Below are 288,358 nucleotides of genomic sequence, written 5' to 3' on the forward strand. Positions count from 1 at the left end.
CGAGCATATGTCTAAGTCAACGAGTGCATGCTTTTTTGTACGTACACGACGACGGACCATTATTTATCATCGTGCGGAAAACGAAATCACACATGCCAAAATTAGTGTTCCAATTAGGAGTACGTAGAAATTATAGTTGTCATTACATATGTCAGTTTCAGGGCTTCATGTTTTCATGGAGAATTTTCATTTCATATGAGATATTTCGCTTATAATCTCAAGACCTATCCAACAAATTTCTGCAACATTGATCTTGATGGTAGATTGAGCAGTTTCCGCCTCCGTGTCATTTATGAAGCGCTAGAGGTCAAACTTCGTTTGTGACGCCTCGTCTATATTACGAGACACAAAGGTCGGCCTCGGCACCATGTTCGGCACTCAGTGTCGGTCGCACGTCGGATGCTTCTTCATGCGACTACGCGCACAAGTTTGACTGGTTCCGCAGTCTGTTTATGGGAAGGGTAGGCAGGAAAAACCGATGGGACCGCTGCTGACAGAAGAGTTCTTTTTCCTCCTGGCCTGAAGTCGTCTTCTTTGAAGTGCTGGGAACAAACGACCGTGTGTAGGGCTGGTACCCAGAGCGTTCCCTTTCGCTCACCTTCAGGCGATGCTGCGTGGAGACATGCATCATGAACTGTCTGGATTTACGGTATTTCGTGGTACGATAAGCCTGAACCTGTCCTCTCTGTTGACACACACAGCGGCACCGAACACTTTCTTGGCATATTCTACGTCATCCTCTACGAGAGTCACTGCTGCCACACTTCAGTTCATCCGCACATGACTTAAGTAACCGTCAGGCACGAGCAGACTGTCCGAATCTCAAAACAAAGTACGGAATACGGGCAGCACATATCAGTATCCTCAACATGTTCCGGAGTTCCCTTCAATCTATCGTCCGTTTTATTTAATCAAAGAAAATGACCCTGGCTCTGTTGAACAGTCGGAGCAGACGCAAGTGACTGTGGGATTGGCAAACGTTGATTCAGGTCAGTGTTTCTATACTCTGCAGTATCAGAACAGCCGCAAAAGATAAGTTTTAATTATTAGAATTGCATCTCTACCTCACAAAAGTACCATGTTAGTGGACATGATTAAGAAAGCGGAGGGACAAGGACGGCACACACACGGAGGCGTTCAACTAGCAGCTGATTTTATTTGGACACACAACACTAGTCAGGAAAGCGTCCAAGCTTTGGACACTAGATTGCAGAAGCGAAATTCATACATCTGTCGGCCAACAACGTGAGTCAGAGGTCAGTCAACCTGTCACCGCTAGAGGTCGCCCTTTTTGCCCAGGACTTTCCTGACTAGTGTTGTGCGTCCAAATAAAATCAGTTGCTTAGTTGAACGCCTCCGTGTGTGTGTCGTCCTTGCCAGCACCGTTGAAGAGGTACATGAACTACCGTGTGCAGTGAGCACCCGTAAGTATGCATAGTCATTTATGTGTTACAGTAGAGACATGTAAACAGGCTCATAATAATGATTTTTCTTCAGGTGCCATCCCACACTATGCACACGAACGGGCTGCACCATCGCCACACTCAGACTTACCCCAAGAAGACCTCTTTCTGAAGGTTGCACAACTGCAGCAGCAAGTAATAGCTCTCATGTTCCAAGCTTCGTATCTCCAATCAGAACTCCGTGATGCAAGGTACTGTCTTTTGAGCCTGTCACTTATTCGGGACAATGTTGAGTGTCAGCACTATTCAGGACTACCAGACTTCAGAGTTTTTGAAACACTCTATGACTGGCTGTCGCCGAAGGCCTCAACGATTACATACTGGGGCAGCTCAGAGAGAAAGCCACATGAAAGGCGGGGAAAAATCAGGGAACGAGAGCTCATGGAAGAGTTTTTCATGGGGCTAGTGATGTTAGGAAATGGAATGCCTGGAAAGGAGATTACACTAACCTTGCAATATCCGAGGGAATGTTCACCAGAATATTCTTTACATGGATAAATTTTCTTAATGTTGAATTGCGAGACATGACGGCACTTCAAACTGTCCAGGAAACGCAAACGAATTTGCCCAGAGCTTTTTGCAGGTTTCCCAACACGAGATTAGTACTCGACGCGACTGAAGTCAGAATCGAAAGGCCATCCTCACTAAATGCACAGAGGCAGACATTTTCGCATTATAAACATTACAACACATATAAAGCAGTTGCTGGCTGCACCCCAGACAGTTACATCAGCTTTGTTTCCCGGCTTTTGGGTGGGTCCGTATCTGATGTGGACGCAGTGCAGAGTAGTGGATTGTTGGATCGCCTCGAAGCAGGTGATGCCATAATGGTAGATAAGGACTTCAATTTTCCGTGCCTCCCCCGAGGAATTGAAGTGTATAATCCACCATTCAAGGTGACAGGAGAAGCCCAAATGTCCAAGAGCAGTGCCCAAAGAACAAGAGAAATTGCAAGTGCAAGAGTGCATGTTGAACGTGTGATACGACGTGTGAAAGAATTTTGCATTCTCGATCGGGCCTTTCCCATCAGCATGGTAGACATTGCTGATCAGGTATTGCGTGTATTCTGCTACCTTAGTAATTTCCAACTGCCCTTAATAAATGAAGCCTAACACGACACACACAGGGAAGGTATTAAAAAATTCTGCATGTTTCATCATAATGTAATCTGTGAAGTTACTGTATGATGAACAAAGTAATAAAAATGACTCAGTTATGAGAATGGCATCTGGGAAAATGTTTGTTGCGCTATACGCATTTACTACATTCATTATAAGCACTGACTATACCATTCTGTACATACATTACATTGACATGTTATACATTACATTACTATACATTGGGACAATATACATTCACTACAAGTTACAATATATACATTCACTGTGCACTTCACGACTGGAGCCTCCTTAGACGGATCTTCAGCTCCCCGATTCTGTCTATGACATAGTACCCATTTATACACTTTTTGTATGGGATATACTTCCCCAAGGTCCCCAGGCGACGGATGCGTTTAGCGAGAACTTCTTGGATGAGAGCATACTCAAAAATACAAAAATGCTGGCAAACACTTGACATTCCAAAATTTCTGGTCAAAATTATTATTTCCACACTGATCGACCTTGCCAGTTCTGCATTGTTCGTCCAATTCGCAAAGTCATACCACCGATGCCCTGTCAGTGCCATCTGCCCCTATCACTCTTAAATTCTTAACACCCTTTAGGGTGTAATCACACGATACCATAACGAACACCCTTTAGGGTGTAAATGAACACCCACAAGAAGAAAATACACCCTTCAGAAAGAGTGTTTTTAGTCCAGTGTATTACACCCTTTTGGGTGTTCGATAACTAACACCCTTTTAGGTGTAAATGTACACCCCTAGGAGACATTAATAAAAGGGTGTATTGTCTCGAGTGTCACCCTGCAAAGACACGAAAATGTAAAAATTACAGCTTTACTCAAGTGAACATATTTAGATACACTGACTAGAAATGTTGCAAGTGAAGAAGGACACAAAACGATGTTACAGACCAACAATCGATCATGTTCCCTGACACATAACATTTGAGTTTTTCTCGGTGGCAGTTGGCACAACAATGTTCCGCTTCTTTATACAGTCGATCCCCGTTTATCCGGACTTCAGCTTCCGGACTCGGACAAGAATTCCAGGGAACGAAAGTCGAAAATTCTTGTAATCCAGCTTCAGTTATCCGGACTACCGTGAGTAAGAGGAGACGCTGACCCCGCTTCGTCACCCTTTTCGCTGTGTTGGGGTTATTCCCGTCACACGTCAGGGACCTACCTTTCTCCATAGGGGAGACAACCGTGCACGATGACTCCCTTTTCTATTTGTGTGCGTTTGGTCACGTTGACCAGTCGAGTCATTTGGAAATATCTCGAGCAACTGTCCGGTTCTAGAGGGGAAAACTCCAACCCGAGGGCCTGCTGCTTACGGCCCGTTGACCGATGAAGACATTCCCCTAGCTGAACTGCGATTCCTGATGCAGAGGCTCACTGCGACTGCCGTAGATGATGCTGTGGTTTCTGACTACGTTGACGTTGATAAGGATGGTGACGCGTGTGCAGCTATGACTGATGACGGTGTGATTGCTGCTCTTGCCTCCGATGATGTGCAGCAAGACGTTGCCGATGACGCCAGTGAGAAACAAGGCTCCGACATTGACACTTTGCGTCCGCACTGACATTCTTCGAGCAGCCCAACAGCGTGGCTCAACTCTATGCAATTAGCAATAGTTTGCAGGAATCGAGTGCCTACACTACTATGTAACAGCTGACATTGACGAGATTTCTGTGTTTTAATTAAACCTTGCTCTGTCGGACGTTTCTATTCGGTCGTTTCATTTATCCGGATGCCCCGGTATCCGGACGATTTCGCCGGGAACGGCACCGTCCGGATAAACGGGTGTCGACTGTAGTATGTACCAGTATAGTTAGTTCGTATTGTTCGCTAGCAGTATTGTTGGTTAGTACAGTTTCTAGCGAATGATGCAAGCATGCATACCCTGTTGCCCAGAAGTCAGTCCCTGTCTGTTCCTATTCTCCTGCTCAGTATGCTCACAGCACTGTTAGCTTTGTCACTTAGAATTTCTATTTAACTGGTCACCATCTGGCAAAAGACATACTCGTTACTTAAAGGTCAGCTACGCCGATTTCCCGATGTGTTAAAACGGTTGTGATATTCAGAACGAACACATCCAAGTGCCCCCGAAACGCACCTTCTTTTCTCAATTTTGCCTGGAGTAAGAACATAAACACCTCGTGCATGGTTGCTCTAAGCTAGCGAGCAACAGCAATGGTATACGAACACAAGAAGTCGAGCACAAGTGATGCGATGCAGTTGATTCATCAGAAAATGAAATGTCTGAGTACCAGATGTCACTGTTCCGTCAACAAAAACAGATGAACTTTGAAGGGGTGTCTGGTTGGCACCGGTGACAGCCTTCAGCTTGAAACCCAGACGGTGATAGTTGAGACGTGGAGTGCAAGATTTTCGGTGGTGCCAGAATGCCTGCGAAATCATTTAACAAATAGGCAATTCCAAATCTGTACTGAGAATACACTCGCTGGGGCCTAATCTCTAAAGGATGACGCAGTAACTGACACATTGCGTATTTTTCTTTTCTATGTGATGGCCTTCGCACCGCATGACTGACTTGTGTAACATTACGCGTCTTACCTTTATCTGATGCGTAGTCCTGCCCCTATGATGAGCTAGACGCCATACTGCCCCTGCAATCTCCTGCTGCAGATAAGGTTAGCACAGCATCCCGGACGAGACATCATCGGCTTCGTGTGAAACAAGTTTCGCATTGCTTCCGTAACATTCGTCTGAGCGAAATGAACAGATCAAATCGCTGCTTTCGAAGGTGACACCCAGTCAGAGTTGTAACCGATTGTTGCAGTCAATAGCTTTTTCTTTCGCCTTTCGGAAAGTTGTGGTTTGAAACATTGGAACTGCATGCTGAAGTGTTCTTGCAGACGGGAGCAAAACGCTCACGCATTGGCACGCAGCACAGAACACGAAACACACCAGGAAGTCTGTACTGGCCCAGCAAATGCTTTGTAGTCAAAGGAAGCAAAACACACGTTCCTCGTGGGTTCAGTGAAGTCCAGAAATATACTGGCTCCCTAAAAGCGAACTGTTTATCACTTCCCCAATGTCAATCTGCGCAGCAGACGGCTCGGCAGGAGAAACCAAGCCAAATGTCATACCGGAGCACGGCAGACCACAAATCAGGTCGTCATTTGCAGGGTTGGCGGGCCACAAGACGGAATGTGAGTGAAACTAAAAATTCACTTTTTCGAAAAACCGCGAGGAGTTTGGGATAACTATTTTGCACACATAATCAGTGTTCCATTGAGTACCATTCCATCCTGTAACACTCGAAAATCGGCGTAGTTGAGCTTTAAGCTCTGGCCGTGAGCACAGAGGCGCATCTGTACATTCTTTGAACACAAGACATCCTGCATGATATGCTTGCAGAGCTGACCACGTTTGGCTTGTTTACACCCTTTTCACACCCATGACTGCAAAAGTGCTACCGAAAATATCACCGATAGCTATTACACCCATCTCACACGCTCCAGACACAGCAGTTCTTCCAGTGAGGGTGTAAAAAGGGAGTAAGGGTAGAGCTACACCCTAATTACTCCCCTATCACACCTAAAAGGGTGTTTTGAATTTATAGGAGCATGGAAATGATCGGAATAACAACAACAACTACTTTATTTTTTACCTTGGACAGTGGGAGTGATCGGAATAAAATATGACGGGAGAAGTAGAAATTACGATGCTGAGCCCTGTGACACATATTCGCACAAAAAGTTTGAGCGTAGCGCGCACTCCTGGAGCGCGATGGAACTTTGAATCTCGCCCCCCCCCCCCCCGTTAGCGAAGCGGTTATGCGCCCAACCCTTTCCTTGTGGCACCTTCTGTTTTCTGCCAGCCCTTTTGTCCCCCCCCCCACCTCCGTCAGCATCTCCCTTTCTTCATCTGACGTTGGGAATAGACAGTTCATAAAACATCGAACTTCACTGAGAGCCCATGATAGGCAAGCCTGAGCGATGGGCAAGAACACGTAAACAAACACAAACACGAAGGCTCAAAACCAGCAAGACGTTTAATTGGTAACAACGAACTTCATGAACATGTAGACGGTGCGAGGGAAGACAGAGAGAGGGGTGTGGAAGAAAGAGGAGGAGGAGAGGGCTCTTAGGCTCAGCGGTGGACGAAGACGAGGAGCGCGAGAGAGGAGAATAAAGGTTCAGTCTGTAGAAGGCATCAGAACTGTGGGTCACGAATTCTTGGGTCCGATTCGAAACATTGTGGTGCCGAAACGCGCATCCCGGGTTTCCCGGGCCATCCCGCAAACGCTGCTAAATCTGCGGCGGCCCTCCTGGTGCTGGGGGTCACTGTGCGTTAAAATGTGAGGTGCCCTTTTATGGTCCCTTATGGTCCCTTATGGGCCCTTTTATAAAGTTTCAGTTTGTAGAAGGCATCAGAACTGTCGGTCACGAATTCTTGGGTCCGATTCGAAACAAGGGGAATAGGGAATTGAGGACAAAATGAGTTGAAGGAGGTCAAAGGAGATAGAATTGCCCACATTGCTAATAGAATTGCCCACACTCTGTATAGCCAAGGCTTCTCTCAAAAGACGTTTTCGCCTGTCTGGTATCCACCCGGCCTTCAAGCGCCTCCTTTGACCTCCTTCAACTCATTTTGTCCACAATTCCCTATTGCCCTCTCTCTGTCTTCCCCCGCACCGTCTACATGTTCATGAAGTCCGTTGTTATCAATTAAACGTCTTGCTGGTATTGAGCCTTCGTGTTTGTATTTGTTTACGTGTTCTTGCCCATCGCTCAGGCTTGCCTATCATGGAATTTATCCACCAGCTAGCTCGCATTTACGCCATTCTGTTCACTGAGAGCCTTCTTCTTCTTCGTCTTTCTCCGCAGTGGCGCATAGCACGGGGCCTTTGCACTCCAAATATCTTCGTCGTCTTCGATGGGGATGGGGGCCACGGTGTTGGCTGTGGGCACAGAAGAATTAGCAGTGTACCGAAGCCACAGGAGAGATGAGCAGCATCCTGACAATTCGACAAAAGCGTCGTAATCTGAGGGACAGCTTTCACCTCCCTTGTATGGATGGCACTTCTTCTTCACGGGCGGAGCTGGTTTATTCACCACATTCTGAATGTGACGTCACTCAATGGGAGTGAAAGGCAGTGTTTTTTTGCTGTAATAGCAAGAGAAGCAAAATGAACAAGTGGCCCTCTGTAAATTCATGTAGCAACAAAATCTTTGTGCACGCTAGCTTCTAAAGAGACCGACTGATGCCTCCTCCACATGAACACAATGCACATTTACGCATTACAGTGATTAATTCACCCCACCCCTCACTCCACCCCCCAAGAAAAAAAAGAACCCCCTTGTGGAGCCCCCCCCCCCCCAAGGACGATATTCTGGGTAAACCAATGATTGCAAAGCAAGGCATCTCTAATACGAACAGCATAATGGGAAACTTACCTTGTTTGGGAACAATCCATTGGCATGGCAAGCCTGTAGATGATGGCCGTTTTGACCTAAGCCACGGCTTCCCTTTGTGGACAGGTGGAAGAGGAGAGCTGCAATGTGGTCCTGGGAAACAGTGCTCCGTTGAATAACCACCACATGAAGTTAATAAACGATTCCAAAACTATGCGTTCACTGTTTTAGGGGAAATCTACTCCTGTTGCGAAAATGTACTCACCCTATTGCGCATTTGCAGTGGTCACCAGGGACGCGCCCATCGTCGCGATGGAGCCACACAGTCACGACCATGGAGGAAGGAAACACAGGAGCGGCCCCTCCAACTTTTTGCCATTCGGACGGGCGTGCCAGCTTCGCACTCCATTCCGGGATGCTCCTGTCTACCATATGACTGCTCACGTGACCCCAAGAGGATGCGCAGGCCAGCTGTCACGGCAGACGACGGGAGCCGTGATTGCCTTGCGTTGACATACCTGCATTGTGATGAACGCCGCACGTCCAGCTTTATTTGTGTGTGTTCGGAGGTTTACTCTTGGTTGACCCTTCTACTACAAGACCGGTCACGGTCTGCAGGACAACCACGCAGGACTAGAAACATGATTCGTGGCAGCGATGTTTGTGTGGCGACGTGGCCGCGTTTTGTGAGTTTGTTTCTGAAGTGGTAAAGCATGCCAGTAATCAAATTTGTACAACGATGGAGGAAATCAATTGAATCTGCAGCTGTATAGCACAGCGGCAGCTTGCAAAGGAACGATTCAAGATGACTCTCTCACAGACAGGGGTACGAAACAACCGGTCAAGTACGTGCTTACGAATGAAACGTTATTCCCGTGGCAGAGCTGCTTTCTGTTGAATGACAGCCGCAACCGTGGTAAGAACACGTTAACAAAACGTTGTTTTCGCAGTGGTCTTCACATTTTAAGAGTAAATGACTTTGGAAAAGCATAAAAGCACGAACAGCAGCGCGAGCAACAAAGCGTTGCCAAACCGAAACTTTAGAGAGCATCACGTGGTGGACAGGAAGTAATGGCGGTTTTGACAGGAGCGACCGCCAGAGGGGACGGAAATCTGCTCGAAACCCAGCCACTCCTGTGTTTTCCTCCTCCATGATCACGACATAGTTTCCGCTTTTCATCGACGGGAGGCACGGGCCTCTTACGAGAACGAGATCGGGATTAACGCACGTAGCATTCAGCATAACGTCGCTTAAAGGACAACGGAATCGAAATTTGTCAATTGTAAAAAAGGGTTCGAACAAGGTGTAAATCTTACGTACGATTATGGTGCCACTAGTATTTTGCGAGTACGCTGTACGAATGGGCATATTTTTGACGATTACGAGCACGCTGGGCCGCAACCCGAGACGATCGCCCATGGAGCGCGCCCGCTGCCGCAAAGCATTGCGGGAAAATCTGTGGAGCGCGTGACGTCAAATATCTCTCGAGCTCCATGTGCGGCAGCCAGGTGAATGGGATAAACACGGCGAATTTCGAACAACGCCACAAGATGTTCGATTCGGAGATCTCGTGGAAGACTGAAGGTGATATATCCGATGAGAGATGGGTTCGTACCAATGCTTCTTCGTCTCCGTATTTTCTCCATAGCGGGAATCAGACGTACACCGAAACGCCAAGTGGAGGTAAAGATTTGTGCCTTCCGTTTTCGTGAAAATAAAGAAGGGGCCACTCAACCTGATGTACTTCGTTGACAAGCCAAGGCTAATGAGCTCCTCTGGATTTGTTTTGAACCATTCGTCAACAATATGACTGCGCACTACTTGTGTTGTTTCACCTGTCTGAGGCAAGACGGATTCGCAGAGAGAATAAGTTTTCTGCCTTTCGGAAACAATTGAAATATGACAGTCGTCAAAAAAAGTCAGACATCGGCGGAATTTTAACTACGCACCTCTCGATTGCCAGTCGAGCGCCAATGGCCAATACGGCCACGAAAACAACCACAGACTGGTAGAGCGTGTTTGTTCTGAAACATATCCTGGCCGAACGCAAGGTAAGACATCCAGCAATGTTAGCAACAAGACTCTCAACTCTAGAGAGAATGAGGTCACCTTCCTTCATGGATTCTCACTCTTCTCGATCACACCGACAAACACCCAAAGAAACAGTCACACCGACGACAAAACAACACTGACGAAACAAACAAAACCACTGCCATAATTCAGGAGCGTTCTAACCGAACGCTCTCGAACGAAGAGTGCCTTATAGTTCCTTCCGCATCCAACAGGCGGCGCCAGTTTCTCCGCAAGTGGTGAATTTCGCTGAAGCGCGTGACTGCCGTTGCATTGCGGTTCGTTGCTTCCACGGAGGAGAAGTAAAGAGTCCGAACTCTGCCGCGCCGCCGTTGAGAAAGTGTGGTCCCTATTCCTCGAGTCTAATTCTGGCCGCGGCGCTCCCGCTCCGTCAGGTACTTGCTCCTCTGAAATCACGTTCCCGTTATGCGCTGTTTGATGCGTACTTGTGCGTCCAGTGCAAGCAGGAAAAAATATTTTGATAAAGAAACACGATTGTCGTGTATCAAAGAACGATCTCTGTTTGCATTTTTCGGTTGCAGTTTTTGTTGGTGCAAAGCGGGAGGCTTTCATTTTACAATGTGGGGAAGCCGCCGTCAAGGGGGTTCCACCTTGGCTTGAAGGCTTGAATATCTAGATAAGCGTAGTGCTCTCGCAGCTAAGAAGCTTTTAAAAATCGCGGATGTAATTTTTGTGTTATTTGAGACACCCGAAGTAGAACAAAGGTTGCTGTTTGACATCGTGCACGATGGTACGGGAATAAGTTCCATTACAGGGAAATGCGCGACTGCGAGATCGACCCAGACAACCATGAATCTTCAGAGGATATCCAGAAATGGTCCGAATGTCTAATGTCCTTTGAGCATGTCCACAAGATATCCGCAGGATAATCCTTTCGAAAACGTCATATTTCGGAGATCCACAGGATTAATTTCTGAACAGCATCGCATGCCGATATCCATAGGAGCTACTTTTTGATATTTTATATTGAATAACTGGAATACATTTGTCATTAACATGACGATTATTATGAATGATGGTGACAAGGGTTTGTTGGCGCACACATCCCAGGCGAAAATCTGTACTGCTTCCATTTGGATGTTTGTTCGTCACAGAATGGTATGTCCCAGCTGGATTTCCAAGTGGGGTGGCTGGTTACACTTTGGTGACATCAGTGATACCACTCTGGTCTCAGATGGTTCTACGTAGAAGGGCCAGCTGGAACCTCACAGGTACCATTTTGTTCCCAGAATGGTAAATTAACCGACTTGAGATTCGAAGTTGGTCGGCTTCCTGGCTTCCCCCTTTGAGATTTCATCGTGTCCACACTTGCCGTGTATCCTTCTGGTTTTGTTTGATCTATTACTCTTATCTATTTTAGAACGTGTATGATCTCTTTTTATTGCTTTTTACCCAGATGCAGACTTGTGCGATAAAATACGTGCTTTAACTTCAATTCGTGCACATATTCTCACCTAAAGGTGAATATCATCACAAGATATTAAGCACCAGTGAAATGTTAAAGAATATATCTCAACAGCGAAAAAAACTAAGTTCAATAATTAGTTAGTTAGAATAATTCGTTCAATCAATAACAAATTCAAACGGCAAGACGTGAGAGCCGAGAGAGGGAAAGGGTGAGAGGCGAGAGGAGTGACAGACTGACAGTTGGGAATTGGACGCGTTGCAGCACGTTGGTCTTATCTTCGGTTGCTGAGTAAGATTGTGTATATTCTGTGCAGTGTGTGTGTTTTCGTGCGCTTTCTAAGACAGTGCGATGCAACACATTGTCGGAAGAAACGGACGGTGAAACGCCAGCCGGACTGCACGTATAGTGCTTCTGATGTTCGCAGGTATGAGTGATGACGGTGATGTTTTGATTACTATTAATTAGATGTTTCATTTTAGAAACTTAGGAGGAACTTGAAGAGAAACAAGATAAGAAGATTCCGAACATATGGTGAAGGGGAACGGGCATATGTCGCGACCTGCATGGAAAACAGGAGTGTCATCTTCTCTGAGAAAATACAAGATGCGAGGTGGTCAACAGAACGTAAAGCTCCCTGTGGTCCGTGAGTACATCGCACAGTCAGCCAATGCCTTGTCTAGACATAGTGAGTGACCAGACTTATACTACGTAGTACGTACATATAGAGACGTATTGAATATTTCTTTCTGCTCAGTGTATTCTTTTAACAGAGTAAACAGTATTTAGTGGAGCTATATGTGCATTTCTACGCATTATTTTCGGTCAGGCATTCAGTGGCCATCTCAGACTTACGGCTTAAACATCCTTTCTTCCCTGTGAAGGCGCAACTCATCAAATTTTGCTTCGAGATCGACGTGACGATGGAACCAATTATGCGGGTCAACTCTGACGCGCTCTTATGGTAAAGGGAATTAAGTTGAACGAATTACCACGCGTGTTTCTTCTAGTGTCGATACGTGTAAATCATTTACCATAAATTTCGGACCTGTGGCATAAACGTGCTTTGTTCCCTGTCAAGGCGAATCTAATCAAATTTTCATTGCTCCAGATCTATGTGACACGGAATCGTCTTGGGGGCCAACTTTAACGCGCTCTAATTAAGATGCACAAACTGCCGTGCGTTCTTGTTGTAATGTAGATGATTGTCAATCATTTAACATGAATCTCAGACTTAACGGCTTAAACGTCCTTTCTTCCCTGTGAAAACGCAACCTTGGAAACGAACCTTGGAAAACGCAACCTTTCCTTGGAGATCGACGTGACCTTGCAGCCAATTATGCGGGTCAACTCTGACGCGCACTGATGGTAAAGGGAATTAAGATGAACGAATTACCACGCGTGTTTCTTCTAGTGTAAATACATGACTACTATAAGGGTTCGCCGAGTGCAACCAAGGGCGAGTACGTTCTATGGACCTCTGGGCCCTGCCCTTAGCCCTGTGCGTATTTTTTCCTGCGCGGCGCGTGTGCGGAGGGTTGTCCGCCCGCTTATCGGCGGAGGGAGGGCTGCGTGCATGCTTACCCTCTCACATTTTTCAGCCTGGGCCGACTTTTTTCGCGTATTTTCTCCCGTGACCGGGCGTTCGGGTGGAGACTCTTACCGGTGGGCAGAACGTGGCCGGAGGGCTGCGTGCGCGTTTACCCGTTCACACTGTTCAGCCTGGGCCGACTTCTTTCGTCATTTTTCAATCTGTGTCGACTTCACTCGCAAATTTTTCCAGCTACAACAGGTCAGCAGTAGGCGGTTTACATGCAAAGAATAGCCATACACAAAAGTACAAGTGAAAATATATTTATTAAAGTCATTAGTGTCAGGAATTACGTTATGACTCCGTGTGAAGGAGAAAAACTTAGCCAAAAATCTGATGCAATAGCATTGAAGGGGTATCACAATTTTTTATTAGTGATAATCACGCAAGTTTTCAATTAAGCAGAAGGAGTAGCACATTTTAATCAAAGAATATATTTTTAATCAATACGAATACAATCAAAATTAAAAGTTTTATTATAAAAAGTCTAACATTATTATACGTGAGCAACATATAGTGGAGTTTTAATTACAAAGTTCTAATAGATGTATGTAACTTCAAGAACAATAGCTGGGCCGACTTCTCTAGCAGTTTTTTATTATATTTTCCAGCGCGCGGTAGTTGGCGCGCATGTGAGGGTCTATCCGTGTGCTTACCAGCGGGCCGAAGAGCTGAGCGTACACTTATGGTTGTGCAACCTGGGCCGACTTCGCTCGCAATTTTGTCATTCGGCCCGTGAGCACTTTACATGCAAGTAGGGGCATGCACCGTGACAACACCGGGCCGACTTCTTTGGCGATTTTTCACACTGGGCCGACTTTGTGCGCAATTTTTTTCAGGCGATGCGTGAGTGGTTTACATGCAAGTAGGTGGGTGAGGGGGTGTCCGAGTGCCTACCAGCGAACCGGAGAGCAGCGCGCGCCCTTATCGTTCTGTATTTTTCCACCTGGGCCAACTTCTTTGGCGATTTTTCACCCGGGCCGACTTCGTTCGCATTTTTTTTCAGGCGACGCGTGAGTGGTTTACATGTAAGTAGGGACATCCACACTCTCATCCCATCCAGGTGACGATACCGTCACACCTGGGCCGACTTCCACCGCCATTTTTCAATATAGGCCGACTCGAATCGCTAATTTTTGCCCGCTACAACAAGTGTGCAGTAGGCGGTTTACATGCAAAGGATAGTAAAGCCAAATAGTGACAGGAATTATGTTGTAACTCTGCGTGAAGGTGAAAAACCCAGCCAAAAAGCAATAGGAATGCAATACACATAATAAAAAATATGGGAGCTAAGTTGAATATTCCAACACGACACAATCAATTTCTTATGATGTGAATAGCACACACGCAAGGAAATAACAAGAAATACGATCAACAGCTAATAGAGAACCAAAACCCATCACGTAAACAAGAGGCACACAAAGGATAAATAATTGAAAAAGAATTTATCAAAACGAGAAACATAAGGAATTTAATACAGCACAGAGCTAACGCTGAATGGCAGACAAACAGTTTTCACGGTGCATCATCCATACGTAAACAATAGACAGGAAAATGATATTGAAATAAGATCAACAGCTAACAGAGAGCCAAAACAATGCACAATCCAACACGTAAACAAGAGGTACACAAAGGATAAATAGTTGAAGAAGAATCTATCAAAACGAGAAACATGCACGCACTTAACACCGAATAGCAGAGAAACACTCTAAACGGCACACCATCCACACGTAAACAATAGGTACATGCAATGAAATAATGAGAAATACAATCAACAGCTAATAGAGAACCAAACAAATGCACCAAAGCAAACAAGAGGTACACAAAAGAAAATAATTGAAAAAGAATCTATCAAAACGATAAACATGCACAGATGAATAGCAGAGAAATGCTTTGAACGATGCATCTGCCAACATGTAAACAACACACAGGAAAATAATAGCGAAACAAACTATCAAACATTACTAACTTAATAAATTGAAATAGAAATATTTGATCTTTTGAACTATCATAAAATCATCCTTGCGACCTAACAATATACAATTTTCGTCCTACTCAGGCACTATAAACATTACCTTGACGGAGATATCCAACACACGCAGTACAGACAAGCTCTACACAGTACAAGCAGTCTCGAGCCCGGCGGGGCCACTCTCTCCCTCTATACAGCCCAAAGCCAAGAATCCGCACGTCTGTTGTCAATCTACGGGGTGGGGAAACCCTCTCTCTTTTTCACATTCTTTCCCCCAGAAAGAAATATTCTTAGGACCGGTGTACAGAGGCGAATTTTTTATTGATTGCAAATAGACATTGGAATTATTCGATTCTCAAGAACACAATAAGAATTCTATCAACAAACAATAGCACGCAAAAAGAAAAAAATCCAAGAATAGCCTTTTATGTCAGTCAGAGAAATATTATCGGCGCAAACAATACTCAACCAAAACGAGAGACGATGCATTTTAATGTATTTCAGATCTGACACAACTATTATGTATACATTACTCTCAACTCACAAAATATCAATCGAGTGAATACCTGAAACAAAAATAGAAAGTCAAATTTATTCTAGAAACAATACTCATTCGAAAACGAGAATCAAATTTAATTACATCGTTTTATGATAACTTTGCAATAGTAATTTCTATACGCAGAAGCCGCAAACAAACAACTCATCTGAAATGCAAATTAATGTAAAAGTTTGCAACAGTGAAAATCAACGCTCAGAACTTAAAAATACTTTCCCAACTAGTAGAATTTTTTTATTAATATCAATCGAGCGATCATGTGAAGCAAACTAAAACCAGTAACTAATTTAGGGAAACACTTTCTGACCCAGCTGCGCGATACATCACAGGAACACAAATTTTTCATTCAGAGCCCACTAACAAAAAAAAAAAAACAGAACGAGTGAGAGAGTGAAGCTGAGCTGCCATGCACTTTCGCAAAGGTTACGCCCCGCAGGTAGAAGGGAGATCCCACAATGGTCGTCCTCAAAGTCATAAACTAACTCCAACTCAAGCCGGGAATTGAGGGTTGTAGCGCGTTTTGCGCGGGTTGTAGCGCTTGTGTTGTTTCACCGGCAAGACGGATTCGCAGAGAGAATATGTTTTCTGCCTTTCGGAAACAATTGAAATATGACAGTCGTCAAAAAAAGTCAGACATCGGCGGAATTTTAACTACGCACCTCTCGATTGCCAGTCGAGCGCCAATGGCCAATACGGCCACGAAAACAACCACAGACTGGTAGAGCGTGTTTGTTCTGAAACATATCCTGGCCGAACGCAAGGTAAGACATTCAGCAATGTTAGCAACAAGACTCTCAACTCTACAGAGAATGAGGTCACCTTCCTTCATGGATTCTCACTCTTCTCGATCACATCGACAAACACCCAAAGAAACAGTCACACCGACGACAAAACAACACTGACGAAACAAACAAAACCACTGCCATAATTCAGTAGCGTTCTAACCGAACGCTCTCGAACGAAGAGTGCCTTATAGTTCCTTCCGCACCCAACAGGCGGCGCCAGTTTCTCCGCAAGTGGTGAATTTCGCTGAAGCGCGTGACTGCCGTTGCATTGCGGTTCCTTGCTTCCACGGAGGAGAAGTAAAGAGTCCGAACTCTGCCGCGCCGCCGTTGAGAAAGTGTGGTCCCGATTCCTCGAGTCTAATTCTGGCCGCGGCGCTCGCGCTCCGTCAGGTGCTTGCTCCTCTGAAATCACGTTCCCGTTATGCGCTGTTCGAGGCGTACTTGTGTGTCCAGTGCAAGCAGGAAAAAATATTTTGATAAAGAAACACGATTGTCGTGTATCAAAGAACGATCTCCGTTTGCATTTTTCGGTTGCAGTTTTTGTTGGTGCAAAGCGGGAGGCTTTCATTTTACAATGTGGGGAAGCCGCCGTCAAGGGGGTTCCACCTTGGCTTGAAGGCTTGAATATCTAGATAAGCGTAGTGCTCTCGCAGCTAAAAGGCTTTTAAAAATCGCGGATGTAATTTTTGTGTTATTTGAGACACCCGAAGTAGAACAAAGGTTGCTGTTTGACATCGTGCACGATGGTACGGGAATAAGTTCCATCACAGGGCAATGCGAGACTGCGAGATCGACCCAGACAACCATGAATCTTGAGAGGATATCCAGAAATGGTCCGAATGTCTAATGTCCTTTGAGCATGTCCACAAGATATCCGCAGGATAATCCTTTCGAAAACGTCATATTTCGGAGATCCGCAGGATTAATTTCTGAACAGCATCGCACGCCGATATCCATAGGAGCTACTTTTTGATATTTAATATTGAATAACTGGAATACATTTGTCATTAACATGACGATTATTACGAATGATGATGACAAGAGTTTGTTGGCGCACACATCCCAGGCGAAAATCTGTACTGCTTCCATTTGGATGTTTGTTCGTCACAGAATGGTATGTCCCAGCTGGATTTCCAAGTGGGGTGGCTGGTTACACTTTGGTGACATCAGTGATACCACTCTGGTCTCAGATGGTTCTACGTAGAAGGGCCAGCTGGAACATCACAGGTACCATTTTGTTCCCAGAATGGTAAATTAACCGACTTGAGATTCCAAGTTGGTCGGCTTCCTGGCTTCCCCCTTTGAGATTTCACCGTGTCCACACTTGCCGTATATCCTTCTGATTTTGTTTGATCTATTACTCTTATCTATTTTAGAGCGTGTATGATCTCTTTTTATTGCTTTTTACCCAGATGCAGACTTGTGCGATAAAATACGTGCTTTAACTTCAATTCGTGCACATATTCTCATCTAAAGGTGAATATCATCACAAGATATTAAGCACCAGTGAAATGCCAAAGAATATATCTCAACAGCGAAAAAAACTAAGTTCAATAATTAGTTAGTTAGAATAATTCGTTCACTCAATAACAAATTCAAACGGCAAGACGTGAGAGCCGAGAGAGGGAAAGGGTGAGAGGCGAGAGGGAGTGACAGACTGACAGTTGGGAATTGGACGCGTTGCAGCACGTTGGTCTTATCTTCGGTTGCTGAGTAAGATTGTGTATATTCTGTGCAGTGTGTGTGTTTCCGTGCGCTTTCTAAGACAGTGCGATGCAACACATTGTCGGAAGAAACGGACGGTGAAACGCCAGCCGGAACTGCACGTATAGTGCTTCTGATGTTCGCAGGTATGAGTGATGACGGTGATGTTTTGATTACTATTAATTAGATGTTTCATTTTAGAAACTTAGGAGGAACTTGAAGAGAAACAAGATAAGAAGATTCCGAACGTATGGTGAAGGGGGGGAACGGGCATATGTCGCGACCTGCATGGAAAACAGGAGTGTCATCTTCTCTGAGAAAATACAAGATGGGAGGTGGTCAACAGAACGTAAAGCTCCCTGTGGTCCGTGAGTACATCGCACAGTCAGCCAATGCCTTGTCTAGACATAGTGAGTGACCAGACTTATACTACGTAGTACGTACATATAGAGATGTATTGAATATTTCTTTCTGCTCAGTGTATTCTTTTAACAGAGTGAACAGTATTTAGTGGAGCTATATGTGCATTTCTACGCATTATTTTCGGTCAGGCATTCAGTGGCCATCTCAGACTTACGGCTTAAACATCCTTTCTTCCCTGTGAAGGCGCAACTCATAAAATTTTGCTTCGAGATCGACGTGACGATGGAACCAATTATGCGGGTCAACTCTGACGCGCTCTAATGGTAAAGGGAATTAAGATGAACGAATTACCACGCGTGTTTCTTCTAGCGTAGATACGTGTAAATCATTTACCATAAATTTCGGACCTGTGGCTTAAACGTGCTTTGTTCCCTGCCAAGGCGAATCTAATTAAATTTTCATTGATTGAGATCTATGCGACACGGAATCGTCTTGCGGGCCAACTTTAACGCGCTCTGATTAAGATGCACAAAGTGCCGTGCGTTCTTGTTGTAATGTAGATGATTGTCAATCATTTAACATGAATCTCAGACTTACGGCTTAAACGTCCTTTCTTCCCTGTGAAAACGCAACTCATCAAATTTTCCTTGGAGATCGACGTGACCTTGCAGCCAATTATGCGGGTCAACTCTGACGCGCACTAATGGTAAAGGGAATTAAGATGAACGAATTACCACGCGTGTTTCTTCTAGTGTAAATACATGACTACTATAAGGGTTCGCCGAGTGAAACCATGGGCGAGTACGTTCTATGGACCTCTGGGCCCTGCCCTTAGCCCTGTGCGTATTTTTTCCTGCGCGGCGCGTGTGCGGAGGGTTGTCCGCGCGCTTATCGGCGGAGGGAGGGCTGCGTGCGCGCTTACCGTCTCACATTTTTCAGCCTGGGCCGGCTTTTTTCGCGTATTTTCTCCCGTGACCGGCGGGCGGCGTTTGGGTGGAGACTCTTACCGGTGAGCAGAGCGTGGCCGGAGGGCTGCGTGCGCGTTTAACCGCTCACACTGTTCAGCCTGGGCCGACTTCTTTCGTCATTTTTCAATCTGTGTCGACTTCACTCGCAAATTTTTCCAGCTACAACAGGTCAGCAGTAGGCGGTTTACATGCAAAGAATAGCCATACACAAAAGTACAAGTGAAAATATATTTATTCAAGTCATTAGTGTCAGGAATTACGTTATGACTCTGTGTGAAGGAGAAAAACTTAGCCAAAAATCTGATGCAATAGCATTGAAGGGGTATCACAATTTTTTATTAGTGATAATCACGCAAGTTTACAATTAAGCAGAAGGAGTAGCACATTTTAATCAAAGAAGATATTTTTAATCAATACAAATACAATCAAAATTAAAAGTTTTATTATAAAAAGTCTAACATTATTATACGTGAGCAAGATATAGTGGAGTTTTAATTACAAAGTTCTAATAGGATGTATGTAACTTCAAGAACAATAGCTGGGCCGACTTCTCTAGCAGTTTTTTATTATATTTTCAAGCGGGCGGTAGTTGGCGCGCATGTGAGGGTCTATCCGTGTGCTTACCAGCGGGCCGAAGAGCTGAGCGTACACTTATGGTTGTGCACCCTGGGCCGACTTCGCTCGCAATTTTGTCATTCGGCGCGTGGGCACTTTACATGCAAGTAGGGGCATGCACCCTGACAACACCGGGCCGACTTCTTTGGCGATTTTTCACACTGGGCCGACTTTGTGCGCAATTTTTTTCAGGCGATGCGTGAGTGGTTTACATGCAAGTAGGTGGGTGAGGGGGTGTCCGAGTGCAAACCAGCGAACCGGAGAGCAGCGCGCTCCCTTATCGTTCTGTATTTTTCCACCTGGGCCAACTTCTTTGGCGGTTTTTCACCCGGGCCGACTCCGTTCGCATTTTTTTTTCAGGCGACGCGTGAGTGGTTTACATGTAAGCAGGGACATCCACACTCTCATCCCATCCAGGTGACGATACCGTCACACCTGGGCCGACTTCCACCGCCATTTTTCAATATAGGCCGACTCGAATCGCTAATTTTTGCCCGCTACAACAAGTGTGCAGTAGGCGGTTTACATGCAAAGGATAGCAAAGCCAAATAGTGGCAGGAATTATGTTGTAACTCTGCGTGAAGGTGAAAAACCCAGCCAAAAAAAAAGCAATATGAATGCAATACACATAATAAAAAATATGGGAGCTAAGTTGAATATTCCAACACGACACAATCAATTTCTTATGATGTGAATAGCACACACGCAAGGAAATAACAAGAAATACGATCAACAGCTAATAGAGAGCCAAAACAATGCACAATCCAACACGTAAACAAGAGGTACACAAAGGATAAACAGCTGAAGAAGAATCTATCAAAACAAGAAACATGCACGCACTTAACACCGAATAGCAGAGAAACACTCTAAACGGCACACCATCCACACGTAAACAATAGGTACGTGCAATGAAATAATGAGAAATACAATCAACAGCTAATAGAGAACCAAACAAATGCACCAAAGCAAACAAGAGGTACACAAAAGAAAATAGCCCGGCGGGGTCACAATAGAGAAGCCCGGCGGGGTCACTCTCTCCCTCTATACAGCCCAAAGCCAAGAATCCGCACGTCTGTTGTCAATCTACGAGGTGGGGAAACCCTCTCTCTTTTTCACATTCTTTCCCCCAGAAAGAAATATTCTTAGGACCGGTGTACAGAGACGAATTTTTTATTGATTGCAAATAGACATTGGAATTATTCGATTCTCAAGAACACAATAAGAATTCTATCAACAAACAATAGCACGCAAAAAGAAAAAAAATCCAAGAATAGACTTTTATGTCAGTCAGAGAAATATTATCGGCGCAAACAATACTCAACCAAAACGAGAGACGATGCATTTTAATGTATTTCAGATCTGACACAACTATTATGTATATATTACTCTCAACTCACAAAATATCAATCGAGTGAATACCTGAAACAAAAATAGAAAGTCAAATTTATTCTAGAAACAATACTCATTCGAAAACGAGAATCAAATTTAATTACATCGTTTTATGATAACTTTGCAATAGTAATTTCTACACGCAGAAGCCGCAAACAAACAACTCATCTGAAATGCAAATTAATGTAAAAGTTTGCAACAGTGAAAATCAACGCTCAGAACTTAAAAATACTTTCCCAACTAGTAGAATTTTTTTATTAATATCAATCGAGCGATCATGTGAAGCAAACTAAAACCAGTAACTAATTTAGGGAAACACTTTCTGACCCAGCTGCGCGATACATCACAGGAACACAAATTTTTCATTCAGAGCCCACTAACAAAAAAAAAAAAAAAAACAGAACGAGTGAGAGAGTGAAGCTGAGCTGCCATGCACTTTCGCAAAGGTTACGCCCCGCAGGTAGAAGGGAGATCCCACAATGGTCGTCCTCAAAGTCATAAACTAACTCCAACTCAAGCCGGGAATTGAGGGTTGTAGCGCGTTTTGCGCGGGTTGTAGCGCTTGTGTTGTTTCACCGGCAAGACGGATTCGCAGAGAGAATATGTTTTCTGCCTTTCGGAAACAATTGAAATATGACAGTCGTCAAAAAAAGTCAGACATCGGCGGAATTTTAACTACGCACCTCTCGATTGCCAGTCGAGCGCCAATGGCCAATACGGCCACGAAAACAACCACAGACTGGTAGAGCGTGTTTGTTCTGAAACATATCCTGGCCGAACGCAAGGTAAGACATTCAGCAATGTTAGCAACAAGACTCTCAACTCTACAGAGAATGAGGTCACCTTCCTTCATGGATTCTCACTCTTCTCGATCACACCGACAAACACCCAAAGAAACAGTCACACCGACGACAAAACAACACTGACGAAACAAACAAAACCACTGCCATAATTCAGTAGCGTTCTAACCGAACGCTCTCGAACGAAGAGTGCCTTATAGTTCCTTCCGCACCCAACAGGCGGCGCCAGTTTCTCCGCAAGTGGTGAATTTCGCTGAAGCGCGTGACTGCCGTTGCATTGCGGTTCCTTGCTTCCACGGAGGAGAAGTAAAGAGTCCGAACTCTGCCGCGCCGCCGTTGAGAAAGTGTGGTCCCGATTCCTCGAGTCTAATTCTGGCCGCGGCGCTCGCGCTCCGTCAGGTGCTTGCTCCTCTGAAATCACGTTCCCGTTATGCGCTGTTCGAGGCGTACTTGTGTGTCCAGTGCAAGCAGGAAAAAATATTTTGATAAAGAAACACGATTGTCGTGTATCAAAGAACGATCTCCGTTTGCATTTTTCGGTTGCAGTTTTTGTTGGTGCAAAGCGGGAGGCTTTCATTTTACAATGTGGGGAAGCCGCCGTCAAGGGGGTTCCACCTTGGCGAAGGTTTCAATATCTAGATAAGCGTAGTGCTCTCGCAGCTAAGAAGCTTTTAAAAATCGCGGATGTAATTTTTGTGTTATTTGAGACACCCGAAGTAGAACAAAGGTTGCCGTTTGACATCGTGCACGATGGTACGGGAATAAGTTCCATCACAGGGCAATGCGCGACTGCGAGATCGACCCAGACAACCATGAATCTTCAGAGGATATCCAGAAATGGTCCGAATGTCTAATGTCCTTTGAGCATGTCCACAAGATATCCGCAGGATAATCCTTTCGAAAACGTCATATTTCGGAGATCCACAGGATTAATTTCTGAACAGCATCGCACGCCGATATCCATAGGAGCTACTTTTTGATATTTAATATTGAATAACTGGAATACATTTGTCATTAACATGACGATTATTACGAATGATGATGACAAGAGTTTGTTGGCGCACACATCCCAGGCGAAAATCTGTACTGCTTCCATTTGGATGTTTGTTCGTCACAGAATGGTATGTCCCAGCTGGATTTCCAAGTGGGGTGGCTGGTTACACTTTGGTGACATCAGTGATACCACTCTGGTCTCAGATGGTTCTACGTAGAAGGGCCAGCTGGAACCTCACAGGTACCATTTTGTTCCCAGAATGGTAAATTAACCGACTTGAGATTCCAAGTTGGTCGGCTTCCTGGCTTCCCCCTTTGAGATTTCACCGTGTCCACACTTGCCGTATATCCTTCTGATTTTGTTTGATCTATTACTCTTATCTATTTTAGAGCGTGTATGATCTCTTTTTATTGCTTTTTACCCAGATGCAGACTTGTGCGATAAAATACGTGCTTTAACTTCAATTCGTGCACATATTCTCATCTAAAGGTGAATATCATCACAAGATATTAAGCACCAGTGAAATGCCAAAGAATATATCTCAACAGCGAAAAAAACTAAGTTCAATAATTAGTTAGTTAGAATAATTCGTTCACTCAATAACAAATTCAAACGGCAAGACGTAAGAGCCGAGAGAGGGAAAGGGTGAGAGGCGAGAGGTGTGACAGACTGACAGTTGGGAATTGGACGCGTTGCAGCACGTTGGTCTTATCTTCGGTTGCTGAGTAAGATTGTGTATATTCTGTGCAGTGTGTGTGTTTCCGTGCGCTTTCTAAGACAGTGCGATGCAACACATTGTCGGAAGAAACGGACGGTGAAACGCCAGCCGGAACTGCACGTATAGTGCTTCTGATGTTCGCAGGTATGAGTGATGACGGTGATGTTTTGATTACTATTAATTAGATGTTTCATTTTAGAAACTTAGGAGGAACTTGAAGAGAAACAAGATAAGAAGATTCCGAACGTATGGTGAAGGGGGGGAACGGGCATATGTCGCGACCTGCATGGAAAACAGGAGTGTCATCTTCTCTGAGAAAATACAAGATGGGAGGTGGTCAACAGAACGTAAAGCTCCCTGTGGTCCGTGAGTACATCGCACAGTCAGCCAATGCCTTGTCTAGACATAGTGAGTGACCAGACTTATACTACGTAGTACGTACATATAGAGATGTATTGAATATTTCTTTCTGCTCAGTGTATTCTTTTAACAGAGTGAACAGTATTTAGTGGAGCTATATGTGCATTTCTACGCATTATTTTCGGTCAGGCATTCAGTGGCCATCTCAGACTTACGGCTTAAACATCCTTTCTTCCCTGTGAAGGCGCAACTCATAAAATTTTGCTTCGAGATCGACGTGACGATGGAACCAATTATGCGGGTCAACTCTGACGCGCTCTAATGGTAAAGGGAATTAAGATGAACGAATTACCACGCGTGTTTCTTCTAGCGTAGATACGTGTAAATCATTTACCATAAATTTCGGACCTGTGGCTTAAACGTGCTTTGTTCCCTGTCAAGGCGAATCTAATTAAATTTTCATTGATTGAGATCTATGCGACACGGAATCGTCTTGCGGGCCAACTTTAACGCGCTCTGATTAAGATGCACAAAGTGCCGTGCGTTCTTGTTGTAATGTAGATGATTGTCAATCATTTAACATGAATCTCAGACTTACGGCTTAAACGTCCTTTCTTCCCTGTGAAAACGCAACTCATCAAATTTTCCTTGGAGATCGACGTGACCTTGCAGCCAATTATGCGGGTCAACTCTGACGCGCACTAATGGTAAAGGGAATTAAGATGAACGAATTACCACGCGTGTTTCTTCTAGTGTAAATACATGACTACTATAAGGGTTCGCCGAGTGAAACCATGGGCGAGTACGTTCTATGGACCTCTGGGCCCTGCCCTTAGCCCTGTGCGTATTTTTTCCTGCGCGGCGCGTGTGCGGAGGGTTGTCCGCGCGCTTATCGGCGGAGGGAGGGCTGCGTGCGCGCTTACCGTCTCACATTTTTCAGCCTGGGCCGGCTTTTTTCGCGTATTTTCTCCCGTGACCGGCGGGCGGCGTTTGGGTGGAGACTCTTACCGGTGAGCAGAGCGTGGCCGGAGGGCTGCGTGCGCGTTTAACCGCTCACACTGTTCAGCCTGGGCCGACTTCTTTCGTCATTTTTCAATCTGTGTCGACTTCACTCGCAAATTTTTCCAGCTACAACAGGTCAGCAGTAGGCGGTTTACATGCAAAGAATAGCCATACACAAAAGTACAAGTGAAAATATATTTATTCAAGTCATTAGTGTCAGGAATTACGTTATGACTCTGTGTGAAGGAGAAAAACTTAGCCAAAAATCTGATGCAATAGCATTGAAGGGGTATCACAATTTTTTATTAGTGATAATCACGCAAGTTTACAATTAAGCAGAAGGAGTAGCACATTTTAATCAAAGAAGATATTTTTAATCAATACAAATACAATCAAAATTAAAAGTTTTATTATAAAAAGTCTAACATTATTATACGTGAGCAAGATATAGTGGAGTTTTAATTACAAAGTTCTAATAGGATGTATGTAACTTCAAGAACAATAGCTGGGCCGACTTCTCTAGCAGTTTTTTATTATATTTTCAAGCGGGCGGTAGTTGGCGCGCATGTGAGGGTCTATCCGTGTGCTTACCAGCGGGCCGAAGAGCTGAGCGTACACTTATGGTTGTGCACCTGGGCCGACTTCGCTCGCAATTTTGTCATTCGGCGCGTGGGCACTTTACATGCAAGTAGGGGCATGCACCCTGACAACACCGGGCCGACTTCTTTGGCGATTTTTCACACTGGGCCGACTTTGTGCGCAATTTTTTTCAGGCGATGCGTGAGTGGTTTACATGCAAGTAGGTGGGTGAGGGGGTGTCCGAGTGCAAACCAGCGAACCGGAGAGCAGCGCGCTCCCTTATCGTTCTGTATTTTTCCACCTGGGCCAACTTCTTTGGCGGTTTTTCACCCGGGCCGACTCCGTTCGCATTTTTTTTTCAGGCGACGCGTGAGTGGTTTACATGTAAGCAGGGACATCCACACTCTCATCCCATCCAGGTGACGATACCGTCACACCTGGGCCGACTTCCACCGCCATTTTTCAATATAGGCCGACTCGAATCGCTAATTTTTGCCCGCTACAACAAGTGTGCAGTAGGCGGTTTACATGCAAAGGATAGCAAAGCCAAATAGTGGCAGGAATTATGTTGTAACTCTGCGTGAAGGTGAAAAACCCAGCCAAAAAAAAAGCAATATGAATGCAATACACATAATAAAAAATATGGGAGCTAAGTTGAATATTCCAACACGACACAATCAATTTCTTATGATGTGAATAGCACACACGCAAGGAAATAACAAGAAATACGATCAACAGCTAATAGAGAGCCAAAACAATGCACAATCCAACACGTAAACAAGAGGTACACAAAGGATAAACAGCTGAAGAAGAATCTATCAAAACAAGAAACATGCACGCACTTAACACCGAATAGCAGAGAAACACTCTAAACGGCACACCATCCACACGTAAACAATAGGTACATGCAATGAAATAATGAGAAATACAATCAACAGCTAATAGAGAACCAAACAAATGCACCAAAGCAAACAAGAGGTACACAAAAGAAAATAGCCCGGCGGGGTCACAATAGAGAAGCCCGGCGGGGTCACTCTCTCCCTCTATACAGCCCAAAGCCAAGAATCCGCACGTCTGTTGTCAATCTACGAGGTGGGGAAACCCTCTCTCTTTTTCACATTCTTTCCCCCAGAAAGAAATATTCTTAGGACCGGTGTACAGAGACGAATTTTTTATTGATTGCAAATAGACATTGGAATTATTCGATTCTCAAGAACACAATAAGAATTCTATCAACAAACAATAGCACGCAAAAAGAAAAAAAATCCAAGAATAGACTTTTATGTCAGTCAGAGAAATATTATCGGCGCAAACAATACTCAACCAAAACGAGAGACGATGCATTTTAATGTATTTCAGATCTGACACAACTATTATGTATATATTACTCTCAACTCACAAAATATCAATCGAGTGAATACCTGAAACAAAAATAGAAAGTCAAATTTATTCTAGAAACAATACTCATTCGAAAACGAGAATCAAATTTAATTACATCGTTTTATGATAACTTTGCAATAGTAATTTCTACACGCAGAAGCCGCAAACAAACAACTCATCTGAAATGCAAATTAATGTAAAAGTTTGCAACAGTGAAAATCAACGCTCAGAACTTAAAAATACTTTCCCAACTAGTAGAATTTTTTTATTAATATCAATCGAGCGATCATGTGAAGCAAACTAAAACCAGTAACTAATTTAGGGAAACACTTTCTGACCCAGCTGCGCGATACATCACAGGAACACAAATTTTTCATTCAGAGCCCACTAACAAAAAAAAAAAAAAAAACAGAACGAGTGAGAGAGTGAAGCTGAGCTGCCATGCACTTTCGCAAAGGTTACGCCCCGCAGGTAGAAGGGAGATCCCACAATGGTCGTCCTCAAAGTCATAAACTAACTCCAACTCAAGCCGGGAATTGAGGGTTGTAGCGCGTTTTGCGCGGGTTGTAGCGCTTGTGTTGTTTCACCGGCAAGACGGATTCGCAGAGAGAATATGTTTTCTGCCTTTCGGAAACAATTGAAATATGACAGTCGTCAAAAAAAGTCAGACATCGGCGGAATTTTAACTACGCACCTCTCGATTGCCAGTCGAGCGCCAATGGCCAATACGGCCACGAAAACAACCACAGACTGGTAGAGCGTGTTTGTTCTGAAACATATCCTGGCCGAACGCAAGGTAAGACATTCAGCAATGTTAGCAACAAGACTCTCAACTCTACAGAGAATGAGGTCACCTTCCTTCATGGATTCTCACTCTTCTCGATCACACCGACAAACACCCAAAGAAACAGTCACACCGACGACAAAACAACACTGACGAAACAAACAAAACCACTGCCATAATTCAGGAGCGTTCTAACCGAACGCTCTCGAACGAAGAGTGCCTTATAGTTCCTTCCGCATCCAACAGGCGGCGCCAGTTTCTCCGCAAGTGGTGAATTTCGCTCAAGCGCGTGACTGCCGTTGCATTGCGGTTCGTTGCTTCCACGGAGGAGAAGTAAAGAGTCCGAACTCTGCCAGGCCGCCGTTGAGAAAGTGTGGTCCCGATTCCTCGAGTCTAATTCTGGCCGCGGCGCTCGCGCTCCGTCAGGTACTTGCTCCTCTGAAATCACATTCCCGTTATGCGCTGTTTGAGGCGTACTTGTGCGTCCAGTGCAAGCAGGAAAAAAATATTTTGATAAAGAAACACGATTGTCGTGTATCAAAGAACGATCTCCGTTTGCATTTTTCGGTTGCAGTTTTTGTTGGTGCAAAGCGGGAGGCTTTCATTTTACAATGTGGGGAAGCCGCCGTCAAGGGGGTTCCACCTTGGCGAAGGTTTCAATATCTAGATAAGCGTAGTGCTCTCGCAGCTAAGAAGCTTTTAAAAAATCGCGGATGTAATTTTTGTGTTATTTGAGACACCCGAAGTAGAACAAAGGTTGCCGTTTGACATCGTGCACGATGGTACGGGAATAAGTTCCATCACAGGGCAATGCGCGACTGCGAGATCGACCCAGACAACCATGAATCTTCAGAGGATATCCAGAAATGGTCCGAATGTCTAATGTCCTTTGAGCATGTCCACAAGATATCCGCAGGATAATCCTTTCGAAAACGTCATATTTCGGAGATCCACAGGATTAATTTCTGAACAGCATCGCATGCCGATATCCATAGGAGCTACTTTTTGATATTTTATATTGAATAACTGGAATACATTTGTCATTAACATGACGATTATTATGAATGATGATGACAAGAGTTTGTTGGCGCACACATCCCAGGCGAAAATCTGTACTGCTTCCATTTGGATGTTTGTTCGTCACAGAATGGTATGTCCCAGCTGGATTTCCAAGTGGGGTGGCTGGTTACACTTTGGAGACATCAGTGGTACCACTCTGGTCTCAGATGGTTCTACGTTGAAGGGCCAGCTGGAACCTCACAGGTACCATTTTGTTCCCAGAATGGTAAATTAACCGACTTGAGATTCCAAGTTGGTCGGCTTCCTGGCTTCCCCCTTTGAGATTTCATCGTGTCCACACTTGCCGTATATCCTTCTGGTTTTGTTTGATCTATTACTCTTATCTATTTTAGAACGTGTATGATCTCTTTTTATTGCTTTTTACCCAGATGCAGACTTGTGCGATAAAATACGTGCTTTAACTTCAATTCGTGCACATATTCTCATCTAAAGGTGAATATCATCACAAGATATTAAGCACCAGTGAAATGTCAAAGAATATATCTCAACAGCGAAAAAACCTAAGTTCAATAATTAGTTAGTTAGAATAATTCGTTCAATCAATAACAAATTCAAACGGCAAGACGTGAGAGCCGAGAGAGGGAAAGGGTGAGAGGCGAGAGGAGTGACAGACTGACAGTTGGGAATTGGACGCGTTGCAGCACGTTGGTCTTATCTTCGGTTGCTGAGTAAGATTGTGTATATTCTGTGCAGTGTGTGTGTTTTCGTGCGCTTCTAAGACAGTGCGATGCAACACATTGTCGGAAGAAACGGACGGTGAAACGCCAGCCGGACTGCACGTATAGTGCTTCTGATGTTCGCAGGTATGAGTGATGACGGTGATGTTTTGATTACTATTAATTAGATGTTTTATTTTAGAAACTTAGGAGGAACTTGAAGAGAAACAAGATAAGAAGATTCCGAACGTATGGTGAAGGGGGGGAACGGGCATATGTCGCGACCTGCATGGAAAACAGGAGTGTCATCTTCTCTGAGAAAATACAAGATGCGAGGTGGTCAACAGAACGTAAAGCTCCCTGTGGTCCGTGAGTACATCGCACAGTTAGCCAATGCCTTGTCTAGACATAGTGAGTGACCAGACTTATACTACGTATTACGTACATATAGAGATGTATTGAATATTTCTTTCTGCTCAGTGTGTTCTTTTAACAGAGTAAACAGTATTTAGTGGAACTATATGTGCATTTCTACGCATTATTTTCGGTCAGGCATTCAGTGGCCATCTCAGACTTACGGCTTAAACATCCTTTCTTCCCTGTGAAGGCGCAACTCATCAAATTTTGCTTCGAGATCGACGTGACGATGGAACCAATTATGCGGGTCAACTCTGACGCGCTCTAATGGTAAAGGGAATTAAGATGAACGAATTACCACGCGTGTTTCTTCTAGCGTAGATACGTGTAAATCATTTACCATAAATTTCGGACCTGTGGCTTAAACGTGCTTTGTTCCCTGCCAAGGCGAATCTAATTAAATTTTTATTGATTGAGATCTATGCGACACGGAATCGTCTTGCGGGCCAACTTTAACGCGCTCTGATTAAGATGAACAAAGTGCCGTGCGTTTTTGTTGTAATGTAGATGATTGTCAATCATTTAACATGAATCTCAGACTTACGGCTTAAACGTCCTTTCTTCCCTGTGAAGGCCCAACTCATCAAATTTTCCTTCGAGATCGACGTGACAATGGAACCAATTATGCGGGTCAACTCTGACGCGCTCTAATGGTAAAGGGAATTAAGATGAACGAATTACCACGCGTGTTTCTTCTAGCGTAGATACGTGTAAATCATTTCCCATAATTTTCGGACCTGTGGCTTAAACGTGCTTTGTTCCCTGCCAAGGCGAATCTAATTAAATTTTTATTGATTGAGATCTATGCGACACGGAATCGTCTTGCGGGCCAACTTTAACGCGCTCTGATTAAGATGAACAAAGTGCCGTGCGTTTTTGTTGTAATGTAGATGATTGTCAATCATTTAACATGAATCTCAGACTTACGGCTTAAACATCCTTTCTTCCCTGTGAAGGCCCAACTCATCAAATTTTCCTTCGAGATCGACGTGACAATGGAACCAATTATGCGGGTCAACTCTGACGCGCTCTAATGGTAAAGGGAATTAAGATGAACGAATTACCACGCGTGTTTCTTCTAGCGTAGATACGTGTAAATCATTTCCCATAATTTTCGGACCTGTGGCTTAAACGTGCTTTGTTCCCTGCCAAGGCGAATCTAATTAAATTTTTATTGATTGAGATCTATGCGACACGGAATCGTCTTGCGGGCCAACTTTAACGCGCTCTGATTAAGATGAACAAAGTGCCGTGCGTTTTTGTTGTAATGTAGATGATTGTCAATCATTTAACATGAATCTCAGACTTACGGCTTAAACATCCTTTCTTCCCTGTGAAGGCCCAACTCATCAAATTTTCCTTCGAGATCGACGTGACAATGGAACCAATTATGCGGGTCAACTCTGACGCGCTCTAATGGTAAAGGGAATTAAGATGAACGAATTACCACGCGTGTTTCTTCTAGCGTAGATACGTGTAAATCATTTACCATAATTTTCGGACCTGTGGCTTAAACGTGCTTTGTTCCCTGCCAAGGCGAATCTAATTAAATTTTTATTGATTGAGATCTATGCGACACGGAATCGTCTTGCGGGCCAACTTTAACGCGCTCTGATTAAGATGAACAAAGTGCCGTGCGTTTTTGTTGTAATGTAGATGATTGTCAATCATTTAACATGAATCTCAGACTTACGGCTTAAACATCCTTTCTTCCCTGTGAAGGCCCAACTCATCAAATTTTCCTTCGAGATCGACGTGACAATGGAACCAATTATGCGGGTCAACTCTGACGCGCTCTAATGGTAAAGGGAATTAAGATGAACGAATTACCACGCGTGTTTCTTCTAGCGTAGATACGTGTAAATCATTTCCCATAATTTTCGGACCTGTGGCTTAAACGTGCTTTGTTCCCTGCCAAGGCGAATCTAATTAAATTTTTATTGATTGAGATCTATGCGACACGGAATCGTCTTGCGGGCCAACTTTAACGCGCTCTGATTAAGATGAACAAAGTGCCGTGCGTTTTTGTTGTAATGTAGATGATTGTCAATCATTTAACATGAATCTCAGACTTACGGCTTAAACGTCCTTTCTTCCCTGTGAAGGCCCAACTCATCAAATTTTCCTTCGAGATCGACGTGACAATGGAACCAATTATGCGGGTCAACTCTGACGCGCTCTAATGGTAAAGGGAATTAAGATGAACGAATTACCACGCGTGTTTCTTCTAGCGTAGATACGTGTAAATCATTTACCATAAATTTCGGACCTGTGGCTTAAACGTGCTTTGTTCCCTGCCAAGGTGAATCTAATTAAATTTTTATTGATTGAGATCTATGCGACACGGAATCGTCTTGCGGGCCAACTTTAACGCGCTCTGATTAAGATGAACAAAGTGCCGTGCGTTTTTGTTGTAATGTAGATGATTGTCAATCATTTAACATGAATCTCAGACTTACGGCTTAAACGTCCTTTCTTCCCTGTGAAGGCCCAACTCATCAAATTTTCCTTCGAGATCGACGTGACAATGGATCAATTATGCGGGTCAACTCTGACGCGCTCTAATGGTAAAGGGAATTAAGATGAACGAATTACCACGCGTGTTTCTTCTAGCGTAGATACGTGTAAATCATTTACCATAAATTTCGGACCTGTGGCTTAAACGTGCTTTGTTCCCTGCCAAGGCGAATCTAATTAAATTTTTATTGATTGAGATCTATGCGACACGGAATCGTCTTGCGGGCCAACTTTAACGCGCTCTGATTAAGATGAACAAAGTGCCGTGCGTTTTTGTTGTAATGTAGATGATTGTCAATCATTTAACATGAATCTCAGACTTACGGCTTAAACGTCCTTTCTTCCCTGTGAAGGCCCAACTCATCGAATTTTCCTTCGAGATCGACGTGACAATGGAACCAATTATGCGGGTCAACTCTGACGCGCTCTAATGGTAAAGGGAATTAAGATGAACGAATTACCACGCGTGTTTCTTCTAGCGTAGATACGTTAAATTATTTACCATAAATTTCGGACCTGTGGCTTAAACGTGCTTTGTTCCCTGCCAAGGCGAATCTAATTAAATTTTTATTGATTGAGATGTATGCGACACGGAATCGTCTTGCGGGCCAACTTTAACGCGCTCTGATTAAGATGAACAAAGTGCCGTGCGTTTTTGTTGTAATGTAGATGATTGTCAATCATTTAACATGAATCTCAGACTTACGGCTTAAACGTCCTTTCTTCCCTGTGAAGGCCCAACTCATCAAATTTTCCTTCGAGATCGACGTGACAATGGAACCAATTATGCGGGTCAACTCTGACGCGCTCTAATGGTAAAGGGAATTAAGATGAACGAATTACCACGCGTGTTTCTTCTAGCGTAGATACGTGTAAATCATTTACCATAAATTTCGGACCTGTGGCTTAAACGTGCTTTGTTCCCTGCCAAGGCGAATCTAATTAAATTTTCATTGATTGAGATCTATGCGACACGGAATCGTCTTGCGGGCCAACTTTAACGCGCTCTGATTAAGATGAACAAAGTGCCGTGCGTTTTTGTTGTAATGTAGATGATTGTCAATCATTTAACATGAATCTCAGACTTACGGCTTAAACGTCCTTTCTTCCCTGTGAAGGCCCAACTCATCAAATTTTCCTTCGAGATCGACGTGACAATGGAACCAATTATGCGGGTCAACTCTGACGCGCACTAATGGTAAAGGGAATTAAGATGAACGAATTACCACGCGTGTTTCTTCTAGTGTAAATACGTGACTACTATAAGGGTTCGCCGAGTGAAACCGAGGGCGAGTACGTTCTATGGACCTCTGGGCCCTGCCCTTAGCCCTGTGCGTATTTTTTCCTGCGCGGCGCGTGTGCGGAGGGTTGTCCGCGCGCTTATCGGCGGAGGGAGGGCTGCGTGCGCGCTTACCCTCTCACATTTTCAGCCTGGGCCGACTTTTTTCGCGTATTTTCTCCCGTGACCGGCGGGCGGCGTTCGGGTGGAGACTCTTACCGGTGGGCAGAGCGTGGCCGGAGGGCTGCGTGCGCGTTTACCCGTTCACACTGTTCAGCCTGGGCCGACTTCTTTCGTCATTTTTCAATCTGTGTCGACTTCACTCGCAAATTTTTCCAGCTACAACAGGTCAGCAGTAGGCGGTTTACATGCAAAGAATAGCCATACACAAAAGTACAAGTGAAAATATATTTATTAAAGTCATTAGTGTCAGGAATTACGTTATGACTCCGAGTGAAGGAGAAAAACTTAGCCAAAAATCTGATGCAATAGCATTGAAGGGGTATCACAATTTTTTATTAGTGATAATCACGCAAGTTTACAATTAAGCAGAAGGAGTAGCACATTTTAATCAAAGAAGATATTTTTAATCAATACGAATACAATCAAAATTAAAAGTTTTATTATAAAAAGTCTAACATTATTATACGTGAGCAGCATATAGTGGAGTTTTAATTACAAAGTTCTAATAGATGTATGTAACTTCAAGAACAATAGCTGGGCCGACTTCTCTAGCAGTTTTTTTTATTATATTTTCCAGCGCGCGGTAGTTGGCGCGCATGTGAGGGTCTATCCGTGTGCTTACCAGCGGGCCGAAGAGCTGAGCGTACACTTATGGTTGTGCACCCTGGGCCGACTTCGCTCGCAATTTTGTCATTCGGCGCTTGGGCACTTTACATGCAAGTAGGGGCATGCACCCTGACAACACCGGGCCGACTTCTTTGGCGATTTTTCACACTGGGCCGACTTTGTGCGCAATTTTTTTCAGGCGATGCGTGAGTGGTTTACATGCAAGTAGGTGGGTGAGGGGGTGTCCGAGTGCTTACCAGCGACCCGGAGAGCAGCGCGCGCCCTTATCGTTCTGTATTTTTCCACCTGGGCCAACTTCTTTGGCGATTTTTCACCCGGGCCGACTTCGTTCGCATTTTTTTTTTCAGGCGACGCGTGAGTGCTTTACATGTAAGTAGGGACGTCCACACTCTCATCCCATCCAGGTGACGATACCGTCACACCTGGGCCGACTTCCACCGCCATTTTTCAATATAGGCCGACTCGAATCGCTAATTTTTGCCCGCTACAACAAGTGTGCAGTAGGCGGTTTACAGGCAAAGGATAGTAAAGCCAAATAGTGGCAGGAATTATGTTGTAATTCTGCGTGAAGGTGAAAAACCCAGCCAAAAAAAAGCAATAGGAATGCAATACACATAATAAAAAATGTGGGAGCTAAGTTGAATATTCCAACACGACACAATCAATTTCTTATGATGTGAATAGCACACACGCAAGGAAATAACAAGAAATACGATCAACAGCTAATAGAGAACCAAAACCCATCACGTAAACAAGAGGCACACAAAGGATAAATAATTGAAAAAGAATTTATCAAAACGAGAAACATGAGGAATTTAATACAGCACAGAGCTAACGCTGAATGGCAGACAAACAGTTTTCACGGTGCATCATCCATACGTAAACAATAGACAGGAAAATGATATTGAAATAAGATCAACAGCTAACAGAGAGCCAAAACAATGCACAATCCAACACGTAAACAAGAAGTACACAAAGGATAAATAGTTGAAGAAGAATCTATCAAAACGAGAAACATGCACGCACTTAACACCGAATAGCAGAGAAACACTCTAAACGGCACACGATCCACACGTAAACAATAGGTACATGTAATGAAATAATGAGAAATACAATCAACAGCTAATAGAGAACCAAACAAATGCACCAATGCAAACAAGAGGTACACAAAAGAAAATAATTGAAAAACAATCTATTAAAACGATAAACATGCAGAGATGAATAGCAGAGAAATGCTTTGAACGATGCATCTGCCAACATGTAAACAACACACAGGAAAATAATAGCGAAACAAACTATAAAAATATTACTAACTTAATAAATTGAAATAGAAATATTTGATCTTTTGAACTATCATAAAATCATCCTTGCGACCTAACAATATACAATTTTCATCCTACTCGGGCACTATAAACATTACCTTGACGGAGATATCCAACACACGCAGTACAGACAAGCTTTACACAGTACAACCAGTCTCGAGCCCGGCGGGGTCACTCTCTTCTTCTATACAGCCCAAAGCCAAGAATCCGCACGTCTGTTGTCAATCTAGGGGGTGGGGAAACCCTCCCTCTTTTTCACATTCTTTCCCCCAGAAAGAAATATTCTTAGGACCGGTGTACAGAGACGAATTTTTTATTGATTGCAAATAGACATTGGAATTATTCGATTCTCAAGAACACAATAAGAATTCTATCAACAAACAATAGCACGCAAAAAGAAAAAAAAATCCAAGAATAGATTTTTATGGCAGTCAGAGAAATATTATCGGCGCAAACAATACTCAACCAAAACGAGAGACGATGCATTTTAATGTATTTCAGATCTGACACAACTATTATGTATACATTACTCTCAACTCACAAAATATCAATCGAGTGAATACCTGAAACAAAAATAGAAAGTCAAATTTATTCTAGAAACAATACTCATTCGAAAACGAGAATCAAATTTAATTACATCGTTTTATGATAACTTTGCAATAGTAATTTCTACACGCAGAAGCCGCAAACAAACAACTCATCTGAAATGCAAATTAATGTAAAAGTTTGCAACAGTGAAAATCAACGCTCAGAACTTAAAAATGCTTTCACAACTAGTAGAATTTTTTTATTAATATCAATCGAGCGATCATGTGAAGCAAACTAAAACCAGTAACTAATTTAGGGAAACACTTTCTGACCCAGCTGCGCGATACATCACAGGAACACAAATTTTTCATTCAGAGCCCACTAACAAAAAAAAAAAAACAGAACGAGTGAGAGAGTGAAGCTGAGCTCCCATGCACTTTCGCCAAGGTTACGCCCCGCAGGGAGAAGGGGGATCCCACAATGGTCGTGGTCAAAGTCATAAACTAACTCCAACTCAAGCCGGGAATTGAGGGTTGTAGCGCGTTTAAAGCTCGCGTTTTTCTCTCTCATCACATCTTTTCATAAATTGACTTTCATAATTCTCACGACAGGTGGATATTAATACCATTCCAAACTCGATAACATAATAAATTTTTAATAAATAAAATTAGCACTGATATGATTTAATTGAGTGTCGAGGCACACTACAAAACAGAACAGACAATTGCTATACATTGAAGAGATGGACGGATTTTGTACTCGTTACCATAGGTCATGTGAGGACCTGATAAAAAGCTGCTTCGAAAAGGAGAAGCCTCGAAACGATTCAATTATCGCTGCATTTCAATACGTCCTAGAAATGGTCGTATTTGGAGATATGGTGCAAAAATGGAATTCAAGATGCGAGAACTTGTATGCCGAATCTACAATAGTTATAAAAATATTTGCACGTCAACATCGGAAGGACCTCTGGGATTGATGGTGAAGTTTTTGAGGTTTGCTAACGAACAATTGAAATACACTAGACCAAACGTAATTGTAATCATTGCAATGGGCATTTCATTATTCAAGAAAGCAGTCATATCAAATTATCATATATACCAGCAGTCAATATCGCACGATTCATTACGGATTTGTTGAAATTACACCTAATGGTTGAAATAGGAAGTACATAAAAAATCTTATCACGTGATATATTCCACCCTAGAGCATCTACACATTTATTTTATTCTACCAGTCAATGATGTCGAATGAACAGAAGTTCAATATTGTCGTGCAAGGTCTGATGTATCATCACTTAGTGAAACTCGACAAACATATCAATTGCGGTGGACCACCGGACGATTTTCATCTAATACTCTCTTGTACACCATTCAAGAATCTTCGTACAAAGAAAGGAAACATCAATAAGAGACTGTGCAAGTTGATCGCAACAAAGTGCAAGTTGTTGAAGCAATACAAACACGGCGACAACATATCACCTGCGTTAATCAACGCTGGATTCATGCGCCCAATAATCAGAATAAACTACTTGATGTCTTCGGAATTCATCAATCAAGACAACAAATGGAAACTTCAGAGTTTGGAATAGAACTGTAATTTATCGAAATAAACAAGTGTATAACTGAAATAATAAATGTATTCTTTGTCATCATTGTAATGTATTCTACACATCGCAACGAAAACAGCTTATGATTAGATTGAAGATTGCTAAGGAGACGTTTATTCCACACTATGTGCAAGGATCTTCGCATAGAATCAGCACTGGCGATCAAAGAGATTTTACACGACCACACTGTATACAACACCGACACCCGAAGGAAAGAATTGTAGAAGAATCGCTAATTGAAATTTAGAGGTATGTTACATCAATCTTTGTTTACAAAGAGCATCACTAATATTTTGCGAAAGCTTATTTTATCAATTAAATTGCACAGTGTATATATTTTCTCACACGATTCGACAGTTGACCACACTATATTGAAAGGAATCTTTTATCAAATGACGCGCAGGCGGAGTCTACAATTCTAATCATCATAACATGCGGCACACAGTTCCAATAAGATTTGGGAGAATCGAATCACACAACTGTCATCAGAAATGTTTAACCACTCTACAATGAAGATGAGCACTATGCATAACATATGTAATTATAATAAGGAAATATTCCTTTTGCAAACTTAACCAAAGCTGCACACATAAACGTAGCTCCAATTTACAGAATGTACCCGAGGTTTTTCATTAGCCATACTGGAAAAACTATGAGTCTATTCATTATAACACGGTATATGAGGCACTACAAATGGGAAGGGGGGGGAGAGAGATTATGGATTTAACGGCACAAAAGCAGCAAAGGCCATTGAGCGCCGAAACTATGGTGAGTGTGTGGTGGTGTGTGATGATTATGGGAGAGATGATGTGAGAGAGAGTGTGTGTGGTAGTTAAAAGCCATCTACAGGTATGAGTGACGAGATGGACCAGGATAGGAGAGAGAGGAGAATGCCGATAACAAGTGAGTATGGCAGTTAAAAGCTACCTAAAAGTGTGAGCGAAGAGGTGATCCAGGATGAGATATTTACATGAGGAGTTCGGTTATATTGGATAAAAGCGGAGCAATGCTTCACATCTACATCTGACTTAGTAGCCCAAAAATTGAATGACATTATCAAACGGCACAAGAGGAGTGTCACCCAGTACACTCTAAACCGTTTTACACCTTAAAGGGTGTAAATCAAAATGTTCATGGCGCACACCTTTTTAGGTGTATTCCAACACCCTCATGGCAACTGGGGTGTAAAGGGAGTTATCATATCTGATGATTGTATCTCGGGTTGCTACCTGCTCATATCTTGTTTGGGCGCGCATGTTGTTCCTGAAAATAATTGTCAAAGGCGCTGTTGCGTCATGTGCAGTGCTTCCCCTCAGAGTCAATAAAAGAAGGCCCCGACCGGAAGACATTTTTTTCAGGTTCTCGGCGCTACCAGTTCAGGTTGCACTACTTGTCATATCTTGTTCTTAATGCACAAACGACTATGACAGGTGTAACGCCGAATAAAACTGCTGGGCTCATGGCAATATGCGGGTTACTGTGTATTCACAATTACCAGCACATTGCATATAATCACATTGAGGTCCAAATATATATGTACATCAAGGTGATTTAATATGTGTGTGAACATGCACAGCCGACATACAGAAAATCATGTATGACGTGTAGCTGTAAATAGCTTTTCGTGAAATTGTAGACCTCAGCAGGTAGCTCCCCGATATGCATGTTCATGACTTAGAACGTTGCATTTATTCGTTTCTTCAAGGCTTTGCAGTGTTGTACCCACAAATATCTAACCCCTGTAAAATGCATTACATTGTTCATTATCCGCGACTCATCAGGATGTTTGGTCCAATCCTAGCTGTATGGTGTATGCGTTTCGAAGGGAAGATGTTGCTAGAAAAACTCTACATTTTAAGAACATAACCCTTTCATTAGCAAGAACACATCAATTTTATCAAATGTACGTGTGGTCGCAGTCCTTCATCAGAAATGCCACATCTACTCATGGTTCCAAGGAGATACTACTTCAACATGCCCCAGAAGCAATTCAGTGTTGCACTCATGACCATGATATTCACGCAGAATCAATGTTGCAGTTGACAATGATAACACTCTTGATTATTAACTCTGACACAATTTCTCTCATACAAACATTAACTACAGTTGAGTATGATGAGCACTATCATGTATTTGTTTTGTCTTGCAATGAGGAGCAACGTGTTTTAAGAAATGTAGGCACTATATCAATAGATCCTCCAAATCTGCATACATTACTAGATGCTAGACGTGTTGTAAATCCACGTCATGCACTTTTGTAATGTAACTTCCCGTACCTTGTTGTTGTATACGTTTACTTTTGTTCACGTGAACGAAAATAAACACACTCCCTTCCTACACCCAGGCGATACACTGATCACCATATTTCACCTCAGGGGGTATTACACCATCGTTACACCCTCAGGAACTTCCAAAACAAAGTTGTAGGGCGTGAAAGGGGTGTGATCTTTGTTAATACACCTATTTTACACCTTTAAAGGTGTGAAACGATTTAGAGTGTAGAAGGGCTGGGTGGAGTGGGACATGGTATCTGTAGAATGCGGTGAAATACTGTTGGCGTTGGTGTTCGAAGTGAGGTCAGGATGCCAGTACGTGCGAGACAGTCAAACTGTCACCGCAGTGCGCGCAAGCTGGCGGATCCTGACCTCTGAGTAGGTGGTGATGCGTGAGCCATGTGTGCCCAATCCTCAATCTCGCATAAAGAACTTCGGAGGATCTGTTGATGTGTTCAGTCCATTGCGGGGGGAAAACGCGTGGCTGTGTGACGTGTAGCTTGTTATTTTCTTCCATGTCCCACTCCTGCTGCCACTGTGTGTAAACAACTCTCTTTAACACTGGCGGGATGTCTTGGTAGGGTAGTCCTAGATCCGTCTCCTCTTGTGCCAACGCTCGCCGAGCCTCACGGTCGGCTCGTTCATTCCCCGGGATCCCAGTGTGGCTCGGGATCCAGCAGAGACAAATTGAAAACCCTCGGGAACAAAGTTGAGTCGCAAGCGCTCGTATCCTCTTGACCAGGTGATTCTTGCTGTCATAGCATGAAAGCAGCGCACGCACAGAGCTTAGCGAATCGGAGTAAATAACTGAATTTTGAAGGTCGTTTTGTTGAATGTGCCGCAGAGCCAGGAGAATCGCGTAAAGCTCCGCGGTGAAAACTGTGGCGTTCGTGTTCAGGCGTGCAGTCATAATAGAATTACCTTCGAGGGCAACGGCCGCCAAACCATTGCTTACTTTGGTCCCATCAGTGTAGATTGCATGGTGGTTCCCGAAGTTATGGTGAATCTCAAGAAATTCCTGGAGAATAACATTGTGTGCAGTGGATTGTTTGTCAAAGTGTGTCGTTTTTAAATTGGATTGTATTAGGTGTCTCTGCCAAGGGGCAGCATCAAGGACTGCCTGCTGCAGGGGAACGCAAAAGGGACTGAATCCCAGACGGGAACTCGCCGCCTGCACGCGAAGCGGAAACGAGGGTACAACAGAGGGCTTTGCAAGGAAGAGTCGCTCCAGAGCGGGGTTCACACTACAGTGTACAGCTGGGTCATCGCCCTGGCACCTGTACTTTAGCGCAGCCTTCACATGTTCAAATTGTCTCCGTCTCTCGAGCGACCATTCATTGCCCTCAACATACAAACTCATCACAGGGGACGACCGGAAGGCACCGGTGGCGAGTAGATGCCTTCGTGGTTGATGGGGTCCAACAACTCCAATGCTGAAGGCCGCGCCGAGCCATACACAACACTCCCTACTCAATTACCGATCGCACAACCGAGTCGTAGAGCCTCAACAGTGTGATTTTGTCGGCTCCCCACGATCGATGTGATAAAACTTTGAGTATGTTGGAGGATTTCAGGCACTTCTGTTTTATATAGTTTATGTGTGGCACAAAAGACAGCTTCTTGTCAAACACCACCCCCAGAAATTTTTGCTCATCACAAACTGGTAGTGTGTTGCCACCGTGGAACAGCGAGGGCTCAGCAAATGCGCTTCGCCTCCTCGTAAAAACAACGCACGCTGTCTTTTTGCGCGGAAAACCTGAAGCCGTTTTCGTCAGCCCACTTAGACAGACGGTTGATCGTGAGCTGCACCTGTCTCTCAGCTGTCGAAAGACCTGATGCTGTGTAGGAAACCTGGACATCGTCTACGTAAAGGGAGTAATAGACGCCAAGTGGGATGGCTCTCGCTATCACGTTCATTTTCACAACGAATAGCGTAACGTGAAGCGCGTAGCGTAAATGGGAAGGGCATACTTTAATTTTAGAAGATTTTAGCTCATAATGAAACAAAGCACAAACTCCAACACCAAAGGTTCTTGTTTAAATTTTCAAAGTCAAAACCGTACACTCTTTCTTACAATTTTTTAATATAGAGATTAAAAAGCTGTCTATATAGTCACATATTGTATGCAAGATATTTGTTTGTACATTAATTGCTAAAATTTATCAGATCATATTCCGGAGCTGTGGTGACTATCACACATCAGTAAGTGCTTAATTAAAATTTGAACTGCTGCCACAACTTACGAACTGAGTTGTAGAAAGTGCAATTTCACAGCTTTAGCTTGCTCACTTTGATACGTGAAGGTTTTAAGAACTCTTTCACGATGACAAAGAATTTAATCGTATGTATTGATATTTTCTATATACTCTATAACGTAATGTGAATTCTCCATGACGTAGATAGTAAAAGTTACGAATATTTTTCGAGCAAAGTTTACTTAAAACTCGAAGAAATGATCATCCGCGTCGTCGAACCCGTTTCCGGAAGAAAGCAACACGCTCGCGTGGGGTGCCGCGCTAACGCGTCGGGCGTCGAATCGCGTTTGGTTTCGGAAGGGTGTCCAAGAAACGCTGCCCGGCGTGTTGCCGAAACGCATTCGACGACGCTGGTGACAATTTCTTCGAGTTTTAAGTAAAGTTCGTTCGAAAATATTCGTAACTTGTACTACCCACGTCATGGAGAATTCACATTACGTTATACAGTATATAGAAAATATCAATACATACGATTAAATGCCTTGTCATCGTGAAACAGTTCTTAAAACCTTCGCGTATCAAAGTGAGCCAGCTAAAGCTGTGAAATTACACTTTCTACAACTCAGTTCGTAAATTGCGGCAGCAGTTCAAATTTTAATTAAACACTTACTGATGTGTGATAGTCACCACTGCTCCGGAATGTGATGTGATAAATTTTAGTACTAGACCTCTACCTGTTTGTAAACAAATGACGTCATAATGTTCCACAGCGCCACGAGTTTGGTAGAGTTGAACTACGTTCAATGCTAGTGGCGAACAAGGTCGCGCCCGAAAGCCACGGTCTTGAGGGGATTACGATGGCAGCGAACAATTGACCATTCGTGAAACCCAGTTCTCCCCTTCCGATCTGTTTTGGTTTCGGTGTGTCTACCAACGTCATGGTGACGTTTCTCCAGTACAGTTTATTAATGTACAAACAGATATCTTGTATACAATATGTGACTATATAGATAGCTTTTTAATCTATATATTAAACAATTGTAAGAAAGAGTGTACAGTTTTGACTTTGAAAATTTAAACAAGAACCTTTGGTGTTGGAGTTTGCGTTTTCTTTCATTATGAGCTAAAATCTTCTAGAATTAAAGTATGCCCTTCCCATTTGTAGTGCCTGATATGCCGTGACATAATGAATAGACTCATAGTTTTTTTTCAGTATGGCTAACGAAAAACCTCGGGTACATTCTGTGAATTGGAGCTACGTTTATGTGTGCTGCTTTGATTAAGTTTGCAAAAGGAATATTTCCTTATTATAATTACATATCTTATGCATAGTGCTCATCTTCATTGTATAGTGGTTAAACATTTCTTAGAGTTGTGTGATCCGATTCTCCCAAAATCTTATTGGAACTGTGTGCCGCATGCATGTTATGATGATTAGAATTGTAGACTCCGCCTGCGCGTCATTTGATAAAAGATTCATTTCAATATAGTATGGTCAACTGTCGAATCATCTGAGAAAATGTATACACTGTGCAATTTAATTGATAAAATAAGCTTTCTATTGCTCTTTATATATATATAAAATATGCTCTTTGTAAACGAAGATTGATGTAATGAAGATTGATACCTCTAAATTTCAATTAGCGATTCTTCTACAATTCTTTCCTTCGGGTTTCGGTGTTGTATACAGTGTGGTCGTGTAAAATCTCTTTGATTGCCAGTGCTGATTCTATGCGAAGATCCTTGTACATAGTATGGAATAAACGTCTCCTTAGCAATCTTCAATCTAATCATAAGCTGTTTTCGTTGTGATGTGTAGAATACATTACAATGATGACAAAGAATACATTTATTATTTCAGTTATACACTTGTTTATTTCGATAAATTACACTTCTATTCCAAACTCTGAAGTTGCCGTTTGTTGTCTTGATTGATCAATTCCGAAGACATCAAGCAGTTTATTTTGGTTATTGGGCGCTTGAATCCAGCGTTGATTAACGCAGGTGATATGTTGTCGCCGTGTTTCTATTGCTTCAACAACTTGCACTTTGTTGCGATCAACTTGCACAGTCTCTTACTGATGTTTCCTTTCTTTGTACCAAGATTCTTGAATGGTGTACAAGAGAGTATTAGATGAAAATCGTCCGGTGGTCCACCGCAATTGATATGTTTGTCGAGTTTCAATAAGTGATGATACATCAGACCTTGCACGACAATATTGAACTTCTGTTCATTTGACATCATTGACTGGTAGAATAAAATAAATGTGTAGATGCTCTAGGGTGGAATATATCACGTGATAAGATTTTTTATGTACTTCCTATTTCAACCATTAGGTGTAATTTCAACAAATCCGTAATGAATCGTGCGATATTGACTGCTGGTATATATGATAATTTGATATGATTGCTTTCTTGAATAATGAAATGCCCATTGCAATGATTACAATTACGTTTGGTCTAGTGTATTTCAATTGTTCGTTAGCAAACCTCAAAAACTTCACCATCAATCCCAGAGGTCCTTCCGATGTTGACGTGCAAATATTTTTATAACTATTGTAGATTCGGCATACAAGTTCTCGCATCTTGAATTCCATATTTTGCACCATATCTCCAAATACGACCATTTCTAGGACGTATTGAAATGCAGCGATAATTGAATCGTTTCGAGGCTCCTCCTTTTCGAAGCAGCTTTTTATCAGGTCCTCCCATGACCTATGGTAACGAGTACAAAATCCGTCCATCTCTTCAATGTATAGCAATTGTCTGTTCTGTTTTGTAGTGTGCCTGGACACTTAATTAAATCATATCGGTGCTAATTTTATTTATTAAAAATGTATTATGTTATCGTGTTTAGAATGTTATTATATCCACCTGTCGTGAGAATTATGAAAGTCAATTTACAAAAAAGTTGTGATGAGGGAGAAAAACCCGTGCTTTAAACGCGGTAGAACCCTCAATTCCCAGCTTGAGTTGTTGGAGTTAGTTTATGACTTTGACCACGACCATTGTGGGATCCCCCTTCTCCCTGCGGGGCGTAACCTTGGCGAAAGTGCATGGGAGCTCAGCTTCCTTCCCTCACTCGTTCTTTTTTCTTTCTTTTAATGTTAGTGGGCTCTGAATGAAAAATATGTCTTCCTGTGATGTATCGCCCTGCTTGGTAGGAAAGTGTTTCCCTAAATTAATTACTGCTTTGAGTTTGCTTCACATGATCGCTCGATTGATATTAATAAAAATATTCTACTAGTTGGGAAAGTATTTTGAAGTTGGGTGCATTGATTTTCACTGTAGCAAACTTTTACATTAATTTGCATTTCAGATGAGTTGTTTGTTTGCGGCTTCTGCGTGTAGAAATTACTATTGCAAAGTTATCAAAAAACGATGTAATTAAATTTGATTCTCGTTTTCGAATGAGTATTGTTTCTATCAATGAATAAATTTGACTTTCTCTTGTTGTTTCAGATATTCACTCGATTGATATTTTGTGAGTTGGGTATAATGTATACATAATAGTTGTGTCAGATCTGAAATACATTTAAATGCATCTTTCTCGTTTTGGTTGAGTATTGTTTGCGCCGATAATATTTCTCATTTGCTTAGATAATGTTTCTCTAAAACCAGTTGCACTGACATAAAAGTCTATTAGATTTTTTCTTTTTGTGTGCTATTGTTTGTTGATAGAATTCTTGTTGTGTTCTTGAGAATCGAATAATTCCAATTTCTATTTGCGATCAATAAAAAATTTCGTCTCTGTACACCGGTCCTTAGAATATTCCCTTTTGGAGGAAAGAATGTGAAAAAGAGAGAGGGTTTCCTCACCCCAGAGAGAGAGAGAGAAATACATGATGACGATGAGAGAGAGATGAGATTCACAACAGATGTGCGGATTTTTCGCTTTGGGCTGTATAGAGGGAGCGAGTGACCCCGCCGGGCTCGAGACTGCTTGTACTGTGTAGAGCTTGTCTGTACTGCGTGTGTTGGATATCTCCGTCAAGGTAATGTTTATAGTGCCTGAGTTGGACGAAAATTGTATATTGTTAGGTCGCAAGGATGATTTTATGATAGTTCAAAAGATCAATTATTTCTATTTCAATTTATTAAATTAGTAATGTTTGATAGTTTGTTTCACTATTATTTTCCTGTGTGTTGTTTACATATTGGCAGATGCATCGTTCAAAGCGTTTCCCTGCTATTCATCCGTGCATGTTTATCGTTTTGATAGATTGTTTTTCAATTATTTTCTTTTGTGTACCTCTTGTTTGCTTTGGTGCATTTGTTTGGTTCTGTATTAGCTGTTGATTGTATTTCTCATTATTTCATTGCATGTACCTATTGTTTACGAGTGGATGGTTTGCCGTTTAGAGTGTTTCTCTGCTATTCGGTGTTAAGTGCGTGCATATTTCAGTAGTAATGTAACAACCCAAGATTTACACAGAAAATCCACGGCAAGTATTGCACTTTTTACTTTAAATTATTTTAAAGTTACTTTAAAATTTTTAACTTGTGCAAAACCTGACGCAGTGCAATACTTGTCGTGGATTTTCAATGTAAAACTCGGGTTGTAGAAAATAAAAAACTAGATAGAAAGGAAGCAGACAGTGGGAAATAATTTATTTGAAAATCAATGACGCCATCTTGAAGAAATTACGCCGGTGTGGGCGACTGGAGCACGACGGTTGCAGAGGCAGGTGGCACGCTAGTTCCAAGGCATCACACCAGATGGCGCCAGAATCGTAGCTCTATACGAGAAAGACAGAGAACAAGAAAGTACTAGCGACACGTAAAAATGGCAACACTGCTCGACAAGTCTAACCACGCCAGAGCGCGGGGAAAAGGCCTAACCGCTACTGCTAAACAGCACGGAGAAAACACTACACATCGGTGGAAAAGGCTTAAGGCAATCGACAAGGCCTAACCACAGCGTTACAACACTACGCGGCTAACACAAGGCGGGAACTACTAGCCACACGATGGTAAACGTGCGTCAACAGGTTTGGACACCGCTAAACAAGTCTAAACATTCGCGTACAGCGAGAAAAGGCTTAACACGAGCACGGTAAAACAACGCGCAAACATCGGTAAATCACTCACCTTTTTCCCCGCTGCGACGGAGCGTCCGCTCTCGTCGACAGCCAGGGATCAAGTGACGACGGAGCGAACGACCGCACGTCTTCTCCCAACGAGAGCCAGAGCTGGACTGACGTAAGCGCCACTCTACGGGTGCTACGCATGCGCGCGCTCCTAGCGCCCTCTGCGCGCTCCTACCGCCACCTGCGAGAGGCTAAGAGAGAAGAGCATTCCTGCGCCCTCTTCTCTCGTTGCTCATTGGTTGTGAGGCTAAGTGAGAAGAGCATTCCTGCGCCCCCTGCTGGCCGTTCTCACTGGTCCAGACATCATCCTATTGTCTCAGGGCTACACTGTTTTTTTCCACTAATGCTCCTCTAGACAAGGTCAATCTGCAGTGAAGCCACGGTATGACGTCATCATGCACCTGCGTGGCTCAAGGACGCGTGCGCTCTAGACAGGGGACCTATTATTTATTGAATCACTATCCCAAGATTATTTCCTTTATTCTTCTATAACGATTGCATAGGAAACTATTGCAGAAGAGCACCATGCATGAAAGCTGATCGTAGGAATTCCAAAGTCTTACTAAATGAGACTTGCAAAAGAACAAAATATCCTAACATGTAACTCCATCAACGGCTAATAAGAGGACTAGGCACTCAACAAATCAACGCGCGCAGAACTCAGGGCAGCACTATCGTCAAGACGACAATGTTCCTTGTCAAAAAAGACAAAATACAAAGCGTTAACAAAGGAAAGCATGCATATCGGGGCATGTCAGGACACGTCAGGATAAATTCGCACGACTGTTGGGCAACAGAGGAAAACGAACACTTCAACAGAGTGAAAAGACACTCACTATCATCGGACACGTACACTACATTCCCTCATTGTAAATCCGCTCGTCACAAAATCCACCTGCATCGTCGAACACCATTCACCAGTGACGAACCACACATCCGCACCCCATCAGAGGCAGACCGAACCCCACCTAAGCTACGCTCTTCTACTGACGATCAACGCAATTGCCAGGATCATAATTACCGTGTCTACACCCGCCAGTGTCCAAGAGAGAAGTGAATCCTTGCGCCCCCTGCAGGCCAGTCTCATTGGTCGTGACGGCATCCTATTGTCTCAGGGCTACCCTGTTTTTTTCCACTAATGCTCCTCTAGACAAGGTCAACCTGCAGTGAAGCCACGGTATGACGTCATCATGCAGGTGCGTGGCTCAAGGACGCTTACGCTCTAGATAGGGGACCTGTTATTTATTGAATCACTACCCTATTGAAAAATACTTCAGACAATCTTACAAAAGAAATCTCTCAGACTGCTGAAGGAATTTCTATGAGGTTATGAGACTAAATCTTACAAAATTTCTCTCAGAGTTTCTTACAGGGATCCTGTAGGATAAAAAGCGATCCTGTAGGATTCCAGGGAAGATTTCTTACAGGCAGAGGCAATGCAGCTTTCTTACAGGGCTTCTTACAGGGTGGCCAGGTAGATAATTGAATAATGATGCTTTGTTCCTCCTGAATAAAGTCACACACCTGTCCCCCTCGCGGTTACTCTCTGAACTAAATGAATCGCAAAAGTATTAAGAATAGCACTATTCCCATTCAAGGCAGCACTATCGTCAAGAATGTTTCTCTTCAAAAAGGAAAAATCTACATGTAGAAGGAAAGCATGTCAGAACAAGCCCAGGCATGTCAGCGCATGTTTGTCAGACAACAAGGGGGAAAAAGCGAAAAGAAACAAAGAAGGAAACCAGCATCAAACTATTTCTAAGCATATCGCTATGGACATATCGCGACGTGCTGCAGCAACAGACAACTTTGCGCCAATTGCGGCACCAACCACGGAGATGAGGAATGTAGGACTAAGGAACCCATTTGTGTAAACTGCGGAGGAAGCCACCCTGCTACTGCGAAAGAATGTCCTAAGCTCAGGATTCAGCGGCGCATCGCAAGGGAGAGGTCCCGCTCAAATAGCTCATACAGGCAGGCGAAGCAAACAGTGAACGGAAAACATAAGGATAAAAATAGGTCAGAGAACGCAACGCACCAGCGGACCCACATGTCGCACAAGACACACAGACAGCTCACACAACCAGTAGCACTGCCAGCAATGGCGGTAGCAAATGAACAGCGGGATGTAATATCAGATTTCCCTTGCTTGTCTGAAACTACAGAGAGATCAAGACATAACGATGCACGCAATCATGCTCCCCTCCAGCAAATACAATATCAGACATCTACTGAACGAGAGCACGAGACTAAGCCATATTCACAGGCAGTATGGGAACAGGTGGAAGATTCACCCAGCGCACTCGTAGCACCCGTCCCGCACTCAGCAAGAAGTGAGTGCATGCCACACAATAAGTTGGCTCATCCTGGTGATAACCAACAGTATCGTTCATCGACCAATGCAATGCCATCGACCAATGCCACCGAAGCCATGCCAACGTACACTAGCTTCGCAGCAACTATTGCAACAATGTTATTTGCGGCTTTACGCCAGTTATGCGCATTGGACGCGCTTCCCGGGAATGCACGACGTATCATACAGCTCATCTTGCCATTCGAATCGGCAGTCCTGAGCCTACTCTAAAGGTCCCGTTCGTACATTTGGCGCGACACCTTCTCACAAAGTCCAACGAACCCATATAATGGCTAAAGTGAATAAGTCTGCCACTATATTCCAATGGAACTGTAATAGTCTACAGCAGAAAATGGGCGACTTCCGCAATTTTGTTCATCGTAATCGTTTTCCAGTACTGGCCCTAAGTGAACCTAGGGTAAACGACAGGTTCAGGCTGTCAGGCTATGAGACATACCACTCTCACTCGATGAATCACCCCAGCAGAGCCATGTTATGTGTGAGAAAGGACATACCATGTGCTCTCCTACGTGCGTCCACCGACGAAGACTTCGAATACGTGACGTGCCGCATCAGACTGAACAACGTCTTCGTTACAGTGACTAGTGCATATATAGTGTCCAACGCAAAAGTCACAGTGGAACAGGTAAGAGACTTGCTGAGTGGTGTTCCTCCTGTCATCGTGTGTGGCGATATGAACGCCCATAGTGTATTGTGGGGAAGCAGGCACACTGACGCTCGTGGCAAAATTTTTGAAACACTATTAGAAGAATTACACCTCACCTCCGTCAACGATGGGTCGCCCACTTTCTTCCGCGGACCGCGTTGTCACAGCTCAATAGATGTTACGATCTGCTCCACGGACATTGCACGCCACATCGAATGGTCTACGCACGTTGACTCCTTGGGGAGCGACCATATGCCCATTCTCGTTAGACATCGTATGCTCGGCTCTGAGAAACGACATCACCGCGTCCGTGTAGTGGACTGGAGGCTGTATAAAACCGAATCAGCTATAGATGTCGCAGATGCAACTACAGAGGAAGAGTTTGTCGCTGTTGTGAAGAAAACAGCAGACGGAGCCTCGAAGGTCGTCATAGCTCCTAACACGCACACGCGCGTAGACGCAGAGTATGAGAGGCTACGAGCGATTCGACGCAGAGCAGAGAGGAGGTTTCGCCGAACAGGAAATCAAGTCGATTATAGGGAAGCATGTCGGCTGCAGCGTGTAATACGGCGGCACTTACAACGATTGTCTCAACTACAGTGGAGATCGTTCTGTTCATCACTATCACCGTTCACACCTACGACACGCCTATGGCAGGTAATGCAGACACTCGGAACAGTAAACACTACGCAATCGTACCCTTTCAGGGCGCTGTCTGTTCACCTCAATACCGACGAGAGGTCTATTGCAAATGAGTTTTGTAGCCTACTGACGAAGCCATCTACCTCCTCTCTGACGCGTGCATACAAGGCATCTGTGGAAAATGCTACAAGGAGCACTGTGCTAACCGATAGCGCCCCGTGTACGTCCCTCGACAATGATTTCAGTCTAACAGAGCTGGAGGCAGCTATAGGATCAAGGCGAAGCAAATCTTCCCCAGGTCCGGACGGTATTACATACAAACACATCGCTGGCTTAGGACCCTCCGCTCTGAAGGCATTGTTAGGTATCATTAATAAGAGTTGGAACGATGGCAAGCTCCCAATTGGCTGGAAAATCTCTAAAGTGGTACCTTTGTTGAAACCAGGAAAATCTCCCAGGAATATAGCATCTTTCAGACCAATTAGCTTATCAAGCTGCCTGTGCAAGGTCATGGAAAAAATGATCCTTGGTCGAATAGAGTGGGTCCTAGAAAGCCAGAAGATGCTTCCGGAATGTATGTCTGGTTTCCGACAGGGCAGGGCTACTATGGATGGTGTTTTGGACCTCGTCACTTTTGTTGAACACGAACGCACCCAAAACCGAACTACTCTGGCAGCTTTCCTTGACATTAAACACGCATATGATACGGTGAGCTACGGCCACGTGCTACATGGTCTGTACATTCGGGAGATAAGGGGTCGGGCTCTGCGGTGGATTGCTGACTATCTTCAAGGAAGGTCTGTGTACATACAGACCGAGGACGGGAACAGTGATTATCACGACCTCGGTAGCGGAGTGCCGCAGGGTGGGGTCCTGAGCCCTCTGCTGTTTAATGTAATCATGGCAGATTTACCGCACCGTTTACCCAAGAACGTCTACATCAGCATTTACGCTGACGATATATGTATATGGACGTCTGGGGCGCAATTGCCTGCTTTGCAACAGCGACTCCAGAATGCGTTAGATTGCACGGTATGCTTCCTCTCGGACAGAGGCATGGACGTATCTGTCGAGAAGACTGTATTTATCCCGTTTACTCGGAAAAGAATGAAGAGTCTTCAACTGACTCTCAATGGTCTATCAATTCAGAGGGTGTCTCATCACCGCTTCTTGGGAGTCGTTATTGACGCTCGACTATCATGGTCTGCTCACATAAAACATCTTCAGGAGCGGTCTGAGGCACGGGTCAACGTGCTTCGTCGTCTCTCCGGCCCCCGTTGGGGAATGTCAACGAAGTCCCTACTTACGGTACATCGGGCGCTTATTCGGCAAATGGTGGCTTACCATCTACCTATACTATATGGGATAAGCAACACAGCAGAGAGGACACTACAAAGAGTTTTAACAAGAGGTCTGAAAATCTGCCTCGGGGTACCTCGAGCCACCTCCAATGTTTTGGCAATAGCAGAAGCTAGAGAACTGCCTGTAGAGGTGCTGAGAACGCAAGAAATAATGCGCCACTATCTGCGCCTGAATCTGCGCCATGACAAACACCCCCTGGCACGGAAATTGAGATGCCGAAATTCTGACTTCTACAAAGTCATTGCTCCTTACCAGCGCAACTTGCCAAAAACACAGCCTCCAAGAGCGACTCAGCACCCCCCTTGGACTCTAGAGCTACCCCGGATTTGCATCTCCGTGCCTGGAGTACACCACCCCAAGTCCACTTTGCCCACGACAGTGCTGAGACAGCATTGTCTATCTATGATGGAGCGTCACTGTAGCAGCATTGCTATTTTCACTGACGGATCGACGACGGCATCACGCTCAGCATCTGCTTTTGTGGTTCCACTGCACAGGAAAGAGGGAATGGCACGACTGTCGCACAAAACAACTTCAACAACAGCAGAATTGGTGGCCATCCAGCTGGCAATGCAGTACGTAGTAGCACAACAGACACCTGCCGAGTGGGTGGTATACAGCGATTCAAAAGCCGGACTCCAAGCCATGCTTTCATTCTTGGGAAATGGCTGTATGACACCAACAGTTCACCAAATACTCCATGAATACAACAAATGTAGAGTCGCCGGCCACAAAGTAACTCTGCAGTGGATTCCTGGACATGTGGGTATAGGAGGGAATCAAGCAGCAGACGAACTAGCGGACATAGCACACCTATCTTCAACACTACATCCGGTGACATACTCAAAGTCAGATGTTACATCTTCATTAAGGTCATTGTCGCAGGAAATGTGCAGACAGAGATGGGTGCAATTGCAGAGCGATTCGTCGCTGCTACATCGCATAGATCCGGAGCTGAAGTTCTGTGTTCCGTCTACGTTACCGCGCTCTGTTCAGACGTTCTTACACCGGTGTCGCTTGAATGTGCCTTATGGCCGTCATTTTCTTCATAAAGTTGGAAGAGCCGACTCATCGAATTGTTCAGTTTGTGCAACAGTGGAGGATAGTGAGCATATTATAATGCACTGCACTAGGTATGCATCTCAAAGAGCTACACTGAAAGCTACACTTGATCGGCTAGACAGCAGGGTCTTCGATATAGTGAAGGTGTTGGGACTTTGGGCACCGAACACGAGGGATGCTGCCTTGGCGGCACTTGTGAAATTTGTCCAGAGCTGTGGGATGGATAAAACCCTCTAGCATCCTGTGTGCATGATATTGGGATAATTGTGAATAGTGTTTAATTGTGGACTTCTAGTGAACATGTGGATAGTGGACTTCTGAACAGTGAATAGCGAACTTGAGAGTAGAGGACTTGGAAAGTAGTTTTGGGGGGTGGGGTGGGGTGATAATTTTTGTTAGGAGTAGCAGAACAAGTCGGGAGACGAGTTCAATTTCTCCTTGTTTTTTTTCTTACAAACAACAACAAAATATTTCTAAGCACACGCACTCCTCTTGTTCAAAAACAGTGCTCATCATAAATCTGTCCAGGGGAATACACACCATTTTGCTACACTTTTTTCAGTAACAGTCAACGCATTGCTACAGACTGCGTGACGTCATCACATCCGGTCTGAAGAAGAAGAAGACAGCGGCAAAGACTCGTATTAAATATTGAATCGCAAGAGTATTTCCTTTGTCCTACTCTTAATGACATTCATTCTCTCATTAAAATTCAACAAAAAAGCACCCTGCATATTAACGATTTTTACCCCAAAGGCTCATCATGGTCATTAGAATTACAGTAAACTACCACTGCTCTTTAAAATGATAAGTGAGTCCACTTCACATCACCTCCAGGCTTATGTAATACATGACCCTTTCTATGCTCATACATTCGTTGTCTGAGGCTACACCTGCGAGCAAAAAGGCGCGGAAGCCGGGGGGCAAAGTTCCATTCGCGCATTGCGAGCAAAAAGGCGGGAAAGCCTGGGAGCAAAGTTCTATTCGCGCACTCCAAAGCACACGACAGTGCGCCCGAACCGCGCCCCACGCGAGCCGCGCGCGGACCCGTTCTCGCGACGCGACGCGCGCAATTCCCCGCGCGAGCGCAACGCGGGCCCGTTCTCGCGGTTTGGACGCGCGCGATCCGTTACTCCGAGTGAGCGCACTGTTTTATCACTTAAACAGCAACAGAGCTGACATTGTAGTACCGTCGCGATAAATCTTTTATTCCGGTGACAGCAGAATGTATTCAGAGGAGGCTTTGGGTGTGTAAAGTCAGCCCAAGGCGTGTTGATGGAAGCGCGCTGCTCTGTTGGGTACGCAATCTTGCAGACAGTGATGCTGGAATGATTATTTTATTTGTTTTTATTTGGAGTCATTATCGGCTCACCTATTTAGTGAAGACCTATGAACACAAGTTAAGTGGTTTGGTTTAAAAATGATGAGAGCTATAGTGTGTAGCGAATGATGTTCACATTTACGCGTCTGTATAATGATCGCTGCGTAGAAGCACGGCACCGTTTTCTTCGTAGCGCACATGCATTCCTTTCTTTCTTTATTGGTTCGCGCTGGCCGAGTGGCGATATCCTATTACATCGGGAACGAGGACCGATTGTCTTGCGTAAGCATACATGTCTGTGCCGTCTTTTGGCGATGGTAGGATGATTATTGACCTGAGGAATAATATGGATTTATGTGGTTGTGAAAATAGACTTTGTGTTTGTGTGTGTGTGTGTGAAAATGTGAGTGTGTGTGCCTGTGTGTGTGCGCGCGCACGCGCTGGGACCCCACTTGACAAGTAAGTGTTTGCCTTTTCGTGTGACACGAGTGACACATTTATGTACTATTGCGTGAAACAGTGGTTTTAAAAATAAGGCCAGTCGCGTTTGCATTGCTATCTGTAGTATAGGACGAGCGTTTTTAATGGAATTGCCTAGCGAACCTGGTGAAGTCTTTGTTTTCATAGTGAGCAGTGAGATGGTATCTGTATTTTAGGACCGCATTCTAGGCATGTGTCGTCGAGTTCCCCGTTCCTGTTAGTTTCTTAGCTCACTTCAGCTCACATCTAGGGGATGTAGCTACGCATATGCACGTACAGTTCGGTGACTGGGAGGGGTGATGTCTTTCTATTTTCATCTTTGCAGTTTTCTTTCTCCTTTCATTCATTTCATTTCCTTTGAGGGAGTAGCAGAATTCGTCTGTGACGAATTCAAAATCTTCCGGTTTTTTTTTTCTATAATCAAACTCAATCAATCAGTCTTTGTTTTGGGCAGGGTATTTTATGAGTGCCCGACGCCGGTCCTGCTGTTGTTTGTTTGTTTGTTAGTATGTATCTGTCACGTTCGTAGCGCTGTTCAAGCTTTGTTTTCTTTGCACAAATTCTGACTTACGGTATTAAGCTGTCCGAGTAGAATTGACTTTTCCTGGTCGCTTAAGATAAATTGAGTGTCCTTTTTCTGTGCTTTCTTCACGCAGGAACAATGCAATTGGGTATTTAGCATTATGCAATAGTTATCTGATAGCAGAAATTTGTGTCTTTGTCACAGTTTATTAGCGTGTGCCTCGTTATTTTATTTTTTTTTTTCTCTTATTGCTATGCGAGCAAAAGTGCGTGTAATTTTTCGCTGCTCTTTTCTTATTTTCTCTACTTTTACGCAGAAGAAAGCCCCCTGGTAAAAGCTGAATAGTGTTCTATCAGTGGAAGTGGAGTTGTTTGTTTGATTTTGTTGGGTGTTCGATATCTTGATGAAGTAAGCAGTGCTTAATTTTGCAGGTTTTCGAGCAGAAATGCTGGTATCTGAGCACGGAGTAGAAGTTGCTATATTTCTCTGCTCCCTAAGAAACTTTGTACGTCGTTTTCCAAGCAGACCGCGTTTAGTTTACGCGAAATGAACTTATGTATGCTCTCTGATGATCCGCCGCAGGCTTAGCCCCTTTTGCCCGATCACCAGTGTTTTCGCATTCGATGTCGCATGTCTAGACTTGTTCAGTAGTGTCTTTCTTGCTGCAATTTTTACCCTTCGCTGATATCTTGTTGCTGTCATGTTGTGCTAGCCGCGTAGCGATAAGCGGTGATTCTCCGATTGTTCCTAGGCAGTACGGCTTAAGCCTTTTCCCTGCACATTTAAGGAAATTTGTGTATCCCTGTCCTGTGCTTTCTTTACGCAAGGGTAATGCGTCTGTGTATGTGGCACTATCAGATACCAGGCATGAGTGTCTTTTTCTTGGTTTATTATGCTTCAGGTTTTTTAAGTCAAGCAAAAGTGCGTGTAATATTTCGCTGCTCTTTTTCTTATTTTCTCTACTTTTATGTAGAAGAAAGCCTCCTGCGTAAAAGCTGAATAGTGTTTTACCAGTGGAAGTGGGGTTGTTTGTTTGATTTTGTTGGGTGTTCGATATCTTGACGAAGTAAGCAGTGCTTAATTTTGCAGGTTTTTCAGCAGAAATGCTGGTATCTGAGCACGGAGTAGAAATTTCTATATTTCTCTGCTCCTTAAGAAAATTTGTACGTCGTTTTCCAAGCAGACCGCGTTTAGTTTACGCGAAGTAGAAAAATGAAGTTGTGTATGCTCTATGATGATCCGCCGCGGGCTTAGGCCTTTTCCCCGATGAGCAGTGTTTTGTATGCGATGTCGCATGTCTGGACTTGTTCAGTGTTGCAATTTTTACCCTTCGCTAATATCTTGTTGTTGTTGTCGTCTTGTGTTAGACGTTGAGCTTCGTAGCGATGTGCGGTAACGCTACGATTATTCCTGAGCGCTCCGTGTGTTTAATGCGTTGTCTTCTGTGCGTGCATGCGTGTGCTTTTTTTTTCCTGATTTGTGACGTCATCGTGGCATGTCTGGACTTGTTTAGCAGTGTTGCAGTTCTTCCCGCTGCTAATATCTTGTTGGTGTCATGTTGTGCTAGCCGCGTGGCGATGTGTGGTGACCTGAGGTCTTAAGCCTTTTCCCTGCTCACCTAAGGAAATTTGTGTCTCCCTGTCCTGTGCTTTCTTTACGCAAGGGCAATGCGTCTGCGTATGTGGCACTATCACATACCAGAGATGAGTGTCTTTTTCTTAGTTTATTAGCATATGCGTCAGGTTTTTTAAGTCAAGCACAAGTGCGCGCAATTTTTCGCTGCTCCGATAGAGTCACCCGATACATTTGTTTTTGTTTTGTTTACGCAAGTTAAAGCTCATCTTCGACGCATGAGGCGGCACTGTGCTCCTTCCCCCTCTCACGTTGGGGATGAAGGAAATACGCGTCTTCTAAGAAGCGCAATGAACAAAATAAAGAAAAAAAAAGGCTTTCCTTCACGAATTTTTCACGGGCGATCTATCGAACGGATTTTTGTTCTGCAAACGGCTACGATATCAGGTAACCAAAAGGAACAGATGTTCTAATTGGGACAACTTTGTAGCTTTTATAATTAAAAAAGTTAATTAATGAAAGTTATTAAGACATTGCCTTTGGACTTTGCTAATGACCTGCTAGGGAGTGCCCTTTTGCATATGCTATATTGCAAGTAATTTAACCTTGGAAAAAGTGATTGATATATTTTTAAAAAAATATGTATACACTTAGCTGGGACACCCTGTATATAGTTTAATGTTGTCAAAATTGTGACCAGGAATGTTAAAGTGTTCGGCGACTACTTTGGGAAGTTTGTTGGACGTGTCGGACGTGGTGTTGGACGTGTCGACTCTCCGCAACATCGCTGAGTCACCCCGAGAAAACGCCGACGCAAGCACCGTAATAGATATATCACGCTCACTAATCAGCGACGAACTACAAGTCCTCTCTAGGGGGTTAACATTCTGCCCTATACCCAATTCTGTTAACGAATACGAAATCCACAAAGACAAATTCAGACTTTGCGAGACGGCTACGCCTTAGAGAATTCTTCGCTCATACAACACAAGAAAACAACAACGACCTCCGACTACCATCAACCTGGACACCAAATCACGGCCGAGAACCCGCATTAGACCTGTACATTAAACAAGTAAGCAACGACATCCTTCGCGGTATTTCCCAAGGCTCGCGTGATCACAACCTCACTAAAACACAGCGTGACATCATCAAAGCGCTAGCTGACAGAGATGATATCATTATCAAGCCCGCAGATAAGGGTGGGAGTATCGTCATCTGGCCCACAGATAAATATATTTCTGAAGCTCATAGGCAACCCAACAATACGCAACACTACCTCAAACTGGACCATGACCCAACAAAGGAGTACATGGCGCTAATAACCCATACCATACAGGACCTTTACGAACGAAAGCTCATCACACGTGATGACCTCAGATATCTCACCCCATCAAACACAGGCACAGGTCGTTTCTATTTACTGCCCAAAATCCACAAGGTACACGCCAACGAGCTCTATACGGCTGACATCCCCGGCAGGCCAATTGTATCTAATAACAACACACCAACAGAAAGACTCTCGAAATTCCTGGACCACTATTTAAACCATATTCCGACAACACTGCCATAGCATGTACAAGACAAACCCCACCTCCTCAGAATAATAGGAGATATAAACAACACTCGTACATTTGGTAGGGACACAATACTAGCCACGCTGGATGTCACATCACTGTATACTAACATCCCACACAACGACGGAATCACAGCCCTCTGCAATACCCTTTCTACAACAAACACCAGAAAGGACACGGAAACCATACTGGCTCTAATGGACTTGGTCCTTAAACTGAACTACTTCGAGTTCAATGGCGAATACTACCTACAAGTACACGGTACAAGTATGGGCACACCTGTTGCACCCACATACGCAAATATCTTCATGGGGTTCTTAGAAAACAAAGTTCTCAGCGCCCTCTCATTAAAACCCACGGTGTACCTTCGATACATCGATGATATACTGATAATATGGGAACACGGGGAACATGAATATCAAAAGTTCGTAGATCTACTGAACACCGCGCATAGCAACATAAAGTTCACATCACAACAGTCAACTCACTTAATTAACTTCCTCGACACCACGATATCACTAGACAACGGCAACCTCATCACAACCCCGTACAAAAAGCCAACTGACAAACAACAATACCTTCACTTCAAGAGTCACCACCCGCGTCACTGTAAGGTTGGAATTCCTAATGGGCAGAGTGTAAGACAACGCAGAATTTGTTCAAACGACACAGATTACGCTGAGAAGCTTGACGAACTCTGCAGTACACTTGCCCAAAGGGACTATCCAGACTCCCTCCTAACCGAATTCCGTCGCAAGGCACTCACACTCGATCGAAACGAGGTTCTGGATAACCGAAAAAATCCCGATGCGTGCCAAATAAGCTTCATCACAAGATATTCCAACGCACTTCCAAACATCAAAGCCATTCTACGGAAGCACGATCCCCTCCTCCAAAGCAGTGACCGACTTAGCAACATATTCACAAATCTCATACAGGTGACATACCGACGCGCAAGAAACCTGGCAGACTCCTTGGGCAATGCCAAAATGAGCAAAACGAGCACCCCGTACACGGGAACACGACTTTGCAACCTCCCGCGCTGCAAAACATGCAAGCACGTTCAACACGCTAACTCCATCAAAAGCACTGCGAGCAATTACACCACCCCGTTAACCACGCATTCACATGCACAAGCTCCAATGCCATATACTGCATTGAATGCGGCGACTGCTCTATGCAATACATTGGTGAAACCGGCCAACAAATGAACAACCGCCTTACCGGACACAGAACCGACACGCCAACAAACTCCCCAAAGCAGTCGCCGAACGCTTTAACGTTCCTGGTCACAATTTTGACAACATTAAACTATATATTCTAGAAACTGGGTTTAGATCCACACGTGACAGACGTGATATTGATTCTTATCTCATATACAAGTTTAACGCTCTTCACCCGTCCGGTATCAACAAATCACAAGGCACCCTAGAAACACTTCACAAATAAAATATGCTTTTCCCTTCTACCTCCATTATCATCTGTTATGTTCTGCATGGCCACTGCTTTCTGCTCTCTTTATTGCATGCCACAACTTTGTATTACAAATATATATATATATATATATATATATATATAAAAGAAAAACTTTGCTCGTTCTGGAATTTTTCCCCACGTAACCACTAACCTCCTTGTCTTTCGCTATGCTTGCCAATTCTTGCCTGTTGTCCCGTTTTGTCCACGTGTTCGTGAACCTTCCATTTTTCTGTAACCGGTCTGTAGGCTAGATCACTACGTTCACATAATCCCCTTCGCACTCTAACAAAGCAGCCATTCACTCCGGCCGTAGAAGCCCGTACGGAACCTTTCTTCCCTCCGGGCTGTTGACCCACAATTCGCATGAATTTTAAACACGCCACACCTAACCCTTTAAATACCATGCCAATGATGAGGACGGTTCCCAGAAGAAGAACAGTTTCTGTTCGAAATATCGGCGGCTTCTGTCCTGAGGCAACTCCCTTCCTACATCTCTATCGGTTCGCTGGATTTCTACCCATCTAGATACCGTCCTGAGTGCTGCTGGAATACTGCAGCAATGCGTAGGTCTCACGGGAGTTACTGTTGTTGTCTAGTCCTTGCTTCCATTCGCTCAGCTACCCGACGGCTTCTCTTACAAAAATAACAACTTCACTTGAACGATGGTAAGTAGGAAGTTTTCATCGCCATCGATTCTTCTACAAAGCGTTTGAAAACCGTACTGTACTTTTCCTGACCATGAGTTCCTCAGGAAGAGTCTATACCATTGTCAAATTACCTCCGTCATGAATAATTCACAAAACAACGATCATTCACAAAATAATAACCAGTCCCTAAACATGTGAAACGCTGTAAACAAACAATTGCTTTAACGTCAATCGCCCGTGTACCGCCACCAAGCAAAAGTTATCGTCGGCATCAATATCATACAGGAACGAGACACAAAAATGTATACAGACACAAACAATATCTTACAGGAGGGGAAAGTCACGAAAGAACAAGTAGACCCTGTTGCCGTGCTGAAGGCGTCACTGTACTGGGTCATCAGGTCTACAATGCACAGGCGAGCGATGCAGCTTGACACAGCTTTCTTGTCGGGAGGTCCGAGGACCACAGCGCTGACCTGTGCGCTGGGATATGATTATTATATGGCATTACTGCGTTATGAACGGAGGTTACGAGGTTGCTTGTGTTTCACACAGTGAGCTAAAAAGTTGCAAGTTGCTCAGAATAAGACAAATTACATTCCCAATAAATCGGTTAAGCTTAGCTTCTGAGAGGTATTAAGACTGAGGAACATCGTCACATCAAAGTGCCTGATTAACGAACAAAAAATAATAATAAGGAAAGTCCTGCTTCAGCGCCATCTCGCGTTTCCCCTCTCTCTGTGTGTGTGTGTTTGTGTTCCACGTCCTCCATATTATAAAAAAGTGGTGGTAGCGGTAGCGTACAGAGAGTCCATATTTGTAGCGGAAATACTTGTCCCGTTACCCAGAATTTAGGGACACCTCTTCTGATGCAGGTTCTGCCTGGTAGCAGGAGAACACTTGACAAAGCCAACTTCAATGAAAAGTATGATATGAGGAGGGAGGAAGATGGAAAGAGGTGTAGGCAGACGAGAAAGGGAATTGTACATCAGATATCGCAGCGGAGCCCGCCTATCAGCAGCAGTTGTCCAACGCAGAATGAAAATGTGATGGGTCAGCTCTGATAACGCTCTGATTTTCTTTGGTGTACACCGGCTAAGAATTGTGGGCTGGTACTCGTAGCGTGTGGAACAGGGTGATTGGCACTCGTAAGGCTGGTCCTAATCCAGTTTTTGTTTTCTCAGTGGGGAATGGGGATGCCGTCCACGATCAGAAATGTGGGGCGACCTCTAAGGGAACTGTGCCAGCGTCTGAGGAAAAGCCCAGAAATTTCCCAACAATATGATGAAAAGAAAGTATGCTCTATAAGCTACGAAATGAAATTCAGTAACTGCACTTGCACCCAGTGATTTCCCCAGAAATTCACTGCTGCGGGGGGGGGGGGGGGGGAGGGTGCCGACCTTTCAAGGGGGGGGGGTATGCTTGGTGAAGATTCCACTTACGGATGTTTTCTTAGACACGGAAGGAATTGTGGCGCAATGGTGACATCTGCACAACTTTCCCGTTTTATTTGTACATGTTATTACGTTAGAACACAGTACATTAGAATACAGATTCATTATGAAGGGCATTTTAACATAATGCATAACCGCATGACCGACAAAGGAAAAGGACTAGCACCCTGTCTGACGAAGCTCAATGAGTACCTAGCAACCAACGGTGGAAACCTTAGACGAAACAAGCAGAACAGCCCGCTTGACTGAGTTGGGCGCAAATGGTTCTTGATGATCCACATTGAGTGTGCGTGCCCGCACGCATTTTTGCTCGTATATGCGCGCAATATATATGCATTGAACGGTTACTTTCAAACGATTTTGGACAAATGCATGGTACGATCGTCTGCATGACTGTGGTCATACAGCCCAAGCTTGACAGTACAGGATGTAATTCGCTGCGCCGGACTCAATACATGGTCGAGCTGGGTGGGGTCACCTGAGCAATTTCAGGGGGGGAGGGGGGCTTGCAAAAATCCAGGGAGGGTGTACACCCCCCTGGGTGTAGGGAAATCGCTGCTTGCACCTTGTTGCGCCGTTATCACTGTACCACTTGAGTTCGTTCTCGGCCTAACGATTAGGACATCCCAAATTTTGCGTGTTACATTCTCTTCCCGCCACCATCGAGAAGGTTTGTCGGTTACCAACAACATCTCCTAAAAAAAAAAAACGAACAAGCAGAAAGCGGAACTTTGAGGTGGCAGCAGACCTTCGACACAGACAGTGATTGGTAAACCATCACCTCCTAGATATATCGTCATGCCTGCGCGCTTACGCCGCCTATGGAGGCCTGTCTGGCTTTGCGATCTGCTTCGAGCTTTCTTCTCGTTCGCTCTTTCATTTACTTCATAATAGCATCCACAATTGTAACAGCAGACCTTCCTGTGTGACGCAGGGGCGCAGGCTTTCTCATTATCTTGGAGATATTCGATAAACTCTACTCAAATAAGCCCGAGAAACTGAGAAAAAGGAAGAACGGTGTAATCGCAAATTGTGGTGATAAGATGGTAGGGACCAACGGACGTCATATCAAAGTTTCCTTCTATCGCACCAAGGGTATAGAGTCGCCGCAAACGTCCGTGATGTTTCTCGCAGATAATCGCCATTCGTCTGAATTTTTTGCGGACGTTTGATTCGCTTTATTGTGAAATGGAGGTAGGATGATGAACGCAACCGCTTTGGAAGGCGCACTGAGCAGACGTTACTTCTTTCGTCGTGAAAAAAAAACTATATGTATATAGAAATAAATAAAACTGGGGCATAGTACACTTGAACACAGAGAACCGTAGAAGACAGGATCGGGGGAGGGGGGGGGGGGGGCTTTCATGCCTGATATGAACACTTTCGAAGAGGACGACACTTTCTGTGGAACACATTGCTTTCTCGAAATACAAGCACAAAGGCACGCCAATGCAATTGAAATGGCGAAAATAAGTTCCACAGGAAAAAAAAAAAAGAACTGACGCACTTGCGCTTCCATTCCAATTATACATCGTGGGACCTCCCACAGAAGTACCTAAGTTTGGAGACGTCTTTCTAAAGCTCAGGGCAAACGAATGGAGATGGAGTTGGAATAAAAAGAAAAACGTAGAAATTCCAGGTGAAATGCTTAGCTTCAATGAAGGGCAGAGTGTGCGCCGGTCAAGTCAACTTAAGGAGGGTGTGTCGTGCAATTCTAGGAATGACTGAAATATGTGAATCACAATTAAAATTACACCACGTAAAAATCTGCTAATATGACTAGTGTGATCCGCAGCGCTTCCAATGGAAAAGGACAACCCGTATCGCAATTATGCCCTTGCGCGACGCTTCAAAACGGACAGTTTGATGAGTTCCGCATCCGCAGGGAACAAAGGATGTTCAAGCCCTAGGTCCGAGACCACAGTGGGTGACATACCAGCATATATATATGCAGGGTGCTTCACGTCAGACTGACCAGTATTTTATTAAATTCGCGGTTTGTGTTTCTTTCCGAATGAAGTCGTTGAGTATATCTATTCCCGACGGGGCCTACTCAAAGGCGTTCGTGTATCACTAATTAGTGCAGCCGTTGATTACTTTTATAATAAATCGTCATAATTCGTGAAAACAGGTTGACGGCGCAATCCCAAATTTGTTGAACACAGCCCTGAGACGTCTAGTCAGCAAGAATCAAAACAGCAGCACTTTTCTGTGCCCTTAAAAACTGTGCGAAAATGCTTTATCTTCGAGCCTGGCGAGAGTTCTGCGACCACTCTTTCCTATCGATCACTCCCTGTCACCCTTTCGCAACACAGACATCACGCTGTTCCTCAAGCATGGGGCAACCCTGCTCCCTAGCGTCCAGGTCGATATCGTTATTTTTTTTAATATCTTGTAGAACGTACACACTTGTCGAGCAGCAGAACCGGTGTTAATATTTTTGTTATCTGCGAGGTTTTTACAGTAATGCATCGGTAGTTTCATTGCGTGACATTTATGAGATCAAATCGCCAACTGTCTTGGGAGGTGTTGAGCAGATCAAACGAGATAATGAGGGAAAGAAAATAAAAGACTGCGTGTTTTATGATAACATAGACTGAGAAAAGGCATCACTATTTCCCCCCACACTCATTTGTCGGGACAAAGTCGGCTGTTCAAAAAGAAAAAAAAAGATAAGTCAATTGCTGATTTCATAAACTTTAGTCAGTCCTACGTCACGTACCCTATATATGTGACAATAAGCACGCACGGTATTTTTAACACATTCATTGTTTTGGTAACTAGGACCCATAACCTGCACGGCGATTAAGGCCTTGCACAATGCTGAGAACGGAAAATTTGACGAGTTAGGGAACAAAGGAAGTTTAAGCAACTTATGGTAAATGATTGACATGTAAGTAGTATAAGGGCTGGCCGAGTGAGACCGGGGTTGAGTATGTTCTATGGACCTCTGGGCCCTGCCCTGAGCCGTGTGCGTATTTTTCCCCGCGCGGCGCGTGTGCGCAGGGTTCTCCGCGCTCTTATCGGCGGGGGAGGGTTGAGTGCGCGCTTACCCTCTCACATTTTTCAGCGTGGGCCGACTTCTTTCGACATTTTTTAGCCTTGGCCAACTTTTTTCGCGTATTTTTTACCGCGACCGGCGGGTGGGGCTCAGGTGGAGGCTCTTACCGGTGGGCGGAGCGTAGCCGGAGGGCTGCGTGCGCGTTTACCCGCTCACATTTTTCAGCCTGGACCGACTCTTTCATCATTTTTTAATCTGTGTCCACTTCACTCGTAAATTTTTCCAGCTACAATAGGTATGCAGTAGGCGGTTTACATGCAAAGTGAAAATATATTTATTAAAGTCATTAGTGTCACGAATTATGTTATGACTCTGTGTGAAGGAGAAAAACTTAGCCGAAAATCTGATGCAATAGCATTGAAGGGGTATCACAATTTTTTGTTAATGATAATCACACAAGTTTTCAATTAAGCAGAAAGAGTAGCACATTTTAATCAAAGAAGATATTTTTAATGAATACGATTGCAATCAAATTAAAAGTTTTATTATACAAAGTCTAACATTATTATACGAGAGCACCCTAGCGGAGTCTTAATTACAAAGTTGTAATAGATGTATGTAACTTCAAGAACAATAGCTGGAACGACTTCTCAAGCGGTTTTTTATTAGTTTTTCCAGCGCGGTGGCTGGCGCGCAGGTGAGGGGCTATCCGTGTGCTTACCAGCGGGCCGAAGAGCTGAGCGTACACTTATGGTTGTGCACCCCGGGCCGACTTCGCTCGCATTTTTTTTCATGCGGCGCGTGGGCACTTTACATGCAAGTAGGGGCATGCACATTGACAACACCGGGCCGACTTCTTTGGCGATTTTTCACACTGGGCCGACTTCGTGCGCAGTTCTTTTCAGGTGATGCGTGAGTGGTTTACATGCAAGTAGGTGGGTGAGGGGGTGTCCAAGTGCCTACCAGCGAGCCGGAGAGCAGTGCGCACTCTTATCGTTCTGTATTTTTCCACCTGGGCAGACTGCTTGAGATTTTTCACCCGGGCCGACTTCGTTCGCATTTTTTTTTCAGGCGGCGCGTGAGTGGTTTACATGTAAGTAGGGACATGCACACTCTCATCCCATCCAGGTGACGACACCGTCACACCTGCGCCGACATCCATCGTCATTTTTCAATTTGGGCAGACTCAAATCGGTAATTTTTGCCCGCTGCAACAGGTGTGCAGTAGGCGGTTTACATGCAAAGGACAGTAAAGCCAAATAGTGGTAGGAATTATGTTGTAACTCTCCCAACGAGAGCCAGATCTGAACTGACGTAAGCGCCACTCTATGGGTGCTACGCATGCGCGTGCTCGTAGCGCCCTCTGCGCGCTCCTACCGCCACCTGCGAGAGGCTAAGAGAGAAGAGCATTCCTGCGCCCTCTTCTCTCGTTGCTCATTGGTCGTGAGGCTAAGTGAGAAGAGCATTCCTGCGCCCCCTGCTGGCCGTTCTCACTGGTCCAGACATCATCCTATTGTCTCAGGGCGACACTGTTTTTTCCCACTAATGCTCCTCTAGACAAGGTCAATCTGCAGTGAAGCCACGGTATGACGTCATCATGCACCTGCGTGGTTCAAGGACGCGTGCGCTCGAGACAGGGGACCTATTATTTATTGAATCACTATCCCAAGATTATTTCCTTTATTCTTCTATAACGATTGCATAGGAAACTATTGCAGAAGAGCACTATGCATGAAAGCTGATCGTAGGAATTCCAAAGTCTTACTAAATGAGACTTGCAAAAGAACAAAATATCCTAACATGTAACTCCATCAACGGCTAATAAGAGGACTAGGCACTCAACAAATCAACGCGCGCAGAACTCAGGGCAGCACTATCGTCAAGACGACAATGTTCCTTGCCAAGAAAGACAAAATACAAAGCGTTAACAAAGGAAAGCATGCATATCGGGGCATGTCAGGACACGTCAGGATAAATTCGCACGACTGTTGGGCAACAGAGGAAAACGAACACTTGAACAGAGTGAAAAGACACTCACTATCATCGGACACGTACACTACACTCCCTCATTGTAAATCCGCTCGTCACAAAATCCACCTGCATCGTCGAACACCATTCACCAGTGACGAACCACACATCCGCACCCCATCAGAGGCAGACAGAACCCCACCTAAGCTACGCTCTTCTACTGACGATCAACGCAATTGCCAGGATCATAATTACCGTGTCTACACCCGCCAGTGTCCAAGAGAGAAGTGAATCCTTGCACCCCCTGCAGGCCAGTCTCATTGGTCGTGACGGCATCCTATTGTCTCAGGGCTACCCTGTTTTTTTCCACTAATGCTCCTCTAGACAAGGTCAACCTGCAGTGAAGCCACGGTATGACGTCATCATGCAGGTGCGTGGCTCAAGGACGCTTACGCTCTAGATAGGGGACCTGTTATTTATTGAATCACTACCCTATTGAAAAATACTTCAGACAATCTTACAAAAGAAATCTCTCAGACTGCTGAAGGAATTTCTATGAGGTTATGAGACTAAATCTTACAAAATTTCTCCCAGAGTTTCTTACAGGGATCCTGTAGGATTCCAGGGAAGATTTCTTACAGGCAGAGGCAATGCAGCTTTCTTACAGGGCTTCTTACAGGGTGGCCTGTGAGGCTTTCTCACAGGATTTCTTACAGGCCTCGAGACCCGCAAGAAAGCCTGTGATAAAGTGTAATGGGCCACCCTGCAAGAAACATCCTAAGAAAGCTGCACTGCCACGTATGATAATTGAAGGATCTCATACTTACTTGCTGAGAAGTATTGAGAGGAAGTCGCATGCCGTCACTGTAAGGAATGTTGCAGAACAATTGTGGCCCAGCCAATAAGTTCAGAAAGGCATGACCCAACGCATTGTACACGTACTTGAAATGTCGAATGCGACGACCAAGAAATTTCTTCATGTGATTATGACAACTTTTTGTTTCGCACATTGGGAACGCGTAGGCTTTCTTTCGTAAAAGCACCATCCAACTTTCTCGAGAAGAGAATGGGTTACGACCACGAACTCGGATCCAACGCGTTAATTCCCGCTGCCTGCCGTTTCTTCCGAGTTTAACCTAGAAGAAACAGCATTTTAAAAAGCACGGTTAAAACAACATGTGTGTGCGTGAGAGATAGGCATAGAAATATGTAACATACCGTTTGCCCAAAGCACAGTTGCTGTAACCATCTCACTGCATTGTACCTTCCGATCCACGAAATACGTGCGAACAGGGGTAAAGACGCATAAAGAATGAGAATGCGTAGTACGGACGATTATATACCACACACACACGTGCTATATACCTCAAAAGCGACGAAAATCCTGAATTCCTGGCGATATTTGCATGAGATGCGTAGCTGGGTCCATGCGCTTCATCGTTTCAAAGCAGACTAACGAACTTGCTGGCAGTTGGAATAAACGCTGTTTCTGAATCACGCTGTTTTCTCATAGAAATCACAAGGCCAGACCCTGAATTATCCCACAGGATATTTTCACATTGGTGTGCCTGTGATGCTATGTATTCGAATCTGCATCCTTTGTGGGAAATTCTGAGAGACGAAGACGCTTCTGTAAGAAATTCTGAAGGAATGCTATGTTTCTATGAGATTTTCTGAAGTATTTTTCAATAGGGCATCCCAAGATTATTTCATTTATTCTTCTATAACGATTGCATAGGGAACTATTGCAGAAGAGCACCATATATGAGAGGAGATTATAGCATTTCATTCCCAAAGTTTTACTGTACAGGGAAAAAAATGATTCAGCAAGACATGTTCATCCCACCCGAGAGCCAGGTAGATAATTGAATAATGATGCTTTGTTCCTCCTGAATAAAGTCACACACCTGCCCCCCTCGCGGTTACTCTCTGAACTAAATGAATCGCAAAAGTATTAAGAATAGCACTATTCCCATTCAAGGCAGCACTATCGTCAAGAATGTTTCTCTTCAAAAAGGAAAAATCTACATGTAGAAGGAAAGCATGTCAGAACAGGCCCAGGCATGTCAGCGCATGTTTGTCAGACAACAAGGGGGAAAAAAGCGAAAAGAAACAAAGAAGAAAACCAGTATCAAATTATTTCTAAGCACACGCACTCCTCTTGTTCAAAAACAGTGCTCATCATAAATCTGTCCAGGGGAATACACACCATTTTGCTACACTTTTTTCAGTAACAGTCAACGCATTGCTACAGACTGCGTGACGTCATCACATCCTGTCCGAAGAAGAAGACAGCGGCAAAGACTACTATTAATTATTGAATCGCAAGAGTATTTCCTCTGTCCTACTCTTAGTGACATTCATTCTCTCATTAAAATTCAACAAAAAGCACCCTGCATATTAACAATTTTCACCCCAAAGGCTCATCCTGGTCATTAGAATTACAGTAAACTACCACTGCTCTTTAAAATAATAAGTGAGTCCACTCCACATCACCTCCATGCCCACCCGAGAGCCATGCAGATAATTGAATAATGATGCTTTGTTCCTCCTGAATAAAGTCACACACCTGCCCCCGTCGCGGTTACTCTCTGAACTAAATGAATCGCAAAAGTATTAAGAATAGCACTATTCCCATTCAAGGCAGCACTATCGTCAAGAATGTTTCTCTTCAAAAAGGAAAAATCTACATGTAGAAGGAAAGCATGTCAGAACAAGCCCAGGCATGTCAGCGCATGTTTGTCAGACAACAAGGGGGAAAAAGCGAAAAGAAACAAAGAAGGAAACCAGCATCAAACTATTTCTAAGCACACGCACTCCTCTTGTTCAAAAACAGTGCTCATCATAAATCTGCCCAGGAGAATGCACACTATTTTTCTATTGCCACACTTTTTTCCAGTAACGGTCAATGCATTGCTACAGACTGTGTGACGTCATCACATCCTGTCTGAAGAAGAAGAAGACACCGGGAAAGACTCCTATTATTTATTGAATCGCAAGATTATTTCCTTTGTCCTACTCTTAATGACATTCATTCTCTCATTAAAATTCAACAAAAAAGCACCCTACATATTAACGATTTTCACCCCAAAGGCTCATCATGGTCATTAGAATTACAGTAAACTACCACTGCTCTTTTAAAATAATAATAAGTGAAACCACTCAACATCACCTCCAGGCTTATGTAATACATGACCCTTTCTATGCTCACACATTCGTTGTCTGAGGCTACACCTGCGAGCAAAAAAGGCGCGGAAGCCCGGTGGGCAAAGTTCTATTCGCGCATTGCGAGCATAAAGGCGGGAAAAGCCTGGGAGCAAAGTTCTATTCGCGCATTCCAAAGCACAAGACAGAACGCCTTTACGGGAACACGATAGCATTCCTATACTATATTAATGATTATTGCATTGCAGTTTAGAAAAACTACAACTAAACTATAATTTTAGGAGCCCATTAAAATTCTACTTTCTATGGAAACTATAATTGCCCTATTACTTGGATCGCTACTAATGAAGCGCTCCAATTTTTTCTCTCTTCCCATTTCAGCCTTGTCATGCAGGGAAGCAGACTCATATCCAAAATAATTAATTTACACTGAGGGTGCCGTGCTTCAGGAATTCCTATCCTGCGCTCAGATGCAAGCATTTCTTCACGGATACCTTTAACAGCTGACTTCCTCAACATATCGAACACCCAACAAAATCAAACAAACAACCCCACTTCCACTGGTAGAACACTATTTAGCTTTTACGCAGGAGGCTTTCTTCTACATAAAAAGTAGAGAAAATAAGAAAAGAGCAGCAAAAAATTGCGTGCACTTTTGCTTGACTTAAAAAACCTGAAGCATATGCCAATAAACCAAGAAAAAGACACTCATGTCTGGTATCTGATAGTGCCACATACACAGACGCATTGCCCTTGCGTAAAGAAAGCACAGGACAGGGATACACAAATATCCTTAGGTGAGCAGGGAAAAGGCTTAAGACCTCAGGTCACCACACATCGCCACGCGGCTAACACAACATGACACCAACAACATACTAGCGGCGGGAAGAACTGCAACACTGCTAAACAAGTCCAGCCATGCCACGATGACGTCACAAATCAGGGGGAAAAAAAAGCACACGCATGCACGCACAGAGGACAACGCATTAAACACACGGAGCGCTCAGGAATAATCGTAGCGTTACCGCACATTGCTACGAAGCTCAACGTCTAACACAAGACGGCAGCAACAAGATATTAAAGGATAAAAATTGCAACACTACTGAACAAGTCCAGACATGCGACATCGCATACAAAACACTGCTCATCGGGGAAAAGGCCTAAGCCCGCGGCGGATCATCATAGAGCATACACAACTTCATTTTTCTATTTCGCGTAAACTAAACGCGGTCTGCTTGGAAAACGACGTACAAATTTTCTTAAGGAGCAGAGAAATATATCTACTCCGTGCTCAGATACCAGCATTTCTGCTCAAAAATCTGCAAAATTAAGCACTGCTTACTTCGTCAAGATATCGAACAAAATCAAACAAACAACCCCACTTCCACTGGTACAACACTATTCAGCTTTTACGCAGGAGGCTTTGTTCTACATAAAAAGTAGAGAAAATAAGAAAAGAGCAGCGAAAAATTACACGCATTTGCGCTCCAATAGCTGTAACTGCAAGAAACCGTAGCGTACGCCAATAAACTGAGAAAAAGGCACTCATGTCTGGTATCTGATAGTGCCACATACACAGCCGCATTACCCTTGCGTAAAGAAAGCACAGGACAGGGATACACAAATTTCCTTTGGTGAGCAGGGAAAAGGCTTAAGACCTCAGGTCACCTCACATCGCCACGCGGCTAGCACAACATGACACCAGCAACATACTAGCGGCGGGAAGAACTGCAACACTGCTAAACAAGTCCAGACATGCCACGATGACGTCACAAATCAGGGGAAAAAAAGCACACGCACGCACGCGCAGAGTACAACGCATTAAACACACGGTGCGCTCAGGAATAATCGTAGCGTTACCGCACGTCGCTACGAAGCTCAACGTCTAACACAAGACGACACCAACAAGATATTAAAGGGTAAAAATTGCAACACTACTGAACAAGTCCAGACATGCGACATCGCATACAAAACACTGCTCATCGGGGAAAAGGGCTAAGCCTGCGGCGGATCATCATAGAGCATACACAACTTCATTTTTCTATTTCGCGTAAACTAAACGCGGTCTGCTTGGAAAACGACGTACAAATTTTCTTAAGGAGCAGAGAAATATATCTACTCCGTGCTCAGATACCAGCATTTCTGCTCAAAAACCTGCAAAATTAAGCACTGCTTACTTCGTCAAGATATCGAACACCCAACAAAATCAAACAAACAACCCCACTTCCACTGATAGAACACTATTCAGCTTTTACGCAGGAGGCTTTCTTCTACATAAAAGTAGAGAAAATAAGAAAAGAGCAGCGAACAATTACACGCACTTTTGCTCGCATAGCTATAAGAGAGAAAAATAAAATAAAATATCGACACACACGCTAATAAACTGTGACAAAGACACCCATTTCTGCTATCAGATAATTATTGCATAATGCTAAATACTCATTTGCATTGTCCCTTCGTGAAGAAAGCACAGGACAGGGATACACAATTTATCTTAAGCGAGCAGGGAAAGTCACTTCTACTCGAACAGCTTAATACCATAAAGTCTGAATTTTTGCAAAGCAAATAAAGCTTGAACAGCGCTACGAACGTGACAGGCACATACTAACAAACAAACAAACACTTCTTCGAGTCTGTATTATCTTTAAAAAATAACGAAAGCACACAAAAAAAATCAAATCGGCTAGGTAGCCTACCAGACGTTGTGCCTTAAAGTTGGCTGCATGCAATGCGCGGAAGCATGCTGTGAAGCCAACTTGCGGTTTTGCTGGATGCACATGAAGTCAGATTCCAATTGGAAATCGCGCTAAGGACGTGCCAAACGTGGAATTTTCGCAAAATTAATCACAATACCTGGAATTCTGTTCATTTTAGCGGGAATGCTGGCGCTTGTGCTCTATTATTCGAAATTTTCGAATATTCGAATTTCTCGATTATCAAATTTTCGAATACGAATAGGGTTCGAATATCAACAATATTCCAACGATATCCGAAATTTCGAATATTCGTACACCTCTAGTGAATACTGACACTCATCAACATATAACAAAAAACAAACAAACAAATCCCATTCTGGTGAACTGCCGAGCGGCTTTCTCCTGCTCTACCTGGATGCTGACTTTTCCCCCCTCACCAACATTCTGAGTAAAAGCAGTGAAAGAAGAAAAGAACCGCGAAAAATTACACGCATTTGTGTCACAGGACAGGGATACACAAATTTCCTTAAGTGAGCAGGGAAAAGGCTTAAGTCGTACCGCTCAGGAATAATCGGAGAATCGCCGCTTATCGCTAGGCGGATAGCGCTTGAACAGCGCTACGAACGTGACAGATACTAACAAACAAACAAACAAACAAACAACAGCAGGACCGGCGTCGGGCACTCATAAAATACCCTGCCCAAAACAAAGACTTCACCAGGTTCGCGAGGCAATTCCATTAAAAACGCTCGTCCTATCCTACAGATAGCAATGCAAACGCGACTGCCCTTATTTTTTAAAACCACTATTTCACGCAATAGTACATAAATGTATCACTCGTGTCACACGAAAAGGCAAACACTTACCTGTCAAGTGGGGTCCCAGCGCGTGCGCGCGCGGACACACACACAGGCACACACATACACTAACATTTTCACACTCACAAACACAAAGTCTATTTTCACAACCACATAAATCCATATTATTCCTCAGGTCAATAATTATCCTGCCATCGCCAAAAGACGGCACAGACATGTATGCTTACGCAAGACAATCGGTCCTCGTTCCGGATGTAATAGGATATCGCCACTCGGCCGGCGCGAACCAATAAAGAAAGAAAGGAATGCATGTTCGCTACGAAGAAAACGGTGCCGTGCTTCTACGCAGCGATCATTATACAGACGCGTAAATGTGAACATCATTCGCTACACACTGTGGCTCTAATCATTTTTAAACCAAACCAAACCGTGTTCATAGGTCTTCACTAAATAGGTGAGCCGATAATGACTCAAAATAAAATAAAATAAAATAATCATTCCATCATCGCTGGCTGCAAGCTTGGGTACCCAACAGAGCAGCGCGCTCCTATCAACACGCCTTGGGCTGACCTTACACACCCGAAGCCTTTTCTGAATACATTCTGCCGGCGCTGGAATAAAAGATTTATCGCGAGGGTACTACATGTCAGCTCTGTTGCTGTTTAAGTGATAAAACAGTGCGCCCGAACCGCGAAGCGCACGCGCGGGCGCGGTCTCGCGGTTTGGACTCGCGACGCGCGCGATTCCCCGCGGCGCGAGCGCAACGCGGACCCGTTCTCGCGGTTTAGACGCGCGCGATTCCCCGAGTGAGCGAACTGTTTTATCACTTAAACAGCAACAGAGCTGACATCGTAGTACCCTCGCGATAAATCTTTTATTCCAGCGCCGGCAGAATGTATTCAGAAAAGGCTTCGGGTGTGTAAGGTCAGCCCAAGGCGTGTTGATAGGAGCGCGCTGCTCTGTTGGGTACCCAAGCTTGCAGCCAGCGATGATGGAATGATTATTTTATTTTATTTTATTTTGAGTCATTATCGGCTCACCTATTTAGTGAAGACCTATGAACACGGTTTGGTTTGGTTTAAAAATGATTAGAGCTACAGTGTGTAGCGAATGATGTTCACATTTACGCGTCTGTATAATGATCGCTGCGTAGAAGCACGGCACCGTTTTCTTCGTAGCGAACATGCATTCCTTTCTTTCTTTATTGGTTCGCGCCGGCCGAGTGGCGATATCCTATTACATCCGGAACGAGGACCGATTGTCTTTCGTAAGCATACATGTCTGTGCCGTCTTTTGGCGATGGCAGGATAATTATTGACCTGAGGAATAATATGGATTTATGTGGTTGTGAAAATAGACTTTGTGTTTGTGAGTGTGAAAATGTTAGTGTATGTGTGTGCCTGTGTGTGTGTCCGCGCGCGCACGCGCTGGGACCCCACTTGACAGGTAAGTGTTTGCCTTTTCGTGTGACACGAGTGATACATTTATGTACTATTGCGTGAAATAGTGGTTTTAAAAAATAAGGGCAGTCGCGTTTGCATTGCTATCTGTAGGATAGGACGAGCGTTTTTAATGGAATTGCCTCGCGAACCTGGTGAAGTCTTTGTTTTGGGCAGGGTATTTTATGAGTGCCCGACGCCGGTCCTGCTGTTGTTTGTTTGTTTGTTTGTTTGTTAGTATCTGTCACGTTCGTAGCGCTGTTCAAGCGCTATCCGCCTAGCGATAAGCGGCGATTCTCCGATTATTCCTGAGCGGTACGACTTAAGCCTTTTCCCTGCTCACTTAAGGAAATTTGTGTATCCCTGTCCTGTGACACAAATGCGTGTAATTTTTCGCGGTTCTTTTCTTCTTTCACTGCTTTTACTCAGAATGTTGGTGAGGGGGGAAAAGTCAGCATCCAGGTAGAGCAGGAGAAAGCCGCTCGGCAGTTCATCAGAATGGGATTTGTTTGTTTGTTTTTTGTTATATGTTGATGAGTGTCAGTATTCACTAGAGGTGTACGAATATTCGAAATTTCGGATATCGTTGGAATATTGTTGATATTCGAACCCTATTCGTATTCGAAAATTTGATAATCGAGAAATTCGAATATTCGAAAATTTCGAATAATAGAGCACAAGCGCCAGCATTCCCGCTAAAATGAACAGAATTCCAGGTATTGTGATTAATTTTGCGAAAATTCCACGTTTGGCACGTCCTTAGCGCGATTTCCAATTGGAATCTGACTTCATGTGCATCCAGCAAAACCGCAAGTTGGCTTCACAGCATGCTTCCGCGCATTGCATGCAACCAACTTTAAGGCACAACGTCTGGTAGGCTACCTAGCCGATTTGATTTTTTTTGCGTGCTTTCGTTATTTTTTAAAGATAATACAGACTCGAAGAAGTGTTTGTTTGTTTGTTAGTATGTGCCTGTCACGTTCGTAGCGCTGTTCAAGCTTTATTTGCTTTGCAAAAATTCAGACTTTATGGTATTAAGCTGTTCGAGTAGAAGTGACTTTCCCTGCTCGCTTAAGATAAATTGTGTATCCCTGTCCTGTGCTTTCTTCACGAAGGGACAATGCAAATGAGTATTTAGCATTATGCAATAATTATCTGATAGCAGAAATGGGTGTCTTTGTCACAGTTTATTAGCGTGTGTGTCGATATTTTATTTTATTTTTCTCTCTTATAGCTATGCGAGCAAAAGTGCGTGTAATTGTTCGCTGCTCTTTTCTTATTTTCTCTACTTTTATGTAGAAGAAAGCCTCCTGCGTAAAAGCTGAATAGTGTTCTATCAGTGGAAGTGGGGTTGTTTGTTTGATTTTGTTGGGTGTTCGATATCTTGACGAAGTAAGCAGTGCTTAATTTTGCAGGTTTTTGAGCAGAAATGCTGGTATCTGAGCACGGAGTAGATATATTTCTCTGCTCCTTAAGAAAATTTGTACGTCGTTTTCCAAGCAGACCGCGTTTAGTTTACGCGAAATAGAAAAATGAAGTTGTGTATGCTCTATGATGATCCGCCGCAGGCTTAGCCCTTTTCCCCGATGAGCAGTGTTTTGTATGCGATGTCGCATGTCTGGACTTGTTCAGTAGTGTTGCAATTTTTACCCTTTAATATCTTGTTGGTGTCGTCTTGTGTTAGACGTTGAGCTTCGTAGCGACGTGCGGTAACGCTACGATTATTCCTGAGCGCACCGTGTGTTTAATGCGTTGTACACTGCGCGTGCGTGCGTGTGCTTTTTTTCCCCTGATTTGTGACGTCATCGTGGCATGTCTGGACTTGTTTAGCAGTGTTGCAGTTCTTCCCGCCGCTAGTATGTTGCTGGTGTCATGTTGTGCTAGCCGCGTGGCGATGTGAGGTGACCTGAGGTCTTAAGCCTTTTCCCTGCTCACCTAAGGAAATTTGTGTATCCCTGTCCTGTGCTTTCTTTACGCAAGGGTAATGCGGCTGTGTATGTGGCACTATCAGATACCAGACATGAGTGCCTTTTTCTCAGTTTATTGGCGTGCGCTACGGTTTCTTGCAGTTACAGCTATTGGAGCGCAAATGCGTGTAATTTTTCGCTGCTCTTTTCTTATTTTCTCTACTTTTTATGTAGAACAAAGCCTCCTGCGTAAAAGCTGAATAGTGTTGTACCAGTGGAAGTGGGGTTGTTTGTTTGATTTTGTTCGATATCTTGACGAAGTAAGCAGTGCTTAATTTTGCAGATTTTTGAGCAGAAATGCTGGTATCTGAGCACGGAGTAGATATATTTCTCTGCTCCTTAAGAAAATTTGTACGTCGTTTTCCAACAGACCGCGTTTAGTTTACGCGAAATAGAAAAATGAAGTTGTGTATGCTCTATGATGATCCGCCGCGGGCTTAGGCCTTTTCCCCGATGAGCAGTGTTTTGTATGCGATGTCGCATGTCTGGACTTGTTCAGTAGTGTTGCAATTTTTATCCTTTAATATCTTGTTGCTGCCGTCTTGTGTTAGACGTTGAGCTTCGTAGCAATGTGCGGTAACGCTACGATTATTCCTGAGCGCTCCGTGTGTTTAATGCGTTGTCCTCTGTGCGTGCATGCGTGTGCTTTTTTTTCCCCCTGATTTGTGACGTCATCGTGGCATGGCTGGACTTGTTTAGCAGTGTTGCAGTTCTTCCCGCCGCTAGTATGTTGTTGGTGTCATGTTGTGTTAGCCGCGTGGCGATGTGTGGTGACCTGAGGTCTTAAGCCTTTTCCCTGCTCACCTAAGAATATTTGTGTATCCCTGTCCTGTGCTTTCTTTACGCAAGGGCAATGCGTCTGTGTATGTGGCACTATCAGATACCAGACATAAGTGTCTTTTTCTTGGTTTATTGGCATATGCTTCAGGTTTTTTAAGTCAAGCAAAAGTGCACGCAATTTTTTGCTGCTCTTTTCTTATTTTCTCTACTTTTTATGTAGAAGAAAGCCTCCTGCGTAAAAGCTAAATAGTGTTCTACCAGTGGAAGTGGGGTTGTTTGTTTGATTTTGTTGGGTGTTCGATATGTTGAGGAAGTCAGCTGTTAAAGGTATCCGTGAAGAAATGCTTGCATCTGAGCGCAGGATAGGAATTCCTGAAGCACGCCACCCTCAGTGTAAATTAATTATTTTGGATATGAGTCTGCTTCCCTGCATGACAAGGCTGAAATGGGAAGAGAGAAAAAATTGGAGCGCTTCATTAGTAGCGATCCAAGTAATAGGGCAATTATAGTTTCCATAGAAAGTAGAATTTTAATGGGCTCCTAAAATTATAGTTTAGTTGTAGTTTTTCTAAACTGCAATGCAATAATCATTAATATAGTATAGGAATGCTATCGTGTTCCCGTAAAGGCGTTCTGTCTTGTGCTTTGGAATGCGCGAATAGAACTTTGCTCCCAGGCTTTTCCCGCCTTTATGCTCGCAATGCGCGAATGGAACTTTGCCCACCCGGCTTCCGCGCCTTTTTTGCTCGCAGGTGTAGCCTCAGACAACGAATGTGTGAGCATAGAAAGGGTCATGTATTACATAAGCCTGGAGGTGATGTTGAGTGGTTTCACTTATTATTATTTTAAAAGAGCAGTGGTAGTTTACTGTAATTCTAATGACCATGATGAGCCTTTGGGGTGAAAATCGTTAATATGTAGGGTGCTTTTTTGTTGAATTTTAATGAGAGAATGAATGTCATTAAGAGTAGGACAAAGGAAATAATCTTGCGATTCAATAAATAATAGGAGTCTTTGCCGGTGTCTTCTTCTTCTTCAGACAGGATGTGATGACGTCACACAGTCTGTAGCAATGCATTGACCGTTACTGGAAAAAAGTGTGGCAATAGAAAAATAGTGTGTATTGTCCTGGGCAGATTTATGATGAGCACTGTTTTTGAATAAGAGGAGTGCGTGTGCTTAGAAATAGTTTGATGCTGGTTTCCTTCTTTGTTTCTTTTCGCTTTTTCCCCCCTTGTCTGACACACATGTGCTGACATGCCTGGGCTTGTTCTGACATGCTTTCCTTCTACATGTAGTTTTTTTCTTTTTGTACAAGGCATATTCTTGACGATAGTGCTACCTTGAATGGGAGTAGAGCTATTCTTAATAATTTTGCGATTCATTTAGTTCAGAGAGTAACCGCGAGGGGGACAGGTGTGTGACTTTATGTCTTGCTGAACCATTTTTTTTTTTTCCTGTACTGTAAGACTTTGGGAATGAAATGCTACAATCTCCTCTTGTCTATGGTGTTTTTCTGCAATAGTTCCCTACGCAATCATTATAGTAGAATAAAGGAAATAATCTAGGGATAGTGATTCAATAAATAACAGGTGCCCTGTCTAGAGCGTACGCGTCCTTGAGCCACGCAGGTGCATGATGACGTCATACTGTGGCTTCATTGTAGATTGACCAAAGGAGCATTAGTGGAAAAAAACAGGGTAGCCCTGAGACAATAGGATGACGTCACGACCAATGAGAACGGCCTGCAGGGGGCGCAAGGATTCACTTCTCTCTTGGACACTGACGGGTCTCGACACGCAAATTCTGCTCCTGGCGTTGGCCGTCAGTGGAAGAGCGTAGCTTGGGTGGGGTTCTGTCTGCCTCTGATGGGGTGCGGATGTGTGGTTCGTCACTGGTGAATGGTGTTCGACGATGCAGGTGGATTTTGTGACGCGCGTATGCGTAGCGGCCGCGTAGCGGCGCCCCAGTCAGTTTCTCTTCGGCTGTCGCAGAAAGCAGACGTGCGCTTCCCGCGCTCGCTCAGTTTCTGGCTGGTTGTCACGAAGAGCAGTCGCATCGGTCTGCGCTCCTACTGTGGTGAGGTGATTTGTTGTGTAACTAATGCTTTCGCCAACTTTGTTCCCGCTTTGTTTGCGATTTTCGTGCCAGTGCTGGTTGCTGTTGTCCGGGCATTCCCGCCATTTTCTATCATCTTCTGCCTTGGGACCGGGAGTAGCGCTGGCGTGATTCTTAATAATTTTGTTGTGAGGTTAGTTGAGAAAGTAACCGCTAGGGGGTGCAGCTGTGGGGCTTTATACAGGAGAAAAAAACCATTACGAGTCAGTTCTCTGCCTGCCTCTCGGATGGAGCAGTCGCATGGTTCTGCGCTCCTGTTCTGGTGGGCTCATTTGTTGTGTAACTAATTGTTTTTTCTTGTTAGCTATTGATGGTTTGCATACTCTTGCTTTCCCAGCCTCTGTATTACAAGTGTTTTTCTCCTTGCATGCCCAGAGCTGTCCTAACTTGCCCAGACATGCCGTGATGACGTCACAGCTGACGTCACAGGATGTCCGGAACTGGTGGTCATAGCTGCAATGCTTTGCAACCTGCCTCTGTGCTCCGTCGCCCAGCGACGGTCAGCGGCCTTTCCGGACCGCTTTCTTCAAGATAGCGTCGTTGATCTTCAACTAAACTTCTTCTCTCCACTCTCTCTCTATCTATTTTTTTATTTTTTATGACCACGTTTATCCGGAAACGCACAGGGTGGTCTGGACACTAGTTAGACGCTCCCCAATTAGTGTAATGACTCACTGGATGATGCTGATTAATGTGGGGGGTCCCAATTAGCTCTAATTGCTAATTAATGGCGTCCAGAAGCCTTGTAGCGTTTCCGGATAAGCGTGGTCAGTACTTACTACTAGGGATATGGGGTGCTCCGTGAAAATACAATAGAAAATACTCCGCTGGATCTCGATCTGCGTCATGCATGCTATTAGGGATGCTTTCCCATCAGTGCGCTGACCTGTAGAAATGTTGTCAGCACATTTGCATTTCTTGTTTGCTGCAAGTTTTTCTCATTGCTTATATTATAATTACTAGTTTGTACCTGAAGGGTTAAGTAACCTGTGGGCATAGATGTATTTGTAGGTTATACTCATGTCTCACTTGTATATGTGAGGAGTAAGTAAGACAATTTTCATCAGTGTCATTCAGCTGAATTGTGTTCATAACCTTTTAGTATACTTCTTAGTGACCACGTTTCCAAATGTCAACTACTAATTGAACCAAGATTGGGATTTAACACTTAATTAACTCTGTTTTGCTAAACGGAGTACTTGTAACTGATTCATTATCACGCCGCCAACTAACATTTGTAAAGAAGGACTTGAGGGCTGACTTCAACTATTATTAACCCTTGATCTGGGTTCAAAGTTAACAATGCACCATTGGTGTGCATAGTACTCCAAAATGGCTAAATAATTTATTGCATAAGTTCTCTGTTACTGTAATTGATAAGTACTTTTGTAAAGTACTTTTGACAGCCCTGCAAATTGAAACTGGCTTCAGTGTACACTACAAATGCATCGTAACATTTAATTGAAATATAATATAAGAGGAGAAGCAACGTTTTGTCCCAATTCAAACTGTATCTTTCTTTTTTGTTGTCCAGGGATTTAGGAAATAGAGTAGGACTTCCTGCCCTCTGATGTTTTGACTTACTTGAACTTACAGTTGTAAAACCTACAACAAAATAAACAAGAGAAGTATAAACAGTTTCGTCTTTCCCTTTTGAATTTAACAAGCTAGTTATATTTTACCATTTGTTCACTTTTGTATTCTCTGTTGGTGAAAAGATTACAGGAAAAATGATGCTGCAGATCAAACAATGACCTGTCATCTTGATGAAGATCAGAACATTTCTTCAGGCATGCTAAGTGAGACAAAAGAAATGTACAATGAAGGTTGTACAAAAACAGCAAATCTCCGTCGACTAAAACTTTATATATGTGGATGTTACCACATCGTGTAGTTTCCACCCAAAAGTAGGACTAGGCAAGGTTGTTTGGAAGGTTGTTGGGATGTTGATGTGCTATACCGTTAGAGCACATCAATATAGATGAGGGGCAAACACAGTAGACAACGTAATGGCTGCAAACTCAAGTGAAGATTTATTCAACAGAACAAGAAACCGAAAGCATGAGCAGAGAAAGGCAGTGTCCATGCAGTGTATGGTGAACCATACTCATTTCTGAGAAGGTAGGATCGGAAGAGCAATAAAGAGAAATGACAGTTGCGTCCGAGATAGGGGGACTCTGCAAATTTTGGGACCAATATGATGTGGTAACCTTGCATGGCTCACTGCAGCTCTGACACACATTGAACAATTCCAGTAGTTGCGGCTTCAAAGACAATGAACGTTTGCTGTTGCACTGGGTATTCAAGTGTAGAGGATGCATCTCTAGAAAATTAATTAGCGTTCCTTGGTCATAAAGTCATAACTCCATCTCAACAGTAACTATTCTCGTACCCTTCAAACAAGCTAGTAGTTCTCATCGGTTTCTTCTCCTCTTGTTGACGTCATACTAATGTTCTGCACCTGTCCAAAGACTAAAAAAATTGTCACAAAGTCTGCAACACGTAAAAAATCTAGTGCTTCCATCTGTGGACTTTGCATACCTGCTTTCAGTTATTTCTGTCATGCCAACTTGAGTGCCTGGATCACACATACGAAGCAGTCTTGCGCCACTTCAACACTGGAAGGCCCCTAAAATTAAATTTGTTGATGTTGACAAAGTTGAGTACGGGACAAGTAGGATAACATAAGTTAAATGGAATACGTCGACGCTATATTATAACTTATACGTGTGTGACGCCTGTACATACCTAAGACGACGTGTTGAACTCGTCACCTCGGTGAAGCAAAATCACTGGGTACTGAGCATCAGTGTGCTTCGGACGTCTTCGCAATTCACCTTCTACGGCATCTTCGTAGTCATCGGCAGCAAAATGAGCTCAGCACATACCACACGACTGCTACATCTAATAAACGAGTGCTTTGAACCACATTCGTTTTCGCGCACTCTCCTGTTGAATCTTGTGGTAGAAACGCCTGCCGCCGATGGTGAACGAACATGATTTTTGCATCCCCGAACACCAAAACCACCTTGGTGGCAGGGTACAAGTTGCTTAGACACGCCGTCTTCCGCGAGGGACGTTAAATACGGGGTGCCGTGTGATGAGCTTTCATCGCACGTTAAAGAACCCTCAGGTGGGCAAAAGCAATCCACAGACCGACCGCTGCGGCGTCGCTCATGATCTCAGTTGTCTCGCGACGTAAACACCCAATTATTATTAAAAAACCAAAACCACACCAGGCATATCTAGGTCTCTCGAATAATTGACACAACAACCACGAACATGTCATTCACTTCTCTTCGCGCGACCAACACGACCGCCCACGACGTAAACAATAAACGCGATAACACAGACGGCCTTGCAGATGGCGCGGCGGATCGTAGCTCGTAGCGGCGAAGTAGCTGAATGCTTTATTAACGTAAAAGCTATGAAAGTGAGCGTCATTTTTAAAATAGTGTTTAGCTGTAAGATAATGTGCGCCAGCTTCGTCCTCTACAAAATTAGCTCTCACGTGGTAAGGGTTGACCAATCCCTGGGAGCCCTGGACCTGAAACCCAAGTTGCTCTTTTTCGCCGTTCGCTGGCAGCACCGTCCATGTTCCGGCAATCTTCAAAATACGTATACGTAAAAAATATGCCGAATTGAGAAGTAACGCTTTCTGTGTCTTATCAAACAACGATGTTGTGCACGACAGTGGGCAAAAATATGGGGGTTATTTTTCACTTTTCGGTCCCTTTAAGGATCTTTACTACTCCCTAGATGAAGGCATTCTGTTGTCTAGAGTAAGAGATCTTGAATCCAAGTTGGTCCGTTTCCAGTCAAAAGCAGGCATTGCTGTGTCAGATTTCTTACGTGTTTTAGAACTTTATCTGAGATCGACTGCTGTTCGCATTGATAAGGGTCTGTTCATTCAAAAAACGGGGGTTTGCATTGGTTCGGCCATCGCACCTGTGTTATCAGAGATTTACTTGTCTACTGTTGATAATGCTGTTACATCATATCTGGCGACAGTTCCCCGTGCTCAACTGCTTGTTAAGCGCTTTGTAGACGATTTGCTGCTGCTCTCTACTTTTAAAGATGATATTTTCGCCTGTGAGCGTTTGATAAGAGCGACATCCCCTGAGTTGTCTTTCACTGTTGAACACCCGGCCAATGCTGTGCTACAGTTCCTTGATGTGAGGCCTTTGGTAACACCTTCTTTGTGTTGGTCGTATGGAAAATTGGCTCCTAAGCCACTTTTACCCGCTAGCAGTTGTCATTCAAAGAATGTAAAACGTGGTGTTGTCACGGGCCTCCTATCTAGCACTTTGAGGAAGTCATGTGTACATCAGTTGTGTATTTCTTTAAACTTTCAGTGTGATCGTCTGCAGCTCGCAGGCTATTCTAATGCAACGCTTTTTAGCGCTCTTGAGTCTGTTTTTAGTAGATTAATTTCCCCCTGTGCCCCACTTGTCACTGATAATGAGATTCGTGTTGCGATCCCATATTTTCACAATGTCTCACATAACATCCTTGCTGTAGCAAAAAAGTTTGGTGTCCGGGTTGTATTTAAAAACTGCTTTAGACTTGATGCTCTCTGTCCTTTCCAGAAGCGTGACAAAGTTTGTAAATCGCATAAAAATAGCTATGTGCAATGCCAGTCAAATGTGGTGTATCAGATACCTCTTGCTTGCGGTTTTTGCTATATCGGCCAAACGAAACGTTGCTTGGATGACAGGCTCCGGGAGAACGCTTCGAAGGTGAAAAATGAGGACCAGTCGTCGGAATTGGCAAAGCATCTCAAAGTTTGCTTTAATTGTTCTCCCATATGGGAAGAGACCTTTGTCAAGGCCAGGGAGACCGACCTCGGTCGGAGGCTTTTGAGAGAGACGTTGTCAATTTTGGGGGCTGGGAACATAATCCCCTCCACACTCTAACAAAGCAGCCATTCACTTCGGCCGTAAAAGCCCGTACGGAACCTTTCTTGCCTCCCGGCTGTTGACCCACAATTCGCATGAACCTTTAAACACATCACACCTAACCCTTTAATTACCATGCCAATGATGAGGACGCTGCCCAGAAGAAGAACAGTCTCTGTTCGAAATATCGGCGGCTTCTGTCCTGAGGCAACTCCCTTCCTTCAGGACGGTATCTGTTCTTCTTGTGGGCGTTGGCCTGGTGAAAGCATGGACAAAGAGTAACCCTTGCAATGTACACTGAACTCAACCTTCAATGTGCAATAAAAAGTGCACGAATGGCAACGATGCTTGTTAGTGAAGTTTATTGCAATTATTCTTGCATAAATAATCCTTTATATAACGTGCATTGCACGATTTCCTGTCTCGTCGTAATGTAAACAAAAAACAAAAACACTCCTCGCTGCAATTTTTTTGCGAACCGAGCACAAATCACATATTTGCGTCCACCAAATTTCGCGAATACTGAATGTTGATTTGGAGCTACATTAGCAGAAACTGTGATAAGCCGAGCATTTGTACTTGCAGCATATAATAAAAATATCACTGGGGTATAATCGGCGCTTTTATGCTTTTTCTTAATACAATAGCTGTTACTTCCTGCAGCAGTTACGAATCAGCCCCATCACTCGACCTTTTCAGCTGGATTGTTTGTTTGCGAGGAAAAAACAGAAGAGGTGCAATTGAACTCTTCTCATGTTCTGCTAGTCCTAACAAATTCTCACCCACCCATCCCCAAAACTTTTCATGTGCTCTATGCGCTAGTTCGCTATTCACTATTCACACGTTCGCTATTCACAACTCCACTATTCACACGTTCACTAGAAGGTGGATTGCCTGTCGTTCTTTCCGCGCTCCTAAAGTGCATAGTTCTTGTTTCAGCTCAGTAGCATAGCTAAATTCGGCGCTGAATATTACGACACACGTGCATGTTTAAGTTTTTTTTTTTTTTTCCATGGAATGGTTTTAAACAAGGAATATCTTCCGTTCTGCTGTATTGATTTTGCGCGATATCCCCCTAATTAAGAGTTAATTAATGACTTTTAGGAAATTTCTGATCTTGCGTTACACAATTCCTTCTAGGCAATGTTCCCCTTCAAAAACGGCATCTATTTTCCTGCGGTGACTTTTTTAAATAAAACATTCTGTAACAAATAAAAAATAGCCTGTATAGTCAGGTCTTGCGACAGTCGTGACCTTGTCCGCGAAGCGTGGCCGATAACGGCAAGCCGTTCCATGCCTTCTTTCTTGAATATATTATGCGGTTACATGATTTCCAACAGTAACACATCATCAAGAAGTTATCCTTGCAGATGATTTAAGCCTGCTGAACATAAATTAGGGAACTTTAACTGGATTTGGGGACATCAAGAATGGAAATGTTCTAGTGGATACTGCCTTTGGCCTTCAACAACAAGGCTCTTGCGGTCGTTCTTGGGCGCGATAAACAAATTCGTTCGTTCGTTCATTCATCCATTCATTGATTCATAAGTATTGAAGTGTATTCCGTCTATCAGTGCCCCAGAACAAGTCTGCGTATGCATGTGAAAATAAAAGGCAAAATGAAGTCTTTACGAGCTCCAAGACCGTTCTCACAGAGAGAGCCTGATTTTCCACTGCGTAAGCGATACAAATGAGGGGTAGCAAGCAACGGAACAAAACATACTAGACATAATGTCGCCAGATGCTGCCCCAGAACTTAGTTCTTTGGATCTTGAGAGAGCACAGCGCTTGGGTGGTCCGTTTAATGCGAACAAATGCAGTCCAATAATTGTTAAATTCTCAAGTTTCAAAGCAAAAAATCGTGTCATTTCTTATCGAGCGCAGCCGAAGGGATGCAGCGTGCCTCTCTGTGGAGATTTCTCTACACTCTAAACCTGGTACCTTCTAGTAAAGGGTAAAAATTTCCAAATTTTTACCCTCTATTTCAGATGTTACCTTGTAACCTATGGGCAATACCCTCTATAAACGTTAGACAGATCACCTATAAATAGAGGTTACTGCCTCCTAACCGCCACACCGACGTAAAAGTTACAGTTTCGCCAGGCATGGCTGTTTCTAAGACGCTCTCCTCTTCACAGACGCTACAGAACAAATGGTGCTCAAAATGAGCTCTCATCAGTGCAGAACGCATACTGTCATTCGGGACATATAGCTATATTTTACGTAATTCATCTAAGGGCTTCCAGTGACGAAAAGTGAGTGATCGCTACATGTACAGATTCACATGCACAACAAATGAAAGAAAGAAATAATTGCAACTGGAGCATATGTATTATTTAATTGGCAAACCTGGAACTACAGCTGAGGCAGGAGCACAAGTACTTCACGGTACCAACACTTCAGCTGTGGTGAACGACATTCAGTTACAAGGAAGTATACTCTCTGCAGTCCTCACGTTGTTGCAACTTCCTCCCCAGTACGCCGGAAACATTTCTGTTCCTTTGTCATATGTCAGAATGACACATCAGCGACGCGGCTATGGTTTATCAGAAGCACACGAAGAAGTAAAACACAAGGATGACAAAGGACTAAGCAAATAACGGATGTAAGACACACACGTACACACTGTGTTGAACCGTTGAACCGTGTTAGAGACAGACTGTGTTGTGATTAGTGTTCCTAGATTGTACAGCAAAAACGTAACCACGTAAACTCTGTAGTGAACATACCGTAGAATACCGTACAAATACCCTGATAAAGTTCCGTCACTTGACCCTTTTGCATTCTTCACAATTCTGAACACGATCCGCAATACGCGCAGACGCAGAGACACAATAACGTAACGCACACTGATCCGATCGGACACTCTCGTACTGAATGATTGAATGTGCGGCTTGAACGAGAGCACAGTGACTTCTGAGCAGTACCTTTCATATACGTTACCTGGCAAAGAAACAAGAAAAACAAACGAAGGAAAGTCAAAGGCGGAATTCGTTTAGAAGTTACAACGTTCCTAAAGGGCACATTTATAAGTTACGACGATTGGATTTCCGTTGAAGACTGAAGTAACCTCTATTGCTCCTCCAGTGTCACGTTACAAGTCGTGTTTAACCTCTAAATGGAGGTACCGAACGTGTAACCTTTACGATATTTGGAAATCTACGTCTATAAAAAGGTTACACATTGCTAAAATTTACAATAAAGAGTACCGATTAAGGGTGTAGGAACAACAACAACCACATAGATGAATGGATGATGATGATGATGATGTGGGATGTTTCTCTACGTTGAGCGCAGGACTCTACCCCATTCCAAAAAGGTTCACATTTCTCTAAAGCAACGCGCTCAGTCCGGAAAAAGCTAATTGACTTTGACAAAGCGCCTCCTCAGCCGCCAGCCTTTCGGTTGCGCTACAAGAAGCTTTTTTGTGCACGGAAAATGTTTCGTGTATAATAGTGACACTTTCACCGTGTATGAGACGCCTTCTCAACCAGGTGGCACAGCTGACAATGCTATTGATTTTGCCAGTAGCTCAAGTAAACGCGGATGTGCTACAGTGCAAATTCATCTTTCTGTTGATAGAGCCGGAGCCCCCATAAACTCTCCGCCATGTTCACTTTTAGTAGGGAACCTCGGAGTCAGTTTTCCGTGGCACTCTATATGAGGGGAGGCGTTAGAAACTGCGCACCTAAACCTGTTTCTGTACTCTTTACAAAGGTTCGGAGCTCAATTCAATTCAATTCAATTCATCTTTATTGCCATGCAAGTCAGAGTTACATAGGGGTGGCCAAAAAACAGCATCATGCTGTTTGACGAGGGCGCATCCCCCTGATTTGGTGCAGCAACAGCAAGCGGAATATACTAATTGTGAACAACAATCTCAATCGTGAAAAATACTACAGTGAACCAAGGAAACGGAAGAAATATACATATATACATCTAGAAAATTAGACATCATCATAGAAAAAATAAATAAATAAGATAATAAGAAATAATATAATTTTAATCGACCTTACAATTTCAATGCACTGGTTACCTAACATAATGTTAAAGGGAATGGATACAAGTTTATTACGTGTCCTATATAGCACTGCCTTAGTTTTGTTTATGTTAATAGATATTCTGTTATGCTCTGACCATGTCCCGATCGCAGAAACAGCATTGGTTGCAGAACCATAGGCCAACTTTGACTCATTTAAATTAGTGATCACCTGGTCAAGTAAAGAACCCTTACTGTCATCAGAACAATGAAAGCGGGTTACAGTTGAAATTAATTGATTGAAACCACACGAACTAAGTACTTCAACATAAGAGGTAGACACATAATCTTCCTTCAGCAAGTCAATATTGAAATCACCAACGATTACGCAATTGAACTTAGAAAATGACAACATATGCAACAACTCTTCAAATGCACAATGAAACAAATTGAAACCACTTCTTGTTGACATATAAGCGACGCCGAAATCAGTGGGCGGTGGGGGTGACAGCAAAGAACGGAAAAGACATCCGAAAAGTTTATGTACAGAAATCATATGATCAAAAACTAATCCTAAAAGCTACTTCAGAAAGCTAAAGACAGGAAGTCGTTTAGTTCCCTTGAATGCGAGGCAGCAAGAAGGAAAGAAGGAACTCCGGAAATATCAAAATGTTGAAGAATCTAACGCGGTCTATACAATGAAGCGCAACGCCGGAACGCCCTAACGCTATCAGCTCTCACCGTCATCAACGCTCACACACCCTGTCAACGTTCCTGAACATTGTGTGCTATTAGCGACGTCATCAATCTTCCCTGCCATGGTGCAATACGCAGTGACTATATCCTCCTATTTGCTTGCGTCGTTCCACACTCAAGTTAAATAAGCGGACCGAAAGGGAGCATCTCGGCACATCTGTAGCTTGATATTCGTCGAAATGAAGCTCACCTTCGTTGCTTTCGTGTCATGCCTTTTGTTAGGTAAGTCGAATGGAACACTTTTAAGAGACACAATACATCGTTTTTCTGTGCCTGTATGTTTTCGGTAGTCATGTCGTGTGAACGTTGGACACTGGGAACTATGTGTACGAACCTCCGGCTCAGTCATTTTTTAGCGGTTTTGAAGTACGCCGCCCTCTGCCCCGATGTTCCTTTGTTGCGGTTATCAATTAGAACTATACCGTTTCTATGGAACAAACGCTAAGGAACCCTGAGGAATTTTTGCATCGGCACCCGCTTAGTTTTTGTTTTGAGGTGTGCAGGCCCACAATAATTCTAAAATCTTCCAGAGACATACGTGATTTTTGGCCCTTCCGCCCGATCGCTTCTCGGAGTAATCTCGGAAGGACGCTAAAACTTTACACCAACTTGAAGTGTATGGCGCCTCGGGACATTTGTCTGCGAGTATGCAAATGCAGGGCGACGCACAGAAAGCAAGAGCTCACCAGCCCTTCTGCAAGGACTGTTTTTGGCTTTCTGTATGAGCACTTGAAACGCCGCTAGGCTGTGGTAAGCTTAAAAAGGGACTGTTGTAGTCCACGCCGCGTCAGTCACTCGTCCTTTAATTACAATAGTAAAATATCTCTCTCATATAGGGAGTCATAAACTGGCCTCGCAGCAGGGCCGGTGAGCTCTTGTTTTCTTCTTCTTCAGCGCTTCCCAAACCTGTTGTAGACCACGTTTGAGAAGGGCCATTACGCCTTCCTCGCTGGTATCTGGCGCTAAGCGCGTTACGAATAAGGCACGCATGCTTGCACGTATCCCAGCAAACGACATATTGCAATTATTTCATGTACCAGTTTGTTGACCAAACTGGGGGTTGCAACCCACAGGGGAGTCGATCCAGGGGGTGGTCGCGAAACGTCTCGGGAACTCGGAGCAGTGATGGGGAAAGCACGTCTTAGTACAAATTGGCAATATTATAGCGCTTCAGGTACCGTACCGAGGGAAGAGCCGGCCGAACCGAAGCATTTGACGCCATCTTGGAGCTGAACGGGAATTGAACAGTTAAAAAATACCGATAACCGCTTCAAATAACGGTTTATAGTTCGTACGGAAACAAGGACGGAAACAAGAAAACAACGAGAATTGTCCGAGGCAGGCCACAATTAGGAACGACACAGACAAGTAAGCCTCAAACACCCGCAAATATTTGAAATCATGTATATTCTGCATGAACGTAAAAACACCTTTTCTTCTTTTATTAGCTTCGTAGCATTTGAAATTTAAGAGGTGAAAACATATATATATATATATACATATAGATAGATACTCATGTGACAGCACCAGAGGACACGTGTTTCGCCGTGTTTGTGGTCGTCAGCTCTGGGTAGCTGCACATCGTTCGGAATTGGCAAACCAGGGGTCACTCAGCGAGCAATATACACCTGGGAGGGTGACTGAGCACTCCTCAATGCCACAGTTAACGGGCCTTTTGCATAAAGACCTCGGGCTCAGAATCGCATCGTTCCAGTCCGACTTAATCAAAAAACGTCAATCCCATGCCGGGGAGCTAAAATGAGCCAATCCAACTAGCATGAAACGTCGAAAGAATGAAACGTCGTGTCACTCGTGTAGTTGTACTGTGTAGGTATGAGGCAATCAGTTGATGCGGAAGCCCACGGACTCCATAGTGTTTTATCTTTGATAGCAGTATTTCGTGCTGTATGAGGTCGAATGCTTTCGACTAATCAAGGAATACGGCCACTGTAAGTAATTTTGTGTTCTTTGGCATACAGGAGTGCGATTTCTGTTGATCGACCTGTCCTAAAATCAAACTGCTGATCTACAATACATTTGTGTTTCGCAAGAATTGATGGTAGCACCATGTACAGAGGCAATGAGTCAGCTATGCTGTGAAGTAACGTAATCCATGCGACCAATTAAAGAAACGTAAAATGTAAAAGTAAAAAGAAAGCAATGTGTATCTATCAGACTGTTACTTTCTTCGCCATGTGACCCGATCACACATTGTGATATAGAATGATTATGAATTACCAATGACAGAACAAATATAAAAAATGTAAGCACTAGAACCATGCATTAGAAGATCTGAAATGCCATATAACCAAGTAATAGTACCATCTCAGTACTTGGGTACTTCAAGTACTTCCCATCACTGTCTCGGAGAAACTCCTCTCGCACGTTCGATCTTGAACTGTTCCACTTTAGGCACCAGGGTCTTCCTTCCTGGAGTATAAAAGGGCCATCGCCACAGAGCAGTCATGCGGACCGTTTACCGTTGTGCGTTGGGAAACGTTGCTTACACTTGTCTCGAAAACTTCGCTAAAGTCTATTTCCGTGGTACCGGATCTTTCAATGAAAGGTTACTTACCTCTCCCTGCCCGCAACGGTGGGAGCACTGGTTATGACGAGTAACCGCCCCGTTCATCACATGGCCAAGGAGCAAGATCGCTCGAATTAAAATAGAGCATTCGCATCGTGTATACAGCAACTACTACGCGGCTGTTCATCACAACTTACCTCACATAGTGCCCGCGGTGGTACAAAGTTATCGCGCGTCCTCCGTGCAACAAAATCGAGGCGTCGTCGAACTGTGCACCTGTTGCGCACCATAATACACCGTGCATGGCTAAACACACGATCAAATACTGCCAGTCATCTTCACAAAAAACGAGCGCGCCAAAGTCAACACTGCCGCTGAAAGCCACCGCGCGGCACGGCGCGCCCTGAGTAGTTTTGCGCCGGAGTTTCCTGACAAAAGAGAGTATTGAGAGAGACTATGGTAAAACATATCCCGATTTCAACTCTTTTTTACTTTTCAGGCTTCCTTGCGGGCTCGATTGCACTACAATGTGACCAGACGGCATTCGACAATGCCGTAGACACCTGCAGGCCCACATCTACACCAGCTACTCCACTTGAGACAGCAAACGAGTGGACCGATGCACAACGGGAAGAACTCTGCAGGTGGGATCCCGTTTGCTTGCAAAGGGGCGTTCTTCCGATGCGTCGTGAATAGAATGTGAATCAAGCGGGAGGACCCCGATATTCCCGGCTGCGAAATGGCCGATCTTGAAATTCAAGTTCTCGAAACCGGCATAGTAACTTATTCACTAGCCCCAACGAACGAACGTGTAGAAAAGGTGTCGCTCTTGAGCATGAGGGTACAACGACACCGTATTTATTCTTTTAGACTGACCAACATCCGAAATTTTGTCGACTGCTGACTAATCCGAGGACTGTGTAAATACTGATTTGTTGGACTTTGCCGTATGCGCTTTTCGTATATTTTAGAGAGTAAATGTACCGTACAATAGAGTTAAGGATAGTTGAAATGGCGAATTGTGCGCTGGGAAGTACTGTGATAAAAGAGCGTGTACCCATGTTACCTGTGAATAACGGCGAACATGTTTGCAGCCAGCGCATGTTGCGTGCGGACGTACTCGTTCGATACAGCATTCTAAGATTGATGCTACTGGTGCCCTATTCGGAGCCGCTGTCGATAGAGTAGTATAGGTAGAAGGCAATTACGAGCACCGGGAGCGACACCTTCCAGATTTGGTATTCTCGTGTCGCCTTTACGGATAATGTGTGCTTGGTTTGTTGCCAGTCGTTAGAAGTTAAGACGTCCGGGAACGAGACACCGTACTCTCAGCCAATCGCGCAGCCGGCGCAGCAGCAGGAGAACCATGTGGAACGCCTTGTTTGGGAAGCAGACGACGACAACTACGACGCGTTGACCATGAAGAAGAAGCCTCGCTCAAATCACGAATAATATGAAATTGTGTTCCAGTTCTGATCGAGTACCGCAATTTATTCACGCGCATTTTGCTCGCGGCCTACACACAGTTAGACCGGCAAATTGAGCGGGTCAGAATTAGTCGTTCCTGGCAAAGGGGTTGCAAGGGCAGTCGACAAGTGGAAAAATGTAACCTTTAGGCAGGCCTTCGTGTACTGTGCTGATAATCCAGACATGTATGATAGCGAGGTATAGCATCCACGGCGATGGAGTTTCACGAAAGGCATCTCATTTGATACAAACGCGTTGTCCTCCAATCTAGACACCAGCGCCGACCATGGCGGTGTTGATATAGGAGCTACGTGAAGTAACTTGCCGTCATCTTGACAGCTCCGCTCGACTGAACGACAGCATGACTTACCATGACGACAGGGTGGAGGTTGTCGTTCCCGTGGGTCGTTTACGGGCGACGCGTTTGGAGCACAGGGAATACCAAATTCTCATCGCTAGCGTTACGTTGCGTCACCCGTAGCGCTACGACACGTTCGCGCTAGCAACATAGCTCATAAGGGGGCCACTTGTTTCGGGTGGATGAACAATGACCGCAGGGGATCTACGATTTTCCCGAGAGTGGTCCGCTGTGGACAATTGCTACATTCATGCTGGGATTGAACCATTGAACCTTATATTGAAGTCTGGAATTGAGGGGGTCCGCCCCCCCCCCCCCCCTGGATGACTGCGACGAAGCGCGTCCGCCCTCCGCAGCAAATCGTCTGCGGCGCACGCATTCCTCAGTCGGGTGCGGGGTCGAGGGAAAGGTCACACGTAGACCGAGAATCTCGCTCAAGTGCGTTGCTTTTATAACAACGCGAAATCATTTTTGAGCAGCTAGATAGTTGGCTCGTTCATAGCCTATTAATGCGATAGCATTCTTGAGTTGCTCGTTCGGAAATTCCTATGGTATGCGCCGAAAATTCAGCTTGGACGATACGTAGCGCCGCGTGAACCGTGGGCGCAGAAGCGTTGATGACAGGGTATTCAACGTGGCTCCTCCCCTTCTCAATGGATCACGAGGCAGCTACGAGCATTGGAATACTAGAAATGAGGCGACCTAAACATAAAATTTCTTTCGCAGAATTCTCTAAGCGTTCCCAATTTTTATGAATCTTTTGGTCACACAAATTTGATTAATATTCCAACAAGACCACAATCAAATACATTACTCGATCCTTGCATTACTAATAGTAAACGTGCACTATATTCTGGAGTGTTCTCAACATTGATCAGGGATCATCTACCTGTCTTCTGCGTTTTATCGCTAACAACAACAAACACTAGCCCACGTAACCAGCTCCAGCCCCAGAGGTCAGGATTATAAATGAAGAATCACTAGACAAATTTTATAGCAACGTTGCAAATCTCGAATGGGATAACTTTTACGCCGTAAGGGACCCCACTGTCCTGTACCAGAAATTCCAAACCAACATATCTGGCTGCTATAAGAAATCTTTTCCAAAAGTAGCGATGCACCCTCGATGCAAAAAAAAGAGCGCAAACCTTGAGTGACCCACTCACACTTAGAGGAAATCAAAAAGAAAAATAAACTTTTCCACAAGTTTCTAAAAACGCGCGATCCAGAGCACTTCTAGGAATTCAAGCGCTTCCGTAACAAAGTCACAAAAAGAACCGAGAAAGCAAAACTAGGATACTATACGAACTTATTCAAGCAGAACCACAACTTCGCCCAAAAGACATGGCGCACACTGAAGGAAATAGCTTTTGGATGTGCACACTCTGAAGTACCGAAGATTACTTTAGACGGTAGCAAGTACACGGGTCCCTCTCTAGCAGAGATCATCAATAATCACTTAATCAACGTCGGCGCTCGGCGCGATGGATGTGCCAAATAGCCAGCAATCAGAGAAATCATTCCATCGATACCTCAACCAATCACAACTTGACTCACTTTATTTGTACGCTGCGACCCCGGTCGAAGTTGAACAGGTAATCTTATCGTTAAAAGTGTTCAATTCGGTGGGCGTGGACGATCTTGAAGTTATTCTTATCAAACATGCTGCCACCGTACTATCCCAAGCGGCAAAATGTACTGAAAGTCGGGTGCTATAGGGGTGGACGGGTAGGTGGAAGGCCTTGAACAGACTCGTGAAACTAAGGAACATCGATAAGACACATACCGTCCACCCCTATTGCACTCGACTTTCAGTACATTGAGCTGCTTGGGATGCTACCCGCTGTGTCACATGACAAATTGCATGTTCTTATCAGGGGTGTTTCCTGGCACTTTAAAGATTGCAGAAGTGATAATATTACGTAAGGGTGGATATAAAAACGACTTGAACAATTATAGACCAATCTCAATCCTCCCTCTATTCGCCAAAGTACTAGAAATGTTAATAAACAAATGTTTGCTGTCCTTCTTACAAAAACACCGCATAATTTCAGAATCCCACTTTGGCTTCCAAAAGGGCAAATCAACGGAAACTGCATCACTCGGAGTAAAGGATAATATTGAGAATCGGCGGTACACTATCGGTCTCTTTTTGGACTTGAGGAAAGTATTTGACAGCATCCAGCACGACATACAAATACAGGGTGTGTGCAGAAAAACATGACCCGCATTTTTACATGTAACTCGTTGTCTACTTAGCCGAGGAACTTCCGGTGGCGCACGACGGCGGATTTATGCGTGCGAAAGCTACAAAAAAATCCTGGAAGCCATAGTCAGTGTAAAAAAATAAACAGAGCGCGAAAACATGGGCTTCCATGCATTAGAATAGGGTTGTCATGACAGGGCATGGTAGTGCATTTCGGTCTCAGGAGAGTTATGTGCAGGCTCCGCTAGGGGTCCTGCCGATGAGCATCCATGTGGGACATCGTTTCGATTTATGCACCGATAGCTCCCCTAGCGGCACTTGAACACAACTCTCTTACGTCGACCATGTTGCCCTTTCAAATACACCCTGTTGTCCACCATGTTGCCCTACTCTGATGCACGGAAGCCGACGTTTTCGTTGTTCCGTTTATTTTTTAAGCTGAGTATGGCTTCCACAATTTTTCTGCAGATTTTGCACGCATAAATGCACCATCGTGCGCCACCGGAAGTTCGTTAGTTATGTAGGCAACAAGCTATGTGCCTAAATGCGGGTCACGTTTTTCTGCACACACCCTGTAGATTAAAACTTAACGTAAACAAAACGAAGTACCTGATATTTCGACCTAAGAATAAGCCTCTAACACCTGGCGAAGTAGAACTACGCATTGGTAGGGATACCGTCGAGTAAACCTGAGAAATAAAATTTCTTGGAGTGTGGTTCCAAGATAACCTATCGTGGAACACGCATATCGCTAAAGTGTCATGCGACATTGCACGAAAAATCGGTGTCCTAAGAAGAATCAGGCACGTCCTGCCTAACTGGCTTAGGCACACACTCTATTATGCCTCAATCTACCCTACACTTCAGTATTGTTTATTAGTGTGGGGATGCACACCCAATACAAATTACGCGAAAATTTTTACGCTGCAAAAGCGAGCATTGCGTTTCACAGTGAATTCCCCATCAGTGTCGCAATATCATTTCAAGGAACTCAAAATTCTGCCCATTGAAGAACTTTACTCACTGCGACTGGGCATATTCGCATATAACACTTTTCACTCAGGCACTATGTCGTTGACATTCCCGAATACTGAGTATAATCTTCGTAATCCAAATGTCGTAGTTCCTCCGCTTAGTCGTACCAGCTACGGAATGCAATCCACCGAGCACTTAATACCACATTTCCTCAACATATGGAGCTACTTGTTGCATGCTTGCCCAACACTGCCTAGGTTTAAGCAAACATTAACAGAACTATTATTACATAACCTTGCATACTAAAGTGACGCCTTGTAAATGATCCGTACAAATAGTTTCCTTTTCGGTCCTGTTCGGATATTTGTGACAATTATGTAATCAAGTGCACTGCCACCATGCCGCCTTGTAGGCCCAGCCGCCTAGTCAGGGACCTTTCCCTTTTGTGACTGGTCCACATTTCTACTCGAGATGGAAATAAAAATGAAATGAAAAATGATGTAAATATGCCGTAAATGTTACGTTGTTGGAAATGTTATTGGGATGCTATAAAAATAGCGGTCGCTCTGCTTATGCAACGAGGAATAATGCGATGGCTATCGTTTAACTTTTAAGGAAATGCGGATTTAATTTTAAATTTCGAGTAATGGTTCGCAGGTATGGGTTAAGTGCAGCAGCACAACTGCAATGAGCTGTGATGTAATGTTGTAGGAGAGGATAGCACGCTGTAAGGTTTGGTGTGAAGAAAACTTTTTCGACTGCACCACGAGTAGTACTTTAAAGGGGCTGCGATACGATCTTTTCCTGTTCCATTTGAAAGAAAATATTTCTGAGCCCATAGCCGAAACTTGGCCTTCGGCGTGCAAGCGGTTTTCCTGGAGGAGCACGAACCACACAGAACTCGACGTGCGATGCCTAGACACGAGACACGGCATTCGAGGCGTGTCAGCCATGGGTAGCTGAAATCTCAATGAGCCAGCTTACGTTCCAGGTCGCGTCGTCTGGTTGGAGCAAACTCTCCAAATGCGTTTCACTGTTGCGACTGATACTTCGGTTCTGCGTCGTCTTTTTATAGCAGTATGGGTCAAAGTATTATTTCTCCATGTCTCGCCAGAATGACCTGGATTATAACATCGGCTGCCGCTCGTTGGCGCGCGACTGTTTCTCCGAACATGACCCTACCTGTTGTCCGCTAGGTGCTGTCGGCCACTAACACAGATCATCAAGAAGCTTCCTGAACAGCTGCGTTTTTTTCTTCGCGACCCTTCGTCAGGCCGCTTAGTAAATTGTTTGTTTGGTGCAGCGGTTCTTTGGATTGTATAGCGTCCTACCGTACCCGTGGTTGAGTGCCTTTCGCCGATATGCCGAGGCGATGTTTGGTGGTTCGTTGCCCCAGTTCATCGGAATATTCACGGGACATTCGAAATGATGTGCTTCCGAGGGTGTTCCGTGGTACGAAGGAATCGGAAGGCCGAAACAGAAAGGCGGTATCGTTCCATGGACCGCTCGTCTATGGAACGAACATTTCCAGGCTAGCGATTACGAAGACACGCTGAATCTCTTCAATGGAAACACGTAAATTATACTTAGGTTTTCGCGTTGAAGGAACAGAACGTGGATGGTTGCTGTGTTGTGCGGCCTTCAAGGTAATTGAGGGACCAACTCTCTACTCGCCGTTCCTTCACTTTCACTTCAGGCAACTACGTTGCGAGATGGGTATGTGTGCTACAATGAAACGTAAGCTGGCTGCACAATTTTGGGTGAGATGGTAGGAGGAGTACATCCGGGAATTGTGGTCAGCTCATCATATCGGGTCTCAAAAGCAACTCAACATGCTGCTTAAGGTACTCATGGTGCGGTCAAAAGAGTTTTTCTTCACGTCAAAACCTATGATCTCAGTTGTCTCGCGACGTAAACACCCAAAGACCCAATTATTATTCACGTCAAACCACACGGCGCCTTATCCCCCTCTAGCATTACATTAGGACTCATTGCAGTCGCAGTCCTACCTTTGTCCCATATCTGCAATCCATTACGAGCAAAATTAACCCCGACTTTTCTCTTTGCAGTTCAGCGGTTGCTATCGCTTTACTCCTGAAACTAGCAAAGAGACCGCCATTTCCTTCTCTTGGGGAATACTTCGCGCTCAATGCAGTGGTGGCAATGTACTCCCGTATCTCCAGCTGTGCCATGTTGTTGTTCAGAACATTTTATTAACACGATTATCTAATTACAAACGTAAATCCCCAGATTACATTTTGCTTTTTGCCATGTTGTTACGTACTGCTACACTGTTACATGTGTAATATACCGGTCCATCTCCCTGTACGACAGCACACAGTAGTCTTACTACGCGACCTGATCAAGCGGCTCACTTTATTAGACGTTACAACAAGCCAAACAGATATTTATATGGCGACTTTTCCAGGGCCATCGCAACATTCCGTGAGTGCATGGTGTCGAAAAACCTAGGAAAAGAATGCCAAGCTGCAATTGCTGACATGGTTCAAGAAGCGGTGCAGTATGCAACACCAAATAAAGCAGCAAAGCCGTGCAACGTTGTAGGACCCTCGGTCAACGCTGAACAACCCAAGAGCAACACTGCAGCACGCACGACGCATCCTCCATGGCTACTGGCAGCACTGCTCTTCGTGGTGTCCACGACAAAGGTCGCAGCATTTCAGTAAGAAAGCCGACCAACGGCTTGTGGGTTCTGCAGCTTCCCATCGTCCATTTGCGCAGAGTGTGATTCCGGGTTATTAAAGTTACTCCCTAAAAGTATATGAGCTACAGCTACAGATACGCCGTGGGAGAAAATACACTGGTACGGTTACACATACTTTCAATAATGTACTGAGTGCTTTAACAGTTACTTTTTCCATTAAGTTATTAGGTTGATTTTGAAAACTGTTATTTGTGACATTACGGTTAATAAAGTATATTAGCTTGGGTAACATGATGTGATAGGTCATGTTGTTCATTCTTTCTTTTCATTCGTATGGATTCTGCGCGCACGAGAGATATAAACTATTAAATATATTTATTCTAAGAAGATGGACTGGACACGGACCAGAAGCACACATTAACAGCCAGCAACTTATCTCAGCTGGGGGCTTAATCGTTTCACACCTTCAAGTTAAAGGCACGAGACAGCTAAGGAAACGAGCAACTTTATCGATGTTTTGCTTTGTTCACAATCTGTGCTTCTCGTGAAGCTTCTTCTGTGTGGTTATTGTGCACGTTGCGAACGCTCACGAGTTGTGGTGTCACCGCCCTGAGCGAGGAAAGGTTGGCAGCGTGGCTGCACTTTCTCCGACCAATAGGACTGTTTCATTTGTTCCGATAGCTCGCATTCTCGTACTCTCGTACATGCTCGTCCCGTTCCAAGGTTCGTTCCCCATGCTCGTTCATCATAATCTTCTTTTTCTTTCCGTTTCAATATATGGCTCGCTTGTCGTGTGAAAATAATGAACAAACAAGTACGTCAGTGTAAGGATAATCGTCGAGCAATACGCAAAATATTGTAAACTATATTCCTCCCCTGATGATGGTGTCGGGTGAGAATGGCACGTGTGCTGAGTTCTAGGGCACATGGGGGTACGAGGCCAGAAAGGGAAGACCTAGTGGCCCACGACAACACACCGTCATCCCACGGATATCCTAAGAGTATCATGCATGGACGGGGGTGGCATCCCCAAGAGGGTGAGTCTGATCCTCAAATCATCCTCAACATGTCATTTTAGATCTAATATAGCTCCCCACGGTATCCTCAGAGCTATGTGAGGACAACTTTAGAACAGCGCCAGAGCACTTCTATCTAGGATTAACCATATTTTCTATTTTCCTTTAATTTTTTATATGCTGATGCATTCAACCGATATCAACTTTTTTTATTGTACATGCACAGAAAACAGTTGCATACCGACTCCTTTCATATTGGTTAACTATCGCATTGCATAGCGAAAAATAAGCGGAGCGGTTTAAGAAGGAAGCAGAGAGAAATATAAAAGACAGAAAAACCCACTCCGAAGTGAAAACAGATATACTATTTGTTGCTTGTTACGCGACTGTCTGTTAAATTCGACAGCCTCGCTCGCCTGTAACACAAAACGGATGGTGAACTGCTCACGTTTCTTTCGATTATGCAAAGAACAAATACGCCAAGCGAGGAATTGATTGAAGTATCAGCTCTCAATCATTGTAAAGTCTATATTTCTTACTCCTTTTGTTTTGAGACATTAAGGTAGGCTTTTGAAAGTCAAAAGCAATACGACTAGGGTTGTCAATCCCCAGTTAATTTTGCAGTCCCGGGATTTGGGGATTGTTTTGCTGTCAATCCCGGGATCCCGGGACGGAATTTCGGGATTGTGACGAATTCAGATGATGCTTCCAGGTATAGTCCTGCGCGGGTTAGAATTATCTGACCCGCATCCGCCCGCATATTTTCTCCAAAAGCTAACCCGCATCCAACCCGGTAGCCGCAACGCGATGAACGCTGACGAGTAAACTGAGACTATACTCTCTGGTCTATGCCTCATGCTTAGACGTGTCTGTGTGCATGATTTCTTGTACGACGTCAGCGGAGGGGGCAAAAATGTACAAATGCGTGTTAGTTTGTGACTTGAGGCGTGATGATACGAAACGCGACATGGACAAAGAGGGACACACAGGCGCTGTTGCACCCTAAGGGTGTTTGTGCCGCCCTTATCAACGACGTTTTAGTCATATTTCGAGCCACTGTAGTACAGACGCGTAAGAAACTGAGCAACTCGGTGTAGAGCCCTGCGCGGATGAGGTTTTTGGCATCCGCATCCGACCCGCATCCGCGCACACGTTATCCGCATCCGCACCGCATCCGCACCATACACAACAGTTTACATCCGCATCCGATCCGCTGAGCAAAACGCACCATCCGCATCCGATCCGCAAAAATCCGCACGTTTCGAAAGACGCGTAAAGACCGCCGGAAGCATGTTGGTATAATTTCGGATGCTTCCATGCTGTCACGGAAGGACTCAGTCATGACGACAAGCAAAGGTAAACCTTTCAACAAACGCGATATGGAGGGACTTCTGGAACGCGTGGAACGCTACCTCGTCGGCGTTCGCGCGGTTCGAGACGCCTGAATGCCTCCTCTCCCGTCTTGGCGCCATGCATGGTCAAAGATGAACCAGAGCATGCGCTCGCTGTCGGCTGTCGGCGCGCAATACAAATAAATTGCGGGTGGAAAAATGACAGCACGCGGTATATCCGCATCCGATCCGCTACCGATCCGCTGCCTTCGTATCCGCATCCGATCCGCATCCGACCTCGAGCCATCCGAATCCGATCCGCACACTGCAGGAAGTGCTAAATTTTCATCCGAATCCGCAAGTATATTGCGGATATCCGCGGATATCCGCTTCCATCCGCGGATGGTGCAGGGCTCTAACTCGGTGTGTTTTTAAATAGTGGTAAAATGCGTCGACCGCACCCGACCCACTCCCGCACGACACCGAACACTTAGACCGGCCTCCCGCAACAACGTGCGAGTCACCGGCGGGTGACTCGCGGTGTAAGCACATTGGTAAGATAGTGACGGCGAAATGGTTACATTTTATTATTTTTGCTATGATAATGCCTCGAACGCTCACGAGTTGTGGTGTCACCGCCCTGAGCGAGGAAAGGTTGGCAGCGTGGCTGCACTTTCTCCGACCAATAGGACTGTTTCATTTGTTCCGATAGCTCGCATTCTCGTACTCTCGTACATGCTCGTCCCGTTCCAAGGTTCGTTCCCCATGCTCGTTCATCATAATCTTCTTTTTCTTTCCGTTTCAATATATGGCTCGCTTGTCGTGTGAAAATAATGAACAAACAAGTACGTCAGTGTAAGGATAATCGTCGAGCAATACGCAAAATATTGTAAACTATATTCCTCCCCTGATGATGGTGTCGGGTGAGAATGGCACGTGTGCTGAGTTCTAGGGCACATGGGGGTACGAGGCCAGAAAGGGAAGACCTAGTGGCCCACGACAACACACCGTCATCCCACGGATATCCTAAGAGTATCATGCATGGACGGGGGTGGCATCCCCAAGAGGGTGAGTCTGATCCTCAAATCATCCTCAACATGTCATTTTAGATCTAATATAGCTCCCCACGGTATCCTCAGAGCTATGTGAGGACAACTTTAGAACAGCGCCAGAGCACTTCTATCTAGGATTAACCATATTTTCTATTTTCCTTTAATTTTTTATATGCTGATGCATTCAACCGATATCAACTTTTTTTATTGTACATGCACAGAAAACAGTTGCATACCGACTCCTTTCATATTGGTTAACTATCGCATTGCATAGCGAAAAATAAGCGGAGCGGTTTAAGAAGGAAGCAGAGAGAAATATAAAAGACAGAAAAACCCACTCCGAAGTGAAAACAGATATACTATTTGTTGCTTGTTACGCGACTGTCTGTTAAATTCGACAGCCTCGCTCGCCTGTAACACAAAACGGATGGTGAACTGCTCACGTTTCTTTCGATTATGCAAAGAACAAATACGCCAAGCGAGGAATTGATTGAAGTATCAGCTCTCAATCATTGTAAAGTCTATATTTCTTACTCCTTTTGTTTTGAGACATTAAGGTAGGCTTTTGAAAGTCAAAAGCAATACGACTAGGGTTGTCAATCCCCAGTTAATTTTGCAGTCCCGGGATTTGGGGATTGTTTTGCTGTCAATCCCGGGATCCCGGGACGGAATTTCGGGATTGTGACGAATTCAGATGATGCTTCCAGGTATAGTCCTGCGCGGGTTAGAATTATCTGACCCGCATCCGCCCGCATATTTTCTCCAAAAGCTAACCCGCATCCAACCCGGTAGCCGCAACGCGATGAACGCTGACGAGTAAACTGAGACTATACTCTCTGGTCTATGCCTCATGCTTAGACGTGTCTGTGTGCATGATTTCTTGTACGACGTCAGCGGAGGGGGCAAAAATGTACAAATGCGTGTTAGTTTGTGACTTGAGGCGTGATGATACGAAACGCGACATGGACAAAGAGGGACACACAGGCGCTGTTGCACCCTAAGGGTGTTTGTGCCGCCCTTATCAACGACGTTTTAGTCATATTTCGAGCCACTGTAGTACAGACGCGTAAGAAACTGAGCAACTCGGTGTAGAGCCCTGCGCGGATGAGGTTTTTGGCATCCGCATCCGACCCGCATCCGCGCACACGTTATCCGCATCCGCACCGCATCCGCACCATACACAACAGTTTACATCCGCATCCGATCCGCTGAGCAAAACGCACCATCCGCATCCGATCCGCAAAAATCCGCACGTTTCGAAAGACGCGTAAAGACCGCCGGAAGCATGTTGGTATAATTTCGGATGCTTCCATGCTGTCACGGAAGGACTCAGTCATGACGACAAGCAAAGGTAAACCTTTCAACAAACGCGATATGGAGGGACTTCTGGAACGCGTGGAACGCTACCTCGTCGGCGTTCGCGCGGTTCGAGACGCCTGAATGCCTCCTCTCCCGTCTTGGCGCCATGCATGGTCAAAGATGAACCAGAGCATGCGCTCGCTGTCGGCTGTCGGCGCGCAATACAAATAAATTGCGGGTGGAAAAATGACAGCACGCGGTATATCCGCATCCGATCCGCTACCGATCCGCTGCCTTCGTATCCGCATCCGATCCGCATCCGACCTCGAGCCATCCGAATCCGATCCGCACACTGCAGGAAGTGCTAAATTTTCATCCGAATCCGCAAGTATATTGCGGATATCCGCGGATATCCGCTTCCATCCGCGGATGGTGCAGGGCTCTAACTCGGTGTGTTTTTAAATAGTGGTAAAATGCGTCGACCGCACCCGACCCACTCCCGCACGACACCGAACACTTAGACCGGCCTCCCGCAACAACGTGCGAGTCACCGGCGGGTGACTCGCGGTGTAAGCACATTGGTAAGATAGTGACGGCGAAATGGTTACATTTTATTATTTTTGCTATGATAATGCCTCATTTAGTCATCTGCATTTCACTGTTGCAATTGAAAAGAAGCCGAGTCCCGCTACACTTGAAGTAACTTGAAATATTACTTTATTATTTCCTCAAGCGGTATAACATTCCACTGCAATGAAGAACATCAACAAGAACAACCAAAAAAGAACAAAGAAAAAAGAATGGAAAGAAATGAAACACTAAGCACTAAATGGTTCCCCGACAACACGTATCGTTTTGGGGACGTCCCAAACAGATCCCAACGTCGCTGGCTCGATTGAGGGATCCGTGGGGATGCCTTCAGAACTTATACTTGCTACTTCGAGCAACGAGGTCCGAAAAACGTCCCCATGGGAGCATGTCAGGGACCTCTGTACGAGTGGAGGGGGAACTGATTCACGGCAATGAGAGGAGGAGGGCGAGACTGCTGACAGCGCGGTTCAATTTTCAACGGTCATCTGGCGATCGCATGTGCTCCAGCGAGGCCTTGTCAATGTTGCTGCCAACGGCGTTATGTCAATGAATTGTAAGTATACTTTTGATGTGTTATTCGGAATCGAGAGTGAAGCTTGCTGTTAGTTTGAAAGCATGCAAAGCGTTGTAATGCTCAAACGCGTTTTTCTTCGTTTAACTTCGGTTTAGGAACATCGTGAGCTACTCCTCGATCAAAGTGTGTTCATCATGAGACGCAGCAAACGAACATCAAGGCGAACACTTCATCGTCATGTGAGCCAAGCTGTAGCGGGAAGCTTTTGCGTGATAAACTGAAGGAGCATCATATGACTGTCGCAACGATGGTGACGCCGGCAGTGAAACGCGTTCGATGTTTGTGGGCCAGTCAAGCGAACCGCTTTCGATGTTGGTGAACACTCCTAGTGATCATGAGCCACGTCCCGTGTTGATAGATCAAAGTATTGGTGACCACGGGAGCAGTGATGTGGATGAGGTTCGTGACATTGACGGTGCGAACTTGACTGAGTCACGGCCTTCCCACCCAGAGGAAGCACTTCCAAAACTGACTGCAATTTTCGTACCTGAAGCATCATGTGTGCTTCAATATGTGGCTACCTACACTTTTTACGTTTTACAAGTCAGTATTTTTTCACCTTTCATGTGTTGTACATGCAGATAAGTGCACAGTGCTTGGAACTTTGATACATTTGAGATGATCTCATTGGCTTATTGGAACCTGCCATCGCCTAAGTACCATCATTTATTCACACTCACACACTGTTGCGAGAAGAACGGTACCTGGTCGCCGCATCTCATTAACATGCTCAGGCGAAGTCAGAGTCTTTTTCGTTTGAGTTTTTCTTAGTGTTTGAATGCCAGGGTATTATGAAAGGTCGTATTTTCTGTTTGTCCTTACAGATTGTTTTGTGGGTACCTTGTAGTGTGTTGCAGTCTTTGGTGCCATGATATTTTTATGGTCGTTTTGATTTTTATTCAACACGGATATCACAAAGTTCATGTTACATAGAGAAAGGAACACTCTCTAGCCAGTTCTTTCATAAGGTAATATGCCCAGCGATTAATTTTTAGGTAATTAGGTTATGTTTTAAGCTTTCTCTTTTTACTGTGCTGCATATTTGATAAACATTTTGGAGCATCTCCCTTCCAGCAGTGTAATCTGTTATTGTAAGGCTGAGTTGAGTAAGGTAAGTTGAGACTTTACTGAGAAAGTACTTGTACAACAAGTACAACAACAGGAAGGCCACAACAAAGCTGATCTCTGATATACAGTTTATTACTGTGGATTGCTCTTGATGCTGTGATATTGTGATTTACTGTTATGCAAAGTGCTTCAATTCCGCATGCAAATGATGGATGTAGAATTACACTTGCGAGTCTCAATAGTAAGAATAAACTAGTTCTTCTCTGAACTCCCTGCTTCAAATTTTCAATCGTCGTTGTGCAAGCGCATTTAGTATTGAGTGCGCATTTTTTTGTAACGGGGCCAAGCTACGCAGAAAAAGGGAGGGGGTAGGAGAGGAGGAGCAGCCTACGGGCACATCCCATTTGCGTACCACGCTCATCCCCAAGAAAGCCCCATGGGACCTGCCAGATACGTCCCAAAGGCATATCTGGGTGTGCCATTGTTACGTGACAGGGATCATTTTTGCTGTATTTCGGATGTTTTAGGGATATCATCGTCTTCCCCAAGTGACGTCTTAAAGATGTTTCTCGGACCTGCTTGTGTTGTCGGGGTTTATAACACCGTCGCTGTGTGCTTATACAATGATTAAAACATGACCGGAGAAAGCACAAAGCGTCGAAGGAAGTGTGCCTCAGTTCGGAGCGAACATTTGTGCAAATACTGGCTGCCGAGCTGAAGGTCCGTTCAGTTTCTGCGCTAGAAGAAGGGACGATCAGCAAATATCTGTAAGCACGTGTAGGCAGCAGTCCTCTACCACCTTCAATCATAAAAAATGCCATTTTCTTACAAAAAAAGTCAGCCTGCGCCTGATGTCCCACAGGTACTTGATATTCCTGTTATACTCGTGCATGCTATCCTGGGATTTTCCGGAAATAATCCCGGGACTTCGGGACGTCAGAAATTGAGCGGGATTTCGGGGTTCGGGATATCCCGATTGACAACCCTAAATGCGACAGAATCGCACATTTCTGTCCTTTCCACGAGAAATGCTTCCTGTATGCCTCCTCTCCTCTCCATTCTCTGACTCATTTTCGGAGGCAGAGAATTTTACGCTGGACCACCCTTTGTTTCAGAAAAAGGTCAATCCGGTTGAAGGATCGACCTAAAAACAAAACAAATGTGTTCAGGGAGCCTGGCCAGGTAAACTAAACAAAGTAATACCTCTCGTTCCGCTACCTACCAATAGGGACAGGCACAAGATGTTCCCGAATGACACTTCACAGACAGTCCCTGAGTGTCATCCTCAGGAAGTTCCGGGGATACACCTCGAAGGACGATGACACGATGACACTCTGGGGACATCTTGAGGACCGTGTGTGTTCTTCGGCGTATCAGAAGTATCAAAAGAAGAAAGAGGAGGATGCTGCCCTCTCTCCTCAACGTATACACTTATTTGATTACCTGTATGTAAATATTTCCTTCAAGCATGCAAGCACAATGCGCAGCCTTACTGTCAGGCATCATAAACTGTAGATTGAAAATAAATTTCCAGTGCAATAAAACGTTTTTCTAGTGAACTTGAACGGAACGTTGGTGAACTGTTTTAATTCTGTGTTAGCACCGCGAGACAAAATAATGTTATGGCACTATTCGAGACAATCTACCTCAGGACATGTACAGAGTGCTTTGTTCTTCACGTTCATTACAACATCAACACTATGTCCGCAATGTACCAATAAAGAGAAGAATTTGAAAACTACCATGAGCATCCATTTTGCCTTTGTTGTTCACCACTACAGCCGTAGCTATCAAGACGGCCTGAAGGTCGCAAGTCCTCACAAACGATGCAGACAGCGTTACATAAAAAACTTTACAAAATAGATGTATGTTGAGAGGCATCCTGACGCCATCACGTCCATGGGGCACAGTCAGCCGCTTGTGTGATCGCCCAAGCGTAGAACCCTTCCGCCATCTTCCTTTGTCAGCTTCAACGTCAGCGAGTCGTTGGGAATAACGAAACGAAAACCTTATGGAACCTCTGTTGTGGCGCAATCTCTGCTCCTCGCTTAGCTTCTTCGTTGGGGCTATCGTGCTCGTTACGAGCCCTTACGTGTTGTGATGTCACCACCCTGAACGAACTACAGGTGGTGGTGGTGGGTGGTGAAAGGGCTTGCCGTTGTCGGCCTCACGTAGGTGGGTAACGTCACGACTGACGCCCTGGGAAAATGTGCGTCCTGGGCCGACTTCTAAGGGAACTGTGCCGACATATGTCTGAAAGCGTCTGAGGAAAACCCAGGAAAAACCCCAGACAGCACAGCCGGCACCGGGATTCGAACCCGGGTACCTCCCAGTCTCGACGTGACATGGCGACGCGACGAACTACAGCTGCCAACGATGCTGCAGTCTTTTCGACCAATGGAGTTGGAGCAAATGCTGTTTGGATAGCTCGCATGGCTTGTCTATGGTTTGTCTATGACTTGTCGTTGTCACTTCTTCGCCTTCTTTCTCGTCCTGATCGGCATCTTCTCGAGAATATCTCACAGCCCTAGTGTGGATACCATGAAAGGGACAGTCGACAGTGTCCTTTTGTACACAGTCGTAGAGCAATCCATGTCCGTTGCTGTAGAAATTCTGTTTCTACAGATCTTCAAACGAAGATGTTTAACATTCTAACCAGTGCGTCAACCCACTCGTAAGGCAACGATCTTCGATCGTTACTGGACTGAGAGATTACGCCCTTCTGACGTTAAAGAAAAGGGCGTGTGATACACCACGTGCTGAAGTCCACGAGTGTCTCGGGCTTGGTTAGATCATGAGCCATGAGGCGATGAAGCCTGTGAGCACGTGAACACACTCGTTAGACGACACCGCTAGAGCAAAATATTACGCCTTTGTCCTGTTCACGAAAAATGCGCGTCAAAAAAGAAAATATATGGAGATGTCTGCTGAACTCCATATTGGGCCGGCTACTCCAGTACGCTTATGGTAGCGAAGTCTGTCTACCAAGGAGTCTAAAAGGCCGTTTGTTCCACAAGAACTCTTAAGGACATAGTTTCCTTCTTACCATTTTTTCGCTCCCATGCCTACTGTTTGAACGAAGACGCACAGCCATTTCGAAATTCTTCTCCGTCGAATTCAAAGATTTATGATGACGAGACACCCCAAGCTAACTAATGGTTCCACCTCGGCACTGCTTGACAATCCACATTACAGGCTTTAGTACTGGGAATGATTGCAAAGCACTCAGGTAAGGTTGCTTTAGACTACTGGATAAGCAAGTTTCGGAGTACTGACTTGGCTCGACTTGGCTTCGCCTCGCGTAAGCGCCAATGTCACCAGTTCCCTTCAACCAGGCGTATGGGCCAATTTGGCCCGCTGTCTTACCGGTCAGCGACAAATGCCATTTTATCTAAAATCGCGTGAGGTTACTTGTGCAGGTATTAGTCGAGGTCTTGTGTATTAGGTTCATACAGTCACCATTTTGTATACCTTTTAATGCGCATCATGTTGCACACCACATTCATTTTTGATGGAGCGTATAATCTCTAGAATATATAACTAAACTGGGCGTTCTCACTCATAAAGGCGCCTCTCAGGTGAAAGCAGGCTTCACAATTTGTGAACCGAACTACAAGAATTTCATTTTGAGATTATGAATGGGTAGTTTCATTGCCAGGTGCAGTACTCTACCTCATTGCTGGTGCTGACTTCGTTGGCTGATGTGGGGAATGAAATAATGAGCCCCTTCAGGATACAGGATAGGAGTCCTATGGTGTCGAAAAAGGTCAAAAGAGCTTTGAGGGTGGGGCCTTGGTGTTTAGCCAGGGATCATGCAATTCCGATAGAGAGGGGGTGGGCGAGAGCCCAGCTGATTAAGAGATCACGACCCCAAGAACACACATGGTCCTCAGGATGTCCCCACAGTGTCGCCGTGTCCTCGTCCTTCGAGGTGTATCCCCAGAACGTCCTGAGGATAACACTCGTGGACTGTCCGTGAAGAGTCATTCAGGTACGTCCTGTGCCCGTCCCTGTGGGTAGCTAGGGGGACGAGAAATATTATTTTGTTTAGCTTACCTGCTCAGACTCCCTAAACACATTTGTTTTGTTTTTGGGCCGATCCTGGGACCTGACTGACATTTTTCTTAAATAAAGGGTGGCCCAGCGTAAAATTCCCTTCCGCCAAAAGGAATGATTGTCTATGATACATGAAGGATTTCCCGTGGAAAGAACAGAAACGCGCGATTCTGTCGCACTGCTTTTGACTTTCAAAGGTCCTACCTGAATGCCTCAAACCAAAGGGAGTAAGAAACATAGACTTTGGAATGAAGCAGAGCTAATACTTCAATCAATTTATCGCTTTGAGTATTTTTTCTTTGCGTAATCGAAAGAAACATGGGGAGCTCACCTTTCGTATTGCGTAGCAGGCGAGCAGGACTCTCGTATTTACGGAGGGTCGCCTTATAAGCAAGAAATGGTATCTGTTTTGGCTTCGGAAGAGAATACTAGTACCGTGCCGCTCAGACCGGCCTTCGTTCGGCGGATGGCCGTATCCGCATGCTTCTGACCTCCTGCGGAGCCACGGTGCTGTGGACGGCAAGGTGCCGCGCTGTCACGCGAAATCTTCGCAATGTCCCCATTCTGCCGCTTGTGCAGCGCGCCAGATGTCTTCTTGTGGCAGTGCTCCAGGAGGAGTTGACTTCGAGTGCTGAAGAGCGCTTCGGTGCACGATGGGGAGGTCTGTCCTACCTTGACACTTGGGGAGGCCTTGTTTTCTTCCGCGACTTCCGGCCGTGAACGTTATTGTGAGCATCATTGTACATACCACTGTTCATACCACATAGCATTGTAGATATCTGTCACCCGTCACCTCCTCTCGCCTGTATATGAACATTTGGAAGTGAGCCTAGGTCACCCATGAATAAATTTTTCCCCACACTAGTACCTTTCGGAGTGGGCAAGCTTAAGCTTGTCCCACTCAGACTTGTGTCCTTGACAAGATTCTGTTTCTCACTGGAACAATAAAAATGCTGCCATAACTTTGGTGTCATTGCAATTTGAAGCACTTGGCGGATGTGCGTGCCAGAAATGGCAAAATAAAGCAAATCAACGCAGGGAATTGAAGGAAAGCATTGTCCTCCATGTGTACTTAAACTGTCCTAAATTGGTCCCTGGGGATGGGCGTGGGACAGCCTCGGGGACGTCCATATGCCAAAGTGGCAGTATTATGACATTCTGAGAATCAGATTTTGACATCCTAGGGATGCCATACCTGTCGCCATCAGACAACCTTAGGATAGCCCTGGGATAACAGTGTGTTCTTGGGGGAGAGTGCGATTCGGGGAGGCTGGTGGTGTGCGCAATGAAGAAGAATGCGCTATAGATCTCCTGGGGCCAGTGTTGTTCGTAGCGGCGCTACTTGTAGCGGCACTACTGTAATTGCTACTTTTTTCAATAGCGGAGGTGTAACTCCGCTACATTTGTTATTTCTAGCGGGAAAGTAATTTCCGCTACAATTTTGAGTAGTGGAACCGCCTCCGCTAGCGCTACTTTTGAGGCTGAAAATAAATAAGACGCTAGAGTACGTCCAGTGAACTTGCTGTCAGATCATGTAAGACCGACTCGAGAAGTCGAGCCGCGGGCGTCGCTCAGCCCTGAATCTGGTGGCGTATATATGGCACATATTTATTTATTTATTTATTTATGATACCCTCAGGGCTTTGAGCATTACAGAGGGGAGGGGCGTATGTAACAATAAGTTCAAATATAAGAGGATGCATACAGAAGACACAAAACAATGAAAAATTAGACAAAAAAAGGAAAAAAAAATCACTATGTGGCGTTCAGATGATCACAAAGAGCATTCTTAAATAATGAAGGGGCAGTAATGGATGAAATAGAGCTGGGAAGGCGGTTCCACTCGAGTGAGGTTTTGGGCAGAAATGACTGAAAGTATACGTTAGTAGTGCAAAAGGGAATGCCAACCTTCTGTGCATTGTCCAGCCGTGAAGAGATATGTGACGGACAAGAAATTAAAGAGTGTCGGAGGATATCGTTATGATAAAAAATTTTGTGAAATAGACAAAGACGAGTAACATTGCGTCGAACTGAGAGATGAGATAGGTTAAGACTAGCTTTCATGGAGGTAACACTGGCTGTCCTGGCATAATTACCGAGAATGAACCGTGCTGCGCGGTTTTGTACACTTTCCACTTGAGCAATGAATGTCGCCTGTCCCGGGTCCCACACAGAAGCAGCATATTCGAGCTTCGGAAGCACGAAGGTTCGGTATAACATGAGTTTTAGATTTAGTGGACCAAGGCTGTAATTACGGCGGATGTACCCTAGAGTGCGTGTGGCGTTTTTGGTTATATACTCGATGTGTGGTTTCCAGGATAGGTTAGAAGATATGAAAATGCCAAGATATTTATATGTAGAAACACGTTCCAATGCAGTGTTATTAATCATGTATGTATGACAAGGTTCGTTGTTGCGGCATATTCTCATGTGCTTACACTTTCCGAGGTTTAGTTCCATGTGCCACGTGGAGCACCATGTTAGTAGCGTATCGAGGTCTTTTTGTAATAAGTCAGAGTCAGAAGCGGTAGTTACTTTTCGATAGATAACACAATCGTCGGCGTAGAGACGAACAGAAGAGGAGAAGAGGTTAGGAAGGTCGTTGATATAGATAAGAAAAAGTAAGGGGCCGAGAACGGAGCCTTGCGGTACACCAGATAAGACAGAAGCTATGTTTGAATTCCCATTGTTAGTAACGACATACTGCAAGCGATCAGATAAGAAAGAGTGAATCCAGGCTATAACATTTTTGTCAACATTAAGTCTTGTTAATTTTAGAAGTAAATGCCTGTGCGCGACTTTGTCAAATGCTTTAGATAGATCAATGAATATGCAGTCTGTGCAGGACCCGCGATCAAGGGCCTGATGAAGGTCATCTAGGAAAGAGACGAGTTGGGTTTCGCAAGAGAAATTTTTCCTAAATCCATGTTGATTATGGTGAAAAAACGAGTTAAATTCAAGGTGCTGGACTAAGTGAGAGTAAATTATATGTTCCATTATTTTACAGGGAATGCTAGTTAAAGAAATGGGGCGATAGTTACTTGCGCAGTGTCTATCACCAGATTTAAAGAAGGGAACCACCTTCGCGATAGACCAATCATGAGGAATGCAACCAGACTCTAGCGACTGCATAAAAATGTGAGTTAGAAATAATGCCGAACATGTGGCAGTGTTTTTCAAAAACTTAGTATTAATATCATCATGCCCAGAACTAGCAGATAGTTTCAGAGTATCAATTATCTTAATAATGACATAGGTATCAATAAGTATAGGATCCATAGTAATGTAATTGTGAACACTCAATTCGGAAAGGTTGTCGGAAGTAACAGGGGAAAAAGCGCTAACAAATGCATCGTTCAATGCATTAGCACACTGTGATGGGGGTATTACAACACCGTCTGGAGTACGTAATGTGATTTCTGTGTTATTCTTTCGATTTACAAAGTTCCAAAACTGCTTAGGGTTCCGTTTTAGCATTTCGGGTAAAGTGTTCTTAAAATAGTTATTCTTGGCATCATGAAGCTCTAGCCTGTATGCTTTCAGGGCGTTATAATAGGCGTCCAAACTCGACGGGCTAGGAGATAGCTTTGAGCGACGAAATAGCCGTTTCTTCCTATTTAGAAGCCTTCTTAGCGTTTTGTTGAACCAAGGCGTTTGAGAATGAGTGGAAATGGTTATTTGTGGGATATATTTATCGATGAGCTGCATCACCTTGCTCTTGAACAGGTGCCAGTTACTTTCAACCGAACGGAGTGGAAAGTCAGCTAAATAAAAATTAAGGTATTCATAAAGTTCATCATTTATAGCAGTAAAGTTAGCATTTTTATAGTCCCTAATTATCTTTTTGTCCTTACCACGACCTACTGACGTATTAATGTAATAATGAAGTATAGAGTGATCACTAAGCCCGTCGAAGTTGGAAAGCCTATCAACAAGATCGGGTGTTGAGGTTAACAGCAAGTCTAGTATGTTGGAAGATGATTGGGTTACTCTAGTAGGACTTGTAACTAACTGTGAAAGGTTAAAGGTGTTACACATTTCTATGAAGGTAGCACATTCATGGGATGTTGACATAACGTGTGTGTCATGGGCTTGCCAATTGATGGAAGGGTAGTTAAAGTCACCCATAAGAAATATAGGCAAATGGGGAAATCGTGCCACAACCAGATTAAGTGCATCATGTAACTGAGATAAGAAGGTATTTCCATATGAAGGCGGCCTGTAACATACACCAATTATCATTCTCCTGTGTTTACAATCCGCACTCACCCAGATCATTTCTAAAGGTGAGCTAATATCAATCAGCTGAGAGCTAATATGATTAGATACCGCAATAAGGACACCGCCTCCGGTTCTTTGACCTCGGTCGTTGCGATAAATGTTATATGACTTGTTGCAGTGAAATAATTCCTTGTTGCATATTTTGGATGATAGCCAGGTTTCGGTTAGAATGACGAAGTCTGCATCACACGAGTCCATAATCGAGCATAATTCATCTCGATGTCTAGTAATGCTCCGAATATTAGTGTAGAGAATAGAAATTTGTAAATGCGATGAGTTCTGCTTAATTAAGCGCGATTGCTATGGTTGATCGTGAGAGGGATTGTCAAAGACAGGACATGATTGAGCATTATTATCGGGACAATCATTCTGCGCTGCAGGAGTGTTTGAGGCTCCAAATCCACCTGTATGTCTTGTTTGAAATTCCCTAACACTATCAGTAGGTGGATCGTAAACGAAACACTTGTCCTTAACATAAAGCTTATTATAGCGAACTTTGAATGGTGTATCCAAAGCCTTCCCGTATTCAATTAATTTCTTCCGAGCAATACGCGTAGACAGTGAGAAATCGGGAGCAACTGACACAGCATTTACGCTAGATTTAGGTTTCGTTTGGAGTATAAGATCACGTGTCTTAAAAGATGTGAACTTCACAATTATAGGGCGATTCCCGCTATTTCTATAGGAGCCTATTCTATGTGCACGTTCTATAGTGTCGCTTCCTATCTTTAACCCGAACATGTCATCAATGGCGCCTAGAACTTTCTTCTCGGATTCCTCCCATCTCTCACCGTCGACGTCTGTGATGCCATGAAAGATTAAATTGTTTCGCCTTGATCTGTCCTCCTGATCAGTTAAGCTTGCGCGAATTAATTCATTTTCGGCTCTGAGTCTTTTTATTTCTGACTTTAGGGTGTCGACTTCAGAAGCTTTCGATTCGACAATTTCGAGTCGTGTGCTGATATTAGAAATCTTTTCTATAATATCGTTTTGTGTATCTTGTACTGATTTAACAGCCACAAGAAGGTCTGTCTGTCCTTTTTCAAGTGACGCTGAACGTGTCTCAAGGACTGCAGAACGAGAGTTAAGTTCTTGTAGCACCTGTAAAATTGTATCAAGCTGCTTTGCTTGCGTGTCCGACTTTGGGGGTCCCGGATTTTGCTCGACGTCGCCGGACAGAAGTAGACGTTTAAAGGCACCATAGTCATTCAAAGCTAGTTGGCAAAGATACTTAGTATACAGAAGATAACACACTACTGTGCGGAAACAAAGTGGGCACTGCAGATCCAGAAGCCATCTGTTGCTAGTTTTATGTTTGGATAATGAAATATCATTTCTCACCTGCATAAACAGGAGAATTGGATTAACAGTAGTCCACATTTCGGATCCGCAGAGCCCACTGTGCACACTATGACCGTAGAGCCTTATGAAGAGTTCATCGGGGAGCAGTGCTGTCGTGCAACGGTGAAGTCCAAAACCAGCGGTGATTGGCGCATCGATGATATCCAGAAGCGCACGTGGATTTTCTTGTGCGTTGTTGACAAACAGGTTAGAAGAGCAGGTAGAATTCCAGAATGATGTCTGCATACATGTGCCGTTTACTGGATGATGCCACTGGCATGATGCGTGAAACAGCTGCATAAACAGGAGAATTGGATTAACAGTAGTCCACATTTCGGATCCGCAGAGCCCACTGTGCACACTATGACCGTAGAGCCTTATGAAGAGTTCATCGGGGAGCAGTGCTGTCGTGCAACGGTGAAGTCCAAAACCAGCGGTGATTGGCGCATCGATGATATCCAGAAGCGCACGTGGATTTTCTTGTGCGTTGTTGACAAACAGGTTAGAAGAGCAGGTAGAATTCCAGAATGATGTCTGCATACATGTGCCGTTTACTGGATGATGCCACTGGCATGAAGCGTGAAACAGCTGCATAAACAGGAGAATTGGATTAACAGTAGTCCACATTTCGGATCCGCAGAGCCCACTGTGCACACTATGACCGTAGAGCCTTATGAAGAGTTCATCGGGGAGCAGTGCTGTCGTGCAACGGTGAAGTCCAAAACCAGCGGTGATTGGCGCATCGATGATATCCAGAAGCGCACGTGGATTTTCTTGTGCGTTGTTGACAAACAGGTTAGAAGAGCAGGTAGAATTCCAGAATGATGTCTGCATACATGTGCCGTTTACTGGATGATGCCACTGGCATGATGCGTGAAACAGCTGCATAAACAGGAGAATTGGATTAACAGTAGTCCACATTTCGGATCCGCAGAGCCCACTGTGCACACTATGACCGTAGAGCCTTATGAAGAGTTCATCGGGGAGCAGTGCTGTCGTGCAACGGTGAAGTCCAAAACCAGCGGTGATTGGCGCATCGATGATATCCAGAAGCGCACGTGGATTTTCTTGTGCGTTGTTGACAAACAGGTTAGAAGAGCAGGTAGAATTCCAGAATGATGTCTGCATACATGTGCCGTTTACTGGATGATGCCACTGGCATGAAGCGTGAAACAGCTGCATAAACAGGAGAATTGGATTAACAGTAGTCCACATTTCGGATCCGCAGAGCCCACTGTGCACACTATGACCGTAGAGCCTTATGAAGAGTTCATCGGGGAGCAGTGCTGTCGTGCAACGGTGAAGTCCAAAACCAGCGGTGATTGGCGCATCGATGATATCCAGAAGCGCACGTGGATTTTCTTGTGCGTTGTTGACAAACAGGTTAGAAGAGCAGGTAGAATTCCAGAATGATGTCTGCATACATGTGCCGTTTACTGGATGATGCCACTGGCATGAAGCGTGAAACAGCTGCATAAACAGGAGAATTGGATTAACAGTAGTCCACATTTCGGATCCGCAGAGCCCACTGTGCACACTATGACCGTAGAGCCTTATGAAGAGTTCATCGGGGAGCAGTGCTGTCGTGCAACGGTGAAGTCCAAAACCAGCGGTGATTGGCGCATCGATGATATCCAGAAGCGCACGTGGATTTTCTTGTGCGTTGTTGACAAACAGGTTAGAAGAGCAGGTAGAATTCCAGAATGATGTCTGCATACATGTGCCGTTTACTGGATGATGCCACTGGCATGAAGCGTGAAACAGCTGCATAAACAGGAGAATTGGATTAACAGTAGTCCACATTTCGGATCCGCAGAGCCCACTGTGCACACTATGACCGTAGAGCCTTATGAAGAGTTCATCGGGGAGCAGTGCTGTCGTGCAACGGTGAAGTCCAAAACCAGCGGTGATTGGCGCATCGATGATATCCAGAAGCGCACGTGGATTTTCTTGTGCGTTGTTGACAAACAGGTTAGAAGAGCAGGTAGAATTCCAGAATGATGTCTGCATACATGTGCCGTTTACTGGATGATGCCACTGGCATGAAGCGTGAAACAGCTGCATAAACAGGAGAATTGGATTAACAGTAGTCCACATTTCGGATCCGCAGAGCCCACTGTGCACACTATGACCGTAGAGCCTTATGAAGAGTTCATCGGGGAGCAGTGCTGTCGTGCAACGGTGAAGTCCAAAACCAGCGGTGATTAGCGCATCGATGATATCCAGAAGCGCACGTGGATTTTCTTGTGCGTTGTTGACAAACAGGTTAGAAGAGCAGGTAGAATTCCAGAATGATGTCTGCATACATGTGCCGTTTACTGGATGATGCCACTGGCATGAAGCGTGAAACAGCTGCATAAACAGGAGAATTGGATTAACAGTAGTCCACATTTCGGATCCGCAGAGCCCACTGTGCACACTATGACCGTAGAGCCTTATGAAGAGTTCATCGGGGAGCAGTGCTGTCGTGCAACGGTGAAGTCCAAAACCAGCGGTGATTGGCGCATCGATGATATCCAGAAGCGCACGTGGATTTTCTTGTGCGTTGTTGACAAACAGGTTAGAAGAGCAGGTAGAATTCCAGAATGATGTCTGCATACATGTGCCGTTTACTGGATGATGCCACTGGCATGATGCGTGAAACAGCTGCATAAACAGGAGAATTGGATTAACAGTAGTCCACATTTCGGATCCGCAGAGCCCACTGTGCACACTATGACCGTAGAGCCTTATGAAGAGTTCATCGGGGAGCAGTGCTGTCGTGCAACGGTGAAGTCCAAAACCAGCGGTGATTGGCGCATCGATGATATCCAGAAGCGCACGTGGATTTTCTTGTGCGTTGTTGACAAACAGGTTAGAAGAGCAGGTAGAATTCCAGAATGATGTCTGCATACATGTGCCGTTTACTGGATGATGCCACTGGCATGATGCGTGAAACAGCTGCATAAACAGGAGAATTGGATTAACAGTAGTCCACATTTCGGATCCGCAGAGCCCACTGTGCACACTATGACCGTAGAGCCTTATGAAGAGTTCATCGGGGAGCAGTGCTGTCGTGCAACGGTGAAGTCCAAAACCAGCGGTGATTGGCGCATCGATGATATCCAGAAGCGCACGTGGATTTTCTTGTGCGTTGTTGACAAACAGGTTAGAAGAGCAGGTAGAATTCCAGAATGATGTCTGCATACATGTGCCGTTTACTGGATGATGCCACTGGCATGATGCGTGAAACAGCTGCATAAACAGGAGAATTGGATTAACAGTAGTCCACATTTCGGATCCGCAGAGCCCACTGTGCACACTATGACCGTAGAGCCTTATGAAGAGTTCATCGGGGAGCAGTGCTGTCGTGCAACGGTGAAGTCCAAAACCAGCGGTGATTGGCGCATCGATGATATCCAGAAGCGCACGTGGATTTTCTTGTGCGTTGTTGACAAACAGGTTAGAAGAGCAGGTAGAATTCCAGAATGATGTCTGCATACATGTGCCGTTTACTGGATGATGCCACTGGCATGAAGCGTGAAACAGCTGCATAAACAGGAGAATTGGATTAACAGTAGTCCACATTTCGGATCCGCAGAGCCCACTGTGCACACTATGACCGTAGAGCCTTATGAAGAGTTCATCGGGGAGCAGTGCTGTCGTGCAACGGTGAAGTCCAAAACCAGCGGTGATTGGCGCATCGATGATATCCAGAAGCGCACGTGGATTTTCTTGTGCGTTGTTGACAAACAGGTTAGAAGAGCAGGTAGAATTCCAGAATGATGTCTGCATACATGTGCCGTTTACTGGATGATGCCACTGGCATGAAGCGTGAAACAGCTGCATAAACAGGAGAATTGGATTAACAGTAGTCCACATTTCGGATCCGCAGAGCCCACTGTGCACACTATGACCGTAGAGCCTTATGAAGAGTTCATCGGGGAGCAGTGCTGTCGTGCAACGGTGAAGTCCAAAACCAGCGGTGATTGGCGCATCGATGATATCCAGAAGCGCACGTGGATTTTCTTGTGCGTTGTTGACAAACAGGTTAGAAGAGCAGGTAGAATTCCAGAATGATGTCTGCATACATGTGCCGTTTACTGGATGATGCCACTGGCATGAAGCGTGAAACAGCTGCATAAACAGGAGAATTGGATTAACAGTAGTCCACATTTCGGATCCGCAGAGCCCACTGTGCACACTATGACCGTAGAGCCTTATGAAGAGTTCATCGGGGAGCAGTGCTGTCGTGCAACGGTGAAGTCCAAAACCAGCGGTGATTGGCGCATCGATGATATCCAGAAGCGCACGTGGATTTTCTTGTGCGTTGTTGACAAACAGGTTAGAAGAGCAGGTAGAATTCCAGAATGATGTCTGCATACATGTGCCGTTTACTGGATGATGCCACTGGCATGAAGCGTGAAACAGCTGCATAAACAGGAGAATTGGATTAACAGTAGTCCACATTTCGGATCCGCAGAGCCCACTGTGCACACTATGACCGTAGAGCCTTATGAAGAGTTCATCGGGGAGCAGTGCTGTCGTGCAACGGTGAAGTCCAAAACCAGCGGTGATTGGCGCATCGATGATATCCAGAAGCGCACGTGGATTTTCTTGTGCGTTGTTGACAAACAGGTTAGAAGAGCAGGTAGAATTCCAGAATGATGTCTGCATACATGTGCCGTTTACTGGATGATGCCACTGGCATGAAGCGTGAAACAGCTGCATAAACAGGAGAATTGGATTAACAGTAGTCCACATTTCGGATCCGCAGAGCCCACTGTGCACACTATGACCGTAGAGCCTTATGAAGAGTTCATCGGGGAGCAGTGCTGTCGTGCAACGGTGAAGTCCAAAACCAGCGGTGATTGGCGCATCGATGATATCCAGAAGCGCACGTGGATTTTCTTGTGCGTTGTTGACAAACAGGTTAGAAGAGCAGGTAGAATTCCAGAATGATGTCTGCATACATGTGCCGTTTACTGGATGATGCCACTGGCATGAAGCGTGAAACAGCTGCATAAACAGGAGAATTGGATTAACAGTAGTCCACATTTCGGATCCGCAGAGCCCACTGTGCACACTATGACCGTAGAGCCTTATGAAGAGTTCATCGGGGAGCAGTGCTGTCGTGCAACGGTGAAGTCCAAAACCAGCGGTGATTGGCGCATCGATGATATCCAGAAGCGCACGTGGATTTTCTTGTGCGTTGTTGACAAACAGGTTAGAAGAGCAGGTAGAATTCCAGAATGATGTCTGCATACATGTGCCGTTTACTGGATGATGCCACTGGCATGAAGCGTGAAACAGCTGCATAAACAGGAGAATTGGATTAACAGTAGTCCACATTTCGGATCCGCAGAGCCCACTGTGCACACTATGACCGTAGAGCCTTATGAAGAGTTCATCGGGGAGCAGTGCTGTCGTGCAACGGTGAAGTCCAAAACCAGCGGTGATTGGCGCATCGATGATATCCAGAAGCGCACGTGGATTTTCTTGTGCGTTGTTGACAAACAGGTTAGAAGAGCAGGTAGAATTCCAGAATGATGTCTGCATACATGTGCCGTTTACTGGATGATGCCACTGGCATGATGCGTGAAACAGCTGCATAAACAGGAGAATTGGATTAACAGTAGTCCACATTTCGGATCCGCAGAGCCCACTGTGCACACTATGACCGTAGAGCCTTATGAAGAGTTCATCGGGGAGCAGTGCTGTCGTGCAACGGTGAAGTCCAAAACCAGCGGTGATTGGCGCATCGATGATATCCAGAAGCGCACGTGGATTTTCTTGTGCGTTGTTGACAAACAGGTTAGAAGAGCAGGTAGAATTCCAGAATGATGTCTGCATACATGTGCCGTTTACTGGATGATGCCACTGGCATGATGCGTGAAACAGCTGCATAAACAGGAGAATTGGATTAACAGTAGTCCACATTTCGGATCCGCAGAGCCCACTGTGCACACTATGACCGTAGAGCCTTATGAAGAGTTCATCGGGGAGCAGTGCTGTCGTGCAACGGTGAAGTCCAAAACCAGCGGTGATTGGCGCATCGATGATATCCAGAAGCGCACGTGGATTTTCTTGTGCGTTGTTGACAAACAGGTTAGAAGAGCAGGTAGAATTCCAGAATGATGTCTGCATACATGTGCCGTTTACTGGATGATGCCACTGGCATGAAGCGTGAAACAGCTGCATAAACAGGAGAATTGGATTAACAGTAGTCCACATTTCGGATCCGCAGAGCCCACTGTGCACACTATGACCGTAGAGCCTTATGAAGAGTTCATCGGGGAGCAGTGCTGTCGTGCAACGGTGAAGTCCAAAACCAGCGGTGATTGGCGCATCGATGATATCCAGAAGCGCACGTGGATTTTCTTGTGCGTTGTTGACAAACAGGTTAGAAGAGCAGGTAGAATTCCAGAATGATGTCTGCATACATGTGCCGTTTACTGGATGATGCCACTGGCATGAAGCGTGAAACAGCTGCATAAACAGGAGAATTGGATTAACAGTAGTCCACATTTCGGATCCGCAGAGCCCACTGTGCACACTATGACCGTAGAGCCTTATGAAGAGTTCATCGGGGAGCAGTGCTGTCGTGCAACGGTGAAGTCCAAAACCAGCGGTGATTGGCGCATCGATGATATCCAGAAGCGCACGTGGATTTTCTTGTGCGTTGTTGACAAACAGGTTAGAAGAGCAGGTAGAATTCCAGAATGATGTCTGCATACATGTGCCGTTTACTGGATGATGCCACTGGCATGAAGCGTGAAACAGCTGCATAAACAGGAGAATTGGATTAACAGTAGTCCACATTTCGGATCCGCAGAGCCCACTGTGCACACTATGACCGTAGAGCCTTATGAAGAGTTCATCGGGGAGCAGTGCTGTCGTGCAACGGTGAAGTCCAAAACCAGCGGTGATTGGCGCATCGATGATATCCAGAAGCGCACGTGGATTTTCTTGTGCGTTGTTGACAAACAGGTTAGAAGAGCAGGTAGAATTCCAGAATGATGTCTGCATACATGTGCCGTTTACTGGATGATGCCACTGGCATGAAGCGTGAAACAGCTGCATAAACAGGAGAATTGGATTAACAGTAGTCCACATTTCGGATCCGCAGAGCCCACTGTGCACACTATGACCGTAGAGCCTTATGAAGAGTTCATCGGGGAGCAGTGCTGTCGTGCAACGGTGAAGTCCAAAACCAGCGGTGATTGGCGCATCGATGATATCCAGAAGCGCACGTGGATTTTCTTGTGCGTTGTTGACAAACAGGTTAGAAGAGCAGGTAGAATTCCAGAATGATGTCTGCATACATGTGCCGTTTACTGGATGATGCCACTGGCATGATGCGTGAAACAGCTGCATAAACAGGAGAATTGGATTAACAGTAGTCCACATTTCGGATCCGCAGAGCCCACTGTGCACACTATGACCGTAGAGCCTTATGAAGAGTTCATCGGGGAGCAGTGCTGTCGTGCAACGGTGAAGTCCAAAACCAGCGGTGATTGGCGCATCGATGATATCCAGAAGCGCACGTGGATTTTCTTGTGCGTTGTTGACAAACAGGTTAGAAGAGCAGGTAGAATTCCAGAATGATGTCTGCATACATGTGCCGTTTACTGGATGATGCCACTGGCATGATGCGTGAAACAGCTGCATAAACAGGAGAATTGGATTAACAGTAGTCCACATTTCGGATCCGCAGAGCCCACTGTGCACACTATGACCGTAGAGCCTTATGAAGAGTTCATCGGGGAGCAGTGCTGTCGTGCAACGGTGAAGTCCAAAACCAGCGGTGATTGGCGCATCGATGATATCCAGAAGCGCACGTGGATTTTCTTGTGCGTTGTTGACAAACAGGTTAGAAGAGCAGGTAGAATTCCAGAATGATGTCTGCATACATGTGCCGTTTACTGGATGATGCCACTGGCATGATGCGTGAAACAGCTGCATAAACAGGAGAATTGGATTAACAGTAGTCCACATTTCGGATCCGCAGAGCCCACTGTGCACACTATGACCGTAGAGCCTTATGAAGAGTTCATCGGGGAGCAGTGCTGTCGTGCAACGGTGAAGTCCAAAACCAGCGGTGATTGGTGCATCGATGATATCCAGAAGCGCACGTGGATTTTCTTGTGCGTTGTTGACAAACAGGTTAGAAGAGCAGGTAGAATTCCAGAATGATGTCTGCATACATGTGCCGTTTACTGGATGATGCCACTGGCATGATGCGTGAAACAGCTGCATAAACAGGAGAATTGGATTAACAGTAGTCCACATTTCGGATCCGCAGAGCCCACTGTGCACACTATGACCGTAGAGCCTTATGAAGAGTTCATCGGGGAGCAGTGCTGTCGTGCAACGGTGAAGTCCAAAACCAGCGGTGATTGGCGCATCGATGATATCCAGAAGCGCACGTGGATTTTCTTGTGCGTTGTTGACAAACAGGTTAGAAGAGCAGGTAGAATTCCAGAATGATGTCTGCATACATGTGCCGTTTACTGGATGATGCCACTGGCATGAAGCGTGAAACAGCTGCATAAACAGGAGAATTGGATTAACAGTAGTCCACATTTCGGATCCGCAGAGCCCACTGTGCACACTATGACCGCCCAGAAAACACATGGACGTCCTGCGGCTGTTCTCGGGACGTCAGTGCAGGATGATGCTGATGTCCTCGGGATGTCAGCAACTGATCCCCCCAGTGTTACCAAAGTGTCAACTTGAGACTCCAGAGGACGTCACCAGAAAGTCCCCCCCGTGTCGTGAGTGACACTTGGAGGACTATGTAAGGATGACTTTCCCTCAGCAGTTCTGCACCCTTCACCTACTGCTGATAATCCCCCCACTGCAAATTTGAATACCACTTTATGAGAAAATACTTTATTACATTTTGTATATCACACACTTCGACAGCTTCTACAGAGGAAACATATTTTGACTAGTACGGTATGCTGAAGGCGAAAAACTGGAACAAAAGTTTGAAATACAAAAGAACACCTGAACACACCCTTTGACTTAGAGCAAGTATTTCGACTGCTTTATATTCAGGTACTATCATCTTCAAGAAAAAGAATAGAAATACAGCAATGAATACTCTGGCTGTCCCAGTACAAAAAAAGGTACTCAAAACCTGGTAATACCGTATTCTCCCCCATTAGCTGCGATGCCGAAAAGGAGTGTTAAAGTAAACAATGCTAAAACATATGTCAATCTGCATAGTATTACGACGACATGACCCACTGGTGGCCTTTGATTTGCATATGCACCTGAAAATTGCAACTTCTATATGCACTATTTAGGTAAAATGACAGAGAGTGTGTGCAGAAAAATGTAACCTGCGTTTTTACATGTAACTCGTTGTCTACTTACCCGAGGAACTACCGCTGGCGTACGACGGCGTATGTATGTGTGCGAAAGCTACAAAAAAATCCTGGAAGCCATACTCAGCATAAAAAAACAAATAGAGCATGAAAACATAAGCCTCCATACATTAGAATAGGGTGGTCATGACAGTACATGTTAGTGCATGGCGGTCTCAGGAGAGTTATGTGCAGGCACCACTAGGGGCACTACCGATGAGCATCCATGTGGGACAACGTTTCGAATTCTGCACCGATAGCTCCCCTAGCGGTACCTGAACACAACTCTCCTGCATCCGCCATGTTGCCCTATTGTGATGCACAGAGGCCGACGTTTTCGTTGCTCCATTTATTTTTGAAGCTAAGTATGGCTTCCACAATTCTTCTGCAAATTTCGCACGCATAAATGCGCCATCGTGCGCCACCAGAAGTTTGCTAGTTAGGTAGACAACAAGCTAAGTGCCTAAATGCGGGTTACATTCTTCTGGACACACCCTGTACAAACCATGCTGACAATATAAAAAGAACAAAATGCCCTTGACAATAAAACTATGAAATGGAAGTCCACGTACCACAAACGAGCAGACTGCTCACACAAGAAACTCGATATATAAAAATGCCAAATAAAAATACCAAATGGAGTCCTGAGGTCAGTAACACATAGACTTGGTCACAACAAACACTTCCTAGTGCCACCCCCCAACTCATAGGTGTATAACACCCAAAGTTATATACCATGTTACCGTACATTATCTGGCGCTCTGGATTTTCCAGTCTTAATCATATTGTAGTATGTGCACATTTGGCTGCACCCCTTTTGTTGGTCACCTTATTTTAGACCACGACGCCAGATAATACACGGTAAGGAGAGAGGCAACAATTTAAAAAAGATTGGTACAATAAAAATAAGAATATGAAGTCCACATATCACAAATGAGCAGGCTAGCTCATGCAAAAATCTTATCGTCCACATATCACAGATAGCACATCTTGCACCACATCTTGCACATGAGCAGGCACTCACATCATGAACTTCAAAGTCTACGTATCACAGATCCTCCTCTTGTGCGTTCCTCTTCTTCATTCTATCTCCTGCATGGCGAAGCCAGGTCATAATTGCCTTTTCTGTTTCTGCAATTGTCCCAGAATTGGGAGTCATTGTGATAGCACCTGAAAAAAAAAAATATATATGGTGTCACAAAATATCTCTACCAGTAGTGCAATGAAAAATGAGGCCAAGACATGAAATGAAATGCAACTGAGAGCCTCCAAAATGCTCAGTATCACTCAAGTTCTTCACATAATTTATCCTCATTTGCCCGCGGTTCATCTATTCCAGCTGTGTGTGTTGCACAGCTGAACACGCGTGGCAGGCCATCCATGAAGAGGCCTAGAACCGACGTGCAGATAGCCTTTGCACCTGCAAATGACACTACAACACTACAATACACACTGCGACACTGTCAATCACGGACACATTTCTAATCGCATCTACTACAGAATGGTCTGTGCCATACATCTTTTCATTGGCATGCAAGTCCCGACACACCTCACCCTCAGTACGTAGTAGTAATAATAACTTGGGCCTTATGTCACGAGACAACTGCAAACATGAGTGACGCCACAGTGGTCGGGTCGGTGGATTAATTTTTTGCAAACACAGGGTTCTTTAACGTGCGCCAAAATCTCTACACGCAGCACACCACATTTAACGTCCCTCGCGGAAGATCACATGTCTGTGCAACTTGTATCGTTCCACCTAGTTGCCACTGTCCTCTACCGGGTTTGAACCAGAGATGGTGGGATCAGGAGGAGTACACGTTACTCACTACCCACCGAGGGCGGCAGTAAGGGTAGCTTGGTGCAATAGTGCACCATGTATTAATGTGTTATGGCCATAATTTCTACTATGACAGTTCCCATAGTTGCAGGTGACTGTGCTGTTTGAGACTCTGAATAAAAAATAAAATAAAAACGGTGATAGAATGAGCTAGGTAACATGGGGCAATTACTTCATTTTTAATTACATAAGATAAGTACAAAAAATCACACTTACGGCAGATAATGCTTGCACATTCCAGGCTTTTGAATCGGTTTTTTCCGTGTGCCCCTTTCCAGCTGAACTGGAGTGCAACGGCATCAGTCATGAGTTGGCACAAAAAACGTCTCGCTTTATCCCCATTGTTGTTGCCTCCAAGGGTTATTATGTACTGGAGCTGTAAAGAAACAACATTGCCCTAATTAATAGATCAAGTTGCACCGACTAATATATTTAGCAATTAGGTCCACCATCCCGCATGCATCACATAGCAGATTATTTATATAGAATTATACTAATTCTCTTTTGGTGGGAACAACAATAACTAATAAATAAATTGATATTGAAATAAATCACTTATTTGCTAGAAAACAGATAATTCAGTCTAAATCCTTGCACTCAGCACTAACCATGGGTCCTTTCTGAAGAGAGTAGTTGAAAGACGACAAAATCTTTCTAGCTTAAAAGCATGTATTTCACATTCACAGCAGCTACCATGTTAAGGTGAAGTGTTAATGATTGATTTAGTATTACATATTAGACTACCTCAAATATCACACAGTATGTGCATCGCATGTGTGTGACTAATTCTGTACTTGCAGGGTACCTGCTCTCCAGCTAAGCCTATCAGTCTCCATCTAAGCATGCCTATCAGTCTAGCTTGCGCACCAGTTTCTCTCTCTTTCCAGACGATGCATGAAGTCCTCTGTCAAAGGCAAGCAGACTCTCCACATCAGTAAAGGGCTCTGTGAGGACATCATCTGTACTTAGATCCCGAGGCTTTTGCAAATGTGAAGTTATGACGTCTAGTTGTTCCGAGTGCTGCTGAAGACGAAGCGTTATCATGTTCAAGGATCTGATGACCTTCTTCTCAAATTCTGGAAGGAAGATATTGCACGAAACTTAGCAACACTGCCAAAAATTGGCATACTGATACAAGTACGGGCACACAGTACTAACCTGCTTTGGGCTGACTTGCTGTAGAAGCTGCACACATGCATTGTCACACAAAGAAAACAGTAAATCCGTTAGCCCAAACTACACAAGAGCGCTACACAATAAGAGCAACTTTTTTTAAATCAAGCTCACCATCACTGCTGTTGCCGTAGGATCTTTGTCTTGAACGTGAATCTCCTGCTATCTCTGACAGAGACCTTTGTGACTCTCTAGCTGTGGAAGATGCAATCCTGAGCAAAACTTCTCTCAAAATGGCTGCACGTATGTAAGGCATGGTTTGATTTGATTTTCCTGGCGCAAGGGTAACATAGATCATGCAGCACAGAAGGCATGATACCTTAAATCATTTTTACTGAATGAATTCCTAGCAGGCATAAACCCTATGCACGTACTCCAAAATGCACTTCGTGACAAAACATTAAATAAATCAGAACAATGCTATTTCAGCTAGCAGAAAAAGGAGTACTTCATGCAAAAGGCAAAGGGTCTACTAGCATACTTATATGACAAGTGAGGCCCGTGAACGTACATGGTGTGCATCCCAAATCATTGTCATTATGAAAATGATCGATTAGTTGCTGCTGCGCAGGTCTTCTGCTGAAAGTCCTCTTGTCACCTAGCAGAAATGCAAATCACATGCTATAGAAACAGATGCGTAATCATAGACGTTAACATGTTCAACTATTACATGGGATGAATGAGCAACATCTATCTAGTCAGAAAAAAAGTGCGGACCATAAGTTGCCGGGGCCTGGCTGTTATGTTCATACGGTTGTCGTTCACACTCTTGGAGGCTGCTCTGCGAGAACGAGTACTCATCACCTGGAAGTTAGCGAAATTTCTAATTGTGTGAAATATGCCATACATCTGGAAAACGTTGCAAATTACTTCAAAAAGAATAGTCTCGCTACTGCGTGAATGCGCCTGAAAAACGTGCTCACCGTTAGTGCACCTCTGGCTAAGGTAGCTGCGTTCGGGAATTCGAGTTCCATGAAAGTCGGAAGGTAGCCGACGTGGTGCCCTGTGCAGTCCTATATGAAAATACAATATCGTGACATGTGAACTGCCCCTGCTGTTTCTGTACTATTCTGAAGTGGCTTAGGAATATGAATACACAACTATATGAGTGAGTACAAACAGCTTGTATAACTTTGGAAGCTGCAGCAACGACGGTACCAAGAGACAAGGCACATTTCTAGCACGCACTTAGCAGCAGTGCCACAGTCACTGCTAGGCCATTCCATGCTAAATGATCCAGAGGTGACGTACGACCCCCCAACCACCACCACCAGAATTTTGTGTGAATTGTTTGGTGGTTCCCTGTGACTCAGAAAGCCCCTGAAGGAATCAGTGCGTGGCGCAAACTTATGTCATTCTGAGCAGACATTACAAACCACGTCAGGCACAGGATATTTTGAAAAGTGTCTTGATAGGGGAGAGTTGGTTTTACCATACGTAAGCAATTTTCACCATCGCACTAGACGGGGTTGACGCTTGTGGCAAGCATGAAATTCAATCTGTGAAAGTGTAAATTTTTCTTGCAATATGAAATTCTGCAATTTCTTTTTCTAAATTTGTTGACAAATGCCCCTGTGTTGTACTTTAAACACGCAAACAAAATCAGTCCCACAGGTGCCCTGTAAACCACGGTAAAAAACCAGGGTGTTGTGCAAATTCGACGAAATGCACATTTTTGACCGAAAAATTCAGTGTGAGGATGTTGGGATACGAGGATGAACAAGGTGTCATCGATGCACTGTCTTTCTAGCAAGACGTAGACATAAATCCAAGTTGCAATAAGCGTCCAAGTACACGCAGTGAAGCTTTCAACTGTTTATTGACACAATGTCAATAAAGAGTTGAAAGCACCAGAGTGTGTACTGCATTGTGCTTTGGCAAGACGTAGCAAAAAAATATCGGAGGTACATTTTGTTAAACTCATTTTTTTTAGTTCAGGGTAACTACGCGAACATGTATGGGCGCTGCGGCGCATCATAGCGACAAGAAGTGGATACAGGATAGGTCACAAAACACAAGATGGAAAGTAAACATTAAACAATCACATTATTGAACAACAAATAACGATTGCAAAGAAGTGTTTCTCTCCTTCATAACCGGACGGTTGTGCAGTAAGCACTCATCAATCTGACCATCAGGCACACCAACGAAACTTCCAGCCACCTCGCGGCACTGGTAAATGAGAGACAAGGTAAGACATATAAGGTACACATAAGAGTACCATATGTATGCTTTTGGCTGTGGTGGCATCTGTCAGTCAAATCGTTGGCATGAGTAACGACATGTACGGCATGAACATGAACGACATGAGCCCCCATTTGAATTTAACAAAACGTACCTCTGAGATTTTTTTGCTACGTCTTGCTAGGAAGAGGATGCATCGAATGACACCTTGATCACGCTTCTATCCCGACCTCCTCACACCAAATTTTTTTTGGTAAAAAATGTGCATTTTGTCGAATTTTCACAACTTCCTGATTTTGTACTGTGGCTTACAGTGAGTCCGTGTGGATGGCTTTTGTTTGTGTGTTTAAAGCACAACACACGGGGTATTTGTTCGAAAATCCACAATTTCATATTGCAAAAAATTCGTAAACATGCACAAACTTTGCAATTTTCGTACATGTCACAAGCGCCGAGCCTGCCACAAATGTCAATTGCTAAGGTGAACATTGTTTAAATATGGCAAAATGAACTCTCCCCAATCAAATAAGACTCTTTCTAACACAACCCGTGCCTTGCTTGGGCTGTAATGTCTGCTCAAAATGACCCAGGTTTTCGCAGAGTACTGCATTTTTGAGGGGCTCAGCGTCCCATAATGTCCCACATCGTTAAAAATGGACAATGTTTTGTTGCTTTCGTAGTTATTATACCTGTGGATCATTTGGCATGGAATGGCCCTACTCCAAATCCAATTGTGTTGTTCTAAGTCTTGTTCATTTCGTGGAATTTAACTGTACAGAAAAGGCTTCACTTGTAAGCACGAAACTCTGTGGTACTTAGCTTCTATACAAACAATTACGCACACCAGAATAGACAAAATATTCACCATGGAAGCTTGCTCCTTGAGGGTCACTAAAAGGGGATGGTCGAGGCTGACTTTGCATTTCAGGAAGAGGCAAGATGTTAGCATTCTCCTCCACCATATCTACGTGAATGATATAAAAATAGTGACAGAGTGTTGTTTGATAATTTAGACGTTTTATGAAAGAAATGCACATGCACTTTGAACGAACTCGAACGAACGACTACGCTTACCGTCAATAAGTGACTGTGAAGTATAGTGCGGTGTGCTCTCTTGCTGGCTTGATCTAGATGAAAATGGCGGAGCCTTGCCCTTGGTGTTGCTTTTTGCAACTGAAAATGAAAAGAAGATTCGTGACAGCTTCCATGGCTAAGAAATCTACACCAGTGAAGTGAACAAGAAATATCTTATCCTTGGTCCTGAAGCCATATTGTAAATGCGTACCCTGCCCCGTGGTTTTGTGTGTAGTACGAGAAGGTGGAGGAGGGGTAGGTGGCTGAGATTCCTCGCTATCAGAGTATATGGCGCTTCTTTTCTTGCGTTTGCCACGACCATACTGAATCTCAGCATTGAGATCGGATGTCTCTTCAGCCAGAGACAAATTTGCCCGAGCTGCATCATATGTTGCTGCATAGAAAACATACTTAGGATTGAAAGGCCAAAGATAAGAATGCAATATACCATATCTCTCCAGCACTTTGCAGGAAAGTTGCTTCCATGTGGGTTCTGGTTCTTTTTGTTTCCGGACCAGTGCTCCAATGTTTTTCCTATCTTTTGAAGGGGGCCATCGACATCCATCTTCATCTATCCAGGAGCATGCCACCACAGCCACACTTTCATCCAGAAATTTCACAATTGCAAAAGGCAGCACTGCCTCGCCTGTCAATATATTATAATACTTGTGCAACATATATTAGTGTGAACGAAGTGAATAGATAATACACATACAAAAAGTCCCATTCCAGTTGTAGAGGGTGACAAACAGCCAAGAATATAAAGAATGAAACAAAGCTTAATAAGAAAACAAGCTTTTGGATGAAGTCAGTCTGAAAGCTTCTTTCCTTGCTAAAGACATGTTTCACTGTCTAACTTCTGTTGGAGACGAAACACAGTAGGCTAATGAACGAGGTCAGACATACACCAAGGCTATGATATAATAGAGATGCTGTCAAAGATAAATGCAGAACTAAATCTAAGTGCTGTATGCAGCAAGAAAGCTTCATTTAAAAAATATACGAATGTCACTACCGCTCAGTGTGTGGCAAAGGTAAAACAGCATATCTATTAGACCTGAGTGGGAGCCTTACACATTTCATTCTCACTGCCGATAGTGGCCAGATACGTTGCGCTGACAGCTGGCTAACAGCAAAAATGTCTAGCATGGATGACTCACAAGGGAAAGAATACAGGTCATCGACGTTTTGAAATTTCCTCCCAATAATACATGTCTCATTCGTTGAACTGCTGTAGGCAGCGCCACTCATTACAATGACACTCCCATCATGCAATAAACAGGTGCAGTCCTTCGCATTGTTTTGCAGGCTGAGGCGTCCTGACACTGTGACTTTGTTGTACAGCGGAGGAACACAGCCTACTGGAACTGATCGCCTTGGCATTTCACGGGATAGCACAACACTGTTTGGTTTGTCAAGCTGGGGCAGTGGAACAGACCTCTGCTCAACAATACGGTTATGAAGTTGTTCCAGTGGCCTATCTGGTTTCCGCACATACCTCTTGAGTGTCTGCATGAAATTCTCAAATACGAAGGCACTCCAGAGATCTAGGGGGCCATGAACACGAACGTCACTTGCCAGATGGATTAACGCATGTATATTATGCGAGATGCGGTCGCCACCATATAGCTTGGCGTACTTCTGAACAAAGTGACGTAGTAGCCTATCTGCATAGTCTACATGCTCCAGAGGAGGGTTGTGCCTTGTCAGAATGGAAATGGCAACATGGAGTTCCATAAAATGTTCATACAATGCAGTTGGGAGGGTAGCATTTAAGACGAGGGGCCCAGTATAAAGCATGAACATACGAAGCTCTGTCGCCTTCCACCTACTCAGATCCGACATACCTCTGGGCTTACGACTAAAATCTGCGGGGACAAAAGGTGCCAGCTCAGCGTGCTTCAACGAGGCACCCTCTCGTAAACTAGGGGAGAGTCTGCACTTTTTCTGACCAGCAAACCACATGTGAAGTAGCCTCTTTTGGACTCCAAGGCAAACAACATGCATGTAATCCAAGGGGACTTGAGTAACTAAATCGATCGGGAGTTCCTCTAAAATGGAGGTTCCTATGTGGTGCTCTTCTTGTGTACGATTACGGAAGTCCTCGTCTGTTCTGAGGGGTGCATCGATTTCTGGAAAGCTCACCCTGTCAGTGCTGTAATCGCCCTCGGTGAAGCATTTGGTGCAGCTATAATACCCCGAGTGTCCTTTTATAGCTAGGATATAAGATTTCGCAGGAGCATCGCATACGAATGCAGATATGCAAACATGCACCTGCTTGCCCTGAATCTGCATCCCATTTTCATGCAGTGAAAGAAACTCGGTGACAAATGGCTCCAAGAAAGTATTCGCAGATAATGCCTTTGAGTTGCCATGATACACGCCAATCGGGAAAGGCTGAACTGCGTTACCGCAGTTCATCACCCTGCAAAGTACGGGCCAGAACTGACTGTTTGTGCTCTTAGAAAGCGGGAGCCCATCTACATTTATGTTAATGCTAATGGTGGCGGGTAGCGGATCAAAGCCAGCAAGTGCGTACTGCAGCCCATTTTCTAGACCAAAATGGCAATACTTTCCACTGCCCATTACTCTGATCGCAAAGGACACACGGGGAGTACTCAACAAAGTTCGTGCGCAACCCGGGAGATCAACCAAGCACGGGTGCGACTGCAAGATTTTTAACATCCATGTTACGTATTTGTGATGCACTCCACTTAACGCCCATTTTTTTACTTCTTCCTGCATTCTTTCGCATTCACTGACAGCTGTTCCAGAGGGGGAGGCAATATTGTGTTCGTTTGCTCCGGCAGAAATACCATCCTCGTCTGAGTCACTTGTGCGAGCATCACACATTGATGTGTCGGTTTCTCGTGAAAAGCAAGTTCCGTATTGTTCTTCCAGCTCTGCAGCTGGTTGATTATTATGCTCATCTTCAAACTCCGTGGTTTCATTCAAGCGGCTAACCGTGCTTAGGTTCGAAACGGGCAAGACATCTACGCCAATGTCTGCTTCGGTAGGCGCATTTAGGCTTAAATCTACCTCGGCATTCTGCCTCGCTTTTCTGTACAATGTAGCACGAGAATATTTTGGCATTGCGACTAAATTCAGCAAAACAGCGGCAGGCCACGTTAAGCAGGATTCACTTACGTGAACTTTCCATTGCAGACGAACAAAAAGAAACACATTCGGCAGAAAAGCGCGAACGGATGGCGGGAACCGCTGGCGGATGGACCGACTGGAGCGCCACAAGCGTGGTAATCGCTCCTTGAATTGAATTGTAGCATGTTAATGAAATTTGTGTCGTGATTCAGCACAAAGGTATATAGTGTGAGAAAAAAATGAAATAAAAAGTTCGAAAGTCATGTGAAACGAAAACGCACGATTACATTATGAATAATTGTTTGGGCAGATCTGGGGAAAATTGAAACCGAAACCTGTAGACACTGCACACGGGGCTCACGTACATTTTCTTTCATGTCTTAGTTTTTCTTTCATATTTTAGTTTTGTGATCATGCGCTAGAACCGCAAATCTATTTATCTTCCGACAGTGTGACGTCGCTCTTCAAATTGCCCGAAAAGAAAAAGAAAAGAATAAGAAAAGGCGATGACAGAAAGAAAAAAAAAAGAGAGAACTATTCGCTCTCACCCCCATATCACCCGAGTTTCAGAGTGTCCGAAACACCGGGTTGGTTACTGTAGTTATGACTTTATCTCAACTACTTGGGGGGGGGGGGGGATCCGGCAACCTTGCAGTCCTAGAACTGTCTCGTCAGGGGCGCCTTGGGACAGCCAAAACTGATTGCGGGAGGACAATCCCAAAATGATATCCCGGGGATGCCCTCTGGCCATCACTTAAGGACCGAGGACGTCGGGATCTGTTGAGGACGTCCCTGGGACCCCTTGTGTTTTCTGGGCGTAGAGCCTTATGAAGAGTTCATCGGGGAGCACTGCTGTCGTGCAACGGTGAAGTCCAAAACCAGCGGTGATTGGCGCATCGATGATATCCAGAAGCGCACGTGGATTTTCTTGTGCGTTGTTGACAAACAGGTTAGAAGAGCAGGTAGAATTCCAGAATGATGTCTGCATACATGTGCCGTTTACTGGATGATGCCACTGGCATGATGCGTGAAACAGCTGCATAAACAGGAGAATTGGATTAACAGTAGTCCACATTTCGGATCCGCAGAGCCCACTGTGCACACTATGACCGTAGAGCCTTATGAAGAGTTCATCGGGGAGCAGTGCTGTCGTGCAACGGTGAAGTCCAAAACCAGCGGTGATTGGCGCATCGATGATATCCAGAAGCGCACGTGGATTTTCTTGTGCGTTGTTGACAAACAGGTTAGAAGAGCAGGTAGAATTCCAGAATGATGTCTGCATACATGTGCCGTTTACTGGATGATGCCACTGGCATGATGCGTGAAACAGCTGCATAAACAGGAGAATTGGATTAACAGTAGTCCACATTTCGGATCCGCAGAGCCCACTGTGCACACTATGACCGTAGAGCCTTATGAAGAGTTCATCGGGGAGCAGTGCTGTCGTGCAACGGTGAAGTCCAAAACCAGCGGTGATTGGCGCATCGATGATATCCAGAAGCGCACGTGGATTTTCTTGTGCGTTGTTGACAAACAGGTTAGAAGAGCAGGTAGAATTCCAGAATGATGTCTGCATACATGTGCCGTTTACTGGATGATGCCACTGGCATGATGCGTGAAACAGCTGCATAAACAGGAGAATTGGATTAACAGTAGTCCACATTTCGGATCCGCAGAGCCCACTCCCAATATTCATAGGCCATCGGCGAGAAAGTAGCGGAAGGGTAATTGCGCTACATTTTTCTGGTAGCGGTAGACGTATTTAAATAGGGTAGCGGTATTTCGCTTCCTAAATTGAGTAGCGGGCGCACCACTGCCTAGAGCACTGCAGTTACAGCATCTGGGAGAGTCAACTTGTCTCAAGTGGTAATGCCACTGAGCTGTAAAAGCCACATTGAGGCGTATCCGATGAAGTAATGCAGCATCTTGACGAGAGGTTCTTCGTGGCATGCGGAAAGCGAGCACTGGATCAACTCTTCTCAGCATAGATGGAGGGGAGAAGGTCAGTTGTCCACTGGCGGGAAGCCACGCGTGTCACGAAACGTCGAAGCATGGAAAGTATTAGTATCTGTTTTCATCCAAATGGAAGTATCTAACGCGTGGCGAGCAAAGTGCATGCTTTTCTAGTGGGATTGCATATGTGTCAGAGTGACGAGCCGGCTAAAGTTTAAACTTAATTTCAGTAAAGTAATAGTAATGTATTCACAACTGATGGGCATCGTATATCTAATCACATCTTTAAATCACAATACTAATCTTCAATTTATTTTAAACTTACGTCCAAGCTTCGTCATCATTAATTCTGTATTACTCTGTGACCACCTGAGAAAACGTTTTTACGTCACATATGTGACTTTTGAGAATATGTATATTAGTGAGCGCAGGTCTATGCTAACATCAGAGATTATTGAAACCGAAGCACCAGTCGATTCACGAACTACACGAACTTCTCCGAGCCTGGAACCATATAGCGGCTAGTAGTAAGCACTGACCACCTTTATCCAGAAACACACAACTGTCTTAAAACTATTAAAATAGCAATTAGAGCTAATTGGAACCCCCCACAGTAATCAGCACACCCCTGGAAGTCACCACACTAATTGGGGAGCATCCAACTCGTGTCCAGACCAATTTTGTGTTTCCAGATAATCGTGGCCATAAAAAAGAAACAAAAATAGATAGAAATAGACAGGGATCGAAACCGGAGCTGATCCCAAACCGGAAACCGCAAAAAATCCATCAATTTTCCATCGAACCTGACCTGAACTAAAAAATAATAATGCGGTTAATGGTTCGGGAATCGGTTCAGAGGTGAAATACCCAATTGTACTATTAGGCGGCCCTTTTTTCAGTTATTTACTTTTTTTACGATATCAGATGAGAGTAGAAGTTTGTGATAGTATCGCCAGTTTTTTGCTGGAACAAATGGGGGCCTTGACTGGGTTCTGCCAAGGGCTTCCAGCACTTCGCTTTTCGTTTTTAGCAGACGACCATGGGAGTGCAATACAATAAATATCAGAGCCCAGCTCCTTGTGCAACGATAGAGGCAGAGAATGATACCGAAATTATGCAAAACTTGGTGCGTTTCCCTTAGAACATTTTGTCTTGTGGAGCAAGTGGTCGTGGGGAGGCAGCAGTAGCCACTACGTGAAACGGTCATGAAATGATCTCACACCTTTCTCTTACATCCGTATGCAGTGATAGTAAGCTCCCTATCATCTAGCAAAATTACTGCCGACAACTGGTTAAACCAGGACCGCAAAAAGTAACAGATCTAATCCTTGTAAGTGTCGCAACTGCGAACCGCTTTTTTCCCAGTAAACCAAAAATGTCTGTGAGACATCCAGGGGACATCCTACAAGGGATGTCTGGACGTCCATCGGACATCCACAAACCTCCAGGTGACATCTAAGTGGACGTCCCATGGACCGCGAATGATGGATCCATTTCTTGTCCAGTGGACATCCATGTGGACATTTTCTGGAACTCCCTGGGACAATGTTTGGACATTTCTTACGTGATGCATAGGGTTCGTGCATAGGGTATCAGGAGACAGTTGTGATAGAAATGGGAATTAAAGCGAGATCATCAGATGGTTAGTTTTGCATGGTGTTGTGCACAAAAACTTGTCACATAGTCATGAAAGAAGGAAGTTACTGAGTACCATCGTGTTCGTCTTGGTTCCCATTTCTACCACATTGGTGCGTCCAGGCATGCACTGAACACCTTAGAGCTTTGGTCTTTTTTCCCGTAAGTGAACTGGCAACGCATCATATAACACATTGTCAAGTCTGGATATTTAATATAACGATAAGATATCACAGATGTGCAGTGTCCTTTCTCAGAACACGCATATAAATTATACATATATATTGAGTTTATATCACAGTAGATTATTGCACTTCAGATACTTCTTGGTTTAAACTTGCATATGCAATGAAATGTTCAGACGTATGCTTCAGCACTCTTCAGGTCTTGCTGCTTTCGCTTTTCTTTAGGAGTCAACATCGACCTTTGTAGCCCCGCTTGTTTTTGCATTTCCCTGGACTGCCTCTGAAGTTAAGGACAACCCGTGCTTTGTTAACATTTCTGAGAACAAATTTTACTTATATAACTGACCAGAATAGCTGAAACCAACTTTACCACGTATACTGTGAATGCATTTTCACACATTACATTCAATATGAAAAGAGAGACAGCTGTAAATGCACTTGCACTTATTTAACTGAAATACCTATCTACCGTATTAGAAGGCTAACTGTGCAATGCTGATTTGTTTCAAAAGACAAACAAGGTGAAGAGAATACGCATGGCGCCGTTAAGGGGGCTCTGGCTTTTTTTGTGTGTGACTTCGCCAGAGCCCTGCCGACGTGGTCAAGGCCTGCAACCTCTGAAAGTTCGCGACGTGTTTCCCCTACCTTTCGACATGGTACGACAAGGTAGAAAGCGCACAGAGATACTGACTAGAAGATGACGACGACAACACCCAGCGCATCTCTCCTACCTTTCTTTTTCGTTCCGTCGCCCACAAATCGCATACAACCTGTCCGAAATAATGTGCTGCAGTGTCCCAGCAATAAAAGCTTTGGCCGCATTACAAGGTATTACCGTTAATAAATGGACGTCGCTGATTGCACTCAGAGTTGCTGCGCAATAATGAGCTGTAGAACAACACCCTCCCCTGGGGGCGTGGTGCTGTGGCGTCCGGGTCCAAGATCATGCCCCCCCCCTCCCCTGAAAAATTGCCTAGTGGCACCCCTGCATGCACACAGAGTAAATGTGATTGTGCACATACTGTAAATTATCCCTGGTAGCTTCAGCGTAGCAAACTTCTTTTTGCCTTTTTGTCCTAAGCCTTTTTGTCCTAACCAGCTGTACTCGCTGGCAACAGAGTCTGTCAAAAGATAGCAGAGCATGTTCTTGGTAGCCTGGCCAACATCATTTCCGCCTAGATGGGAAAGTTCATCTACCTGTAAATGAGCATGTCAGGAATAATATTAAAATAAAATGTCAAGTCTGTATGTGATATTTATTTTAACACAATTAGGAAAGTCCAGATGTGAAATTAACATTTCATGACTATGCAGCATACTAAAGCTTTTTTTGTAGAGAGAGAGAGGGCTCGTAAAAAGAACACACATGCAACAGCCTGTAAGGTCATGACGGTACTTTCATTTTTACTACAAAATGATGTTACAAATCATGTATTAGAGGCAAGTACTTGACCAGGAGAGTTTTGTGAAGGGTTCAAATTCCTCTCGCGATTACACTTTTGATAGTCCATTTCAGAGCTACAAAGAAGAGAAATATATCCTCTACCACATACTACTTATGCTGTATACCTCCCAAAATATTTTTCTGACCATACTATAGTGAATGGAGGTATACAAAGAGAACGTTGACAGGGAGAAATCACATAGCACAAAATGACGGCGGCAACAAATACTATCCAAAAAGCACATCGTTGTACTGCTGCTTACTAAAAAAAAATCATGACTGAGCAACATAGACATTTCTACAAGGCTACTTGCCAGCTGAGCAGTCTTCGAATTGTTGAGGGAATTGCTGAACTCTTGCAGTGCCTGCGAGCAGACGAATGGTTCCTGGACTAGCGCGGGGCGGGCCTCATGTATGTCAATGCGGTGGGAGCAGAGATCCTGCAGCAGCTCACCATGCTGCATCACAGTTAGCCGCATCATATGTAACAACCGCAACGTCTGGCGTTGATATTCTGCAGAGGAATGAGTACTATACTGTCAGTCAAGCTGCATTTTGAGCATGCTACGTTCACTTCTCCAAAATGGCCCTTGCAGTGGGAAAATTTAGTTGCCTATTGGCACAGACTACATCAGCACACTAAAATATGGAAGTGAAAATTCTATTTAGAAATTGAATTCCTGTTTAGCGTGTACAAACCTTCACGTGGCAAGGATTTCTTTAGCTCCCTTGACTGGCACATTTCTTCGCGGTTGCAATTTCCTTTAAAAGGTAAAAGCATGTAGGAAAAGATCATATTTCATATGGCAGTGCTTAAGTACGAATTCATTTGAGCTACACACTGCTACGAAGAGTTCAGACCTATGGTAGCACGAGGGGGGTTCGCTATAGAGCGAAGCGCTACTATTTGTGAAGTTATCTGTGAACATCAACAGTAACGTATAAGTAATGCCAGTTACTTGCAAAGAAAGCCTCTATGAATGGGACTCATACCGTTTACGCCACTGCGAGAGCTACAGCCACTCATGTTGCTTAGAGGGGAGAAGGTGACGTATCGTGGGCAGCTGGGCAGTTAAAATGACGATTAGCTGCAGATACTTTTACAGCGTACCATGCAAGTTCAAGAACATAACAAAAATTATGCTGAATACTTCCATTGAGATTATATTGCAGGTTAAAATAATAAACTTCCAAATCACCATTCTCAGATATCTGCTCAGAGGCATGTGGGAAGGGGGGGAGATCAGGCAATCCTGGGTCATCTACGTCTGTGTCTGATTCAGAAGGCGCTGGGCGCTTTCGTTTCTTTTGCGCCTCTCCGCCTGGAGGAGACAATTTGAAGAAACTTGCTCCAAAATTTGTGCATACTGCATTTAGTATGCCATAATGCAGAGGCAACAATACAGAAACAGCTTTCCATTCAGGTTTCCTCTGCTTTCACACTTAACATAGACTACATTAAATATAAAAATCACAAGATTCATTACAGATTAAACGATGCAGGAAAGTGTTCTTTCACCTATTCCTGGCACCCCAGTGTAGTCATCAAGAAGATGCTGAGGACCAGCACGCGTTCTTTTTCCAGCATCACTCTCAGAGTTGAGGTCCGATCTGTACTGCACTTTGTTAAGCTTTTTGCTTGCATCCTCATATGTTGCTAAAAGAAATCACAGCAAAAGAACTCAAAAACCATTGATCTACACACTACTGTGACAGAAGAAATACTACTCACAGAAAGAACCTTTTATGGCCACACGAATGCTTTTCCATGAAGGCGCTGGGGCCGTGCTCTTATCATTATAAGCTTCCTAGCCTTGTCCGATGGTCCACTTGGCCATTTACATATACTGCCTTTAACCCATGATGCTGGGACTATTTCCACAAGTGGCTTCCCACTTTCACGTTCGTCTATAAATTCAACGAGGAGAAACATCTGCGAAGATACAGGACCATGTAGAAAGCAGCCTACTCTTTGACGATTGAATAATTTTCATTATTTAAGACAAAATCAGAGAAATATTCAACAACATGCTACTGATGACTAACATAGGACCGCATCATGAAGAGAACTACATTTTCTGTGAACTAAACATCAACTTCCCTATTGTGACAAACATGTTGTTATTCCTTTACTACACTCTAACACTCCACGTTGCTAATGGCCAAGTTGGAGGTTTACTTGTGTGACGAAGGTATAAAAGAGACAGAGTGGGGGTTCCTACCGGATGTGACTTCCTGTTTAAACAGGATGTCACCTTTCACTACCTCCAGTACGATGTTCGCGACAAATACATCGTACACCGCCACTTTTGCAAGCCAAACGGCGCGATTACATATGTTATGATGAGGTAAATAAGGAGATGTTCTTCAGCTTGCCTAATTTGATGGGAAGCACCTTCCTCCGTGGGCTGGCGCGATCTGCTATTGATCTTTGTTTGTGTTCCTCTCAATCCAAGATGTCGTCGTGGAAGACCATTGATTCATCTACCAACAGCGACCACCTCCCCATACTATTCATGGTTCCATGCTCTGCCACGCATAACTCCTCCGCTCGGATCCTCAATAACCGCCGACTGCAGAGTCAGAAGCTGGATGCTCTTTTGGCCAATGTGATAGCCTTTCTTCGGTAGACTGGGCATCTCACACACTGTCCTCCGTCGCCCAGTCCCTGCAGCAGTCCTCCTCCTGCGTTACGAAGCGGACTACATCCCCGTGTGCGCCTTGGTGGAACGACGACTGTGCAAGATATATATGCCTATAGGCGCCGCAAGGCGGCATGGAAACAAGTGCTTGCCAACACCTGCTATGTGAACTGGAAGAACTACCAGTTTTGTAAAGCTCTCTTCAAGCGGTCTGTTGCTACAGCAAAGCGTGAGTTTTACTCTAGACGTAACACCTTCCTTTCTGCACCGAATCGTAGGAAAGCGCTTCATAGGCATATTGCCTTGCTTCGCTCCTCTTCGTCTGCCATCTCTTCAGATCTCACTGTCCTCTCGGACACGGATTTTAAGGCGCGCCTTGAAGAAATTGCAATGGGTCTCTCATTGCGCTTTTTCGACGCTGTGCCCCTCGGATCAGCCCTTCCCTCTTCTTGTGTGGGCTACCACGATGTCTCTGCCGATGAGTTGGAATTTGTGGTGCAGTCCTTGCCCGGAACAGCCCCTGGACCTGATGGAATTTGTGCTGCCACGGTGAAATCTCTGTGGGCCAACCACCGGTCGGCTTTACTGAATCTTGTGAATACGTCTCTTCAATATGCATGGATTCCCGCTACCTGGAAGGTGGCGCGCATTGTCATCGTTAAGAAAGTTCCTTCCAATGGCCTTACGCTAGACAATATTAGGCCTATCGCTCTAACATCTCTGCTCTGCCAGACGGTTGAGCGTATCATCTACCGGCGACTTCTCTCCCATGTGGTATCCCGTGGTATTCTCGGTGCCCACCAGATAGGCTTTCGCCCTCATTGCTCAATATGGCTTGCCCATACGAACATTGAGAGCCAGATTCGCCTTGCAAGGGAGATGAGACACCTTTCAGCACTTGTTGCCCTGGACATCGCGAAAGCATACGACAGTGTCATGCTCCTCCAGAGGCTGCTAGACACCGCCCCCCCCCCCCCCCGTATCTGCTCACTTGGATTGCGAACTTTCTCTCGGGTCGCACCTTTTTCTGTTCAGACGGCCGCCCCAAGAACACAATGACCTCCTCTGTACGTCCGAGGAAAGTCATCAGCGGACAGGGATAACATCCCCAGGACTTCCCTACCAGGTCCTCAATTTGTTAGAAATGTGACAAAGTGAGACTCCCCGTCATATCCTCAGGACCTCCTATGGGAGCTACCAAAGGACACGGCTAGTACAATTCTGGGAGCAAGCAGGTACCTCAGTGAATTATTTATTTTGGGAAGTGAGGACACATTTGCAGCACCCAGTCAGCGTGTGTGTGTTTTTTTATATATTTTCAACCTCGGTCAGCAGCTACCATTTGAGGTTTCTCATCTGTATTTGTTCAGCATATTCCTCATCACAAACAATGAGTGTCACCATCTAAAAAGGAAAAAAAGAGAGATATATAAAGGGCCCGTAGGCCACAAGACAACCGAAATCACTTAGAAAGGCATATGGTGCAGCAGCATTTCCTTTCCAAGACAAAACAGATACAACTTATTGCTTGTCTTGCGAACTTCAGCAGATTCGCGAGTCCTCTTCGCATCTCAGTCACAACAAAGGGTGAGGTATCTAAGTTTAACTTGATTTTGCACATAACCAACAATGAAGTGAGAAATTCGTTGGAGTATTAAATCGCTATCAAGGTAGTGTCCGTGTTTCTTACTGCTTTGGTTTGAGGTATGCATCGTAAGTGAATCTTGGGCGGTGAAACGCTATTATTTTTTGTCTCTTCGGAAATAAAATGCTCCGTGCAACCTCCTGCCAGGGACCCTTTGCGGACACTCACGCAACAAGGCCGCTGTGAAAGGTCTGGCAAACTGTATTTTACTGCACGTCAAACGCAGCACATGGACGGATTCCTTTAAAATCCGAAGCTCAGTATTTGCACCCCTATATCTGTCTTTATTTTATATTTTGTTTGTATTTTTTAAATTTATGCATGAGCACTCCTTCTTTGATATTTTATTGGGTAATGAGAAATAAATCGGGAACTTGATAACTGCTAGCAGGTATTAAAATGCACAACGCAGTATTAAAGTAATTCCCTTCTCCTGTGCTCGTCCTCCGGTTGACGACCGCAGGATGTACGCAAATGACAGTCACTGGAAGCTCCTATGATGACAGCCTGGGGACCTCCTCCGTCCATCCCATCACGGACGAGGACGTGATGACACTTTGAGGACATCCTGAGGACCGCGTGTGTTCTTGGGGCGATTTGTCACCTCAGCATACCCCCAGAGCAAAGGCGCCCCCAGGGCTCGGTCTTGTCCCCCATACTGTTTAACATCCTCATGAGCTCTCTTCCTTGTGACCCAGAAGTTCTCACCATAACGTATGCCGACGACATCGCGTTCTTCGCTTCGGCACCATCTTTGCCAGAGCTGTATGCGAAGCTGCAAGCCTATATGAACACCTTGTCCACGTGGTTAGACTCTGTCCATCTGTCGCTCAACGTGGCTAAGTCTGCTATTCTCGTCTTCCCGCTGGATGCGGCCATCTCTATTGATCTAAGGGTCGGGCTCCAGTCTGTCCGTCAGGTGAGCCAGCTTAAATACCTGGGTGTGTGGTATGATGAGACTCTGTGCTGGTCCCAACACATCGACTACCTGACCGCTAAGGCGTCGAAAGCTCTCAGCATACTTCATCGTTGCTGCAGCCCACGCATTGGTATGCGCAGGGCTGCTCTGCTATATGTTTATAAATTGTACATCCGACCTATATTAGAGTTCGGCTGTGTTCTGTTTTCTTCTCTTCCTGACTGGCGCTTGAGTAAACTATACATCTTAGAGAGGCGTGCCTTACGGCTCTGTTTAGGTCTCCCTAAATATACGGCAAACGACGCACTCCTCTCTGAAGCCCGTCTACCTTCACTAAAAGAACGCTTTCGGTCTCTTACTATCTGTTGCTACCTCTCGCAAGGGCAACACCCGGTTGCGTTGGGGAATAACGAGTCGATGAGAGACACTCGGCTTTGGCTAACACGTCGTTGGCACCGTAGGAATACACCACAGCTGCTTTTCGCCGAACAGCTCCTCGCGCCACTGAGGATCTCTTTGGCCGATGTGTGTGTACTTGGTCCTCACCGAGATGCCCCCTTCATTCAAGTCTCCGAGATATTTCATGCGGATGCCAAGCGTCTTCCACTGACCACTCTACAGAGGACATTAACGGACCACCTAAATCGCTACGCGCAGTACTTGATTGTTGCAACGGACGCGTCGGTTTCTGCGGAGCGCGCTGGAGCTGGCTTGTACTTCCCACAACTTGATTTCCAGTTTCCGGTTCGCCTCCTTGACTTTACCCCACGCTTTGACAGCGAGTTCTTAGCTATGGCCCTTGCCCTTAGGAGGCTTCCTCCTGCCTTCGAACAAGTTATCCTGCTGTCGGACCCCCTGTCTGTCATTTCAGCCTTGACGGCGCCCTCAGGTTTCCTGGCGTCCTCAGAGTCATTGGTATCCATTTTGGTTCGGATTACCCCTCCTCATATTCGCAACGTCATAATCACGTGGATTCCTGGCCGCTGCGGACTCACCCTTAACTAAACCGCTGACACCCTCGCTAAAATGTCCCTCTCTGGAGAGATTCTTCCTCTCCTCCCAGTACTTGCTCGCACTTCTGTTGCCTGGTACAGACGGCTCACAAGTCTGTATCGAGCTGCCCCCCCACGCCCGCCATATCAACATCTCGTCTTTTCGTGGAACCCTAACCTCTGCAGCTCCAGGCAGACAGAAGTCTTGGTGATGAGAGCTCGATGCCTGGCGCTGCCGCTAAATTTTTACCTCCACCGTGCTGGTCGGTCTTTGCCCCCTGCTTGTTCCCACTGTGGCCAGGATGAAACAACTGAACACTTTCTGCTAACCTGCTCTCAGTTCGGCCAATTACGCCGCAGGTATATCTGGACACCCTTACGCTTGTCAGGAGCCCCACTCTCATTGGCGTCAGTGCTGTCTCTCGGAGCATCACACACTGCGCTATGTCATAGGGCCGTGGTAGCGGGTCTTGCTTCCTACATCGTTCCCTCCAACCGCTTCTAGGCACTTCCTTCCTACTCTCATACACTTTCACGTACACACACATTCATACAGTCATCCTTTTGGCCGTGTATAGTCGCCATACGCATACTCCTACATATGTGCATATCCAGCTCCTGTATTAGTCATCACACGTCATATATGTCATAAGTTACTTGGATCTGACCTGGCCTTAGTCCCTATCATTACTGCACAAACATAGACAAACATCTCTCGCCCCTTTTGTCCTGGCCAATCTCAATTAGTGGCTCACGGCCATTATCTCATTGGCAGAAGAAGAAGAAGAATGAACTCGTGGTGGCCAATCGAATAAACGAACGTCCAATATTTTCACGCAAGCATCGTCGTCTCTACCTCAAAGTTTGTACATTTCTTGGTGCCAAAACCCCGGAGGAACAGAACGTTAACGAATTACTAGCGAGATCGACGGCTGCTTGTGAGATTCAACGATAGAAGTTTTGAAACGCAAGAAAGGAACGATTCGAGCAGCAGCAAACGAGGCTCATCGGTGAGATAAAACAACTAATCGATGGAACACGCTCAACTAGCTTCAGGGGTGATCTTCAGGAGAAGCTAGATCTGCTGAAGGTAAAAGAGGCCACATTACAACAGTTGAACGCATCTATAGAAGCGCTCATCACAGATGACAAAGACTACGACGAAGAGCTCGCAAACGCATGAAGCCAATATATGCATCGCGAAGTCTCGAGCCTTGCAAAACCTGAGCGATCAGAGCGACAGAATCGCTGTCAACACATCGGGAAGGCAGAGACAAGCTGCAGGAGCACCAGTATAGTCGAAACTTCAACGAATTCTGTGCGGACAGCAGTGAAGCTACCGAAGCTAGAAATTCCAAAATTAATGGGGATCTTCGCAACTGGAACAGTTTCAGGGACCAGTTTAATTCCACCATTAATCGATAAGATCGACAAGTTGAAGTATCGAAGAACTTACCTCATCGACAAGGCTGCAACGGCAATATCTGGACTCTCACTAACTGCAGATAAATATGGTGTTGCCTTGAAGCTGTTGAAAGAAAGATTCGATACGCGAAACCTCATAATCCACGAGCACTTGACGCCACTTCTGAACCTGCCCAAAGTCAACGACTCCAGCCAAGTAACGAAACAGGGAGGGCTGTATGACGAAGTCACGACCGGTGTTCGATCACTGGAAGCCCTCAATGTTGCGTCAACGTCATACGGTGCCTTACTACTTTCTGCGTTAAGAAAGGCTGTTCCAGGCGATCCCAACATTGGGTACGACAGAAAGCACATCGACAACGAAGAAGACTTAACCTCGTATTTAGACTTTCTTAGGGTTGAGATCACTAGCCGCGAGAGAAGCGTCACTTATACATCGGGAAACATCAGCCACAAGACTTTTCATGAGACAGCACAACGTCAATGGTCACTGAGGTATCCACCCTCAGGACTGGCGCTGGCAGTAGGTGCGGAAGAGACAAGTTGTATATTTTGTGGACCTAATGAACACAGTCTTGAGAGCTGTTCCGCGCAAATTCCACTTCAAGCGAAGAAGGACGAATTGATGTTTCAATGACGATGTTTTCGGGGCGGCCGACAATACCACCGCTCCAGGTACTGTAGGAATACCAATAGGCTTCGATGCTGTATGGCTTTGTGGAGGCAGACATCTAACGGTTATGTGCGATCCGTTCCCAAGTCTGAATACCTCACAGTCGTCAACACTGATCAGGTTTGCTGGCTTGAGCTCTGCACGTTTTGCCAGAGACACTGTTCTGCTTCAAACTTTAAAGGTTTGGACCGGGACCGAAACCGAACGTCAGCTGGTGCGACTACTTCTTGATATCGGAAGTCAGAGGTCTTTTACTAAGCGATCTCTTTCGGAGAAACTCAACTGTCGGCCAGTAGGAGAGGAACAGATCACACTTCACACGTCCGGCAATAATGCTCCCTGTAAAAAGAGTTGTCGCCGCGCCGAGGTATGGCTACGAAGTCAATACGACAGAACAGAACAACAGATAGAAGCTCTGGAAATGCCAGACATATGCAAGGATGTCATGGAATTACCAAACAGCGATGTAATTTCAAGGCTTCACCAGGCAGAAATGCATGTTGGTGACCTTTCCGCTACAGGCGTAAGCTGTGAACTCGGCAACAAGATGCGTATAGGCGCCGACGTTTACTGGAGAGTTTTTACGGGCGAGACGAAGCACATCAACGAGGATCTGGTGGCAGTGAACACAGCTCTTGGTTGGACAGTACACGGTCCATTACATACAGCGTCAACTATACTGTATGCACGAGTGTGGGCGTCATGAGGGTAATGGTCTGACCACAAGAAGCAGAGCTGTCTATTCAGAACAACGGTACCACGATCGATCAAGATGCTGTTCTACAGTCATTCAAGTCTACAGTGAGAAACGTGAACGGCAGATATGAAGTCTATCTGCCGTGGAAGACCTGTCACACTGACTTGTCGTCAAATGAAGTGGTAAAAAGGAATCTCCGTCCCCTGGCAACAGAACACCTGAAGAGCGACCATGTCTTGACAGAGTATGACAAGGCAATTCGGCAAGTGCAACGGGAGAGTTTCCTAGAAGAGTTCAAAGTCCCCACCAGAAACATTGGAGTCATCGACGAAAAGTCTCCGATTCGAAACCTCTCTCCGAACTTGGATCCTGACGGAATCCTTCGCCTAAGGGGAAGACTTCAGGAAAGCAACGAAGATATTTTGCGGAAACAATCAATACTTCTACGAAAGTTTCACGACTTCACGAAGAAATTAATTGAACCTCTGTATGCAATAAGGGGATAAGTCGACTTATCCTCTTTTTACTATTTTTGTTGCAATGACGTCTACATACCAGTATGCACCTGCCAATGAGAACTTAGGACCCTATTGCGATTTGTTGGCCCGCTACAGCATGGTAAAAAACTGGAAATGCATGTGTGTCAATGGGACGAACAATCATATCAGGCCCCTTTTCTCATTTTGGGATATTTCGACTTATCCCCTTATTGCATACAGAGGTTCAAATATGGGCACGCATTTTCGTTTATTTCACGGCGATTTGAAAGATACTCTGGTAGAGTTGCGGGAGAGGTTGGTGCGGTCTGTCAAGATTGCCCTCAGAAAGGCACTTGGAAGAAGCAGCTTGAAGCTTGACGAGCTAGTCACGGTGCTTACCGAAGTGGAGGCGACGCTGAACTCCAGACCCATTACATTTGTCTATTCAGAGACAACAGAGCCCGAGCCTCTAACATGCTCGCATTTTTTTTTTAGTCGGGGAACGATTGACGTGGTTGCCGACTTCCGTACTACGTACTACAGTCGACCCCCGTTTATCCGGACGGTGCCGTTCCCGGCGAAATCGCCCGGATAGCGGGGCATCCGGATAAATGAAACGACCGAATAGAAACGTCCTACAGAGCAAGATTTAATTAAAACACAGAAATCTCGTCAATGACAGCTGTTACATAGTAGTGTAGGCACTCGATTCCTGCAAACTTTTGCTAATTACATAGAGTTGAGCCACGCTCTTGCGCTGATCGAATAATGTCAGTGCGGACGCAAAGTGTAAATGTCGGAGCCTTGTTTCTCACTGGCGTCATCGGCACCGTCTTGCTGCACATCGGAGGCAACAGCAGCAATCACACCGTCATCAGTCATAGCTGCACACGCGTCATCATCCTTATCAACGTCAATGTAGTCAGACACCGCAGCATCATCTACGGCAGTCGCAGTGAGCCTCTGCATCAGGGATCGCAGCTCAGCTAGAGGAATGTCTTCATCAGCCAACGAGCCGTAAGCAGCAGGCCCTCGTGTTGGAGTTTTCCCCTCTAGAACCGGACAGTTGCTCGAGATATTTCTAAATGACTCGACTTGTCAACGTGACCCAACGCACACAAATAGAAAAGGGGGTCATCGTGCACGGTTGTCTCCCCTACGGAAGAATGTAGGTCCCTGACGTGTGAGAGAATAACCCCAACACAGCGAAAAGGGTGACGAAGCGGGGTCAGCGTCTCCTCTTTCTCACGGTAGTCCGGATAACTGAAGCTGGATTAGATGAATTTTCAACTTTCGTTCCCTGGAATTCTTGTCCGAGTCCGGAAGCTGAAGTCCGGATAAACGAGAACAAAATACATGGAGGAAAATTCGTTCCCGTGCCTTTTGTCCGGATACCGCGGGATCCGGATAAATGAAGTCCGGATAAACGGGGGCCGACTGTACTAGGTTTCCTACGTCAAGCAAGCAACAACTTCAAAGAGCCGTGCGGTATCGAGAATCATTACCGGAACCATTCTGGAGGAACGGTATTCAGCGACAGAACTACAGGTTTTATCGCTCAATTTAATCCAATGGTCACCCATTTCAATCCCATGGTCACTGAAATTAATCCACTGGTCAGCTAATTTAATCCGGTCCATATCATTGCATCTGCCGCAATTGGAATCAGTATAACCCAGTAATTTATGACCACTAAAGTTGCACGATAAGAAAATATATTGCTGGTACTTTGTCATTTATTAGATTGGTATTTAGTCGTGATTTATGACTATGCGGGACTTTATGATCTTTTCATGACTATGACCTACATTATAGGCCATGACTGGAATATTTCGGACTACCGTTGTTGGAAATGTTACAATGAGATGAATTATGACTATGCGGGGCTTTATGAGCTTTTCAGGACTATAGCCTACATTATAGACTATAACTGGACTATTTCAGAGCAACCTCATTGCACAGAGTATAATGCCATGATATATGACTATGCGGGATTTTATTAGCTTCTCATGACTAAAACCTGCATTGTATACTACAACTGAACTATTCGGGCTACTCTTGTTGGAAGTCGAATAATGTCGTGACTTATGACTATGCGAGACTTCATGAGCTTTTCACGACTATAACCTACATTATAGACTATAACTGGAATATTTCGGACTACCCTTGTCAGAAATGTTATGAGATTAGTTATGACTATGCGAGTCTTTATGAGCTTTTCATGACTATAACCTACATTATAGGCCATGAGTGGCCTATAATGTAGTGGACTATTTCGGACTACTCTAGTTGGAAATTGCGCAAGGTCGTGACCTATGACTCCGGGATTTTGTTAGCTTTTTCTACTACAACCTACATTATAGACCATGACACGATTATTTCGGACCACCCTCGTCGGAAATGGTATAATGGCATGGATTATGCGATGCGAGACTTCATGAGCTTTTCATGACTATAACCTACATTTTAGTATATAACTGGACTATTTCAGACTACCCTTGTCAGAAATGTTATGAGATGAATTCTGACTACGTGGGACCTTACGAGCTTTTCATGACTATAACCAACATTATAGACTATGACTGGATTATCTCCGACTACCCTTGTCCGAAATGGTATAATGGCATGAATTATGACTATGCGGGACTTTATGGGCTTTTCATGATTATAACCTACATTATAGACTATAACTGGACTATTTTGGAATACTCTTGTTGGAAATGTTATAAGATGAACTATGACAATGGCGATTATTAGCTTTTCATGAATATAACCTACATTATAGGCCATGACTGGACTATTTCGGACTACCTTTCTCGGAAATGTTATAATGCGATGAATTATGATTATGCGGGACTTTATGAGCTTTTCATGACCATAGCCTACATTATAGACTATAACTGGACTATTTCAGAGTAACCTCATTGTGGAGAGTATAATGCCATGATATGTGACTATGTGGGATTTTATTACCTTTTCATCACTAAAACCTGCATTGTACACAATAGCTGAACTATTCCGACTACTCTTGTTGGAAATTGAATAATGTCGTGACTTATGGCTATGCGGGATTTTATGAGCTTTTTATGACTATACTATAATCTGTAACATGGGCTATGAACGGACGTTTTCGCACTGCCCTTTTTGGAAATGGTGTAATGTCACGACATCACTATTTGGAATCTGATTATCTTTTCATGACCATAGCCTGTTATGGACTACCACAAGATTAATTTGAAGTACCCTAACTGCAGAAAACCAAAGCGAATAGGAGGATCTCAGAAGAAGTTTGGCCCTGAAGTGGTAAACATATTCACCGACGTTGTTGACACACATGCTGCATACACACTGCAGCGCTTAAAGCGAAAGCTTATAGAGTGTATGCCAAACCTAGAGATCAGTCTGGCAACAATTGAGCGCCTTCTAGACGGTCATTGTTAGAGCTTGAAGTAGCTGACACTTCAACCGAAAAAGGTACGATGTCATATGCGCACGGCGGAAGCATGCGACGCGGTTGCAATCGGACGGGCCGCGAACGCTACGATACTAAGTAGACGAAACTAACTTCAATATCTGGTGCAGTCGCGGCTACGGGAGATCGAAAAAGGGCACACCGGCAGTTAAGAAGACCACAAGTTGCAAAGGCTGCAATGTTAACATAGTCGCTTGCATGTGCTGCAATGGCGTGCAGCTGTGGAGAGTGATGGAGAGCGTGACGCACGTAAACTATAATGAATTTTTGGAGGAACTTTCACGCTATATTACGGACTCTGAAACAGGTCAGCATGCCACTATCTTCATGGACAACGCCCAAATTCACAAGCGTACGCAATGGCTGCGCTATGTGAAGGACATACAATAAAGTATCTTCATCCATACAGTCCATGCTTTAGCCCAATAGAGGAGATGTTCACGAAGTTCAAGCTTCATGTTCCTGCCTTTCTAACGGAAACGGAAGAAGACATTTTGGCACCCCCGTCTGCGACCATCGCCCTACCATTTTGTTGCAAGCCACTCAGCAAAGCATGGAGAGCATCCATCGCGTGCACTGTGCATCTTTCGATCATAATCACTTCCGTTACATAACTCAAGCTCTCGAACGTGCAGACATGTAGAAAATGCTTGCAACCTTGTGTATGAGGCCTTTGTTTTCTTTCCAGTGTCTTACGTTAGTGCATCAGATAAACATGAGCCTAACGCCTTACATCGTTTCATGTAAATAAAACGTGTTTGTGGTGTAGAGGAGGTGGAGTTCCTCTACATGAGCCCCGACCGGCGATGATGGTATGCCACGGAGAGGCGATGACGGTGGCCTATCTCCATGGCCGCGCCGGTGGAACTGAGGCGGGTGCTCCAGGCGCGTGGCCATCTTCGTCGTTGTCCACGGCCCGCTACAGTGCTCCCCCCTCAGACGCGGAGCGGCGATAAGAAAGATCCAAGAATCACGTCTATACCGGAGGGAGAGAGCAAGAGTGACCGTGGATGACGCGCACTGCTGGACATGTCCACGGGCGGCACAGCACACGTTGCAGGCAGAGGTCGATGAGTGGGGCGGGAGCGGCCGAGATGAGGCTTGCCAGAGATGAACGTTGACGACGTCGAAGTCGTGATCTGGCGTTGGAGTCGTGGCCTGGGGTGCCGCAACCGGCACGGTAGCGAGAGCTCGTAGGTTCCCAGGAAGTGACGCCAGGTGAGGCTGCGTAGCCGTGAGGACTGCCGAGACGCCGGCTGATGCGTGCCGTGGCGTCGGCTGCCGCGACTGCCGAAACCGGCAGGCGAGCATGTTGCTCAGGTGTCGCGGCCGGCAGTGGGTGCGAGTTGAGATGCAGAAATGAAGAGGGTGGTGAGTGTGCCGGGGGCCGTGGACAGCGCAGGTCGGTCCCTGGAAGCCGTGGAGCGGGTCGGTGGGCGCATGGGATGATGAGTCTGGACGTTGCGTGGTCGGTCGGATCGGTAGCGTGGACGGAAGCGGGACGGATGCGGTCGGCGTGTCGGTCGTGATGCGTCGGGTAATGGTGGTGGCTTCCAGGGATAGCTTGCCTTGGTAGTGCTAGTCGATTTTGTCAAAAATTTGAGAGATGGAGAAGGAGAAGGAGAGAGAGATGGAGAAGGGCCGAATTGCTCCGAACTTGATGTTCATCGTTCGGGTCACCAAATGTAGAGGAGGTGGTGTTCCTCTACATGAGTCCTGACCGGCGATGGTGGAAGGTCCCAGCGGGCAGATGGTCGTGGCCTCACGCTAGGACGGTGCCGGTAGAACTGAGGCGGGTGCTCCAGGCGCGTGGCCATCTTCGTCGTTGTCCACGGCCCGCTACAGTGGGATTAAGAAACAAATGTTTCGCACCGCAGCTGATAGTCACTCGAAATACGTTCGGTTGGTAGTTTATGCCAGGTGGGAGCGGGTCATCGTTTACCGCTGAATTGGGACACGAAGTTCCGTGTGGATTGGATTGGAAAGAAAAAGAAAGAATGGAAAAAGTAGGAAGAAGAACACGAAGCTCCGTATAATCATAACCTAAAGGCCCACTTCCGATGTAGCAGAGCAAGCGTTTGGGCTGGTTGGTTCATTTTGGATTAAAAACAATTAAAAAAACCCAGTGCTGGGTAGGACGAGGACAGAGGATAAAAGGACAAGGACCGGCACTGAACTGCAACCAAGTGAAGTTTATTTTTCGAGCAAACCAGCGACACCCCTCTCACCCCGCGAAAACCGACCAAAGGAGAGCGCTATACACCGGAAACAAGTTCTTCCAAATCTGCTTGCCTATCTGTTGTTTCCTGCGTTGATAAATTCCTCTATTTTCTTGGTGAAATCAATGGATGCCATACTAACACAATTATCACCTTCCTCTCGAATGGACCTAGCCTCCTGATAAAGAAGCTTCCCTCTTCCGTGCCCGTGAAAAAGAATTTGCGTTCCGCGATAATCTGGGGCTGCTTTTTTGCAACCATCGCAATCTTTTACGTAATCTTTTAAAGTTGAATATTGGGAGCTCGGCCTGGCATGCTCCTGCAACCTGACGTTCACGCATCTCTGCGTTTGCCCAATGTAAAATTTCTTGCAACCTAAAGGAATTTTGTACACGAGATTCCGTTTCCAACCGGTGAACCTAGTTTTGCGTTTTATTGTACATTCCGGTTCTTCTAGATTATTGACTTTTCTCGGAAGTGATGCGAGCGCGCTCCCTTTCCTGAAAACCACGTTGACCCCATACTTTCCCCCTAGCTTTTTCAACATGTGTGACGCAGTATGCACATATGGAATCACCGCGAAATTCTTCTCTAATTCTGTTTCTTTGGTTTTTCTTTGAACGGCCTCCGTCATGACACGATTACATGAATCGCAAAGCATAATATCGGGGTACCCTGATTTTAGCGGGTTCGTGGTACCCTCTAAATCAGAGGCTACATTATTAGAATTTTTTACCATCTGAATCAGCGGTAGCCACACGGTACCAGATTTAGAGTGCACAGAGGTTTAAAGAAAGCGAGTCGGATGTATGGCGTCAGGTACACTGATTTGATTGGTGACGGTGGACAGCGGTGTTTTTGTGGCAGTTCATCTGCTGTTCCGCGCGAAAAACACATCCGAGAAGTTGAGTACGGCAATCATATGATCAATAACTACACCAAAAAGCTACCTCATATAACTAAAGACAGCAACTCGTTTAGATGGCAAGGCAGTAAGAAAGATATCGTCCGAAAATATCAAACTGTTGCAGATTCTAATGCGGTCTATAATATGAGGTGCAACGCCGGAACGCCCTAACGTCCCCCATATCAGTTCAATCCGTCATTAATACTCATACACCTTCTTATCGCTCCGGAACAATAGGGCTGTTGCAGTGAAGTTTGCACAGCGCCATTTCGGGCTGAAACGGCCACGGGCTCAAACGGTATGGTGCCAAGGAAAGCTACAAAACCTGTAGGAAATCCAAAGAAAAAGGGAATGAGGGAATGAGGGCGATGCAGGGAAACAAGATCTCACTAGCCCTGCTCCAAAGCCAGTGTTTGGCTCTTCACAGGGCACTTAAAACGTCGCTAGCTCACTTTAATAAATAAGAAGTGAATAGGCCGTCCCTGCCGCCATGCATTTCTCTTTTTCATTTTCTTAGCCTTCTTTGTTTTCCGAAGGGAACCCGGTTAAATTTCATCATCCACGTTGTGAATTACTGTTGATAGACAGACAGATCAGATGACATGAACCAGAAAACACGAAACCGGTTTTTAGACGTTTGGCTCCGAAACGTCGGGAAACCCGTTTCGTGGTTTTTGATTGGTGTTATCTCTCTATTATCTTCCCAACCAGACATACCCGTGTAAAATATGTTCGCGTTACCGTTGATACACCGAAATTATTTGGTTCTTTTGCGCGAATCTTTTAGTACCGCAACTGTAATATGACACTTCTCGAATTTTCCTATTATGTCCCTCATCAATCCGTCATCATTGTCTCTCCGTTATCAATCAATCTGTCCGTCATCAATACTCACACACCTTGACGTAGCTTCGGAACACTGAGTAATACTAGCGATGTCGTCACTCCTTTATTGCAAGTTCCGTTGCAATATCAGATGACTATAGCCAATTTCTATTTAACCCCGTCATTCCGCACTCAAGACAGAGCTAAATAGGCGGCTCGAACTGGCGCATTTGTTTCTGGATATTCGACGAAATGAAGCTGACTCTCCTTACTTTGGTGCCATGCCTTTTGTTAGGTAAGTCCAATGGAACACTTTGAAGAGGCACAATACATTGTTTTTCTGTGCGTGTATGTTTTCGGTAGGCATGAGGCAAGAACTTTGGCAACTGGCAACTATGTGGACAAACCTCCGGCTCAGCCATTTTTAACGGTTTTGAAATGTGTCACCCTCTCGTAAACCGATGTTCTGTTGTTGCGGTTATGAGTTAGAAGTACTGTGTACAATTTCTACGGAACAAACGCTGCAAGGAAGGGCTTTTTTCTTCGGCACCGTTTAGTTTTCGTCTTGAGGTGTGCAGGCCCACAAGAGTTGTCGAATCTTCCAGAGACATCCAATAAATAGCCTCAGGTCATATTTTTTCTTGATGAAGTAAGGAAGGTTTGGTTGGCTTCGAAATGGAAGAGGATGATCGGTGACGAAACGAACATAAGAAACTGAGTGCGCTTTCTCGGTTACGCCCCATTTCGTCCAAGTACTCACAACGTCCAAATATTTAATTCGTCCGAAAAAAATCGGACGTACTGAACACTTGGACGAAATGAACAGGCGAGGAGAAACTTGCCCAGCGCGTCCAATACCGCGTTTCCCAATGTCAGTGATCTTTCTTAGAAACATCTAGGGATCTGAAAGGAAACTTGCGGTCCTTTGCCTTTACGTGACTACTTCGAGCGGCAGTGGCTTACCAACGTTCATCGCTGGAATTAGTTTGCGGATAAGGACGATCTCCGCAGAAACAATCACGCCGAAGGGGGCATAATTCGCTGCGCATGAAATTCAAGAGCCAACCCCACAAGACGTTTTCGAAGTTCCTCGTCGAATTTGAGTCAACCATACACAATGTAAGCACAACCAGGTAAGCAACAAATTCGCATAATCAGGGAACATCATCATGATAATTAATAGAATATAGCATATATACTCCCTCGCTTGCTCTCTTTGTATTCATGCTTCTTACCGCCATTTGCAGGTATGCATTCGGCTGCTGTTGAACAGGGCTTCGCCAAGCAGGAGACGATACAAGAGGCGCGCTCTTCCTTCTGATGGGCGTACGGAAAATACAGCTCAGGGGAAATGATGCTGGAAAACGAAGCACCCTTCACAGACGTAACAGAGCAGTTTGCTCATGTCATCAAGGCATACCTGCAGCGCATGTCCCACTTGCTGGGCCATGCTAACTAATAAGTTAGTTGTTCAAAGGAAAAACAACAGCAAATAAACGGAGCAGGCTGAGCATTTGTTTCTCGTTTTACTCGGTGTATAAAATCTTTCAGCGGGAATGTTTAAATCTTACCTTCAACTAATAAGTCAGTTGTTGGAATGAAAAAAAGAAAGAAAGAAAAATAAATAAACAGAGCAGGCTGAGCATTTGTTTTTCGTTTTACTTGGTGTATGGCATCGCATCTTTCGGTGTGAATGTTTAAATCCTACCTTCAATCGTAAACGAAGCAATTGTTCACTCGCATTCGGAGATCCCCCTCCCTTTTCGGACGAAACAAGCGTTTGGACGGTACGGTTATTTGGACGGGTTGGTCAAGTTTTCCCCCTTTTGGTTCAGTTCGTCCAATGCCCACTATGTCCAATTTTTTTCGGACGTGCTGAGTACTTGGACGTTGTGAATACTTGGACGAAATAAACATTTGGACGAATCGGGGTGCTACCCGCTTTCTCGGCCGCCTATACAGAGACGCGTCTGCGCTGGTCATCATCTATTAATCTATCAAAGAATGATAAAGCAGAGTCTTCCTGTCCGGAGAGATAAAAATGTGCCACCCACGTACTTGAGCGACTGAAAGCATTTCGATCCAAGAAAAGTCCTTGTTCAGCATGTGTCTAGCGCGAGGTTCCTCCGATCATTATTTCGGATGCGGCTTGTTGAATTGGCCTTACCGGCACCCGCGGGGAGAAGAACATGTTTGAGAAATCAAATGAATGCGAAAAAGCGACACCGGATGACACATTTGAGGACGAGAATATATGCCGTAAGGGGCCTCAGGCTTCACTTACAGTGTACCCTTGAGCATTGCCCATGTTGGCTAAATCGTCCCCAAGCAGCACAATGTACTGAAAGTCGAGTGCAATAGGGCTGTTGCAGTGAAGTTGGCACAGCGCCAATTCTGGCCCAAACGGCCGCGGATCCCAACAGTAAGGAGTTCCATCAGCGGGTTTTGCATGCTGTGTCAAACGGTATGGTGCCAAGGAAGCTACAAAACCTGTAGGAAATCAACAGAAAAAGCAATGCTTCTTGAAAAGCGCGAACAACTCGAAACCGTGTACTTGAAAGTGCCGCGTCGTCTGCTAAACTGGGGAGTGTTGCATGATTTGGGGCGCTGATGTTGCTGCTCACTCGCGCCACCGGGCCCAGAGCAACAGGCCCATAGGGGTGGGCGGTATGTGTCTTATCAATGTTCTTTAGTTTCACAAGCCTGTTCAAGGCCTTCCACGTTCCCGTCCACGGCTATTGCGCTCGACTTTCAGTGTTCTGCTTGGGTCGGCGCCGGGTGACGCTAACCCCAGCAGGTATACTATTTCCCATGAATCTATTACCTCAGAATGACTGTTTCGGACCACAAAAGCAAGAGAAGTCGAAAACAAGTGATTTATCGATAACCCCCTGCACACTCAAGAGTCAAATGTTTGGAGACACACCCCTAACTTTTTCCCTGTGCACTCCCTGCAATGTGGGGACCTTGCTATACCCCCTAATTTTTTTCACTCACACATGCTTGGTTTTCTCGCTAAACTAAGTGTCGGGGGAGTAAGCGCGCGACGGAAGAAGCACCAGTAAAATATGTGCTACGCAGGCTTAGGAGGGGGTGCGTTCTCTTGTCTTTGTCCTCGCCAATTCCTTTCCCAAGTTCCTCAACTTCCTTGTCGCTATGTGGGCCGTACGACCCACATGTACAACCTGATGAAAAACAACTTTATTTTATGGTGTTGATTTGGGAATTGCTACGCCAGGGGCGATACATGAAGGAAGCTTGTTCTGCATCCATGGACGCATAAACCAGTTTCGAATGGATTTATGGTCCTGTTGGTGGTAGTTGTGGTGAAAGGATTCGTCGTTGTCGGCCTCACAGAAGCAGTAACGGTCAGGGATTTCTTTACACCCTCCCTGCATTTTTGCAACATACCCTCCCCCTGAAATTTGTCAGGTGACCCCACCCAGCTCGGCCACCAACACGTTCTAGTAGAGAGTCCGGCGCAGCGAACTACATCCTATACTGTCAAACTTGGGCTGTAGGACCACAGTCATGCAGATGATCGTATCATGCATTTGTTCAGAATCATTTAAAAGTGACTGTTCAATGCATATATTGCGCGCATGTACGAGCAAAAATGCGGGCGGGGGCGGGCACACAAACTCAATGTGGATCTGCAAGAATTATTTGCGATTTGATTATGCATCTTAATGTTGAAATTTATTTTAATTTTAAAATACTCTTACAGGAATTGGCACAACATAGGAGGTTCACACACACTATCACTCAATATATAACCAGAAAACACATGAATATGAAGAGCAGAAAATGCTCATACATGAGGTCACGCATGGCACAAAATCACTCAGCTAATGAACATATGTCATTAGTACGCTGACAAGACTCGTCATAAGTAGCAGAGGAGACGCATTCCTCGGGTAACTGATTCCAATCACGGATAGTCCTGGGGAAAAATGAATACTTAAAAGAATTGATTTTGATGCGGTACGGCCGCAAGTGCTTGGAGTGCTTTTGTCTGGAAGGGCGCGTATCGCTTTTGTTGACATATATCTCACTTTAGAGTTCCAACTTGCCGCTGAGTAAGAGAAATAGGAATCTCAATGGTTTCGCTATCCTGCGATTAGATAAAGCGCAAAGTCCCGCTGACCGACAAAGAAGTGAGGGAGAATCAGTTCGCCTGTACTTATTGTAAATAAAACAAACGGCCTGTTTTTGTACCTTTTCAATTTTCTCTACGGCAGCAGAAGTATAGGGATCCCAAACCTCGCAACCATACTCTAAAATTGGTCTAACCAGTGCCTTGTAGGCAGTTTGTTTGGTTTGTTGAGTAGATCTTTCGAGCTTTCTTTTTAAAAAAACCTGGTTTCATTTTCGCTTGATTGCATATCTTATCAATGTGGACATTCCAAGATAGAGACTCGGTAATATGAATTCCTAATTATTTATAGCTTTCCACCCTATGGAGGTCAAAATTGTTCGCGTTATAGCTATACATCATCATCTTTTTCTTATTTGAAACACTCATAAAAAACGGACTTTTTGAGATTTAGGGACATTTGCATCTCTTCAGTTCATTTATTAACAATATATAAGTTATGATTTAGTTTGTTTGATCCGCAGCCGACAGTACCTCAGTATAGAGAATGGAGTCATCTGCAAATAGTTTAATTTTGACATTTAGTAGATCAACTAAATCATTAATAAAGATAATAAATAATAACGGGCCCAGGACGGATCCCTGAGGAACACCAACATCAACTGCAGTTGAACTATGAGAGCCTATACTTACAAGCTGTTTTCTCCCAATTAGGTAAATTCCAATTAATGTGATAATAAATAAATAAATAAAATAAATGCCGTTCATAATGAATTTACATTCTAATGTACTGTGCTCTAACGTAATAACACGTACAAATAAAACGGGAAAGCTGTGCAGAGATGTCACCATTGTGCCACGTTTCAATTCGTTTCTCAGAAAAATTCCTTAAGTGGAACCTTCACCAAGCATACCCCCCCCCCCTCAGCAGTGAATTTCCGGGGAAATTACTGGTAATGGTCCGAACTGAGAAATGACACACAATTTTAGGCACTCAGCCAACAGTATACATAAGATATCCCCCACACAGATACAGATGTGCGGTTTACGTATACGTCGCCAGACACTAGGAAGGTGGCCTTGTAACGGCATTCCAAAGCGGTGACAATGTGATAAAATGTGCGGTGACAATGCGGTGATAAAATGTCATGGCGCAATAGTGCAGCATACGTCCCTCTCTCTGCCTTGTCTATTTTTTTTCTTCTTTTTGGTATCCTCCTAAGGCAAATCCAGACCGTATTCTCACCTAAGTTTAGCACCAAAGTGCAAGAGACGAACAAATGGCTGATTCATTAATAGAAATACGTGAGTATTTGGGCGGGGTATTATTGCCCACGGTGGAACATTCAATGTTCAATGAAATTCAATTATGTTTATTGTACGAAGTAGAGCACTGGACGTGCTTACCCGAAAGTCCGGGACGGGTCGCACTTTGCGTTTTTATGCGGGCCTGGGCCGGGCTCGGGTTTCAGCCACCAGGCCCGGGCCGGGTACGGGCTTGACAACTCCGATCATGGTCGAGCATGTACGCGTACATATTTCACGATGTTAACATTGCCTTGAGTTTGAGGGAAAACACAGGACGAACACAGGACGCGACGAACACATAGACTCACGAGCCAGCAACGAAGCTTTTTAATACACGCAGTGCAAGAGAGATAGGGTAAAAAGAAGAAGGTGTACACTTCGGCTTCTCGGCGTAAGTGAATATGATGCGCGTATTACTCATTTCTTGACGGTCGACGGTAGCGTTAATAACTCCACAAAGGAAAGTGTGTGCTTGCAAAGGATGGAATCATATCCCACAGCAACACAAATTACAAAAAAGGTTGATACATAAAAAGTAACAATATTGATAACAGTGACAATAAATTATGTAACAATGTAAACATACAATATAAAAGCAAAGGTGAATCAGGTACGGAACAAAATGCGTTTGAGACTCTGAAATGGAATTTGTCCAGATCAGAGAATTGATCCAGCTAGCTTGCCTGCTCCCTCTATGTTCATATTTCACGAGGCTGGACACTTGAATTTTCGTGTCACTTTGTTTTCCCATTGGGTGCGGGATATCACAGTATTCTCATCTGAGAAATATCACTGTTTTATACGCGATCGTGCCGTTCCTGTATGGGTCTGGAGTTTACACGTGCACTCGCACACATTTGGGGACGATTGGTGTGAGAGTCCGCGAGTCGCGCTGAGAGTCCGGCACGAGGGTCGGTTAGGTTAGGTGTTCTGACACATTTCGTTCACGTGAGAGTTCCAGAAAGGGGAACTAACTCCGGTGCATGCGCGATAGAGCAGAGATGAGTCTCTCTGGAACCGCAAGGTACGGACATATCGGCCACCCGCCGCTGCGCGCTGCCTTCCCAAGCAAGCAGGCACCCAGCACAGAGCGGCTTGCCGGCAGAGAAACAGAGCCGCTATGTTCGAGTGTACCTCGTCACCCTCCACCAGTTAGCTGCGTCCTTTTCCTCGCTGCGCTGTGCTCCTTAGTAAATCTAAATACGCCTCCGGGCCTCGAGAGCATAGGCGGGCTGGCGCAGGGCCTGAGCATGGCTGGGCTGCATGGGCCTGAAAATTAGGCCCGTGCAGTGCTCTAGTACGAGGTATCGTTCGAAGTTCGCACACGTTAAATGAATACATACATAAAATAAATATGTAAATAAATGAATGAATGAATGAATTCAATCTCTCCGTATTATTTTTTTCGTCAACGTCCGTGTTAAATGAATACGTTTTTGTTGTTCTTGGTGAAGGTTGAAGCTGAGTTGAAATAAGTGAATGTGTTTATTTTCCAACACGGAACACCAAGCACGCATGTAGACATGGAAGATCAGGAACAAATTCTCACCGCACCGCCCTCCTTTTTTAAAATGGAACATTTATTTTCATGGTCATAAATACGTAAGAGGCTCTCCTGACCAAGGCGGCTGCACATACTACATGAGCTGACCCACTCCCCAACGTGCGAAATACGTTGAAACGCTCCCTCCTTGTTTTTTAGTGTTGAGAGAGGTGAGGTAATATTTGGCTCGCTACTCTCCTGACCTAGAGACTGACCAAACCTCGGACAGTCTCGACAGGTGTAAAAAATTAATTTTCCCCCTCAGCCAGCTTAAGGAAAGAGACTTTGATTGACCTGTCCTAACGATTTTTATTAGTGCAGAAGGATGTAATAAATAACGCATTTCCACAAGTAAAGCGGTGAGTCTTTGTCCGCGCCACGAGGAACCCAGGAAGGGAAGTGCAGGGGAATATGACATCTCCTCCAGAGACATCATCTCTGCCTTGCGCATATTTTACTCGTGCTGTTTGTCTCGCGTGCTTGCTGTCTCCGACTTAATTCTCATATTTTATGGTCTTAAAACTGTCATTCCTTGGTAACCATTCATGAGAAATAGGATACGCACTGAGATTAGCCAAGAGCCTCCTGTAATCCATAACAAGGAATGTCCGAGGGTGCATTTGAAATGAGCCCAGGGATCACCTTATCGACACATTTATTTTCTTGCTCAAGTGTGTCATCCAGTGTCGTTTTTTTTTTCTATTCAGTTTAGTTTAAAGCATGTTCCACACTCCGCCCGTAGAGGTACAGCTTCGTCCAAACTTAACTTGAACACGGCGCCGGCCTGCGGAGCAAGAGGGACGACACCCTAGCGGCTCTAACTGGAATTATCGGGAGAGAGCGTTGAGGGCTGTCCTACTCGCATCACAGGGGCGCCCGTCTGAGAACTGGTGCTCCGCTTCGAACGGGCGCTGACTTTTACGTGGATATTTGTTATCTGCACATCGTTCCAGTCTGTTCTGGAGATTGCTGCGGGCGATTGAAATCTTCGCCATCTGATAGTGATTGTCCGCGCCGTTTGCAACCATGTCATTCGTATGCGTCATATTGCTGTAGCGGCGTCACATTGATTGGAATTAAGCAATAGAATGAAATCACTGGAATAATAATACACGTATAATGCATTATGCTGGAAAAGATTGTTGCTTAAAGCACTGCATTCCGCACCACGTTGTATCATATGTTCGCGATGGCCAGCCAGTTGACAAGCTTGTTCCATTCTCCCAGTGATTCCCCTTGTGTCGCAGTGTGCTAGCGAAGAAGTTAAACTAAATAATGTGGAGTAGCCGGCGCTCTTATGAATGCTACCCTTTATTTCTTCAAACAACAACAACGAGGATGAGCAGCTTGCTATACGTCGAAATAATTTATGGTAAAGGAAGCCTTGTAGAAGCTCGTAAGAATGGAATTTTTCACGCGACATCACAATGTGGTTACTCGCTCGCATTATTCACGTATTCACTGTCCATTACCACTTCTACGCTGCTTCGAGAATAATTCGGGTTCGTTATGCGAGTGAAATTATCTTGTAGCGCTTGAACGCACAAAGCTTCTCCCGCGCAGCTAATAGCAACGAAACGGCAGTTTTGAGGCAACTGATGTTGGTTCACAGCGATCAGCGATATCAGGTGGCACAAGGTCACGTAATCACTACAAACAAGCTGAAGCTTTGCGTCTCCAATCATTGCCCATTCGAAGCGCGAGCACCCCCGTGATGCGAGTAGGACAGCCCTCAACGCTCTCTCCCAATAATTCCAGTTAGAGCCGCTAGGGTGTCGTCCCTCTTGCTCCGCAGGCTGGCGCCGTGTTCAAGTTAAGTTTGGACGAAGCTGTACTTGCAATCCTCAAGCAAGCACTAGCCTACAAAGAGAGTGGTGAGCAGCTTTCTGCAGATGGTGTTAGTAGTAATATTAGGGTGAGAAACTACGGCAATGAGAAATGCCGGCACCCCTGCCAGGAGCGCCACCGTCGCGCCGACTTTTTTTCGCATATTTTTTCCCGCGCCCGACGGGCGGCGGTCGGGTGGAGGCTCTTACCGGTGGGCGGAGCGTGGCCGGAGGGCTGCGTGCGCGTTTACCCTCTCACATTTTTGAACCTGGGCCGACATCTTTCGTCATTTTTCCGCCTGGGCCAACTTCATTCGTATTTTTACCCGATACAACAGGTGTGCAGTAGGCGATTTACATGCATTCATAGGCGTGCAAAGGATAGCCATACACAAAAGTACAAGTGAAAATATATTTATTAAAGCCAATGCTGTAATGTCAATTTGTGAATGGGAAAAATCTAGCTGCAAAACCTGAAGCAGAGGAAACACAATACACGTAATAAAGAATATTCTATATAATTATAGAATATACAATATTCTTATTATATTCTATATAATAAGAATATACTTATAACAGGTATGATAATAGCATTGAAGGAGTATCACACATCATACACAGTATTTTTTATTAGTGATAATCACGCAAGTTTGCAATTAAGCAGAAGGGTTAGCACATTAAATCGAAGAAGATATTTTTAATTAATATGATTATAATCAAAATTACAAGTTTTATTATAAAGAGTCTCACATTATTATATGTGAGCACCATAGTGGAGTTTTAATTACAAAGTTCTGATAGGGGGGGGGATGTAGTACGTAACTGCAAGCACAACAGCTAATATTCCAATATGGCACAATTAATCCGATTCTTATGAATTGATCGGTGGAGTTGGTGGAGAGCATTCATTTACCGTCGGTCATTTTTCAACCTGGGCCGACTTCTCTCGCGAATTTTTTTTTTCTAGTGCTCGGTGGGTGGTGCGCGGGTGCTTACCAGCGGGCCGAAGGGCTGGGCGTGCCCTTACCGTTGTGCATTTTTCACTTCTTTGGCGGTTTTTCTACCTGGGCCGACTTCGTCCATAAGTTTTTTTTTTTCGATACATCAGCTGGGCGGTTTACATGCAAGTTAGGACATGCGCAGCATCAACTCTACCAAGCGACGATGTCATCACACCTGGGGCCGACTTCATTCACAATTTTTCCGTCCCTGCAGACTTCGTTTGCAATTTTTTCATCTGATGCGTGAATGGTTTACATGCAAGTAGGGGCATGCACACTGACACCACCCAGGCTGAATTCATTCACATTTTTTTCACCCTGGGACGACTTCCTTCGCAATTTTTTTCAGGTGGTGCGTGAGTGGTTTACATGCAAGTGGGCGGGTGAGGGGCTGTCCGAGTGTGTACCGGAGCGCTGCGCGTGCCCTTAATATTGTGTATTTTTCACCTGGGCCGACTTCTTTGGCGATTTTTCCGCCTGGGCCGACTTAATTCATAATTTTTTCAGGTGGCGCGTGTGTAGTTTACATGCAAGTAGGGACATGCAAAGGATAGCCGTACACAAAAGTACAAGATGAAATATATTGATTAAAGCCAAATAGTGGCACGAATTATGTTGTGACTCAGCGTGAAGAAGAAAACCTATTTAAAAAAACAGAAGAAACGCAACACACGTAATAAAGAATATATATGGGAAGCCAAGTTGAATATTCCAACACGACACAATTAATCAATTCCTTATGACGTGAATAGCACACACGCAAGGAAATAACGAGAAACACGATCAACAGCTAATAGAGAGCCAAACCAATGCATCATCGAACACGTAAACAAGAGTTACACAAAGGAAAAACAGTTTAAAATCAATCTATCAAAACGATAAACATGCACGGATGAATACCAGAGAAACACTCTAAACGGTGCATCTGCCAACGTGTAAACAACAGACAGGAAAATATTATCGAAATAAACTATCAATCATTACAAATTTAATAAATTGAAATGGAAATCATCCGTAAACGTAAATGTAATAACGCGGGTGACAATTTCTTCGGGTTTTAAGTAAACTTCGTTCATATTCGTAACTTTTAATATGCACGACATTGAGAGTTCGCATTACGTTATAGCGTATATAGAAAATATCAATAAATTCGATTAAATTCTCTGTCATCATGAAAGAGTTCTTAAAACTTTCGCGTGTCAAAGTGAGCGAGCTAAAGCTTGTGTATTGTGAAATTACACTTTCTACAACTCAGTTCGTAAATTGCGGCACCCGTTCAAAATTTAATTTAAAATTCAAAGTTCCCCCCCCTATCAGAACTTTGTAATTAAAACTCCACTATGGTGCTCACATATAATAATGTGAGACTTTGTATAATAAAACTTGTAATTTTGATTGTAATCATATTGATTAAAAATATCTTCTTTGATTAAATGTGCTAACCCTTCTGCTTAATTGAAAACTTGCGTGTTTATCACTAATAAAAAATACTGTGTATGATGTGTGATACTCCTTCATCATACTTGTAATAAGTATATTCTCTATTACGTGTATTGTGTTTCCTCTGCTTCAGGTTTTGCAGCTAGATTTTTCCCATTCACAAATTGACATTACAGCATTGGCTTTAATAAATATATTTTCACTTGTACTTTTGTGTATGGCTATCCTTTGCATATCTATGCATGCATGTAAATCGCCTACTGCACACCTGTTGTATCAGGTAAAAATGACGAAAGAAGTCGGCACAGGTTGAAAAATGTGAAAGAGTAAACGCGCACGCAGCCCTCCGGCCACGCTCCGCCCACCGGTAAGAGCCTCCACCCAAGCGCCGCCCGCCGGGCGCGGGAAAAAATACGTGAAGGACTCAGGGCACACCGTTTGTCGTTTGATTGAGTATTGTTTCCGCCGATATTTCTCGCTTGCTTAGATAATGTTTGTCTAAAAGCAGTTTGCAGTGATAATGATGTATGTTCGTAGATTTTTTATTGCGACAGTTTGTTTTGATAGAATTCTTATTGTGTTCTCGAGAATCGAATAATACTAACATCTATTTGCGATAGTTGATCGATAAAAGAATGTCGCCTTTGTGCACCAATCCTAAGAATATTTCCCTTTGGATGAAGGAATGTGAAAGGGAGAGAGTTCCCCGCCCCATAGATTGACAAAGGACGTTCCATTCCTTCGCTTTGGGTTGTATAGAGGGAGAGAGTAAGGGTACATTTATGCTGCAGCATCGCTGCTCGCTGCTCGCTGCAGCTTCAAGCACATCGCTGCTCGCATAACCGCTAGGGTGCGTTTACCCTGCAGATTGCTCAAGATGCTGCTCGCTTTCGCTATATCAGTCGCCTAGCAGCGTTCACTGTGGAAGGATGGAAACGAGGAAAAGTGGGAAGGAGGAAACCGACTTCATCACAACCAATCGCAGGTCGGATTTCAAGACGCCAGTCATCAATGATACCAGGAAGGCAAACATGTTTACATTCCTAGGTGCAGCGAGCAGAGCGGCAAGCAGCGGCGAGGATAAGCGAGCAGCCAGGCTGCAGGGTAAATGCACCAACAGAAAGCTCTGTGTTTGACCTGTCATCGCCAGAAGTCAGGTAGTCCCCGGGCATGTTCAAACATGTTTGGCAGCATTGTTGTGGCGATGATCATGGCGTGCATCTTTGGCAAGCAGCGATGCTGCAGCATGAACGCGCCCACAGAGATACATGTGTTTGTTTCGTCATCGCCAAACAGCGATGTGCCATGTGCCAGCAGCGATGCTGCAGCATAAATGTACCCTAACCCCCACCAGGCTCAAGTAGCAAAGATTGGCTGTAGTGTGTGCATTGGATATCTCCGTCAAGGTAATGTTTATAGTGCCTGAGTGGGATGAAAATGGTATATTGTTCGATTAGATTAGGTCGCAGGGATGATTCTATGATAGTTCAAAAGATAGATTACTTCCATTTCAATTTATTAAATTTGTAATGTTTTCTTGTTTGATAGTTTGTTTCGCTATCATTTTCCTGCCTGTTGTTTACACGTTGGCATATGCGCCGTTTAGAGTGTTTTTCTCTGCTATTCCTCCGTGCATGTTTATCGTTTTGATATATTGTTTTTCAATTATTTTTTCCTGTGTGTACCTCTCCTTTATGTCTTGGATGGTGCATTGGTCTGGCTCTCTATTAGCTGTTGATCGTGTTTCTCATTATTTCCTTGCACGTATCTATTGTTTACGTGTGGATGATGTGCCGTTTAGAGTATTTCTCTGCTGTTCAGAGTTAGAACTGTGCTGTATTAAATTTCCTCATCTTTCTCGTTTTGATAGATTGTTTTTCAATTATTTTTCTTCCGTCTTGGTTGGGTTTTTCTTCTTCATGCATGCATATGTGCTGTTCACATCGTAAGAAATTAATTGTGTCCTGTTGGAATAGTCAACTTAGCTTCCCATATTCTTTATTATGTGTATTGCGTTTCTTCAGTTTCATGTTTTTATTTTTATTTTTTGTTTTTCTTCTTTATGCAGAGTCACAACATAATTCCTGCCATTATTGGCTTTAATATATTCCATCTTGTACTTTTGTGTATGGCTATCCTTTGTATAACTATATTTGCATGTAAACCGTCCACCGCGCAGCTGTTGTATCGAAAAAAAATACCAATGAAGTCGGCCCAGGGTGAAAATCGCGAAGGAAGTCGGCCCAGGTGTGACGGCACCTTCGCTTGGTGGGGTTGTCTGTGTGCATATTCCTACTTGTATGTAAACCGACCACCGCGCAACTGTTCTAGCGGAAAAAATTACGAATGAAGTCGGCCCTGAGTTTTAAAAAATGTGAATGAATTGGGCCCCGATGTTGTCAGTGTGCATATGCCCCTAATTGCGTGTAAACCGACTACCACACGGCTGTTGTAGCGAAAAAAATATGAATGAAGTCGGCCCAGACGCAAAAAAAGTGAATGAAATCAGCCCAGGTGTTGCCGGTGTGCGTATCCCTGCTTGCATGTAAACCGCCCACCACATTACTGTTGCATCAAAAAAACTTATGAATGAAGTCGGCCCAGGTTGAAAAATCGCCAAAAAAGTCGGCAAGGTTGAAAAATGCACAACGATAATGGCACGCCCAGCACTTCGGTTCGCTGGTAAGCACCCGGAAAACCCCTCACCCGCGCATCACCTACCGCACGCTGTAAAAAAATCGCTAGAGGAGTCGGCCCAGGTTGAAAAATGCACAACGATAAGGGCACGCCCAGCCCTTCAGTCCGCTGGTAAGCACCCGGACAGCCCCTCACCCGCGCACCACACACCGCACGCTGTAAAAAAATTGCTGGAGAAGTCGGCCTAGGTTGAAAAATACCCGATGGTAAACGAATGCACAACCCAACTCAGCTATTGTAGTTGAAATTATGTAAATCTATCAGAACTTGTAATTAAAACTCCACTATGGTGCTCACATATAATAATGTTAGACTTTTTTATAATAAAACTTGTAATTTTGATTGTAATCATATTGATTAAAACTATCTTCTTTGATTAAAATGTGCTACCCCTTCTGCTTAATTGAAAACTTCCATTAATAAAAAAATGTTGTGTATGATGTGTGATACTCCTTCAATGCTAGCATCATAACTGTAATAAGTATGTTCTTTATTACATGTATTGTGTTTCCTCTGCTTCAGTTTTTTTCCCGAAGTTTTTCTCCTTCACACAGAGTCAAAACATAATTCCCGACACTATTGGCTTTAATAAATATATTTCAACTTGTACCTTTGTGTATGGCCATCCTTTGCACGTCTATGTTTGCATGTAAACCGCCTACTGCACACCTGTAGTAGTGGGAAAACAATTGCGATTGAAGTCGGCACAGATGGAAAAATGACGAAAGAAGTCGGCCCAGGCTGAAAAATGTACAACGGTAGGCGCGCACGCAGCCTCCGGCCACGCGCCGCCCACCGGTAAAAGCCTCCACCCGAGAGCGACCCGCCGGGAGCGGGAAAAAATATGCGAGTGAAGTCGGCCCAGACCCGCCTGGCCGTTGCTAGGGGCCTGGGGGGCCGTTGCTATGGGCTAACTGGACCAGACTGAATAGTACTTATTTCGCACACATATTCAGCATTCGCTAATGAATACATAGCGCGAGTATCGCTCAGTTCTGCGGCACTCCAAAATTGCCATACCTGACCTTTAAAGAAAGCGAGTCGATGTATGGCCTCAGGTACACTGCTTGGATTGGAGCCGGGGACAGCAGTGTTTTTCTGGCAGTTCATCCGTACGGAAAACACATCCGAAAAGTTGAGTACGGCAATCATATGATCAAAAACTACACCAAGAAGCTACTTCATTAAGCTAAAGACAGCAAGTCGTTTAGATGGTAAGGCAGCAAGAAAGATACTGTCGTCCGAAAATATGAAAATGTTGAAGCTTCTAATGCGGGTTATACTATGAGGTGCAACGCCGAAACGCCTTAACGCAATCTGTCGTCAACACTCACACACCTTGTTGTTGTCGCTTCGGAACGGTGAGTAATATAGCGACGTCACCACTCTTTTATGTCAGGTACAATATCCCGTGACTATAACCTGTTTCTATTTGCCCGCTTCACCGAATTCACCGCTTCACCGAACCTTGCCCGAATTTTCATGTCACTTTTGTTTTCCCATTGGGTGTGGGATATCACGGTATTCTTATCTGAGAAATATCACGTTTTTATACGTGATCATGCTTTTCCTGTAATGGATCTGGATTTCACACGTGCACTCGCACATTTGGGAACGATTGGTGTGGCGGGCACGCTGAGAGTCTCGCACGAGGGTCGGTTAGATTAAGTGTTCTGACAACTTTAGGTGTTCTGATTCTTTTTTTTTTTTCAACACCCCCACATGCTTGGGATTCTGAATAAACCGCTGTCGGGGACGGTAAGCACGTGACACAAACTGCACGAGAAGAATATTCACCCTTTCACTGTTTACAAACGGAAGGCACAACCGGAAGTTTACTAGGGTTCCCAGCGTCAGCGGCTACATGTGGCGCCATGCCGTGTCACTTGCTTCAGTTAAACCCTTTCATTGTTTACAAATACTGAAAGGGTTTAACTCGAGCAAGTCCGTCGAGCAGTTCCGTCGTCTCCGTTCGGGAAGCTTGCGTCCGTCTCCTTCAGTTCGTCTCCAAGCAGTGTGGTGCGATGCCGGTACACCGAAGTCCCAAAATTGCGTTAAAAGAATGCTCTCGCATTTAAATAGCTGGATTCTACTTCGTAAAACACATATCCTGATTTCAACTTATTTTTCTTTTTCAGGCTTCGCTGCAGCAGAGTGTGACGTGGAGAACACATTTAGAGAAGCTGTGAAAGCCTGCTCCGAAACATTTTCACAGGAAAGTCTACCTGGACCACCACCTGTACGAAGATTATTGAGTAATGAAGATCACGAAAACTACTGCAGGTGGGATCCCATTTGACTGTAAAGTTGGCTTCCTTCACATGCGTCGTGATAGTGATAGTGAATGCGTGAGGGTGAATGTGAATCAAGCGGGAGGATCTCGATATTCCCGGTTACGAATTCCCCGATCTTGAAATTCACGATATCGAAACAAGGAAAATCAACGAGAATGCTGAATTGTTTCATAAGATGATATGCCGCGTTTAAAAAGACATCACTATTAAACCGCTGAAATTCGGTAATTTTCGTCACCTATCGTGCAAGCGAACGAATTAAAGCTACGCTGTAGCGGCCGTTAGGCTTAGCAAGGTGGACGCGACGAAACGGCACGCTTGTTCGTTTATTATCAGGTTAGTCCAAGTTCGATGTTTGCATTCTGATGTCCAGATTAGTCGCTGTCGGCAATTTCCCACGCACGACTGTGCACATTTTATAGTCAGATGCTCAACCGATGTAGTAATTAAATTCAGTAGCCCCAAACGAACGAACGCGTAGAAACGGTGTCGCTCCTGAGCACGTGGGTACAACGACACTGCATTTATTCTTACGCCGTATCTTTTAGACTGAACCGTCCAACTTCCGAAATTTTGCCAACTTCTGACTCACTCGAGGACTGTGTAAATAGTCACAGTGTAAATACCGACTTCGACTCCGCCGAATGCGCTTTAGCGCTGTTTGCTAGGTGAGGTTATCACGAGGCGGCTACGGGTATTGGAATGCTAGGTTTCTTCTTTTTTTCTTTTTAAAATCTCGTAAGCGAGACTGCCAAGACGGCAGAGCAACGTCTTTCGTCGTGGTGGCGAACAGTCGCAGACGCGTCGCCCGTAGAGCGATCAGTTCATCACCTGTCCTTTTCACGACGTCTGATGAACAACACCGCTTCCTGCTCGGTCGGCTTGCCGGCGCCGAGACGCCGCAAAAATCACAGAAAAGGAAGAAAAAGACCACATGACGTCAGCGGCTGGCAGCCGAGAGAGGGGGCATTTCTTGCGTGAGATTCAGAGCTCCCTCGCGCGCCAGGATTGCGCGCTACGCTCAAACTTTTTGTGCGAAAAATGTATCACAGGGCTCAGAATCTTATTTTCAACTTCTGCCGTCATATTTTAATCCGATCATTCTTATGCTCCTTTGAGGTACTCATGGTGCGGTCAAAAGAGTTTTTCTTCACGTCATACCACACATCGTTATCCCCCTCTAGCATTACATCATAACTCACTGCAGTCGCAGTTCTACATTTGACTCATGTCTGCAAACATGTTACGAGCAATTTAAAGTGAACCCAGTCTTTTCTCTTTGCAGTTCAGTGATTGCTGTAGCTTCACCCCTGCAACTCGCAAAGAGACCGCCATTTTATTTTTATGGGGAATATTTCGCGCTCATTGCAGTGGCGGCAATGTACTTCCATATCTCCAGCTTTACCATGTTGTTGTTCATAATATTTTATTAACATAATTATCTAATTACAGAAGTTAACTGCCCAGGGGGCTTAATCGTTTCACACGTTCAACGTAACGGCACGAGTCAGCTGAACGAGTCGTTCAGGCTAACGAAACGAGCAACTTTATCGATGCTTTGCCGTGTTCACAATCTGTGCTCCTCGTGAAGCTTCTTCTTTGTGGTTATTGTGCACCTTCCGAGCGCTCACGTGTTGTCATGTCACCGCCCTGAGCGAAGAGCAGGTGGTGGTGGTGGTAGGGCTTGCCGTTGTCAGCCTCACGTATGTGGGCGAAGAGCAGGCTGGCAGCACGGCTGCATCTTCTACGACCAATAGGATTGTTTCATTTGTTCCGATAGCTCGCATTCGCGTGCTCTCATACATGCTCGTTGCGTTCACTGATCTCTATGTATAAAGGCTGGATCGCGCATGGGAGAGGGGCTCGTGGGGGAGAGGCGTGCCTTCGGGTCGCCATGTTGGTGGGCCCTAAAGTGCTGTGCGTGCCCATAGAAAACAATGGGAGGCAACAGAGATTGTGAGTATTTATTGCGCTGCTAGCATTGATCGTTGTTTGTCATCACACAATTTTGTAAGGTGCCAGTATACTGATGTATCCTAACGGTGTTTCACAGGTGTCCCGCCGTTCGATTTGTAATTACGTTATGTTTTGCATTCCGAAACTAGACCGTCACAGCAGTGCAGTGCTGGGGATTGTACTATAGCACGTTTCCCAGCCAATATTTCAATAAGAAATGACTTGAGGTTAACAACAACCATGTATATAATATCCCGTACTGCGTTCTGGACAAAAATTGTTCCATAAAGAACGGTCCGGGAAAAGATATACTCGCATGGCAGAAAGAGATCGTTCTGTAGAATCACAGCCATTGTTTTAGCCGTGTATGCGTTTAGTATGATTTATATCAAGCATCGCCTTAGAAAGAGCCTTTTAGTAAACGACAGCGGTGCTTTGCCTCGCAAATATGGACACACCGAAGCAGCGCAAATAATTACTTCACGCAATTAGATCACACTCGTTAGGACAGTTAATCAGGTAGTGATGTAAGCTTAACAATTAAGTTACTTAGAAAGTGGTAACACCTCCTTGAGACACAGGACTTATCTCTTTTTGAACTAAGTACAGCCGTTCTATGTTTGTTTGCTTCTTCCTTTATTTGTTCTGATTATTTGCAGGCGCGGTTGTGCCAAACTGAATGTCCTTCTCCAGCACTCACATGCTTTTGTTGAATACGACTGCAGCGTGAGAAAAGCTGCTTGGGGACGGGGTCCTGCTATCCAGTACTGACTTTGTCATGCTTGTTATGTGGAGCATGTTCCAAAAAATGCAGCTCCACATATGGTCTTCAAGTTGCAACAGGACTATTTGGAGCTTGAAACAGTTGTGATTTTGTCATTTTGGCCCTCGTGTACCCAGTCTGTGAAACGCAAACAAAAAAGTCTAACACGATACGCTTTTGTAATGAAGATCACTGATGATGAGTAAAGAGAATTACGTTTATTCAATTCGAAGTTTATTCAATATTTTATATCATTCATTATATTATTCAACATTTTATGTCAAGTTCATACGACATCAAGTTTATTCAAGTTCAAGATTTATTTCTTGCACTTATGCGTTTCAGGATACAATGAACGTGCAGGCAGGTCGCAAAAGATTACTTTTATTGTTTTGTGACCTTGCTACAATGGCAATATATATTTTAGGAATGACAATGGTCAGTTACGCTCTCTAAATTTGTGGCACTCAATTTTAGGTTGGAATGAGCAATGAATAGCAACTTCCCTCCTGATATTTTCTCATATATGCTAAATTTTAAATGTAATGTGATCGAATATGTGATAATATAATAATAATAATAATAATAATAATAATATATAAGAATATAATATGTGATAAATGAATGTGATCAACAGTAGATGTAAACAACATGAGTAGCCAGAGAAGTGCATTCACAATAAATAATTTTCTTTTTATAGCGTATATGTGCATGCGTATCAACTGAAACAATTATCACAGTTCCTGTGATATACCTTTACCATGAATAACAATAAAAACAATATACCATGAATAAAAATACATGAAAAAAGGTGACAATCTTGGTCTCATTATGACGTAATACCGAACTTGTGCGCGAAGGTAACTCAAAGAAATGAATGTGGCACTTGCTTCCGCAGAGAACACCGTGTACCATGCTAGCAATGCATGCAAAAAAGCGCTCGAGTGCTTGCACATATATTGATGACAACACTACCTCTGTAGTGTAACATGTTCTTTCAAGCATATTATTATCGGACCGTGATATTATGCACTCAAACTGTATTTGCCGCCGGGTAAAATGCAAGTGTGCTCGATTGAACGTCGGAAGAGCGATCAAGCAACCTGCATCCAGTGCTCGTTTTGGGCAAAAAAGCACTTCATAATGGTCAACTAAATATACAGAATGAACGCCTATTTATTCCTTGATGAAGAGTGACTCACCTGTATAAATTTAGGCTCTGTAACCTTGCCAGTACGGTTGGTACGACCGTAATTGCAAGAAGTTGCCATGATCGCTGCGGCGACTGTTGTGGGTACAGTAAGATGGCGACCGGTTTCTTCACGCTCGCGCTCCCAATCCGCGATCCAGCCTTTTGCAATCGAGATCAGTGGTTGCGTTCCAGTGTTCGTTCCCATGCTCGTTCATCGTCTTCTTTTTCTTTCCGTCTCGATATATGGCTCGCTAGTCGTGTGAAAATAATGAACAAACAAGTACGTCATTGTAAGGATAATCATCGAGCAATATGCAAGAAAATTGTAAATAATTTTCCTGCCCTGACGATGGTGTCGGGTGAGAATGGTCTTAAGTATGATACGAGAACTAGTGTGCTGAGTTCTTGGGCACATGGGAGTCCGAGACCAGAAAGGGAAGACGTAGTGGTATCAGAAGTATCAAAAGAAGAAAGAGGAGGAGGCTGCCCGTTCTCCTCAAGGTATACACTTATTTCATTACCTTTATGTAAATTTTTCCTTCAGGCATGGAAGTACAACGCGCAGCCTTACTATCAGGCTTCATAAACAGTAGGCTTAAAATAAATTCGCAGTGCAACGTTTTTCTAGTGAGCTTGAACAGAACGTTAGTGAACTGTTTTAATTCCGTGTTAGCATCGCGAAGCAAGAGAATGTGATGGAATTATTCAAGACAATCGACCTCAGGAAATGTACAGAATCCTTTGCTCTTCACGTTCATTACAACATTAACACTATGTCCGCAATGTACTATTAAAGAGAATAATTAGAACACTACTATATGCATCAGGTTCGCCTTTGTTGTTCATCACAACACCCGTAGCTATCAAGACGGATTGAAGTACACAGTCGCAAGTCCTCATAAACGGTGCGGAGAGCTTTTCTTGGCGGACGGAACAACTTTACGAAATCTGTCTCGTCCAATTGAAAGGCATCCTGACGCTGTCACGTCCATGGGGCACAGTTAGCCTCTTGTGTGATCGCCCCAGCGAAGAATCCTTCCGCCATCTTTCTGTGGCAGCTTCTACGTCAGCGTGTCGTTAGGAATAACGAAACGATGAAGCTTATCGATGATCCGCTGTGGCACAATCTCTGCTCCTCGTTTAGCTTCTTCGTTGAGGCTATCGTGCTCGTTACGAGCCCTTACGTGTTGTGATGTCACCGGCCTGAAGCAACTACAGCTGCCAACGAGGCTGCAATCCTTTCGACCAATGGGGTTGTTTAATTTTGTTTGGATAGCTCGCATGGTTTGTCTATAGTTTGACTATGGCATGTCGTTGTCACTTTTTCGTCTTCTTTCTTGTCTTAATCTGCATCTTCTCGAGAATATCTCACAGCCCTCATGTGACTACTGGTGTAAATACGATGAAAAGGGGAGCATGTCATTTTGTACACAGTCGCGGAGCAATACATGTTCGTTTCTGCAGAAATGCGGTTGCTGCAAATCTCCAAATGAAGATTTTTCACATTCTAACGAGTGGGTAGATCTACTCGTTAGGCAAACGATCTCATTCGATCGTAACTGGACTGATGTTGAATTCCAATGCCAGATTCGGAGTGCCTCCGAACCAAGTTTTGTTGCTCCGCCGAGAGCAAGTCTGTTCGAATGGCAGATTGAGAACAGTTCTGGAGTCTTCCAATGGGAGCTTCGGAGCGGCATTCGAGCCAAGGTCGCTCCAGGGAGCAACCCAGACTGCTCCGCCAAAATAGGCAGATTCAACCGGAACTCTACGTGACGTGTCACTTGTCGCTCGTGCTTCCTATTTCCTGTCTCTATTTCGCCAACATGGCTGCTTTGCAACGCGTCTTCGCCGTGACTAGTATTTCGCGTCGTACGTTGGCGATTTTGTTTCATGAAGGAAGCGAGAATCAGACATTACCAGGGCAACGTTAGGAGATTAGGAGGACCTTGATGTTGCAAAACATGGCGTTATAATGGAACATGAGCATCTTATTCTTCTTCTTCCTCCGTATCTGGCCGCCATCCACCAAGGGAGGTTACCCAGCGCTAACTCCAAGTTGTGCGGAAGTGTTCCAGTCGCAGATTCGGATCACTTGCTCTAGGCCAGATCAAGCCGCTCCACTGCGGAGTGTGCCACTTGCTCCGACTCTGCCATTGGAATTCAACATGAGAGATTACGCCCCTGTCACTTCAACGAAAAGAGCGCGTCATACACCACGTGCTCGAGCTCCCGAGTGCCTCGCGCTTCGTTAGATCATGAGCCATGTAGGCGATGAAGCCTGTGAGCACGTGAACACATTCGTTAGGCAGACGACGCCGTCGGTCGTTACGCGTGCAAGAGATTACGCCTTTGTCCCGTTAACGAAAAAAGCGCGTCACGTGAAGTGTGTCACGTGTCTGTGTTAAGGAGAGCTCCGCCCCTCGTTGGCTCGCGAGCGATGGAAGTGATTAAGCCCCCAGATTACACTTTGCTTGTTGCCATGTTGTTATATACCTCTACACTGTTACATGTGTAATATACCGGTCCATCTCTCTCTACGGCAGCACACAGTGGTCTTACTATGCGACCTGATCACGCGAATCACTTCATTAGACCCTACACTCTTAAAAAAAGGGTGTACTTTAACTCCTTTCTTTGCCACATATATAACACCCTTTTGGAGAGTACAATTACGCTCAAAAGGGTGTCTCCTCACTCCCTCATGGGAGTAGCGTAACACCTTCTTCCTGCCGGGGAGTAATATTACTCTCCAGTAGGGAGAAAGGTATTATGCTACTCCCCTGAGGGAGTGAGGAGACACCCTTTTGAGCGTAACTGTACTCTCCAAAAGGGTGTTATATATCTGGCAAAAAAAAGGAGTTAAAGTAGACCCCTTTTTTAAGAGTGCAGAATCTAAAGAGGTTTTTCTATGGCGACTTTTTCAGTGGTCTGGAACACTTGGAGCGTTGCTTGCCTGAGAAACTCGAAGGAAAAGGATGCGAAGCTGAGATTCGTCAATATTTTGAAGCGGCGAAGCAGAAGGCAGAAGAACGGCTTGGAACATCCAAGTGCCACAACAGCAGCATTGCTGGACGAATGATGCATCCCATATGGCTTCTGGCAACACTGGTCTCCGTAGTGTCGACGATGAAGATCGCAACATTTTAGTAGGAAAGTCGGCCAACGGCTTGTCGGTTGTGCTGCCTTCCGTAGTCAATTTGCGCAGAGTGTGATTCAGAGATGCTGAAGTTACTTTTTAAAAGTGTAGAGTTACAGTTACAGATACCCGTGGGAGAAAATACACTGATACAGATATTTCCAATACTGCACTCGGTACTTTTACGGTTACTTTTTCCATGAAACTGATTAGGTTGATTTTGAGAGCTGTTATTTGTGACATTACGGTTAATAAAGTAGATTAGTTGGGTCACATGACGTGATAAGTCATGTTTTTCGTGCTTTCTTTTCTTTCGTATGGATTCTGCGCGCACGAGAGGTATGAGCCATTAAATATATTTATTCCAAGAAAATAGACTGGACACGGACCAGAAGCACACATTAACTACCAGCAACTTATCTCAGCTGGTTGGTTGGTTGTCAAAAAAATAAAAAAAATATGGAGATGTTGGCCCAACTCTATATTGGGCCGGCTACTCCAGTACCCTTATGGTAGCGACGACTGTCTACCAAGGAGTCTAAAAGGAGGTTTGTTCCACAAAAGTCCTAAGCACGTGCTTTCCTTCTTACCTTTTTTTTTCACTTGCATACCTACTGTTTGCACGAACACGCACAGTCATTCCAACATTTCAAAATTCTTCTCCGTCGGATTCAAAGATTTGTGACGACGAGACACCCCAAGCTAACTAATCGCGGCACCGCTATATGCAATCGCGGCAATCCATGTTACAGGCTTCAGTACTGAGAATGATTGCAAAGGCACTCAGGTCAGGTTGCCACAAGTTTCAGAGTATCGCCAACCGCTTGGCTCGACTTGGCTTCGCCTCGCGTAAGCGCCAATGTCATCAGTTCCCTTCAACCGGGCGTGTGCGCCAATTTGGCCCGCTGTGTTACTGGTCTGCGACAAATGCCATTTTATCTAAAATCGCGTGAGATTACTTGTGCAGGTATTAGTAGGGGGTCTTCTGTATTAGGTTCATACCTTCAGCATTTTGTACACCTTTTAATGCGCATCGTGTTGCGCACCGCATTAATTTTTGGTGGAGCGTATAATCACATTAAAAAAACAACTCAAAACTGAATTCAGTAGTACTTTAATCAGCGTGGAGTGTGATTTATGGTAGCGTATTACCTGTACAAAACTACGCCACATAGAATCATGCGGTCAACGGCATTTGTTCTTACTATGTTTTTGCCACCTTGTGATATGCATGTCCTGTAACCCAAGTTTAATTATGTATATTTTTGGGAAGTGAACTCGGAAATTTGCCAAGTAGAGATCAGTTTTTTACCCCACCAATGTGAAGAGCGTGTCGAATTTACTCAAATTAATTATAATTGACAGGAATATTGAGGAGCTGTCGTACCGGAAAAAATAGCCGAAAATCATGCGAAAATCATGCACGGCGGTAGCAGAGGATAGCGTGCGAAGAATTTTTCAGCGACATAATTGTCAGTCCGACGAAAGGAGGTTGGAAACCCATCCCACACCGGCGTGGTAAAAAGAGATAACACAGACATAGCTTGTCGCGTCAGGCTTCGGCTGGGACCATACCTTCCCTTTCCCAATCTCAGGAACTGCCCCTTTTTCTACTATAACACTGTAGGCTGTTCTTCTAACCTCCTTTCGTCGGACTGACAGCGACTGCGCTCAAAAAGTCCTCGCGCATTATACTCAAGTGCCCCGAGAAGTATAATGTTCGGCTATTTTTCCCCGACAGGATAGATCCTGAATATCACTGTCGATTATCATCAATTACAGTACAGGGACACCCTGTATAACTAAACTGGGCGTCCTCACTCGTAAAGTCGCTTCTGGTGAGGTGAAGGCAGCTTCACAATTTGCGAACTACAAGGAGTTTATTTTGAGATGATGAATGGGGAGTTTCATCGCAAGGGGCGATACTCTACCCCATTGCTGGTGGTGATGTGAGGTATTAAATAATGAGCCCCTTCACAATAACGATCCAAGTCCTATGGTGTCCAGAAAGGTCAAAAGAGCTTTTAGGGTGCGGCGTTGGTGCGCTATATTTGGCGAGGGATCATCCAGTTATGATAAAGAGGGGGGTGGGCGGCAGTCCAGCTGATTAAGATATCAGGAGAGTGCGATGCGGGGAGGCTGGTAGTGTGCGCAATGAAGAAGAACGTGCTCTAGATCCTCAAGAGCACCACAGTGGCAGCAGGTGGGAGAGTCCACTTGTCTCAAGCGGTAACGCCACTGAGCTGTAAAGCCCACATCGAGTCGCATTCCATGAATTAATGCAGCATCTTGACGAGAGGTGTCTCATGAGGAGGAGGAGGAGTGTCGTTGGGAGGAACCAAGAGGTCTGCCTGCCTGAATAGGCGGCATGTTTCTCGGGAAGGGAAATGTGGTGGAGAGGAGGAGAGGAAAGGGTGAAGTGGAAGACAAGTGGAGGATAGCTGCGTCCATGGGCCGACTTCAGGGGAACTGTGCCGGCATACGCCTATTACACATCTGAGGGAAACCCAGGAAAAACCCCAGACGGCACAGCCGGCCCGCGGATTCGAACCGCGGACCTCCCAGTCTCCAAGCGCACGCGTTACCGCTGCGCCACCGGAGCTGGTGAGGTGTCTCATAGCATGCGGAAAGCGAGCATTTGGATCAACTCTTCTCAGCTAGATGGGGAGAGAATGTTAGCTGTCCATTGGCGGGAAGCCAGGGGTGTCACGCAACGTCGAAGCATGGAAGGACAAAATTTGAGGGACAAAAAAGGACAAAGGTGCTGTTTATTATATCGGTATCTGTTATCAGGCAAATGGAAATATCTCCCACGTGGCGAGCAATGTGCACGCGCTTTTCTCCCTGGTTCGCATACGTGTAAGGGTGACGAGGCGACAATACAGTATTAGTAATGTATTCCAAATTGATGGGCATTGCATATCTAACAATCTCTTTAAATTGCAATACTAATCTTCCATTTTATTTTACACTTCCGCCCAAGCTTCGTCATCCTCAATTCTGTATTACTACTCCGTGATCACCTGAGACAGCCTTTTCACGCCACGTATATGACTTTTGAGAATATGTATTTTAGTAAACGCAAGTCTATGCTAACTTCAGAGACTTTCTAAACGAAACCGAAACACCAACCGATTCACGAACTACACGCACTTCTCCGAGCCTGGAAGGGATATCGCGGCTCACGGTCACGTGTACGGATTCTGTCAATAGCCATCGTGGCAGCCCAGCAGCAATGGGGCAGAGTATCGCCTCTGGCGATGAACCTCCCCACTCTCCACCTCAAAATAAAGTTGTGTTTGTGGCGGCGAAAGGAAAAGGCGGGCGGTACTCTCAAACTTGTGTTTCTGGTGCTTTTATTGGTTGCCAAGCCAAAATGCGCCTCCTGTTGATGAGAGTTGTCGCTCATGTTTTTTTAATGAGAAAAATACTTTGGAAAAACAGTAGAAGTTTACTGAAAAAGTAACTTACCGTGTATTCACGCGAGCGCTGCGGCTGAAGGAGGGGAAGGACGCGAAGGAGAATTAAATTTTCAGGTACTTAAGCACGCTTCTCGGTGCTAAACAGGCGCACTCAAACAGAGGTGCGCCTTCCACTGTACACATATGCCACCTGATGCCACACATTATGCCACAGAGTGCCACAGAGGGAGCGAGTGATGGCATGGTTTTGGAAGGGCCCCTAGACATTTGCACTCCAGGAGCCTCCTCCCCAATACTGGAACTAGAAGCTGTGGCAGAAGAGCCGGGGGAATCTCCATTGCTGATAACCGGCACTCCTCAAGAAGAAGAAGAATGGGATACCGCCACTCAATCTCTGTGGTATGTCATATGAAACAGTGCTCTGTGTTTTGTTCCATAGAATTCCTTTGTAATTGTTCGCTACGTACTTATAGAAACATGTTTTGTTTTTCAACTGTTATGTTTATTGAGAAAGTAAACAGAAAAGTCTAGCGCCACTGTTTGCCGAGCCTGTGTCTGTGTGCTGGTACTCCATCCACTTCAACTTTCTGTACATTCACCATTTTATGACTGTCTCTTTATGATAACATGTATTTCTTGATGCCCCCATAGAATAAACGTAATGAGGAAGGCGCCCAACTGAACAGCAGCACTCTGATCGAAATGGCCAATAGGTGGTCACTGTGTACTTTGTTACCTTAATAGTAGTGTACCTGACCCGAAGTACACAGCAGTTCGCCTCTCCTAGCTAACAGAAACCCCCGGGAATGAAGACTGAGTTCTGTTCTAATAGAACTCGTCAACTTTGCTTTCTAGTGATGAGCCTGCAAGCTCCCCGCAGCACTGCAAGTCTCATATAGTGCGCAATGCATAAGTTTCGGATGTGTAGTCAGAGGGACGCATGGGTGAATATTACACATCCCCCTTACAGTCAAAGTGATGATGACCGGCTTTTCCTCGTAGGAGAATCTAGTCTACGGGAACTGCTGTGATCTCTCTCATGCTGTGATCACAAGGACCTGCCCTCAAAAATCACGCCGATAGGGACATCGATAATGGTCACAACAGATTGCAGCAGATATCACCAGCAGCGCACGTGGTCCAGTCAGCTTTGCGTTGGAAGCAGGCCCTTGGGCACCATACTTCTTTGCTCGTCCATTGTATCTTCTGGATTGAACATTACAAAGACATTCCGGATGTTAGAAGCGATGAGGGTGGCGACACTATCAAAGTCGCAGTACTACAGGACACAGACTGCTGTCACTCACGTAAGTACTTGTGCTCCCAGTGGACAGCATAGGTACAAAGATGTCACTAATGCAAGGAAGAAAAGAAAAGCAAGCGAAACCACTTAGGCACTCTGTTTTTTACGCTATTTGCAGGTCTGCAAGGCTAGATAACATGCAATCTTGGATCAGCTGCAGCCACAGCCTCTTATTGTCGCCGGTAATGGGAGATGTGACTGCCGGGGGCACACAGCACACTAATGCGCCTACACGCTGCTTGAGACGTCTTCAAACCGGATAGTTCACTTTGAGTTGGTCATGGTGTTGTTTTCTGTATTTTTTGCAGCAGCTATCACAAACGCACCTACTATTTTCACAGCCTCGAAATAATGGTTGCTGCGTGGTAATGATAACTGATCATCAATCTGCTCGAAAGCTAGCATGCCCACACTACTTCAATTGAATAGGCTCCATGAGTAAGGAATAGCCTAAGGCCCGTTGAGTAAATTTCATCGCGTAAACAAAAAGAAATTGGACGGTGCATAAGGAAAGACATGAACATCAACTGCCATCATCTGAGTCTTTGAGTTTATGTGTAGGTTATGATCTCTTTTCCGTGGAATAGGCAACAGAGGTCTCAAGTAGCAATGTCATGGAGAAACATAGGCTGCAGTAGGGATTGGCATTTCTGGAAAGGAATGATGTGGCAGCACGGACCCCCAGACCGACATCAAGACCCTGGCGAGGGACTCCTGCCCCCATGTTTACAGTAGCACAGTAGTCATTTTTCACACCCTGTTTTCTTCTTATAAAACCGTTATGTAGCCAGTAAGATACACCATGCAAAGTAATTCATACCACAGAGTCATAATTATCGCAGAAATTGAATTTAAAGTACGGCGCAAAAAGCTACTGTGCGCAACGGCGGTGAAGAGCAGGAGGAGGAGGAGTGTCGTTGGGAGGAACCCGAGAGGTCTGCCTGCCTGATTAGGCGGCAAATTTCTCGGGAAGGGAAGGGTGGTGGAGAGGAGGAGAGGAAGGGGTGAAGTGGAAGACCGAGCGGAATCCGCTCGGGGGGACGATAGCTGCGTCCATGGGCCGACTTCAGGGGAACTGTGCCGGCATACGCCTATTACACATCTGAGGGAAACCCAGGAAAAACCCCAGACGGCACAGCCGGCCCGCGGATTCGAACCGCGGACCTCCCAGTCTCCAAGCGCACGCGTTACCGCTGCGCCACCGGAGCTGGTGTGAAGAGCAGTATCTGCCTGGAACCTCGCGCTGACGCTATAAGGAGAGCGCCCGCTGATTGGTCTAGAGAAGTGTTGTCTGCTACTCCTCTGTCGTCTACTACTCGGCTGTTCGGGGTTCTAAAAAAGCCTTTCTCCTGGCTCAGTAATGATTCGGCCGATCCTTCTATCCCCAATTCCCCGGGAGAACTGGCAAAACTGGTTTGCGGCGGCAAAGGGACAGGCGCTGGCCCCCACTGACCAGCGAGCCGGAACGAGTTCTCCCTATAACATCATCGGTGACGTGGAATCATACCTTCTCCTCCTGGTAATACCCAGAGTGGCGTGTTAAGGGTGAAGGCGTGGACCCATGTTTATGCGAGTTTTTATCTGGGAAACAAAGTGCACACATTAAAACCATTAGCGCCGTTCGGTAAAATGACACACACACACACACTTTCATCAGATGTCTTAAGGCGGACTCATGCGGTCTAGTTAACTTTAGCTTCCGGAGTGAGCTGGGTGCACATCGCAAAATTGTTTTCTTCGTTTTGCTTTTCTTTCGCCCTTTAAGGAAGTAACGTAATCTACGCCAGCGTGCAGAACATGCTAGCAAACGACAAAGACATTATTTTCATTCGCAGGGATCTGGAAAACTGCAGTAACCCTGTCGAAGTTGTTGACTGCAATCAACTTCCCGACTGTTATTGTAGGGAATGACATCATTTTGGCCCAAATATTGCGGCCGGGCGGGCCAAGAGAAGCGATTTTGTTGCATCTCCCACAGACTCCCATGTATTGAAAATCTGACAAACTTTAAGTCGTCAAAAAATCAGTGGATCGCATCAGACCTTCAAAAATGTCATTCCCTAGATAAACTCGAGAGGAACACGACTGTACCTGTTTCGTGCAGAAATTTAGCGATGTTTACGAGAACCTTGCGAACCAAAATTTCCCATAGACTTTGTGGAATTTTTCTTTTAAAGGCCCTCGGTACTCCTATATTATCTCTTTGATGTTTGGCATGATGTCACAGGTATGAAATGTAACAATACCATTGATGCCTGATAATGCTCATCTTTATTTATTTTTTATTTGCAGGGATAAAGGATAAGGTGACAGCAGTGAGCCGCTCAGCTAAACCACACTAAACCACGTCGTGGACATCCATGAGCATGACGATCCCACCTATCGAGTGTGCTACCACGGTGCTATTTCAGAACCACGGGAATGGCTGAAGGCAGGTAAGCTTATTGTGGTAGTACAGTGCTATATGCGAACACTATGCTCTGCAAGAAATGAAGCACCTTCCGGAAATTCAAAGGAAACTGAAACAAAACTTCCCTATTGAAAAATATTCTTGATGGATCACGATATGGCTGGTGTATTTTGGGACATTGTTGGGTTGATGTGCCCATCAGCCCACCGACTTGATGGGTTGGTGGTCCAACCGGGTTGGCGGTTCAGTCAGCTCATGTGGCTGGCAATCCAGCAACCACCAGGGTAAATGGCCCCACTGGACTTGTGTGAAGTGATCTGAAGGTAATGTGTATCGCTGCTAAAAATAACATTTCCAACTGATGGAAGGAAAGGTGTCCTTCCACAATACACATCAGTAGAAGAGACACTGAACTGTGGTACATTCTACTACCCTACAGATTATTTATTAAAATCATTGAGTATTTTTTTTTTTTACATTGAAGGGCACACCTTGTACTGCCGTAGAGCAGATGACGGAGTTGCATGGGTGAAGCATCTGTTTCGCAGTAAACAAAAGTCAGTGAAGAGCTCTGCAACGCCACTTCAGCTTAACTTACCTAATGTCTTTCAACATTTCTGCGATGTCTGTATTTTAGGACCCCATTCTAGGCATGTGTCGTCGAGTTCCCAGTTTCTGTTAGTTTCTCGCAATTCATTTCACCTCAAGGGGATGTATAGCTACGCATATGTACGTACAGTTCGATGACTGGGAGGGATGATGTCTTTCTATTTTTACCTTTTCATCTTTTCAGTTTTCTTCTCCTTTCATTCATTTCATTTCCTTTGTGGGAGTATCAAAATTCGTCAGGTGACGAATTCAATATCTTCCTTTTTTTTCACTATAATGAAACCCAAACTCAAATTTCCGGAATGTATATGTTCTGTTCATCTGCTAGGCTCTCTTGGCGGAAGCATATTGCAAGCTTCGAGATCAAGATCCACCGTTGGATTGCAGTGATTCGTCGCTTGACAGGCATGAGATGGGGCAGTGACACGAGCTCTCTGTTGGCCGTCCACAGGGCTTTGGCTCGAGGGTCCCTCGCGTATAGTTTGCCGGTGCTTAATGGCCTGCCGACATCTTCAGATCATAAGCTGCAGTGCCTCCTGGCGCGAAGCCTTAGTGTGTGCCTCGGCGTCCCCCGAGCAGCAGAGACCCGAGCAGTTATTGCTGAAGCGAGGGACACCCCGCTGGATGTTCTTCGCTACGGTGAGACCTGCCGACTTTTCCTCCGCCTTTTATCCCATCATCGGCGGCACCCGCTCGTATCGAAGATCTTGAGGCGCAAGCACTGCAAGGTCCGCTCGGTGATGACTCAGCTGAAGCCTAGCGTCCCGCGTTTTGTAGTCAAGACAGTGGCTCCCAGTGCCTCTCCATGGTCTCTGTCAAGTTCAGTCACCCGTCTAACTGTTCCTGGCCTGCATGGAAGGAAAAGGGATACAGCCCCGTGTGTCGCCAAGCAGCTTACCCTGGGCATGATGAACAACTACACGGCGTCAACGTCAGTTTTGACTGACGGGTCATCTACTCGGGGTGGATCGTCCTCGGCATTTGTCATTCCATCTCAGTCAGTCTCCTGTGGTCACCGTCTTTCTCACAGAACATCGTCTACGTGTGCCGAGCTTTACGCCATTCTATTTGCTATGCAAAAAATATCAGCCAGTCCAGCTCAGTCCTGGGTCGTCTTTACAGACTCAAGACCCGCGCTCCAGTGTGTGGCCAACTTGGGGATACGTGGATCCCTCGGTCCTGTTGTCTTTGACATCCTGCAAGCTTATAAGAAGGCGACCATTGCAAGGCACACTGTAGTATTGCAGTGCATCCCCGGACATGTCGGAATCAGCGGCAACGAAGAAGCAGACAGAGCCGCATTGAACGCCCATCAGCACGCAGCTATTTCCCCGATAATGATGTCGTCGGGCGACCGAAGACACCTCCTCTCGACACTCACCGGTCCCAAGACGCAGGCTCAGTGGGAACACGACATAGCTCACTCCCTTCTCTCTGATGTAGACCCCACGCTTTCTCTCGTCCTTCCTCCGCGACTACCGCGCCCCTTAACTGCTCTCTTCCACCGCATGAGGCTCAATGTTGCCTTTACACCTGCCTTTCAACACCGTCTCGGCTCCACCTCGTCTTCCCTCTGCCCCACTTGTGGAGTAGACGGCGACCTCAGCCACATCATCCTGGCTTGTGGGCAATACCACCACGAGCGTGCACTAATGGAAGTCTCTATGCAACGCATTGACACGAAGCGAAGATGCTCGGTCCTCGGTCGAACGCTGCCCACCAGACGCAGGGCCTTCGTCTTCTGGCGGAGTACTTGTGCTCCACCGGTCTGGCGACGTCTCTTTGGAAGCCCCCATGATCATCCCTTCATCCTCTCCCAACGCGAAATAGGGCAGTGTACCGCCTCAGCGGCGGTGAATCGCCCACCCCATTAAATGCATGTGTGTGCGTGTGTGCATGCGTGTGTTTTCCCACGTTGTGTACGTGCTGGCCCAATCTCGTTCCTCACCGAAATGAATCTGTCGAAAGCATTTGAAATTAACAGATTCGACATGATTAACATGGCCACGGGAGCACCACATGTGACAGCTTAACCCTGACAAGCGTTAGAGTGCTACGAACACACTGAGCTGAGAGCGAAAGGAAGAGGTAATATGAATCAAAAGGGTAATAATCACGCTGATAGCATCAAGTAATTGCAACACACATGATATTCATATGTCGTATCATCGCAACGCGAACATCGTCCTTTATTCCGATGCGTGTTCTGTGGTTCTCTGTTCCGAAGAAAGATACATATGTAAGTAACGAGATCAAACAAAGGAACAGCCCGCGGATAACAATCGGTTCAAAAATCGCATGAGAACTAGAGTGACCTTAGCGGCTTGACCCCCGCGTCCGAGGCTCTGGAGTGGAAAGGGTAACAGACAAGCGGCGCGCGCTAAACTAGAGGCATCTTCGATTGGGCCTGCACCTCCGGCACTAGTTCATAGAGCACTGCACGGACCTGATTTTCAGGCACATGCCCGGCCCAGGCCCGACTGCTAATGCCCGCACTCGGCCAGGGCCCAATGTTTTCCATAGATTTCCAGCCCGGGTCCAGCCCGTACCCGACTGTTTCCAGGCTCAGGCCCCGTCCCAGCGCGCCTCCGCTCGGTGTTCTGTTAATAGGCGGCTGATCTTTGCTTTGTGCTATTGTGTGTGTGAATCAATGCATAATATCACGCGCCAAGATTTCCTTTGCTTTATGTAAAACGGTTCCAAAGCCTCTTCGAGTCAATTCGTACGGGGAGTTGTTTCACTAACTGTGGGGAAAAAAAAGAAAAAGAAAGAGTTGAAAGTACGCTACGGAAAAGCATGCGTTTTTCTGCGTTTCTGTGATTAGCATTTATATGTTTCAACCAACACGCCCGTTTCGTATTACCTCTGCAATGCGTTCAAGAGATTCATTCGTAGAGAGCTCTTGGCATCTACTTTAAGTAATTTTCTCAAATTTTACTTGAAAGATATTTAATTTATTGAACGGTACTACGAAACTTGCCAAGGCAATGTGACATGGTTCGCCAGAAAGAGAAAATTTTAATGTCAGATTTACCACATTCCATTCCCTACGGTATTGAAGTTGGTAAGACAGTGATAGCTGCAGTGGTAATTTCCCTGTCTCCTTCCCGAATCCGTGAATCTCCCTCTCTGCCCGGCGATTTTGTTCAGCGATTACCATTACAATTATTGTATCATGATATAGTCGGGAATGTATCTTCCAGTAGAATGAAATAAATGTGAGATGCGCTTTCGGTCTATGAGAAAAAACGTTACATTCACTTTACAGACTTCGGAGTTCAATTGTCGCGATTGCATGAACTGGATAAAACGGATAGAACGAATTCTATGTTTGGAAAGTTCCCCGCAGATGAAGATTTTCGCCTGCATATTTCCCCCAGCGTTCCCTCTATCTTTGACATGATTACTAAGACATCCTGTATATTGACTCTTATACTACCCCCTTTGTTGCAAAATGTTCATCAGCTGCAGCTAACTGTCGTGCCTGCATAAGAAAGCCGTAATTTGGATAGCAGAAGGAGAAGTTTTTCAAACGTGACACCAGCAGTGTACACCCATGTGTCTCTCAACTGAAGGCTAGCATACCTGACTTTTTGGTCGCACCCACAGCTCCCAGCACTCCTCCTTGGACTTTTCCGATGCCCTGCATTTGTCTGTCGGTGCCTGGGCTAACAGGGAAGAAAGGCAACCTCGCTGCATGGCGTGACGAAGCAGCTCACCCTCGATATGATGAGCTCGTGTTATGATACTTCCACCGCAGTTTTCACGGACGGCTCAACCACGAGGGGAAGTTCGTCGTCTGCCCCATTTGTCATTCCCTCCGAGTCAATTTCAGATGGCCATCATTTCTCGCATAAAACATCGTCAACATGCGCTGAGCTTTACGCTATTCTTTTCGCCTTGTGGAAAATTACTGACAGCCCCGTTCGCTCCCGGGTTCGTCTTTACGGATTCCAGATCTTCACTGCAATGTGTGGCAACTATGGGACTTCGCGGCTTCCTCAGTCTTGTGATCATTGAAATTCTACAATTATGCAAGAAAGAAAGCGCACAGGGCCACTCTATCGTCTTCCAGTGGACCCCGGGTCACGTGGGCATCCGCGGAAACGAGGACGCAGATCGAACAGCCGCAGGCGCGCACCAGTACAGACGGCGTGTCCCCATCATCTTGTCTCGGGGGGATCGCCGTTACCTCGTCTCAGGCCTCACTGGCCCCATGATGACTATGGATAGTCGTTGTTTTTTTTTTTTTTCTGCTAGATTTGGTTTTCATTATCGTCGATTTTGTACCTGCCTTCGTTTTTCCACTCTCGCGTCAGCCATCGTTAGTGACACAGTGCAGAGATGAAACTTACAGAATGACTGATAGACCAGGTACTGACCGTATACTCTGTTTGGACGAGAGTTGGCATACTTGTTTGTCACTTTTTATTATTCGCGCTAGAATTCTGACTGTTCTATGGCACATTTGCAATTATTGCAATTTATAATGCTTTAATGGTAGTTGTTTTAATTGTACTTAATGGTAGTTGCTTTTCGTAATCTTTTCGTCGGATTGTCTATGATGAATAGGTATTGTCAATAATACGTAGGATGAATAGGCTTGTCATAGGGGCTGTCCGATAGGTTGTGATGGTATATAGTTACACGATCTTCCACTATCAGTAGTACTCCACCGATAGTCCTACGACAGTGGGCTGTTGATAATGGTATTGAGAGTTTTTTTTTTAAACAGTTGAACATGTAAAGAACTCCCTTCGCCAATCAGCTTCCCTTTATTTGTGCAGCACTACGTTTTCCTCGAACGTGAGACTTATGCAAGGACCCAGTTGACATTCTTCCAAGAGATAAAAAAAAAGAAAAAAAAAGGAACGGTGTCACTGGTGCCAACGTGCAGTCGTGTGTATACATACGAGTGTTCTGTATACTGCGCTTTCAACCGTGCATCAGCATGCGCCAGGAGAGACTAAGAGAGAAACAGAAGCAGAGGACTTTTCTTGAAGGCCGCCGAGACGGGAAGCAGACGTGCCGATGACGTCGCTTCCTCGCAGCGTGTGAGGAAAGCAAAACAAAGAAAACGGGTTTCTGACTGTGCCGCCAAGGGGATGGAACTCGCGAGTTCCTTTGCGGACTAAAGTGAGGCGCTATGAGCTCTTCGCGTCATCAAATGTTAAGAAACGTCAGAATTTTTACGTCGAAGCGCGACTTCTCAACCTAGAGCACTGCGCGGATGAGATTTTTTGAGACCGCATCCGACCCGCATCCGCGCACGCGTTATCCACCACATCCGATCCGCATCCGCAGCATACACAACCGTTTACATCAGCATCCGATCCGCTGAGCGAAACGCAACATCCGCATCCGATCCGCACGTTTCGAAGGACGCGTAAAGACCGCCGGAGGCATGTTGGTATAATTTCGGATGCCTCCACGCTGTCACGGGAGGACTCACGACGGCAAGCAACGGTCAACCTTTCAACAAACGCGATATGGAGAGACTTCTGGAACGCTTGGAACTCTACCTCGCCGGTGCTCGACGTGGTTCGAGACGCTAGAATGCCTCCTCTCCCGTCTTGGCCGTGCATGGTCAAAGATGAACCCGAGCGTGCGCTCGCTGTGGGAGCGCAATACAAATAAATTGATGGTGGAAAAATTACAGTAAGCGGTATATCCGCATCCGATCCGCACGCCGCAGAAAGTGCTACATTTTCATCCGAATCCGCAAGTATCTTGCGGATATCCGCTTCCATCCGCGGACGGTGCAGGGCTCTATCTCAACCCTCAGCAGCCCTTTGACTCCTGTGGCCGCTCCCCCGTGTAGAGGACGGTGGTCTTCCTCTACATGAGCCCCGACCGGCGATGATGGTATGCCACGGAGAGGCGATGACGGTGGCCTGTCTCCATGGCCGCGCCGGTGGAACTGAAGCCGGTGCTCCACGCGCGTGGCCATCGTTGTCGTCGTCGTCGTCGTCCGCTACAGGGGTCCCCCGGCCGTCAGATGCGTTGCGGACGCATCGCAAGAACAGGGAACAGCGGGAATAGGGGCACGGCACACGTTGGCGGCACTTCAGAGAGGATGAAGACGGGGAGAGCATCCGTGTGTAGGTCATCCTTGTGGTAGGTGTGGACGGGAACAGCGATCCGTCGCAGAGAGAGTGAGGCGCTCGGTGTCGTGGTCCTGGGGTGCCGCGACCGGCACGGGAGCCGAAGCTCGATAGTCCCAGGTGGAGTGAGTGAGGTGCCGAGACGGGCTTAAGCGTGCCGAGGCGTCGGCTGCCGCGACAGCCGCAACCGGCAGGTGAGCGCAAGGCTCGAGTGTCGCGGCCGGCAGTGAGGAGCGTGAGAAGACTTGAGCGAAGAGAGAAGCGTAGGTGAGAGAGAGCGGAGAGTGCGGTAGGAGTGAAGGTGGGCCGTGTGTGCCGGAGGTAGTGCTGCTCGATGGCGTGGTCAGAAATTTGGGATGGTGAAGGGCCGAATCGCTCCGGACGTGATGTTCTTCGTCCGGGTCACCAAATGTGGAGGACGGTGGTCTTCCTCTACATGAGCCCCGACCTGCGATGATGGTATGCCACGGAGAGGCGATGACGGTGGCCTGTCTCCATGGCCGCGCCGGTGGAACTGAAGCCGGTGCTCCACGCGCGTGGCCATCGTTGTCGTCGTCGTCGTCGTCCGCTACACCCCGGTATGCGAGTGCTGATTGGTCAGTTTGAAATTATGAACTTTCCGTGGAAGCAGCAGGGATGCAAGCAAAGCATCTATGCTGGTACTGCTTTGGACGTTTTTTTGTGTCCTTTCCTTCCAAGTGGGACTCCGCAACAGAATCATCACAAAGGTTGCGGTATATCCGTAATCTTTGGGATGTCAGGAACACGTGTACGAAATATATCGGTCCAAAACTGCGCAGATTTTATTCAAACGAGCTAGTACGAAGCGAGGGCTTCGCCTCTGTGAAGTGAGAGGGTGCTGAAAGCAACACACTGCTGGCATGATCCGGCAAAGGAGAAAGAATGCAGGCTTGGAGGCAGACGACAATGCTGGGTGACGTCGCGGAATTCTCCTCCTGAGGAACCACACTAGTATAGAGCTATATTTTCTGCTCTTCACATTTCGGTTTCGGTTTGCTCTTGTGATCCATTTACGAATTAATTACTCGCGCAAAATGAATGCGAACCTTGTATTCGGTATCCAAGGGGGTGATTCGTGTTCGGTATGACGCTTACCTGTTTTTTGTCCAATCCTCGCGAAGTCTCCCTTTAACATGTTGTCGATACTAGCTCCGAAAAGCTCGGGGCCGCTTGAATACTTCGTGTCAATTCAGTGATAGATAAGTGGAAGGCAGGTGTGCTTCGCTTTCTTAATTGTTGCGACAAGGATTCAAGAAGGACCAATACTGTGTTTTTCCGGTACCCACTCGATGACAGGCAAGTCACATCACCACCATATCACAGAATTTTCGGTTTTCACGTTTCTGATTCCTATTCTGGCCTCCCATGCTCAGGTATGAGCAATCAACTCATATCTGTCTCGGAAAAGCATCTGCATGGATAAGCCACTCTAAGTGGTTGGAGCATCTTGATCTTTCGGCATACCAGCTGCACAAGTTCCTCTGTGACGGGTCAACCAGACGCCTATACAAGCAGCAAAGGGACATGATCTCTGTCATGCTCAATGTGAGAATCTGTGTGTCTGTGCAGTCAATATACTGTTGCTCTACTGTGAAGTATTCCATGTGAGACATCAGCTACCAGTGAATGCAAAGTTGCTTCAGCATATCACTCGAACTCCAGAAACAATGTTCACGTCATGTTCGTGTTTGACGCACCCACAGCACAGTGCATATATGTGATTTGGAAATACCTATCCCGAAAAATAAAGCACAGAAACAGCCAACGCCCTTCCGTGTTTTGTTGTTTATTTCAATCGACGGGAACGAAAATCCACAACCACCCAGAACCGCTGAAGCGGGATAGAGGGAGAGAACAGATGAGAAGGGGTAAGCCTCGTCAGCGTCACACGTCACTCAGGGAGACAAAGAAAAGATAAGCAAAAAACTACTCAACCGTCGTCCAACGATTGGCCCGACGCTAAAGGTCACGTGAGTTTTTCACAACAATAGAATTACAATATACGTTCATTCCCCTAGTGCCGCCATCGCTTGACGGGAGCGAACGTAACTTGATCATGTGACTCCGCCTTAAGCGGTGTGCAGACAATCACGCAATAGGTATGCAAAACAAAATAGTCTAAGCTAGGCAGCGTTCCACAGCTACTTGCTTTAATATCAAATTATCAACTACAGATGCTGAGCAAAACTCTCGCAATACGCAACTTGAAAACGTGCAAGGCCTTGCGCTCTATCTCACACATGTGAGTTGTTCATGGTGGAACGACTTCCCAGAGCGAGGCGAGCGTGTAGCCTTCCTTCAGCTTTTCCATCGCCAATCCCAGCTCAGTGTTGTACACCACGTCACGGCACTTGACTTTGCTTTCTTCTGCCAGGTAGGCCTGTACCACAGTGCATTTTTAAGAAGTGACGCAGCAACTCCGTTTCAAACGCAATAATGTGGAACAGCAAGCAGAATGTAACATACCCAGCTTGTTACGTTACTAGTACGCAATATTCTTGAGAGATTTGTTAACTGAATGCTTCCAAATAAACTGACCCGTCACGCGGTCGTTCCTTGATTCAGAAAATTAATCAACTCGTTAGGAACAGCGCTTGCACCTGAGTCATCATCTCCCTCTTCTGATGGTTGCTCCCGAGGTGAGTTCGCTGTTTCTAAGCGGACATAATATACCCTGTCACACGGCCAGTCGTCAATCATAATTGAAGTCAATGGTCATTAGACATGCTCGAGCGCGCAATTTGTCAACCTGATGCTATGCTATTTGAGAAGTTGACGCGTTATGCACTTGGAGGCGCTGTTCAATGGGAATAGACCTTTCGATTAAAGTGCCCGCGCCCCCAAGTGAGCGGCGCAAGGCGTCCTGGGATGTTTGAGAGACACTACTCTGTTGTCTGCTTTTTCCTGACAGACCACGTGGGATGTCTAGGTATGCTTTTACACTGTGAACAATGAATGTCGCGTACTGTTGGTCTCCTTTGAGTGTTTAAGGCGTACAAAGAGCGCAGGCTTGCTCTTGAGAGCACTCGCTACCTCTTTCGCGTCCGGCGAATTCTAAAACAAAACGCAATCGAGCGATCCCTCTCACAGAGAGATGCAACCAGAGCGTCTGCAATCTGCATAGCGTCCGTGCATGCGCCGGCAGCAGCAAACAGCAAACTGGCGCTCCATCTTCCCATGATACCTCGGGCGCCAGAGGTGGGGCTGGCTTTTCTCAAAAGGTCTATTTTGGTAGTGTGCCTCTGTTACACAGAGCTAGCCAGCACCCTAGGAACTGGTTTCAGCGCCAACCACTAGAAGGGCAGCCTTTCTTTCTCTAGAAGGGCAGCCAACACAAGGGCGCAGAACCGAAATTCAACAACCAACACGGCGCCTGTGAGTCCTATTGCACAGCAAGAAAGTTTAAGAAAGTTTTTTGGGAACCTGTGAAACAATCAAACAGCGCCTCCCTTTATAAGACCGGAAAATTTCGATCATGTTAGCAAACTGTTGATGACCTGCACCATAATCAAGAGCCTAGAGACCCAGGGAGGCATATGTGTGTTAAGTGAAAACTATATACTAACTGCAAATGCGTCGTAGTGGCTCTCGGTTATCACTTGGCTTTCATCTTCCTCCATGGTTGGGCCCTTCTGGTCTGTCTCACCATACGGCTGCTAAACAAGAAGAAAAATAGCCGCTCGAGTCATTCACACAAAAAAATCACGAAAATCAAACAGCTCAGAACATACAGCCTATGCCTGGCGATTGCTATGCCTAAGAAATCACAGCAGAGGACAAAATGCAACATTACATCTTTCAAGTGTTGCTCCATGCAGAAATCGACTCCGAGCACCGGCCTAGCCTTGTGGACTTTATAGAGACTAGACAGTTCTCGGGACACCTCTTGAAGACGTTCTGCTGGGTCTACCTTGAAGCCGAGCACGTAGCCACCACTCTGGACAAACACAATTTACTACAGGGTGTTATATGAATCAAGCAGGACTGTCACGATCGGGATCACGATCACATCCCCGCACGCAATCCTCGAAAATCTCGAGGTACACTCTAAGAGAAAAAATGAGTAAAATGGGGAGCAATTGCAGCTTATAGTCCTATAGGCTGCAATTGCTCCCCATTTTAGTCCCCTAACCCCGACATTTACTCCCCAAGACTGCAAATTGTCATTGAACTTCGCAAATGGTCTTCCGAATGCAACAGTCTACGTAAATATGTGCTCTTGGTCAATTTGATGGCATAAGGCTGTATAACTCAGCCAACGTAGCAATTTCCGCTTACACAGAGCAATACCCCTGTCACACGGGCATTTGGATCCTTCTCGAATCCGATCTGCATCGAACTTCCCGAGCACGCTCGAGTTTTGACGCTGCTACACGGCCACTTTCAATGCACATTGAATGGTTGATCTGTGCAAATGAATAAACGGAACTCATTAATTTCGCGTTTCCTATAGAACAGCGATATTAGTGGTAATTTATCGTATACCGATGTAAGCATCATTTGTAGCTTCGCGCGCATGTCCGTCTTAAGTTATGACAGTTCACCGGGGTCGAGGATGCAAATGGCGGCCGTCGAGCTGTCTTGAAATTCTCAATCCTGTTATGGGAACTGTCTTGAGTCAAGTAGGATCAAAGTTCGATCCTGCTTGGAAGCGGCCGTGTAGCACCATCCGATCTGCATTGGGTTCAAGCAGGTTCGGTCGAGCAGGATCGAAAATGCCCGTGTGACAGGGGTATAAGAAAGAATTAGCGCTTCTTTCTTCGCAAATTGTGCCCTATGTATGTCGCAGAATTTTATATCACTCGATATATCTCTGTTGACGGTTTGATTCGAAGTATTTTCATACATGCAGACGAATTACGCACCTGGGACTCTTAAACCAGAGCGTGAAATGCAGTCTCCACTCTGTGATATTCATTTACTCCCGCGCATTTACTCCTGAAAGAGACCATTTTTTGTGGCAATGCATTTAGTCCCCAAAAGGAGTAAAATTACTCATTTTTTCCTTAGAGTGTAGCGCCGATGCTACCTCGAGATTTTTTTAGAAATGCGCGGGGGAATTCCTCCAACCGAAGAGCGGTCCGAGTCAAGGTCGATTTATAAAGCGCAAAACCGCCCTAGAGGAGCAGCTCCAGTCGAGTTCCGAGTGTTCGTCAATTCGGCCTTCTAGCTCTCCTCCCCTCATACTTGTTCTTAAGACTTTCCACTCTCCTTTAAAACAAGCACTCATGGGTTCCGTCACCGCACGACGCTTTTCTGTGCAGTACTTTCAGCAACAGTTCCATATCGCTCTTAGCACAGCTGACACGACTTCATCGTGGCATATCTCCCGGTCAGATTCAACGAAAAGCTCGCGCCTGAAAACAAAAAGAGCTCAGAAGTGTTTAAGCACGGCAAAGATTGCGTTCTATAACTTTAGTGGGACAACATATACTTCGCTATTGAAAGGCAATATCAACTTCTTGCAACAGTTTGACGACATGCAGCCTTCCAATATGCATTGCAGAGGTAGATGGAAAGGCAATAACGCGCTCAATGCCGCATGAACCTTGCTGAGACGGACAACATGGTGAGACAACAATTCCACTGGACTAAAATAGTACTTACAGATTCTGTCGTTTCAATGACAAGTGCGGTGCCGAACTTGGATTCCCGCGTCTTGATGCTAGACTGGTCACAGGAGTCATCGAAAACGGTGATTAATTTTTCGGAATAGCATTAAGGTCATGCCCCCCCCCCCCTATGTAATGACAAAAGATAAAGTCATGGTCAGTCAGGTAACTCAGTCATGATTATGTAAGGGAACTGTAGCGTACTGGAACAGCACGCCTAGATTACTCGTTATATATGATCGCGGAAAATCACGAAGGAACTTCTCTGGCGCAGCCCTCCGCGTCCCTTCTCAACCCCGCCAATTCCGAAGTACAAAGTACAGATACTTGGAACAAAACGTGTGGTGCGGGTGATGTGAATATCAACGGTTCCGATGAAGCCTCCGATAGCCTGTCGACAGTTTGTTTGTAATGTGGAGTGTTAAATGTTATGTCATCGTTGCCGGCATGGGCCTGGGATCGTGAGCGAGCTTCGTTCATTGTAGTTTTTCTGTCGATTAAACATTGTTTATCGCCCGTTATACGGATTCGTTCTTTGTTTTCTTGCAAAACTGGAGTAGCTTTTGCGCAATGCGCCACGCAATTAGGTCAGCCTTTCGCGGAGCTCATCAGCTTCTCCCTTTCCTCTTGTGCAGGTCGGAATAGTGTCATTGGATCGCTCTCAAATAAGATATCAGTACAACTACACTTGAGTCCCTTAGAAGTCGGCCCAAGAGGCACATTCCCCAGGGCGTCAGTCGCGATCTGTGAGGCCAACAACGGCGAGCCCTTTCACCGTCACCACCACCACCACCTGCACTTGAGGTCCATGTGGCTTCTACTAGCTCACATGGCTGAGTTGTTAGCGGGCCGGCCATGTCATGTCGGCACTGGGAGGTAACCAGGTTTTAATCCCGGTGTCGGCTGTGCTCTCGGGAGCTTTTTCGCGGGTTTTCCTCAGACGGCCCTCAGACGTATGTCGGCACAGTTCCCTTAAAAGTGGGCCCAGGACACGCATTCCCCCAGAGCCCTCAGTCGTGACGTTGCAAACCTCTGTGAGGCCGACAAACGCGAGCTCTTTCACTGGCAGTTTCCCTCGAGCTAGGACGAACTACAGGTACCATGTAAAATGTATGTGTCATTTGTTTCTTTTTTTTTGGGGGGGGGGGGGGGGGTCCGTTTGAATTTTACCTTCTTTTCTCTTTAGAAGAGTAGCGAGCCCAATATTGGCTCACCTCTCTCAACACTCGAAAAGAAGAAGAAATGTTTCGCCACATGCTCCTGTCACTTCCCCACATAGCCAAGAATACAATTCGAATTGGAATTTTACTGATTTTTGTTCTCTGTCATATTGCACTACGACTTCGGCTGAATAAAAACCCTAGGTGTGCTTTACTGCCGTTTTTATCAGTAGCGTAGGATGAACTAATGACACAAGAATTCTCTCACACTAAAAGTGAAAACGGTGAGAATAAAATGGGTTGCCAGACAACACCAAGAAATGCACTTTTATGTATTATTATATTTCAAACCCTCCGTGGACCACAGCGGGGAATTGCATATCAGGACGAAATTATGGAAACATGATACATACGTCACGCATTAGTGAATACATGGGGCAGCGAAAACAAAGGATAAAAGCACATGAAAAAATATGAGATAAATAGGTACTGAGGTGCATAACAGTGTAACACCGTTATCAAATGCGTTATCTTTGAAGGGAACCCCACTCACGTATTGTCTGTGAAAGAATTATTCTGAGCAAGTATGGCGTGATTTGATTTTTTTATGTCTACTTTCAATTTCAACGAACACGACACGAGAGCAGGCAGGTACAAGATATTACCGAAAAGAGTAAAATTGTGAAAAACCGTGCGTACGCCTTCTGAATAGCAGGTTACCCACGCGAGACTCTTCATTTAGTTTGATTGTTGTAGTGCGAAATTATGAACTCGACAGCACGATTCTGAATGCCTCGCTAACTCAGAAAGGTTGGTTGGTTGAGCAATCACATACTGTCACCTAAGGCGTACACTCTCAGAAAAAAAGGTATGATTTTCTACCCATTTCGGTAGAGCTGCATTGCAACCACATTTCTACTCCAACCAGTTTCACCTTTTGGGTATAACTGCAGAGTAGAAACAAAATGCAGAGTAGAATCTGTCGTTCTACCAGCTTGGGTAGGAAATTCTACCATTTTCTCTTAGAGCAAACGTGAGAGAGAGGAGAAAGGGAAAGACACGCCGCCGCTTATACCCGCGGGGGAGAAGTAGCGTGTGGAATGGCACGAAATGGTAGAAGTACCGTCCTGCTGCAACTGTGGGTAGGAAATTGTACCTTTTTTCTTAGAGTGTATGGTAGTTCTACATGCAGGCAATACATAAAACGTGTAAATATACTGTTCACTCACCATCTGAATATAAGGAAGACTGATGTTGAACGAGTCGTTCATGTTGGCGTGCCAGACGAGCCGGACGTTGGATATGTAGAAGGTTCCCAGATTCCCCTGGTCACTAGACAGGTTCCACACTCCCTGTACACGACTACAGATGTGTTCACCTGGCAGCACAATCAGCTGACCGCGCTGCAGGAGGGCTGCCCGCAGGCGAAGTTCCCGGTACGGCTTGCTGCTGTTGTATGACCTATGGGGAAAGGTGTATAAGGTGCGTGTATAAAGGCGTAAGTATAGTCGATAACGGTCAAAGTAGCTGTTCTGATTGAAAACACTTTCCAGGTGTACATCCGCTATTTGGCGCGGCAGATACTTCGAAGCTCTTGGTGTTATGTACCCACGCAAGGACATGTTGCTTTCTGATTACACTCTGAAATAATTATACGAGTATAATGCTTTCTGATTAACTTGAAGGCATTTAGAAGCTCCTACATGCAGCACCGGCATACTTCTCGAAACATCGCAAGCTACAAAGCTCGACCGGCCCCACCTATTACACGTATGTACATTTCGGTGTTCGTCAGCTACAACACCAGTTTATAGCACTGCACTGGAGCCCTGCGCCATCCGCGGATGGAAGCGGATATCCGCAAGTACCGTAATTTCACGCGTATTAGCCGCGGCTTATGCGCGATTTTCTTTCTCACGGGTGCTCTGCGACTTATCCAGCGGTGCGGCTTATCTGATGACTATTTTTTCCTGGTATTTTCCCCATACGTCAGTTTTAACGAAAGGGCCGGGCCGACAGTGTCTCTGGAACAGCACTGCCCTGCCGATGCACGAACAGTGCGTAACAGGGACGCGCCCACATTCGAGTAGAATAATCTTCCTGGTGCATTCCCCCAAGCAGCTTTAACGAAAGTGGTGACAGTGATTCACGTCAATTGGAAGACTACTGACCGATCAATCCATGAAAAACGCCCAACAAGGGCACAATCCGTACTTGGTAGAACTCAGAGCTGACCTCCTTTGTTGTACACTATGGACCACGGGGTTTATGGCCTTCTCTATGGTCTCCTTTGTTGTCCAAATCAGTCGTCTCGTATTGCCCGCGGCTTATCTGCGAGTGCGGCTTATCTGCCAGAAAATTTGCAAAACGTTCCTAAAAACGCGTCCTGCGGCTTATCTGCGGTGCGGCTTATACGCGTGAAATTACGGTATCTTGCGGATTCGGATGACAATTTAGCACTCACTGAGGTGTGCGGATCGGATGCGGATGGCGCGAGGTCGGATGCGGATCGGATGCGAATGCGAAGGCAGCGGATCGGTAGAGGATCGGATGCGGATATACCGCGCGTACTGTAATTTTTCCACAAGCAATTTATTTGTATTGCGCGCCGTTAGAGAGCGCATGCTCGGGTTCACGTTTGACCATCACGGCCAAGACGGGAGAGGAGGCACTCTGGCGTCTCGAAACGCGCTAGCACCGATGAGGTAGCGTTCCACGCGTTCCAGAAGTTTCTACATATCGCGTTTATTGAAAAGGTTTGCCTTTTCTTTTCGTCGTGAGTCCTTCCGTGACAGCATGGAGGCATCCGAAATTAAACCAACCTACTTCCGGCGGCGCGTCCTTGGAAACGTGCGGATTTTGCGGATCGGATGCGAATGGCGAGTTTTGCTCAGCGGATCGGATGCGGATGTAAACTGCTGTGTATCCTGCGTATGCGGATCGGATGCGGATAACGTGCGCGCGGATGCGGGTAGGATGTGATGCCAAAAGATCGATGACCTCTAGTGATGAAAGTGCCACATCCACTTCCTTCACAATGCCTTTGACACAAGTCAAATGAGGGGGGATGAAAGCCCTCGCTGGGCGTCCACCGAACGACGATATCCCGAGTAACGAGCGGACAACAGCAACATTTCAGGATCGACAGACAAGCCCGTCGCCTCCATACTGGCGCACTTCAGCGATGTCCCTATAGTCATCTGTAATACCTTCAAGGCATTGTGTGAGGAATTTATGGCTCTTCGCGCAAATGGAAGAGCCACTCAAGGGTCGTAGGACAACAGGGATTGATACCAGTCCATTATCGAGAAAGTGTTCTAAGGGGAATGATAAAATGTCCTGTGTTGCGGCCCAATACGGGTCACGCCCCCCGCCGGGCGGCATTGTGGAAGTCGCGCAAGCGCCGGCCAATCTCCCTTACCTCAGGCCGGAGGAGTGTTCCACCAAGGTATCTTCCACCCACTTATCAATGTAAGTCGGTTCTCCAAGCAAGGCAAGCAAGGCTTCAGCAAGCATCCGAACGTTCGAGTCTTCTTCTTCTGCTTCTATACGAGCTTTTTCCAATTTCAGGGCAGCTTCTCGCTGGCTGTAAGACACGAGTGTGCGTGCCGCTTCAGCATCCGCTCCAGCTTTAGTTGTTGCAACGCTCGTTGAGGAATTTGCATGGGATGCAGAAGACTGTCTTGATAAGCCAAATGAACTCACGGAGCCATCAGCGCGTCTGGTGCCTGTTTCGAGTTGATGCTCGATCCCAGCGAGTATTCCACAGACATGGTTATGCCTATCCTTGTCTATTGCGTTCTGTACGTCTCGCTCAGTAAGGCTTTCCTCAATGTTTGTTCTCGTCAGGAACGTAGTAAACTTCGCCGCTCGGAGCTTATAGCGCTTGTAGCAAAGCGTTGAGGTTTGCTAGCCCTTGCGACGAAGCCTCACGAGCATCTACCTTCTCTAGCTCCAGCTCGGTTTCCTCCCACGCCTTCTCCAATCGGGTGCGATGTTCGTCTCTCTCAAACTCGTAGTTATGCTGGGCTTTCTGGGACAGAGCTAGTCTCCGCTTAGGCTTTGCTCCCTGCACGTCGGCGACCGCCGTTGTAGACGATCTGTCGAGAGCTTCTCTCTCAGGTCTCGAAACAACTTCACCAGCACCTTTAACCTCCATTGGCTAGTATGCGCGCAGAGCCGGAGTTCTGAAGACGTAGCAGTGCGTTCTAAGAAAATACGTGAGCCGACCAACCTCGGATGCGCCCTGCTTCTGCTGTTTGGAGATGATATGGTGTCCTCTGGAAACAGCGTCGAAGATGAAAGTTCACTGAAGGATGAAGTGGCGTTATGCTGACCGTGATGGAAGACCCTGGGGCGATGACCAGCAGCCGAGTCGACAACCTTTTGTAGCCATTTTTTCACTATTCTGACCTCGTCTGAATGCTTCCAAGCTGAAGACTTGTCAGATAGCTAAACCAATTCAAAGCTCCAGTACATTAGGTGAAAAAATTATGCTATAATTCACCTTGCAGCCCTCATGGTCGCTCAATTCGAACGAAGAAAGAGAACACAAGACCTCTCGATATTCATGAACCCGAAAAAACGTAGAAGTAGAAGTGAAACACTAGCAATAATACCACAAGAACTGGTGGCGCCACCAAAGGAAAGAAAACAAAGGAAAACACCAGAAATACAAGCTGCGCAGGCAGAACACCCTCTAAAGAATGCCTCTCGAAAGAACACCTCCGTAGGGTTTCTGTTGTGACACCACGTTCTTTTTAATTAACCCCGCAACATCTGCTCTGGATAGGGCGTCGGCCACCTTGTTAAGTTTTCCTTTTTGTTGGCAAGCCCTATCGCCATCACCACCACCACCACCACCACCACCACCTTTTCGTTGAGTTACCTCAAAGCGAAAGCTTTGCACTCTGAGCACCCTTCTTGCCAGTCTACCCTAGAGACGCGAACCCCCCCCCCCCACACACACACACACAAAAAAAAAAAACGGAAATTTTTGGGGAAAAGCTTTTCGTTTTTTTTCCCTCTCCGAAAAAAATAGCCCAAACTTTTCAGGTGAGAAAATTCAAAAATGTAAATTTTCTCGCCTTCCACGCGTTCCAACTCGCCAACAATGCCTTAGGTGCCCCTAATCCGCCAACAACCACCAACTTAGAGCTCCGTCTGACCGCTCCCAGCGATCGTCATCGCGTTCACACAGTGTCGGAGTTCTGGTCGGAGTGGACGGGTTGTTCTCTAATACTTAACTATCGCTGAGTGGACAGCAGTCTCATGGGCTGGTCTGCTCTGCATTTATGCCTAGAGGATGAGCAGCACTAAACTTTCTAGCTCATTCTATGCTGTGGTTTGGCCGGCAGTGCTTCGACTCAGCAGTAACCGCATTTGTTTCCATTTTCTCAATTTTTTTTCAAAAAAAAAACGGAAGAAACCGGTTTTTTTCGGGCGATTCAAAATTTCCGGAAATTTTGCATCTCTGTATAGTCTACCCTATAGTGGATGCTTTGAGAACAACCCCCGGAGAGCTGCATGATCAGTGACCACGTGAGTTTTAAGTCTCTCACTATCTGGTTGCCACTTTTCGAGTGCCCAGATGACGGCCGAACATTCTTTTTCAGTGACGCTGTACTTCACTTCAGTGCCGGATAGAGTCAGGCTGCCATATGCAATCACCTCCCTTGTGTGATTTCTGCGAAACCAAATCACCATCTAAATCATGCCAACATGATATTTTGAGATCGTGAGAACACTGCGAAACTCCAGAAATTTGGGAGTGGGAAACTAAAAAACCTCAGCAGTTGAAAAAAAAATCCTCTGAATTCTTTGTGCACTCAAGTTCCATTTTGCTTGTTCTTTGTATTTTATACAATAACAAAGCGCTGTAAGGTTGTTATAGGGGCCGTAAACAGGCCACCAAACATTTCTGAAATAATGATACCCCATGAAAGAACGCAGCTCATAATACCCAAATATACATACACTGCCAAGGCAGCTGGTTTCGGAATCAAACCTCCCATGGGACCCGTGCGCCGCGCCGCGGTGGGAAATTATGCGGCGAATTGTGGGCCGCGTTCCTCTGTGTCGAGTTCGGTCTCCTCTCTACTCCGCGATCACTGGCTCAGGGTTACCAGAACAGCCCGCAGTAACTTATGCCGGTCGTTTACTATGTTCACTAGAATACCACCTTGAATATCTCGTTCTAAAATTGGTTTCCACCGGCCGACGATGAAGATATTTTGTCACACTCGCATTGTGAGCACATTCGCAAGTATGACTGCAAGAATATTTGACATGGTCATCAATGGCAACAGGAAATGAACAGTGCGTGCAGCACGCGGCAGATATGGTCGTGAATGCTCAGCTCGATTTACAGAAAGATTAATTTGTGGCTGAGACCGGACGAACATGTTGTTCTCGTGGAAAGACACCTGGAAGATCTTCGGGGCAACGAGACAGCAAAGATCCTGGCAGCCGCTGCTTTCTTGGAGAGTGTCTTACCAGCCCTGGGAAATAAGCTAACGATGTACCATAGCGGCATCGTCTGCGCCGCATATGCGCACCTTGCGCATCCGGACAAGGCAATTCGTTTCAAGATGTCTGATCTTCTTGTGGTCATGATTCAAGTGGACATGTCTTCAAACACTCAACTACTTCTATTGCTTGCGAATGAAGCCCAACCTGTGCAACTGTCAGGGATACTCACCGTTCTGTGCAGGGTGTTGGGCAAGGACCGCAGCATGAAGGAATTTCCCAGTCGACAGGTGCTCAGCTTGTTTGAATCGCTTTTAGACAGTAGAGACGACACCATAAGGGGGAAAGCCCTCGCAGGCAGCCAGCTTTTGGACTATTACTTTAAGAGTGGCTAAAGCGGAAATATACCTGGTCACGGCTGAGGAAGTTCTCGTGTCGTTTATTATTATTTTTTTGTCGCTTACTTGGTGGATCAGGGCACAATCATATATTGTATATTGAATTCATTTTAGCTCACTCAGAAAATTGGGGGAACCCAGGACAAAAAGCTGCACAGTGTAGCTTGACAAAGTCCCTGAACCCTTGGTCTTGCCAGTGGTGTAGAAATAAAAAGACGGTGAAAAGGCACAGGCGAACCTACAATCTTGCATGTGGGTGATACATGCCGCTTAATTCAGCCTCGCGATACGCACACCAAAAAAGTATAAATTGACAACACAAGAAAGTGTGCTGGGTACACGTCACAGGCAAGTGCCTGAGAGGGTGAATACTACACAAGATATGCAGTATTCAAACATTAACAAGTCTGCCCCTCTCAACGCTTAATATTTGAGGGATTTGACAACAACAGCATAGGCATCTGGTAAGTAATTTTCTGTTTCCCGTAGTTTGTCCTTGAAAAACGTACCTCCCAGTGCGGGAGATCACGTACATTATATGTCAGTGCTCATGGCTTAAGGTTGGTTGTGTGGAGGAAGACATAATTGTGAGACCCTACCGCACCTTTGTATGTGACCGCAAGCCTGTACTTGTAAGGAACCTGTATAGGGACAATTTTCAGTTTCAGGAAAATATTAGTCAAATCTTGCGCTATGGGCACATTAGCAATGCCCCGAACTGCTTTCTTTTGAACAACAGATATCATATGTAAGTTCCCTTGCGTAGTAGTGCCCCATGCTAGGGAACAGTAATACAAGTGCGTCAGAAAGAGCGCGTTATAAACCAGTAATCGCACTTTTTCAAGTAAGATAAATTTGTTACGATTTATCACCCCCCGCAGTTCGAGCTATTTTGGACTGGAGGTGAACAACATTGTCGTCCGAAGTCAAGTATTCATTATACAGTGACTCTACATTGAAATATACTCTAAGAATTTTTACACCTGTCGTGATTTCAACTACATCAGAATTGACAATTATGTCAGCAGATGGAGTTACTCTCGTATTTTTGGCCCTAAATATCACCGCCTTAGCCTTCTTTACGTTGACCTTTAATTTATTTAAAAGCGTCCACTCATAAAGTACTGCCAAATCGGCGTTTGCCCGCATCATTAGGTCATCAATGGTCATTAGGACATCAATCAATCACGAAAGCCATTCTAAAAACAAAGTTCGTTGCCATCTTATACTCAACTATTTCCTAACAGCTAACTCAACTATTTCCTAACAGGTTGCATCATGGTGGACTGTTTGTCAACTCCCTTCAACGACTATAGGAAATAAAACCAATGCAGCAGTTCAGAACAAGTGAAATCACATTGGGTAAAAATAAGCCTGGGCAAGTAGATTGTAGATTGCTTTCCAAAATACGAGTCAATTTAATATCAGTAATAAAGCAATCAGGCACAATATAATTTTCTGTAAAAACGAAGCTCGCAAGAAGGAAATATACAGGGTGTTTCTCTTTTTATGAAAACAATTATGAGAGCAGCATAAATACTTTTTTTGCGAGAAGGATATACTACCACGCATGCGGGGGTTCCCTCAAGTGAGTAACCGAATGCTCTTTGGAGCAAAAGTCAGAATGGGAGACAATCATCGTTGAAAGTTGTTCTATATCCATGGGAGTATTTTGCTGAAGGGAGTACATTGTACGTGTGCGATGGAGATGATTGGGTTCGATGGAGATGATGAAGGAAGTGCGGTAAGGACGTACATGCCTCACACATAGGACGACCCTATATCCCATTCGAACGGCAAGAAAATTTATGATTCCAATCCTAAGGACTGACTACGGTAAACAGAGCATGTCATAGGTGATACCACTCTTTCATAGTAAGTTTAACCACCTTCTAACACAGCACTATACGGACGCGCAGTTTAAATGCATGTTGCGCGTTTACCTTGAAGGAAATGTCAACAATTCTGTTTAAACTGCCTTTATACTATCACCATCGTCAACAGCAAAACTATCATCCGTGATTCATAAAACCTTGGTTATCTTCCGAATGATTCAGAGCTCATTATAGTGCTTGTTGTACGCTGTAGAGTTGATATATGTATCGTTAACAAGCAGTATTACACTTGTCTGCAATGCATATTGCTGTAAATCTAGTCACTGATTGGTACTTGTTTTATTCATTTTCGTTTGCATGTTGTGTCGGTCCAGCTACCTTGTCAGGCTTCTGCCTGCTGCAGCTGATCCAGATTTCTGTAAGACCAGAAATCGAAGAGTAATTAAAAAACCTACACTGAAAGAGTTTCTTCCGTCAGCTCTCTCAACACGAGACAATTGACGTTCTGAAGCTGGAACAGGCAGAAAGGACAAATACATACAAAAGCCTCAAGTGGCTAAGAAATGAATGATGAACTATGAACCGGTATTCCAGAAGATGTGTGTTCGAATGCTATAGCTAGCTATCGTTTTCAATGACTTACATCTTTCATCATTAATCTCTCGACACTTTTGTAAACACAAGCAATTTCCCCCGGGTGATCACCGCTTCAATTGAATGATTATCACAAGTTTGCAGATTGGAGTGTCCATTTAAAACAAGAATCCGAGAGAAATTGTAATGATAAGTGACCATGAAAAATGCAAAACTGGTATTTACGAGGCTTTGCAGAACTAACTCCTTTTTCCAGGTGTTAATTATCACTCATATCAAGTCATAGCTTGGGAGTCTTTCAAGTAAAACTTTGCATTGCACATGATGGGAAGATTACCGTCCTAGGTAACATTTTAGTCCGTTTCTGCATGCGTTAGTCTCGTAGAGGTACAAACCCCCAAGGACTTGCATGAGCGTCACATTGACGCTACCTGGGAATATGAAGCACCTTTGGACACAGTCAGTGGGAAGGACGGTGTGGATACATCCAAAGGGCCAAAGACGCGAGAGTAGAAAATTTCAGTTCTATTTGGGTTGCTTTCTTCTCCAACCCAGCCCAGCCCCATAGACGGACGTTGAAATCAATTTGAAGGAATTTCAGTTCTATTTGACCTGCTTCCTTGTCCAACCCAGCCAAGCCCCATAGACGGACGTTGAAACCAATTTGAAGGAATTTCAGTTCTATTTGGCCTGCTTCCTTGTCCAACCCAGCCAAGCCCCATAGACGGACGTTGAAACCAATTTGAAGGAATTTCAGTTCTATTTGGCCTGCTTCCTTCTCCAACCCAGCCCAGCCCCATAGACGGACGTTGAAACCAATTTGAAGGAATTTCAGTTCTATTTGGCCAGCTTCCTTCTCCCACCCAGCCCAGCCCCATAGACGGACGTTGAAACCAATTTGAAGGAAGTTCAGTTCTATTTGGCCTGCTTCCTTCTCCAACCCAGCCAAGCCCCATAGACGGACGTTGAAACCAATTTGAAGGAATTTCAGTTCTATTTGGCCTGCTTCCTTCTCCAACCCAGCCCAGCCCCATAGACGGACGTTGAAACCAATTTGAAGGAATTTCAGTTCTATTTGGCCAGCTTCCTTCTCCCACCCAGCCCAGCCCCATAGACGGACGTTGAAACCAATTTGAAGGAAGTTCAGTTCTATTTGGCCTGCTTCCTTCTCCAACCCAGCCAAGCCCCATAGACGGACGTTGAAACCAATTTGAAGGAATTTCAGTTCTATTTGGCCTGCTTTCTTCTCCAACCAAGCCAAGCCCCATTGACGGACGTTGAAACCAATTTGAAGGAATTTCAGTTCTACTTGGCCTGCTTCCTTCTCCAACCCAGCCCAGCCCCATAGACGGACGTTGAAACCAATTTGAAGGAATTTCAGTTCTATTCGGCCTGCTTCCTTCTCCAACCCAGCCCAGCCCCATAGACGGACGTTGAAACCAATTTGAAGGAATTTCAGTTCTATTTGGCCTGCTTTCTTCTCCAACCCAGCCCAGCCCCATTGACGGACGTTGAAACCAATTTGAAGGAATTTGAGTTCTATTTGGCCTGCTTCCTTCTCCAACCCAGCCCAGCCCCATAGACGGACGTTGAAACCAATTTGAAGGAATTTCAGTTCTATTTGGCCAGCTTCCTTCTCCCACCCAGCCCAGCCCCACAGACGGACGTTGAAACCAGTATGATCGAATTTGAGTTCTATTTGGCCTGCTTTCTTCTCCAACCCAGCCCAGCCCCATAGACGGACGTCGAAATCAATTTGAAGGAATTTCAGTTGTATTTGGCCTGCTTCCTTCTCCAACCCAGCCCAGCACCATAGACGGACGTTGAAACCAGTATGAAGGAATTTCAGTTCTATTTGGCCTGCTTTCTTCTCCAACCCAGCCCAGCCCCATAGACGGACGTTGAAACCAATTTGAAGGAATTTGAGTTCTATTTGGCCTGCTTTCTTCTCCAACTCAGCCCAGCCCCACAGACGGACGTTGAAACCAATTTGAAGGAATTTCAGTTCTATTTGTCCGGCTTTCTTCTCCAACCCAGCCCAGCCCCACAGACGGACGTTGAAACCAATTTGAAGGAATTTCAGTTCTATTTGGCCTGCTTTCTTCTCCAACCCAGCCCAGCCCCACAGACGGACGTTGAAACCAATTTGAAGGAATTTGTGTTCTATTGGCCTGCTTTCTTCTCCAAACCAGCCCAGCCCCAAGGACGGACGTTGAAATCAATTTGAAGGAATTTCAGTTCTATTTGGCCTGCTTCCTTCTCCAACCCAGCCCAGCCCCACAGACGGACGTTGAAACCAGTATGAACGAATTTGTGTTCTATTTGGCCTGCTTTCTTCTCCAACCCAGCCCAGCCCCACAGAGGGACGTTGAATCCAGTATGAACGAATTTGAGTTCTATTTGGCCTGCTTTCTTCTCCAACCCAGCCCAGCCCCATAGACGGACGTCGAAATCAATTTGAAGGAATTTCAGTTCTATTTAGCCTGCTTCCTTCTCCAACCCAGCCCAGCACCATAGACGGACGTTGAAACCAGTATGAAGGAATTTCAGTTCTATTTGGCCTGCTTTCTTCTCCAACCCAGCCCAGCCCCATAGACGGACGTTGAAACCAATTTGAAGGAATTTGAGTTCTATTTGGCCTGCTTCCTTCTCCAACCCAGCCCAGCCCCACAGACGGACGTTGAAACCAGTATGAAGGAATTTCAGTTCTATTTGGCCTGCTTTCTTCTCCAACCCAGCCCAGCCCCATAGACGGACGTCGAAATCAATTTGAAGGAATTTCAGTTCTATTTGGCCTGCTTCCTTCTCCAACCCAGCCCAGCACCATAGACGGACGTTGAAACCAGTATGAAGGAATTTCAGTTCTATTTGTCCGGCTTTCTTCTCCAACCCAGCCCAGCCCCATAGATGGACGTTGAAACCAATTTGAAGGAATTTCAGTTCTATTTGGCCTGCTTTCTTCTCCAACCCAGCCCAGCCCCACAGACGGACGTTGAAACCAATTTGAAGGAATTTGTGTTCTATTTGGCCTGCTTTCTTCTCCAACCCAGCCCAGCCGCATAGACGGACGTTGAAATCAATTTGAAGGAATTTCAGTTCTATTTGGCCTGCTTCCTTCTCCAATCCAGCCCAGCCCCACAGACGGACGTTGAAACCAGTATGAAGGAATTTCAGTTCTATTTGGCCTGCTTTCTTCTCCAACCCAGCTAGCCCCATAGACGGACGTTGAAACCAATTTGAAGGAATTTCAGTTCTATTTGGCCTGCTTTCTTCTCCAACCCAGCCCAGCCCCACAGACGGACGTTGAAACCAATTTGAAGGAATTTGTGTTCTATTTGGCCTGCTTTCTTCTCCAACCCAGCCCAGCCCCAAGGACGGACGTTGAAATCAATTTGAAGGAATTTCAGTTCTATTTGGCCTGCTTCCTTCTCCAACCCAGCCCAGCCCCACAGACGGACGTTGAAACCAGTATGAAGGAATTTCAGTTCTATTTGGCCTGCTTTCTTCTCCAACCCAGCCCAGCCCCATAGACGGACGTCGAAATCAATTTGAAGGAATTTCAGTTCTATTTAGCCTGCTTCCTTCTCCAACCCAGCCCAGCACCATAGACGGACGTTGAAACCAGTCTGAAGGAATTTCAGTTCTATTTGGCCTGCTTTCTTCTCCAACCCAGCCCAGCCCGAGAGAGGACGTTGAAACCAATTTGAAGGAATTTGAGTTCTATTTGGCCTGCTTTCTTCTCCAACCCAGCCCAGCCCTATAGACGGACGTTGAAACCAGTCTGAAGGAATTTCATTTCTATTTGGCCTGCTTTCTTCTCCAACCCAGCCCAGCCCTATAGACGGACGTTGAAACCAGTCTGAAGGAATTTCATTTCTATTTGGCCTGCTTTCTTCTCCAACCCAGCCCAGCCCTATAGACGGACGTTGAAACCAATTTGAAGGAATTTGAGTTCTATTTGGCCTGCTTTCTTCTCCAACCCAGCCCAGCCCTATAGATGGACGTTGAAACCAATTTGAAGGAATTTCAGTTCTATTTGGCCTGCTTTCTTCTCCAACCCAGCCCAGCCCTATAGACGGACGTTGAAACCAATTTGAAGAAATTTCAGTTCTATTTGGCCTGCTTTCTTCTCCAACCCAGCCCAGCCCTATAGACGGACGTTGAAACCAATTTGAAGAAATTTCAGTTCTATTTGGCCTGCTTTCTTCTCCAACCCAGCCCAGCCCCATAGGCGGAGGTTGAAACCAATTTGAAGGAATTTCAGTTCTATTTGGCCTGCTTTCTTCTCCAACCCAGCCCAGCCCCATAGACGGACGTTGAAACCAATTTGAAGAAATTTCAGTTCTATTTGGCCTGCTTTCTTCTCCAACCCAGCCCAGCCCTATAGACGGACGTTGAAACCAATTTGAAGGAATTTGAGTTCTATTTGGCCTGCTTTCTTCTCCAACCCAGCCCAGCCCTATAGACGGACGTTGAAACCAGTCTGAAGGAATTTCAGTTCTATTTGGCCTGCTTTCTTCTCCAACCCAGCTAGCCCCATAGATGGACGTTGAAACCAATTTGAAGGAATTTCAGTTCTATTTGGCCTGCTTTCTTCTCCAACCCAGCCCAGCCCTATAGACGGACATTGAAACCAATTTGAAGAAATTTCAGTTCTATTTGGCCTGCTTTCTTCTCCAACCCAGCCCAGCCCCATAGGCGGAGGTTGAAACCAATTTGAAGGAATTTCAGTTCTATTTGGCCTGCTTTCTTCTCCAACCCAGCCCAGCCCTATAGACGGACGTTGAAACCAATTTGAAGAAATTTCAGTTCTATTTGGCCTGCTTTCTTCTCCAACCCAGCCCAGCCCCATAGGCGGAGGTTGAAACCAATTTGAAGGAATTTGAGTTCTATTTGGCCTGCTTTCTTCTCCAACCCAGCTCGCCCCATAGATGGACGTTGAAACCAATTTGAAGGAATTTCAGTTCTATTTGGCCTGCTTTCTTCTCCAACCCAGCCCTATAGACGGACGTTGAAACCAATTTGAAGAAATTTCAGTTCTATTTTGCCTGCTTTCTTCTCCAACCCAGCCCAGCCCCATCGACGGACGTTGAAACCAATTTGAAGGAATTTCAGTTCTATCTGGCCCGCATTCTTCTCCAACCCAGCCCAGCCGCATAGACGGACGTTGAAATCAATTAGAAAGAATTTCAGTTCTATTTGGCCTGCTTTCTTCTCCAACCCAGCTCGCCCCATAGATGGACGTTGAAACCAATTTGAAGGAATTTCAGTTCTATTTTGCCTGCTTTCTTCTCCAACCCAGCTCGCCCCATAGATGGACGTTGAAACCAATTTGAAGGAATTTCAGTTCTATTTGGCCTGCTTTCTTCTCCAACCCAGCTCGCCCCATAGATGGACGTTGAAACCAATTTGAAGAAATTTCAGTTCTATTTTGCCTGCTTTCTTCTCCAACCCAGCCCAGCCCCATCGACGGACGTTGAAACCAATTTGAAGGAATTTCAGTTCTATCTGGCCCGCATTCTTCTCCAACCCAGCCCAGCCGCATAGACGGACGTTGAAATCAATTAGAAAGAATTTCAGTTCTATTTGGCCTGCTTTCTTCTCCAACCCAGCTCGCCCCATAGATGGACGTTGAAACCAATTTGAAGGAATTTCAGTTCTATTTGGCCTGCTTTCTTCTCCAACCCAGCCCTATAGACGGACGTTGAAACCAATTTGAAGAAATTTCAGTTCTATTTTGCCTGCTTTCTTCTCCAACCCAGCCCAGCCCCATCGACGGACGTTGAAACCAATTTGAAGGAATTTCAGTTCTATCTGGCCCGCATTCTTCTCCAACCCAGCCCAGCCGCATAGACGGACGTTGAAATCAATTAGAAAGAATTTCAGTTCTATTTGGCCTGCTTTCTTCTCCTACCTAGCCCAATCCCATACACGGACGTTGAAACTGCTTTGAAGGAACCAAGAGAATGGATGGCCTGAGAAAGACAGTGATTCCCGAGACTGCATTCATGGTGCCATGATGCCAGGCCATGTTCTGTTTTTCGTACCGGTGGCATGCCATAAATGTGGCAAGAAAGATTCGATCTCCGCTGGAAAGACCAGCGAAGGAGCAGCCCAACATGAGCACGAGAAAGCTTTTATGGAGAGTCATTGCGAACAGAAATGCCAACTGGATGAGAAAACTCACTGGCATGGCTCAGACACTGCTCAGTATCTGCACATAATTGATATTTAGATACCAGGACGGACTACACCGCAAAACTACATAGATATTCAGGACGTCTCTTATCGACGGAACGTAGATTACTCATAGAACTGAGTTGCGGAAAATAATAAATCCGTGTGTTCTTTTATGAATGAGTTAGTCTCCGACGAATTATACTTACATTGCGGCAGCAGTAAACATCGTTTGAGGCGCGCAAGAATGGAAAGAGCGATTTAACCGCAACTGTCTGATCTCTCGGTAGCCTATTTTCGAAGGACTCACTTTATGTGCACACATCTGTCAAGCCACATGCGTTCACGGTCAGCGCGTCTCCGGATCACTAAAAGTGTTCGTGCCGGCGTTCTCTCCGGATGCTATCAAGTCGGGTTCCCCGTCTTTCTGAAATATCGGGAGCTGCCAGATCCGGTTTGCTAAAACTCTTTTATAGAACTGCGAATTCTCGAAACGGACCTGCACGTAGCTTTAAAGGAGTAGAGAGGACCACCCAAAATATTTTCAGTCTAAGACATCTCATGGATATATATACGCTAACTTGCCGAACAGCACAAAACGTTCCCATGCATGCAGTTTTTACCGAAAAAGAAAAAAAAAACGTACACAAACGTAGCCGCCCTGGTTCATTCTTCGCTCGCCACCCGGAGTGCCACAAGGAGGAGAGGGACGACTTATGACGTCATAACTTCTTAGCAGTCAGTGGAGGTCCGCGCCTCTCTCTCTCTCTTTTTTTTTTTTTTGTGTGTGCGAGGATTTTTTTCTTTTGTAGTCGGTGAACCTGCTCCCTCGGCAGGGGTAGAGTCACTCAGTAACTCTACCTCTACTTAGTCATTTGATGACTCTAGGCAGGGGGAGGGGATTAGGAGTTGAAAAGGTGAGCATGGAGATGGTGAATTATATTATCGCGCGGGTGTTTCCCTGTGGGCAATGCTTCTTTAGAGCTGCGAACCGCTGACTAGCAGACGATACTCTGAACCGATCATCGTGGCCGCACCTTATAGCGTCAGCGCAAGGTGACGCGTTAGTATACTGCTCTCCCCCACCATTGCGCACGGTCGCTTTTTCCGGCGTACTTTAAATTCAATTTCTGCGATAATTATGGCTCTGTGGGGTGAATTACATCTCATGGTGCTGTTTACTGGCACACTTAAGCGTTTCGTAGAGAGAAAACAAGGTATTAAAAATGACTTCTTTGCTGCTTAAGACCCAACCCCGTACGGCAATTTCTCGACGGGAAACCAGCCAACTTTCTCACCGGCACGACAACCCGGGGGAGGAATGGCGGGACAAACCGTTTGCGTTTGGTTAGTATGTGTTAAAGTACCTAACTGATAAATACTTTGCTGCCCATAGAAACGTTGTAGTGGCGGACAGAGGAAGTATTGCGGTCAAGGCACATTCGCAATTTACACATTCGCATCTTTAGCTTTCGAAATGCTGCCCAGGTTGGTCATACGGGCATCCGAAATGTCCGCCGCGTCCGCAAGTCTGGCGGCCACCTGACGTCATTTCCGTTTGCGATGCTACTGGCTGCCGTCGAGCGGCTGCTTCCGGATTTCGCAAGATATTTCTGTCCTACGCTGTCGTCAGGCAGTCGGCAACTTTCCCATTATTCGCGTAGGCTGAGCGGAAAATCGATGACGGTCGCCGTTGACGCTTTAGAGCGCTGCATCCCGGTCTCGTTGCGCCCGCTCTACTATACTCTATGTATTGATGTTGAAGGCGTTCTGGGGGAAAAAAAAGTTTTTCGCAGCATGTTCCACGGTGGCTGGAAATGGAAAATCAAGCACCCCATTCGTCTACAGATTACCTGTCGACCAAGTATGCAGCTATAGTCGACGCACGCTGTGCTCAATGCGCGATTTAATGAATTGAAAACGTATCAGGATCTGGTAAACACCTCATCTAACGCGAATTGCATTGGCCGCGTATGAAGTGTGTCTCATCACAGATGAGTAGACCGCAGTGGTTCAGTCGACTTGACAACTTGAGACATGGCGTTTTCACCCTAGGGTTACGAAGGGGTGCGTATCGTGTGATAGACCCAAGTTTCACATATTGTGCTTAACTGATTGAAGCCTTCCGAATGAAGGGCAGACATTATGTACGTAATTGTACGTAAATTGCACGTAAAAACAGCAACAGCGAATACATCACTGAGCGTATAACTAGCGGCTTGACGACGACGGGAAAATGGGATATGTAAAGTGGTTATTCTGGCCAAAATCATGTTCGCATGCCGTGGCAACAAGCCTAGTCATGAAAATAATATGGGTTATTGTTCTCGCACGCTCGCGGCGACTTTTCTCTGAGGATTCAATCGTATCATCACACTCCAGTGGCGTAGCCAGAAAAATATGTCGAGGAGGATTTCACCTCGCTTACTTCTTCTCACAATTGTCCTCCTACCAAAGGTACGATTTCGGGGGATTTCACACCTCCTGGAACACCCCCCCCCTCTTTCCCGGCTATGCTAGAATCACTAAATAAGCTTCGCTTCGGAGTATCGACACTGATGTCCAAGGGAGACCAGGAGCGCCATCTGGTTTCCGCACCACACCGGTACCATATCCCCATTTGAGGATGAAAGAGGGGTAACATACCGCTCGCTGTGGCAGAGAGAAGCGTGTATGGTTGTTGTGCGATAATCCATGTATTATCCACCAGAGCGTTCCGAATACGTCAAGGTCACCTCAAGGCCGTCAACTGCTGCTTGTAAACGAAAGGAACGTTTAACCTGCGCACGATAGATGGCATCGTGCGCTAACGTGCGCCAGAGCCATTTAGAGGGAGAGTTTGGCCATTCTTTGATCTTTTGCCGCCTCATGGGTGGAGCCTATTTTGACGTCGTTTTCGAACGTCGAACGTCATTTTGACGTTCCTAGTCGTCGTTGCGCCGCCCAAAAAGCCTGAATCCGAGCGGAACCCGCTTATCACTGACAAGCGGATTCCGCTCGGATTCAGGCTTCGGACCGTCGCATGAGGCGCCTCCTAATGGCCAAACTCTCCCTATAAACGGCTGTGACGTGCGCGTGCGTGTGTGTAGCGTGGCGCGGAAACAAGATGGCGCATGCTCGCTCTTGGAACTCAGTGTCGATACTCTGAAGCGTAGCTTATTTAGTGGCTCTAGGCTACGCCACTGTGCGAGGTGCAATAATACTATTGCAAACGTCTAGACTCTCTAGGGGAGTCAAGGAGCCCACCGCCGTTCATCACAGAGAAGCATGACGCATTGCAGATGGGTCGTTTTCGCTTACTATCCTAAATAGATGATGATATAAAATTACTCGGTGAAGTAACGTTAAATTGTCTTACTTGAACACGTTCACAACAGAAGCGATGAGCCTAGGGGAACCCGTTGATTGCTTCCCGTGTGGCATGGACATAAAAATAGAAGGGAAAAAACCTGTTAGTCACACTTCACAATTGCACTTCTGCTTTAACTACGACCGCTATAAATTCCGTGTTAAGAATTTCGAGGAAAGGTGGCTGGCATGATTGAAACGCAGCGACGACTAGAAATCGAGCTGGGTGCCTGTTTTGATGGCTCGCTCCTGGGAGCTTCAATTCAATGCTCGGAGACCAAGGCATTCGGAGAGAATTTTCCGCCCATTCAATACAGAACATAGTTTTCTTCGCGTCGTACATATCGTGATGCTTTGTTGCAGTACCGTGAATGGACCACCACTTATGAAACTTGTGGCTCAGCGGACACCGGGACAACACGAACACTGAAGAATCAAGACAATAAATTACTCATAGTATAGATACGCACGAGGCGATAGTTTTTAATCGTAATGATTCCAGGTTACTTTTCTTTGGACTCCACTTCACATCCACCGACGCATGTCCACGCAGAAAACGTGGTGGAGAATGTGGCAGGATGGCGCGTGTGACTTTTATGATGTGGAATGATCTCTCTCGCTCACAGTGTCGGTTATGCAAAGCGGGTGTCTCCCTCACCCTCTTGACGCGCCTAAACGGCACCATTTGCTTTGCGTTAGTCATCTTTTAACTGCTTTCGGTGGCAACTCAGGAGTGAAGTATTCACTGCCCCTGATTCAGTGAGGTTCCAGGAATGCCCTAAACAAGTTTCATGTTCGTGCGTGTAGTATACATCGCGCGTTAGCGGAGCTCGAAAATGTAAAATTTTGATTTTTTCATGCTTTCGACGGTCGATGTCGAGATGCTATTCGATAAACAAGATATTCCACTGCATTATACAAAAAAAATGGAAAACTACTTCTTGAAACACGCGTTTTTTTGTTTGTTTTTTTCTGAACCACCCTCTGCATTCCGCTGATACGTCGAAGTCTGTTTTCTCAGCATGTTCTGCAGTGAAACCGTTCAACAGCTAAGTGGCGGCATGTTAGTATAGCTGCCAATGTCGTCATTCCCTTTTCTTTATTGTTGTTGTTACTTTTCTGTATTTCACCCTGAGAGTGGCTTGCTTTCCCATGTATTCCGTCTACAAGAGGCTGCTCAGAAAGGCAGCACTTTCGGAGTGAAGGTCCTTCCTTCCTCTGCAGCTCCAAACGACTGGTATGGTCATCACCCTACAAGGGTACAATGGGAAAGAGGGAAATAGTTGAAGCACAGGACGGAGTAGTTCACTGTGCCCTCAAGCTTGTCGCTCCCGTTGGCAAAAATGTATGTGGCACACTAGCTCTGGCGCAAGACCGGTTAAGTGAGGCAGGCTGTTTGGTACTTTCTTATAGTGGTTCTTGGCTATTCCTGTTCGGGTCCCAAAGCTGAAGCCCGGACAGATGGAGCTAATACCTAAAACACACGGTCGCACACAATCTGGATCGGTTCGCAATCCTCGTCTGCGTAATCCCGCTGGGCACGCAGTACCATCCGCACTTCACGTTCGTGATCTTGCTTTTCATTTTCAGCCGTCTGGTGGAAGCTTTGCACAATACTTCCAGAACTTTCAAATTAAAAGAAAACACTGGTCCAGGATATCTACTTGAAAGAAATCCACATTAATACAAATGCGATTTCGTCTGTTTCGGTGTTTGTCGATGTTGCTTTCTTCGTGCGGGCAGCTGTCATCGCCGCCATCTTGCCATCCCGAAAGCGGCAGTGCGAGTAGCGAGAAGGAGAGGGTGAAAGGAAGCCGCGCCTGCGCCAACCCTCCTTGAAGTGTGTAAAAATGTTCGCGAACGGGAGACAAGTGTCTGCTTTGTTGATCTCTGCCGCCGAGACTCGCTTTGTCCGCACCTGAGGGCGATCACAATCGCTGCCTAATCACGATTGCTCGCGATGTGGATCCTGCATCGGTGCGTTTTGGGTATAAAATGCATGGACTGCAATCTGTCCCCACGATTTTTTTCTTTTTCCCCGGATAGCGCGGGATCTAGATAAGTGAAGCCCAGATAGACGGGGTCGACTGTATATAGTGACACCTTTTTAGTCTCTTCCCCATCTCCCCTCGCGCTGCAATCGGTTCTTCAGCACTATCTTTCGTCTATTCATTCTTGGCTGCAGAATGCGTTTGTCGGGCTCGCGATTGCCGTTGTCGGCCTCGCAGAGGTGGGCAGCGTCACGACTGACGCCGTGGGGAATGTGTGTCATGAGTCGACTTCTAAGGTACCTGTGTCGACGTATGTCTGACTGCCGTCTGAGGAAGACCAGGAGAAACCCCAGAAAGCACAGCCGGCGCCGGGATTCAAACCCGTATACCTTCCAGTCTCGACGCGACATGGCCAGCACGCTTACTTAGCCACACGAGCTGGTCTCCCAAACTGCATTGGTAGGCTCGCGCGAGAGTTCGTGGCGAATAACAACAATTTGAAGATCGGGGTTCTTGGACTGGTGAGCTTCTTTGTCGCCTTGAGAGGTCTCACCTAGCCTCGCCCTGGCCCTCTTTACTCTGCAGCCCGCACCGGATGGAGGTCCTCCTGACGATCTTCCGTTGTTGCGTCCCTCCTCTAAACTTCCTTGTTTTCCGAATCCGCCGTTCTCTTTCCCGTTTCCCTCTCGACGAAAACACTGACCACTTCTTCCTCTCGTGTTACAGTTACGCATCCCCCCCCCCCCGGAACATCTTCATTATCGTTCCTTTTCGTACTCATAGCATCCCCACCAATTCTCCCTCTAGTCTGTCCTTCGGACACCTCCATACATAGCTGCATTCCCCTCCATTCTTCATTCTATGATTCCGTTCATCTCTTCATCTCAGCGTTTCTCATAGCCACTATGTGAACCTAGTCATTTCCGTGGCCACTTGCTATTGCGCTGAACGCCACATTCATCAAGAAGAGTAGACTTGCCGAATTTGTTCTTAAAGAGCCAAAACACTCCGATAAGTGTGTCTTCGGAGAAAGATATCTTCTTAGCATGCCTCTACGGCTTGGGGTAAGGGTGATTGGCCGGCGTTTGCGCGATCACACGATGCCGCAGACGGCCCTGACCAGTATTGGTCTGCGGCATATGACATTTTGTCATTCCCTTTAGAACGCTTTCTGGATAGTGGACTGGTGTGCATTCCTGTTGTCCTTTGACCTTTGAGTGACCCTTCCATTTGCACGAAGAACCCCAAGTTCCTAATACAATGCCTTGAATGTACTACAGATGACTATAGGGACATTTCCGAAGTGCGACAGTACTACGCTGACGGGATTGTCTGTAGATCCACAAATGTCGCTGTTATCCGCCCGTTACTCGGGACCTCGTCGTTCGGTGGTTGTCGAGCAAAAGCTTTTATCCCACCTCATTTGCCTTGTGTCAAAGGTGTTGTGAAGGGAGCGGATGTGTCATTATCTTTAGTGATCTTTCTTCGCATATCGGTGCAGTGGAAGTTTACCGCTGCAGCAGAACCGTAAACGGTGACCATGCTCCCACAGAATGAGTAATTGTTACTTTTGCTGGACAAAACCGACCTTCCGAAATCAAGTCGTGGCCGCTAATATTTCGCGTGGACCCCTTTACGCGTAGATTACTTCAGTGTAGACGTTTCTTCCGCTTCCGGCATGCTACTTAACACTGCAAATATAGGGTGCGTTGACCCCCATGACGAGTACGACTGGCTTCCAGACTCGCTCTTGAAGAGCTGTTTGTGCGGTGGAGCGCACCTTGCTGAATATCGAAGCTGCTCTTCACGCGACCATGAGGGTTCCGTGTTGGATGTTGTGGACTCCCGCCACTCCTCTCGTCGCGATGCTAATGCGATTTTGAAGGATTGTGGCAGCCCTTTCGCTGCCATGGCACCTGATTACGACAAGCTTGAAAGGATGATTGGCTCCTCAGTGGATAATACTGCGGTCAAATTCATAGATGAAATTTCTTCCATCAACTCTGTGCTTGGCTCCTTGTGTGCTGTTTGGCAGGATGTGACCTCGACTGTGATGCGTGCTGCTCCCGCTGCTCTTTCTCCGGCCCTCCTGACAGAGGCCGAGCATGTTTTCCAGCCATCAACAGTGCCTCCACCCTCTCCCCATCGCCTCCCCTCCCTTTTAGCCTGTGCGCCTATATCTAGTTGCCCTTCACCTGACATATAGACGCTGAAATGACTTCAAATCACTCTCTCTTTAAGCGCGGTGCCTCTCCCTCTAAGACTGGGTCTGGAAGTCCCCGAAAAACGCAGAACACGAAAGATGCTCGGGCGAAGGGGGCAACAACGCCATTGCTGATGCTGTAGCGAGCTCTATACTCTGTGATGGATAGCATTAAAGTCCTTCAGTGGAATTGTTACTCCGTTCTTGCAGCCCTTTCTGATCTTACCGCCTTATAGTTCCTTCTCATTCTACCGATGTGATCCTTCGCCAGGAAACTTGGACAACCCTTGACCGTTCTTTCTCTTTTCATGTTTTTATTCTAACCGGTTAGACAGGCCATCTGGTAAGGGTGGTGGTCTGTGTTGACCCTCGTTTCTACTGCGTTGGTACATTCTTCATCTGTTTTCGTCACCCATACAACGCCGAACTGCGAAGTCCTCGGGGTCCATTTGTCCTTGCCGAATGATGCCTTTTCATTTATTAACGTTCAGTATCCTCGGGGTTTCCTATCAGATTGCACGATTGACTCTGCGATCATTCTGGCATCTGAGCTGGTGATTGTGGCTTGTGGGGGATGATTCCGGCTCTCGCCATGTTATGTATAGGGTTTTAAGACTGAAGCGCGTGATTGTGACTTGTGGAACTGCGTTTGTAAGCGGAATTTGTACGCGGCTTACGATGGCTCTTCTACGCTTCTTCGTGGTTTGGGAAGATCTGCCATTGATTTTTCTGCTTGCTCTTCCCGGTCGAGGATGTCTTCATGGAAGACCATTGATTCCTCTACCAACAGCGACCGCCTTCCCATACTTTGTGCTTCCTTTCTCTGCCTTGCATAACACTTCCTTTCGGGTGCCCAATAACCGCCGGCTGCAGGGTTACAAGCCGGGATCTCTCTAGGCCCAATGTGACAACCTTTCTTCGGTGGCCTGCACTCCTAAATCCTAAACACCCTTTAGGGTGTAATCACGCGATAGATACCATAACAAACACCCTTTAGGGTGTAAATGAACATCCACAAGAAGAAAATACACCCTACAGAAAGGTCTTTTCAGTACAGTGTATTACACCCTTTTGGGTGTTTTGGGGGGTTCGATAACTAACATCCTTTTAGGTGTAAATGTACACCCTTAGGATACATTACACCCTCACTAAAAGGGTGTATTGTCTCGAGTGTCACCCTGCAAGGACACGAAAATGCAAAAATTACAGCCTTATTCAAATGAACATATTTAGATACACTGACTAGAAACGTCGCAAGTAAAGAAGGACACAAAAAATGTTACAGACCAACAATCGGTCATGTTTCCTGACACATAACACTTGCGTTTTTCTCGGTGGCAGTTGGCACAACAATGTTGCGCTTCTTTATAGTATGTAGCAGTGTAGTTAGCTTGTATTGTTCGTTAGCAGTATTGTTAGTTAGTACAGTTTGTAGCGAATGATGCAAGCATGCACACCCTGCTGCCCAGAAGTCAGTCCCTGTCTGTTCCTGTTCTCGTCCTCCGTATGCTCACAGCACTGTTAGCTTTGTCACTTAGAATTTCTATTTAACTACTCACCATCTGGCAAAAGACTTACTCGTTGCTTAAGCTCTGGCCGTGAGCACAGAGGCGTATCTGTACATTCTTTGAACACAAGATATCCTGCATGATATGCTTGCAGAGCTGACCACGTTTGGCTTGTTTACACCCTTTTCACACCCATGACTGCAAAAGTGCTACCGAAAATATCTCCAGTAGCTATCACACCCTATTCACTCCCATTTCACACCCTCCAGACACAGCAGTTCTTCCAGTGAGGGTGTAAAAAGGGAGTAAGGGTAGAGATACACCCTAAGTACTCCCCTATCACACCTAAAAGGGTGTTTTGAATTTAACAGTGATAGGCATCCTTCACCATGTCCTCCGTCGCCCAGTCCCTCCAGCAGTCCTCTTTCTGCGTTACGTAGCATATTGCATCGTCTTGTGCGCCTTGGTGGAACGACGACTGTGCAAGAGCGTATAGGCGCCGCAAGACTGCATGAAAACAAGTACTTGCTAATACATGTTATGTGAACTGGAAGAACTTCCAGTTTTGTAACTTCCACTTCGTCTTCCGTTGCTGCGGCAGAGCGTGACTTTTACTCGGGACGCAACCTCTTCCGCTCTGCTCCGAATCGTAGAATAGCGCTACATAGGCATATATTACATTCACAGACACACAGTGTATGGGTCCGGTTGGCGCATATCCTTGAGCAAGGCGACAAAAGAAAGGAAAAAAAAATATTACATTGCTCCGCTCCTCTTCATCGGCCATCTCCTCAGACCTCACTACCTGAGAAGTTGATAAAGGTTTATCTTTGCGCTTTTTCAATGCTGTGCCCCTTGGTTCAGCTTTTCCTCCCCCTTCATGTCTGAGTTTTCATAATGTCCCTGTCGACGAGTTGGAACTCGTGGTGCAGGCCCTTCCTCTGGACCCAATGGAATGTCTACTGTCACGGTGAAATATCTGTGGGCCAAACACTGACCAGCTTTATTTAATCTTGAATGCATGGATTCCCCCTAACTGGAAGGTGGAGCGTATTGTCATCGTCAAGAAGAAACCTCCCAATAGCCTTACGCTGGACAATATTAGACCTATTGCTTTGACATCTGTGCTCTGCAGGACTGCTGAGCGTATTAGTAATCGCTGACTTCTTTTCCATCCTGTGATATTCTTAGTGAGCATCCAATAGGCTTTCGCCCTCACTGTTCTATATGGCTCGCTCTTACGAACATAGAGGGTCAAACTCGCCTTTCACGTGAGATGAAGCACTTTTCTGCACGTGTTACCTTGGCCATTGCCAAAGCTTATGACAGTGTCGTACATGTTGTGTTCCTGTACAGGCATCTAGACACGGCCACTCCACCGCATCTTTTTGCTTGGATTGTGAACTTTTTCTCCGTGATCGCATCCTTTTCTGTTCAGATGGCCGACTTGTCCCCTCAGCGTACTCTCAGCGTGGAGGCGTCCCCCAAGATTCGGTATTGTCTACCATTATATTTAACATTTTCATGTGCTCTCTCCCTTCTGCCTCTTAACTTCTCACCATAACGTATGCCGACGACATTGCGTTTTTCGCTTCGGCACTACCGTTGGTAGAGTTGTATGCGAAGCTGCAGGCCTATGAACACTTCGTTTTCGTGGCCGAATTCTGACCATCTCTCGCGTGGCCTCCCGCTAGCTGAGGCTGTCTCTATCGTCTTGAAGGTGAGGCTGAGGTCCGCAAGGTGAGCCAGCTCAAATACCTGTGTGTATGGTACGATGACGCTTTGAGCTGGTCCCATTATATTGGCCACTTCAGCGTCAATGCATCGAAGGCTCTCAGCATCCTCCATCCTGTAGCCCTCGCACTGGTATGCGCAGGACTGCTATACATGCTGTTATTATAAACTGTACATCCGGCCTATATTGGAGTTCGGCTGTGTTCTTTTCTACTCTCTACCTGACTGTCGCTTAAACAACCTATACCTCTTAGGGAGACGTGCCATGCGACTCAGCTTAGGTCTTCCCTGAGATGTGGCAAACGACGTGCTCCTCTCTGAGATCCGTCTGGCTTCACCGAAAAAACGTTATTTATTGACTTATTGTCTGCTGCTAGCTCTCGCAAATACAACATGCCATTGCGTTTGGGAATACTGAGTTGATGAGAGTGTCGGTTCTAGCTACTAGGCCTTGTGGCAGGAACGTGCCGCAACTGCTTTCGCCCAACAATTCCTCGCGCCACTGGGGGGTCTTTTGTATGATGTGTGGGAACTTGGTCCGTGCCGGGATCGCCACCCGCTTCCGACCGCACATATACTTCACGTGGATGCCAAGCGCCTTCCACCGATCACTCTACTGAGGACATTGACGGGCCCCCTAGACCGCTATGCATAGTACTTATTAGTTGCAACTGACGCGTCGGTCTATGAGGAGTGCGCTGGAGCTGGCTTGTTTTTTTCTTCCGCTTGTTCTTCTCTCTCTTTTTTTTTTCTGGTTCGCCTGCCAGAGTGTACCCCTTCTTTTGACAGCGAGTTTTTAGTTATGGCCCTTGTCCTCAGGAGAGTTCCTTCTGCTTTTGAAAGTATATTCTCTTGCTCTCGGACTCTGTCGGTGCAGTGAACGTATACACGTCGAGCAAACGCGAAACGTGGTCAGGTTGGCTTCGGGTAGGACGTCTCTGACGCCTGACGCAAAGTCGCGGCGCAAATGGCGACCTCGAGGGACGTCGGTAGCGAACACGTTTTTCGTGCTCCCGGTACGGAGAGCTAGCTTTATGTCTCGCGGTTTGCAACGCTCTTCCGTAGTGTTCCCTCGGTCTGCTGTCTTTCTAGTGTGTTATGTGGCTTCTGCATGTAGTTTTCCCTCATTTCGACAGCTCTTCAGCTCATCACGTTCAACTTTTAATTGTCAGAATGGTACAGGGAATCAAGCTATCACGAAAAACGCAGCTTTGTGGCGTCGGTGTTCCTGTGGCTGGTGCATAGGCTTCATCTCGGGGTTGCGTTCACCCCCCATTTCAAGCATGTGATCGGCCGCTCAGACTCTGTGCTCTGCTCTCGCTGTGCTGTTTTGGCGGATACCGAGCATACTGTCATCTTTACACCTGCCAAAGAGCAGCTCTGCAGCGTCGCCTGCAATCGATCGCGGCCGTACCAGTCACATTGACAACAATCCTCAATCCTGGACCTAACCAGATCGACCATCGCCAAGCTTTTGAGTACTTCTAGATTTTTTTCTCCTCTCCACCCTATGACGTGCCTGCGTACCTGTGTGCTGTGTATGCGTATTTTTGTTGTGTTGTGTCTTTGCCTAGCGTTCTGTTACTGTTGTCTCACTGACTATCGACCCCTATTCAGCGTCGTTCATCACCTCATCATCAGAACACATCTTATCCTGTCCATTGTGCCTTGGGGTAGTGGGCCGCACCTCATGTGGCGGATTTCCCCGATCATTAATTTATCTGTTGTTGTTGTTCTTGTGACGTCACACTGCTCACCCTCGTTTGTTTACTCATCGCGGTGCCGTTACAGTAGGAAGGTTTAGAGCGATTGAGTAGTCTTTACGTTCCAGTTACGTTTCAGTTACAGATCCAAAAATGGGGTACACCCGATTCCTTTGAAGTGGCTGGTATCGACTTGAAAGCTTCCTTTTGTTTTGGTTTGTTTCTCTGAAACGCTTCCGATGTGCTAAAGCTACTGATGTGTGTTTCTTTTTGAGTCCCCTGACCTGCACGCAGCTGCCGCCTTCTCGCGCAGATTTCCCTTTCCACAGCGCTCTGTTTTCCTACTCTCTGACGCGGAGAGGCGACGGAGGTTTTATTCCACAGACAAGGCGATCTCGTGAAACCTTCCCGTTAACAGCTTCCGCTGCGAAAAGTAACGTGGACGTTACTTACGCAAGTCATACCGAAACATGAGACAATTGATGTTCTGAGGCTGGATCACATATAGAAAGGACAGATACATACAGAGCCCTGGACGGGTAATACGGAAGATGTCGGTTCTGGTAACCTTCTGCTGGTAACCTTCTCAGTGACTTCCATCTTTCATCGTACCGAAACGCAAACACTCTACTAGCTACTAGCACCACCAGAAAGTAGTCGCAGGGTTGCAAGATGTAACGTCTTCAAGGAATTTGTTGTATTCGGAAGACGAACGTGAAACGTTGCATTCACAGTCACGTAAAACGCTTTCCCGAGGTCCAAAGGGGAGCAGGTCTCAAGTTTATAGACTGTTCCTAGGTAGTCCTAATGGCTAAAGGACATATCCTCCTCCTCTCCTGTACACAGTGGACCTCTTGCCCACCAATTGCCACAGGTCGTGGTTGTGCGTGGCATATAATCCTGTAATTATGCAGGGCCTGCTTTGTTCCACTTTCGGTGTATAGATGAGACTTAATTCCGCGCCCTTATATCAACTATCTTTAAAGAGATTGGCCGTGGCCCAGCCACGCAGGGCCTCCGCCTATAGCAACAGGCACAGACCGATGACGTGACCTATAGCTTTGATGACCAGTATCTACTTCCACCATCCTCATCTCACCACCTGCACTGAGAACGTCACACTCAATGGCCCAGTCATCGTCGCTTCGTACGCGTATCGTATGGGACACATAAATATTTGAGTTAATAATGAGCACTGCGGTGCTGGTTCTACTTACCAAGTTCGTGAATATGAATTCATATCTGCTGCTACTCGTCTTTGTCAGCAGGTACAGCGCTTCAGCTATGCCACGTAGTTTCTGTAAAGGAACAAGTGCAGACACTCCAGTAACACCGCTACTCCGGCACCGGCACCGACTGTAACACAGCTAAAAGACTGAAAGCTTCTCATTTGGATTGCTGAACACCATATCTCCGCTTTTCTTCTAATAATTAGGACGATTACGTTACGTTACCAGGTGTGGAGTCGTCGCGACGTATTTTCTCACCGTACAAAATAGCATGGTCTTATCGTTCGTTTCAAAGCAGCCTTGTGCTTTTACGTTAGGGCTTATTGAAACTTTCGATGATTTCTAGCCTCGCAACGAATACGGAACGTCAGTGCAGCATACAACAGACGGCGCAGTTCGCCGGCACCGGTGGCTAAAACTCGACGTTCTCTAAACTACGACAGCATTGTGTTTTGCTCCGTGCCGGACGACGAAGGAACCTTATCAGAAAAATAACCTTTAGGTCTGTAGACCCAGTCCTCGAGTGAAATGCTCTCAGTCACGTTCTATCACCAGAGGGACCCTTCTTCCTGTACACTCTTAGAAATGAACTTCACCACATAGCACGCTCCTAGCCAACCATCATCCCGAATGACAACGTTCTCGCCCCTGATTTGTTGAAAACGGGAGGAGGAGCCAATTTATGTGACATTATGCACGGCACAAAACAGGCTCCTCCTTCCGTTTTCAACAAATCAGGGGCGAAAACGTTGCCATTCGGGGTGATGGTTGGCTAGGAGCGTGCTATGTGGTGAAGTTCATTTTTAAGAGTGTACAGCCGCATGCGTGAACGGGTCACTTTTCTACACTCTTAAAAATGAACTTCACCGCATAGCACGTTCCTAGCCAACCACCATCTCGAACGATATCCTCATCTTCCCTGATTTGTTGAAAACGGGAGGCGTATGCCTTTTTTGTGACAATTATGAACAGCATGAGTGTCACAAAAAAGGCGTACGCCTCCCGTTTTCAAGAAATCAGGGCAGATAACGATATCATTCGATATGACTGATGGTTATGAGCGTGCTATACGGTGAAGTTCATTTCTAAGAGTGTATACAATGAACCAGGGTTGCGGAATGGGATCACCCATTCCATTCCAATTCCATTCCGAGCAACGGAGACTTGTGATAGTTCCATTCCTTTCTATTCCTCGGAATGAAAAGGTATGGTCAATCCCTGGAATGACTTGGCAACCTCATTTCATTCCTTTAATTCCATCAACAAAAGAAGAGGGACTGGTAACCGTGCTGGGTAGCCCAGCAGTGCTATAGAGGAGATTGACATTACCCATCACGGAAAAAGCAAAAAGACAAGGTTATTTCGCCGTTGACCGTGTGGCACCCAGACCAGTCCGTTCCGATTCCATTCCGCCTGCAAAAAAAAAATAAAAAAATGCCTAATTCGATACCATTCCTGGGACAGTTTCCGCCATTTCATTCCAATTCCATTCCGTGCTCTGGTAAACTTGGAATGATTCCGGAATCATTCCAACCCGGGAGTGGCAACACCGCAACTTTGCTATGAACAGCTAACGCAAACCATCTACTGTTGGCGCTATATGGATGCACGTATCCCTTCCGAAAAACCTCCATCCCATCATAGAAGAAGAGTAGTATACAGACAACCCTCAATACGTCTAACGTTCCTAGAAAAATTCTTCATAGTACATCGAGGGATCCATATACGAACTTTGGCATACGCTCTTAAAAATGAACTTCACCGCATAGCACACTCCTAGCCAACCATCATCTCGAATGATTACGTTATCTGCCATGATTTGTTGAAAACTGGAGGCGTACGCCTTTGTTGTGACACTTATGCAAAAAAGTCGTACACCTCCCGTTTTCAACGAATCAGGGCAGATAACGATATCATTCGGCATGATGGTTGGCTAATAGCGTGCTGTGCGGTAAAGTTCATTTCTAAGAGTGCATATACAGAACGGCATTTTCCTTGCTCACTGTCTAGCCTGTGTTCGTAATATACTTGAAACAAACGCAGACAATTTAAACAAAAGTACCATAGTTGAGGCTCTTTAGCTGACGACATACACAGGAAACATTTAATCATCTGCCCTGAATGAAACCATCATAGTTGTAAATCAACAGCTAATCTTTATCTCACAGCCCGTGCGATGTACATGCATTATCTGCCTGCATCGAACTCTTTGGGGCGTTACTTGAACGCAAGAGGTGCTGAAAGCAGCGTAAAGCACAATAAGATTTTGCGCAAGAGGTACTGCTTTATACGGTACAAGACACGGTACCTCATAAACTGACCGTGTACCCCATAAATATGCTTGTACCTCATGCATACAAAGCGAAATCCTTTGTCTAGCCCAGTAGCTTTTAAAGCAACTGCGGAAAAGCACTGATGTACCTGATATTTACCAGGTACAGCTCGATATAAGGTACGTTATAAGGTACCGATTTTAGAGTGCAGTTCCGGGCGGTGCAGGGCCAGTTCTGAACTAGCGCAGCACTAGGCCAACTCCAGTTCAACGGTGCAACACTAGTGCCGCCGCGAAACGAATATCGAAGGCAGCGCTAGTGCAGGCCTTCTGCTCTCCGCGAGTCTTAAGACTGCTACGATTGTAAGAACGCGTGTGACATTTCAATCACATGTGCATTGCTGCTTTTTAATTTCGAACACAATGAACTGTTCAACAATTGTGTAAACAGCCACGGAACTTGTGGGCTTAGACAGCGAGGTTGAAGAATTCGACGACTTTGTAACCGTGATAGCACTGAATCTTCTGCGAACTGACAGGAGCCGTGTATCGATATACACCGAAACTGTAGTGAATCGTTATTTCGACTTCGAATTCAAATGTCTCTTCCGGCATTTACATTCACTATATGTCGTCTGCTGCCATTGCCGCCATTACTCTGCACTACCGTCGAACTGACCCCTGCGGGAGTGCACAGTCTCCTTACACTAGGGCTACACTTGGCGTGCACTGGTTTGAAACGAATGAGACGGTGCAGGGGGCGCTTGGGCTGCACTGGCGAAACGAACGGGCGAATGCAGCACCACCTGAACTGGTTCAGGCAATGCAGGCCTAATCGAACGTACCTTGTAGTTACAGTGCACGCCACAGCCAAAATCAAGAAGATTACATGGCCCTCCTCATTGCTCCGACAAAACTGCTCCAGACGCTTTGTCTCTTTGTCTCCTTGTCGGTGAGAAAAAAGTTTCGCTCGCGTCTTTTAGTATTTCAGTAGTGTGCATCTTACTTTACTTAAAAGCGCTACAACATGCTAAAACGCTCAAACGTGCGCATCGCAACTCAAGTGTCAAACTTTTGTCATTTAGTCATTGGTCGCCCTGTAATTCCATAACGGCCCTAGAAGTACAACTTACGAAAACAAGTAATCTGTGAGTAAGGGCCGGGCAACATGAATTGGAAAAGCTATGGACCAGGGCCTGTATTCCGAACATCGGTTCACTATTTACTGCGAGGCATTCCCATGGCCTTTCTCCCATAGAAAATACGTGGGCCCGCGCAAGCCGTGTCAATCTGGCGTGACTTTATATTGATCTGTTTGCTTTGTGTCTCGGAAACTGATTCCTACTCCTGTTGTTTACACGTTTGTGGGACGTGTACTTACTGAGTTCACTGTACGAGTAGACACACCAGTGATGCAGTTGAATCCGACCGCTGTTAAAGAAAAAGAGAGTCACATAAATTTTCGCCGGGCAACTCCGACAACCCGTACAACCTGCATAGTATAGAGACTTGCTCAGTACCGACAGCCTAACTAGGTTGCCATACATCATTGGCTCCTTGCAGAATGCAGATACTCAGAATGCAGAATCTCACGACACTGCAACGGAGCTTCTTTGTCAGCCTTGTTATTTTGCAAGCTTGCGGAGCTTGCTACTTTGCAAGCTTAGAGTCCTTGACGCACTTACATCCTCAACCTACACCGTACGTTCCATGCCGACATAGCGGCATAATCTGCTCAGCAACGGACATGTGTCTAATGGCAACAGCCTAACCTGGCGTTGCTGGCTAAGTCGTCACAAGACCTTGCGTCACATTCATTCTCCTTGCACGTCGCACCGCATGTTTCAGCGTATCATGATTTTATGCGCTGAAACGATGCTCCTCCCGTACTTAATAAAACGCGACTTCCTCTAGCACGCACTTTTTGGGTGGCTATGGTGTTCTTATGTAGCTTGGGACAAGAGTCTACGAAACACCGAGGTGTCATATTTCTCCGTTGAAGCGGCACCCTAGCAGTAAGCAGGAGTGGACACACATACTGAGGGATGGATTGAAAAGCAGGTTACCCGTTTCTTATTCCATCTCTTCCTCGTAGTTAGCAGGCGTGTGGTTGTGAACTACGTTCCGTGTGCCCTTGTCCCATGCTGTACCTGAGGACTTTTGGAAAAACTTCGGGACGTTTCGGGAAACTTTTCTGGAATTTTGGTCGATAGGAGACCATCGGAGCTCCTAGCACGCTGGAAGTTTCACAGGCGAGACCAGCTTCCCAACGAGATTATTGCGAAATACATGGTTGTATTACGGGGTCTAGCGAAGGACTACAAGTTCGGCACCGGAATCACCCTCGTCGACTGCAAGTACAGAACAGGAGCCAAAACCGATAATGTTCACCTACGCTTCTACCCCTAGACATAATGCTTCGAGACCGGTTCATCAGTGGAATTCGGAACGCTGCGTTGCAACATAGACTTTTATCTGAGAGGGACATTACCTTCCAACGTGGTTTTGACATAGCCAACGTCACAGAAGCTACCTATCTGACAGCAGGTCCAGGGGCGTGTTGGGGATGAAGAGTCTCATGTTAACTACACCAGACAGAAACAAACCTGGTGTGTAGCACACTTGGTGTGTAGCAACCTGTAGGAGGAGGGCGAGGAGAAAGACTAGTGCGTCAAAAACCAAGCTACAACACTACTGTTACACAGGAAATCACAGCTCTGGTGCTTGCCGATTTCAGAACACAGTTTGTAATTGTCTCAAAAGGTCTGGAAAGAAAGCTTTGCAAAATACATAACGGGTGAGCAAGATAGCACTGCAGGCGTGTGGAACAAGCTCACCTGTAACAGACCTGTACACGATATTTTCCGTCGACCGCGCCGATACTCAGAAGTTCACAGCCAACGTGATGATTGAAGGCCGACCGTTCCATAATGGAGATGGACTCGCGAGCGTCAATTTCCCTGATAAGCGGAGAAACATTCCGCTGTACGTGGCCGCCAAATCCGCCAGAGCTCACGACGGATGATGTCAGACACTCACCTACTCAGGCCATCAACTACGACGCGCCAGTACACGCTAGGTGAATGTCCATCTTGGAACTAAATCTGCAGACCTCAGGTTACGGGTCACCAAAGGCACAGGAGCGAGCCTATACTGCGACGTGACTGGTTCACAAGTCCAGGCTTGCGGGTTGTCTCATTTGCGGGTCTATATCAGTTGAAACCACAGGAACCTCCAGGTATCATAGGTAATTTCAAGGATATGTCCGAAGGACTTTTGGAAGGATACAAGGGGTGAACACATCTACATCGACCTCTGTCCGGACGCCCAGCCGCAGTTCCGGAAATGCAGGCCAGTTCCATATGCACTCAATGAACTGTCCATGTGCTGTTCCATGTGCACTGTCACAGGAGAACTGGACAGACTTGAGAAACATGGCATCCTTGAAGGGGTACAGTCATCAACTTGGGCAATGCCAATAGTAGTCGTCAGGAAGAAGGATCCATCGCTTAAGGTTTCCTGTGATTACTGATGCAAAGAAAATTCTGCCCTTACCCCCAGTGCGTCCCCTGTACCCACGGCACAAGAGTTCCTTGCCACGCTCTGTGGTGGGATAATATTTTCAAAAATCGACCTGGAACAGCTGGTCGCACCAGTGCGCCCTACGTTTCCATTTTTTCTTTCTATTTCTATTTCAAAAATCGACCTGAGGCAAGCATATCAACAGCTACGCCTAGATGATGAAACAGCTGAAGTGTTGACTCTAACGACCATAAAGAGGCTGTACAAGGTAAGGAGACTAGCTTTTGGAGTATCCGTATCCAAATCTTGTATTTCAACGCCCCGTGGACACCATACTGGCTGGACTAGAAAGCGTTTTTGTATACTCGGACAACGTCCCAATCACCGAAACAACAGAAAAGCAACACATGGAAAGACTAGCCAGTGTTCTTCGTCGGTTGAGGGATGCGACACTCCGAGTTGAGAGAGAAAAATGTGCGTAGCGGCTAGCGGAAGTGGAATTTCTAAGGTATAAAATATACGCACAAGGTGTACACGCCACGGAAGAAAAGACTCGGGCGATTGCAGCTAACTTCAAGCATTCCTAAGCGTGTCAAGACGGACTGGTTGGTGAGGGTCCATGATAGAAGAAGGAAGCAAAATAGAGACAACCACAACACACAAGCTCAGGGCACAAGCATTCCTACGATATGATGATGATGATGATGACAGTAGGAGAAAAAATACGGTAGCATTCCTAGGACTCATTTGCTTCTAAAGTATGTTTTAAGGAACCGTGGAGCTGCATCGGAAAAACTTGACCCCGCTAACTCGACAAGAACGCCAAGTGGACATGAGGTATTCGCTAGTGAAAATACCCCTCAGGTCTAATGTGTTATGGGACTGAGAGGTCTACTCAGCCTGAGAGGGCCTCTCAGGCTGGTGGACCTCTCAGGCTGAGAGCACCCCTCAGATTGACAGGACCTCTCAGAAGCTAATGCCCAGCTTTGACATCGGAACATCAATGTTCAATTTCGCCGTCTACGCTGCACCTGTCGTCAGAGCGGTACAGTCATACAGTGCTATGATGCACCAGAGATAGATACAGACAAGTGCATGTCACAAAACTCCACATATATTGAGTTCCTTCGATTGTACAGATACACTCAAGGAATGCGCATTGCTATCAGATTAGCTAACAGTTATTTCAAATGTCTTGCAGAATTGTGAATATCTAATATTTGTTGAAGGATCGCTCGCAAGAAACTACACGAAACGGTAAATAGCAGCAACAGAAACTAGATTTAGCACTTACATGGCTACGAAAGCATACAGTCATCATCAACACTTACTGTCGTATTCCGCAAAGCGTGAACTCATGGGACACATATTCGCAATGTCCGCACAGCGGCGATGAAAAATATTCTTGAGGAACTCTGCTTCTCGGTGATCAAGTTCGTCTGTTTTACGTATACTTGGGGACTCGCGATGCACCGTCTAGTTTCCCTTGCTCGCGTAAGACGCCAACTAACTGGCGAGATTGGGTTCTCACTACCTATCGCTTTGTACGATAGAAATAAAAGAAAATAGAATAAAAAAGAATAAAGAAACAATAAAAAGACATACAATTTCAAAGTGTCACTGTAAGTGAGTGTGTAGGCATCGAAATATATGACATACCGTTTGGCACCAAGCGCCGTTGGTAACCTAACGTGGTTGGTAACCTTCCTATCGGCGCTCATAATGCGTGTCTCCGAACAGGGGTAAAAGCGTACAGGAATGCCTGTCACTCACAAAAGCATATTTGACACATCGTCTACATCCCTCAAAAACAGTTAGAATCCCGAAGACAAAACGCAAATTACTTGAAATCCGCGGCCGACGTCCTCACACTTCAACGTTTCAAAACAGACTGATTGAACCGCTGGCGACTGGCCGAAACGCTTCCTCTTACGTGCAGTGCAATAATGCACGGATTGCAAGAAATAGCTTCTAGGAGGAACGGCAATGCAACGTTATCACGGCACCGGCAACATGTGAAATCTTGCGAACTATTTCCCAAAGCGGACAAGGCAGCATATCCCGCGGCGCGGAAAACATGTACGAACTTGCTCTGGGAGGTGTTGCACGACGCACCAACGCTGTCTGAAAGGTCCCCCCAAACCCCTCAGGGCTACCTGAGTGACTCTACAGCGTCTTCCAGGTTTTCTCTAAAAGGTCCTCTCAGACCCTTCAGAAGTGCTAAAGGGTCCTACCAGACCTTTCAAGATTTCTTGAAAGGTCCGCTCAGACCTCTCAGGAAATTTTGAGTGGTCTCTTAGACACATTTTCGATAAGGTTGGGAAGGAAAGGGGAGCTTTTCACGAGCTCAAAGATTTGTTGCTGTCAAATTCTGTTCCGACTCATTACTATGAAAATAAGCCTCTCCTGTGATGCATCACCCCACGAATTGAGTGCACTGTTGGTGCCAGCATCGGATCAGGGTTACGAAGCACCTACAGCGTTTGCAACAAGAACACTAGGCACGACCGAGAGGAACTATATCTACAATCGGACAATGAGGCTCTCGCGATAGTAACATATTTCCACGGGTACATTGCCGGGCGAGACATAACGATCGTGACCGATCATCAGCCTCTCCTTCAAATTATGGGTAACGCCTAACCATAGCTGCAACACTTCCGGCGAGGATGCCGCGATGGTTTATAACGCTGAGCTGCTGTCTGGTGCGCGCTGTCGAGTCTATAAGCACGGCAACGCTGATACACTCAGCCGACTGCCTCATAAATGCAACATTTACGAACAAGCGGCACCAGAGCATCTACTGCTTTTGCGAGCGATAAAGCATTCGCCGTTAACTGCTAAAAGAATTGTGACAGTCACCAATGAAAACAACGTACTCGAAACTGTGTACAATTGTCTTAAAATGGGTAATGTTGCACAGTTAGCCAACGGTAGCTCGTTGCAGCACCACATGGCCCGAAAAGCGTCCGAATTCTTTCCGAACCGAATTCGGGACCCAACTGTTTTCGGAGAACAGAATTCCGGGCCGAATTCGGCCTGACCTGGCCAAGCCAGATTTCTGCTCCGAAATGGGTAGTGAAGCCAACCGAAAAAGTGGCAAGCATCCAATGGCTATTCAGCCGGAAGGAGAACCATAGCAACAATGACGTAATCGGGTCAACTGTTGCCGTGTATGCGCCTTCTACACCTATGAATACAGGGATTATCTCATTGAGCTGGATGGTTGAAAGGCGGTTTGACCAAGGTCAGAAGTCTTCAGCCGAACTTTGGCTTGCAGTTCGGTACCATGCGGTGATGCACAGAAAAAAGTTCGGTCCTGATTTCGGTTCGGACAGTTTTCAGATAGTTTTTCGTGCCATGCTGTTCAGCCTTTATAGGATAAAAGTTCCACGAACTCTCAAAACACCGTGGATGTGTAATCTGCGGATGTGTGCGTGGATGTGTAGTCGTGCTGCCATTCAAAGCAAGGGGAACCGGCCCAGAAGACTACTGGGTGTTGGACGCATAGGGCGGACGGTCTTGGGTCTAGGACGGCGGGCTGCCTTGATTGAAGGATGGCGGAGTTTCCAGCTACCAAGTTTGCTGTAGCGAAGCTGACCGATGCGAACTCCCAGACGTGGAAATTTAAAGTGAAGATAATACTAGTACGGGAAGGAACTTGGGTGCACGTGGATGAGATGCGAGTCCTGAGACCCCGACGGCGTCCTGGATTGCAGGTGACGAGAAGGCACAGAGTACAATATATCTGAGCATCGAAGATAGCCAGATTGTACACGTCTACACGTGTAAGACACCACGAGAGATGGGGAAAGAGCTCCGGAAGGTACACGAGCGGACAAACCTCAGCAACAAGCTCTACCTACTGGGGAAGTTGTATCAGTCACGTCTCGGCACAGAGGAGGCCATGCATAATTACGCCCAGCGTACCTTGGAACTGGTGGAGCTGCTCAAAGGGATTGGACAGGAGACTACAGATTTCCAGGTAGCTGCTCTGCTCCTTACAGGTCTTCCTGAGACCTACGAGGCACTTGTGACAGCTATTGATGCTCGTTCGGAGAGCTAACGCTCGAATACGTTAAAGGCAGAAGAAAGCAGGATACCTTGTTAACAGCATCTAATCCTGGGATAAAGCCACCAATTATCGTTATTATTAGACGTCTGTTGTACCGAACATAGACAGGTTTCTCTGCGACAACATACGTGTGTTCGGATACTTTCGCCCAACGTAACAATAAAACGAAGCAGCACTAACTTCAGCGAATTTATATATATATATCGGTTCGTCGCACTGCAAGTCAATCAATTTCATTGGTAGGTCATCAGAAACGTTGTTCACAGCTGCAGAAAATGACGACGGAAAAACCCTGTTTCAAGTATCCTGAACTCGAAGAATCTTTGGCCGGATTCCCTCGGAAGATCACCAAGCATGCGACTGAACCGGTCAATTTCTGGTGGCATTGAAGGCACCAATATTACAAATTGACCATGTAGGACTTGCTCAGAAAATTTACAGTAGACTACAGAGCCCAGACGACGCCCAGTACAACGCCACCACCGTTCACGAAGCTTCGGGCGAGCTTTTTTATTTTATTTTTTGCTTGGGAGCCACGCGGACCGCATGGCAACACCAGGCGGGCCGGCACTTCGGCACCCCTGTACTAGGGGCTACTTCTACAAAGACCCCGCATGGCATGTTGACTCAGGCGCTATGAGTCACATGTGCGGCGACCGGAAAAAGTTTCTCCGAGAAGGTAGAGGAGGTCGCCGTGGCCAATGGACAGTGAATATCTTGCGAAGAGGTAGGCGAGGGGTTCCTCTACTGCAAGTCAGGGAACGTATGCAGAAAGGTTCGAAATGAATAAGTATGTCCTGTATGTCCCGTCTCTAGGAAGCAGTATGCTTTCCGTCAACAAGATAACGCAACTTGGAAATGCTGTGACTTTCTACCGGGACCGCTGCACAGTGTACTAACCGCGGGCAGGTAATAGCAACCGGTTACCTAGAAGATGATCGCTACCGGCTTGTGAATAGCGATGTCACGGGCGAACGACTCACGCCAGCCTAAGTCACCGGTTCTCAATCCCGAGCCATTTTTGCAGCCCCGGGATTTCAGGATTGTGACGAGTTCAGATGGCGCTTACAAGTATAGTCCTGCGCGGGTCAGAATTACCTGACCCGCGTCCGACCCGTACCCGGAGGTGCAAATCCGCACCCGACACGCAACCCGCGTCCCGTTACAAATTGAGATTAGCATCGGCTCGCAGCCTGCATATTTTTTTAAAAGCTCACCCACACCAGACCCACTATACCCGCAACGCGATGAACGTTGACGAGTAAACTGAGAGTACTCCCTGGTCTATGCCCGATGATTAGTTGTCTCTGTGTGCATGGTTTCTTGTACGACATCAGCGTAGGGGGCAAATGATGTGCTGGTTTGTGACTTGAGGCATGATGATACGAAACGCGATATGCACAAAGAAAGACACCCGAGCGCGGTTGCACCCTAACGGTGTGAGCGTTTGTTCCGCCCTTGTCAGCGACGTTTTACGTCATGTTTCGGGCCACTGCAGTACAGAAGCGTAAGAAATTGAGCAACTCGGTGTGTTTTCAAATAGTGTTTTGGTAAAATGCGTCGACCGCACCCGACCCGCTACCCGCACGGCACCAAAAACCTTGACCCACCGCCCGCAACAATGTGCGGGTGTCCAACCCACGGGCTGTGCAGGACTCTACTTTTTTATTTATTTATTTTGCTTGCCAACACACTTTCCGAGTCCATTTCCTCAAGTGACTATATCGGCGTGTTGTGTGCAGCTCATGTGCGCTTTGTCAATTCCACACTATCCTAAAGGAAAGGAAAGCACTCGAAAATTCATAGTGTAACCACGTTGGTAAAATAGTGACGACGAAATGGTTACTCCTTTTTTTTTATGACAATGCCACTCATTTTTTATTCATATTCAATTGCACTTGAAAAGAAAGCGAGTCCAGCTACACTTGAAGTATAAAGGAAATATTACTTTATAATTTCCTCAAACGGTGTAACATTCCACTTGAATGGAGAACAGCAGCAACAACAACATACAAAAAAAAAAAACGAATGGAAGGAAACGAAACACTAAACGGTTTAGAATATACCGTCGCTGCGTGCTTATCACATTGTACAATGATTAAAACACGACCTGACAAAGCACAGGGCGTCGAGTGTGGCGTCCCCCAGTTCGAAACGAACTTTTGTGCAAATATACTGGAACCGAAGCTCCGCTCAGCTTCTGCGCTAGAAGAACGACAGTCAGCAAATATCTGTACGCACGTGTGGCATCGGTCCTCTGCCATCTCCAGTCATAAAGAGTGACATTTCCTTACGAAGGAGTGAGTCTGTGTTTGGTGGCCTACAGGTGTTTGACTTTCCCGTCATATTTGCTCTCACGAAATCCCGGGATTTTCCGGAAGAAATCCCGGGACTTCGGGACGTCAAAAATTGGCCGGGATCCCGGGATTTGGGGATATCCCGATTGACAACCCTAACTACGGGAAAGAAATGGCAACAGCAAACCGGTCAATGCGAAAAGACCTGCCCACAAAGAAGTGTGCTCGGGATCGTCCAGTGGTTCAACGTGAAGAATGGCTATGGATTCATCCACCGGAATGACACCCACGCGGTTATCTTTGTTCATCAGATGCCCATCACCAGAAACAACCCTTTAAAGGTGAAGCGCAGAGTAGGTGAAGGGGGAGGTCGTCGCAGTTGACGTCGTTGCTGGAGACAAGTGGCACAAAGCTGTGAACGTGACAGGTCCCGGCGGAAAATATGTGCTAGGTAACCACTATGCTCCAGACCGGCAAGCTTCTAGAGGAAGCATGAAGCCCTCTGCTGTGGAAAGTTACAGCGAGAAAGCATTCTCGACACGGCAATGCCTGTTCGCGAGAAGCCACATGCACCACACCAGGCCACCGCGCATTGGGGAGAGGAATACACACCTCGGGAACTACTTTATTGATTCCAACAAGGAAAGATGCGGACCTCCGGCAAGTTGTTGTCGAGGGGGCGTGTTGGACTGACGACAACGACAGCAGGACTGAAAACCTGGTACCTGCACTCGCGTGCTTGCGCACGCGCACAATTCTTATTAGTAAGGATTACCTGTTCACTCCGTCGTATAGTCGCTTCCGTTTTTCCTGCCCCTCAACACTTCTTTCGTCTTCCCTCGTCATCCTTTCATGTGAACCTTTTTGGAATGGTGTAGGGTCCTGCACTCAACGCAGGGAAACATCCCACATCATCATCATCCATTCATCTATGTTGTTGTTGTTGTTGTCGTCAGCATACAACTATACAAACTTCAACTGGTCACACACCTGCTAATCTCCTGTTTAGGAGAAGTCTCAGGACAATATTCAGTTTTATGCACCCGAACGCGGTTGAAACACAGGGGAGGTACGCCGATACACTGAAGAGGACGCTTGCCAGTAACGAACTGGTTCTTGCAAGGGATTTTAGCAGCCACCCCAAGTGGATCAAATCAAGAGTAATTCGACAGCTGGGGAAGAGACCGCACCAAGTTGAAATAGAGTATGGTCCTTTGACAAGGAGTCATGTGGACCACATGCGTAAGTGTTCCTTAGAAGATCCAAGTGGTAGTGCCCGAGACAGGAAATCTTTTGCGCCGTACCCACCCGAAGAGCAGGACGGGGACTCCACTCAGAGTTCAAAAGTGCTTGAAGCAAGTTCATCATCATCTTCAGGCGACAGGTAGACTGAGTATCAGCTGCAGTCGTCTACCAGTACTTAGGACGTTGCTGGGTTGAGGAGAAGCACTCAAAGTTGTCGATCTCATGGGTGGTTTGGACTACCCTAATAAGGGGCAGGTGTAAGCGGGCCAGGGACTGTAGGTACGTGCATTTTAGTGCCCATTTCATACGCGTTCACGCGAGACAGAAACCATAGCCCCTTCCAGTAAGTGGTCCTTGACGGCATCGTCCCCAAATTTCCATTTGAGTGCGACACATCTGAACTCTCCAATAAACGGCTGGGTAGACTCGTTGTCTCCGTGTGCGGAAACGATGACGCAGTACTGGGAGACCAGCGGCACGGCCGAGTGGATAAAAGCGTCCGCTCGTTGGGCTTAGACAATGCTCAAGATTGGGAGGTGGTGGGTTCGAATCCTACTACCAGCTGTGCTATCTCAATTTCTCTTTCGCTTTTCCGGTAGACTTTCCGGACGAATGTTGGCACAGTTCTCCCTCAAGTAGGCCCAGGACGCATCACACTGTCTCCCACTCCTCCCTGCTGTCCTGCATCCATCTGTCCACATCTGTGCACCGTTCATGGTCACAGTTGCTTCGCGGCGCTAACACGGAATTAAAAAGAAAAGTATTGAAAGAATACTCAGCGCCTGCTCCAGCAAGTCCGGTGTCTTTGTAGTTGTCTCCAAGGTTTAGTTTAGCCCTTCGACATCTAGGCAGTGCAGAAGTATTGCCCTTTTCTGAGCCGACGTGAATGCTGCATCGGCGATTGCATTCAAGTAGCTCTGGAAAATTACTCATTGTAGTTCCAGCCATCAGCCCCATCTCACCATCGTCTCTTTATGTGTGCGTGTGTGTAGTTCCGGCCCTCCGGTAGCGCAGGAATAGTAATGGAGGCTGTAGCCCTGATATCCCGTGGTCACCGATACGTTTTTTTTTACACCCTCGTTGCTATTACGTTCTGCTGTCCCGAAGGAACTGCCACTCCAGATCCGAAAACCAACAACAACGTTCATTCGCGCTCCATGATGAGTGGAGTGTGATCTTGTGCCGTAGCGTGATGGACCTTTTCGTAAACCTCACGTTTACGGGAAAAGGCGGTAGCGGAAAGTTGCCAAAGCTTCAGCTTGGGTAACGAAGAAACTCGACACATACGGCGAATTTAAGTGGTCGTTTCGTGGCGACACGGTCTAGCGCTCGGAAATTGTTAGGTCGGCGCCCGCGCTGGATCACGTGACCGTTGCCACCCGAACATGAGTGCCAGGAATCTATAGCGGTTTCGGTCGCTTCGATCACACTACGGGCATCGCGGTTGCTCGCCTTTGCATTCCGTCGTCTGCTAACCAATGTGAACTTGGACGTGCGCCAATGAGGGCCCTCGCCACCTTCGCGGTGAAGACGTGACGACACCGTATATAGTGGGGCAATGCGCTGCCTGGTCGCTTAGAGGCTGGGCGAAATAAAAAAGTGCTAGCTGGCAAATTCCTTGCGTTCAGAAAGCGTCACGAGAGCACGCGAGACCAAACGAATATGACTGATCGGGATCTCGCAAAAAAAGAAAAAAGAAAAGAAAACAAAAAGGTTCCCACGAAATGATCACTCGAATTCGCCATCAGAATGGTGCTTTTGATCTGTCATCTGTGCGTCTTGTTTCCTCTTTGCTCAAGCTCATGGCTCTACTCATCGTGCACTTGATCCACCTGCTTACCTAGTCTACGCCATCTTATTCATTCGCGCTGTTTCCGCTTATACTGTTTAGTAAATAAAACCGGAGAACAAACAGTGAAGAAGTTACAGATACAAATCAAGTAGTACAACCAGGGGCGAATCAAAGATTTTCCAAGGGCGGCGCGGGTCCGCTATGGACAAGTGCCAAGTGCATGCTGAGATTGATCCGTTTAACCCTATGTTCAAGTCTGGAATTGACGGGGGGGGGGGGGGGGTCCGGACACCTGGACCCCCCGCGATCCGCGCCTGGGTACAACTAGTAAGTAGAGTTAAGTACTGATCAGCGCCATATCAGTTCACCAAGTATGGTATCACGTGAATCAGCAAACCCACGATAGAGCAAACCCACGTGAAAGATGTCCAGTACTTACAGAGGTTCACTCTGGGTCTTGAATGAGATTGCCAAATGATCCTCAAGTTGGTGACAAAGAGCTTTCCTGCAAAGACAGGCAAGACGAAAGCATTTGTTAATACGCGTCCCACAGGTCGCACCTTTAAAATGCCAGCACGCACTAAATCCCGTGTCTTCATGTCATTGCAATTCACGTGCCTTCTCAAAAAATATTGTTTACCTATCTGAAATGGAAGTACATAAAATAAAATTAACTTCTACTTTCGAGAAGTATTACGTCGTAGGTGGTGTCAGCCGACATTGCTCCTCGGAAGTCGATTTCCGCTCCCTCACCACTTCCAACGTTGGGTGATGAGCAGAGACGCACGCGCTGTTGCTCGGGGAGAGACGTCGGAACTCCCGATGACATTCCCTACTCTCGGAGAATCAGAAAGTATCGAGTTTTGTGGCTTCTTTAGAATGCTCATGAAGGCACATAATCTCCCTTGCCTTGACGGTATTTCGTTTCGCGCACTCAGCCTTGATCTTTACAGAAGATGGTTTATAATACGAAATAAAATAAATGCCATTAGAGAGACTTTAAAGGTGTAGTATAACGCTTTCACATAGCTTTCGTTCCGTCTCTTTTTCGTTTTTGGCAGCAGCGGATTGTGAGACAAATACCGTGCTATTTTTTTTTCTTTTCCTTTGCTACAAGAACAACGATCCTGGCTGACCTGCATTACGCGCGCCAGACCGTTAATCTGCATTTTTTTTTCGAGGATTCCCCTCCCTCCTTCTTAGATGAGACAATGGGCGCGCAAAGTAGCTGCTCTACCATACGCGCTCGTGTGCTCTGTCCCTCGTTCTCCTGTGCCTCTACTAAACGGTCTTTCAAAACCAGTGCCCCGGCGAAGTTTCTAATGCAGCTCATTGGTTTTCCGACCTCCCCTTCTTCCATATGTCACGAATCCAGAGCAGCACTTACGCGCACCGACTTGCAAGCTGGAGCGCGAGAGCTCATCAAGAGCGCCATGCTTCAGAAGGGGAGTGACACCGTTTAGTTAAAAGGGGGGGGGGGGTTCCTTGCGCTCTGGAGCCGCTACTTAACGCACCCCATGATTGAGACTGACTCCAACTCCGTGACGCAGCAGGACTCAATAGACCTATCCCTGTTTACAAACAAACGACGTCAGATGGTACGACAGCGCCGCCACTTGGTAGAGAGGAACTAATCAGTAAGTCACAAGAAAGCCACGTTTGACTGTGGACTCACATAGTGTGATATTTTTTTTTCTAATTCTTTACATATGATTATAGGCATATAGGCCTTAATTGTTCTTCTCGTAGCGGTAGTCCTATCTTTTCGGTAGTCCTTCCTAAAGATGGCTACCGGCCTCCTCCATATTCTGGGCCTGAAGGGTACGAGTTTCTCTCGGAGTGCACGTGGTGTCTCTATACAAAACAAGCGCGCAGAGCCGTTGATAGAGTGAGTTTGGCCATTAGGAGGAGCCTAACTTAAACCGCGTCATGCGACGTCACGGCTGAATGACCTCCCTCGTCGCGCTCTATTGTTGACCAGTCGTCAAACGGTCGCCGACGCCATTGTTGATGCAAAGCGTTGGTCACGATGCAAGGGGGAAGACACGTGCGGACCGCGTCCTTCCAGAACCCTTCGTCCTTGAATCCTTCCAGCTTGGAAACAAATCACCATTTCATAGGCGCCTGTGGGTCATGAGTTGGCGACCCTAGGTAGATTACATTGAGCGCGACAAAAGTACACGTCGACTAGTGGGTGAACTGCATCAAGACTGCGCCTACCTGCTGGCTGATAAGCGGATTTCGCTTGGATTCGGGCTTTTTAGACTGTGCAACACCGACCCTGACGTCAAACTAGGCTCCGCCCGTGAAGCGGCAAAAGATCAAAAGATTGCCAAACTCTCTATACACCGGGTGTCCACGCTAAGTGTGGACAGATTTTTTAAAAATATATCAATCACTTTTTCCGAGATGAAATCAATTGCAATATAGCATATGCTGAAGGGCACTCCCTAGGGGGGGGGGCATTAACAGACTCCTAAGGCAATGTCTTAATTAACTTTCAATAATTAACTTTTTTAATTATAAAAGCTACGAAGTTGCTCCAATGAGAACATCTGATCTCTTCGGTCACCAGATACCAAAACCGTTTTCAGAACAAAAATCGTTCGGTAGATCGTCTGCAAAAGATTTGTGAAGGAACGCCATTTTTTTCTTTATTTGGTTTATTGCGCATCTTCAAAGAAGCGGCTTTCCTTTACCCCCAGTGTGAGAGAGTGAAAGAGCACAGTGCCGCCTCATGCGTCGAAGATTAGCTTTAACTTGCGGAAACAAAACAAAAACACAAATCTATCGGGTGACTCTATCGCGACTGCCCTTATCTTGGGCTGCATTTTCTGTTTTCTTTTAATCTTTTTCCAGGACGCAAGAGGCGATAGTGTGCTCTTTCATCCTCTCGTATTGGGGACGAAGGAAAGACGCGTCTCTAGAGATGCGGAATGAATAAAATAAAGAAAAAAATGGCGTTCCTTCACGAATTTTTTGCGGACGATCTATCGAACGGATTTTTGTTCTGAAAATGGCTTTGGTATCTGGTGACCGAAGAGATCAGATGATCTCATTGGAGCAACTTCGCAGCTTTTATAATTAAAAAGTTAATTATTGAAAATTAATTAAGACATTGCCTTAGGAGTCTGTTAATGCCCCCCTAGGGAGTGCCCTTCAGCATATGCTATATTGCAATTGATTTCATCTCGGAAAAAGTGATTGATATATTTTTAAAAAATCTGTTCACACTTAGCGTGGACACCCTGTATACGGCTGTGCAAGCGCGAACTAAGTCCTATAATAACAAACCACATTCCGCACAGGATTGCGACATCGACTTTCAGACGGTGCAACTCTTGGGATGAAGACACGAAGCCCTCTTTTCTTTCTGCGGTGGACTGGGCACGCAAATGAAGACACGAAGGCGAATAAAAACGTGACCTCATTTGTGCGTATCACAAATACTATACTACCACCAAAGAAAGAAAGAAATACAAAGAAGCCACTCGTGACTTTCGTGAAAGAATATGGCTTTGTGAAACGGTTGTGTTCTCCGTCCGCGCTGTTTCGGTTTCACTCTGTCTACCAACGTCATGATTACGTCACGGTGACGTTTCTTCGGTATATGTCTATTCGTCAAAAAACGCCCACACTGAATCTCGTTTCCGACCAGCCATTCTGCCGAAAATTAACTTAACGGTCAATGAGAAGACTGAAAACAAAACAGCAGCGCGGTTGCAAAGTTTAGGATCCCGAAGCTGTTCCAAGTTTTAAGTTACTTTTATTTTGCTTTTCACTCACGTCCACATATTTTCTCGCTTTCTCTCCGCTTCTTTCGTGGCATTTTGTGCCATAAAACGTGACATTCAATCAATGACAGTATTCTATTCAGGAATTAAAGAACCGCTGCCATTGAAATGATAAGCTGAACTATTGTGAGCCCACGGGGAGTAAGGTGTAAAGCGTTCGAATTGTTGGACACAAACGAAAACGATCTAAGCGTGTTGAACTCCTCCGCAGTCAACTCAAGGTCTGAAGGACTTCGTTAGTAACTTAGCTACATTTTTCACGCGGTAACTTGACTCGTAACGAGTTCATTTTGACGGGTAACTTCTCGATCTAATGCTCGTGTGCGGGTTTCGCGCGCATATACCTATATGCGTACAAACAACCATGACAGTTTTCAATTCACCTTTATCGCCACTGTTCCCTTTGGTGTCTTCGACAGCATCGAGCCTGTCGAATTGTTCTTCGCCTGGACCATACTGGAGCTCCCTGAATGGTATGGACATTAAAAAAAATTAGGGATGGGACGAATCCAGATTTTTTTAGAATACAAATCCGAATCCAAGGAAGGTTCTGCGAATCCACGAATCTTACGAATCTCGAATCTTTCGAATCATTTCTTTAAAAAAAAAAGAGTCTAAAAAGTCAAGAAAAAAAATACTGAGAAGCGTTTTGAAGCAGAATATGATAAATGTGTTTAACGAATAAATAAATAAATAAATAACGTCGTCATCATATCATGATCATTGACTACAAAAATTACGTCAATTCTCGAGTACGAATTATTTCCATAAAGTCAAAGCAACAATCAAAATCCAAACCATATTATATTTTTAAACTCGTAATGTAACAGTTCCTGCCTGAACTCTGTCAGTACAGAGCAATGTAAACAAAGAAACAAGAAAAATCCGGTCGGCCATTGAGGCTTTCGGCGATCCCCGCCGGAGTCGCCAATTTGAAAAAGAAACGAACAAACGTGGTTGGTGGATTCGAAAGATTCGATTCGCCTTTTTAAGGACAGTGGGATTCGGATTCACGAATCTCGAATCCTTGCCTAGCATTCGTGGATCCGAGGATTCGCGGATCCGGTTGGCACATCCCTAACTATATATACAGGGTGTCCCAGAAAACGTGTCATTGAATTATAATAAAAAAACTACACCACCTAGAGTCATGCGGTCAATGGCATTTGTTCTTACTGGGTTTTTTGCCACCTCCTCATGTGACTGTCGTGTAACGTAAGTTTAATTAAGTAAATTTTTGCGAGCTTAAGTAGGAAAGTTGCCTACTAAAGGTAACTTTTTTACCCCACCAATATGAACAGCGTGTCTAATTTAGTCAAACTGATGACAATTGACAGGGATATTCAGAAGCTATCCCATCGGAAAATATAGCCGAACATCATGCTCTACGGAGGTCGCACAGAATAGCGCACGATGAATTTTTCAGCGCAATCTTTGTCAGTCCGACGAAAGGAGGTTGGAAACCCAGCCCTCCCCGACGTCGCAGAGGGAGATAAAATAGGCACGGCTTATCATGTCCGACTTTCGCTGGGATAACGCTTTCCCTCTCCCAATTTTAGGAACTGTTACTTTTTCTACTATCACTCTGTGGGCTGGCTTCGGAACCCCCTTTCGTCGCACCGAGAGCGATTGCGCTCAAAAAGTCGTCGCGCGCTATGGTCCGGTGCTCCGAAAAGCATCATATTCGGCTATTTTCTCCGATGGGATAGCTCGTGAATATCACTGCGAATTATCATGGATTTGAGTGAATTCGGCACGCTCTTCATATTGGTGGGGTAAAAAAGTGGCCTTTACTTGGCAAATTTCCGAGTTCAGTTCGTAAATATTTACAGAATTAAACTTGGAGTACATGACATTCCCATTAGGAGGTGGCAAAAACCTAATAAGAACAAATGCTTTTGACCGCATGATTCTAGGTAGCATTGTTTTTTTTTATTATAATTCAATGACACGTTTTCTGGGACACCCTGTATACAGGGTGTTTCAAAAAACGTGTCATTCGGACTTTATAAAAAAACGGGGCGACGGAAAAATACGGGGTAAACGGCACTCGTGTGGCAACTGAATTTGCCACCTTGAAAAAATATTTTCATTTGATTTTAATTCAAATAAATTGATTTTTTTAATTGAACTCCAAAATTTCCCAAGTCAACCTAACGTTTTTTTTTTACAGAATTAGAGAGCCCGTAGCGAACTTAGTCAGATCCACTCAGAAATCCGCTCGATATTGCAAATGGAACTGCCCAAAAAAAGTCCCGAAATTGAGGCTTCAAAGTTTCGGGTATTCAACGGCGCACCAAATCAGACGCAAAGATTCGTGGAAAGGAGGACGTGCTCCTGCCCCCATGAAATATAGAAGGTCGAAAAAGCACAGGGCGGGAAAAAAGAGGCGGAATCATTTTTGTTTGCCGCTTATCAACGTATGGTGGAATGTCACCTGCCTTGTTATCTGCGCGTCTTGTGCTGCACGCCGGTCCGGCGATAAGCTGTTCTAGCTTCATGGGGGCAGGAGCATGTCCTCCTCTCCACGAATATTTGCGTCTGATTTGGTGCGCTGCTGAATACCCGAAACTCTGATGAGTCAGTTTCGGGACTTTTTTTGGGCAGTTCCATTTGTAATATCGAGCGGATTTCTTAGTGGATCTGACTAAGTTCGCTACGGGCTCTCTAATTCTTTAAAAAAAACGTTAGGTTGACTTGGGAAAATTTGGAGTTCAATTAAAGAAATTCAATTTATTTTAATTAAAATCAAATGAAAATATTTTTTCAAGGTGGCAAATTCAGTTGCCACACAAATGCCGTTTACCCTGTATTTTTCCGTCGTCCCGTTTTTTTATAAAGTCCGAATGACACGTTTTTCGAAACACCCTGTATATATATACATAAAGGGTATTTTATCACTCAGTTGATCATGGGAACATATTCGGGAGCATAGCCCTCTAGCTCCTTCCCCCGCATAGAATTACACTCTTAAAAATGAACTTCGCCACATAGCACGCTCCAAGTCAACCATCATCCCGGGTGATATCGTTCCCTTCCTTAATTTGTTGAAAACGGGAGGCGTACGCCTTTTTGTGACACTTATGCAGAAATGTTAATTGTCACAAAAAGGCGTACGCCTCCCGTTTTCCACAAATCGTGTGAGAGAACGATCTCACTCGGGATGATGATGACTTGGAGCGTGCTATGTGGTGAAGTTCATTTTTAAGAGTGTACAATGTACAATTGTGGTGTTTAAGACAGCTTCCTTGATATCTTCAGAAATAGATATATCGCAGGTTGAAAACAAACACTGGTTCCTGTGTTGCATTTCGTGTTTTTCTATCGCTCACCTGCAGTCACCATGTGGGCACTACAGAGGAAGGAAAGTCGGAGGACGAAGCTCTATGGTATGGTATGGTATCGTATCGTATGATATGGTGTGGTATGGTATGGTATGGTATGGGCTGCATGCGTGGCCGTGGAGGGCCAACATTAGTCTTCTTCACGGGATTTCCACATGTACTTGCCTCCACGGCTTCTTTTTTGTTCGATGGAAAGAAGGCAGAGGGTGCAGGCAAGTTAGTATAGACTCATGGCAGGGGACCGAGAGACACGAAAGAATTTGTCTTCCGTCCTTTTTGTTCCGTGTCTCTCTGTCCCCTGCCATGAGCAGTGGCGTAGCCAGACCTCCAAGGTAGGGGGGGGGGGGGGCTCGATACGAAAACTCGCACCACTCCCCCCCCCCCCCCTGGGAGGAAGGGAAGCACACATACTTGTGCACACTGCAAAGTGCGGATGCAAAAAAAAAAAAAAAGGAACGAAAATAGTCTATTTGGACGTTCACAATACGATTCCATGTATAGGCTGTCATGACCAATGAGGTGGTGTCACGAGATTGGAAGTATTTTGAAAAGCTCATACTTTGAAAACCATTCAAGAGTGCTTCTTAGATAGACGCCATGAACTGCAAGAACTTTCGCGATCGTCACTCTGGTCCCCCCTCCCTCCCCCACATATTATGTTCTCCTGGGATTTACACGATTTGCGTGGGTCGGTCCGTGGGCAGGTTCATGCAGGCTCAAGCCCCCCCCCCTAGCCCCCCCCCCCCCGTGGCTACGCCACTGGCCATGAGGCAGTTTAACGAGTTCGGGTTAAACTTGCTTAAATGGAACCCTCCAAGGAAAAACGATGTTTAAGTCGAAAACATTACGTCTGAGTAAAACAAGTCACTGATACCGCGGTAAATGCGATATAGGTAGACGAATCTTTTCAAATACTGCCTCAGTGGCTCTATAAAGGGAACTGCTCCCTATTGAACCTTGACTTTGCTAAATTGGGTCATAAAAAGAAATTTTTTACTTTGCACATCACAACTCAGAGGCACGCCGGCGCCACGTCAAAGTTGCCTACGTTTGAAACAATTTATTGAAACTTCTGTGATACGATGGTGGTTCCATAAGTTTCCGGCCCGAGGTAGAAAATGCGCGCGAATTTGAAAATGCGATTAAGGAGGCGTGGCGCCATCTGTTGGAGGGCCGGAGCACCACCCTCAACCCTCTCCATGCTTTTGTCGGTTGGAGAGCGGCATTTCAAACAGTCAGGGTGCACTCTTCAGTTAAAATGGAAAAAAATCGAGTACCGCGCTGTGATAAAATTCTTGACAAAAGAGGGACTTTCGCATACAGAAATTAAAGCGCGACTGGACAACGTGTACAGGGAAGCTTCTCCGTCGTACACAACGGTAAAAGACTGGGGTAAGCAGTTTCGACTGGGGCGAGAGTTCACTGAAGATGATCCACGCGATGGTCGTCCAGTGGAAGTGGTGACACAAGAAAATCTGTCTCTTGTCGAGGAGGAAGTGCTGAGCGACAGGCGTTTGGCCCTCTCCCCCTTGGCCCTCTCGATACGCCCATGGTCTCAAGGACATCCATTTCGGATGTGCACATTGGATATAGTGTTCCCTCTGGGAGAGCAGGATGCCAACGTAGCTCTCGCTCCTCCAACGATGCACACAAATCAAGTCCCTTTCATCTCGAATCAATGGCCACGTCTGCTTGCAGTTGCAACTGAATTATAATTTATGTGTGTCTCCATCCGTGGCCGATCCGGGGGGGGGGGGGGGGGGAGGGGCGGAGCGGTTCGGCGGTCGTTCCCCCCCAAAAAAAAACACCACCACCAACAAAAGAAACGTGAGTTTCGGAACCAAACCGAAACCAAAGCCATCGTCGAGCAATAGATTATTTGACAAAGAACAAAAAAAGAAAGAGTTCCTCAAAAAGGTTCTCGCTAAAACGCAGCACGTCACCATGTTCCCCAAAACGTCATTTCTCTGTTTCACCTGTCTTCCCTATCTCTAGTAAACACGACTTCACTGGACTCGCTAAACTGATGGGCAACTTTGCAGGGGACTCTCGTTTTGAGAAAAATCACTTACTGGTTTGTAACGTCGAAACGAACATCTCTATCTTGCCAAAGCACATCATTCATTGCCATTCTGAAAAGATACTGAGAAGAGTCTTCTCTTTGCCACTGTACCTAAAGTTTCTTCAGAGCGCCATGGTAACGCCGGAAGCACATGGTGGGCTACTTCCTGGCGCTTTCATCGTCATCATCATTCATCAGCAGCGCCATTCCAAACATAAAATCGGAGCTCTGTCGTTTGTGGAGTGTTGCGTTTTGTTTACGTTTTCAATAGAAACGGTGTCATCAAAGCACATCTCGTATGTAATGTTTGTCACCGTGCTAGATCATCTGCATGTTATGCCCACGTAACATACAAATTTCAGAAATTCTTGTTCTTCCGGGTGTCTTTTGTGGTCTGCGTGAGATGAGATGACTGTGTGTGTGGCAAACCTTGCTTACTGACGGACGGTGTGTCTTTCAGACAGTATGGGCATCGAAGAAGATGCCAAACTTCACAGAGACTCGCCGAATGCCATAGAGGCCCGTGGGGCTAGAGATCGGGGCAGGGAGAGAGAAAAGAGGCACAGGTAACATACACTCGCATGACCTATGCTTTCCATTTGTTTTATAAAAAGAATGCCAACAAATGTTTACGTGCATAAGACAGAGACAAAACCCTCCAGAGTGGGAATCTTTGCTCACAACCAGGCCACAGTCAGATATCTTTCAACATTAAGGGTTCCTCGTTATGGCATTGAACCTATATCGTGTCTACAGTCACGTTTTGCGGTGATGTTTGGTCAAGTTGGTTGCGTTGGAAGTGGTAATTAAGTAGACTGCCATGACCATAAATCTTCTGTACATTCAGAGAGTGACAAGCTGTGTAAAACTTAGCACACTTGAAGGATGTCGAACATAACCCAACCTGAACGCATATTAAGTAGCTTAAACTAACAGTGTGATTTTGTCTGTCACTGTGTGTGTATATGAGCAGCGGTGCACCACACACGCTGGTAATACCTGCTGTAACAGAATTTAGTTTAGTTAGTTTATTGTATTATGCAACAAATCTTAGTTGTAATTAATACCCAGTCTGCATGAACTGGGAACCTCGTATTTCAACTTATGCATGCTGTGGTCACTTGACATGCTATTTCAAATATGCTTTACTAACTGGAGGAAACTGAAAATGCATGGAACATGGAGCGACAGATAAAACAAAACAAATCCTCAGACACAGCAGAGTTTATTTAATGAGCAGCCCACTATATATTCGAATATTGAAGAAGGGGGACAATGGCAGTAAGGGAAGGGTTGCTGATGACATTTCCTCTGGAGGTAACCCCTACAGATTCTCGTAACAGCCTGCGGCATTTCTCACACTCACAGTAGAGGACCATGTTCTCATCAGAAAGGGGCTTACAACAACCTTGACATCGCTGTAGGTGCACTACCGGTTCCGAGAACCCATGCACCGCTCATTAATGCATCGGCCAGTCGGGCACACATATGAAAACCCGCATTCCCGGGGAATAGAGTACAGCACATATTATCTACATTGAACAAAGGGTTGTCTGTGGTTGACACCACAACCGTTACGCTGCAGAGGAAAGGGAGTTAGATGGCATAAGTGAAAGCTGAAAAATCAACCTTCACCCCATAATTTTTAAAAAATGTTTTATTTAACTATAATACCGGCCGACTGAGGTCGGCCAAGGCATGGATGTACAACATTTCACTAAGTCGCATATATAGTATCTAATCCATCACAAAAAGACGACTGGTCATATACAACACTGTTAGGAAGAGTATTCCATTCAATAGTGGTGCTGTGAACGAAAGAATACTGATAACAATTCACCCTCGGTCGAAAAGTGTCTACATACTGGCAATGGCGAATTCTGCTCTGTTGAATGGAACTCAGCGAAAACAAATTTCGATCAATTTGCCAGTTAAAATCTGAAGAAACAGCTTCAGTCTATGCAATCTGTGAGGGTGTGCCAAAGGCTCACGACTAACCTGTTTGTATAGAGCACCTTTTTGCACCTATGTTGTGGGACACTGTATAATAAAACGGAATAACGGCCACATTGCGGTATTTTTCCTCTGGCATCCTTTGTCTTGGTTGAACATTACATAATAATTTTCGTCATTACGTAATAATATTATTCCCTGAACATCTCGCTATTGCTCAGGTATGTTCCTGACCTCGTTGAGGTTCATTTGGTTCCCTCCCAGATGGGAGTGGGGCTTTCTTGTACTGATTTTCTTCGAGTGTTTCAGCTTTACTTGGAATCTACTGTTGCTGCAAAGCATAGATTGAGAAGTTACCTGTCAAAAAGAACTCGTTACAAGTTAAGTTACCGTGTGCAAAATGTAACTAAGTTAATAACTAAGTTCTTCAGACTGAAATGTAACTCTCAGTTACTGAGTTACTTTAAAAAAGAACGAGTTACTTCCAAGTTACTTCGGACACAAAATAGCATTACGCAGGTGCAGCGCGCGTGAGCAGTTGAGTTAGACCTTGAGTTACCTGCGGAGGAGTGCAACACGCTTAGATCATTTTCGTTTATGTCGAACAATAGACCTCTCCCTGTTTGTAAACAAATGACATCATAGTGTTTGACAGCGCCAAAATTTGGTAGATTTGAACTATGCTCGAAGCTAGAGGTGAACAAGTTCACGCCTGAAAGCCACGGTCTGGAGGGGATTACGATATGGTCCCTTAAAGGGACGCGACCCTGGGTCCTACTTTTCTTTCAATAGGAAGCAGCGAACAAGTGCCCGTTCCTGGAACCCAGCCCTCTCCCTGCGATTTGTTTCGGTTTCAGTCTGTCTACCAATGTCATGATGACGTTTCTCTGGTAGGGGTCTATTCGAACGTTTTGCATCTTTACTCCCTGTGGGCGCACAATGGTTCAGCTTCATTTCAATGGCAGCGATTGTTACTTCCTGAATAAAATACCGTCATTCATTGAATATCACGTTTTATGGCACAAAATGCCACGGAGGAACTGGAGAGAAAGCAAGAAAATATGTGGGTGTGAGCGAAAAGCGAGTTAAAAATAACTTGGAACTTCACTTAAGTTACTTTGGCAAAGTTACCTGAAAAAGGAACTAGTTCCTCTGAAAGTTACCACGGCGCAAAAGTACTGAGTTAAGTTACAAGTTACCAAAAAAAGGAACTTAGTTACAGTAACGAGTTACCTCGAACTCTTCTGCAAAGAACCAAATTTAAAGAAACAAAAATAAAAATTGTTCATGCATTGTTTCGACTGTTGCCCCTGCCCTAGCTGAAATTTTCTCGAATGTTTTCGATAATAAGTTACACTCACGCATCACTTGCAACACAGGCCCCATTCGCCGATATGTGGATGATATTATCTGTGTTTCAGCTGCTGAATTTGAATCTGGATGTTTTGATAGTGTACTTGCCCAGGTTGCGACTATATCCCCCGAGCTCAAGTTTCCTTCCAAACAACCATCTTTTTTGGCACGCTTAAGTTTTTTTACTTAAAGCTCGCGTGCAAACCCAGGTTGTGCCAGTCTTTTGGAAAGGAGGACGCCAAACAAGTCCTACTGGAATCTAGTTCGCATTTGCAAATACTCAAGTCTGGCATTGCCGCATCTCTCCTAAAATCTGCCACTTGGGCGATGAAGGAAAAAATACACAGTCCACTCTGGTAGTAGTGGGAACACAATTATTATTGACAACCTTTACCAATTACAACAAGATCAAAAGTACTCCTAAGGCGAGCACCCAGTTTTATCACTGACAGCCTTTATTTTGTTACCACATGGTGACTGACAATGCCGGTTAAGTTTCTGCCCACTGACATGTAAGGCATGTCACCATACGGGGTACACCGGATCATTCTGCATCTCTGCAGAGTCCCAATTTCCCACTCTGAAAGTGGCAACATGTGTCGAAATTCAGTGTAGGCACTTCGATGTCCTCCATTATTCACTGCTTGACAGGGAGAAAGCAACGAAGAAGGAAAAAAAACAACAGAAAACCAGACAGCGCTGACCTCGAGAGTACTGACCTCGACAATGCTGACCTCTCCCCTTTGAACCGTAATGACATCACTGATGACGTTTTTTCCTCCTCATTCTCGTTTGACCCTGCGGAGCAAGCCAAAAAAGAGCGCGCTCGGCGATGTACATCGGAGGAGTAGAAGAGTACATTTTGAGAGACATTTAGTCTGAATTGTTGGGAAGGCATGTGGTGTTGGTGTCATTCTGAAAATGATCATTTTACTTACTTACTTCTTTGTTGTACTTTAGTGCATGCTTTTTGAGGTCAATACTTCCTTAATGCTTTTAAGTTCTATAAATTTTTGGTGTACATGCCTGTCCCCATCACGTGAGATACTGATGTTTCAGCGAGTTTCTTGAAAATGAGTAGATATTACTGCACTTTCTTAGTGCAGTATGAGTCACATTTGTATGTGAGGCTCTTAAATAATATAAGTATGGTAATATTTGCAAGCAAAATTGTCTCATGCAGCATGTTGTATAAATTGACAGCACTATATATGCAGAATACGTGGATATCATTTCAGATCCCGTTCTCGAAGTAAAGAACGTCGGAAGCGGTCGAGGAGCAGGGACAAGAGGTAGGTTGACTGCTGATTCTGATAGCCAACCTTAATTGATTGATTTCAGAATTATTTTCAGCACAAAAGCAACATTTTAACACTGATGATTACTTACACAATGCACAATGTAACAGACGTTGTTCAAAGCAATAAAACCCCAGGGCCAGGACCAAAAAAGTAGACGCTTGGGGTAATTAAGAATTACTTTTCTGCATGAAAGAACTGATGTTCTGAGGCTGGAACAACATAGAAGGGACAAATACATACAAAGCCTCAAATTGCCTGAGAAATTAACGAAGAAAGATGAAAGTCACTGAAAAGGTTAGCCAGCTGTAGGACTCGAACCCACATCTTCTGGATTACCGGTCCAGGGCTCTACCAATTGAGCTAAGCTAACACGCCTTCTCAGCGACTTCCAGGGTGCGTCATCTGAAGGGACAAACCAGTCACTCTCTCTCACTCATCCTCCTTTCACTCTTACATTTTTCCTCACTCTCATGTTCAACCGTTGCCGCTTGCGTCGATCCCTGTCGTACGAATGTGTGTGTGAGTGAGCAAAAATGTAAGAGTGAAAGGAGGATGAGTGAGAGAGAGTGACTGCTTTGTCCCTTCAGATGACGCACCCTGGAAGTCGCTGAGAAGGCGTGTTAGCTTAGCTCAATTGGTAGAGCCCTGGACAGGCAATACAGAAGATGTGGGTTCGAGTCCTACAGCTGGCTAACCTTTTCAGTGACTTTCATCTTTCTTAGTTACTTTTCTGCGTCATGTAGTTACTGAGCTACAACTTCTGTGACCAACAACGTCCAAGAAAAAAAGAAGCTCGTATCGTTCCTCTTGGTTACCGCAATCACATGACCTCCCCCACTAGGCAGTTCATTGGTTCATGATATCAGAGCAGGACCATTTTGGGTATCCAATTACAGTCTACACAGCAAAATAGGATACATCACAGAGTAGGATAGGATGTGTCCTCATAGGTAGCACACATTTTTTATAAAATGGTGGTTTCAATTTGTTGCAAACCATAGCACTATAATATACCTACATTATTGGCCCCATGAGAAAAAGCGTGAACAAAATGTCACACTTTGAAATCCCTGATCTGGAGATACCAGAGAACATCATCACGAGGATGAGATGAGGAAGTTCCTCGTGCCCTGCAAGATGTGTGATGTTAAGATAAATACAAATGTGTGTGAAGTTCATAACAAAGGGTATTTTATTTTGCTTCACGTAATCTCCCTCTTCATTGCATTCGTAGGTCAAGGTCTCGAAGTCGAGAGAGGAAGAAAGATCGCAGAGGGGAGAAGGCACGAGATGGAAAGGGTAGAGAGAAACGAAAAGACAAGAAAGACGAGAAACAAGACAAGTCATTAAGGACTTCAGATAAAAGGTCTGTCTGTTCCTGTGCACCATTTAGTTTATACGGTAGACTCTCGTTAATTCAAACTTCGAGGGACCACAGATTTTTGTTTGAATTGTCGAAAGTTTGAATTTGCAAAATTTTGCCTACAATTTATGCCGCGTGACAAAATTATGGTTCCTTATGTATGTATCCGCACATATGAATCACCTTTTTCAATGTTTCCTCTACTAAACACATCTGTCCCAGTGTCATTGACATTGTTGCTTGAAGATTTGAGGTAGACATTTCAGTATTTCCGATACTCGAAGATGGTCATAGTCGAAGACACGCGTAACGTATTTGCTCGCGTATAGAACGCACATTTGTTACTCAAAAGAAGGGGGTGAATCAAGGGGTGCGTCCAGGACGAGGGGAAAAAATTGAACTCAACAGTCACAGTACGCAAAACTTGCATTTTATTGCCAGAGGTCCGTGTCCATGTCGTGAAAAAGCGGGTTTAACCCGAAAAAGAAGAACCCTACGTATAATGCGACGACGCAAGGGTCTAAGAATGTCTCGAGTTTGGGATTCCAAGCTTTCTGTTGCGATTCGTTAGAGCTGCACTGCTGCGTGTTACGTTGTAGTGGATGAGGCAGTTAAGCGTAAAAAGGACAAACACAACGCAAGCCTCACAAAACTCATTTGTATACTTCAATTGAATGATTGCAGTTGATGGGTGTGGGTTCCCACCACTGGTGTCTTTTTTTTTGTTTTTCACCTATCATAATTCAGTTGACATGTGCTATGGATACACCTCGGAACCAACAGATAAATGCTTTGCTATACCCAATATTTTCCCGCATGTAGGGGATGACTGCAAGCATTAGTGTACACTAGTGTGGTAGCACACACTGCACATAGTGCACGTTAGCAACTTGCGCTAACTTATACTTCCTTTCACAGAGAGGGGGAACTTGACGATGAGGGAAACAAGCTGAAAAAAGAACCCCTTTCTTTGGAAGAAATAATGGCTAAGAAGAAAGCTGAAGAGGAGGCACGAAGTAAGGTATGTCATGGAAATTATATTTCCCACCCTTTCAGCTTCCTGCAGGATGTATGATAGAACTGCGCATTAATAGTTATGCTTTCTGCAAAGACTGGATAAGGTGCGAGGGGCGTCCTGTAAGGCCTAAGGTATAAGATGTGATGCAATACAGCTGTAACATTGTAACATTACATACATATTCCGTCATCCTTTCATGTCATAAATTGAGTTATATAGCAGCCCACTCTCATTCCATTTTCTGTGGCACTCTGTTGAACATTGCACATTGGTCATGTCAGAAGCAAATACAGTAAAACCCGCAGGTAGCGATGTCGCGAATAACGATATCCCTCGTAAAACGATGGTTCATGATTTTACCGTCAAAATATACATTGTTTCTACGGGGAAACGACCCGCGTACAGCGATGGGGGTAGTTCACTCCTTCTCCCTCATCTTGAGTCTTTTGCTCTCATGGATGGTATTGGAAATTGTGCGTGTGAATGCACGGTTAATGAAGCAGGTGTGATTGCTGGCTGCGATTTCGAGACAGTTGGTGTGTTGAATGTGTCTGCGTATTTTTCAACATTGGTGGTTACATGTTACTGGGTGCCATTGTACTGGATGCGTTGTTTTTGCTGATTTTGGCATTGACCAAGAAGTCTGCTAGGTTTTTTATGCATTGTTATGTAACTGCTATGGGATGGGTGAACCAACTCTTAAAGTAGCACAGAAGCGATTTTTAACACCTTGTTGTTTTCTTTCTACAAAGCGGTTACGTAAGCCAGTAAAATGCAACATGAAGAGTAATTCTCCCCACAGAGCCATAATTATCGCAGAAATTAAATTTTAAGTACGCCGCGAAAAGCGACCGTGCGCAGTTGTGGTGGAGAGCAGTACCAGGCACTGACGCTGTAGAGTCCGGGCTCACTGATTGGTTCAGGTCTGCTAGTCAGCTGTTCAGAGCTTTGAAAAAGCGTTGCCCGCAGAGAAATGCATGCGGGACAATGAAATCCTCCTTGCCCACGGTCACCCTTTCAAGTCCTAATCCCCCCTCCCCCGAGGGAGCAGGCTTACCGACTAGGAAAGAAGAAAGCCCTCACTAGCAAAAAGAAAAAGACAGGCACTGACCTCGACTGACTGTGCAGACGTTATGACGTCATAAGTCGTCCTTCTCCTCCTCGTGGCCCCCTGGGTGGTGTGTCAAGAGTGAACGAGTGCGGCTGTGTTTGTCTGTTTTTTTTTTTTTTTTCCTGGTAAAAAAAAGTTACTTGTATCGAAACCTTTTGTGCTGTTCGGCAAATTGACGCATATATGTACTTTCATAAGATGTCTTCAAGGGAGACTTCGGAACGATCTTTCAAAAAAAGAAAAAATTGCGCAACACTTCTGGTACATACAGTTGAACCTCTCAATAACGAACGTCGATTTAACGAAATCCTCTGTTTAACGAAAAATTTCCGTTGCACGAACGCATCCCTATAGACGCCAATGTATTTTTGCATTCGATTTAACGAAATACATTCGTTTGGTCACCTCTATTTAACGAAATCTCTGGGCTCTTCTGCGCGTGTCTTTCCCCTTCACCACGAAGAAAAGGAGGAGAAACCTTCCCTCTCTGTTGTCCTTACGCGAGTTTTCATTGGTTACTTCGGTTGTCACGTGCTGTAGGCACGAGCGTGCCGACATGTGCGTCTCCACCGCCGGTAATCGTTGCGCCGACGCTGTTTCGAAACCGGCGCGAGGGTCTCTTCGCACCTGTTTTCGGACAAGAAAACACGCATTGCTGACATCTCGCGAAGTCTAATTTGCTTGTGTTGATGAAGACGACAGTACGTTGCGGTTTTGTGCCTTTTCATTACTTGTTTTTGTTCGCGCCGCTGATGCTGACGGTGGTAAAATGGGCATGATGCCGCTGCCATTCAAGGTCCCATCGGCGCAGACGTCTACGTGACATGTACCAGTTTCTCGTTCTTTTCGGCGGTGTACGGTTGTTCTTTCCGGACGTCATGAGTGCAAGTGAACCAACCAAGAAACTTCGATACGCGATCGCGTAGGAGAAAGCAGTCGAGGTCATCCGGAGTTACGAAGGTTATGAATGCTCAGAACGATATTGTGCACAAATTACGCGTTACCTAGCGTTATGTAATGAATAAAGCTTGATATTTTGTGCCCTTCTTACCTTAGTACCTGTTTTATGACAAATGACGTTTTGCGGTACGTGCGGCGCTGGTAGTGCGGCGGCCATCTTTGTTTAACTTGGCGTGTTCCATTTAACGAATATCTCGATTTAACGAAACAAAGAGCCAGCATTTACAAATTCGTTATATAGAGGTTCAACTGTATTGCCTCTCCCCCCCAAATACCGGCTTTGGGCATTGTTTCCTTCTTACACGATGTATTATGCGGAAATATCAGTTAACCTAAACCGAAACCTAAACCGGGGAGGAGACAGCCAAAATTTCCCTTTCCCAGAGCGCTTGCACGGGGTATGCAGAAGCAGCAGAAGTACGCGTGCGTCGGTCACAGCGGTTTAGGAGCAGTGTTCCGTCATGGGGTCAGGCCATTACGACCCTGTATCCTTTTCGTCTGGCTCGGAGGAGTACGGCGAAGTTTCTTCAGAGCCACAGGTGTAAGCTAACGTCAACATCGCCGCATATGACGAGTCTCCTTTCAGAGTTCCATCTACAATCTATATATTTTTAGTTATATCAGCCTTCTGTTCATTACCAAAGGATGTAATGTCAGCACCACCTTGTATATTGCATTCCTCTTTGAGCCTTCCTTTTGCGTACACGCCCCATTGAGTTGGCATAGGAGACGGGCATAGGAACAGCGTGGCTCGGCAATACTTTTCGTGCTTGGAAGACCCCTAGCTCGTGCATCAGACATGCTATGATTTCGAACATCTGAGATTCAAAATTGTCGGAACATATGTTGCTCTGTGTCGAACCTGCACTCATTTCAGCCTTTCGGGGCGCTGCCTCTCACTCACGGCAACGCTTTTCATCATTCGGGAAGCGAAGATAAGCAACACCGACGTAGAGGTCGACTTGTTGCCGCAAGTTTTGATGCAACACCTCGCATCTCCGCTCATATTACTCATTGTTGCACAGAAAATAAGAAAACTACAATGCGTTGAATGAATGCAAGCACAGATCATGTGGACTGCCCAGCGTTGCTTGCAACGCATCCTTCCTCACATTTCAAAAATAATTTTTGTGACATCTGCGCTGTTTTCAGCCGACATATTCCCTAACTGCGTTCGAAACATGTCAATAATCGTAATAGTAAGAGAAGCCTGCAACCGATTTTCTTCCCAACCCCAACAACACCGAATATCCTCTGGATGTACGAGTAATGCCCTAACGAATGCCATACGTCCGATGGATGTCCTCAGAATATCCATCGGACGTACGAATCCGTTAGGGCATTATTCGTACATCCAGAAGATATTCGGTGTTGTTGGGGAAGTCTCCCTTTACACTGAAAATATTTTTGATGGCCCTCTGTATTTAGGCCTGTTGTTGCTTCGAAGCAGGTGCTCGTGTTTACGAAGGGTGACTTTCAGTGTTTGGAAATCTGTTAGGATACCCAGTGATGAATTTTATTTGACCCATGTCAGGATCTTTTTCGGTGCTCCAGCGTGAGGGCCACAAGGCAGAATTCGGTTAGAAGGAAATCTGGGTAGTCTCTTCAGGCAAACGTATGGGCAGATCTCGTCAAGCTTTTCAGTGTAATCTTAGTCTTATGAACAAATTCTGTGTAGTCTTACGCTTTATCCATGAGGAATTCCAACCATACAGTGGTGCGGGTGGTGACTGTAAAGGTGAATGTATTGTTTCTCAGTCAGCTTTTTTGTAGAGAGTTGTGGTGAGGTTGCCATTTTCCAGTGATATTGCAGCGTCAGGGAAGTTGATTGAGCGCGTTGAGTGCTGTGATGTGCACTTTATTGTGTCATGTGCAGTGTTTAATATTTTGAAGGTACACAGTGCGTTTGAATGTGAGGGTATTGAGGACCTTGTTTTCTAGAGACCCCACAAAGATACTCGCACATGTGGGTGCAACTGGTGTGTCCATGCTTGTACCATATACTTCTAGGTAGTATTCCCAATTGAACTCGAAGTATGAGGACCATATGTGAATTAGTGAGAGGAGGGTTTTTTGGGCCTTTCCTGCGTATACTTAGGTCCTGATCTTTTTGGGTTTATTTTTGGGTTGGGTTGGGTTTTTTGGGTTATATTTTTCAGCAACATCGGGAAGTAAATATCTGGTTGTATTTTGCTTCAATAATTGAGGTGTAATCGAGTTGAACTGAATCTGATTCAACCCAGTTCTGGTTGAATTGGGGTGTATGAGGCATAAGTCTTTGGTTTACTTGACAAAATACGAGTGACACACCAGTAGACGCACAGTATCATTAAGTCTGTTCATCTAAGAGGCAGCAGGGTCTCTGTTTTGACAGTTTGTATGAGCATATTTATGCATTTTGAACACAGTCTCCAAAGTTCTGTGTTAGTTGTGATGACTTTGGATCCCCCTGGTCCAGCATTGTTTGGCGAAATATCTGTTTAAACTGTTTTTTTGCTGATTTCAATCGGGAGGGGGGAAATATCCGGCGTAATTGGATATAACTCTAAAACGTCAGGCCGCATGCATACTCCTCATACATGTTTGCCACACGGAAAGCATAATTAACCACTTTCATGCAAATTCTGTGGCTGCGTAGCATCATGAGGCAAAAGTCGAAGACAGTCGAGGGCAGTGACATTGCCAATTTTATTGGATTACTTCGTATGCCTGTTGTAGGCATCATAAGGAACAGTACAAGGGCATTTTTTATGCTTAGGGTGTAGTCTGCTTCGGGTCATCAAACGAACAGCAACCTGCTCTGCGTAGGGGAGTTGATCGTTAGATCTGCAGCATGGTTGTTTTAAAACTAAGATGTTGAGTCAGCTACCAACCTGGCAAACTGGGAATTGTCAGGGAAGTTGCCAGAAGGCAGCTGAAAGCTTCAGTCAGGGAAAACTGCAGACAAGTGCCACAATGATACGCAGCAAATCATGAATGCCAGTCCGTGCGGTCGAGCGACCATGCCGCAGCAACATTCCTGCGAGTAAGAGTTAGTCAATATGACAAGCTCAGAGGCAGGAAAGCCTCACTAATAAGCGATCTTTTACAAAAAAGACAAGGGCCATAAACGAGGTCTCTCTACTGCAGGAACAACAATTTTTCTTTTAAGCAGAAAGGAGAAACATGTATTTGCAATATGTTTGTTTTAATTCATTAAATGGTCCATATTATGCAATTATTCAATAAAATATCTGCTTTATGAGTGATCTGTATCAAAACGTAGGAGCAGGCACTTTGGTGCTTTGGTCAGGGAATTGGCTTGAAATAAACAGTGAAAACCTGGAATAGTTAAGGAATTTGGGCGGCTACAATTTGGTAGACACCTCTTTGAGTGCTCATGTGTTTTCTAATACCACTCAGCCCGTGTTCCTGACCAAGGAAGAACGTGCAGCGGAAGCTCTACGACGAAGGCAAGCGGAGACAGAGGAACAGCGGAGAAAAATGGAAGAAGAAAGGAAAAAGCGGCAACAGTTCCTAGAAGTGGCAAAAAGAGCTATGGGTATGTAGTTTCAGCAGTGAGTACTGTAAATACAGTACATGTTAGGAGTTATCTCAAAAGGGCTTATGTATTAGAAACTTCTAACATCCAACAAAGGCCCCTAATGGACATTTGGAGAACAAAGGTCACGTCTATGGGTACAACTTTTGTTTTCTGTGTTTCACATCCTCCAATGGTGTCCCGACGTAAGATACAGTCTCTTGTCAGCTGTGAGTGTAGCGTTTCCTGTATCATAGTCAGGTCCTAATCAAGCCAGGGTATGATGAGAATATGTACAGCTCCCATGTGCTGAGTGTATTTGCTAATGCGAGGAGGACTTGACCATCATGTGGCACTTCAAATGTGTAGTGTGCAATGGAAGATGGTGTCGCGTTTCCCAAGATTTAGTGCCTTCGTTCTGGTGAACATTTCCTCAGTTCCGCTTACGGCCAAACGTTTAATTGACAGTGAGACTGGTGCTGTTATCTGTCAGTAGCACATGGTAGATGCCAACTGTGAGGTCATCATGACTCAAGAAAGCCACATCAAAGGGAAACCTTGGCAACGATGAAGACCCAGCGGAACTGCCGTGTCAGTCTAATCTTGAGGGTCAGAGAACGCTCACCAAAGCAAGTACTGAGTGGAGTGCTCACAGCTTGAAAGTTGTAATTGAGATAGGGATGTTGACGGTGAGCATCACATGCAGGCACATGCGCACTTCTGTCCTGGTATTCCCCAAAAATTTCAGAGGACCGATCAGGCATGTGAGTTCACACCCCAAGCCTTTTGCAATCTGTGCAGCTTCCTTGGTACCCATTATTTACACACCATAGTTAGGGCCTGACTTTTTAGGGTTAAACCCGTATCCGCCCGATATTTACCCCCCGAACGAAATCTGTAAAATTCGGGTTTAACCCGTATCTACCCGAAAACATCCGGGTCGTGTGGCACACTCATAAGCATGCATTAAAATAAAGTTTGATAACATTGCTAAACATTAGTTTCATGTTAAGACAAATTTTTATTAAACAAAAAAAAAATCACCTGAATACACCCGAATTCCTGACGACAGAATATGCCGTAACAGGATTTAACCCGAATACACCCGAATTTTCGAATGAAAAATATCACCCGATATTTACCCCCCGAATTTGGCCAAAAATAAAACCCGAAACAGTCAGGCCCTAACCATAGTTTATCACCCTTCCTCTTACCACGTGGTCGAGCACTACATCATAGGCTCAAGGTTACACTACACTACACTGTTGAATAGACTGCTTGCCAGTCGTCCTCGTAGGTCTCTGCATCGCGCTCATGGTAGACATAGCCTGAAGCTTTCGGGAAATATTTTTTTCTAAATCCAAGGGGGTACAAATTGGGTAAATAAACATTTGCTCTAAATTCATGTGAATTTGGGCAGAAGAGCTTTCAGATGCTGAATGCAGGGGGAAATCGGACTCAGTTACTCAAACTATCGGCACTGGTGTCATGCAAACGATGGTGTAACTGAATTTGCTGCCAAACAACTCAGGGAGGACAATTTGCCAGGTAAAAATCGGGTTTCACCCTAAAGGGGCAACCTTCAATTCAGAGTGCAAATTTGAGGAAGGATCGGGTTTAACCCTAAAACTTCAGGCTCTAGTTCTTCTGCAGCACAGCTGGGCTATGGTACACCTTTACACATCCCTGGGGAGTTCTTGGAGCCCGCCACTCCCAGTGACATCCCACAAAATCCAACCAACTTTCGCCATCCTCCTGAATGAGTTCTGCTGTGCACTGAGACCACCTGTGTCATACGCATCAACTTCCTGTTGACATCTCTCTACATGGACTCACGTCTTCGTGGGCTAGGATGCCACCCGAAAACCTGCCCAATAATCCTACGATGGTCCCTGTCTCGTTCTGGACCGGACACAAAAGTACTACGAGCTTATTATTGTAAGGACCTTAAGGGGGCCTATCCCCTTATCTTCTGTTCGTCAGGTTCATCATCTGTGCTGACGGAGTGGCAGGCAGTGACACATCTGTGATCTTCCTGGACTGTCTCCCCCTGGTTCCACATTTGTTTATGATACAGGGCGCCCTACTAACATTTGCCAAGCTTTAAAAAACAAAAACAAATCTATATTCATGAATGAAACCAACTGCATGTTAAGAGTCGCTGAAGCTCATAGTCAATATTTTTATTTATGTAATTAACTAAATAAATTAAATTACATACTAACTTTTTAATTAGTCACTCGGAAGCCAAAGTGCCAATGGACAGATCATAGAGTAAGTTGAGACATTTTCGAATAAGGTGTGCTCAAGGTGGTACTTCTCACAGGCTTCTTTTTTTTTTTTTTTTTTTCTGCTAAAGAACCAAAGCCTGCAAAATTTTAAGCAGTTCTACGTGACCGCCTGCTCACCTTCACCAGATGGTGCACCTTAATAAGGCCCTGCCTTTACACTAAATTGGTCGCATAATCTGAGGCTTGGTACGGAATCTCGTGGGACAACACTTCTTTGCTGAGGACCACGCTTTCAGGGCCGGACATGGACAGCCAGTAAAACTGTGCTGCCTATGGGCCTCTTGCACGACGTTTGGGGACGCTCCGAACTGTATTCTGCAGCGGCAGTTGTGGCCTTGTAGCCGGAGGCTTGTCCGTGAGCAGGCGTGTATCACCTACGCTGCGGCTCCGAGAAATTGTGCCACAATGATTCCCACAAAAGAGATGACGATCTCGCAAGTTGTTGATGTATTGGTGCTCACCTGCCTTGTCACTGCAGGTTGATGACCAAGGGGGTGTGACGAGCTAATCTCAGTGATATTGCCATTCCAGAAACCGTCGTACCTATATACAGTCGCCGACCGTTAATTCGGACTTCTAATGGTCACGGGATTTGTCCGAATTATCGAGCAGTCGGAATTAGTAGTTACAGTCAAACTCCTTTACAACGAAGCTCAGGGGACAGCAAAAAAAATTCGCAGTAAAGGTATTTTCGTTAAAAAGGATGTCCATTATTGGACCTATAGGCTCCAGCGGGACCGCAAAAAAAAATTGTTGAAGTGGTATTTTCGTTAAAAAGGTGTTCGCTATAAAGGAGTTTGACTGTAATCATAAAAATCCACTCTAACACTGGCGTTTATTACAGAAAATTTACACGGGACGGAAGAAAGTGTCGATACGCGTCTGCCTAGCAGCGCGCGCACGAGACAGAACGTCACGCTGCATTTCTGATAATGTCACACTGTCGGAATAAACTCGTCCGAGCGTATCGATGGCTGCGAGGATCTGCGCAGTAGATGGAGGTTCGGCGACGTCTAAACGTCGAAACAGCAATGTCGATCACATGAACGTAAAACTTCACGCGGGCGCCCGCTTCTTCTCCCCGCAGGCGGCCCTCCGAGGGACCTACTGGAGGGGCAGCCCGGCGGCGAGCGGGAGTCAGAAACTCGAGGTTCCGATTTTGAATTTAGGAGCGTGGATTCTCACAAAAAGTAGGGAAAGTCGGCCAAAATTCCAAAATTCAAAATCCATGGCCCCGAAAACGGTCCGAATTGTTGGAAGCTGAAATGCATTGGTTCTATGGGGGCTATTGATTGAGTCCAAGATTTTGTCTGAACTATTGGAAAGTCTGAATTATTAGGGTCCGAATTAATGGTCGGCGACTGTACTTAAAGGGGTTGCGAATTCAATCCCGCACATTACACAACATCATGGTTGAGATGTAGATTTATAGGTATCACACATTGCCGAAACCTCTTTACTCTTTGCTCCCGCATCACTGAGTCATGGCACTTTGAATATGAGGAGATTCTTTCACTCTTGGCTCCCCTCCTCCTCGCCCGATCTCGCTACGACGTAGTACTGAGCCTGCAACGGAAGTGCATAGTTTCCCGTCGTCATGACGATGTCTGTAAACGGGGATGCAGCAAATGCTGGGACGTGGTGCGGCAAAGTGCTCGGAACAGAAGTGGAAAGGAGTGGAAGCGCTATAACGTAGAGCCGCAGAGCAACAGGTCAAAGCGTCACTTTCCGCCTGTTTCACGGAGCTGCGGCTTTGAAAATGGGAGATTTTTAAAACTCTGTAGCACAAAAAAATAATAGGACATCGAAAGTGGAACTTTCCATATGAAGTGGAGTGAGGCGTACAGACCCTGCCAGAGACAAAGTTCTACCCGTGTGGTTTTTCAACCCTTTTGATACCGTGCAGTGTATTTAAAGTCTCGTGTTCTAGGGTTAAGGGTATGTTTTTGCCCCCCGACCTGCATCATCGTGACATGGCATGAAACCCGAAAAACCCCCGAAAATGAACTTTCTGAAGTGCAAATTCAGCCACTAATACGGGAGACACTGGACTGAACACTGCACATTCAGCACAGCCACCTTGTGTTCATCTGAAAAGGGAGAGCTGCTTTCTGTAATTTACAGTCACAAAGTTATTCGTGATGTTTACCCCAGTTTTTGCCCCGTGATGTTAAAACGGAGACTAAACCCCCAAAAACATGAGTAATATTGTGTACCCGTCATGATTAGTTTGATTCTTCTTTCCTGCAGAGGAGTCTCTAGAGCGTCCTGACAGGCGAGATCGTCGGGACCGCAGGGACCGAGACAGGGACAGAGGTGGAGGAGACGATGACGAAGAAGATAGGGATAAGATACGTGAACAGAAAGACAAGGAGAAAGAGTTTGAAGCTATTAAGGTGGGTGCAGGAGGTGATGTTAAGAGTGGTTAAACGAGGCTTTTGCACCAGTACTGTGTCACCAGACTTGTGCCCGTTACTCGAAAAAAGTAATTGATTACCGTTACTGTTACTTGTACGGAAAAAGTAACTGATTACCGTTATCAATTACTGGGCTCTAACTACGCATTATTCCGGTCGTTACTCTGCATTCACGCAAATTATACCCGTCTTTGTGTGCCTCAGAGGGGGGGAGAAAGAAATAGTTCAACTGCGGAACAACTGAAATGACACAAAAAACAAAAACGCGCAGGACAAGTAGACCTGTACGTCTACTGTATTTATCGCCTGGGAAAACGTTGACTCGATCGTGGGAGAGCATCGTGTGGATCTTCCCATGACTCAATACACCTCCGAAGCTACCACAATGGTACCACCACACTGGTGTAGTAAGAGATTAGGGAGAGAGACCCTGACATTCCATAACCCTATAACAATGACCTCCGCTTGGTATAGTAGAACGGTCAAAAAAAGGCTCACTGCACGAGGGCCTTGACTTGGGGCAGAACATCTGAAAGATGAGTTAATCTCTACCAGAAAAGTAATCGATTACTGAGTACAAGGCACTAGCTGTCTTATGTGCGTTCTGCCATGATTAGTTTGAACCATCGTGCTCTACACCTTCTAGCACCCACGCGCATTCTGTCGCAAAACCTGTTACATTCACTTGACTGATTTTGGAGTTCAATTCGGCAAATTAAATTCTTTGCGACAGAAAATAGACAGGTGTAAGTTGTGACGAAAGGTCCACTGAAGATTAATACTGTTGGTCAATAATTTTTTACCATTTAGATTTTGAATATATTTTTTTAATGTGTTAGGTGAAACCCTATGTACATTATGAGTGTCTGTTATTCACTGCTTGACTTACGGTCAGTATTTTTAGAGCCTGAGGTCTTAGGATTTAACCTGATTCTTCCCCGAATTTGCACTCCGAATCGAGGGTTGTCTCTTTTCGGGTTAAACCCGATTTTTACCTGGCAGATTTCTTTCACTGAGATGTCTGTAGGAATGCACACTAACTTGTTTGGCAGCAAACGCAGTTACATCACCATTTGTACCGAACCAGTTCAGTTAGTTTGAGTAACTGACCCCGATTTCTCCCCAAATTTAGCGTACTGGAAGTTTTTCCACACAAATTTGCATGAATTTAGAGCACACGTTTATTTACCCGATTTTTACTCCCCGAATTTAGCAAAAAATATTTCCCTAAAGCTTCAGGCTCAAAGTATTCCTTGCCTCCGCTCCCAAAGCACCTAGAGCAGGGGTGCCGAACTGGCGGCCCACGTGACCCCCAAGGAAAAAAAAAAAAGGATCTTTCGGCCCAGGCTTCATGGCCGGTTGTGGCATTATGATTGGGCTCTGTACTCGCGCAGTTTGTCTGGCATTGGTTAGTGATAGAAAACTTGCCATTGACGTTTAACAGCCGGTGATTACCTAACACGACAACGGCGAAGATGAGGAAAGTAACACGGAGGCAGACATGGGAGGAACACTCAACCTCAAACTTTCAACTTTTAATCATAATTAGGGAGTGAATTTTTTCTGGTTAAATGCCTTTCTCAGATTCGGGGGGTAGAAATCGGGTGCTATTTTTAAGCCTGTAATTCGGGGAAAAATCGGGCGATAATTGTGCCTTCGAGTGTTATCGGGTGTTTTATTTCTCATCTTGTCTATTAAGACCTTTCCTAATCTTTTTTCTTCTTTTTTTTGGGTGTGTATGGGGGGGGTACCCTACCGGCACTAATCCCCGAAGGCATAGACAGCACCTTGGCCCAATATTGGGCCGACATTGCCAATATCAGTCCAATATTGGGCCAAGATGTTGTTCTGCTTGGGAGTGCTAACACACATGGGTGTATTGCTGGGAATGTAAGTGACCCATTCTTACGTGTGTTACCTAAGGTTCGTCTTCAGTGGAAACGTCACTTGAGGGTTTCATAGTGGCTGGAATTCGGGGAGAAATCGGGTTTAACCCGAATTGGTCGGAGGTCAGTTCGGGGGGGAATAACCGGGCGGAATCGGGTTTAACCCGAAAAAGTCACTCCCTAATCATAATCAACCTTTAATCACATTGACAGGTTGAGAGGTTAACGTTCCCTGTCTTTCGTCGTCTTCGCTGATCACTCTTGAAATCTGCCACCACATCTGATTTTTACTTGATTGGTATTGCTGTTACACATTCCTGCCAAAATTTCTGAGCACACCCTACATGGCCGATTTGTAATATTGGTGCCTTCAGTGCTGCCAGAAATGGACTGTTTCAGTCGCACGCTTGGTGATCTCCCAAGTGAATTTGAGGCAAAAGTTTTTGAGTTCAGGAGACCCGAAACGGAGCTTTTTGGCTCACTGTTTTGCACAGCTGTCGACAATGTTCCTGACGACTTACAAATGGAACTGATTGACCTGCGGTGTGACTAGGGTTGCCACCAGTCCGGTATTATACCGGCACGGCCGGTTATTTGGGCGCACTGCCGGTTGCCGGTAGAAAGGTGATACCGGCAGCTTTTTGCCGGTATTTCTGGTTCAAGACCTTTCATAAGGGCTTTTACGGGATTTTCCCTTCAACATTCCGTTACAGCTTGAATAAATCTGGAGCACAGACCCAGCTCCACAGTCACCAGTCGTTTAATTAGTTATTAATTCTTATTATTATTCATCGTTATTATTATTATCATTGTTATTTCTAGCATCAATGAAACAGCCACACACAGGAACATATGTTTCCTCGTAATATCTTGAGCGAGCACACTCTCTCTCTCTGTGTCTTGTCCACCCATCACCCCCTTTCCACGAGCCGTTCCTCCTCTCCCTCAGCCGGTATTTTTCACTACGAAGGGTGGCAACCCTAGGTGTGACGCACCGATAAGAACAAGTTTGCTGAAGTTGATGTGCCTTCGTTTTATTCTTAAGTTTGACAAAATTGTGCGAAGATACATGTTGATACAGATACGAAGTTGTCGCAGGGAAACATGTTCATGTTTGGTAGAACATATGTACGTCTAAAAATAATAATTTGTGGCTTAATGTTGCGAGACAACTGTGTCAGTATACCGCGTTAATGTTAATATATCTGTTAATGTTAATATATCTGCGAGCAGGACCCACTTGCACAAATGTTGAGGAAACTCCTCAGTGCTATCCAAAGTAGCTCTGGCAGTGCTCTACACATGAGCGGCACAGCATTGAGGACTGTAGGTCGTGCCTGAAGCACTACTGCAGCTACTGAGGACACCACTGAGTAATCTCCTCAATATTCATGCAAGTGGGCCCAGGGTGCTTTATGTGATGAACATAATTATGTCAAAGTGATGCTCACAACTAACAAACGATCACCTCAACGCAGTCCTTAAGATTGCAACTGTGCAATTACTTTCGCCCGACGTTGACGCAACAGTTAATACCAGGAGGTGTCAAGTTTCAGTCTCAGTGCACTGCAAATAGAAAGGATTGCGGACACTGTGATTCAGCAATGCCAAGTAACGCAAATATATACGTCTTAGTTCTATGTTGCATCACCTCTATCAGAAACTGGCTATCCAAACTGGTGGTATGCGGCCCGCGTAGTTCCTCCACGGCTCAATGCGGCCCGCGGACACTAGTGCATTGAGCACATCTGACGTAGAGTATCTAAATGTGGTGTAACTGAACATATCTATACAGTAGCCGATTGATTTTTTGGATGACGATTATTCTGACTCGTTCGATACCTCAGACTTCCACAGTAAACTGTGGTCCTCGCCACAAAATTAACAAGTTCTTACTAACGAAAGGAAAGTTAGGTAGCAAGCGAGCTGGTGGTGACGATCCATGCACTGTTGATAATGCTATAATATCGTTTCTTTCTGCATTCCGTTCCCCGTTGGTACTTGTAAAAAGGTTTGTTGATGAATGCTGTGGTGTAATAGCATCTGCTGCTCCTGAGTTAGTCTTTACCTTTGAGCGTCCTACCGGTAATTCTCTTCAATACTTGGACCTAAGAATCATGTTCAATCAAGGTCTGTGTTGGTCCTATGGCAAAGAAAAACCTAAGCCGGTACTTCCGGCCCATAGTTGTCACTCGAAAAGTGTTAAATTCAGTGTCGTCTCTGGCTTACTGTCAAATGCCGCAAAAAAGTCTTGCATCCATAACCTTCGCTCTTCTATCAGCCACCAAATGGTTCGCTTGGGTGATGCGGGGTATTCTCAGTCTTTAGTGATCCGTGGGTTAAGGCTTATTAGCGCTAAGATGTTCGGTCCTGCCAATGACCTTGTGAAACCCCACGAGAACCGTGTGGTTATTCCCTACATTCATGCCGTATCACACAATCTACTACATGTTGCCAAAAAATTTAATGTCAACCTTGCCTTTCGCAATAACTTTCGTCTTGACGCCCTGACACCTTTCAGTAAATCTGTAGCAAGTTGTAAAAATCATAAGCGAATGTTTGTTTCCTGTCAGTCGAATATTGTCTATGAAATTCCTTTTAAATGTGGTTTTTGTTATATTGGGAAAAGTAAGCGTTGCTTAAATGATCGTCTGCGTGAGCATGCATTGAAGGTGAGGAACAAAGACCGTGTGTCAGAAGTAGCTAAACATTTACAAGATTGTAACAACTGTGAACCCTTATGGAATCGAACAATGGTGTTGGCCAGGGAGGCTGACCTTCATAGAAGGCTCCTTCGGGAAACCCTTTCTATCCTCAGTTATGGGAACTGTGTCAGCAAAGCTTCCTTGACCTTGTCTCCCGCTTTGAAGAGCTTGTTAGCTTACCCCCACTCTCCCACCTAGTGTCTATTTAAATGTTGTTTTGCAATAAACCTGTCAGCTGAGTTTGAGACCGCGTTTGTGTATGTCTGTTTTCGTCCCTACCTCGTCTCGGGTTTTCAAGTCATGGAAGTTCTTACTGCCATTTTTCCGGTCAGATCAAAGTCCAAGAGCTCGATTCTATGGGCTAAAACTAGGGGTGTGCGAATATTCGAATTCTCGAATTCGAATCGAATATCAAACGCTCGAACTATTTGATTCGCGAATCGAATATCCAGCATTCGATTTTTCGAATATTCGACTGTTCCGCGAATATGAAGGACACAACCCGATGGGCTTCACCTGATGCTTCCGTGCAGGAGGTGAAGCCTGCTTTACAAAATGCCCTTGCAGCAGGACCAACACAGGCGGGACGGTGTTTAGTTTAAGATAACGTTATCCAAAGTTAGTTTTGTGGACATCTTCTGTGGAAGGGGCGGCACCTCTCCCGACGAGGGACTTTGATTTGATGTCTGTGAGGTTGCCTTTAAAAAGTTAGGACTCTCGAATAATGACTGCAGCCCACGAACAAGAAGGGTGTCTTAAAGATGTCCTTTGCATCTAAAATTTCAGCAGTGCAACTTCCTAGGGCGAGTGCAAAGAAACTAAAAGGTGTTCATGGCAAAGCTGAGGCAGGATGCCAGTTCGTTTGTTTCACAAATGGCCTGTGGTTATCTGAAACAATTACAGCCTCATCCGTATAATATGCTACTGCCTGGCATAAAATTTTTAAATGAAGGTAACCACTCCAGTAAGTGTAGGCTCACCCGAAAAGCAGGAAGCACTCTCATGTAACATTAAAGAGTAGGGGCTTTGAACAGAAGAATTGCATATCTTTCTTGTCACAGTTAATGCTAGAAAAAATACACTAAAGGCATGGGCTACGAAATGGAAACTTTTAGTGTGAAAGTCACATATTGTAAATTTTGCACGAATATTCGATATTCGATTCGGTATTCGGAATTTTTCCCCCAATTCGATTCGATATTCGATTCGACTTAAAATATTCGGATTCGCACGCCCCTAGCTAAAACACTTGCGGAACACCGACGTGACCATTTTTGGGCACTACAGCGGCGACTTCGAAACCGGCATTTTGGGTTGTGTGCTTAGGGATCGTCGGATTTTTCACACTGCAGTATTATTAGAGCCTGAAGTTTTCGGGAAATATTTTTTTTCTAAATTCGGGGGGGAAAAATCGGGTAAATAAACGTGTGCACTAAATTCGTGCGAATTCCGGTGAAAAAACTTCCAGTAGGGTAAATTCGGGGGGAAATCGGGCTCAGTTACTCAAAGTACTCAAAGTAACTGTAGTGGTTTGGTACAAACGGTGATGTAACTGCATTTGCTGCAAAACAAGTAAGTTAGTGCATTCCTACAGACATCCCAGTGAGGGCAATTTGCCAGGCAAAAATCGGGTTTCACGCTAAAGAGGCAACCTTCCATTCGGGCTGCAAATTCAGGGAAGAATCGGGTAAAACACTAAAACTTCAGGCGCTAAGTATTATTCAGACTTTTTTCCGGTCTCCGCCAAGTCCTGAAAATCTGTCGACTACTGTACCAAGTAGCCTAATGCTATGTCGACCCACATTCAATTGACAGTTTAAAGCATACTTCAAACAGCATGTATGTCTCGGGTGCAGCAAATCTGCAGCATGGTGACACCAGCCAAAGATAGACAAGGACCACTGTCAAAGTATTTGTGCTAATCGAACGTCTTTTTGTAGTCGATAATTAGAGCCTGAAGTTTTCGGGACTTATTTTCTTCCAAATTCGGAGGGTAAAAATCGGGGAAATAAACATGTGCTCAAAATTCATGTGAATTCGGGTCGAAAAACTTCCAGTATGCTAAATTTGGGGAGAAATCGGGCTGTATTACTCGAACGAACTGTACTGGTTTGGTACAAACAGTGATGTAATTTGTGTTTGCTGCTATGCAAGCTAGTGTGCATTGCTACAGACGTTTCAGTGAGGGCAATTTGCCGGGTAAAAATCGGGTTTCAACCTAAAGAAGCAACCTTCAATTCGGGGTGCGAATTTGGGGAAGAATCGGGTTGCATACCAAAACTTCAGGCTCTATTGATAATGCTCTAATTCGTGCATCCTGTGGATCACTTTTTCAATTTGCTGCACTGTAACAATGGTATACGTCTCTGGAGTATCTAATATGCTTGTCCGTCTACTCAGGAACGCTACTTGGGATTGATGAAGAAAAAAAGGCGCGTAAGGCACCTTAACGATCGCAAGTTTGTTTTTGACTGGGATGCATCTGAGGACACTGCAGTGGACTACAACCCAATCTACAAGGAGAAACACACTGTGCAGTTCTTTGGAAGGGGTCACGTTGGTGGCATCGACCTCAAGGTATCATCCACTCCATCAGTTTCTAATATTGAAGCCTCAGGTTTCTTTATAGTCCTGCAGGATGCAAATTATTGCTCGTTTGTGCTTCACAACGACTGATGTTTATGTGATCATGGTTTTCAAAGATCAGAAAAAGTGTCTCCCTCATATGGATGAAAAGGTGGCCTGTGAGTGATTTTATGTAGGTGATTCAGTCCCAGAAGCGATTAACCATCAAAATGGCCGCATTGCACTTGCCAAATCTCCGTGTGTGTGTCATCTTTGACCCTGTGCGTTCTCCACCATGTTCAGCATATACAGTAGTTCCTTCTACAGTGCGATCCCATTAATTTGAGCTTGAAGGAGACCCAAGATTTGTTCAGAATTCGCACACCCCTACTTCATCCTGTCAACATAGTGAATGAGTTTCTAGCAGTGATCCCTAGCGTCACAGGCAGCATTTGTATGCTGCACACTTCACCAGAGGCACCTTCTTTATCACTTCTATCATCACTTCTAAATCATTTGTATCATCAGGCACGTTTCTCCCGTTCTCTGTCTAGAGCAACAATTTAATCTGTGTCGAAGGCACATATGCAGGCATTTTTTACCTTTGGTGCGGTATTAAAGCATTTAGGTGCTTCGAGTTGTGGGTTCTACAAACCAGGAATTACCTTTTTTGTGACACTAAGAGACTTCCATAACATCACTCTTGAAATTGCATCAATATTCCTTATTGGCCCACTTGTAACGAAGGCACAGAGCAGTATGAATCTCAGAAAGCCCCTCTTGAACAAACTGTCAATTTTTATTTATTTATTTTACTACCCTCATGGCAGAAGCATTACAGAGAGGAGTGGGACATTTCAAATACAGTAGAACCTCGTTATAATAACTCCTCTTGTAGTAAAACTCCACTTATAGTAAAAGAAAACTGCCGTCCCGACTGAGTTCCTATAGATCCAGTTGTAAACAGAAAAATTCTAGGATACCGCTTATGTAAAGAACGGACACCCAGAATGTGGGTTTCCATATGTCAGAGCCTGCCATCTTGTCATGTCGATAACGCTCGGGATGTTGCTTGCCGGTGTTTCTTTTTTTTTCTCTCTCTTTCTTTTCTTTTTTTGCAACACTGCGATCACCTGGAAGGGAAACAGCCAATAGTGTCCATCCACTGAATGTGAGGTAGAAATGCATAGCGGGTAGCTTCCTTGTTTCTGCCTGATTTTGCACTCCCAGCACGCGTTTCCCAGTTCTTGATTTGGCGATGTGACGTGTGTATTCTTTTTGTGTGTGTGTGTGACGTGAAGCTCGGGACATGGTGGACTGTGACAGAGAACGCAAAGTGCTGACACTGCTTCAAAAGATGATGTTACCGCAAGCTGGTGGACAGTAACGAACTGGCGCATAAGCAAATCACCGACAAATTTACCATTTTGCAATTGACAGTTTCTGTTTTGGTGAAGGATAGGGGCATTTTTCTAACACTGCAGAGTTCCTATTTGTACATAGCAGCATAATAAATCTCTGAATGACTTGTCCTGCTCCATTTATAAAGGTACTCCTGATATAGTAAAGTTATCCACAGGTCCCGGCCAGCTTACTATACAGAGGTTCTACTGTACAACGCAGAACCAGTAACACAAATTATATACGAGTAGTTATTCAGCAACACAAAAATGTTCGAACAGTGCCTTTTTATAGTGGTGGATGTCGGTGATTGAAGTGATGGAATTTTTAACCCTCACTCATGAATTATCTCAAACCAATGCATCAGGGCACATTGACTCTGTGATCACAGGCAGTTAGGATACTTGAGGACAGTTCAGGTTCTTGCAGTGATTGTCATGAAAGTAGCTTATGCAGTACTTGATAGTCAACCACATGGAAGCCACAAATTGTCCTCACCATTGTCAATAAATTATGGAGCGTAAATTACGCACTATAGCTGGCTGTATTCTTTTCCCCTTTATGTCACTCTTTTGAATCTCAGGGCTCCACTTTCTTGCTGGATATTCCAGAGAATGTTCTTTTCAGTTCTGAGGAATAAACTGCCATTCCTAGAATAAAGTTCCTAGCTGGCTGCTGCAGCTACTGGTGGATTTCTAGTCATTATTGCATAGTGTGTAGAATATTTTTAGCTGATGGGTACTGTTGTGGAGTGGGGGGAGGGGCATCTTGAACACCAAGTATCATATTTCCATCTAATCCCACATGACTAAGGCCCTCGGTTTTCTGCTGCGGCAAATTCAAAATTGTGCGGCAATGACTTGTAAATTCCGCAATTTTCTGCGGTGAGCCATCCATGGCTGCTTCAAATGGGAAGCACTTTATTTTCTTGGATAATGTGTAAACAAAACTATTTTATAAAATTACATATTCAAAGCACTGTTGTGGCTCAGCATTAAATACATGATATCTTGTGTTCTCACATGATGCGGTTTGTCGCCTGCAATCATTTTATACCTGCTGAAAGATCTTTCAGCATCTACAGACATTGTAGGAACTTAATAGGAAAGAGTTTACAATACGTGCCCTGGGGAAGTTACACCTTTAGGACACCCTTTTTTGTTCCTGCGCTATAGGCATTATTTAAGAGTCTTAATTTTTTGAAGGCAACCTCCCAGATATCAAATCAAAATTCCCCACTGCCACCGCTAAACTGCACACGGGAGGAACACCGACCGATACTCCGGCGAAGTATGCACAGTAGACTTGGGCTAACATTGTCTTTTGCTAAACTACAATCTATCTGTGTTTGTCCTTCAGCATGAGCAACTGTGTAAAACAGGCTTCACCTAATGCAGGGAAGCGTCAGGTGAAGCCCACTTTCGGGAGGCGGTGTTCACATTCGGCGAATAAAACCCGAATATTGGGTATTCGATTCGCGAACCGAATACCTCGAGTGATTGATATTCGATTCGAATTCGAGAACTCGAATATCCGCACACCCCTAAAGATAAGGGATTCTGTGCCAAACGAAGGATTCCACGATTAATTTCGAATTCTGCGTAATCACGGAAAACCGAGGGCCCTACACATGACTTAGTAAACTGAGTGAAGCTGTCTTTCTGTCCGAAAGAATGGAGGAAATTCATGGAGATTTTCTTTATGTTACCTACTGTCATATTTCAGGCCCAAAAAAAAGAGCAGTCAAAGTTCTATGGGGAACTGTTGGAGAGGAGACGTACACAGGCAGAGAAGGACCAGGAAGTGTGAGTGCACAAGCTTTTTAATTTCTGGTTTCTCCCCCAGGGAAAGGGAAGGCCTCTGTTTGTCTGTGTGCTGTGAGAACGTTGTAGTTAATTAGAATGACCACATTTGCAATACTGAGCTTATGTTGACGCTACTTGTAGTGCACCGAAACTTGACCTCTAGGATACTCATGCTGCCCATATCATATCATATGTTACTGTATTCTATCATATCATGCATACTATATTTCGAACCGTTTGCAATGGGGAAAGCAGTGATGGCCAGTAGTTAACTACATGTAGTTAAACTACTAGTTAAACTACCTGATTGTAGTTAAAAACTAGTTATCAACTACTTGCAGAAATGTAGTGGCAACTACTAGTTAAACTACTATTTTAAGTAGTTACCTACAGTAGTTAGGTTACTGAAGGCGCCAACTACTTCCGATTTTGCCACAAGCTTTACGGCACGATTGTGCTTCCGACTTTTACCTTGAGCTACTTGTTTGATGAGAACAATTGTGTCGTGCATGTGTACTAAATCTTCACTGGTAATGCTTGTCTAGTGAAGCCTCATTTGCTGTGGAATAATTCTGCAACTTAGTTTATCTCGTAGGCACAGAAAGAATCCTGCCGCAAGCTTTGTATTTGACGATCGTAGCAATGGCTTGAGCCAAAGTTTATTATTGCTTGTGATTCATATTTAGGTGTCCAAGAACACTACAAGGGATTGGTATTGGTAGACAACGTTAAGTAGTTGTAGATGTAGTTAAACTACATTGCAGTAGTTAAAAGGTAGTTTTAACTACTCCCCCGAAAAGTAGTTGAACTACTAGTTAAACTACTCAATCACAAAGTAGTTAGGTAGTAGTTATAGTTAAACTACTGTAGAAGTAGTTAGTGGCCACCACTGGGGGAAAGTTTGTGAACCCCTGGTGCCATTTCAGGGTACATATCTCAAATAATTAGAGCCCGAAGTTTTAGGGTTTAACCTGATTCTTCCCCGAATTTGCACCCCGAATTGAAGGTTGTCTCTTTAGGGTGAAACCCGATTCTTACCTGGCAAATTGCTCTCACTGAGAAGTCCGTAGGAATGCACACTAACTTGTTTGGCAGCAGATGCGGTTAGATCACCGTTTGTACCAAACCAGTACAGTTAGCTTGAGTAACTGAGCCCGATTTCTCACCGAGTTTAGCATACTGGAAGTTTTTCCACCCAAATTCACACGAATTCAGAGCACATGTTTGTTTACCCGATTTTTACCCTCTGAATTTAGAAAAATATATTTCCCATAAATTTCACGCTCTACAAATACATAATCTCTTTGCTTAATGTACAGGGTAGTATACAGAAACCATGTATGAGTGTTATCTATGCAGAGAGCAAACACCTTATAGCAACCCTTTTATGTAACATAAGCTGCTAACAAGGGCCACGTTGTCCTGTCGTAGTCTTCGTTTGAAAAAATTGAAGAACAAGGAGGAGAAGCAGAAGTGGGACGACCGTCACTGGTCTCACAAGTCTCTGGAGGAGATGCAAGAACGTGATTGGCGCATTTTCCGCGAGGACTTCAACATCACCATTAAAGGTGGTCGCATCCCCAATCCTCTGCGCTGCTGGATGGAGTCCAATCTGCCGTCTTCAATCCTTGACATCATTGCTGAGCTTGGATATAAGGTACACCTCCATACACACTTTACTTTCGATGATGTATTCGGGGGTTTAATTTCTGATTTATTTTTGTTGTTCTTCAAATATTTGAGGAATATTTGAGGGGGTAACATTTGGGTAACTAACGTGGAACACTTAATGTCTGTGAGCCCCAAATTTTTGCGGATCTCACGAAAAAATTCCATAATTTTAAGGGCACGGAAAATTTTCGAGCAACAATTGATGCTCTGAAAAATATTGGGGAACTGTGACACACGAAACGTGCACTCTAGCCAGCTAGTTTAATTTTCTTTGCAGCATGACAAGCATGTACAATGCGGCTGTTGTCATGTGCCGTTCAGGCAATCCCAGGCTTACCACAATGTAAGCCAATCAACCCAGGGTGTCTTAACATCCAGAATTTGCAAAACTTAACGGTTACAAATATGCGCCTATGACAAAATTGCAAGCTAACCAAGCTTATGGGATTGGCAGTATTTAAGTACTGGCCTCAGTGGATTGGTCTGTAACATGTGCACTTACCGATTCCAAACCCGTGTGTTCGAACCTGGCCCAACAATCCCCACGGGGTTCCTCGGCCTGACCTGTCCCCTTGTGCCTGTCCCCTTGAGCCTGTCCCCTTGAGCCTTGTGCCCCCTGCCTGCCAGAGTCCTTCAACCGCTTTTTCTTTCTTTTGCAGAGCACACAGTTTCCATTTTCACAGTGTCCCACAATTTTTCAAACTCAAATGAAACACACGTGCCGAAGGTACTCATTTCAAACTTGTGACTATGTGTTCTTTGTGTTCTATTACAGGATCCAACTCCTATCCAGAGACAGGCCATACCCATAGGCCTGCAGAATCGTGATATTATTGGTGTTGCAGAAACTGGCAGTGGAAAAACGTTGGCATTCCTTCTCCCTCTTCTCATGTGGATCACATCATTACCGAAGATAGTCAGGTATGACGTCCCTTGTGTCGTCTGTCTGTTGTACATGCCAGCTAACATTGCAAGAAGATGTGGCAATCCTTGCGCACGAATAACAAAAATGTAACCCACTCACCACCTTTCCATTGGTCATTCCAGCAATCGTTCACCAGACATGATTATAACGCTACGTTCACCGGACCCTGTTTTAGTAGTTACATAAATCAGCTTTGAAAAGATACGTGTTCAAAAAAGAACATGAAAGAAAATTTCTTAAATACTCATTGAGCGACTTAGTTGAGGAGATGATAAATATGGCGTAGTTTCAACCAATCTTTAGATTTTGTACTAGATCTACATGGTGAATTTAGCAAAGGTCACACATTTTGATCGCGTCGTAAAAATAGAAAATGACGTTTCTGGCGCTTCAAACTTTTCAGACTGATGGTTATTCCCCTGAACTTTTATCCATATTTTTTTCAGAATGCTATCACTATGTAGAAAAAAAAGTTTGAAGCAAAGCAAATTCTCACCCCATGCATTTCCTATGACCTGTACTGCCCGCAAGCAGTCATGTTTTCTCCTCTGTCTCCTTCATGTTCACATTCCCACGTGGAGGTAGTGCTGCCTCGAAACCTGATGTGAACATGAAGGAGACTGAGGAAAAAATGACGGTTTGCGGGCGGTAAAGGCCATCGGAAATGCATGGGTTGAGAATTTGCTTTTAACTTTTTTTCTACAAAGTAATATCATTTGGAAAAAGTATGGATAAAACGTCAGGAAAATGACTATCAGGCTGCGAAGTTTTGAAGCGCCAGAGACGTCACCTTGTATCTTTAGGACTCGATCGAAATGTGTAACCCTTGCTAAATTCACTCTTTATCAGGTGAACATTTCAGTACCTTCTGCCGTTTGGACTGAATGCTGCACCTTCAAGCACTGATTTGTCTTTCAAAAATGCAGCCATTGAAAGCATCAAGCCTTTATTTGCTTGTGTGTGCATTAGGTAGCGTGTTCACATTGATATACTTCAGCTTGTGGAAAAGCAGATGCTGTAAAAAAATATTAATTCACTTAGTTTATCTTATTCTTCTCCCATACCATAGTCTTCTGCCATAGCATCTAGATATTTGTCACAGTTCAGGGACTGTTTGTTGCGAACATATTTCTGTTTTTGTGTTGCAGTAACAGAAATCTTGTATTCTGTATGTAAATTTTGACTGCATGTCATTGATTACTATAAACATCTTAAATTTTTTTTGTTTATAACGGAAAATTATCGTTCATAAAAAAAAATGACTTTGCGAAGGTGTGATGCCCCCTCCCTCCCGTAAATCCGGGACTGCCTTTACAGTATTTAGTTTCTCTTCTCATTCGGTCGCTAGACACACCAGTAACGGCAAACCTACCTTCACTTCAGTTCACTTCACTTTGGCAAACTTTGGCTTGCTGATCCGAGTCGCCTAGTTTGCTTTAAAACTGCCCGCTTCACCTTTGTGACTTTCGGTCTGCTCTGCACCTGCACTGTGTGCGCAAGCGCAAGCAGCCAATTACGGCGGTTGTTTTCGGTTGCAGTGCTCGCCACGCACGCCCAGAGCCGTAGTGATGGGGGTGCAAGGGGGGCAGCCACCATGGGCGCACGCCTTCTGATATAAAGATGAAAAGGCTTAGCGCTCGCCAGCTATCGTAGTGACCACTGCATAAAATCGGAATGAACTCTAGACGCATACAAACGCTCGTAACGGTTTAACCAGGAACGTACTGCATGCCATGTAAGCAAATGAGCTGATGAATTGTGACCTACATCATGAATTTATGCGCGGAAGCGAGAAAGTTTCAATTTGTTGAGCAAGTCTCGATCGGCCACAGATATATAATGTCAACATCCAATGAATGGTTGCAAGTAAATGGTAGTTTAATGGTGGTAGTAATGGTAGCAAGTTTGTGTGCATCGCCTCACTTCTATGTTTACACTGTGAATTTCCTATGCTTTTCTTTAGAAACTGCACATAGTTAGTATTTCCATCTTTTACTCAACATAACTCTGAAAGTGAGGAGTACATTTACTGGAACATGCAGTGCACAGAGTTACAGTGTTGACCATGAGCTCATAGAAGTTGTAGTCTTTAGTGACAGAATATTGTAAGCAGTGTAAAGTGGGGTTCACCTAACACTCGAGTGTAATGAGGCAAAACCCAGTTGCAGAATGGAGCCACATACCAAAAGAACAATGGTGATAACGTGAAGTGGGTTTCACCTAACTCTTGGACCTAATGAGGTGAAGCCCATTTGCAGAATGCCGATAGCGTTACCTTGCTTCAGTACTACAGTTGAACCCGACTATATCGAACCCGGTTATATAAAATTATTGCCCATATCGAACATCCGAAACATCCCCTCGAAAATAGCATGTAAATGTATAGGCGTGCTGTACGTCTATATCGAACAGCCGGCACTGCTGTCATCGGCTATATCACACTACCGCTGGTATCCTATGAC

At 45.3% G+C, this 288,358-nt stretch overlaps 7 protein-coding genes and 1 long non-coding RNA gene across 16 annotated transcripts in view; 3 read left to right on the plus strand and 5 right to left on the minus strand.

Moving 5' to 3' along the window:
- Positions 1-68,253: 68,253 nt before the first annotated feature.
- Positions 68,254-68,919, minus strand: LOC135365858 (uncharacterized). Its single transcript, XR_010413964.1, has 3 exons — positions 68,852-68,919; positions 68,737-68,773; positions 68,254-68,304 (listed from the first exon to the last, which is right to left on the minus strand). It is a non-coding gene; the product is annotated as an uncharacterized LOC135365858 (long non-coding RNA).
- Positions 68,920-90,478: 21,559 nt separating this feature from the next.
- On the plus strand, positions 90,479-101,012 carry LOC135365859 (uncharacterized). The gene is made up of 3 exons (XM_064598547.1): positions 90,479-90,747; positions 93,552-93,696; positions 100,487-101,012. Exons 1-3 carry the CDS (start codon positions 90,705-90,707, stop codon positions 100,743-100,745), a joined length of 447 nt encoding a protein of 148 aa, XP_064454617.1. The 5' UTR covers positions 90,479-90,704; the 3' UTR covers positions 100,746-101,012.
- Positions 101,013-103,808: 2,796 nt separating this feature from the next.
- On the plus strand, positions 103,809-181,692 carry LOC135365860 (uncharacterized). 7 transcript variants are annotated; one of them, XM_064598548.1, is made up of 3 exons: positions 103,809-104,138; positions 174,217-174,361; positions 181,208-181,692. In XM_064598548.1, the coding sequence occupies exons 1-3, from the start codon at positions 104,000-104,002 to the stop codon at positions 181,428-181,430; spliced, it is 507 nt and encodes a 168-aa protein (XP_064454618.1). In that variant the 5' UTR covers positions 103,809-103,999; the 3' UTR covers positions 181,431-181,692. The 7 variants fall into 7 exon arrangements, 3 of the variants coding, with proteins under 3 accessions (XP_064454618.1, XP_064454620.1, XP_064454619.1); XM_064598550.1 differs by lacking the exon at positions 103,809-104,138 and adding an exon at positions 158,337-158,462; XM_064598549.1 differs by lacking the exon at positions 103,809-104,138 and adding an exon at positions 170,648-170,787.
- On the minus strand, positions 116,292-117,288 carry LOC135366310 (uncharacterized). The gene is made up of 2 exons (XM_064598985.1): positions 117,249-117,288; positions 116,292-117,205 (listed from the first exon to the last, which is right to left on the minus strand). The coding sequence occupies exons 1-2, from the start codon at positions 117,286-117,288 to the stop codon at positions 116,292-116,294; spliced, it is 954 nt and encodes a 317-aa protein (XP_064455055.1).
- Positions 126,197-136,176, minus strand: LOC135366414 (uncharacterized). Of its 2 annotated transcripts, none has more exons than XM_064599098.1 (13): positions 136,104-136,176; positions 133,405-133,602; positions 133,168-133,350; positions 132,957-133,055; positions 132,748-132,846; positions 130,622-130,711; positions 130,416-130,502; positions 130,210-130,296; positions 129,813-129,893; positions 129,684-129,710; positions 129,393-129,601; positions 128,742-128,901; positions 126,197-127,855 (listed from the first exon to the last, which is right to left on the minus strand). In XM_064599098.1, the coding sequence occupies exons 1-13, from the start codon at positions 136,114-136,116 to the stop codon at positions 127,734-127,736; spliced, it is 1,455 nt and encodes a 484-aa protein (XP_064455168.1). In that variant the 5' UTR covers positions 136,117-136,176; the 3' UTR covers positions 126,197-127,733. The 2 variants fall into 2 exon arrangements, with proteins under 2 accessions (XP_064455168.1, XP_064455167.1); XM_064599097.1 differs by having other exon boundaries at positions 129,813-129,935.
- On the minus strand, positions 140,001-143,044 carry LOC135366312 (uncharacterized). The gene is made up of 5 exons (XM_064598986.1): positions 143,005-143,044; positions 142,792-142,929; positions 141,972-142,034; positions 141,587-141,786; positions 140,001-140,108 (listed from the first exon to the last, which is right to left on the minus strand). Exons 3-5 carry the CDS (start codon positions 142,012-142,014, stop codon positions 140,001-140,003), a joined length of 351 nt encoding a protein of 116 aa, XP_064455056.1. The 5' UTR covers positions 142,015-142,034; positions 142,792-142,929; positions 143,005-143,044.
- Positions 181,693-197,405: 15,713 nt separating the features above from the next.
- Positions 197,406-255,816, minus strand: LOC135366416 (Bardet-Biedl syndrome 5 protein homolog). Its single transcript, XM_064599102.1, has 11 exons — positions 255,662-255,816; positions 250,629-250,711; positions 246,891-246,956; positions 234,902-234,951; positions 231,237-231,317; positions 220,891-220,940; positions 203,290-203,521; positions 200,896-200,958; positions 199,082-199,225; positions 198,855-198,944; positions 197,406-197,668 (listed from the first exon to the last, which is right to left on the minus strand). The coding sequence occupies exons 1-11, from the start codon at positions 255,718-255,720 to the stop codon at positions 197,540-197,542; spliced, it is 1,047 nt and encodes a 348-aa protein (XP_064455172.1). The 5' UTR covers positions 255,721-255,816; the 3' UTR covers positions 197,406-197,539.
- Positions 255,769-288,358, plus strand: part of LOC135366415 (probable ATP-dependent RNA helicase DDX23) — a 55,799-nt gene continuing 23,209 nt past the window's right edge. Inside the window, exons 1-11 of one of the 2 annotated variants that reach the window (XM_064599100.1) lie at positions 255,769-255,947; positions 256,116-256,217; positions 260,196-260,249; positions 261,493-261,624; positions 262,540-262,642; positions 268,113-268,251; positions 272,772-272,917; positions 279,930-280,106; positions 283,221-283,300; positions 284,732-284,957; positions 285,747-285,892. In XM_064599100.1, the coding sequence (XP_064455170.1) occupies positions 255,784-255,947; positions 256,116-256,217; positions 260,196-260,249; positions 261,493-261,624; positions 262,540-262,642; positions 268,113-268,251; positions 272,772-272,917; positions 279,930-280,106; positions 283,221-283,300; positions 284,732-284,957; positions 285,747-285,892 (1,469 nt within the window). In that variant the 5' untranslated portion in view covers positions 255,769-255,783. Of the gene's footprint in view, positions 255,948-256,111; positions 256,218-260,195; positions 260,250-261,492; positions 261,625-262,539; positions 262,643-268,112; positions 268,252-272,771; positions 272,918-279,929; positions 280,107-283,220; positions 283,301-284,731; positions 284,958-285,746; positions 285,893-288,358 lie in introns of both variants that reach the window. The other variant, XM_064599101.1, reaches the window with a different exon arrangement.

This window comes from Ornithodoros turicata, chromosome 8 (genome assembly GCF_037126465.1).
Source record: "Ornithodoros turicata isolate Travis chromosome 8, ASM3712646v1, whole genome shotgun sequence".
Lineage (NCBI taxonomy): Eukaryota > Metazoa > Arthropoda > Arachnida > Ixodida > Argasidae > Ornithodoros > Ornithodoros turicata.

Excerpts from the sequence above, each read along its gene's own strand:
- LOC135365859 (XM_064598547.1), top strand. The coding sequence starts at position 90,705 with ATGAAGCTCACCTTCGTTGCTTTCGTGTCATGCCTTTTGTTAG. Across the intron at positions 90,748-93,551 it reads CGTGTCATGCCTTTTGTTAG|GCTTCCTTGCGGGCTCGATT; the intron begins GTAAGTCGAATG and ends TTTACTTTTCAG. Across the intron at positions 93,697-100,486 it reads CAACGGGAAGAACTCTGCAG|GGCCATCGCAACATTCCGTG; the intron begins GTGGGATCCCGT and ends CGACTTTTCCAG.
- LOC135365860 (XM_064598548.1), top strand. The coding sequence starts at position 104,000 with ATGGCACGTGTGCTGAGTTCTAGGGCACATGGGGGTACGAGGCCAGAA. Across the intron at positions 104,139-174,216 it reads GGGGTGGCATCCCCAAGAGG|GCTTCGCTGCAGCAGAGTGT; the intron begins GTGAGTCTGATC and ends TTTCTTTTTCAG. Across the intron at positions 174,362-181,207 it reads GATCACGAAAACTACTGCAG|TGGTCTGGAACACTTGGAGC; the intron begins GTGGGATCCCAT and ends CGACTTTTTCAG.
- LOC135366310 (XM_064598985.1), bottom strand. The coding sequence starts at position 117,288 with ATGGCTTCTGGATCTGCAGTGCCCACTTTGTTTCCGCACA. Across the intron at positions 117,206-117,248 it reads GCCCACTTTGTTTCCGCACA|CTTTGAATGACTATGGTGCC; the intron begins GTAGTGTGTTAT and ends TTTGCCAACTAG.
- LOC135366414 (XM_064599097.1), bottom strand. Across the intron at positions 132,847-132,956 it reads TTCACAGTCACTTATTGACG|ATATGGTGGAGGAGAATGCT; the intron begins GTAAGCGTAGTC and ends TCATTCACGTAG. Across the intron at positions 130,503-130,621 it reads TAGCCAGAGGTGCACTAACG|GTGATGAGTACTCGTTCTCG; the intron begins GTGAGCACGTTT and ends GCTAACTTCCAG.
- LOC135366312 (XM_064598986.1), bottom strand. The coding sequence starts at position 142,014 with ATGTGCCAGTCAAGGGAGCTAAAGAAATCCTTGCCACGTGAAG. Across the intron at positions 141,787-141,971 it reads GAAATCCTTGCCACGTGAAG|AATATCAACGCCAGACGTTG; the intron begins GTTTGTACACGC and ends ATTCCTCTGCAG. Across the intron at positions 140,109-141,586 it reads ATTCGAAGACTGCTCAGCTG|AGGCAGTCCAGGGAAATGCA; the intron begins GCAAGTAGCCTT and ends CCTTAACTTCAG.
- LOC135366416 (XM_064599102.1), bottom strand. The coding sequence starts at position 255,720 with ATGGCAATGAATGATGTGCTTTGGCAAGATAGAGATGTTCGTTTCGAC. Across the intron at positions 234,952-246,890 it reads AAGACCCAGAGTGAACCTCT|CGGTCGGATTCAACTGCATC; the intron begins GTAAGTACTGGA and ends TTTCTTTAACAG. Across the intron at positions 200,959-203,289 it reads GTCTTCCTTATATTCAGATG|TCTAGCATCAAGACGCGGGA; the intron begins GTGAGTGAACAG and ends TCCTGTGACCAG.